Below are 288,358 nucleotides of genomic sequence, written 5' to 3'. Positions count from 1 at the left end.
TGCAGCTCTTCTTGCTGTTTTGCACAGCCAGTTGGAATCAGACCACAAACATAGCAGAGTTCATGCCAGCCCCACAAACGCTCTATGATCACAATGGGAACCTCTGTGTATTTTCAGATGTTTCCCATTTCACTTAGCCAATTATGAAAGCAAGTTTGAAAGCAAGAACGGATACCTATTTAACTACACTAAAAAAATTGGTCTTTTATTACCTCAATTTACCTCCAGCAATATATATTTCAATGTAATAAAAGAACTTCATTCCAAAAAGGCAGACAAGATTGCTAAGCAACAAGTGTTACTTAACACACCATTTATAAAACCTGGGGACTTAAAAAGCAAGAAAATGAATTGTTAAGGAAATCATCAATCTCACAAACTCATTCTTATCACATAAGCCTCAGGCACAGTGATTTGAAATAGGCTAAAGTAGACTTTATATTACCCTCTGAGAAACCAGAACTCCCTTTCTCCCACCTTCTTTGTGGAGAGAGAGTGTTGAGAGGGAGCTCTTGCAAACAAGAGACACCTGCTATATCTTAGAAAGACAGGAAGAAAGACCAAAACACTGAAAGACAGAAAGACATTAAAGCACAGTCCCAAACTTTAAGACAAGGAGCCCCTATGGCATCTTAAAAATTTGGCAGGGCACTTAAAAGACTGTGATTTTTAATTCAATAGGTATCTAAATAAATAGACATTGTTTTTATTTCTTGTATATTTCTTATAATTTTCTTCAATAAAGTTATCAGAAAATTACTAACAAAATCATGTTCATTCTTATTTGTGATACTTTTTTTTCATATTTTAATGGGAAGCATGGGCTTGGTTTTTTTTCCTTCATAAATCCATTAAATATCAGGAATGATGCCAGAAAGCAGGATTCTTATACTAGATGCAGCATCTAGTCTATTCCCATCTTTTGCTTTGGTTGCAGCATAATACAAAAATCCATGTTTCACAACTCTTGAATCAGGTTGCTTCAAAAATTAATTAGCAGAAGTTTGTTGAAATTTAGTTTGAGCTGTTATTCAGAAGAAATGTCCATCAGACTCTCAATCTCCAGCCTGGCTGTTATTAAAAATGGATTTCTCCCCCAAGAATTGTCATAGTTTGTGGGAAGAAAGTATTCTAAAAGTGAGAAGCACAAGTCACATAAGAGTTGTACACAGTCACTGCAAATATCTTCATTAACAATGGAATTGGTTTCAGTCAAAAAGTCATTCAGTATAAGAAAACAGTAAAAGTTCTTTTCTTCTATAGACGATGTCCAAAATTTCAGTTTTCACAATAGTGACAAAATGTTATCTTTGACAGTGAATTGTTCACGTTTCTTCCTTGCAATGAGAAATTAACTTCATTCAGCTTGGCAAGTATGTCTGCAAGGTACAAAAGTCTCAGCAGCCATGATTGATTTGTCAAATATCTGGACAGTCAATGTTTTTGATCTACAAAGTAAACTAATACTTTGTGAGGAAGCTCAAAAAGTCTTATGAGCACTTTCCCTTGCAATAGCCACCTCACTTCCATATGTTGAAGGGGTGCTCCATGCGCACTGCCCATTTCTTTGCACGGAATTTTGAATAGCATGGATTGTAGTGGTTTCGTTTTTATGTAATTAATAATTTGCACTGCCACATGCAGAACATTTTTAAGAGGTGCAGGCATCTTCTTAACGGCAAGAATTTGTCTGTGGAGAACACAGTGACAGCTGGTGCAGTTTGGCACCACATCCTTGATTCATGATACAGCTCCGACTGTTCCCAATGATTGCCATGGCACTGTCATGACACACATCAATGTATTTTTCCCCAACTAATTTCATGTCTTGTAATAAAGCTGTTAATACAGTTAAATGTTTCTTCCCTAGTCATATTGCTCTGCAAGGATTCACATTCACAAGTCCTCTTTGGTGGTTTTATCAAACATGAAACGGGCAGACAATTTACACCCCATGCCCCATCACGTCAGTGGTCTGATCCAGCTGCAATGAATACACATCACAAAATCACAGTCAGTTGAGAAACTAACTCACTCGATATCAGCAGCAAGATCTTGAACGCGACATGCAAAAGTACTGTTTGACAGTGGTGCTGCTTCCACTTTACCAGATTGCTCATCACAATGTCTTTTGAACAAGGCTTGATGAGATATTCTGCAATTGTATGGGCTTCTCCAGTGAGTGCAGTATGGTAGCTCACTTTATAGCTCACTTCTATTGTGTTTTCATTGTCCACTTCAGTGATTTTCATCACTGAGAGAAGAGTTTACTATTTGAAAATGCGACAAGCTTTCACTTGAAAAAATTATGCCTTTTTCTTTGTGTTCACAATGATTTGTTTCTAAATGCCTTTGTAGATTAGCAAGTATCAAAACTCTTGGAAAGTACTTTGTTGCACAGCACGCACTACGCATGGGGAGCATCGTTATTTCCAATGAAAGTAAATCTGAAAGACAAATAATCATCATCATACTTGAGTTTCTTGTTGCCTGCTGCTAATCTGGTGGATAAGAGTGGTTTCCTCATCAACTGCTCACTTTCCAATTTTTTCTGTCACAAAATGCTGTGATTGTCCTTTTCCTGTCCCAACATTTTGCTCATTTGTACCAGCCAAAGTCTGATTGTTAGAAGCCAGAGTTTCTTTTTTTAGCCACTTATCCATGGAGAATGTGTTTGGTAATACGGGTAGGCGGTGACATATTGCAAAATGTTGAATGAAAACGCAGTGTGAAAAGCACTGTATTGCATCAGGCTTTGGTCTGAAAAAAGCAGGAAATAAATACCTTCTTAAATCTTTGACTTGTGAAGAGCTAGTCTAGACAGTTGAATCAGGCATTTGAACAAGGGCATAATAGTCCTGTTCATTTTCTTGCCTTGTGCATCTTTCACAGGTTCTTTGTCAGGATCACGCAGTGGATGTTTATATTTTCTTGAAATTTTCTTGGTGAAAGCATGCTATAAAGAAATTACCTTATGGTACTTTGTATGTGATCTGCAGGTAAGATGCCTCTCTCAAGAATCTCTGCATGTCCATTTAATAGTTAATATTTATTCACAAGGTTAGATTTGCACTCACAACCACAGGTTTACTTTAACACTTCCCCACGTTGCTACAAGGATTTGCTACCTGTAACATTCTGTTTTAAAGGCAACTACTGGTCTCCCATTCCAAATATTAAGAGCTGGGCACCTCCTTGATATTTGTGCCTCTCTTCTTGAAAAGATTACAGTCCTAGTCCTACAAATCCACTCTCAACAAAAGGACCCTCAAACCCATGCAGAGCCCCATTGAAGTAAGTGGAGCTTCATGCCTAAGTATTTGGAGTTTTATTCTCTATATCTTACATTTTATGTAGTCATTATGTGCAAAATGTCTAAAAAAATACTGCCACTCTAATTTAGTAGTGTTTTTGTAAATGTAAATGACTACATAAGATGCAGTGCTGTGGAGAATCAAGCCCTTAGTCTCTAATGATTTCTTCCTCTGATGCATCTTTTCAAGTAAAGCTTAGCACTCACTTAGCATCCAATATCATTTTCTCTCAGTAAAAGGAAATGTATATGGTAACTAAAATTCCATCTGTTGCTTTTCATTCTGGAAAGGGAAAGTAATTGGCAAGAACAGGCTGAAATGGAAAACTTCAAACCTACTAAAAAAGCAAAACATGCATATAAAATGTACTTGGGAAAAAAAGATGGGGAGGGATACAGCAGTTTTTTCAGTATACTTCACCACCTGAAGTCCTAGTGGAAAAGAAAGAAACTGATTGTGTAAGATATGCTCACCTGGTTATAATATACAAATCCCCTCTATGACACAGATTCAGTCAGATAGCTAAGTACATGAATAAGAGAAGTTCTATTGACAAAGTACCATAGCCTGCATGCTGTAGAGAAGAGAGACAAAAATCCAAAATGTCACTATAAATCCTGTTGAAACAGATGTATTATTTGCACACTGTACATTAAACAGATGCAACATTGATCCTCCAGCTACAAAAAAAAAAAAGAAACATTCTCCCAGTGTCGTGTGACTGATGCTTCTTATGAAGAATATTTTCTAAGTCAACAGGATTTTTACCACAGGAAGCAAAAAAAAAACAAAAAAAAAAACCTTGATTAAAAAATGCAAGTATCTGCAAACCAAAAAGGGTCTTATTTTTAAATGTTAGGGTGAATAGGGAAGTTTCTTTCTTCAGGCATGGAGTCTAGAGTACGAATATTTTCATTGGAACATGGACTTTTTGACTTGTACCGCACTGGCTATTTTGGAACATGCTGTGTGCCTGATGAAGAGCACTTGCAATTAATTTTTAATTACATTTCTGACTCCTAAAGGTTGAGCCCCAAACTTCTTAATGTTTCATCCCAAGCAGCTCTCTTCCATTAAGTTAGGGACTTTTGGTGCACTTTATAAAAACCCTACTAAAATTACTCAAAGAGCATTTTTACATTATGAATTACCTTAGGAAAATGTTATTGTAATAGTTTAAATACTTTAAAGGAGGGTTAGGCAAAGTTGTGTGTGTTTTCCATTTTGAAAGTTGGAGGGTCTAACTTAACAGGAAGTAAAGAGGAAACTTCTTACTTTTGTTTTCCTATGCTGCAATAAGGGATAATTGGATATACAATTTTGATTCTTAGATTTAAAAGAGATAAAGCTTATGTGACTAGCTTACCCCTTCTCTTTAATCCTTTGCCACACAGATCTACAGATGCATTATCCCACTTGAACTCACTATAAATAGGGAGTAAACCGCTCCCATGAGCTACTTAATTTAAAAAGTCTGAAAAAAGACACCATAGTAACTCTAGAATGGCTTTTTCAGTTAGCTGGAAAAATTTATAATGCCTATCCCTGCAACAGATATTCTTTTAATTGATTTATTTATTTTGAAGAATTACACTGGAGGTAAAAGAAAAGAGCAGTTGGAACATGTGAGATAGAATATTGTTTGAATAGCTACAAACAGCTAATTCACTTATAAGCTTCTTCTGTCTCCGACGGCAGGACCCCAGCATGCCCCACCTCTTTAGAGGAATTAAAAGTTTGCCTGGCAAAGAGTTCTAACGACTAGCATATGAGGCAACCAAAAACTCCCAAACAAAACTTCTTTGTTAACACGGAATTAAACTTGTAAATATGCATTTCATTAAAAATACTACATTAAGAGAACACTATGTTTCTAAGGCAAAGCCCTCAAAAGTCAAGAAATGCCAACGGGAAGGGCCCACAACCTTCACTCTGACAACCCATGCAAATGAATCCCCTAATTTCTTTGTCTCCTGTAACTTTCCTCATGATGCAATGTAACATACAATGGTTGGCCAATCTGGGAGTTCGATTTTCATACAGTGAACTCTTATGTCTGCTTGTATGTGCATTTCTCCAGGCAGAGGCATAAACACTGAGGGAGATGAAGTGGATGTGTCTTCTATGTTTTTTCCTCTGCTGTTTATGTCTCACACTGTGGAAGGAACAATTCAGTCACACTTCTGTTTTTTGTGTCTCGTTGCTTTTTGCACAAGCACTAACTATACGTGGGGATCCAATTTGGGATATTTGCACTTATAGATGGCTACATAGGTACCCTCTCTAAACCATACTCATGTGCCTATGCAAGTACGTATGTCAATAGCAGGGGTAAGAAGCTTCAAGCTCCATAAGCAAAACACAACTTTCTAACACTTGTGGTAAAGGAGTAACTGCTGGTAACACAAGTGCTTTGCTGTTCTTTTATGAATTTGCCTGACAGATACTATAGTAACATGGGTTACATGTACACACAAAATCAGGCAAGCAAATGGGCCTCTACATTTAAAAAAAAAAAAAAATCAGATCCTTAATCTCCGTGGGAGTCAACCTAGTGTCTTTCAAAAGGGCTATGTTCTCTTTAAAAAATATAGTCACTTTTTATTTTAATAATGATAGCCCTGGGCTCACTAGGGATTTATTTTGAAATAACCTCCCTTAGCTTGGATTTATTAGCAGAACCTCCACACTACCAAGCCCGTTAATTTTGTAAGGATGTAAATACTGGCAATCCAGTGCCAATTCTACAGCTATAATCTGGTCAAAATAAAAATAAATAAATAAATAAATAAAAAAACACAGGTCCCTTGGATATTAACTTCCAAAACAAAAATAAAAGGATTGAAATGAATTCTGAATTGTCACTAATTAAACTAGAAGACTTTCCAGGATATTTTATTAAATATCAGTTAAGTATCTAAGCCAAATGAGTATAACATTGGAAAATGAAATGGTCATTGAATAAATATATAGCATGATAGAAATATAGGAATGACCATACAAAATCAGTGGCCATCTAGTGCGCCATCTTATCTCTAACTACAACCAGAATCAGAGTTTTCAGAAGAAGTTGCAAAACACACTCACATACCCTCGCAGTAGGCCACTATGAAATCACCTATCAAGAGGAAACTTTTATTTTTAATCTCCAATGGTCAAAGATTAATTTAGGCTCTGAAAAATGAGGGTTTGTGTCCTTTCCAAAATTCCTTGAATGTTTACTATTATAACTGTACACTCTTGTCATCCAGAGAAATGTGCAATCCTTTTTTATATTTCTATTGAACTGTTGGACTCAGTGATTTCCTATGCCAATGAGTTCCACAGGTTAATTGTGTGTTGTAAGAGTATTTCTTTTTACCAGTTTTGAATTTGCCACTTTTTACCTTCTATTAAAAGAAAAGATGAATAGAAATTCCTGACTTCCCTTCTATGCATCATTCATTACTTTATATACTTTTATCACATCCTCTTATTCCCAGATCATACTAATCTTTTCAACCTCTCTTCACAGAAGTGGTTTTTTTCCCATGCCTCCCATTATTCTAATCCTTCATTTCCTCTATTTTTGCTTTGTGCTTTTTGAGACTGGGTGGTCATAACTGAACACAATATCCCAGATAAGATCACACCACTGACTTCTATACTGGTATTAGATTATAGCTTGTATTATTTGTCATCCCATTCCTTGTGTAGTCTAATATTTTGATTGCTTAATAATGTTTTGCTTTTCTTAATCTTTGCTACACAGCAAATAGACATGTTCACTGAGCTGTCGGTAATGATACTCAGTTCTTTTTCATAGAAATAAAGAAATCTGGTATTTGACAGAAGCCAGTACCAGACACTTCAGAAAAAGAACCCTGCAGTAGACAGATGTGGGATAACCTGCCATTGCAGAGGTCTCCTCAGGTCTTTAATTGACTTATGCCCCAAAGCTCGATGTGAAGGTGTTTACCTGCGCTGGCAGAGTTAATTCAGAACACTGTAAGCTATCTGTGTGGTTCAAATTATTCCCTTCATTATTTTGCAGTTCTCAACATGTAATTTTAACTGCCAGTCTGTTGCTCATTCACCTCCTACAGTTAAGCTCCTCTTCAGTCTTGTCTGCCCTAAATAATTTTGTGTCATCTGCACATTTTCCCACCTCATTGCTCATCTCTTTTTATAGAACATTCACAAATACATAAAACACTGGTCCACTGTTAACCTTCTGCCAGGATGAAAAGTACTATTGTACATTTTCTATATCTTAGCCGCTTTCTGATTCATAACAATATGTTGTCTCTCACTCCATGAATATTTAGAAGTCTGTTGTGAAGGACTTTAGCAAAGGTCTTTTGAAACAGACTAAATATATTACAGCAACTAGATCTTCTTCATCCATTATTTTATTGACCTATTGTAAAAATTCTAAGATATTACAGAAACAAAACATTGCCTTATCAAAGTTATGCTGGTTGAATCCTAAAACAATGTGATCTTCTAGATGTTTTACAATTCTGTTTTTAGTTATCTTTTCAACCAGATGATCACGGAGTAAAAAAGAAATAAGATTTGCTTATCCATGATTACCCACTTACATGTAGCAACTTTTAAAATACAGGTTTGCGATTCACCAGTCCTCTAGTATATGTAGTCCTTAATTTCAATGAGAGACTACATGTTTTTGCCAAAAGCTTGACTAGATAATGAATGCTTTATGGAATTATAGCCATCTGAGCTTTAGTTAATGATCTTAGCATATACAGTTATAAGACAGCTCTATACATAAAAAGTACATACATAATTAGTACCAAGTAGTTAGTAGGTAAGGGTATGTCTACACTACCCTCCTAGTTCGAACTAGGAGGGTAATGTAGGCATACCGCACTTGCAAATGAAGCCCGGGATTTGAATTTCCGGGCTTCATTTGCATAAGCGGGGAGCCGCCATTTTTAAAACCCCGCTAGTTCGAACCCCGTGCAGCGCGGCTACACGGGGCTCGAACTAGGTAGTTCGAACTAGGATTCCTATTCCTCGTTCCATGAGGTGTACCGGTAGTTCGGAATAGGAATCCTAGTTCGAACTACCTAGTTCGAACCCCGTGTAGCCGCGCTGCACGGGGTTCGAACCAGCGGGGTTTTAAAAATGGCGACTCCCCGCTTATGCAAATGAAGCCCGGGAAATTCAAATCCCGGGCTTCATTTGCAAGTGCGGTATGCCTACATTACCCTCCTAGTTCGAACTAGGAGGGTAGTGTAGACATACCCTAAGGTACTAGTAAATGGCAGACTCTATAGCCAGGGTGGGCAAATACTGGCTGGATCTGGTCCACCAGCTGGATCTGGTCCACAGGCTGGATCTGGTCCACCAGGGTTAGCACCTGGCTGATTGTCACCACTGTATTTACCTGTGCATCCACAGGAACGGGCAATTGCAGCTCTGCTGGTCGTGGATCACTGTTTCCAGGCACCATTAGCTGCAGGAAGTAGTGTCCTGGTCTGCACTGCTTCCCACAGCTCCTATTGGTGGGGGAATGGTGATCGTGGCCAGCGGGATTTGCAATCACCTGTATCTGCAGAGGCACAGGTAAACACAGCAGCAGCAGCCCACCAGGCTAACCCTGGCAAAACACCACCCTTTTATTGCCCAGCCCTGCGTATAGTATAGTTCTGGCTTTTTCAAGACCAAACAAAAATGATTACTCTGCTGACTGCAAATAGCTTCCTCTTTGCCTCTCTTTAGACATACCTCTATAAGATAACTGAACAGGAAGCTTTTGTTTTCAGTCCAAATAATCTAGTCCTAAATCCCGCACATGTGTAAATATGGTCACAAGTAGGGATAGGTAAGTAGGTCCCAAAATACGCATAGTGTGGTACTTCCCCTGTTTCCAACCCAACCTGCAGATGGTGGCTTGCTTTAGAAATAGGTTTCAAGCTGCCACTATGCTTTTTATCTCCAGAGCTCCTCAGGCAGACTGTGCTTGAACCCTTCGTTCAAAAATGCCAAGACTTGGCATTAAAACATTCTCACAGAGCATTACTGCAGGAGGCATGTAGAAAATGTGCTACAGCCTCAGAAATACTGTGAGAAAGAGAAAAACATAAGAAGAATTCAAAATGCTTACCAGCTGGAGAAGAGGAATCAAGACAGCAAGCAGCAGCCAATTACAAAATGGCTACTTTAAGGCCTTAGCTGCCTTACTTCACCAAATTTAAAGGACCAGTCCCCTGAAAGGCATACACTAGTGGGGGAAATTCCACTAAAAGGCCAACTGAAAATCGGTAGTATTCATGTAATCATGACATTTAAAAAAAAAAAAAGTGTTCATGTTTACCTCAAATCCCAAGTTATGAGCCATGACTAGTAGCCATTAAATAAAATGTAAAGGTCACACTTAATTTCTGGGGTTCTAACCCTGACCCAATCTTTCACAACACTACACCCTTGAGCTCTGGCCAACCGCTCAGCCTCTGTTGAATGCTGACTCTTAAGTATTAAGCAACAAAACCCAGCATCTGCAAACCTCTCAACACGATGGCTATGTCTAGACTGGTCCCTATTACAAAATAGCCATGCTAATTTCCAACTTTGGAATAGGGAAATCCGCGGGGGATTTAAATATCCCCCGCGTGATTTAAATAAACATGTCCGCCGCTTTTTTTTCCCAGCTTGGGGGAAAAAAGGAATTCCAGCTAGGAATAAGAGATCCTCCGGAAAAGGGCTTTATTCCGGAGGATCGCGCCAGTCTAGACGCTTTTTTCCGGCTTTTCCCCAAACCGGAAAAAAAAGCGGCGGACATGTTTATTTAAATCCCGCGGGGGATATTTAAATCCCCCGCGGATTTTCCTATTCCAAAGTTGGAAATTAGCATGGCTATTTCATAATAGGGGCCAGTCTAGACGTAGCCAATGTGTTAAGAGCTCTCTAGAACTGAGCCTCAATTTAGTATTTATCCTTGTTAGTCAGGCTGCCAATGGATTATTTTGGGAAGCATTCAGAGCTTGTCCAGAAACGTTTGTGTTTTAATATTGGCTCCTATATTGACATCAGTGGTTTTGTCCTTGGAAATTCTGGAAAACATACGAGGGGTGCAGTGCTGTACAGGAGCCGGTATCCTCAGGGTATGTCTGCACTTCAAGCTGGAGGAGTAGACTCCAGCTCAAGGAGACATATCCACACTAGCTCTGATTGAGCTAGAGCGCTAAAAATAGAGTAGCTCAGTGCAAGTGGAAGGAGGGGCTGCTTGACACCCATATATACCTGTTGAGACAGTAGACATATACATAACACCTGGGATATGAGATTTGGGCTCCTGCTATCACCTCCTCCTTTGTACGTCATTCTCCTTCCCCACCTCATTTCTTTTCTGTCCAATCATTCTCTTTTTACTTCTGGCTTAGATGTTATGACAACTCCACCTTTGCAACAGTGCTGTGAGAGCGTCAACAGAACAGCAGCAAAGAATAATGTCTTAAATAGCTGGCAGATGATTACCATTTGCCATATCTAGGAGTGGCTGATAAAACCATATGTTTGGCTTTTGTTCCTCCAGCAGTGACCCTGAAAGCTAACGAACCTGAGACAGAAGCTACATTTCTGATTTTGCTATTCTTTTCTCACCCTTCTGCATAAGTACGCCTTCTTTGGCTTGAAGGAAATAGGATCAGACTCCAAAAAACAACAGTGTTAGACTAGCTAAACTACGTTTTCTCTCTCCAAACGAACAATACCGTCAAAACGATAAACACGATTTTACTCTAAAAATTTCTTTACAACTAAAAGGAATGGGAATAAGGTGTATTATTAAAGTGAAAGCCTTAGTATCTACTTCACATTTTAAATGCTTTAACTGTTTAACCTGCATCAACATGCTTTGAATGGCTTACGGAGGCTCACTCTATATGGTAACATAGAGACTTGGTTATTCTATTACTGCCTAATGTTCATGTACAAAAAATTTACTATTGTAATGAATTTCATTTTGTGTCTGATATTTACTTAGCCATGATTTGTGAGCCTGTTAAAATTTCCTAAATAAATAGCTATTAAAAGAGAGGTCTTTAATGGTGGTTTTCATAAAGGGAGTTGCCAGGTGATACATAACCCTAAATGATTGTTTAATGTTGCAACAGTGAACGAGAGTTTCATCAATATCGTCTCCCTTGCTGGGCCCAGGATAAGTGTGGGGGGAGGGAGGGGTAGCAGGGGTGACAGCTTCCATGGACTCCCAAGCAAGGTTTTGGGAGGGCCAGCTCTGCACCCTGAAAGAGGCAGTGCTACAGGTGGAAGGGGCAGGGACAAGGGCAGGGCAATCAGCCCTCAGTGTCACCAAGACAGCAGCACTGGGCCCCTCAGCCATCAGAGCTGCCCAAAGTGTATGTCACTGGAGCACAGTGCCAATTTAAAGGGTCCCGGGTTCTGACTACCGTTGCTGCTGCAGTAGCAGCAGTGGCAGCCAGGAGTTCTGGGTCCCTTTGACTCACCGGGTCCTGCAGCAACTTTCCCCTTTGCTCCCTTCTGTTAGCAAGCCCGCTAGTGGGACAAATACATGAGAAATTAAAAATGGAATAGAGCTGGACAAAAAGGTAGCAAACTTGGTTTTCCATATATTGTTGATGTGTGGTTTAGTTCAAACTCCCATTTTGCTTGAACCACCAAGCTTTGTGTAGGTTATTTTAACTTATTCAGAAGAACTGAAAAAGACATTTAGGAGTACAGTCCCATCTTCATGCACAAGGATTCAACAGGACATATATGAAAGTCTCAGTTTACCAAGACATATCCTTTGCTATTATATCTATTTTGAGAAAACAATTCTGCAGCAGTAGACTGGGTCTGATATCCCGGAACCCTTTGATCTGAACTGTGAAAATAACTTAAATTGTTTACTGTATTAGATTAAATCTTTAGCAATCCCTGAGGCATTGTCTGTGAATTTCCTGTAGCTGTGTGTTGCAGATGGGCAGAAATATCAGTTTTATTTAGAGAGACTATGCCAGACAGCCAGCATTTACAATCTTGCCTACAGCAAACATTGCAGGGAGACAAATGGATGGGGAACAGCCTGTATAATTTTAACATCAAGGCCTTTGCTTGGATAAAGTCCTGCTGTGAGCTTTATTTTTTCTTCTTTTAGTTTGTTTTATTTTTCTAATTTGTTAACGCTTTGGCATTATCAGTTTGGACTCAAACAACCCTTAGATCTATTGTTCTCCACTGGAAACTCTAAATCAAAGTTTAAACATTAAACAAAAAAAGGAAATAAAATTAAAATTGCCTCTAAACACCCGCAAGTCTTGTCTTGCTCATTCGGTGCCGGCTACTCAATCTCTTTTCACCCTGCTATCACTTTGATGAATCCAGCCCATTATGTTGCATGGTACAGTGTTGACGTGCATGAATCACAAGACAGAGTAATATACCATGGATTGACTGATACATAAGACTCTACAAAAGTTTCTGGATGCAATGTACATAATGTAACAGATGATTGTTTAAACCCTACAGCTCAATAAAAACAGAAGCATTCCCCATTACAGCTACTTACCCAACTCCTTCTTGGCTCCTCCATCCTTCAAGCCAAAGCCTGGGAAAGAGGACGAGCCTTGTAACATGCCCTAAAGACCGATAAACTCAAATTCTCTTGGACCAATGGAGAAATCGAATTCCAGAGGCAAGCGTTTTCTTTGACTAGCATCTGAGAACACCCACTCTGCAGCCTTACGATATTTAAATATTAGATCTATTAATTTTGAGAACCACCCATTGGCCTGGGCTCTCTCACTAGCAGCGCCACTCATATAACAATGACCCAACATATTCAAGGACTAATCAAAAGCTAGATTACATCATTGTAAGGATTCCCTTTGGCTACAATGAGCTTTGGCTACAATGAGCTTTGGATCAGGTCTACAGCTCTACAGTACACCATCTAAAGCTTCTGAGTGACATCAAATAGAATGCACTGCAGGAATCCCACATGCAGGCTAAAACATCCAAAGAGTATGAAGGGCCCAAGGTGGCATGTTGTGGTTGGCTGAACAGCGTGGCCGGGCGGCTCTCAGCCAGGGTGAGCAAGCAGCCTTGCTTGTCTTGCCCTAAAGCCAGGCCTGGCAGCATCATCCAGAGGACCATTCTTAGAACTCAGTAGCCTTGGGTGTCTCTTCCCAGCTCTGCTGCTGATCTGCTTTATAACCCTGAGCATGTCATTTCATATCTCTGTGCCTGTATTTTCTTTACCATCCTTTGTTTATTCAAAATGCTTATTCAAAATATTTAAGGCAGAAATAATTTCTCAGCTTATGTTCATATCATCCCTCACCACTCTTATAATACATATACACAACAATAATCAAGGCAAGAAAATCTGTCAAGATTCAAACCTAAGTGAAAGTCATAAGTATAATGATAAAAAAGTTATGTTTACGACCACAACCCACCTGAGCTCCCAGAAACAGCTATTTAATTGGGGAAGTAATCAAGAATACAGAAGAGTTCATCCTTTTCTGTCATATCTGCCTTATTCGATTTTGTTTATGTAATCAGAGAATGGAGGATGTAAGATGTAACCAAAATGAGTCAATGTCTACTTGATTTGCAAACCTACACTCTCTGGGTTCAACAACTAACCAAACTATGTTTATGCATCAGTGCTGGTGAACAGACTCTTTCCAAGAAGGAAAATATAAAACCTACTCTATTATTGTGGGGCAGTTCCAGGACAGTAATAGAACCATATACTATCACTCCATAAGCAAAACCTGCTGCTGAGGGGAAAGAAAGGTTATGTTTGTTTTTTGAGGTTTTAAATTTTTTCCTTTTAACCCAAAGGGATGCAAACCAAAATTTCCTTCCTGTCTGGAAGAGTTAAGCCAGAACATTGGAGGGCCTGCTTCTCAGACACATCAGATTAAATCAGGTCAGTCCAGAGTAAAGTGAGGATGAGAGAAGATTTTACCCCACATAACCAATGCATAACGGTAGCAGTCAGGCATAAAAAGTACTAGCATTTTCAAACTAAAACACTGTTGAACTTTCAGTAGGCATATGTGAGATTTTGAAGCTCACTTGCCATCACTATATAAACACGTTAGACTTCTATTTCAAAGAAGACTTCTATTTCAAAGATTTTTCCAAGGAAGCTGGCTAGAGGGAGTTGATGGGAATTTTCTCTTGTCCTTAACAGAATACAGATCCACTTACCCATTGCACTACGAACATGGAAAGGAATCTGAGGGGAAGCCATGTTAATCTGTAACAAAATAAAAAACAAGTAGTCCTATAGCACCTTAACATGCATCTACACAGCAGGGCTTAACTCAAAATAAGCTACACAAATTAAGCTGTCAGTTGCCCAGCTTATTTAAAAACAGAGCACTCTTCCTCCAACTTCCCTTGCTCCTCCTACAATGAGGGTTATAGGAGTCAGAGTAACAAGTCCTCCAGCTTGACAGTATTTTGACATTATTGCAAAATAACTGCCTGCTGTGTTGACACCAACTAAGTTATTTCAAAATAATGCTAGTTATTTTGAAATAATGTTGCTGTGTAGACACACCCTTAGAGACTAACACAAATATAAATATATACACACACACACACACACACACACACACAGTGTAAACTTCCGATAATCCGGCACCTTTAGGACCCAGGGGGTGCCGGATTATCAGATTTGCTGGACTATCAGAAGGGGGGGGCTATGAGGGGTCTGTGGTGGGGGGATGCCACCCCAGACCCTTCATAGCCCCCCCCCCTTCCAATAGTCGGGCTCTGCCCCAGGCATCCCTGATTCAGCTGCTGCTGGTCAGTTTCAGCAGTGGCTGAATCGAGGACGCCTGCAGCAGAGCAGCTGGGGTGCTGCCGGGTTGGTCCCGCAGCACCGCTCCTCGCTTCCTGTAGTTGAAACTGCACTGATACCTCAAAACCAGTGATGTAAATAACAGCCAGAACCCTAATAATGGTCCCCTGAAAGAACAAACATGGGTAAAGGAGCTGAATTAAACAGTCCCAAATGCGAGGATTAAGGGTGACCTGATGAGCACACCATCAAGTTCATAAGGACAATAGCCCCCATGGAAACTTGAACATCAGGCCCACTCTTGGTAATATATCCTTTTTGTCTTTCCCACTGATGGTTTCATGATGTGAGTATGCAATGTATAGGACTAGTCAGCTTTAAATGTCTTGATTTTCTGGGGCAGCAATTATGATTATGTGGTAGCGCAATAAAAATCTTCCTTTCTCCATTTGTGTGATCTGTACCAATCTCACATACTATATTTTTGAGAGAGTTTGTCTGTCTGTTTGTTCAAGAACTCTTCCTAAATGGTAAGAGCAGGGACCACCAAATTCGGTATACAGCTTCCTCTTTTCATAACTTAAAGCAACATAAGAGTTTGGTTGTGCCAGGAAAATGGGAGGTGCCTGGAATGGGATTGCTTCTCAGAAAACCATACAGAAAATAGAATCAAGCAGGTAAAAGGGGCTGGCTGGGGGCACCCTATTTCCCCCTATCCATGACTATCCCAGTGGCCGACCTTCTGCATAGGGGGCAGACTTACTATGCACTTTGCTCTCACTCCATGACAGGAAAGGAAGCAGCCCTGGTACAAATCTCAAGGGAGGAGCGTGGCTTTGGCCCCCTTGCCTTCCCAGCACATCCACCTATATATACACACACACACACACACACACACACGTCCAGAGCTCCTCCTCATCCCCCACAGCCTCTGCTCCCTGCCCTGAGCCCCTCCTTAAAGATCCAAGCAACATCAAATGTGCTAGTTTCATATAAACTATGCATAGCTACCTCAGTCAAAAACCTGTGCACTCCAAACTGATCAATGACTACATGGGCAAAAGAGGCTTACCTTATCTGCTTTGCCTCCCTCTCCCTCAGTTTTAAAGTATTGATTTACTAGTTTAATAGTAAGGTTTTTAAGTGAGAGATGTATATTTTAATACCATATATACTATAGGTGATAATTTTGAGTTTATATATTTCAATTTTTGTTTTCTCTTTGTTGCGTGAGGTTTGTATTTGAAAGTAAAAATTCATAACATTCTCACTGAAACAGGTCTCTGCAAAAAAAAAAAAATATAATGTTGGTTCACATCTTTCTATGGTCCCCTCTTCAGCCTTCCACATCCCAGTCTAGCTCTAGCACACCTGTGGCTAGGTCTGGAGCACCACTTACTGTAGTATAACTTATGTTGCTCACATGTAACAAATTACGTCAACCTAAGCACTAGTGTGGACAGTGCTATGTTGGCAGGAAAGCGTCTCCCGCTATCATAGTTGCCACTGCATATTGGGAATGGACTAATTAAGTCAATTGGAGAGCTCTCTCCCATCAGAGTAGAGTGTCTCCACTAGAGTTTACAGCTTCACTAGTGCCATTTAAAGCTCTCTAGTAGAACTATGGCTATAGCTACATCAGCCTGTAGGTGCTTAACTAAAAGAACCTAGTTAAGTCCTGTGTTAGACCATTAAAGGCCTGGTGCATCTGCAAATGAAGACAAGGGATATTGTGAGGCTCTGATTCAGCAAAATGCAGAAATCCCATGACTTTCAATGAGACTTCATAAATATATATGAAGTTCCATTGAAAGTCATGGGATTTCTGCGTTTTGCTGAATCAGAGCCTCACAATGTCCCTTGTCTTCATTTGCAGATGTGCCAGGCCTTTAATGGTCTAACACAGCTCTCTTGGGGGGGGGGGGGAGAAGGAGAGCAGGATTTGTGGATGGTTGATATGCCAGTTCTCCCTCCCTGTGCAATCATTCCCAAGCCACATGTCATTTCAATCCTGCATGTGTATTTCCTGTGTGATCTTAGTTTGACCCTTAGAGACTCCACACAGTTAATTAAGTTTAACAGCAATTTTCTTCAAGATTCCAATACATCTAATTAGGTTTTTAACTTTTTACTCCTTTTCCTCAGTTCATATTCTCCATTTTGAATTAAACTCTTCCAGAAGAAGAGATCTAACTTTTGTTCTCACTGACACTGGTGCAAATTGAGATTCATTTGCTGCCTTAAATTAAACTCCAGATTTGCACAGGTGTAACAGATCAAAATATGGCCCCATACTCTTAAAGTCCCTTTGATTTACAAAACCGTATTGTGCCTTGCTTCACAAGGTCTCTCCACATAATAAATACAAAATCAGTCATTAAAGTCATTTAATTAAATAGTTGTATACACTTGGGTTTATATGCTTTAGAGTGAATGCTAATATTTTTATTAAAAATACACAATTAAATCAGTTATAGAAATAATTTACATGAATCTTTACTTACATAATACCTCACAAGCCAACAGTGAACTACAGACACAAGAGATTTTCCTTTTACATGACATTTTATATATATATAAATAAAACCCTGCAAGATAATTATATGTTAATGCTACAAGAACGTCCCTGAATTACAATATCACAGATTCTGCACACAGAATAAGGGGTTATGGAAGGATGATTAATGTGCCCTTACACACACAAAAAGATACACTTTCTATATCTTTGACCTTCTCAGGTCAAAGGGATTATAGGACTGTTTGAAGTGCAGGAGGAATAAAGCAAGGAAACAAGAGGGCTTTTCACTGAGTGATGAGCTGCTGTGGCTGACATTTCAAGAGCAACTAACATATTTCCTTTAACTCCTTCTGTCTCAGGTGCAAAATGTCTTTTAAACAAACACACACACACACACACACACACACACACACAGCTGAGTCTTCCCAACAAACAGGATGCGACTCCTGAAGTTCAGTAGAAGCAGCTGGGCAGTTCAGATAGTGACATAAAAGCAAAGATCCACATTAAAGACCTGCTTTGTAGGAATGTTGCATGGTAGAAAGATTGTGTGCCATGGCTAGTGAATAGCTTTGCCCAATGGGAAGGCTAAGACTATTTTAAAAATAAAAGAATCACTTGGATTCTTCAAGAATCTTCAAGAATCCATCTTCCTATCATTTTTCTGTATGAAAGGCGTAGTTTTTCAAAGAGGTTTCAAGTGTGCTTTGCCCATATAGGCACACATACAAGATTTGTATGAATTTCAGTGCATTATGTGCAAACAACAGTATGTACTGAGCAGCTCGATCTAGAACAGGGATGGGCAAAAGCCTCTCAGCGAGCCTGATCCAGCCCACCTAGGGCTTTGATCCAGCCTGTGAGGCAGTTCCAGGCCCTGCCCCCTACCACATTGCCTCAGAGTGGGAGAGGGGCATAAGCCCTTCTAACTGCATCTATTTAAAGGGCTTGCACCTTCCCTGGGCCTGTCAGGAAACACGCTGCCTAGCAGCCGCAGGGACCATGAGAGCCCTTTAAATAGCAACAGCTGAAAGGGCATGCAGCTCCCCGCGCTTCTAGCGTGTTGCCAGAGATGCGCGATCCCTTTCGGCCGTTTCTATTTAAAGGGCTCTGCTGTTCCCCGCGGCTGCTAGGCAACACGTTGCGTGACAGGCGCAGGGAAGGAGCCAGCCATTTAAACAGAAGCATTTAAAAGGGCTCACAGCTCCAGCACCTCTAGAGTGTTGCTAGGAAGCTGGAGACATGCGAGCCCTTTCAACTGTTTCTATTTAAAGGGCTTGAGCCTGCTGGGTGGCTGCAATGTGCAGTAAGCCTGCAAGAGCAAGCCCTTTAAACAGAAACAATTGAAAAAGAGTTCACAGCTCAGCTCTACTGGCCCATTGTCTGGAAGCTGCCCAGAGGCATGAGCCCTTTCGACTGCTTCTATTCAAAGAGCCCGTACCCGCCCGGCAGCTGCCAGACAACAGGCTAGCAGTGGGGCCAGGAGCTGTGAGCCTGGTTGTATGAAATGTAAACCTCCACCCCAGACAATTCTGGGAAGGAGGCTAGTCCCCAGCACCCTCATCTGCTCCAGGTCCTTTCCATTGGCCAGAAGTCAGGGGGCAGGGACCCCACGCCACGCAAAGCTCACAGTAGGGTAGCTCTCGACCCTGCCCCTTCCACCCGAGGCCCCTCCCCTTCTGCCTAAGGCCGTACTCCTTCCAGGTCAGCCCTCAGACACTTCCAAATTTGTAAGGTGCCCCCCCCCATTCAAAAATTATTGCCCACCCCAATCTAGAGCAATGTTTCTCAACCAGTGGTACAAGTGTCCTCCGGGATACTCAAGAGATGTCTGGGGGGGGAGGTAAGGCAACACAACTGAAATTTGGAGAAAACTGAATTTTTGTTTTAAGTTTTACAGCGCTTTATTATTTTTATACTTTTTACAACCAAAAATTCATTGCCCACCTGGCTACAATTAAGTTGTTTAAACAAATGTGTTACAATGGTAGAAAAAAAATTGTTTAATCTGAAAGCTGTAGGTACTGGGGGTACTTATTTTTTTTAATAAGGGGTACTTTAAATAAAAAAAAAAGTTGAGAAACACTGATATGGAGGAATGAATACAACATTAGGCATCTGGAGGGTCCAAGAGCTAATCCTACCACAGCAGGCCCACCAATGACGGGAAGTGGGGGCAAATGGAGGCAACTGACCCAGGGTCCAGGGACTCTAAAGGGCCCAGACTACCACTGCCACAGTGCTCAAAGCCCTGTGCCCTTTAAATCACCAGCAGAGCACCACACAGCCACTCGGAGCAGCGCTAAAAGGGGGGGGGGGGGCCCGAAGAGTGCTGCACTCCAGGCAGCACGGAGGGCTGGGGCGTGTGATGTGGTATGCTTGCTGCTCCTGCCTCGCCCCTTCCACCTGAGGCCCTGCCCCTTCTGGGAGCATGGAGTCAGTCCCCTCACCTTGTCCAAGGAACCGGCGTAAAGGGATTGGGGAGGAATCATGAAAATTATGCCCCATCTTGTTTTAACCGAACCCAGTTCTGCCACTAACTTCCTGAAACCTATCCAGGCCTGTACTTGGGGGCAGAGGGTGAGAAGGGTATGAAAGCACCTCCCCATGGTCCTCCAAGTAAGCATGTGTCAGCCAGCCCGGGGAACGGCAGGAGCAATGCGCTGCCGGAGCCTCCCTGCCCCATGCTCTGACCAGCTAGGGGAAGGCTGGAGCCGGTTTCCCTGCTTACTTGGGAGATTTTGGGGGTGCATTCACACACTTGCAGTCCTCATTTACAAAGAAAGCACCCCTCCCCCCCCACACACACACAGGAATTCCTGCATACGGGCCTGCTACCTCACTTTCCTGATTTGTAAAACCTAGTTAATAATTTAGAGGTGATGTAAGGCTTAATTCGCTCACATTTCTGAAGTGTGTTGAGAGCATTCTCTGGAAGATACTATAGAAGTACAAAGTATTCCTATTTCTAAATAAAAACATCCTCTCTCACGCTACAAGTTTGGCTCACATTTAATCCATGTTTGTGTACCATAGCGGTCATCTTCCATAGGTTTAACATGATGCTTAATTCCCAGGGGAATTCCAAAAATAAATATACCTGGTGTACAGAATCCAGGCTACAGGGTAAATATGATCTGAGTATCTGAGTCTACCAGACCATGGAGGTTGTACACAAGGGAACTGCACTACTCCAAATACATGAAATGTCCTTCTGATCAATTCATATGGCTTGGGAAGATAGTATGAGACAAAGAAATGTGATGTTCCCATCAGAGCATTCGATTTAATAAAATAAAAAAAAAGTCGGAAAAGTAGACAAATGAGAGAGAAACTGACTCAATTTTTCTTGGACCAAAGCCTGAAGAAGTCCTTACTCAATTTTCACTATAATGGGTCAAAATTTCTCAGAGGAAACATTTCAGTCAGAAAACGTCTTTTAGTCAAAACCAAAACTTCTCACAAGAATGTGTTCAGACAAAATTTCATTTTGGGACAAAAAGTGATAAAAAGCTTTTTGATCAAACTGAAATATTCTGTTTAGACCTGTTCAGAATAAAACCTTTCGGCTACGTCTACATTGCACTCTCTTGTGCAAGAACATATGCAAGTGAGGCACAGCAATGAATATCGCTGCACCTCATTTGCATACTTAATGAGCCACCATTTTTGCACAAGGGGCTTTTGCGCAAGAAGGAGCAGCCCCTGACGCAAAAAAGGTTCCCCACTCCTGCTTTAAGACTAAGTAGAGTGCAGGGAAAATGTTCCAAGTAAAGGTTCTCCACAGAGAACAATCTGCAGTCAGCGCTATTCCATTTATACAAAGGCATGTGTATCTTAAGTGCCTCAGTTGGTCACTGCTGTGGTCGTACAACACAGAGAAGGAAGCCTTGGTAGAATTAAATAAATAGTAACCCACACTTGTTCTAGGATAACTCTTTTGCTTATATTCATGAAATTAGGACATGAATTTGAAGAGCAGTGTGTCCTGTTTGATTACCGCAAGTTATTTATTGGTGTGGAATAAAGTTAATTAAAATCTGAAAGATGAAATTGGTGAGGCACATACACTTATAAGCTTTAGTTAATACAGATAAATACAACAGACATCACCAGAAAAAGCAAAATATATATCAGATAGGTATAGTAAAATAGTTTTTGGTATCATTCATACTTATCTTACACTGTGCATAATTTCAAGCTTATGATAATTAGAAACAAAGATAAGTGCAGAAAGTCATCCCAAGAGGAAGCCACTGGCACAGACTTTCTAGAGAGTTGCCCCGGGTCATCATCCCAAGATCCCAATCTATTTTATGCTTTTTTTTCCCCCTCCTATTCCACCCACATTGTCCATCCCATGTTTGATAAGGTTTGAGGCCCTGCCTGCGTGTGGTATTCAGGCTAAGCATCCATGTTATTTCAGCTAATAAATCACATATGTTAAAGCAGTTATATTACAAAAGTGCCATAAAGTCCCCCATATTACACAGTTACATACATGTAGTGGACCAGTTCTTTGTGGTCACTTGTTTGTCTCTCAACATGAGAAGGCATAATTATATGATGCATGGTTAAGCCTTCAAACCTACTTTTGCTAACAAGCCAACTTTGGCTAATTCCTAATAGGCCCATCACTCTAGGCCTTATACTTCACAAACATCGGCCTTTCTAGAACAGCAAAGCCTAGTACCTTTTCTTTAACTTGTACTCTCCTACTTGCTGTTACAGCTTCAATAACTTCCGTTATTATTCTTTTATAAACATCCTTAACAAAGAGACGATATTTTACCTAAACCTATAAAACTCTTCAAAAATCAAGTCAGGAGTCAACAGGAGGAAGGTGGGAACTTCCACAGATTGCAATGAGGAACTAAAAAAAACCTGATTAGCTCTGCAGTAGTGAGAATTCTAGTCTATAAAAATAAAAAGTCACCGCAGGAAAAAAACTGTACAGAACAAGCCCAAGTAAAAGACAATATGATTATTGTAAGTCAAGAAGAAAATAAAGGAAGAATTGTCTGATATTGCCTGCAATCAGTTAGATCCCATTGGCAGCCAGAGCACATCTAACAAAGAAAGTTAAAGATTAAAAGTAATAAAAGCAAAAGTCAGCAGGGAGCTGGGAGGGCAGACCTGCCCTTTTTGACACTAATGAAAAGAAATCAAAGAAGTCAGTCCAAAATCCTCCAGTTCAACTCTCCACTGAAATCGTGACTGAGTGAGTCTGTGCCAATTTCACCTAGAGTGTGTGTGTTGAGACTTGGCTGATACAGCATTCCACAAATAATTTCTCTTCTTCGTGCCTGTGAGACATTGCAATGTGAAGGTAGGTACGTTGAACCTAATGCTCTCAATTAAAAGTAAGCATTCATAACTATCAGCTTTCTGCCACAACTGTTTCAAACTTTATAAGCCACTTTCCACTCAATATCCTTTAGATCAGACACTGCTCTCAGGAAATCCTATGTCTAACTTGCCTTTTTTAATGTGCTAGAATAAATATAAACTAAGAAACCTTCTCTAAAGCCTACTTATAAAAGAAGATTGCTAATATCTACCAAAATAGAATTTCTGCCAAACTTACAGGAAAATGTTCACAATCCAATATAAACTGTAGGAATAAAAATGATGCATTTTAAAGTTGATTGTTAACTTTTTTAAGTATAATTTATTAGGGTGCACAACTAATCTCTCCTTCTAATTCTCTAACATTAACCATTTAAAATCCACTGCACCCCTTTGACATGAAATAGGTAAGTAGTACTATCTACACACTGCCCACAGGTAGGTACAGGAGATTATTTGACTATTCATTTATTTATTATTTGACTATTCATTTATTTATGCAACTTTCTGCACAGTGCAACACACTCAGGCTCTACTCGTTATAAGTGTGCATGACAATAATTATTCATATGGAGACAATGACTAGATTATGCTATTGTGTGAGTATGTATTCTTTGACTTGACTCCGAATATCTCCCCTGTGGTGCCACCCTTTCCTGTTTCTTTCATGAAAATGAAAAATAGCTCATGTTCAAAATTCCCGGGTTTTTCCTCCTATTCCCTCAGAAGGCTTTTAGCCTACTAGAAAGTGTTTGGAATTATGCTGGAAAAGCACGATTCAAATGAAAAGTCTTAAAGATTAAAACAATTTTACTAGAAGCATTAGGACAAATGGACGAGAGGTGTAAAGTAAGCTGAAGGCAACTATCAGGTAGGCATGACTTCTACTCATTTGGCCGGAGAGAAACACCATTTCGGTGTTTTTCTCTCTCTTGGTACAACCATTGCCAACAAACCACAGAATCCACAGATGTCAACTCTATGCATGCTTAGGGGCTCAGGCACCCACTGAAAAAAAAATAGGGGTTCAGTACCTGCAGGTCTGGGTTAATGTTTTGTGGACCCAAGTGTGGCTCTGTCCCCACCCCAGCCCCTCTTTCCCCCAACACACACACACACACACACACACACACACACACACACTCCACCAGTGCCCTGCCCCAAGGCCACGCACCTATTCGGCCTCTTCCAAGGCGCCGGCCACCACTGGAGGGAAGGAAGAGGAACACCCACAGGCAAAAACAAGTCAGCAGTTTTGACTGTCAACTACATCATTTTCAATGACGACAAGGTAATGGGTTAGATTCTGCTTTCATTTACACCAGTTTTTATCCAGAGTAACTCCACTGATGTGGTGGAGTTACTCTTGATTTGAGCCTAGTCTACACTTGAAAAGGTTTGCTGATATAACTGAGCATAACTATACCAGCTAAGCTTCCTAGAATAACTGCAGCTTATATTTGCAAAAAGTGGTTTTACTGTTATAGCTCATGCCACTTCCATGAATGAAATAAGCTATGCTGACAAAAACACTTTTATGCTGGTATAACAGTCTACAGTAGAGATTTTGCTAGAGTAAAAAAATCTCACAAATAAATAAATAAATTGAAATCACAGCTCAACCAACATTCCCATAAAAATTAAAATTTGTAGGTCAAACCTGGCCTTATACTGATGTAATTAAGATCAGAAATAATCAATTGTGGAGGATACAGGTGAACGGATAAATGAGCATTACTCTCTGCCATCACTCTCTGTGATTAAATGCTATTAGTTTGGGTTAAGATTGCTCATGTGTGCTTCCTATTAACATAATCACTGAAACTGGAGAAAATCTCAAATAAACTCAACAGTAACCCCCATGTGCATTCTCATTCAGATATATTATGCCCCGACAACACAATGAGGATACGTCTACACTGCGAGTTTCTGTGGCAGAAAATATGCTGAGGGACTCATTAGCATAAGTCACGGTCTCATTAGCATATTTTCTGCCGTTTCTTTTTGTGCATGGGTTTTTTGCACAAAAAGAAGTACTGCACAAGATCCTTATGCTTCTCCAGCATTCCACTCTGTGGAAGAAACCATCAAGAACAGAAACAAGAAAGCAACCACATCAGTCATACAAGAGGCATAAGGATCTTGCGCAAAAGGAGGTTTTTGCGCAAAACAGAAGCGGCTACGCTGCTTCTTTGTGTGCAAAAACCCCTTGTGCAAAAAGAAACAGCAGAAAATATGCTAAAGAGATCATGACTCCACAAAAACGCTCAGTGTGGACGTAGCCTCATAGTCCCATCAGCTCCACAGTCCCCATTCACCAGATAGTAAACTACACTGTATATGTCCCAGTCCTCAAAACTGCACTCAAATGCAACTGTCTCCATCATCAACTTGAAAAGACACATTTCTTACCGGTGTATAAAGTGTATAACACGCATATGAATAAGTATAAGGTCAATGCCATACTAGACCTTAAAATCCTACAGATAAATGAAGTAACTCAATTTGTGTTGAAATATAAATTTTGAAAAGTGGCCTGACCTAGAAATCTTATGAGAGTGGACATTGTGGTCTTTATTTATAGAGAACCACAAAAGTGAGACTATTGGGACTTTAAAAAGGATAATTTGAAGATATTTAACCTGCAAAAGCATATAACATTCATTTGCCTGCCAAACAGGCTGTGTCTACATTGGCACCCCTTTCCGGAAAAGGGATGCTAATGTAGACTTTGGAATAGGCAAATCCGCGGGGGATTTAAATATCCTCCACGGTATTTGCATTAACATGGCTGCCGCTTTTTTCCGGCTTGGGGAAAAGCCGGAGAAAAGCGCCAGTCTAGACGTGATTCTCCGGAAAATAAAGCCTTTTCCGGAGGATCTCTTATTCCTACTTGAAAGTAGGAATAAGAGATCCTCCGGAAAAGACTTTATTTTCCGGAGAATCACGTCTAGACTGGCGCTTTTCTCCGATTTATCTCCAAGCCGGAAAAAAGCGGCAGCCATGTTAATGCAAATACCGTGGAGGATATTTAAATCCCCCGCGGATTTGCCTATTCCAAAGTCTACATTAGCATCCCTTTTCCGGAAAGGGGTGCCTGTGCAGACACAGCCTTATTGTGTTTGATGACAAAATTAGAAAACTCAAAGTATTGTGAGAAATTTTAATTCTATCTACATGCAAGTCTTAACTCCATAATATTTGAAATACTTGACTCTTCTGTAGCATCATCTATCTTAGAAGGATCTCTAAATAATTTACAGAATCCCTCTGCTTCCAACTCAATTTGCATCATCCACTAATCTATAAGTCTATCACAAAAGTACAGCATGCTTATGCCGGATCCTTCAGAATCCTTGTTGTTATAGTTCCAATGTCAGGAGCCTTTGCCCTCTGTCACTTGGAGCCTGCAAGGGGAGACTGCTTCATATTTCATTCTGTGGAAGAAACCACCAAAAACAGACACAAGAAAGCAACCATGTCATCAGTCTCAGAAAGTTATTAATCAGGTTCTCAACTGATGTTAACCATGTAGCTCCGATTACTTCAAAGCAATACTTGTGATCCTCAAAGCAGATTCAGATCTTTTTGATACACTCCCAAGTCAATTGAGCTACACTGCTTGCATCATCTGAGACTATGATCCTATTCAGTCTGTTCACATTCTATATAATCATATTCTATACATGTAATTACCACCGCCAGAAATGATTATGACTTGGAGTCATGTGAAAAAGATGGAATTGAAGAGTTCTTACATTAACTGAATTACAAAACTGTAAACATTAGCAATAGAAAAGATCTGCTAGACCATCCAGTCCATTTCCCTTCCAGTGCTGAATTGTTCTTTTATATTTTCTAGTGTTTTGCTAAGTTCTGTTTTTAAATATCCCATGTGATGGGGTTTTCACAACTTTTACTAGGAGACTATTTCACAGCCTGATTTATCTCACTGTCAGGAAGTTATCCCTGATTTTTTGTATAACTTTTCCCATTCTTACTTTCAACCCAGAACCCCTATTTCTATACATGAGTGCTAGCTTAGGTAATTCCTCTCTACCCTTGATATTTGCTCCTTCAAATGCGTGTAGACAATTATCACATCTACATCCACTTAACCAATCTACATCCTTTTGCATCTTTTGGGGACTGATCCATGTGCATAGAAAATGGTGGAAAACTTTCCACTGATTTCAATTGCCATTGGATCTGGTTCTTAATCCTTAAATCAGTGCAGTCAACCCCTAACTATTTTTGCTGTTCTTCTTTAGTTTCCCTCCATTTTGTCATTGAAGTATGTTAGGTTTCAGCTACACAACCTTCAATGAATGAAAGGAATGTTATCGGGGTGGCCCGTGAGCCTAGGCAGACTAGGCAGTTGCCTAGGGCGCCACCAGCCCAGATGCCCGATGACTACGACATTATGGCCACTGGTGCACGTGGGGGCACTAATCACGCCTTCCACCTAGGGTGCCAGCTGCTGCAGCCAGCCTCAGGCCACTCCTGAGTGTTATATACTTTTCCCCTGATTATCAAAGTGAAAGCTATCATCCATCCACATCTCATTCTCTTTGGCACATCTCTTGCTTTAAGCTCCTAAAACAGTGAGTTTTATTTGCCAGACCACACATGCCACTGCAGGTTGAAGACAATATTGGAAAGATCCGTTTTCAGGTAGGCACCAAACATAGATATACCCGAGAGCAAAACTGATCCACATATATCCAATTCCCAATAAGACAAAAAAAAATTAGAACTTTGCCTATGAAGTACCCCCACACAAAAATATGATATAAGGCAGTCAGGGGGAAAAAAGTTATCCATACTAGTGATAGCAACATAGGCTGTCAGAAGCCTAAATTTGAATTTTCAGCTTAGCATTTACACTAATGCCACATGTTGATATATTTCAGAGGTAGCCGTGTTAATCTGTTTCAGCAAAAACAACAGCCAGTCCTCACTTATAGACAGCCCCTCACTCTGAAAACACACACTACCACCAACTGCACACCTCACAACAGAAACACTAACCCAGGAACCAATCCCTGCAACCAAATCTGTCCACATGTCTACCCTAGGCTGTGTCCAGACTCAGGGGTTTTTTCAAAAAAAGTAGCCTTTTTTGAAAAAACTTCACCTGTGTCCAGACTCAAGCCACGTTCTTTCGAAATTAAATCGAAAGAACGCGGCTTTTCTTTCGATGGCGGTAAACCTTAATTTACGAGGAAGAACGCCTTCTTTCGAAAGTTCCTCTTTCGAAAGAAGGCGTTCTTGAATGTAAATAGGGCTTCTTCGAAAGAGAGCATCCAGACTCACTGGATGCTTTCTTTCGAAAAAGCAAGCCGCTTTTTCGAAAGTTCAACGTGCAGTCTAGACGCTCTCTTTCGAAAGAGGCTCTTTCGAAAGTATTTTTTGAAAGAGCCTCTTTCGAAAGAGGCTTGCAGTCTAGACATAGCCCTAGTGATGCCAACATAGGACCCAACCACATCAGCCACACCATCCGTAGCTGCACATCTATTAATGTGATATATGCCATCTTGTGCCATCAATGCCCTATTTCCATGTACATTTATTCTGTTGTATAGAGATAGTCCAGTTTGTCCAATGGACACAGATCAGACATAGAGAATGGTAACATACAAAAACCAAAATGCAGGACAATGTAGCACTTTAAAGACTAACAAGATGGTTTATTAGATGATAAGCTTTCGTGGGCCAGACCCACTTCCTCAGATCAAATAATGGAAGAAAGTAGTCACAACCATATATACCAAAGGATACAATTAAAAAAATGAACACATATGAAAAGGACAAATCACATTTCAGAACAGGAAGGGGATGCGGGGGGGCGGGGGAAGGAAGGAAGGTAAGTGTCTGTGAATTGATGATATTAGAGGTGGGGAGAGTGGGATGTTTGTGAGTTAATGGTATTAGAGGTGATAATTGGGGAAGCTATCTTGGTAATGGGTAAGATAGCTTGAGTGTTTGTTCATTCCTTTTTGGAGAGTGTCGAATTTTAACATGAATGACAGTTCAGAGGATTCCCTTTCAAGTGCAGATGTAAAAGGTCTTTGTAGTAGAATGCTGGTGGTTAAGTCATTGAGAGAGTGTCCTTTCTGGTTAAAATGGCAAGAAACTGTTTTTTCTTTGTGATCTTGTCTGATATCTGTTTTGTGGGCATTAATCCTTTGGCGAAGTGTCTGAGATGTTTGTCCAATGTACATAGCAGACGGACACTTTCGGCACATGATAGCATAGATTATATTTCTGGATGCGCAGGAATATGTGTTCTTGATCTTATAACTCAGTTGGTTAGGTCCAATAATGGTATCAGCAGAATGAATATGTGGACAAAGCTGGCAACGGGGTTTGTTGCAAGGGAAGGTACCAGGGTTGGTATTGTCCTGCATTTTGCTTCAGCTACCCCAGACTAACACGGCTACATTTCTATCACTATTATACAAAAACCAGAGAGAGAGCATTTTAACTTCCCTTGACACACAGACTTGAAAGTTGCCAGTCTCAAGCAAAACAACTTCAAAACCAGACTGCAACACAAGACTGCTGAGCTAGAATTCATATGCAAATTTAACATCATCAGAATGTGTCTGAATAAAGATTGGGAATGGCTTACTCATTACCATAAGTAGTTTTCCACTTTAGGTATTCTCACCTTCTTATCCCTATCCATCAAGATTGAATTAACTCTGATGTAACATTCCCATCTCTTTATCTCTACTATTTGTTTCCTTGGTCTTTCACTTCTTGCATTTGATGTAGTGAGTTGCAGCTCACAAAAGCTTATGCCATAATAAAATTGTTAGTCTTTCAGGTGCCACCAAACTCCGTGTTGTTTTCATTAATGCAACATGACTCTCGTTTGTCCTTTTGAATAAAAGGAAGATATTGAAACATGTATAAAGGCACAGAAGCATGGACTGATAATGTTCTCTTTTTCTTTCTTTTTTCCCTAATGAATGTACTTCCAAGAGTGCAGACCAGGAAATACCAACTTTCATAGACTTTAGCTATGTGGGTGGTTTGGGGCCAGTGCACCCATGCCTCTGGGGAAACAGATGTTGCCACTGATTCACTTTGTAAGCATGTGAGTCAAAGTCTACATCTGTGACAACTTACAGTAAAAAATTGTGAGCAGCTGTTAAGTGAAAGCCCTCAAATGTAAAGTCAATTAAGACATAAAATAAGATGCTGTACAAACTTTGAAAAGTGACAGATGGTATCCATTGATTTAGGCTCTTGCTGTGATAAATCTACCTGAATACCATAAGAAAAGATAACACATACTGCTCTCTTCATGTATGTTCTACTGGGATTGGTCCCTTGTGCATGAATCTCGCTTACCTTAGAGCTCATAAATTAAGCAGGCCTGGATCAGGTCTGTACGTGGATGCAAGATTTTCAGGAACACCCAGTTGCTGCACCATATGGGCTTAGGAGATGACATTCTTTTCTCTGAGGCTAGGTCTAGACTACACTCTTATCAGAAAAAGCTATGCAAATTGTGCTCTGCAATTTGCATAGCTTTTTCCAATTGCTTTTCCGGAAGAGGCTTTTCTGCCATTTGGCCCCGTCTAGACAGGGCCAAATGGCGGAAAAGCCTCCTCTTTCGGCAGAGCCCTTATTCCTCATAGAATGAGATAGACAGGGCTCCCCAAACGAGCGTGTTTGCTCTTCTGCAAAAAAGTGGAAGAGCAAACGCATTCTCTGGACACGGCAGAGTTTTTCTGGGATACCTCCAGTCTAGACGAACCCTGAATAAACAATGAACCAATCCTCAAGCCTGATGGGAGCTCTGTGCTCCTGGAGTTGCCATTTTTGGGGACAGGATGTAATAATAAATTCCTAGTGACTTGGGGTCATTAAGGGTACGCCTACACTGCAACATTATTTTGAAATAATGTAAGTCTGAAGTTACACAGCAGGCAGTTATTTTGAAATACTGTCAAGCTGGAGGACTTCTTGACTCCTGTAAGCCTTAGGCTGCATCTAGACTGGCAAGATTTTGCGCAATAGCGGCCGCTTTTCTGCAAAATCTTGCCGCCTGTCTAGACTGTCCGTGAGTATTTGCGCAAGAACACTGACTTTGTACTCTACAAAAATCAGTGGTTCTTGCACAAATACTCCGACGCTCCCGCTCAGGGATAAGCCCTCTTGCGCAAGTATTCTTGCGCAGAGGGCCAGTGTAGACAGACAAGTTAATTTCTTGCGCAAGAAAGATTGATGGCTAAAATGGCCACCGGAGCTTTCTTGCGCAAGAAGAGAGCGTCTACACTGGCACAGATGCTTTTGCGCAAAAGCAAATGTTTTCCGTTAAAAGTATTTGCGCAAAATCATGCTAGTCTAGACACAGCCTTATTGTATGAGGAATAGGGGAAGTCGGAGGAAGAGTACTCGATTTTGAAATGTGCTGTGCAGATGCTCCCTAATTCTAAATAAGCTATTTTGAAATAAGATAAGCAATTAATGTAGCTCAATTTGCGTGTTTTATTTCGAGTTAAGCCCTGCAGGGTCTACACTGCACTGTTATTTTGAGATAACTAGCTTTATTTCAAAACAACAATGTGAGCATCTACACAGCTATTCCATTATTTCAAAATAATTTTGAAATAACGGATGGTTTATTCCGAAATCTGTAAACCTCATTCTACAAGGGATAATGCCTATTCCAAAATACCGATTTCAAAATAAGGTGTGTGTAGACACTTCACTGCTGCTATTTTGAAATAGCCCCTCACTAGGGCCATTCTAAGTTATTCCTCCCCAGTGCCTCCTGGGACTCTAAACTGAGATAAGCAGGTCTACATTAGGGAAGCCTGCCTCAGACTAATTATGAGGCTTCCCTGCAGTGCAGGCGTGCTATTTCAAAATAAACTATTTTGGAACAACTATTCTGAAATAGCTTATTTCAAAATAAATGTGCAGCGTAGACGTACCCTTAGGTTTTGTCTACACAGAATTTTGGTGCAAGTAGGAGTGAGCACCTCGCACCAGGTTCAACTAATTGTAGTTAACAGGACTCACATTAATGCCCTAAAAACAGCTGTACAGATAGCCCTTGAAGGTTGCAGCTTGGTCTCGGAGACCTACAGGACAGGGGAAAGGTGTCAGCGCCTGAGCTCCTATCCAAGCAGCGTTTTCAAAGTACCATCTATGCCACCCTTTGTAGAGGGCTAGTGCTAAACCCGCTATCCCAAATCTTTTTTACTCAGGGTAGGGGGCTAACTACCATGTTCTCCCAAAATGCTGTGTAGACATAAAAAGAACAGCAGTATGGGATCTGTAAGTTAAGTGGAATGGTTAATTCAAGAATCCTGACCATAGTCCATGTCTAGTAGTTTGTTTTTACTTGTCTGTGTTAACCCTCCATTCCAGCCCGACATGGTATTCATTTGCTATCAGTACTATAGGGATGTGCTGTTGTACATTATTCTACAGTTACTATTTCACTTGCATTTCAGTAGCCACTGTGTAAGGTTTGTATAATAGCTTGGTGAATTTGTGTGTTGAAGATTAGAGATAGAAATAAACAGATCGGTCTCTATACCTAAGAGCAGAGCGAGTATTGCAAAAACTGATTTGCAAATATTCATTCACATGTTTAAACAAAAGTTCCTCAGCCATGTTTGCAACCCTTTGTATTGGCTTTTTGTGACATCTATGCTGTAAAGTTTTACTAGATCAAATGTTTGTAGAAAGCAAATTATAACACAAGTTTCCTTAAACATGGAAACTGAGTTTTAAAATTTATAATACTCAGCTTTTCCACAAGAAATCAGAGTGCGACCCGCATCCAATCAAGAAACAGAAGAACACTATGTGACTTACCTGAGCAAAGCCTGTGATGTGAGAACTATTCCAGGTGCATTAATAGTGCAAGGATGTCTTCATTTGTAACTTTCGTATGATTTTATTATACATGATCAGTATTTGTGTAAACAGCAAAAGATACAACTACCTTTATAATAAAGGATATATAGCTAAAGCTACTCACAGCTAACAAATTTAGAATTTAAGGTTATTGGCCAGTCAGGACTGACCCACAACATTTTGGCACCTGAGGCAGAGAGCTCAAATGACGCCCCCATGCTCCCTCGCTGCACTAGCAGCAGACACAATTTTCTACACTCTGGGTCCTAGTGGCATGCCCCCTCTCCCCCACACACACAGTCTGGCACCTGAGGCCGCCGCCTTAGTTCGCCTCATAGTAAGGCCAGCCCCGCTGTCCATCACTAACACCCTAATTTTGCATGAGAAAGGGGACCACATCCTACAAAATTCACTGCTTATGAGTGTTTTATTTGTAAAATGATGTAGATGGAAAAAGTGATCTGACTGGCTGGAGACATTTTCACTCTTTGCCTGGATAAACCATAGCCCCTAGTTCATCAACTACCTGTTGTAGAAATGGACACAAGAACACTGCCACAAAGTGAAATGAAGAAATAATTAGAACTCACCACCAACCTAGACATTATGAGATGGCAGTTTTCTATGTGCATTACAACAGAAGAGTATTAGAGGGATTTAGAGAAGGCCAAAGTGGAGCTTGATTGCAGGCTTCGCCTCACACTGTCCTCATGCAGAAAAGATCTCTCTTGGGGTTAACAGCACACTTGGCATAATCGCAGAAGTACTGAACACCTTGTTACAGATGAGTCCATACTACTGATTTATATAATCACATTTAAAATGTTTCCATGTCATTCTTCATCCTTTTCTTTATACATCCTATCATCTTTGCTTTTTTGACCACAGCTGCACATCAATCACAGGTTTTAATTGAGCTCTGAGCTGTTCACAGTGATACCCTGATCCCTTTCCTGAATTGACACAGTTAATTTAGGATTAACACGCATGAATAGTATAAAATGTTTCCCCTTCAACACGCATTGCCTTAATATTGAACTTCATTTGTTATCTTACTGCTCATTCAGCTAGTTTGATTAAGTCCCTTTGGGGTTCCTTACAGTCTTGTAACCTAAATTACTTTATGCCATCTGGAAATTTGCTATCTCACTGCTCACTCCTGTTTCCAGACTACTTATATACATAAACAAACAATAACAGACTGAACACAGAATCTATGGCAAACGATGAAAAGTAGCATAGTACCTAATTAAAAACTGACCATTTATTCATACTCCCTAAGGGGAGTACACACTCAGGTAGTTTCCATAGACGCTGCAGTTTACACAGTGAAGCATGACTGAGTAAAGACATCCCTAATGCCTATGGACATGTATCCTACAAACCTTGCTATTCACCCAAGCAGTACCTCATCTTTCTCAGTAGACTTTCCCCGCCACAAGAATTTGCAGCACTCAGGCTTATGCTTCAACTATACTACAACAGAAAGTTGACAAACTACACAACTCCAGCTACATGAATGGAGCTGATGTGCCTTAAAATCAAGTTACTGAGGGCTCTATGCCACAAGAGGTCAATGGAAGAAACTATCGACTTCCCTTACTCTTCTCATTTGGGGTAGAGTAGCAAGGTCAAAGGGAGAGCAATCTGTGGTTGATTTGGTGAGTCTTAACTAGACCCACTGAATAGACCACTAGTAGATTGATACTCTGAGATCAACCCAGGCTGTAGCGTAGATGTAGCCTTAGGCTTAACTCACCACTCAGTAATGCTGACCAGGCGAATAAAGCTCATCTCTACAAATGGGCTTAATACTTTTCTTTTACCTGGTGCTTTTCATTTGCAGATCATGAAGCACTTGAAAAAGGTGGACATAAATGAGTAGCTTCCACTTACCAGAAAGCATTGACTGTGTGGAGTCTTGAATCCATTTCTCATCAAAGTCCACAAAACTTTGACATCAGAACCTTGGACTCCACGTCCCAGATGATTATGTGATTATTTGGACACTTGATCTGCAGTTTTAAAAAGTGTCCCCTGATTTTGGATGCCAGGATGGAGTAATCTCTTCTACATGTTCAATATGTGAAGTTTAGACATGTATAACTATTAAATCAAACCCATTTCTTTTGAAACTAGGAAAGATGCTTCTCTTCAACAAGGACTATTTCTGTGACATGTTTCAACCCCAAGTTGCTACAGCTGTAGATCCTCATGATAAAAGAGTCACAAGCATGTAGTGTCTGAAAGGAAAAGTAAATTTTCTTTTCTCCTCACATTCAAAAATGACCCAACCATTTTAAGCAAACTGAAAAAACAACAAATAGTCTGGTAGCACTTTATAGACTAACAAAACATGTAGATGGTATCATGAGCTTTCGTGGTCACAGTCCGCTTCTTCAGATGATCAGAGTGTTGGATGTCTAGGACCAAAATAATAAACCTATTTTGGTCTTAGACATCCAACAATCCAGTCATCTGAAGAAGTAGGCTGTGCCCACGAAAGCTCATGATACCTTCTACATGTTTTGTTAGTCTATAAAGTGCTACCAGACTATTTGTTGTTTTTTCAGTTTACCTGTACAGACTAACTCGGCTACCCCCTGAAGCATTTTTAAGCAAAACTTTGTAAAAACAAAATTCACATTCAGGCTAGGATAAAGCCTTGAAAATTTCAGCCCAAAACATTTCAGGAAGTCATAAGCAACTGAAAACGGGGTGGTTCTTATGGAAATCATTATGCAGTCTTAACTATAGCAGATCATGACAAACACCCCCTAATTCAACATTTTTCAGCCTCTGGTTTATGAATGTTTGTGAGACCATCATTTGAGCTGAAATAATTAGAACACTGGTGCATCTAATGTTCATTAAATGCAGATACAGTCTGTAACAATTTCTTACTGTGCGTGGTATTTCCAGCCAGATGTTTTATTTTAGTTTTATAAAACTATGCGGTGTAATCTCATGACAATCTACAGTTAGAAATAAAAGAAATTTAGCTCTACTACAACTGTAAATATAGGTATATTTAATATTTCTCTTCTTCGTGTCATGGCATGTCAGTGGAAAAAAAAAAAAAACACTCGAAGAATATAATCCAACTGGCATTATAAACTCTACCTAGTTTTGTTTTTCTTCAGCTGTAACCATTTACCATATGTCTTTCATCATCAGATAAGTATGTATCTATAAAAATCCTGATCAAACTTTACTTGCCAGCGCATTTCTAAAAGCTTTAATTGTAATCGTATCTAAGAGCACTATGTCATTGTGTCAATTTGATGAAACAGTTTACTTCTTTTTTTAAATGCATGTTCATAATTTCCTCTGTTCTGTCCAGCTACTGCTTAGTTAATCCATGGCTTTGGCAAGTTCAGCCACACATCACTGGACAAAATGCAGAAATCACTGCATAAAATTATAGGGCCTGGTTATGGGTTAGATCATGGGTTTTTCCATGATGGTATAAAAAAAGATTGAGAATCACTTGACTAGCTGATCACGAGAGCTTTCTGATCTTAAAGTCTATGAATTTATGTATTTTAAAATGCAACTCCTAACACCTGAGGATACTAGAACTTCTCTGCACTACTCCAGAGATCTCATCCAAAGCCTACTAAAGTCAATGGCAAGATGCCTACTGACTTTAATAGGCTTTGGATCAGGCATCAGTGAGTGACTCCATCTCTTAGAAGATCCCCCACTTGAGTGCAAGAGATTCCTCAAATGGCATATAGCTGCCATAGTGGTTACTATGGTGCCCATCTCATGGCTATCACTCCCTGTACGGTGTGCATGGATGGGAGAAATGGAGCCATAACCAGCATACTTCTATGTCCTGTGAGCCCTGAGTTCTGCCATGGACATCTGATGGCTGCTCTAATAGGCCAGGGGTTCAGCCTAATATAAAATCAGCCCCAGGATGGGGTATTGAGGGTTTACAAAGGTGGGTTAAAGCTAGAACTCATCAAAAAATTTAATAACATATTTGGATAATAATTGACCTTCTTTCCAAACTAAATTTTGCACAGAACATTTTTGTTGCGGTCTATATTTTTCTAGCTTTTAAAAAACAAAACGTTTTATTCAATGTATTTACTTAAAAATGTTTTTACCCCACTTCTCTATTTAAGAGATTCAAGGCAGCTTATAAAGTTTAAAAATGCAATATAAAGTAAAATACAAGATCCCAACAGGGGGCATAAAATCTGCTAAGACACTTGAAGAGGAGGGGGGCATGTGCACACACACACACTCACACTCAAGCACCAGTAAAAACATGGGTAAAAAAGGATGGCTTTAGCCTGGCAATGGAACAGTGGCAGCATTGGCACCAGGCAAAAATTCCAGGGGAAAAAATTCCATAGCCTGGAGAACAAAGGCTGAGAAGACCCCGCTCTGCATAGATGTCAGCCTAATCCTCCCTTCCTCTTTATTCCTTTTCTAGGGGCAAAATGAACAAAGGAAAACATAGGAAAGGGAGAGAAATAGGGGGAAAATGAAAAATACTCAGTTTTCAAAAATTGCAGAATGTTTAGGGGGAAAAAAAAAGAAAACTTCTTGTAAAACTACTCACAATTTTGTGCTCACCTCTGTATAAAGCCACCTTTGAAACACTCCCAAATGTATCTCAGCAGAAACTCAGGATCAGTCCTATGGGTCTATAGGATCAGATAACCAAAAACTGCATAGTTCATTTACAAAATGGTTGTGGTTAGTCCTCCAACTGAAAGAAAAAGTAGGTTGGTTTTGGAAAAAAAACAACAACACACCAAAGAACAACATAGAAATCTGAACAAAAATGAGCAGAGGAACTTAGAATCATAGTCATAGATTTGAACTTCAGAAGGGCTCATCAGATCATCTATATATGATGAGCTTCCTAAATATCACTGGTCACCAGCACCACCCACACAGACCAAACTAATCACTGGCATACGTGTGTGTAACTCCACTGAAGAGAAGCCATGGATGAATAGGGCAACTTATCTTCAATCAAATAGAGTTGATTGAATTCCTTGCATTTTGTCTTTAAAAATATTAACCTTATGCTGGTTAGCATGAGAAGCCAGGCATATTCATGCAATGCAAGTCTCAACCTACTTCTTGCTATTTAGTTAAGTTGTTTGCACTCATATTAATAAAGAGCCATCAGATAGTTTGTTACCAGCTATGGACGCAATCCTGCTTGTATTGAAGCCAACTGAATGGTAAAACTTCCACTGACTATGGCTTTTAATGTAAGGCTTTTTAAGGATCAGGCTATAAGCCTGGAAGAAACCTTAATCAATATAATTAATGAAAAAGGGCTGTGCTTACACCCTGATGGGGTGTTTAAAGGAAGTAGGAAGTACCTTAGCTGACAGGAGAATTATGACCATTTATTTAAAAACTGTGCACCTCCACTCGTGAAACATAAGCTACCTTGGATGGCAAACAGTGTTCCCTGAAGCTGAATGCTTTGACAGCCACCCAGGAGAGATGTGAATGCCACCCAGCTGATTAGCAGAGCACTCACAGCCTTCCACAATCATCTGCAAATGCCTCAGTGCACATAACAAAATGTATTCCACACCTGGCTGGAAAAAATTGGAGAAAACATTGATGACCCACCCTAAATTCTATGCAATACTTACACAGAGTATATTTCATAAATGAATAAGAATATTAAGAGTCCAATCCTACATTCCGGTGCATCCAGAACCTACACTGAACACAGAATTTGGGGAGCACAAGGGCAATACCAAACTCAGTTCCTGTAAACAGAACAAGAATAATGATAAATTGGTAACATGTTACTACAGAAGTTTGCAAACTGTTAGAATGTCATTTTTAGAGAAAGATTTCAAGAGAAACAGGATAAATTCCATGCTCTGTTAAAATATGTTTTTTTAAAAATCCTACAGTCATATGGCACAATACTTGGAATGCAGAGTAAGCGGATTAGTCAGTGCTCATGTTAACTGCAGAGCTACAAAAACAATCTAGCACCGTTAACTCTGGCATTACTCCTTCCAAAACTGTAAAAATAAATAAAATAAAAAGGCTCTTTTCACAATAATAAAAAAAGAATCAGCAGTCTTCATATTCTTTCAGTTCACAATAGTGGAAACCTATATGGAACTCTATTTTGATAGATAAAAATATTGCATAAAGTTAACCACATGCTCTTAGCTGAGGCAAATTACTATCCAATGTACTTGTTCTTTATCTAACATATTGAGAAAAGGTTTCCTAACAACACAATAGACTGTAGTGGATATTTTTAGTAACCTGATAGTTTTCAGATCACTCATGTATCTGCCGGAAGTAAGCCACACACAAGAATGGCTATAATTGTAGCTGCTGAGACTATCCAAAAAATATTTATCTAGGCGCTATGTGTGTGTGTGTGTTTGATAGAGAAAACATGAGTGCAACCTTTGAGGAACCATGTGCGATACATGTCCTTGATCAATTTTTTCTCTATTTTTTTCTCTGAGTCCTTCTAGAATGAAGTATCACACACACTTCAGGGAATCCACACAATATTATGGAAGTGTTAATAATCATTTGTGCCCAGATGCTTTGGTAACAATAAAGGGCCATATGTTTCCCAACTCCGCAGATCATAACAGGCAGCATAGAGAGGTGGAAATTGAGCTGGGGAATGGAATGGAGACATTAGGCCATTAAAATCCCCCATGGGGGCAACAGCATTGCCACAGAATCAGTGCAGGGTTCAGAATGCACATGTTTTGGATAGAGGGCAGCTAGCCAGAAGAAGATTAGCTGTGGAATATTCACTCTGCGCTGCATGTTCTTACTGATCTACACAAAATGCTCTGTTCATTTTTACTTCTAAGGGGTAGTTTCGAAATGTAATTCACTCCCAAGGCAGGGGAAGCAGTCATCCAGCTGTCTGTGCTGCTGTATGTGGGGTGTCCAGGAGGGCACATAGAGGAACTACCAAAAATGATGACCCAAAATGCAGGATACCTCATGGATCCTCAAAGTTCATGCCACTGGCAGGTCAAATCCCTTAAAATTTCTACCTCACCATTAATCCTTCCCACAATAGAGGGGAAAGTGGAACTGCTTTATTTTATATATTGTACTCTACGGCTTTAAATGTAAGTGTGAATGTAAGGTTGTCCCTTCTCCCCAAAAATTTGCATCAGGGCAAGAAATGGAGCCTAATTCTCCATGTATCTGCTACACAGCATAAAAGGCCACATGAAGCAGACTGGACTGGATCCAAAAGAAGATCTGGTGTTCTAAGGGGTTCCTGTGATTGGCATATTGGCCATGAAACAACTCTTTGCCATTGCTGAGAAACCTCCATTGTAGGAACTGGTTAAAAGACAGGAAACAAAGAGTAGGAATAAATGGTAAATTTTCAGATTGGAGAGGGGTAACTAGTGGTGTACCCCAAGGGTCAGTCCTGGGACCAATCCTTTTTAACTTATTCATAAATGATCTGGAGAAAGGGGTAAGCAGTGAGGTAGTAAAGTTTGCAGATGATACAAAACTGTTTAGGATAGTCAAGACAGAAGCAGACTGTGAGGGACTCCAAGAAGATCTCACCAAACTGAGTGATTGGGCAACAAAATGGCAAATAAAATTTAATGTGGATAAGTGTAAAGTAATGCACATCGAAAAATAACCCCAACTATACGTACAGTATGACGGGGGCTAGTTTGGCTACGACAAATCAGGAAAGAGATCTTGGAGTTATCGTAGACAGTTCTCTGAAAACTTCCACACAGTGTGCAGCGGTGGTCAAAAAGGCAAATAGGATGCTAGGAATTATTAGGAAAGGGATAGAAAATAAGACCCAGAATATCTTACTGCCCCTGTATAAAACTATGGTATGCCCACATCTTGAATACTGTGTACAGATGTGGTGGTCTCACCTCAAAAAAGATATTTTGGCATTAGAAAGGGTTCAGAAAAGGGCAACTAAAATGATTAGGGGTTTGGAACGGGTCCCATATGAGGAGAGATTAAAGCGACTGGGACTTTTCAGTTTAGAAAAGAGGAGACTGAGGGGGATATGATAGAGTAGTGGTCTCCAACCTTTTTACACTCAAGATCACTTTTTAAGTCTCAGAACAGGCAAAGATCTACTGCCCCGCCCCTTCCTTGAAGCCCCGCCTACATTACATGAGGAAATCTAATGTAAACGTACTGCGCAGATGTGCAGTTCAGAGAGGGCTCAAGAGCTACTCTTAAAGCCCCTGAGATCTATCAGTAGCTCGCGATCTATTGGTTGGTGACCACGGTGATAGAGGTATATAAAATTATGAGTGGTGTGGAGAGGGCCGATAAAGAAAAGTTATTTATTAGTTCCCTAAATAGAAGAACTAGAGGACACCAAATGAAATTAATGGGGAGCAGGTTTAAAACTAATAAAAGAAAGTTCTTCTTCACACAGCGTGTAGTCAACCTGTGGAACTCCTTGCCAGAGGAGGCTGTGAAGGCTAGGACTATAATAGAGTTTAAAGAGAAGCTAGATAATTTCATGGAGGTTAGGTCCATAAAAGGCTATTAGCCAGGGGATAAAATGGTGTCCTTGGCCTCTGTCTGTCAGAGGCTGGAGAGGGATGGCAGGAGACAAATCGCTTGATCATTGTCTTTGGTCCACCCTCTCTGGGGCACCTGGTGCTGGCCACTGTCGGTAGACAGGATACTGGGCTAGATGGACCTATGGTCTGACCCAGTACGGCCGTTCTTATGTTCTTATGTTCTTATGAACATATTGCAGGAAAAGAGGTAGCGTGAGAGATCATGGCCAGAGCACATTATTATCAATGGCCAGAATATATTTTGTGAGCAGTATGAGTGAAACTGAGTATGAGGCTTTATGAGCGACAAGGGGGGTGAGGTGATATCTTTTATTGGACCAACTTCTGTTGGTGAGCGAGACAAGGATTAAAGCTTTCACAGAGTTCTTCTTCAGGTCAGAGAACTATAAGGTGAAACAGATATTTTATTAAGCATAAAGGTGAAGTGGCCCTTTAACACTTCTCTAGACATATGGGGGAAAGGAGAAAACAAAAACTTGTGGGAGGGGGAAAGGGTTATGGATTGTTGTAATAATTGATGAACCCAGTATGTCTATTCAGTCCATGTTTGGTGTCTAACATACTTTGAATTTAAGCCCACAGGCTTGCCCTTTGAAGACGAGAACAGACAGATCAGCTATAGATTGATTGCACTATGACAGGTGATAATGTACTTTTGTCTTTTATCGTTTTTCAGTGTGTGTTCATTTGAGAGCATAGTGGTTGTATCATTTCAAACTAATAGTTGTTATTTGAGCACAGAGTGCACTGGCTGGGGTACATCAGGTGTTGTGATAGACATAGTGGAACCCATGAAACTAGAAAGGTGTGAGAGCATTGATCATTGTAGCAGTGGAACTGTGTCTGAAGATTTTCCATCTGTTGGGTCCAGTGCGGCCTTGTGATGATGTGTTTTGGTCTGTGAGGAGCTTGCTTCTGATGATGATCTTGGAGACGGCGGGGAGGGGGGTTGTTTGAAGGCCAGAAGAGGAGGTCCAGGAAAGATTTCTTTCAGGATGTGGTCCCCATCAGGTTGGGGTTGTAATTATTTAATGATGCCTTGCATGGATTCCAGTATGGGGTAGTAGGTTACAACTAGGGATGTGCATTCAGAGGGGGGTATTATTTCTGTACTGAAGTGGTTCTTTTTGGGTATTGTGGAGGGCCTTTCCATGATGTGATCTACTTCTCTGATGGAGTGTCCGTCTTTGGGGAAGGCAGTTTGAGCATGGTGAATATCCTGGACTTTCTTCTCAGAGCATATTCTAATGCATTTGAGTGCCTGGCTATAAATAACCGATTTTTGTGTGTGTGCATTTGGGGAGGTAACTGGATGCACAGTGGTAGTCCATGCGTTTCTTGTGTATGGCTGTCTGTTGTGTGCCACCAGGTGCATTGGTGGGAGAGAGGGGGAAGCAAAGGGGACAACTGCCCTGGGGCCTGGCAGTTCTAATGAGCCTGAGGCTCTTGACTGCTGCTACTGAAGCAATGGCAGCACTCAAAGGCCCAGGCTCCTTAAATTGCCACCAGAACGCCATGTGATGTGCTCCAGGCGGCTCTAATGGCTGGGGGAGGCAGCATGCATACTCCAGGTGGCGCTGATGGATGGCTGCCCCGGCCCCGGCCCTTCCACCCCAGGCTCCATGCCTTTCGGGATCACAGAGCTGTCCCTCCCCACGCCTTGCAAAGGGGCTGTCAGCTCCTCTGTGTGCTGTTGAACACCAATGATGGTGTTCAGGAAGTAGATGTTAATGTGGGAAATATTCCAGAGCGTGTTTAATGGATGGGTGGAAGCTGTTGAAGTTGTGGTGGAAATCTATGAGTGAGTTTTGGTTATTGCTCCAGAGAATGAAAATATCATCTGTCTCCCAGATATGTCATTGGTTTAATGCTCATTTGTCCAAAAATTCTTCCTCAAGGTCAAATATTTGAGAAAACGGATTTGTGCATGAACATGCAATGGCAGAAAACACCTACCTCTTCTTGTCTACCAGAGGGGTCCCCATAAAGCCAACAAAGCCATAGAGCTGTATTGATTCACTACTTTCTTACTCCAGACTCCACTGCAAAGTTGGCTTCAGAGATCTTGTGAGGAAAAATAGCCCTCTTCTAGCTAACCCATGGAGAGTGTGAAAGTAATCTCTTTTCTGTGGCACAAGGAGTTTTGCTGACATAAGGAAGTTCAAATTGCCACACCCTATGTAGCATAATGTGTTGCAGACTTTGGGCAACTAGAAAAAAAAGATGAGCAGAGCTGTATGGAGGATGGAAATTTGTCTTCATGAAGCTTTTTGAAATTTTGACATTTGTTTTCATTACATTTCAGAATGACACTGAAAAATTTAAAAATTCTCTAAAGAATTTTTGTTAAATATTTTGAGTCAATTGAAATGTTTTGTGGCAACAAAATCAAAATTTTTCATTTCAGTCTTGACTTTTTTTATATTGTAATTTAGTGTGGTATAATATACATGTAAAATTTACAGATTTTGAACCAAAAGTCATTAAAAAAACCCTGAATGTTTCATTCAAAAAATGTTGAAATGTTTCGATATTGTCAGAATTTTTCCCCTCATTTTTTTCCTAGACAACATTTTGATGAAACTGACAATTTCAAAGTGTTTCAATTTTGACAGAGCTGCATTTCTATACTAATCTATACTTTATACTATAGTATAAAAATTAGTGATAGCAAACACAAGCACACTTCTAGGGACAGGTGAACAAGTGTACTTCAGAGTTCTTGGCAAGTTCAGTAACTGACAGATGGTACAAAAAGTAGGAATGCTGATTCAATGGTTAAAGACATAAATCTAGGACTTCTGTTCAATTCTCTATTGTGCTGAAGACTTCCTCATGTAGACATACCCAAGCTAGCTGTTGAACTCTGGCTAGCAGTGAGGTTAGGACAGTATGGGCTGTACAAATCCTGAGTGATTACTCAGTCAGGGTGCGTCTACACTTGCCCCCTAGTTCAAACTAGGGAGGCAAATGAAGGCGACCAAAGTTGCTAATGAAGCGTGGGATTTAAATATCCTGCACTTGATTAGCATAGTCGCGTCCGGTCGCCATTTTGGAAACTGACTAGCCCGATTTAACTTGCCGCGTATAGACGCAGTACTCTGAGAAAAAACCCTTAACTTGAATTAACTGGTACTCCTCTGGCCTTGTTTAAGGGCCCAAAACACATCAATTGTACCTTCTCCTTTCTTGCTGGCTTCACAGTGGGCCAATGGTGCACTTGCACTGAGGCTCTTCTACTGTGAGCTGAAATCACTGTGTTCTGAGGGTAGCCTGGTACCATACTGCTAGGCTACGTCTAGACTGGCATGATTTTCTGGAAATGCCTTTAACAGAAAAGTTTTCCGTTAAAAGCATTTTTGGAAAAGAGTGTCTAGATTGGCCCGGACGCTTTTCTGCAAAAGCACTTTTTGCGGAAAAACATCCGTGGCCAATCTAGACGCGCTTTTCCGCAAAAAAAGCCCCAATCGCCATTTTTGCAATCGGGGATTTTTTGCGGAAAACAAATCTGAACTGTTTTGCGCAAAAGGGACTTTTGCCCGAACGGGAGCAGCACAGTATTTCCACAAAAAGCACTGATTTCTTACAGTAGGAAGTCAGTGCTTTTGCGGAAATTCAAGCGGCCAGTGTAGACAGCTGGCAAGTTTTTCCGGAAAAGCGGCTGATTTTCTGGAAAAACTGGCCAGTCTACACACAGCCCTAAAGAGATGAAATCTACTATGAGCTGAAATCACTGTTGCTGAGCTACTAGCAAAGCAGTTTGTGGGGGTGACTGGTGGATGCAGGTGAGCGGCTGCCGGGGATGACCAATGGGCGGCCAATGGAGCAGCTGTGGGACCTACCAGCTAGTGGCTGGGGAGTGTGGACCGAGGCGGGCTGGCAGAGCAGACACTGGAACAGCTGGAGCGGCTCACAGAACAGCAGGTGGAGTGTAGCGGAGTGATTTGTTTCAATGGCGGCAGCAGAAACCTATAGAGATGCGGACCTGCCAGTGGACCGTGTAAGGTGTACCAACTCCTCCCCCCTCCACTGCACCCAGGTTGGGATGGTAAAACCCTGCCAGGTGAACTTTTGAACCCTGGGGTGGCACTGACCCAGCACAGAGACTTTTGGGGTGTTGGACTTTGGGCTGTTGGACTTTTGGGGACCTTGGGTGATTTGGGGCTGGGGGGTGGGTCTTTGCTCTTGTCTGGTTTATGAATCTCAGTTGTGGTGTTTTCCCACTTCAATGCTGATGTCGGTTACCTTGTGTTATTAAAGATTTGCTGCTATACCAAGGCTCTGTGCTTTCGAGAGGGGAAGAATTGCCTCTTTGAGGCACCCAGGGGTGTGTGTAAGATTTCCCAGGTCACTGGGTGGGGGCTCGAGCCAGCATTGTATTATGTTGTTGGGAGGAGACCCCTAGATATTGAACCTGGCTCTTGCTGCAATTAACTTGTCCTGGCAGAAGGATTACAAGTCTAAATATAGCCAGAGAGATGAGAGCCATGCTGACAGGAGAAGCTCTCCCATCAACACAGTACTGTCTACGCTGGGCAGTAGGTGTATTTTTCACAGCTCTGAGCAATGTAGTTATACTAATTTTAGAGTGAGTGTAGACCTGGCCTCTTTGTACCTCAAGTCTGTAAATGGAGATAATCCCTACCTCACAGACACAGTGTGAGACTATATGTATTAAAGACGGTAGGTGCTCAGAAATGGGAGTGATTTGGAGGGTGAGCTATAGTCTTTGAAGTAGGATATTGGGTTCATGGACTTGCAGATATGACTATGTAGATAAAACAAGTTACAGGGGAAAAAAAACCTAAACACTGTGTCATTGATTTTTTTTTCTTCTAATAAACTACCAGGACCTGAAACTTGCTAGTGGTCACCAGATGGATGGCAATACTGTGTCCAGTTGACATTGTAGAGGGATTTATGCTGATGGAATGTCCTGCAATGGAACTTGGTGAGGAAAACAGCGTGAGTGTGAACAACACTGTATATGTGTTTATATTGTTCCAGAAGCTTTCTTCGTCCTCAGTAATGGGAACAGCCATTTCTCCAGTTGCATAACTCTATGGAAATATAAGTTTTATGCACACAAGAATTTTCAAATGTTGCTTTGGGTCACAACATCAAAAAAAATCAATGTAGAACCAGTGGACGATGATGGAATCAGCACCTATGTAAGCATCTTACTATACTCATCTTTATAATAGTTGAGTACAATGAATGAAGGAAAGAAGGAAATCAGCAGTAATATTGAAAATGGTTAAAATGTCTACTGCACATACTGGATTAGAAATACACCTTTGGTCTCCGTTTTCCTTCCTTTCAGTTTCATGCTACTAGCACACAGCAAGCACTGAATGGTCCAACTGTTATTCCCAACAACCTTATGTAGGGCCTAATCCTGTTTTCACTGTAGTCCCCTATGAATTCACTTGGAGTTGAATCAGTACCCTAGAGCTTTACTTGTACTGTCAGTACCCTACAAACTGGTGGGGCCATGGTTAAGTGATTTCAAACAAAGCAGTTTCACTTTGGCTCTGAACAATTGTGGGAACATTTTTAATACAAATACATGAAGATGTGGCGGGAGAAGAAGCTTTTGGCTTCGGTTTGATTTCTTTAGCCAGGTTTGTTTGAATTCTGCAGATGTCTTCTCTTTTCCTCACACTGATCTTATATTCTCTCCCTTCTCATTCTCATACTCCTCTGGAAGAACCATTTTCCAATGTTGCTTTTCACACTCTCTTCCAGCAGAAGAAGCTGGGATGTTAGTGTCCTTCTGATAAAAAACAGGACTTGCATCCTAACCATGGTTGAATCAGACTTTCCATACGTGGCGATTTGTTTACCAAAAATGTTGCTAAATAGCAGTGTTGCAGTGTGTGTGTATATTGTGGCTTACAAAACATAAAGCTCAATATTAAATCATGCTTTTTCAGAATAGCGGTTACCAAGCAAGGGGGGGGGGGGAGAAATAGCTCATACGGTCATCTGTACCACCTTACAGACCAGAACACCATGGCTACATCTAGACTGGCATGATTTTCCGCAAATGCTTTTAACAGAAAAGTTTTTCCGTTAAAAGCATTTGCGGAAAAGAGCGTCTAGATTGGCATGGATGCTTTTGCGCAAAAGCACTTTTTGCGGAAAAGCATCCGTGCCAATCTAGATGCGGTTTTGCACAAGAAAGACCCGGTCGCCATTTTTGCGATCGGGGCTTTTTTGCGCAAAACAGTCCTGAGCTGTCTACACTGGCCCTTTTGCACAAAAACATTTCCGGAAAAGGGCTTTTGCCCGAACGGGAACGTCAAAGCATTTGCGCAAGAAGGACTGATTTTGGACAGTAGAACGTCAGTGCTTTTGCGCAAATTCAAGCGGCCAGTGTAGATAGCTGCTTTTGTGGAAAAACTTGCCAATCTAGACGCAGCCCATCAGTAAGACCGATATGCAGAAAAAGATAGTACTGTATTAACTCGAGGTATATTCAATGATTTACAACTCAGCTAAAGTCAAATTTTGCTTCTAATAAAAACAATCATAAAAACTCCATTGAATTCACAAAGTGCAAAATCAAGTTCCATGGGTTTGCAAATAGCTGAAATAGAAATCAGCGGCAATAGAAATATTTTGTGTAGAACTGTGTACCTGACATCCACAGAATGTTACCAAAAGGTTTGTCAGTCACTTTTGTTGCCAAAGAATTTACAAAAAGCACCAACTTATGCATCTAATTCTAAAAATATAACATTTGTTTCTTTTCTGAAGATAGCTGAAATCAAAACGATGAATGCAGCAAAATCAGTATTGTGAGACTGGCTGAGAAACCTTGCTATGTTAGATGCTCTGTAGCTTTTCAGTCACATTTGTATGGAGAAATAAATTAATTGTGACTTGTTCTGCTCTGTAAAACTTTCCCTTCAAATAGTCAAAGCAAGATGTAATACAATACATTCATCTGACGAAGTGGATCTTTGCCCACAAAAGCTTATGCTCCAACACTTCAGTTAGTCTATCAGGTGCCACAGGACTCTTCGCCACTTTTGCAGATTCGGACTAACACGGCTACCCCTCTGATACTTAATACATTTTTCTATGCATCATACAGAATTTAGATGTGTTTTGAGCATTCTAATTAGAGCTGAACAAATAATAGGAAAACTTTCCATAAATATTCATTGAAATACAAAAGAGAATTTAAATTTGTCTGTGTTCACAACTCTTTTGTGTGCACCTTCTGCAAACATTTGAGTGCTCAAAACTGACTCTCAAAAATCCTAGTGCAACTTAACTGTGTTGTTTAATCACATAAATAATCCAGTCAGGAAACACTATATATTTTGGATACTCACCCTGAATGCTTTAAAAATAATCTGGAGATTAACAATTAACTGAAAAAGTTCAAGATTAATCAACAGGTTTTTTTCATGAGCAATTCACAAACAGAAATTATTTGTCAGAAACTATTGGCTCAGGTACCTTGTAATAAATCTTTACATTGTGCTCTTTTCAAACTACATTTGTTATTTAAAGAGCTTTTTTTTAAATAATATAATTAACCATTAGCAGATTATAGTATGTGGCACTGACAAAGCATTACTCAGCTCAAGATTAATGTCCTGTCCTTCCCAAAAGACTGGAGTGCCCATATTCTCCCAAAATTCCTTTCTCTTCCAGTGTTTTTGTTAAATGCTCCTCATGGTGAGACTGGCATTGGCTGCTAGCCAGCCAGCTTGAACTTTAGTTTGACAAATGTATGCTGATATGAAGAATCACACTACAAGTCCAATCAGTTATCTTTTTCCTCATCTTAATTCTTTTGCACACATAGTTCCATCCACTGCGAAGTTATTATTCAAAATGGCTGCTGGCACACTCAAACTTCAGATGACTCCTGGCTTCCTTCTTTAAATGCTTCCTCCCCCATGCCATTTATAAGAAACACAACCAACAACTGGATTTTAAGAAGATTTTACATTACAGATGTCTGTATCCACATACCCTGCATTGGGGCCAACCTTGGAAATTCAAGGTTCAATAATATAATTTTAATTAATATTGCTTAGACAAGACAAGTTTGATTGCTCCTTCTTTTAGTGGCATCAACTGATTCTAAAATGAGGTTCAAATAATAAAGCACATCTAATTTACAAAATTGTCCAATACTGTTCCCTTTTTTTAACATATGTGCATAATTAGCATTAAAAACTAATTCCCAAAAGACACCATGAACTTGCTGGATGAACTGCTTATCTGTTAATGCTTTTATCTATTCACTAGTTTGCATTTGATTATTTGACATTTGATTTTTGTAGGAGTATAGCCAGATTCCATTGCATCCTTGATTGAATCTTCTCCTGGGAGGGCAGGGGAAAGAGTTTTATCTACTGTATTATGCTCAGATGACTGCTGTTCTTCACTGCTGTTGCAGTGACTCAAGTCAAGTCTATCCCTTACATTCCAGCCCCAAGCAGCTTCGGGGTGTGACTTGCTGTTTTTTGGAGATGCTGGATGAGATAAAGCTGCAACAGTAAGGAGCCTCATTGGGCTCTGAAATGACATGCATTCACTAAGTGGCAGGAGTAAGTAAATTCTACTAGCAGAGCCTTCCCACACACAATACCACAATCTGTATCTTTGCAGAAAGTAACAGAGAGGTAGCTGTATTAGTCTGATCTTGGTAAAACAAATAAAGCAGTCATGTAGCACTTTAAAGACTAACAAGATAGTTTATTAGGTTATGAGCTTTCGTGGGCCAGACCCACTTCTAGAAGTCTTGTTAGTCTGTAAAGTGCTACATAACTGCTTTTTTTTGTTTTGCAGAAAGTGTGTGTCCGTTACAATATGTTTTTCTCCTAACCTGTGTAACCTATTCTTATAATCTTGTCCCCATGTTTGATAGTTGCACATTGTGTTCTATTCACATCATCCTTCTTTTATACTTATACAAATCTTTTGCCTGCAGTGCAGTACCTTTCTCACTCACTGAAACTATGCATTACTCAATCACAAATCAGAGGGAAGAGACATATTGGTATTATTCTCTACCACAGTAGGATTATCGCCTGTAGCAGCAATACTTTGTACAGTCAGACTACAGGTTGGACCTCTCTGGTCTGGCACCCTTAGGACCTGACTGGTCCCAAACGAGGGAATTCGCTTGACCAGATCACCTTCCCTCCCCGCTGCTGGCCCCAGCTGTCCCCCGGCCAGGCTACCGGGCTGCTACAGCCCTGACAGCCCGGACTGCCACAGCCCTGCCAGCCTGGGCTGCCCCAACCCTGCTATCGAGGCTGCCAAGTCCCTGGCCCCAGCACCACTATCTAGGTTACTGTATCTCCGGCCCAGCCCCCGCTATGGCAGCTGCCACATCTCCGGCCCCGTTACTGCGGCTGCCGCAACTGCCACATCCCTGACCCTGATACTGGGGCAGCCACAGCCTCTGCTGTGCTACCAGGAATCCAGCGCCGGTCCTAGCCCCAGCCCTGTCGGGCTCCGAGCTGCCAATCCTCTTGCCACTGGGGCTACCAGCCAGGACTCCCTGGTCCAGGAAAACCCATGGTCCTGCCAGACCACAGATGTTGCCAGATGAGAGAGTTCTGGATTTGGAATGTCCAACCTGTAGTGACTGGACACCCACCATTTCCCCACTCAAACAGATCTTAAGAAAAAAATTCTGGATATTCACCCTAATTTTCCTCTTTTTTAATTTTATTCCAATATCCCTAGTTACTCTGTGGCTTGTTCTGTTACCCTAAATTGTTTCTGTCCTCATTCACATCCTTTAAATATTTGCAGACTTCTATCCCTCCTCATTTATTGTTGTGAAAATGACACATATGTATTTAGTTGTGTCTTTCCTCATAAGGCAGCAAAGTATGAAGCAGGGGTTTCCAAACAAATTCATAGACTGTACTGCATCCTAGATGAGATACTGTGCTAAGAATTACCTCCTTTCCCATACAGGCTTGTGAAGCATCCCTGTATCTACTACAACAATTACAGGCAGTCCCCGGGTTACATGGATCCGACTTACATTGGATCCCTACTTACAAACGGGGTGAGGCAACCCCGCACTAGCTGCTTCCCCCCAGCAGACCAGGGAGACGCAAAGCTAGCGCCCCCCCAGCAGACCAGGGAGACGCGGAGCGGCTTTTCTCAGCAGACACCTCAGCTTGAGAATAAAGGAATGAGGGAAGTGAGGTGTGGGAGAATAAAACTGAGCTCTGGAGAAATGTTTGGCTAGAGTTTCCCCTACAATATGTACCAGTTTCGACTTACATACAAATTCAACTTAAGAACAAACCTACAGTCCCTATCTTGTACGTAACCTGGGGACTGCCTGTAGTTGAAAGTGGAAAAGTTACACTGGGTACATATTTGTATATTTTAACAGTCTTCAATGTGAGACACATGTTCACCTGGTTTTTGTTTTATTTTTTTAAAACAAATATTGCTCTTCATTTTATCTCACTTTGCAGGCAATACGGAGGACCGTCAATATCATCTAATCAGCACACTTCTCCGGTAAGTGCTCTACAATCCACAGTCCACAGTTTGGGAAACACTTGTGTAAAGGAATGAGCAAGGATTGAGAATCAGAAATTCTTGAGTTCTAATATTGAATTACTTTATTAATTCCCCACCCGCTTGGTAGAAATGGGCATACTAATACCGATCTCACAAGGGTTTTGGGAGGATTAATTAGTTAATATCTGTACAACCTTCGAATATATCAAGTACTATGAAATTTCTAAGTGTTACTTACTTCATCATTCTATAGAGAACTCAAACCAGTTATGTTGCTCTCACCAGAACTCTCCAATTTGTCACACATTTCTGGCAATGAGGTATAGAAACTAAACAAGCAAAAATGAAAAGAAGAGGTTCCTGGCCACAGGCTATTACAAAATAAGGCCCTGGATTTTGAAAGCATGCATGTAGTAAGCCGTAGGCCCGAGCAGTTCCACTGATTTCATATGCATACAGTTAAGCACATGCATAAGTGGTTTCATGACTGGGGCCTAAAGCTAGACTCAAAGCAAAACTAATCCACAACAGACATGGAGGAATGCAAGCAGCACAATGGAACCCCAAAGAAAGACGCTTGTAGGTTTATTTTTACTTAAAACGTGCCTAATTTACATTAAAAGCAAGTAGTTCTGTGGCATCTTACAGACTAACAAAAATATACCATATCATGAGCTTTCGTGGGTAAAACCCACTTCAACTCTGATGAAGTGGGTTTTACCCATGAAAGCTCATGATACAGTATATTTTTGTTAGTCTGTAAGGTGCCACAGGACTATTCATTGTTTTTAAAATTGCAGATTAATATGACTACCCCTCTGAGACTAATTTACATTGGGATTTCTAACAGTTCTCTACTATGCATGTTGCATTTTAGGCAAAAGTATATATTTTGTTTATTTTTCTTTTTAATCAATGTATAAACACCATTGCAGTTTAGGCCAAGCTGTATTTTCATACCCAACTCAGAATGTTACTTCTACACAGTAAAGTGAAACACTGCTAGCACCACTCCTTCCTTTCCAGTACAGCTGGTCAAACAGTATTTGCCAATAGTTTGGCTGATTTTGGTTTTCCTAGCCAACCGATGAATAACTGTTCCCAGTTGTTTTTCCATCTTTACAGACGATTAGATCCCATTTGCCCAGCACATTATTTACAAATATAAAATTGTTTGTAACTAGTGAATAATTTCTCTTACTGTTTTCCATGGCAGCAGCCAGGCGCTGGAACAATATGAGTGAAGGTGCTGAGAGCCACTGAACCCCACTGTAATTCTTGTATATGATGGAAACGTCAAGCCAAAGGGGTGCAGCCTCAATCCCCTCCACGCCACATCATGTAAGCTGTTGGCTTGGGCAGCCACCCAGGAGAAATTCAAATGCCACTCAACTAATTAGCAGAGCGCCTACAGCCAGCAGCATGTGTTTCTACTGGTAGGCTAAGTCTAGACTGGCATGATTTTGCAGAAATACTTTTAACGGAAAAGTTTTTCCGTTAAAAGTATTTCCACAAAAGCGCGTCTAGATTGGCAAGGATGCTTTTGCGCAAAAAGTGCTTTTGCGCAAAAGTATCTGTGCCAATCTAGACGCACTTTTGCGCAAGAAAGCTCCGATGGCCATTTTAGTCATCGGGCTTCTTGTGCAAAAAATTTAGGTGCCTGTCTACACTGGCCCTCTTGCGCAATATTCTTGCGCAAGAGGGCTTATCCCTGAGTTGGAGCATGAAAGTATTTGTGCAAGAAGCACTGATTTTGTACATTACAAAATCAGTGCTCTTGTGCAAATTCAAGCGGCCAGTGTAGACAGCTGGCAAGTTTTTGCGCAAAAGCAGTTGCTTTTGTGCAAAATCTTGCTAGTGTAGACACACCCGTGGTGCACACTACAAAATGTATTCTGTACAAAGATGGTAGAGATTAGAGGAAACATAACCCAGTTTAATGTGGGCAAGCATAACGAAACCTGGGACCTCTGGAGCTTTGTGCATGGTCATCAATAGCCAGGGGCAGCCTGTGAGCCTAGGAAGGCTAGGCAGCTACCTAGGGCACCACTGGCCTGGGCACCCAACAATGACGTCAAGGCCATTGACAGCCGTGCAGGCAGGGGCACCGACTGTGCTGCCCCGCCTAGGGCGCCAGCTGTTGCAGCCGGCCTCAGGCTGCTCCTGTCTACAGCAGGGGTGGAAAACATATGGCCCACTGGTTCCAGTCCCTGGCTTGCTTGGATCCAGCTCCTGCACCCTCCCACCCGCCCGCTCAGACCCCACATCCCAAACCTGTTTCCTGGAAGCCCCTTCCCACACAGACCCTGCCTGAGGGGGGGGTCACAGAATCTACTAGCCAGGGCTAGCTAAGTTCTGGTGTGTGAGGGGAATGTGGGTAGTGTCTTTCTGCTTCTCAGTTGAGGGCCACATCAGGGAGGATTTGGGGGGTTGGTTTTTTGTTTATTTGGGTTTTTTTGCTTTTCGCTGATTTTTCTGTGGGTCAGCAGCCTGCCCGCACCCCTACTCTACCAAAAGCCAGCTGGCTCTCAGCTAAGGCTATGGGGTGAACTCATTCTCTCTCTCTCTCTCCCTAAGTGATCTAAGTGCCACTACATGGGGACAGTGACCCACATCCATTAGTGCCATGTGGGAAGCCAGGGGCAGCGGGTTCCCCATCTGGGTCTCAGCCCAGTCCTTTGCCCCTGCTCCCCTAGCTCCTTGTAGAGCGAGCTGGGCGCCCCCTGGCCAGGCCCCGGCTCGCAGGGGCCCCGCGCTGCAGGGGAAGGGACTAGATGGGGGGGCAGAGCCCCAGCCCGTGGCCCCTGCAGCGGGCGGGGTAGGGGGGCGCTCGCCCTGCGCTGCGCTCTCCTGCGCCCGCCCGGGTGTCTGGTGTCTGGCGCGCGCAGCCCCGCCCCGCCCGCGGGCAGGGGGATATGAAGAGGAGCCGCCCGCCCAGCAGACAAGTTGCCGGGCGCGCAGCGAGGGACGCGGGGCAGGGCGGCGGGACTCGCTGCGCCACAGCCGGGAGGGAGCCCGAGCGAGTCCGCCCGGTCCCCCATGAGCGCGGGCGGGCAGCGGGGGCTCGGCGCAGCGGCTGCCCGGGCGGGAGGGTCCGTCTGCACCTTGGCCGCCTGCTGGCGCCCCCCGCCCCTCCTGCCCGCGCTGGAGTCGGGACCCCTGGCCTGCCCCCCACCTGCCCGCGGCTCCGGATTACTGGCAACTAGAGGGAGCCGAGGAAAGAAGGCGGGAGGCGGCGGCGAGCTGGAAATGTCCCTTCCTTGCTGCGGCCGGGTGCGATACCTGCTCCTGGCCCTGCTCCTGCACGGTGAGTGCCCGGGGAGAGCTGCCCGCCGGGGGGGCTAGTGGCTCCTTGTGACGGGCCGCGGGAACGGCTCCCGTGTCCCCGGACCGCTGCAGGGGAGCAGGGTGGGGGCGGGGGAGCAGTGCCGCATTGTGCTGCTGGCCTCCAGGCAGGGCTTGAATACGACGGAGTTTTGCAGGGGGGAGGGTCGCTTCCAACTCGCTGAAGAACCTCAGAAGAGCTGTCCCCCCCCCCCCCGCCGCCCCGTGTAGGGTTTCCAGCCTGGAGCCTGCGAGCTGTTGGGTGCTGGTGGTTGTTTGTTTTAAACCCAGACCTATATTGTGGGTGACTCTCGTGATGTGGCCAGAAACTGCAGGGCGTGATGGACTAAGCTAGGCTCATGTGTGGGGAAAAGTTTCGTGGGTGTGCAAGGCTGCGTGTCTTGGAAGCGGGTCGTCGCTCCACATGATGTCAGGCTGTTTTGGTTTTGCTAGAAATCTTTCTTTAAAAAAAAAAAATCTCCATGCACCTCTACAAAGAGGATCGCATGGAAGGTGCCCCACCATCCGCTCTAGCACTGCATCCCGACTGGGAGTCCAGTCTAATGCTGCTTTAGGAGGCTCTGAGTAAAATCCTAACCCCTAACGATTTCAACCAGAGTTTCCCTATGGACTACAATAGGGCCAGGATTTCACCTGCTGGCTTTTCCTAAGAAGTGTTATTTAGACTTGGGAATATTTATTGAGCGAGATTTGAGACAGATTAGATAAGAGTATGTTTAAACTTAAACAACACTAGACTATTTGTTGTTTTTTACGTTTTTTCCGGTTACAGACTAACTCAGCTACCCCTCTGAAGCTTTTAGACTGTGTTTAGTGCTCCTAAGAATAATTTGATTTAAAACATAGAGGCTCTTTTTGGACTTTAAAATATTCCCACTGCTCCTTTGACCCTGCCTAAGCATGTCACTAAACTGAGAGCCTTCTGAAGCAGCATTGTGGTGGCAGCAGAGTTGAGTTAATTTAAGTGATATGAGACAAAATGATTAGAGCTGGATGCACGTAAATCCACTTTTAGGTATCTAATTTTCAGAAGTGCTGAGCACCACATTTGCAGTTTTCTTACTTGACAGTTGAGGGTGCTTAGCAACAATGAAAATTAGGCTGTTTAATTAGGGGCCTAAATACATGTATATAGCCCTCCCTTTATGCAGCCACATTTTGGTGACATGTTATTCTGAAAGCGTGGCTCAGCCTGTTCCGTTACATTGGCGGTTTTAAGGACTGCTTAATACTGAAGTATTTTGCAGCATCCAGCCTTCTTCAGTAAACTTTCTCAGGTCCCAAAATCTACTTTTAAAAGGAGGTGCCTCTTTCAAGTATATTAACACTGGGTATCTCACTGGATCCAGCATTAGAATAGGGAACAGGAGTCTGAACTTTAAAGTTCTTAACATTCACTGTTTGGAGTGAGGATTAAGTCTTTCTTTATGTTTATACAGTTTTAAGCTAAACAAACTGATGGTACTCAGTAAATAATAATTTCTGTGTGTTTTTGTTTTTATAGAGAGCATTTTCTCACCTCCCTCAGCTCACCTCCAAAATATATAGACTATGTAAACAAGTCCAGTTGAGCCAGATCTGCCTAGATGCCAAGGTGTACCTTAAAACTCTGTGATCTGGAAATCTAAAAGTCAAAATGGAAGGTTTGAAGTTGGAGAGTAAAGAGAGAAGGTATAATTATAGGGTTAGACTGCCAGCCTCATCTGCTTGGAATTACAGAGCAGTTTTAAACTTTGGCTGAAATGAGAAACAAATCAAGGCCAATGATCAGATCAAAATAACAGCTGCCAAAATTAGATGAAACAGGAAAATCATCTATTTTTTCCATCTGCAGTTACGCATCACATAACAAAATATACATTGTCAAATATTTTCTAAAAAGAAATAACTTGTTTGTGAACATATACAGATCAGTAACATAGGGACTTGAGCTGAGATTAATTATAGAAAACTATTTTCCCCCTTGGGCTGAAATAGAAACAAACAATTGGCTACAACACCCAAAGATGTAGTTTAGCCTAAAATCTAGTCTTTACCCATCCTGTGCTTGATTATAATATCTAAAAATTCTACATGTACTGCAAGACCTTGGAGCTTTTTTCTTGTGGGTCATCAAGTCATATATGGCATGTCTGAGAATAGTTAGCCAGTCAATACACTGTAGTAGAAAAAGACTACTAACCAGGTTGGAGGACAGTAGTGCAAAGCTCTTTTAGATCGCATGATTCTCTCTGTCAACTGGATTGTGTTTGGAAATCCAAGAGTGAATTAAATGTGTATGTGTGTATAGAAATAAGAATTAAAGCTTTTGTTTTCTCTTTTTAATTCAAAGTATTGTTAGTTTTACTTCTATTAAATTAACCATGCAAATGCAGTACAAGATTTAAACTCCTATTTGCACTGCAACATAACTCTTAATATTGTCAAGTTAAATTTCTGAAGAACTTGTACTCATTAGTCAAAATGAAACCTATAGAATGTCAGAAGAGGTTTGCAGCTGGAAGTTGTCCATTATCAGTATTTTCTTTGCTTATATGAAAAGCTACAAAAGTTTCAAATGTCAAATGCTGCAAACATTCAGCTCCAGAAAACCTGATTAATCTGAAATGCAGTAAAGTGGATTCAAAACAAAATAGCTAATTTGTTTTGCAACTGTGGTGTATCAGAGTATTTCTGAATGTTAATATTATAGTAATGAATTTGAAACATTAATTGGTTCCTGATATGATAACATTTGCCTCACCAGAATATTCAGTCAGGACTGTTAGACTTTTAATGGCAGAATTGTTTATGCAAAAATTAATACATACATAAAAGTTCTCCAACAATGTCACTGAAAATGGTTGGATAGAAGTGTTTATTTCCTTTCTTGCTTCATTCCTTAAAATATAATGAAATTTGTAAGAAAATATGTCCCCATATACATAGAGATGGGCAAGGCTTGAACTAAGTGGAAGTGAGCTATGAGATGTATGTTCCCCTTAGTAAAATAATTGAATTCATTTGAGAGAGGATAACTCAGAAAGAGTTACCTCTGTTCAGTAGGTGGATGAAGAGAAAGATTAAAAATAAACAGTGTGGGTTGAATTCCACTCTCAGTTAAAATAAAGTGTAAATCAAGTAACTATTTATTTTCAGTGGATTTATGATAAGTTTATACTGGTGTGACAGAGCTATATGTATAAGCAGTACGTAGAATATTTCAATCTAGAGTAATAGGTTATGTGTCTGTAAACTTAAAAAAAAACCAATGCAAATGATAAATATCTGAAATAATTTTCTTTCCCCAAAACAAAACTAATACTCTGTAATTGGTGCAACTTTTGTACAGTAGTTATATGTGTGGTATAAGTTTCCTATGAACGAACTGCATGATTGCTTTGTTTGGTAGAGGATCTTGTTCTGCTGTCCTGTTTTTTATTCTATCTCCAGTAAGTTTAGTGAGTTCTGCATGAGGTTTTTTTCCCCCTAATTTGTATGTAGTATAGAATAGATGTGTGTAGATCTGAATTTTGGAGATACCCAGGGTGTAGGACATATGTTCACTTGAAAAAGGGCAAAGTCAAAATACTTTACATCTTGTGTTACACTTGGGGTCCAATTTTCCCTCCTGGAAGTCAATGGCTAAGCTCCCGTTGACTTTATGGCAGCAGACTTAAACCCTTAATGGTTCACAGAAATACACATTTACTTTTTTCTCCCCATTCAGTTATGAAGGTCAATTCTAGTGTATTCAGCATTATAGAGTTCATTATATAAAACGGGTGAAAATATTTTATACAAAACAGAATGTGAAAACAACTGATTTGAACCCAGTTATCCTCCTGTCTCATATAGTGGAGATAGTCTCTGGTTTGTTGTTTTTATTTATTTAATATCCAGCACATACATGCCTTCTGATAAATGGTTCTTAAGTTACATTAAAGGGCACTGTCAATAAATTTATCAAATTTAAATTAATGTTATACACTAGCTTATAATAAGGATGTGAAAGGTTAACTGGTAAGCATTACTCTATAGGTGATGTTTAGTAGTTCCGGATAGCCAGTGGGGGGCTGGAGCAGCTCCCTGCCTGCTGCAGGCAGGACACTGCTCCAGTCCCATGGTGGCCTGCTGTGGATAGGGGCTGCTCTTGTCCAAAACATCCCCAGTCCACAGCGGCCCGGATACCCCACAGGCAGGGCTGCTCCAGTGGGTGCTGTGACCTGGCAGCAACCCCAGCCGCTGGCGGCCAACAAAGCCAGACCCAACGCAAGGGGCTGGGAGCCAGGAGCCAACAACAGCCCCAGTGCAGGGTTAGGGATGGGAGCCTCACGGGCTGGGGACTGCTTTATCCAGGTTGGAGCAGTCATCAGCCTGGATCCCACTTTAGTCAGTTAACTGGTTAAACATGAAGTTAAATGCTTTAAAGAAGAGAGCACAAATGCATCTACTTAAAAAGGCAAAACATTTCAGTAGATAGCTATAGGGAGGCCTTGAGTTATTACTGATATTACTCAATTGTTGATTGAAACAGGTGTTTTGGAAGAGTAAGGATTGAAAGCCTAACTCTCCAAGGTGCTGAGCAAACTGGTTTCACTAGGTTTTTGAAGTTTTTAGGCCCCTAAGAGAGTCTCAGACTTTTTTTTTTTTTTTTTTTTTTTTTGGTACTGGCCATTGAGTAAGGACTTCTGTTATTAAATGGTGCAAATCGTGAACATCTAGTTCAATCAGCCTTGATGCAGTCTTTTTCATTGTTCTATCTTAAAATCCTTGTCTTGTATTTCTATTCAATAACTTCATTATGAACTAGGCATGTCCCTCTAAATTATTGGTCTGCAAACAGACCAATATCTAAATACTATGTACACACAAGAAAGATAATAGGTATGTACACTGTTATCTTTTACAGTTGTAAACTACAACCTTCTCTGTCCCCAATCCTTTGTTTGTTATCCCTTGCTGTGTTATGTCTAATTTAAGTCCCAATCCTGTAAGAGTCCTTTGAGGTATAAAACAGTAATAGTGGAGAAAAACACTGGTAAACATAGATACATCTGTTTGGCAAAGGAATATGGTATTGTCCATTGTAATTACATAAGTTTGCATTACAATTAAAAAGCTGTCCCACATCAAGAGATAACTAATATCTGTTAAAGGCAGTTGACTAGATGAGTAAAGCTAAATAGTTAATCTAGTTGATTCATCTGTTTGAAAGATTTTTATCATTTCAGGCAAGTTCCAACTCGAAAATAGTTTGCAGAAATAAAATACTAGTTTTAAAATTAATTCCCTCCAATGATGTAATGCTCCTGGATATAGCACCTGGGCTTCCACAAGAGGTTGTTTGTGTAAGAACATACTAAAAGGAAACTATAGAGGATTTATTGTTGTAAATGAGGAAAGAGTTTGGCCCTGTGGATCTCAACTGATATAAATTAGGAACTTCCCAGGTTCACGCCAATCCAGATCTACGTTTGAATCTTGTTTGCAGTTCCAATTTTACTCTCTAAGGGCATGTTTATACTAGGAAACTATTTCAAAATAACTAACATTGATTTAATTAACTCCTGACATAACAAAATTGAAATATCGTGTCCCCGCTACAGGGAAGCCTCAAAATTAGTCTGAGATATCCTTCTTTATTGTCGACATGCTACCTCAACTTAGAGCACCAGGAAGCACTGAGAGTAATTACTTCAAATTACTCTGAGGAGTAGTTACTCTGAGGAGTAGTTATTTCGAAATAGCAACACTGGAGCACCTACACTACCACTTCTTTCAAAATTGTTATTTTGAAATAGTGTGACTTCCTGAGGAAAGCAGGAGTACAGATTTCAAAATAAGGGGGGTTATTTTGCTATAACTCCCTAGTGTAGACCAGGGCTACCAGGCCAAATTTGAACATGCAAAACTTTGAAAAATTCTTGGTCTCAGTTTTGAACCTCTAAACACTTTTCAATCAAGAGTTTGGATTCAGATCATTACAAATATATTGGTCCAAACTTTGCTGTTGGTTACATGGGTTTATGTCCATAACAATTTAACATTGGAAGAATTGCTTTAATGTAAATCTGGTGTGAATGTGAGCAGAATTTGGTCTATGAATTCAGATCTAGCGACAGAATTGAGGTCTACAATTTGCATTTGAGCCCAACTCTCATTATAGAACCACATAATCGTAAGACATAAAGAGGCCTCGAGATCATCTGCTCCAGTCCCCTGTACTCATGGCAGGGCTAAGTATTATCTAAACTCTCCATGAGAAGTGTTTGTCTAATTTGCTCTTAAAAGCTCCAATGATATATTCCATAACCTCCTAGCAATTCATTCCAGTGGTTAACTACTCTGACAGGAAGTTACTCCTAATATCCAACCAAAACTGCTCTTGCTGCAATTTAAGCCCATTGCTTCTTGACTGACTCAGAGGTTCAGGAGAATAATTTTTCTCCCTCTTCCTTGCAACAGTCTTTTTCATGTACTTGAAAAAGATAGAGTTTATTTAGTCTGGAGAAGACCGAGAGGTGACATAGCTTTCCATCTTCCCATCTTCATGTTTTCTGAACCTTTAATAATTTTTGTTGCTTTTCTCTGGACTTGCTTCAGTTTGTCCACATCTTTCTTGAAACATGGTTCCCAGAATACAGTGCTCCAGTTGAGGCCTAATAAGAGTCAGTAGAACAGAAGAATTACTTCTCGTGTCTTGCTTACAACACTCCTGTTAATACATTTCAGAGTGGGGGGGGGGGGGGGGGGGTTCAACCATTTTATACTTGTGTTCTATTATGAACCCCTATGATCTTTCTGCTGTAGTGTTTCTCTCTATGCCATGATCTAAATCACTAATGAAGTTATTGAACAGACATAGACCCAGAAGTGATCCTTGCAGGACCCCACTTCCTGTGCCCTTGCAGTTTTAGCCGAAGAGTGGTTCACAGTAAAATCTTACAACCAGTTATACACCTAGCTTACAGTAGTTCTGTCTTCTTTGTATTTCCCTAGTTTATTTGAGGTCATGAAAGACAGTATCAAAAGCATTACTAAAGTCAAGATATACCACACCTACCACTTCCCTATTTTTGTTGCCAATACTTATGTTTCCTGTTAACTCACTGAAAACTCAATATGTAATAATTGAAGACTTTCTGCAGAATTTTTAAAGAATATTTTTTCAGCCTTTACACGTAATACTATTATCTAACTGAATATACTGCCAGCAGCTTAATATTTTTTAAATTCTAAATTTTATTCTCGGACTGCATATGAACTAGAAAATAACTTCTTCCCTATATTTGTTTTCCTTTCTTCATGTAGAAAACACTGATCTATTTTTTTTTCTTCTGCTTTTCTCATGGAACTGCAATTATTATGACTTTATTTTTACTTCATGAATTACTATTTTGTTTATCCACTAGCATGAGTGATGCCACTTCGAGGCATTATTTTTGTGGGTTGTATTTATGTGTGGATTTTGTTTGAAATATTTAAAACTCCTCAGCAATAGACAGGTAATTTTGTTTTTAAAAAGACATGGAAGATTGAGTACAATAGATATTTCTTAATTTATAATAAGTTTAAGGTTCATCAACTCCCGAGTCTAAATTACTTCCCTATTCCTTTCAATGTTTATCGTTTTCTTTGTTATCTTGTATATGTATAGATAGTGAAGCCTCTTATTTGCTTCTGTTGTAGAAAATAGTACCCTTAGATCCCTTTCAATGAAAGCCAACATCAATTATGTTTGGTCTCCAACATTATTTAAAAGTGGTCTTTTAAATTAACTTCCACACTCTTACATTTCACAAAAGCACAGTTAACTGTGAGACTGCCAACATCTTTCCATTTTTATATCTGCCAAGGGAATACTATGACATTAATGGGATTACTCTCATGTTTAAAGCTGAACACATCCTTAAGAGTTTTTCCTAGAAAGGGTTTTAAAAGACTATTTTACATAATGTATTGCAATATACCTTAATACACACAAGTAATCTTAAAATCCAATAATCACGTGTTTCTTTTTCTCCCCTTATAAATGAAGACTTTTTTCAAAGTGAGTAATTATTTACCTATCCCAGGGTATGTCTAGACTACATGGCTCCATCGACAGAGCCATGTAGATGAGTTTACTAGACATAGGAAAATGAAGCGGCGATTTAAATAATCGCCGCTTCATTTACATCAAAATGGCCACCGCACTTTGCCGATCAGCTGTTTGGCGGCACAGCGGGGCAGTCTGGATGCGCCGTGGTCGACAAGTGAAGCCTTTGTCAACCGCTCTGGTATGCCTCGTGAAATGAGGTTTACCGGAGCAGTCGACAAAGGCTTCCCTTATTGACCGCGTCTCATCCAGACTGCCCCACTGTGCCGCCAAACAGCTGATCGGCACAGCATGGCGGCCATTTTGATGTAAATGAAGCAGCGATTATTTAAATTTGCCGCTTCATTTTTTTATGTCTAGTAAACTCATCTACATGGCTCCGTCGATGGAGCCATGAAGTCTAGACATACCCCCAGTGTGCGATGGTCCAACTTTTTCTTTTAAATTCCTCATGGAAAACCTACTCCTTCCATTAAGCCTTCAAATGCTAACCCTCATTGCTGTGACCTAGCAGCAATATTTAAACAGATTTTTATGTGCTAGACACAGCATCAAGTGCAATGTCAAAGTTGAATGAATAAATGTGTGGAATGTGTGATTCCATTACAGAATATTAACAGCCTAGGGATTCTCCATGTATAAGGTGTAGAAGGAAAATGTACTGCTGCAAAATTACCCCCATACTCTCCCCTACTTGGGTGTACAAAGCATACAAGGAGATAAATAGTGCACAAAGGGTCTTGTATCCTACCCAAGTGCATACCCTTTAAGACTCTGACAGCATCCAGGAATGGGAATAAGCACACTTGTGTTATGTCCAGGAAACACAGATGAGTAATGGCAGTGTCGTCATCATTTACAAGCTCATTTACTGAGTGCAAAAGCAGAATGAAGAGCCAAGAGGAGACAATGTATGACAAGTGTTATATCTGATTGTAAGGCGATATAAAGAGAAAAGTAAGCGCCCACATCTGGATACCTGTGTTTTGTTACTGTACATACAAAGATGCCAAGAGGTCAAAGCACTGAGACATTTTTATTCAGCCTTGGGAGACTGCTCATGAAATAATGCACTCCCTCAACCCCTAATACACGCATTACAAGATACATCCAATAGTAGGTGGCCTTTATCTCCACCACATAACCCCAGCCACAAAACACCCTAGTAGTGTGACTATAGTTATACAATAATACATCCTAGTCCGGTGCCTGTGTGTACTCCATATCCATTCCTCACTCTCTGGAGCTTCCATTGTGTGTCTTTGCCTGCACTGATTAGATGAGATAGTTGGAGCAGTGAAATTTGCAACTTGCCTATATGAGACTGTTTTAGCACAATATGGGAAAGTTAAGGTATGAAATGCTAACAACCTAATGCTGAATTTAAAGTCAATAGAGACACTGCGGGTGCAGCTGAATTATTATTTATGTATTTTCAATTATCCTATAGTTGTATTAAATTGTGATTCACCTGCATGGCAGTTATAGCTTTAAAGGGTAGTCATTTTAATAAAGTGGCTGTCTTCCGAATCAGTGATCTAAGATTTATATTTGTTCAACATTTAATGCTAAATGTGCTTTTCTCCATGTTTTCCAACACTTTATATAGCATACAAGAAGACTTATTTTTCTTACACTACATATTCATTTTGTTTGATTAGTTGTGTAGAAAGATTGCTGGTGAATTTCCTATGTATGCAATACTAGAATCCAAAATTACTGTGTGGAGATAAAATTAGCTTTTGACATTCATTTTCCCTGAAAATAGCAGAATCTGCCTTTAATTGACCACCTCAATCATCACAGAGGTTTCCTGTGTACAGAGGCTGTGCTTTTTAATATCTGTTTTTCCTTTGTAAGGTGGCCTTTGAGTACTATAAATGAAGGTGGCCTTTAAGAATTATAGAAGCATTCAAATTAGAGCTGGACCCAAGCCACAAAGATCATATCTGATTTGGATCCAACTTTCCCACTGTTACAAAGGTGCTTAGGCCAAGGTTTTAGGGTTGTCTTCTTCCTGACAGACAGACATAAGAAGCAGTTGTGAAATTTAAATCCAGATACATATTTCAGAAGTATTTGAATCTAGTGTTTCAGTTCTGGTCCTATTCTCGTTTTACCATATTAGTGAAATCTAGTCAGAGAATTTGTTAGCAGAGAGGGACATTGCCCAATAAAATATCTTTTTCTCGCATGTAATAAAATAATATAACCAATTCATTCCCTAAGCAGATAATATGGCAAGCGAGTGATGTGTTAGCACTGTGACTTAACCTGTTTTATTGTACGTCTGTCAGTCATCCTCGTCAGAAACCCCTGGTAACTAATGCTTTTATTTTCCAGGGCTGGGAGAGGGTTCTGCCCTTCTTCATCCAGACAGCAGATCCCACCCTCGATCTTTAGAGAAGAGCGCATGGAGGGCTTTCAAGGAATCACAGTGTCATCACATGCTGAAACATCTTCACAACGGAGCCCGAATCACTGTGCAAATGCCTCCCTCCATTGAAGGGCATTGGGTCTCTACTGGGTAAGGATAACAAAAAATTACGTGAGGGGAAAACACTACAAATGGAAAAGCATTTTTCATCAATACTTGGATCCTGGTTCTAAGAGCTTTTGCATGAATACATTTCAGTAGCAAATTAAATTAAGAAACTGTTTCATCAGCCTAGGCATGTTCAAGTGCTTATCTGTACTTCATTGACATTCAGTCAGAGTGAGATTTCATTCCAGGGTCTCAGCTGTAATATTCATCAACCTATTTTAATTTAGTTTTGTTAGGCTGTTTGGGCCCCATAAACATCTTAAACTCCCAGTCCTATAATCCTTACTCAGACAAGACTATGACAGACTTCAGTGATAGCTGTTCTTGAGTAAGGACTGCTGGATTTGGCCCATAACTATCCCTGAAAGCTCCTAGGGTATGTCTACACTACAAAGTTAATTCGAACTAACAAATGTTAGTTCGAATTCACTTTCATAAGCGCTACACTAGCGCTCCACTGGTTCGAACTTAATTTGAACTAGCGGAGCACTTAGTTCGAACTAGGTAAACCTCATTGTACGAGGACTAAGCCTAGTTCGAACTTACTAGTTCGAATTAAGGGCTGTGTAGCCCCTTAATTCGAACTAGTGGGAGGCTAGCCCTCCCCAGCTTGCCCTGGTGGCCACTCTGGGCACCACCACGGAAACTCGTATGCCCCCCCTCTCGGCCCCGGTGCCCGTGCCAGGTGCAAGCCTGCCAGCACCCAGCCAGCAGACCCTGCACCTGGCACGCCATGAGCCAACCACCCGATGCCCCCCAGCCCTCCGCCTCTTCCCGGGACCAGGCTGGCGGCTCTCGGGAGCCTGGCCAGGACCACAAGAGGCGGGCACCTGCCTGGTCTAGTGCAGACATCGTGGACCTCGTCCACGAACTCTGCACTAGGCACAGGAAAGTGGCCATCTAGGGCAGGAGAGCTGCCAGCCTGGCCACCCAGGAGCAGGTTTGCATGAAAATCAAGGTGGTCCACTGAGACCCCCGACCCTGAGCCCTGAGCTTAGAATGGCCGTACTGGGTCAGACCAAAGGTCCATCTAGCCCAGTAGCCTGTCTGCCGACAGCAGCCTACCCTAGATACCCTGGAGGGGATGGACCAAAGACAGTGACCAAGCCATTTGTCTCGTGCCATCCATCTCCAGCCTTCCACAAACTTTGGGCAGGGACACCATTACTACCCCCTGGCTAATACCACTCCATGGACCCAACCTCCATGACTTTATCTAACTTCTCTTTAAACTCTGTTCTAGTTCTAGCCTTCACAGCCTCCTGCAGCAAGGAGTTCCACAGGTTGACTCTTTGCTTTGTGAAGAAGAACTTTCTGTTACTAGTTTGAAGCCTGCTACCCATTCCTTTCCTTTGGTGTCCTCTAGTCCTTCTATTATGGGAACTAATGGAGAACTTTTCTTTATGCACCCTCTCCACACCACTCTTGCTTTTATAGACCTCTATCATATCCCCCCTCCGTCTCCTCTTCTCTAAGCTGAAAAGTCCCAGTCTCTAGCCTCTCTTCATATGGGACCTGTTCCAAACCCCTGATCATTTTAGTTGCCCTCCCCTCTCCCAGCCTCTCTCTTCCCCTCTCCCACCTCTTTTTCCCAGTCTCCCCCAGTTTTGTTCAATAAAGACAGATTCCATTTTTGAACACAATTGTCCTTTATTTTGTACATCAATAAGAAGGGGGGCTAGGGAAGGGTAAGTGGAAGGAGGTGAGGGAGGAATGGGGTACGAGCCCCCGATGGGGAGGACTGGGCTGGCTCTGTGGGCTCCTCGGGGTGGAAACTCTCCTGAAGCCCCTTGATTGACCCCCCTCTCCTCCGGATGGCAGCCTGCGGCAAGTGCAGCCGGGCTGATGGCCTGGTGCTGTGATGTGCCGAGTGTGGGCACTCAGGGCACTCCAAGCCAGGACTGCTTTGCAAGCGGGGAACCCTGAGAACTGTCTGTCCGGGGTGGGGGTCGGGTTCCTTTAAGCACAGCCCTGGGTAGCCTGAGACAGCAGCTCCATGCTCTAAGTCCTCATCTGATGTCCTGCCGGCACTGCTTTCGGCCATCCTTAACCTCTGTTCAGGGTCCACTCTGTGTGGACATGCTAGTTCGAATTAGCAAAACTCTAATTTGAACTAGTTTTTAAGTCTAGCTGCGCTAATTCGAATTAGCTTAGTTCAAATTAACTAATTCGAACTAAGTTAGTTCGAATTAGCGCTGTAGTGTAGACATACCCCTATAGACTTCAGTGGGAGCTCTGCTTGTGGAGCAATTGTAGGGTAAAGATACAGTCTCTTCTGACTATATTAAGCAGATCCGCCACAAAGGGCTCAACAAACAAGCTGTAAACTTTGCTTCTATTACAATTGTAGCTTTTTCAGTTATTGTACCATATGTTCACTGTTTTATAACAAACCCAAAGTCACAGTAAGTTTGCAGTAGCTAATACACTTTCTTAATGGGAAAGTTTGTGACCTTCAGTCTGATAAGTAAATTATTTTATGTTAATTAAACTCTTTTTTGGGTGGGATTTAGTGCTCTCCTGTGAAATGTGTAGCAAGAGTTCCTTACTGGTGGGGTGTGGTGTTGTTGTCCTGACTCTTTCTTCTTAGTAGAGTGGAACTGTTTAAATGACTAATCAAATAACACATTTTCCCCACACATGTACAGATGTATACCAAAAAAGTGAGGTCCTGATCCAAAGGGATCTTTTCCATTTATTTCAATAGACTTTGATAAGGGGAGCAACCCCTATATTTAGATTACCTAACAGTTGTCAGAGGTCTCTTGGACTCCTGCAGCTGATGCCTTTATCATAAGATGTGACACAAGGATGACAAATCATGGTTTGCATGGTCAGCCTAAATTCTGGTACTTACTAATTTTCAGCTGCTTGACTTTGAAACCTAAAGAAAATTCTTCTATTGTAGTTTTTACTCTGTATTCTTGTGATCATATGTTTGTGTAAAGAATAAGTTCTCAACACATTAAATGGAAAATTGGCCTGAAAAGTAGAACTTCCGGAGCTTATAATTCTTACTAACTTTACTATTCTTGAAAAGTATTTATTTTAAGCAGCCCAAATGACACCCAAAGGGGGAGATTTTTCAAAGGCACAAAGGGGAGTTTGACTTTCAATGTGACCTAGGAGCCTAGCCCCCTTTGTGTCTTAGGGAAGATTTTCTAAGATGAACAATCTAGCCTCTCACCTCCTGGTCACTCATTCAGGGGGCCAAAAAGCATTACCATCTGATAGCTGTTCAGTAGTCTTTGAGAAGTCAGTGGGTAGTTTGAGTCCAATTTCTGCAGAGCTGATTTTCACATTACTACTGTATACATCAACTTACCCTAAGTGTTTAGGAAGTTTGCACAGCTGCTACCAATACTGTACCTGTTATGTGGTCAGTTAAGGTGCTTCAGATTTCAGTGTTCTCATCCTTTCTCTTTAAAAAAAAAAAAAAAGCAAATTTAAAGGAAAATCTTTAATTTGCAGCCACTTCCTCTGAGGAAGATCTGCTTTATGTCATGCTCCTCAGATCAAACCAAAATATAAACTATTTTTAAAAGGCAAAAATTAAAACTTTCCAACAAATATGGTCAAAATTAAGCTTCAACTTTAATAATCATATAACCTTAGGGTATGTCTACACATCAAAGTTAATTCGAAATAACAGCCGTTATTTCAAATTAACTTTAATAGCATCAACACAGGCAAATCACAGGGGCCAGAGATGGTCGGTGCCCTCGTGGACTAGTGTGGAGATCATGGACCTCATGGAGGTTTGGGGGGAGGCCTCCAATGTCCATGATCTCCGCACTAGGGCCACATAGCTGCCTCCAAACGCCACATGCGCACTCAGGAGCAGGTGCGCATGAAATTTAAAGAGCTGTGGCAGGCGTACGCCAGGTCAACACGGGGCAGACACCTGTCCTTATTTTGACACCTTGGACCGCATCATGGGGGGCGGGACAGTCCATGCAGCTATCCGGGACTGGAGGGCCCTGACCAGGATGCAGAGGAGGAGCCACCACGGAGGGTGCCATGCCAGCTGGACATCCGAGCTGTCCCAGCAGTGGAGTCACCAGGGTCGTCCGGGGAGGCCACACCCTGTAAGTGCCATTATTGTCCCCTTCCCGGGGAGGGTGGGGAGGGAGAGCAGGGACCGCGCGCGTGGGCCTTGCTTACCATGGATCACTCAGCAACCTGTGGACATACGAGCACGTGCTGTGCCACCCATGGGCAGGTGGCTCCAGCTGTGTGCCACACAGGGGCTGTGGCCTGATAGCCACACATGTGTGTGAAGACACCTGACATGCTCCTGACCCCAGGGCAGGACACAGCAGGATGCCCTCCCTTCACACACCCCCTCTACACAGAGGCAGGGGACATCTCCCCACCTCACCCACACTATACACAGCACAGGGGCATGGGTGCGGTCTTGGGGCAGCTCCCACTCCTGAGGATAGCCAGACAGTCTGACAATGGCCTCTATGCAAGCACAGTGGCTCTGATGGTGCAGGTCACAGTCATCCTCACCTCACAGTAGTGGTGCTGGGCTTCACTCTCTGTGTCCCCAGGGAGAACTGAACACTTCTCTTCTTTCTCCACAGCCGCACTAGCTGCGCATGCAGAGCACACCACCCCACCCGGGACCTGCTTCCGCACCCACGGGCTCAGCAGAACCACTGCAACACTGCAGGGGTACTGAGACCAGCACCTGGGGGCCCTGCACCACACTATGGAGCAGTGGGTGCAGGACGAACGGGATTTCTGGCGGGAGCTGCTTGCCCAGGGTGGTGCCATTTGTGCCCGTCTGCAGACCATGGTGCAGAGCGTGCTGCCTTGTGCTGCTCCAGCGCCTGCTGCCTCCCCAGCTCCCACTCCTCCCGCCTCTCCCTCCACACCCTCCTCCCCATCCCCATAGGGACGCCGAGGCCCCCACACCCGCCGTGCTGGTAGACGGCCTGGCGAGACCCCCACTCCTGAGCCTCCCTTCCCCCTTCTTCCCCTTGCTTCCCCCTTCCAGTTCCCTCCTCCCAGTTTTCCCCCTCCCCCACCCTCTCTTCTCCCCCTCCCACCTCCTTTCCCCAGTCTCCCCAGAGTTTCATTCTCTTCCCCCCCCCCCCCCAGTTTTGTTAAATAAAGAGAGTTTATATTTTTGAAAATATGTGTATTTTATTTGACATCAGGAAGGGGGGCTAAGGATGGGTAAGTGGAAGGATGTGAGGGAGGAATGAGGCACAAGACCCCAGTGGGGCAGACCAGGGAGGCTCTGAGTGCCCCTCAGGGTGGATGCTCTCCCACAGGGCCTCCTGGATACTGACAACCCCCCGATGGACCTCCTGGATGGCAGCCTGCAGAAAGTGCAGCCAGGCTGATAGCAGTGCGTCCACGAGACGCACCGGAGTGCCCAGAGGCAGCTCTGGCTCCATGTTGCAGAGTGCTGTGGTGTCCTAAGTGAGGGCAACCAGAGCACTCTGAGACACAAATGCTTTCCTGTCCCACAGCGAGGCAGGCAAGCAAGCAGGGACACCTGAGAACCAGCTGCCCGGGGGATCCTCTTAAGCACAGCCACACAAAGACAATCCTTACCTGATGCCCTAACCTTGACCGGATTCCAGCGAGCCTTAAATCTGAATCAGTGTCCACTCAGTGTGGACACGGTATTTCGAAATGCATTTTGTGTGTAGACACATTATTTTGAAATAAGCTATTTCAAATTATCTATTTCGAAATAAGATATTTCAAAATAACGCTGTAGTGTGGACATACCCTTAGAAAAAAACCTAGTTAATTAAAGTGAAAGATTTGGGATTAATTTTTCCTAGTAGCAACTATACATAAAATTATACTCCCTCCTCCACCCCCATTTAAAACCATGTAAGCTAAAAAAAAAAAAAGCATAGCTCATTATTCCAGTTGTGCAACTGATTGAAAAAGGGAGGGGGAGCATGGGCCACCCAGATATTAACATAGGAACCTGGGTCTTGGAAAAATCCCAAGTTCACTTCCTACGTCTGTCACACTTTCTTTGTTCATTTTGGTGATTGGTTTAATTGCCTCTGAGTTCTGTAAAATGAAGGGAATAGCACTTTGTTACTCATCAAGGCATTGTGAAGATAAATACATTGAAGACTCTGAGGAGCTCATCCTACAGGCATGGTGGCTATATATAGGCACCATAAGTAATCAACGGGTATAATAAGATAATACAGGTAGGTGGCTTCTACAGTACTAGTGCAGTAAGACTTTAAGTGGACACAAGAAGAATCTGATCATCTTATTAATTGTTGTATGATGGTATGTTACATCTCTCTAAAATCTTGTTTTTCATCATTTTCAATCTTCCTACAGTTGTGAGGTTAGATCCGGCCCAGAGTTCATCACAAGATCCTATAGATTCTACCACAACAACACGTTCAAGGCCTACCAGTTTTATTATGGTGGCAACCGTTGCACAAATCCTACCTACACCTTAGTTATTCGTGGTAAAATTCGCCTTCGTCAAGCATCCTGGATCATCCGAGGGGGAACTGAAGCCGATTACCAGCTACATAACGTTCAGATCATCTCCCATAGCGAAGCGGTAGCTGAAAAACTAAGTCAGTTAGTGAACCGTACGTGTCCTGGATTTGTACCAGGCAACAGTCCCTGGGAGCAGGATGTGAGCTACAATTTATGGAGAGAAGAGAACGGCTGTGAATGCACCAGAGCTCTTAATTTTGCCATGCACGAACTTCAACTGATCCGAGTAGAGAAGCAGTATCTACATCATAATTTAGATCACCTAGTAGAGGAGCTATTTCTTGGAGACATCCACACTGATGCTACTCAGAGGATGTACTATCGACCCTCTAGTTACCAGCCTCCTCTTCAAAATGCAAAGGTACATACACTTTATTTTTTGACAAAGGAAGCAATACCAAATTTAGCTCTGAAGACCCTTTTACAAATTCACAGTTTTATTATGATCTAAATCTCCACTGTTATTATAGAGTAAGAGATGAATTGCAGTGTTACAGCCAGTGCAATTTGATCAATTTTTAAGTGATAATTCATGGGAGTAGCATCTCATTTGTCAGTTATGAAACTGCATTATGTGCATTAGAAGTTTGGATCAGTAGGAAGATGGGTTGCTTCAGAAGAAAGAGAGAGCCACTCTACAGTAGAAACAAGTACTAGAATGAGGGACTGTTGAGATGGACCAAGACTGAAAGTCCGCAACCGAAAGGAGAGACGATTCAGGGTTGAAGGCAGAAATGGAGAGAGTAGCAGAGGGTAGAAGGTGGTGACAAGGAAGCAGTATTGAAGAGGGAAATAACTGAGTGAATACATGGAAGTCGTGCAGCTGAGAGGGGAAAATGGAAGGTAAGGCGATAAGGGGCAGAATGAAGGAGGGAGAAATAGATAAGACTGTGCAGGTTATGGACTGTAACACATATTACAGTATTTGAAATAAAAAGGAGACTTTTGAAACTAATTTCATTTTAAGTCTGTCCTCAACATCCGTATGACCTGATCAAACCACTGAGAGTTAAAAAAAATCAAATGAGAAGAGTGTGCGGTGATGTATATTTGCAGAGAGTCTGTCTGTCTAAATCCTCCTGTGATGACATCTTTAAATAAATCAAGTAACTAGAATCATAGGCACTGAGGTTTTTCTTTTTCCCTGGAGGTGCTCACTCCCACTTTACCCTCTCCCCTGAGGTCCCTGCCTGCTCCCTGCCCTCCCCCAATTCATCCTCCAGTTAGCTGTGTGGTAATGCCCTATTCAGCTCATCTGATACACTGCCAATCAGCTGTGGCAGGGCTGCTTCTGGCCCCTGTGTTATAATGGCATTGCTAGTCTGCTCACCTCTAAAATGCAGTGCTCTAGTTAAAAAGAATAAATCTTGCAAACCATGTCTCCTAGACCCATCTCCCTGTGGTGTGAAGTCTGATTTATTAACATATCAGCACACCATGGGTCTAGTAAAGTTTTCATAAAAATGCGATTTGTACAGTATTCCACCCACATATATATTCCTTAGCCTTACATTTTATAGAATCATAATGGATAAGCTATAGTATTTATAGATATCCCAAACTATTTAAAGCTGGGTAACTGATTTCAGGTTACACTGGAGATTTGCCAGAAGCCCAGAAACCACCTCTCCTCCCCAATATTCATGACATATGGAAGAAAATTACCCCCTTCACCTTCACTCCAAGGATTGGTCTCACAGAGGCCACCGTGCAAAATGTATTATTTGGCTTTGAGTGGACCTTTTTGTAGACTCCCAACAACTTTCATCTGGGCCAGGGGTGGGTAAAAGGCCTCCGCGGGCCGGATTCGACCTGCCAAGCAGGTAGATCCAGCCCATAGAGGCTCTGCTGCTCCCTCACCCCCAAGCCAATTAAGACCTGGGGAGCATGCAAAGCTTCCTCCACTCTGCCAGGAGCACACGGCGCTTGGAAGCGCCAGGCGCTCCTGACAAAGCTGGAGGAGACTTTGCGCACTCCTCCGCCTCCAGGCCAATCAAGGCCTAGGGGCAGAGGAGCATGCAAAGTTTCCTCCGCTCTGTCCTTGCCCTACGTGCAGCGCTTAAAAGCGTCACACACTCCTGGTAGGATAGGAGGAGGCTTCACATGCTCCCCTGCCCACTAGGCCCTGATTGGCCTCTGCCGTGGCCCTGCCTTTGTGAGGAGCACATGGCTCTTAGAAGTGCCATGTGCTCCTGGCAGGGCGGGAGAAGACTTCACATTCTCCCCTGCTCCTAGGCCCTGATTGATTTTTGCCTTCAGAAGCATGTGCACAACTCGCATTGAAATTAGTGGGTGTCTGCTGTATGGATTCTGACAAATTTTGGTCCTATGTTTACCAGAACTGGTGGAAGAAAAATTAATAACTTGAAAGATCAGCATTGGAGGAGCTTATTGCCTCCAAATATAGGCTTATTTGTCAGCATATAGGCAGAGTCGAAGTCCTAAACTGAATTAATGGCATTGGACGCCATTTACTTAAGTATCACTGGCAACAGAAAATGACATTATTATGCAGAGAGCTAGCTGATACTGGGTATTTTCAAGGTACCCAAAACTGCAGACAGCTGCAAGTACTGGGTAATAAAAACAGTAGCTAGATCTCCTGATTTCTGGTTCTCTGCTCTGGGCTCATTCTCTTTTGGTAAGTCACCTCATCTCCGTTCCTCCTCTACCTTTTCTCTATATTTTCTCTTTGGACCAAAAGCTTTTCAGGGTGGGAACTGTCTCCGATTAAGTGCCTGTACAGTGCCTGCCCCAGTAGGGTCCCAGTCTTGGTTGGAGCCACTAAGTATAATGTAACAAAACAACTAATAGGACCCATGCAACTTCTGAATGTGATAAATGAAGACTCCGTAGATATCCTTAGTTCTGTGCATCTTGTTCTGATCCTTGTGGTGTTTTTTTTCTCTTCAGGAAACTGGAAAATGGGTATTGAGCTATATTGGGCTTTCATTGTGATACAGTTAACAGTAGACAAAACTTGTATGCAGATTGCACCTCCTTAACCCAGGACTCTGTGGTCTGGAAACATCCTGGACCACAGAGTCCAGGTGCAGGGAGGTCAGCGGCGGGATGGAAGCCCCATAACAGGGTGCGCTGGCGGTGCAGCCAAGAGTCCTGAGGCAGAGGGATCCAGCCACGAGCCCCAGAGCTGAGGGGTCCAGCCAGGGCCAACAGCACAGCCAGCTGAAAGCAAGGAGGGAGGCAGTCAGGGCCGGAAGCAGAGCCAACAGGGATTGGGAGGCCGGTTGTACGGAACAGCCCCATATCCAGCAAATTCCTTTGTGCCGGACCATGGAGGTCCAACCTAAATTTGCATTAGTTGTCATGAAAGACTGCTGTACCGTACCAATGAAGTCTTCTGTACCAGCAGGTTGTTAACCTGGCTCTGGGCTACGGTGTTTTTTGGTTGTAGGCAGAATGGTAACCGAAGATGCATTTTTTTTTTTCAAAGACCACACAAACATACCATTGAAAGGTTACAACCCTTCTCCTTTGAACTCCTTTCCTTTCTAATTGTTGGTCCACTGAGAGCCAGCTGAAAATGAGTTTAAATACTAAATTGAGTTTAAAACCACTAGTCACAGACTCCTCTGGAAACCGGATACCTTAAATAGAAACATTAAATCAACATGGGTCTCTTTTAAGCTTTTTATCATCATTCAGCAAGACTAGGGAGGTGAGGAAACAGCCCTTGAACTGAATCAGGTGTATTGTGTGGAATCTTTCATATATAGCTATGTCATTTCCTTTTTTTATATATATAAAAAATGGCCTAAACTTAGTTTAAGATGATTCACTGTCTGAATTAAATTTATAATTAGGCCTCCATGAAAATGACAACTCCACCTAGCTCATAAATTTGCAGAGCCTAAAAGTTGGATGTGATAACCACCACATTTATTACATAGGCAATTGAAGCCAATGATAATTAAAAGCAAATGACTGCTGGATCAGTTAGAAATGCTAACGCCACATGATCAGACTTCAAACAAATAGAGTTGGGTCGTGTCCAAATTCCTGCAGTGACTTAGCCACAGGATGGTAAATCAAAGGGGCTGTCCAAAAACCAGACAGCTTTAAGCCAATCTAAGTAGATTTACAAATACCTGTATCTTAACTCAAGTGTGCAAATGACGTTGGGGAGCTTTTAAACAATATCTAATTTGTAATCCCTTCAGACCTTACAAATTCTTTTAGATAAGAACATCCCCCCTCCGCATAAATTCCTCCTTTAAAATATTGTACATACAAGTTTGAGTTGACTTGATCAGTCAAGATGCTGACAGAGCTGAAGTTGATCATTTCAGATTTGATTCTGGAAGCTGCTGAGCATCGTCGGCTCTTATCGAAATCACAGAGTTCAGAAAGGTGCTCTGCACCTTGCAAAGACAGCTTTTTAAATAATATCTAAGAACTAAGGGAGGCAAACAGAAGGTTGGAGCGATCTTAGTAATGTAATGGTAGCAATATGCTGTGCTGTGTCATATGGAAGATGCAGGGTCAAGTGACTTCAGGGATTCTCTCTCATGAATAGAGCCCTGCATGGATACAATATTGGCTGTGTCTACACTGGCGCGATCTTGCGCCAAAGCGGCCGCTCTTGCGCAAAAACTTGCTGCCTGTCTACACTGGCTGTGGGTTCTTGCGCAAGTAAACTGACATTCTACTGTATGAAATTAGGGCTTCTTGTTCAAGAACTATGATGCTCCCGCTCAGGAAAATGGTGATCGGGGCTTTTTTGCGGAAAAGCGCGTCTAGATTGGCACAGACGCTTTTCCGCAAAAAGTGTTTTTGTAGAAAAGCATCCCTGCCAATCTAGACGCTCTGTTCTGAAAATGCTTTTAACGGAAAAGTTTTCCGTTAAAAGCATTTCTGAAAAATCATGCCAGTCTAGACGCAGCCTGTATGGTTTGTTTAAGTGATGTGGGATAAAAGGCCCCTAATGGACTGAGGAATTGAGAACAAGTGTGGCGCTCAACCTGCTTAAGAGCTCTATTTAGAAAGTTGCATGTGTCTAAAAAATGGTGTGCATGGAAATCATACTGGCATCCAGCTTGCACATATCTTGCACAAAAAATATTGTTTACAACATAGTCTACACTCTGATTTTTGTAGGGATAAGAGACATGTAAACAAGTTATTCTACTGATAGTGTGGTATCTATTAAAGTGTTAGGACAGAATTGTTTGTAAAGTCATCAGAACCAAAAAAGTGGTGAATAAGGATATTCAAAACTCTTTTTATTCTCAAATATTCAATGAGATGCATTTTTAATGAGAAACATTCTCATTCAAAACCATATACTGAGTATATTTCTTCACTCTCTCGCAAATTTGTGGTTTTTGTTTGAGCTTGATATTTTTTCAGACTTGCTTAGCACTTGCAAATATCATTGACTGTAGATGAAGTTCTGGGTCTCAGCTGTACATCCAGAAAAGGAAGTGTCCTAAATTAGTGGACCAGTTTGAAAATTAGCCCTTAATCTCTGAGTTTCTTCATTTTTCACTATTTATTAGGCTAGTACTCAGATTAATTTCAAGGATAAATTAAGAAATGTCTAAGAACATTGCTTATAAACCTCAGTTAGATGATATGTATAAAATATTACTTCAGTCAAATATAAATTTCTGAGGACAGTGGTTTTTGATTGTCTAAGCCATAAATACAGCTGCTAAAATATGTAAAAGTCCGTTTTAGGGTGCAGTAGTAAATGAACGGTTTTAACATTTGTATAAAACAGTTGCTTAAAGAAATAAGATACAGGGAAGGAGGAAGCAAAAAATACATTTTAAAAAGCGATTAAGATAATTATGAATAATAGGATGTATGGTTAATTTCTCTCTAAAGCTAGTCCTATAGCTGAGGCTTATTTTCATACTACTAACCCAGTGGATGTAATGTTGCAAAGGATGTGCTACAAGTTCTTTCTTCTTACTTTTAAAGTAACACTGTACAGTAAAACTCCATTAGTCCGGCATCGAATGCTCCGGGACTCCTGATGGTCCGGCACCATCAGGAACCCGGAAGTGCTGGGGCAGCCGGACAGGCTTCCCCCATTCAGCTGCTGCTGAAACTGACCAGCAGCTGAATCAGGGAAGCCGGGAGCAGAGCAGCTGGGGTACTGCCGGGTTGGTCCCGCAGCACCCCTTGGGGCTGCGGGACCAACCGGGCAGCACCCCAGCTGCTCTTGGGGACGCCTGGGGCAGAGCAACTGGAGTGCTGCCGGGTTGGTCCCGCAGCGCCAAAGGACAGCGCTGCGGGACCAACCCGGCAGGACCCCAGCTGCTCTGCCCCAGGTGTCCCCGATTCAGCCGCTGCCGAAACAGATCAGCGGCTGATTCCAGGAAGCCCCGGGCAGAGCAGCTCTGCCCGGGGCTTCCTGGAATCAGCCGCTGATCTGTTTCGGCAGCGGCTGACTTGGGGACCCCTGGGGCAGAGCAGCTGGGGTGCTGCCGGGTTGGTCCTGCAGCGCCGAGGGGCGGCGCTACAGGGCCAACCCAGCAGCACTCCAGCTGCTTTGCCCCAGGCATCGGGATTCAGCCGCTGCTGAAACTGACCAGCAGCGTCAGTTTCACCAGCAGGCTGAATCCGGATGCCTGGGGCAGAGCAGCTGGGGTGCTGCGGGGTTGGTCTCGTAGCGCCGCCCCTCGGCGCTGCGGGACCAACCCGGCAGGACCCCAGCTGCTCTGCCCCAGGGGTCCCCAAGTCAGCCGCTGCTGAAACAGATCAGCGGCTGATTCCAGGAAGCCCCGGGCAGAGCAGCTCTGCCCCGGGGTTCCTGGAATCAGCCGCTGATCTGTTTCGGCAGCGGCTGAATCGGGGACACCTGGGGAAGAGCAGCTGGGGTCCTGCCAGGTTGGTCCCGCAGCGCTGTCCTTTGGCGCTGCGGGACCAACCCGGCAGCACTCCAGCTGCTCTGCCCCAGGCATCCACAAGAGCAGCTGGGGTGCTGCCCGGTTGGTCCCGCAGCCCCGTGGGGCAGCACTACGGGACCAACCGGGCAGTACCCCAGCTGCTCTGTCCCAGGCGTCCCCAAGAGTAACTGGAGTGCTGCTGGGTTGCTGCCTTAGCGCTGCCCCTCGGCGCTGCGGGACCAACCCGGCAGCACCCCAGCTGCTCTATTGCAGGCATCCCCGATTCAGCTGCTGCTGAAACTGACCAGCAGCGGCTGAATCAAGGACGCCTGGGGTAGAGCCGGATTATCGTAAGGGGGGGCTATGAGGGGTCTGGGGTGGCATCCCCTCCCACCCTACTCCAGACCCCTCATAGCTGCCCCTTCTGATAGTCCAGCATATCTGATAATCTGGCACCCCCTGGGTCCTAAAGGTGCCGGATTATCGGAAGTTTACTGTACTTATAATTTATACAGAAGCCAATACTAAACAGCTGTGGTGAATTACTTTTTCTGTTGTATAAACCTTTAAGATTTTAAAGATGTGCTTTATTTTGTCTCTGTAAATTTAATTGTATTGTACAATGGTAAGAGCATTGCAAAGTTCTAAAAGTCTTCACAGGGCAACAATATAGCATAAACCTGATCTAAAAACAGAATAAAAAGTGCCTTCAGTTCAACTCAACAAGCATTTATATTGGTATCAGTTTTATCTTTGTCTGCCATCTAAGCAGCACTTATCCAATCACTTGTAAGTGGGTGGTGGGAGGGAGAGGGAGCCTTATCAATGTTTTTTTCAAAATCCAGACAGGGTTAATATATACACTTTCTTTAAATGACAGCAGCAGCGTAACTAACATTTTGAGGCAACTTTATTCTTGCAGTTCCGTTCACGTTCAGTCAATCACTTGCATCACTTTTTCCAGGAACTTGGTTGTTGCTTCTGTTTCCCAAAATATATATGGTTTGTTGCTTCTACTTCTGAAAATATATGATTTGTCACTGTAAATTAGCATCAATTTAGCTGGGTGGATGACAGATTCAGGTATGTTCATCTGAGGAAAAAGCTGCTTGGATCTCGTTTCATCTTTTGCTGTAGATGATGGGATTTAAATTCGGGATGACCCACACTTTATTTGTGTATTTAAAATATTTTTATCCTGCCTCTCTATTTAAAATATTCGAGGCAGCTTACAAAAATTTTTAAAACACAATACAAATATATATAAAAAAATTAAAATACAAGACCCCAGAGGGACATAAAATCTGCTAAAAAGTCTTGAGAGGAAGAACACACACAGACTTTAAGATTCTGATACTGTATCTTGATTATGTGGGGCTGTGAAATTCAGTTGAAATCATTTACATAAGACAATACTGCAATTATAGTGCCTTCAGCTTCCTTCCCTGGGAGCATGACACACTGTATACAGTGCCCTAAAATTTGTGGTAGCTTTATGCAGAGAAGTCTCACTGCTTCCCCACCCTTCTGCCTCCTCTGAATTCCCAAAAAAACCCTTGAAAACATTGCATCAGGATTACCAGTTTTTCCCCCAACAATACAAAACCTCTTTTACTTGCTTCATGACTTTTAATTAAAAGTTTTAAATCTTCTGTTCGTATGAGTAAGTCACCCCTTTTGACAGCCTGGGTTACAACTGCATCAATCATACTTCCCCATGACCAGCAATTAGCCTTCTGGGTTAGCCACCTTGGTCACATCATCACTTTTGTGGTGGAGTACATTAAAGAGTTGCCTTAGTCTGGAATTATCTGAGCGGGTGGAGGAGTGAAGTGTGAAATTGTCACTTTCATGGATATTCAGTATAAGTTGGGGGAGGTAAGCTCTCTTGCACCAAAAGAAACTGGTCCAATAAAAGATATTACCTCACCCAACTTGTTTCCCTAAAACATCTAGGGAGCAACACCGTTAAAATAACACTGCATAGTCTTGAAAGTGTCGATGTGGCTCAAGCTGCCTGGCAACCTGAGATGGTCAGCTTTTTGCATTTATTTTAAGACGTTAGCCTCCCTCTGAATTTAATGGCTCCAAAAGTTTTTTTTTAAGATTACTTGGCTGTGTCTACACTGGGCCACTTATTCCGGAAAATCAGCCGCTTTTCCGGAATAAGCTGCGAGCTGTCTACACTGGCCCTTGAATTTCTGGAAAAGCAACAACGCTCTACTGTACAAAATCAGCCGCTGTTCCGGAAAAACTATTCTGCTCCCGCTCGGGCATAAGTCCTTATTCCGGAACACTGTTCCAGAAAAGGGCCAGTGTAGACAGCCCCGTAGTCTTTTCCGGAAAAAGGCCCCTATCGCGAAAATGGCGATCGGGGCTCTTTTCCGGAAAAGCGCGTCTACATTGGCCACAGATGCTTTTACGGAAAAAGGGCTTTTCCGGAAAAGCAGCCTGCCAATGTAGACGCTCCTTTTTCCGGAAAAACTGAAAACGGAATAGTATTCCGTTTTAAGCAGTTCCGGAAATTCATGCCAGTGTAGACACAGCCCTTTTGTTTCCATCTTGGAAATTTCCAAGTTGCTAGATCTAGGATCTGGCCATCTAGATGTTTAAGTGATGAGCTGCTTAGAAGCATTTATTGTAATAGCTGAGATCTGACATGCCCTTTTCTGCTATTAGCTAACTCTGCTTTGGCAGTGTAGCTTTGGGGAATTTTGCTAGATTATTAGTAAAAGCATCTTTATTTCCCCACCACCACCAGCAGAAATATTTTCATCCAGCTGGTTTCTGTTATGTGATTCACAACTCTTATCATTTCTAACGCAGTAATTGTGTGGGGGGGTTTTTCGGAGACACTAGCTGAATCGGGCCTGCTTCTTGGGGCAGAGCCTGAGCTGCTGTGAATGTGTTAGTCCATTGACTAATAGAGTGATAACTTTACATCCACAAAAGATCTGGCTTTTTCTAAGCAACCTTTTGGCATCAAAAGGAGCCAAAGGAGCAGAAGGCAGAATATTTTTGGAAAACATTTTTTGATTTGATATAACTATGAAGCCCAATATTTTTATTTTTAAACAATCTAAAGTTAGTGACTTTACCTTACATGAAGTATGTGGGTTATTCTAATTGAGCAAGATAGTGATGACAGCAGCATAGAAGTAGAGCTGGCTCAAACCACAAGGCCCAGGTGCAGGGGAACTTTAAACCAGAAGCATTAAATATATCCCCAATGAACAAAGATTAAGAGCAAGTTAAAAGTATTTGAACCCCAAGTGTGGCATTATCAAGGAAGCACTCACTCTGCCAAGAGTGTCTGAGTTGGATTTTTGTTTTTCAGTGGGATAAGAAAGAGTTCCAAGGCAGACAAGCAGGATAAGAAAGGACACTTGTTCATGGGTGGGGGGTTTAAGGCAGAGTACTACTTGTGAATATCTTACAGTCCTTCTCTCTTAAAAAGAAGATGGCCAGTCTTCTGTGGCTCCAGAGAAAAAGGGCAGCTTTAGCATGTGGAAAGGAATGATTTCCTATGCCCCTTTCCAAGTTAGTGAAAATGGACTATCTTTCCACTAGTCTCTGGGTTTTATTTATACAGGCAGTCCCCGACTTACGCGGATCCGACTTATGTCGGATCCGCAGTTACGAACACAGCTTTTCTCACCCCGGAGGACATGGACTGCGGGACCTCGCGGTCCCGCCGCCCGTGTACTCCAGGGCGAGAAAAGCTGCTCCGCGTCTCCCTGGTCTGCAGACCAGGAAGACGCGGAGCAAAGCCCCGGAGGGGCTCGGCCCTGCAGCCCCAGCCCCTCCGCGGCTTTGCAAAGCTGCCGGGGAAGCCAGCGGCGGGACAGCCCAGGCGCGCCTGGGCTGTCCCACTGCAGGCGTGCTCCAAGGCTTTGCTCCCCGTCTCCCTGCAAACCCCTTCCTTGGCCCAAACTTTCTGACTGTCTCCTGCACCCCAGTCCCTTACCCCATGCATTCTGTGCCCAACCTTCATCCTAGACCCTGAACCCCCTCCACAGAAAAATGCAGTTCCTGACCACTTTTCAAAATCTTGGAGTGGCCGCCCACCAAAATTATTGCTTACCCCTGTCCTATAGCCTCTGGTGTAGCCCAGGTCCAAACATCCATACTGCCTCTTAGCAGGAGCCCTGCCAGCTGGTATATGCCAGCTGTGGGATTTTAATGGGCGTGCAGACATGCTATCGGTCTGACCTCTTCAGTCAGCTCTAAAGTCCTGGAGTTCCACACTTGCTCCTGATTCAGTCTGCTGTAATAAAAGTGCTAGATATCAAACTTTTGGATGGCACTTTGAGAGCTACATAACACCATTATCCTCACCACACATATTTTTGTCTTAATATGCCCCCACCTGACAGGAATAAACTCCTATTAAAAGCATGAGTACAGTGGATCAGGAAATGGTAAATATATTGTCAGAATGTTCAAAAAGAACAAAAAATACTGTCAGGTGGGAACATTTTAAATTACAGTGAAAAACCAAATACTGGAAATGTTTGTTTTTCACTTAAAGTAAACAATCAATTTTCATAAAAAGCTTTTGGTTCTATCCCCTCTCTGCTACTTCAAGATTAGGTTCATTATGATCAGCACAGTACAAAGAATTCGTTGACCACCTAAAAATAGTTACATTTTATGCCACCTCCATCATTGTCTGAAGTAGTTCTCAGGATCAAGTCATTGTTCTTGGTTGGTCACTAGACACTTCTGAAATAAAGAGCATTAGTAATACATCCTGCAGATGGTAAACAGGTTATCTCATTGATATAAAAAGTAGGGCAGAGCTGTTAGATTCTGCTGGAATCCCAGCTGCTGCTTTACTTTAAGGCCTTTTCGGAAAAGCAGCATTAATTTTAAGTGCTTTTAATTTTGCGATACAGGAGTGTAATATGAAGGTGTTCAAGTCAGACCAGGCAAATAACCTCCCAGGAGATAATGGTGAAAAGTTTCAGAGGGGTAGCTGTGTTAGTCAGTCTCTAAGATGCCACAGGACTCCACAAAAATCTGTTGTTTTTGCAGATACAAACAGATTTATTAAGGCAAGTTTATGCCCTAATAAATCTGTTAATTCTCTAAGGTGCCACAGGGCTCTTCATTGTTCAAGGAGATAACGTTAATTGTAAAGACAAAGACACATTTTACCATGGCTCAAGGATGCAGAAAACAGTCATCTGTCTGTAGCCCTAGCACGAGTCTAACCACCATGACCAGCGTAGAGAATAAGTCCCAGGCAACCATGGGATTGTAAGAAAACTAAATTGTAGGAGGAAAGGTTGTGTTTCTGAACTCCCAGTTTCAGGGGGACTTGAAAGTCCAAAGAATCCAACTCCTAGTGCTGGTTTAATGAGTTTTCCCCAGGGGAAGGACAAGTGTTCCTTATGCTTATTATTGTTGTAGTAGAAGCAGCAGCAGTGCCGAATGAAGGAGTGGTGTTCATAGAATCATAGAATCGTAGGACTGGAAGGGACCTCAAGAGGTCATCGAGTCCAGCCCCCCGCCCTCAAGGCAGGACCAAGCTCCGTCTACACCATCCCTGACAGATGTCTATCTAACCTGTTCTTAAATATCTCCAGAGAGGGAGATTCCACCACCTCCCTTGGCAATTTATTCCAATATTTGACCACCCTGACAGTTAGGAATTTTTTCCTAATGTCCAATCTAAACCTCCCCTGCTGCACTTTAAGCCCATTACTCCTTGTCCTGTCCTCAGAAACCAAGAGGAACAAATTTTCTCCTTCCTCCTTGTGACACCCTTTTAGATATTTGAAAACCGCTATCATGTCCCCCCTTAATCTTCTTTTTTCCAAACTAAACAAGCCCAGTTCATGAAGCCTGGCTTCATAGGTCATGTTCTCTAGGCCTTTAATCATTCTTGTCGCTCTTCTCTGTACCCTTTCCAATTTCTCCACATCTTTCTTGAAATGAGGCGCCCAGAACTGGACACAGTACTCCAGCTGAGGCCTAACTAGTGCAGAGTAGAGCGGCAGAATGACTTCACGAGTTTTGCTTACAACACACCTGTTGATACAACCTAGAATCATATTTGCTTTTTTTGCAACAGCATCACACTGGTGACTCATATTTAACTTGTGGTCCACTATGACCCCTAGATCCCTTTCCGCCATGCTCCTTCCTAGACAGTCGCTTCCCATCTTGTATGTATGGAACTGATTGTTCCTTCCTAAGTGGAGCACTTTGCATTTCTCTTTATTAAGCCTCATCCTGTTTACCTCTGACCCTTTCTCTAACTTGCTAAGGTCATTTTGAACTATGTCCCTATCCTCCAAAGAAGTTGCAACCCCACCCAGTTTGGTGTCATCTGCAAACTTAATAAGCGTACTCTCTATCCCAATATCTACATCATTGATGAAGATATTGAACAGTACGGGTCCCAAAACAGACCCTTGCGGAACTCCACTTGTTATCCCTTTCCAGCAGGATTTAGCACTGTTAACAACAACTCTCTGACTACAGTTATCCAGTCAATTATGCACCCACCTTATCGTGGCCCTATCTAAGTTATATTTGCCTAGTTTATCAATAAGAATATCATGCGAGACCGTATCAAATGCCTTACTAAAGTCTAGGTATATGACATCCACTGCTTCTCCCTTATCCACAAGGCTCGTTATCCTATCAAAGAAAGCTATCAGATTAGTTTGGCATGACTTGTTCTTCACAAACCCATGCTGGCTATTCCCTATCACTTTATTACCTTCCAAGTGTTTGCATATGATTTCCTTAATTACCTGCTCCATTATCTTCCCTGGGACAGACATTAGACTGACCGGCCTGTAGTTTCCTGGGTTGTCCGTATTCCCCTTTTTATAGATGGGCACAATATTTGCCCTTTTCCAGTCTTCTGGAATCTCCCGTCTGCCATGATTTTTCAAAAATCATAGCTAAAGGCTAAGATACCTCCTATCAGCTCCTTGAGTATCCTGGGATGCATTTCATCAGGACCTGGTGACTTGCTGACATCTAATTTTCCTAAGTGATTTTTAACTTGTTCTTTGTGTATCCTATCTTCTAAACTTACCCTCTCTCTGCTTGTATTCACTACGTTAGGCACACCTCCAGACTTCTCGGTGAAGACCGAAACAAAGAAGTCATTGAGCATCTCTACCATTTCCAAGTTTCCTGTTACTGCTTCTCCCTCCTCACTAAGCAGTGGGCCTACCCTGTCCTTGGTCTTCCTCTTGCTTTTAATGTATTTATAAAAGGTCTTCTTGTTTCCCTTTATGCCTGTAGCTAGTTTGATCTCATTTTGTGCCTTTGCCTTTCTAATCTTGGCCCTGCATTCCCGTGTTGCTTGCCTATATTCATCCTTTGTTAGTTGTCCTAGTTTCCATTTTTTATATGACTCCTTTTTTATTTTGAGATCATGCAAGATCTCCTTGTTAAGCCAAGCTGGTCTTTTGCCATATTTTCTATCTTTCCTACACAGCGGAATTGTTTGCTTTTGGGCCCTTAACAACATCCCTTTGAAATACTTCCAACTCTCCTCGGTTGTTTTTCCCTTCAGTCTTGCTTCCCATGGGACCTTACCTACAAGTTCTCTGAGCTTATCAAAATCTGCCTTCCTGAAATCCATTACCTCAATTGTGCTGGTCTCCCTTCTACCTTTCCTTAAGATCATGAACTCTATTATTTCATGATCACTGTCCCCTATACTGTCTTCCACTTTCAAGTTCTCAACTAGTTCCTCCCTATTTGTTAAAACCAAATCCAGAACAGCTTCTCCTCTGGTAGCTTTTTCAACCTTCTGAAACAGAAAGTTGTCTCCAATGCAGTCCAGAAACTTATTGGATAGCCTGTGCCCCGCTGTGTTAGTTTCCCAACATATGTCTGGATAGTTGAAGTCCCCCATCACCACCAAATCTTGGGCTTGGTGGAAATCTTCAAAATCACTGAGAACCTCTTATGTCCCTCAGCTCCTGAACAGGTCTGTCAGCTAGGCAGCCAGTAGTCTACATGGCCTTTTAGTCTGACTCAGAAGAATCACCAAGAACAGAAAATTTGGGCAACCATGGAGTCAGTATTATGCAGCTACTTGCAAAGGGAAAGCCCCCTTTCACAACAGGAAAAAGCCCCATAGCTCCATAAAGAATCTTACATTTTTTTTGTAAAGTAAGGACGGGGAGCCATCATAACCACAGCTCATTTTACAGCATTTTATCTGACTTCGTGCTTGCGAGTTTATTAGAAGTTATTGCAGTTGTGCTTGGAGAATAGCAGCAAATGCTTTTTGCCACTGTTCTGTTTTCTTTAACTATGTTTAGAAACTAGATCCTATTACCCTTGCTTAAGACCTATGGAAAAGGAGTGATTTACAGGGCCTTAAGCAGTGTGATTTACAGCCAAAAGCAACTGGCCTAGAAAAGAAAGCAACATTGAAAAACAAAAAAGCCACCCTCAAAAATAAATATTACTCCATAATTAGGTCCATTCACTTTATAAACAAAAACAAAATCTTTCTTCCATTAATTAGACAAAAGCTACATTTTCAAGGACTTTGGAGGGTGTATAAGTATATACTTCCTATTCAAAAATTCATCACTCTCTTAAAGGATTTTCAAGTCAAAGCCAGAAGGAAGCAGAAACTGGATTATGTGGGGTCAGAGGAGCTATATTTTCAGTAGAGCTCCCACTATGTAGCAGCCAGAATAAGTTAAAAGAAAGATTAGAATCTTTGTATTACAGTCCTGCTCACAAACAAACCCTACTACAAAAGCTGAAAAAACTTTTGTTACCTCCTTCCTCAGCCCTATCATAAAACATTGCTAGGTGTTTCATCTTCAGGTTACTTGGGATTTATTAAACTCATCTGTCTTCTGTAGAAAACTTTCTGATTTACTTTAATATTTATGGTCCAGAGTTGCTTGTGGGCTAATATTTTTGATCATCATCACGTGAATTAATGTTTGTGAAAGGTGCTGGACTGACAGCTTGGAGACGCCCAGCTCCTCCTGAGCTCTATTCCCCCGGACACTGACTCCCACACGCACTGAGCCCCATTTCATCTGGACCTCCCTGCAGACTCCTATTGCCATTGCACCCAGAACTCCCAACAAACTACCATGCATCCAGATCCACCCCCTGCATCCAGAACTCAGAATTTTCTCTTAGCAGAGAACTTTTAAGTGTTTGGAGCAGATTGCCCTCAGGAATAGGATTCCATCACCTTAGTATCTGAACTCTGCATAATCTTTAACAGTTACTCTCACTACAGTGCTAGGCAGAGAATGCACATTTTGCATGTAAGGGAACTGAGGCACAGAGTCTGGGTTTCGTTGGTGGTTTTGTTTTCTTCAAGGTCACACAGGCAGCCTGTGGCAGAGACAGGAATTGAGCTCTGTCTGGTCTCCTGAGTGCTAGCTAACAACTGAACCATTGGACCAGCCAACAAACTCCAAATGAAACCCTCAAAACTCAGAAAATGCAACACTTTATTGGTGCATTTTTAACATTCATGTTAGCTAAATATTCCAGACCAAGTTCTGTTCTCAGTTACACTCGGGCAAATCTTTAGCACCTCCACTGGCTCAATAGAATTACTTAGTGACATTTCTCTGTATTTATATGGACATAGTCCATGAAAGGGGAAAATGGCATAAGACTGTATGTTCTTTACTTTTCCCTCTAACTAGACAAGTTTTTTTTTTCAATCTAGCGTAAAGCACCAATCACACATTCTGTATTTCAAAAGCCCTTTATAGACGTTCTCCCATCAGATCCAAAGATGATATTTGTAAACAAACAGTATGTAGCAAATATACTAGAGTTAGTAATACCAGAAAATTTTGCTTTTATCTAACAGGACTCTAGTTGTTCTGCTTAATTTAATTATTTATTGACAAATCATGTTAGCTTAATAAAAGTGTTTCATGGTTTATCCTTCAATAAACTGTGGCTCGAAGTTTGCTTAGCAAAGCAGAAACAGTTGCTCTTGCAGCTGTGTATAAGAAATCCCCACCTTAGGAGCAGGTTGTGTTCCAAAAGTTTGTAAGTTGTTTGTTTGGAACTTGGAACACATTTTCCCATAGAAACAAAAAAAAACCCAACCTACCTTTGTAAAGTCCCAACCAATTAGTGCTGGAAGCTACATAAATATCCAATGTTAGAGGACCAGGAGCCTTGGAAATAGAATTCCTCCCTGCTAGAGACCTTGAACCTGACATCAACAGAAGGCTCATTCTGCATTTTAGTTTAATTACTGCTCACCCAACACATTACACCCCATACCAAAATGCACCGGATATGTAATGGTTTGGTCGTTGTGTCAACACTTATCCATTAGAAAGAGAACTGAGGGTACGTCTACACTACAGCGCTAGTTCGAACTAACTTAGTTCGAATTAGTTAATTCGAACTAAGCTAGTTCGAACTAACGCATCTAGAACTAAAAACTAGTTCGAACTAGCGTTTTGCTAGTTCGAACTAGCAAGTCCACATTGAGTGGACTCTGAACAGGGCTTAAGGATGGCCGGAAGCAGTGCCGGCAGGGCATAAAAGGAGGACTTAGAGCGTGGAGATGCTGTCTCAGGCTAGCCGAGGGCTGCGCTTAAAGGGTCCCGACCCCCACCCCGGACACACAGTTCTAAGGGGTGCCCCGCTTGCAAAGAAGTTCTGGCTTGGAGTGCCCTGAGTGTCCACACTGGGCACATCACACCACTCGGCCATCAGCCCGGCTGCACTTGCCGCAGGCTGCCATCTGGGGAGAGGGAGTAATTGGGGGGCTGCAGGAGAGCTTCCACCCCCAGAAGCCCGCAGAGCCAGCCCAGTCCTCCCCATCGGGGGCTCGTACCCCATTCCTCCCTCACCTCCTTCCACTTACCCTTCCTTAGCCCCCCTTCTTATTGATGTACAAAATAAAGATAACGTTTCTTCCAACATTGACTCTGTCTTTATTGAAAAAAAACTGGGGGAGACTGGGAAAAGGAGGTGGGAGAGGGGAAGAGAAAGGCTGGGAGAGGGGAGGGCAACTAACATGATCAGGGGTTGGGAACAGGTCCCAGATGAAGAAAGGCTACAGAGACTGGGACTGTTCAGCTTAGAAAAGAGGAGACGGAGGGGGACAGGATAGAGGTCTCTAAAAGCAGGGGTTGGGTGGAGAGGGTGCATTCAGAAAAGTTCTTCCTGAGTTCCCATCAAGAAGGACTAGAGGACACCAAAGGAAAGGAATGGGTAGCAGGCTTGAAACTAGTAAGAGAAAGTTGTTCTTCTTCACAAAGCAAATAGTTAACCTGTGGAACACCTTGCTGCAGGAGGCTGTGAAGGCTAGAACTAGAACAGAGTTTAAAGGGAAGTGAGATCAAGTCATGGAGGTTGGGTCCATGGAGTCCTATTAGCCAGAGGGTAGGAGTGGTGTCCCTGCCCAAAGTTTGTGGAAGGCTGGAGAGGGATGGCACGAGACAAATGGCTTGGTCATTGTCTTCGGTCCATCCCCTCCAGGGTCCCTAGGGTTGGCCGCTGTTGGCAGACAGGCTACTGGGCTAGATGGACCTTTGGTCTGACCCAGTACGGCCATTGTAAGCTCAGGGCTCAGGGTCGGGGGTCTCAGTGGACCCCCTTGATTTTCATGCACACCTGGTCCTGGGTGGCCAGGCTGGCAGCTCTCCTGCCCTAGACGGCCACTTTCCTGTGCCTAGTGCGGAGATCGTGGACAAGGTCCACGATGTCCGCACTAGCCCAGGAAGGTGCCCGCCTCTTGCAGTCCAGGGCAAGCTCCCGGGAGCCGCCAGCCTGGTCCCGGCAAGAGGGGGTGGGCTGGGGGGCATCGGGTGGGTGGCTCTGTGCCGTGCCAGGTGCAGGGTCTGCTAGCTGGGTGCTGGCAGGCTTGCACCTGGCACGGGCACCGTAGCCAGCCCGTGCCCCTTTAAGGGGTCCGGGGCCGGGAGGGGGGCATAGAGTTTCCCTGGTGTTGGCCAGAGTGGCCACCAGGGAAACCTGGGGAGGGCTAGCCTCCCACTAGTTCGAACTAAAGGGCTACACAGCCCTTAGTTCGAACTAGCTAGTTCGAACTAGGCGTTAGTCCTCGTAAAATGAGGTTTACCTAGTTCGAACTAAGCGCTCCGCTAGTTCGATTCAAATTCGAACTAGCGGAGCGCTAGTGTAGCACCTATTAAAGTTAGTTCGAACTAACGTCTGTTAGTTCGAACTAACTTTGTAGTGTAGACATACCCTGAGACTCTCTCCACCCTGACACACAGACACTTTAGTTTCTGTGAAAAGCCTTAAGCAAATTATTTATAATACAAAACCACACCCAGATGTCAGGTAAAAAGTATAGAGCAGCACAGAAGAGTCTCTAAAAGCATGGCAGCTGGCTTTAAGGGGAGGGGGGTATTGTCCAATACAGGAGCTGAGGAAGACAGCAATAAGGTTGCCTCCCCAAGTCCCTCTGGGGGATGGGCCATAGCACAGTGGAGAGTCTGGTGGGCCCCCAGTTCAGAAAAACACCCCCGATGTTCATACAAAGCTGAATCTTGCAGAAGATTAAATGGCCTCGTCGCCAGGGGGAATCAATGGCAGTGCTTCACACCTCACATCATCAGGCCTTTTTAGATAAACAAGCCAAAACTTTCCCATTGCAATCAATTGTATACCGCTCGCTGATTGTAATGGCACTGAAATATGCCCTTACTGAATTAGATGCTTGCATTATAAAAAGGATAACGTCAGATAGTCTTGGCCAAGAATGGGAGCAGTTTAAAAATCCATTAGAAATGTTTTCTTGATGTTTTTATAACAGTGAAAACATATTGATTCAGTGTAAACATGTTGACCCAGATGTCACAACTTTGTCCAATACACAAGAACCAGAAAGTGACACAAGGCCATAAAAGGAGGCAGGGGGTAAACATATCTTTTATTGGTCCAACATCTGAAGAAGAGCTCTGTGTTAGTTCAAAACCCTGTCTCTTTCACCAACAAAAGATAGCCCAATAATAGAGATCACCTCACCTATCTTGTGTGTCTACTAGCATGGGACCAACACACCACTACCACCACCACTGCATACGGCCATATTGGAACAGACCAGTCCATCTCTGAGTATCCTGTCTTCTGGCAGTGGCCAATGCCAAATGCTTCAGATGGAATGAACAGTATTTGATTTCTAGTTTTTAAAGAATACCTTTTTTCTGTTATTCTGCTATTTAGTCCTGATGATAATTTGAGTCCTCAGGTTTTTTTTATTTTGGGGCATATATTTCATTTGAGCCTCTATTGTGGTATTTTAAATAGTTTGCAGGCATTTCATTCTTGGTCACTCTTCCTTTTAATATCTGTGTAACTGGTGTGTTTTCATTTCTGTAGTGTTCTCCTTTCTGTAGTTAAAAACTACTGTGGTGTGTTTCTTCTGTATTTTGCCCTCTACAAGGATATTAAATGTAATTACATTATGATTGCTCTTACTGGGTGGTTCAGGTATATATTCACCTCTTGGACCAGATCCTGTGCTCTGCTTACAACTAAATCAAGAATTGCTCTCCCGTTGAGAGTTCCAGAACTGGCTGGTCCAAGAAATAGTCATTAATGGAGTCTAAATATATTTTCTCTACAAATAATCCTGAGGTGACATATTCCCAGTCAACATGGGAGTATTTGAAATTTTTTATTATTATTGTGTTTCCAGTTTGTGTAGTTTCTTTAATCTCCTTGAACATTTCACAGTCACCAGCATCAGACTGGTGAAGTGGTTGGTGGCATATTTCACCTGCTATATTCTTATAGTTCAAAGATGGAAATTTTATCCATAGAGACTGATTGTCCAAATGAGTGAAAAGCAAGTAGTAAATCAACAGACAACTATTTTCTCAGTTTAATCATCTATGGTGTTTTATTAGTAAAACACAGGAGAAATTTGATGTTTCATTCTTAAGTTTAGGGGCAAACTTTGGCTTGCACACACGTATGCAACTCCACTGAAGTGAGTGGAGATGCGTGCATGTCATTGAGAGGAAAACTGATAGAGACCCTTCATTCAGATATCACTGGAAATGAAATATCGATGTGTTGATATTTTACACTCCAGCTTACTACATCTTCAAAAGTTTAAATAGCAGGGTATTAAATGTCCAGACTGCTAGCCAACTTAAAAAAGTTAGGAGGGTGGATATGTCCACAGTATACAAAGTTAATAATTAAAAAGATGTAATAAGTACAAGTCAGAGCTGAACAAATGTGTTTTGTAATTAAATTAAGAGCAGATTTTAAAGACACCTACTTTTGTAAGTTAGCCATTCTCCTATCATTATAGATTCAGTGTGTTTTTTCCCTTCAAAATAAAACATATATCTGAAGCAAAATATTTGTTGAAGGTAAACCCAGAAGAAGAAATGACTAGGTTAGCCATCTCCCTGATGCACAATATGCTATGTGCTCTATATTCCAGGTACCTCACTTTGACATATGGTATTGCTGTAGAATGTAGCCAATCTGAGGAAAACATTTTAAATCCTTAGAGGTGAGGTTGATTTCACCTCAGTAGGCCACTAACATCATGGTCTTCCTCGAGGAGAATGTCTTAACAGGGTTTTTCTCCACTTTGTTTCAGAATCATGATCACTCCTGTATAGCATGTCGAATCATTTACCGGTCAGATGAGCACCATCCTCCAATCTTACCTCCAAAGGCCGATTTGACTATTGGATTGCATGGAGAGTGGGTGAGCCAGCGCTGCGAAGTGCGTCCTGAAGTCCTCTTTCTCACCCGGCACTTCATCTTCCATGATAACAATAACACCTGGGAGGGTCACTACTACCACTACTCTGACCCCATCTGTAAGCACCCCACCTTTACCATCTATGCCAAGGGGCGCTACAGCAGAGGCGTGCACTCTTCCAAAGTGATGGGAGGAACAGAGTTTGTCTTCAAAGGTAAGGTCACAACGTTGCACACTCATGTTCGGTTACCAAGTAAAAGATGGAATTGTTCCTTCCTGGGGGAAAGTTGCCAAGAAAAAAGGATTCAAAATTCATATAGTTCAAGAATTTCGCCAACAAACTGATGTGCAAACTACAGAGAGGGGTCACTTCTCTCCTAACCCTCCCTCCCCACTCACATGCATGTTCATACACTGAAATACAGCACCTTCTGAGGCAGAGTGTGGTGACTTTAAAATAATGCACAGCGAAATTACAAAACAGCTGCAGTCACTAAGTGAAGAATCTCTCATAGGAGCCTATGGGGCAGAATTCAGTATCCAAGAGGTCCAATGTGGTGAAAGCACCAGCCTCTTACAAAGAATCCTGTAGAATTTTTTACAGCAAGAGATCAGTAGCTATAGCATCTTAAGACAAAAGGCAGCCCAGGATTGACAAAGTCACTCATCATCAAGCGCTGACTATACCTATCCTGCTTAGCTTGAGATCTAGCAAGATTCACAGGCATGGGCGAACCTACGGTTGGAGGAGGCAAGCCCCAAGCCCCACTCCTTCCTCACAAGGCCCTACCAACTGTGGTCCCCCTCTGGGAACCAACCCATGCACTATAGGAGTAGCTACCTTCCTCAGCCTCTCCCACCCCAGCACAGGTGGCCTACAGTCTTCCTCAGCCTCCTTAGAGTACAGGCAGCCTGTGCACTCCATCCCTCTCCCAAGCATGGGCGACTTGCAGTCTGCTTCCCCAAGCATGGACAGCTCATGGTCTGAGCCTCCCCCAAGCACGTGCTTGTAGCATCCCCGTACTTTCCCCCTCCCACCCTCCTGTGGAACACTTGCAGCTCATGGTCTGGCCCCCTTGGAGCACGGGGAAGGCTGGAAGCACAGGGCAAAAGCCCAGACAGCTCCAGGAGACAGGGGGAGCAGTGCTGACGGGGGGTGGAATGCGGATGTGGCCAAGGTGGATGTTTGGGAAGGGACTGCCTTCCTCTGCCTTACATACCCACCACTCATGTTCACAGCCCCATGTAGTGTAACTTGAAATCACATTTAAAAAGCTTCAGTGTCCTTTTAGACTCCCCAACTTAGGGGAAAAAAAGCCTGATTGAAAGAGCTTACAGGTTGGACTGGAATTTCCTAAGGAGACTAAGGGTTGCTCTAGTCTTTCAGAGTCTCTGCTCACAATAGCAACACAGAGCCATGGCTGGTTACCTAGAAGCAATTACATGGAGTGAAAACTTCAGTAAGGCCAATATTTCACCCATTCTGCTTATTTATAATGAATTGTTCAATCTGCCACTGAACATATGAGACTGCAGCACTAGAAAAATAAGGTGAACTGTTAGTTTTCTTCAGTTGATCTTTGTGTAGGACTTGGGAAGTAATATGGATTGTGAGACCACCCAAACACACATAGGATTATAAAATCACAACATGAAAATTTTGAAAAGCTTTTAAAAAAATCTGGACTCATAACTGTTAATGTCCTGCAGCAGAAGTTATATTTCTGAAAGGTTATGACGGGTTTGTTTTTATTTTTGGAGAAATTTGTCAATGCTAATCCACTGAAAACTTCAATTCTCTATTTTTGTTTTGGGCCACATTCTTCCCCAGAGCAAATTTTAGCCTCTCTGATGAAAATCAACACTCAGTGACAAACTCCACTGAAATTTGGTCATTGTAGCCCTAATTGAAGAAAGTTGTTAGACTCTTACATCTGAAATTATAAACTGCCATTATTTAAGACAGAGGATAGAGTATCCCTCTATGATTCAGACCTAAAGCTGTAATTCATACAATGATATGGGTAGTCTATGAGGGATGGTGAAACCTGCATTTTCTGAGATGTGAGGTTTCCATTTGGAATTTGTTAGGTCATTAGTTTTGTAGACTAGTATATTTTCAAAATTCTCTTGCCGCCCATGGAATAGGGATGTAAAAATCCTGATCAGTTAATCCATTAAATGTTAGGTTAATCGACTAAGGGGATCCCAGGTGGAGGACTGCTTTAGCCTGACTGGAATAGCCCCCACACTGCAGGGCTCCCATTCCCAGACCCCATGTTGGGGTGGAGCTGCCAAGCCCATGGCAGGCTGGAGGCAGGCAGCTGCTCCCAGCACTGGTTAACCACTCACATCCCTACCATGAGATGTAACATCTGAGAAAAGTTTTATTGCATCTTCTTTTCTCTATGTATTTAAAACTGACCAACAGAGGAGAATCAAGTTATTTGTGGCATCTCTGAATTCAGGGCTATATTAAAATAAGACAACCACCTGCACTTTTTGCTTTCTTCCCCCGAGACGCTCAATTCTCTCTTCTTCCTTTACAGTTAATCACATGAAAGTTACTCCCATGGATATAGCTACAGCCTCTCTGCTGAATGTCTTCAATGGGAATGAGTGTGGAGCAGAGGGATCCTGGCAAGTTGGAGTGCAACAGGATGTTACTCACACAAATGGCTGTGTTGCTTTGGGGATCCGCCTACCACACACAGAATATGAAATCTTCAAAATGGAGCAGAATGCCAGGGGTAGCTACTTACTATATAATGGCCAGAGACCTAGCGATGGATCCAGTCCAGACAGACCAGAGAAGAGAGCCACTTCTTATCAGATGCCATTAGTTCAGTGTGCTTCATCAGCACCAAGACCTGAAGAATCAGCAGAGGAGAATAAAATAGGCCGCTATAGCAGCAGGGCACCAAAAAAGGATTCCAGTGTATTTATGCTTACTCTGATGCTGTTTATTTGTACTGGATCACATTGGAACATTCACAGTTGAAAGGAAAAAAAAATCTATTTTTTGTGACTACAAAACCAGGATTCCATACGACTGAGGGTTTTTTTTTCTTTTCAGAAAGAAAAGGACATTTATTTTCTTGATGCACTGGAATGCCTGAGAACTGTTGTTCTTTTCCTTTTCCCCTCCTTGAATCATGAACAGCACTCGTTTGATGTTTCTTGCTTTGAACTTCATCCAGTCTGATCCCTGGCCTGACATGACTGCACAACAGTAATTGCACTTTACGACTGCAGACTTATTTGGGTTTTTTAACTGCTAGGGTGAACCTAAAGTTCCTGCTTCAGTTGGCGCTGCCATTTTGCTTTCGTGGCTCATTTTCCCCTTAACACTCAGTTTCTCATCAGATTTTATCAGGAATCACTCTGTATAGTATTGTGTTAATACTGTGATATTGGCTTTTGTTTTATTCTTTAGGACTCTGCTGTAGATATGTACATATAAAGAAATCCCAAAAGGATCTCTCTCAGTATAATCTTACAGGTTTTACACAAAAAGAAAAAAATATAAACTGTCCTTCAGTCAGAAGGTAAATAGAAAATTCTAATTAAGTAACATTCAAAGTAATTTAAACTATTTTTACATATAATTGTTTAACTTGTAAAACCAACCAAAGGTTTAGTGGGATATGAGTATTTTTCTCATTCAGTTATATTACGTATTCAATTGCTTTGTGCCTCCCATTGTATCTTAGTTACAATCCCCCCCCTTTAAAATCAGATGATGGAAAAAACATCTTTTCCATCAAGTATGCACAGTATATGCAAGTTGCAGAAGTATTAGTAGCTTGCTCAGTGTTATACCCTTTATGCTCTCCGTATGCAATGTTCCTGCCTCAGATTTCATTTTGTTAGGGGTGTACAAAACAGTGGAGCTGGGCCATAACACACATTTTTAAAAAAAACCATGCCAAAATAGATGAAGAATTGTAAAGTGACAGGAGGTAGGAAGTAATGAAAGATTTCTAGCAGGGTACATACCAAGGGCCAAATCACGGCTTCCTCCTTTTAACTTAGGGAGCAGAGAAATAGCTGAACGTTTGAAAAGATGGACGAAATTTCTCCAAAGGGAATGTGTTGCAGAAAATACAAAGCCCTCCTCTCCTTCCTTTCAGTAAACAAGCCCCTATACATGGTCACACTGAGTTTGTGGCGTCACAGGTTTGGGAGGTTGTGCTAGGAAGAGAGGAGGCATACATACCCAGGGGAGAACTCCCCTCCACATCACCATGTGAAGGGCATCAGTTTAAAATGGAGAAGTAATTCAGTTGAGTCTAATATCAGCAGGGAATCAAACATATGTTAAGACTCCCAGATTGACTCCTGTTTCACATACCCCAGAATGTTTTCTGAACATTTTTTCCTTCTTCACTTACGTTTTCCAAGCTTGGTCTCAGCACTTAACGATGAACTTTTTAGGAAAAACTTATGAGGTGATCTGGTCTTTTTTTCCATGTGACTGTCTAATATAAAACTAAAATGATTAAATAATAGCATGTACATTGAATTGCCATTTTGTGAATATTTGGCTTTGCATAGAGAGTGTCTTTATACTACTAGCCAATAGGACAAAAGTTTAATTCATCTCTATGTATAATTCATATTTTCAGTACCATAGACGTGGTTTAAAAATAAGTTACTTGGTGAACATTTTTGTATGGAGTAAGTATAGGAATTCAACCTGAGGCTTTTCTGTTTCACTTGTTATATTGCCTATGAAATATAATTTCCAGGTACAGGTATATATTTAATGAAAAGGGTGCTTTGCACATTCCTCCCTCCCTTTTTTTTTTTTTTTTTTTTCTTTTTCTTTCCAGATGAGGTAAGAAATGCCTTCCTATGTCCATATGTAACCCACATCCCTTCTAGGTGTGATATACTATCCCATCTGGTAACATTAAGCCCATTTACCAGAGAATAATGAGTCTGCTCTACAGCCTTAGTTAATAGCCAACTCATGCAGTAGAGGCTCATGTACAAAGCTCCAGAGATCCTAGGTTTGATTCCGCCCACAGATAACCAGTGTCTGCTGGCCTTACATATACTCAGTGTATACCATTTTAAATATTAGTTGCCCATTTGTTTATCTTCATTATTAATGGCTGAGATAGGAACAAATCTTCAAATTTGAGTAAAATATGCAGTCAGTATGCTACAAGATGTATGCAGTTGTCACATATGCAAATTAGATGAAAATTGCACGAGTTATTGATTCTCTAATTCATCAAACTCATTTTAAATTGTATAGCACTATGTACACCTATGGCACAATACAAATATATTCTAGTCTATAGTTTGAATGACGTGGCTCCATGGCCTGTCAGCCTAACGTGTTAAAACTTAACAACGGAGGACCTGTGAATAGAGTAATTTATATCATTTAGGTTCACACATTTTTAAGAAGTGAAAGGACTGAACCCATTTTCTTACACAATAGTGCAACTTGACACTGGAGTTCTGTAGCAACATTGTGACATTCTGGTCCAGAAGTTACTGTATCCGGATATGACCAGCAAAAGAAGCTGTTGTACAAATCATTTGTACACTTTTTTTGAACTAACTTCTCTCAAAGCACAAAATGTAACAGAAAGGAAAAAAATGATCAGAAGTAAGACTCTTTGTGTGTTTCACTACAGTTTACACATTGTGCCTGCTGTTGTAGTTCAAAACATGACAGGAGTCTATATTTTGAAATATATACGTCATCCTTGCTAATGTTGGAGTGTATTTGCTTAAAGCCCAGGATTTTAAAAATATATTTTTATTTTTGTAAAGTTATAGAAGATATTTTTCTTCCCAACTTCGTGTTCCAGATTAAACTGCCAGGAAAATTTGAGCACTTGTTAAAATACTGATTGAAATAAAAGACTGAGTGGAGACGAATTCCTCCGTATCTCATCTGTAATGATTGTGTTTTGTCTTTTATACACCTGTAAAAAATAAAAGGCCTCGTGGTAAATTAAACCCAAACTAGACTGAAACCCTTTATCAAATAACTTAGCTTAAAAAAGGGGGGGGGGGGAGTTATTATCTAGTAATCTAGATCATAGTAGATCACCTCAGCTGAATTAGCTAGAAAGAGCTCTGATGAACACAGGTATAAGTTTCAAACTAAAACTCTTCAGGGTCTTTTGATAAAATAGGCTGAAATATATCCTGGAAGCACACAACAAGGAATGATACTGTTGGCCTACGAGGACTGTACAGTGATCCAGTCAGAGCAGCTGTGTCAGTACAAAGGGAGTGTGGTTTCAATAGAAACAAAATATTTTCATAAACGAACTCTAACCAAACACAAGATTTCTGTTCTGGCTCACTTGCTCCAATTTGTACCTGAGGGCAAAAATGCAAGCCTAGATATTAAAAACCAGGGCAATACACAATGAATTTTCATATATTTCATAACTTTGCAAGCCTCCATCACAAAAGTACAAAAACATTTTGTACTTCAGAGTTTTTCCTCATTACACTTCTCCTCTTTAGTGACATAACAATGGTGATTTTCTTGCTGTCATCACAGATTAATTTCTTAAATCACTGAATTTTTATTTTACTATTAAAATAAAACTAAATTAGGTTGGTAGAGGAAAATCTGTTATTCAAAGCAAATGTTTTCAACAATGTAAGAAACAATGTTGTTGACACAAAATTGACTTTTGAATAAGCATTCTCTCTCTCCTTCTGCCTTCACCCATCTTCTTTGCAAGTTTGGTACAGAGCAAAAAACTCCTGAGAAGTATTTCAGTCACAACACTATCACAGCCTCCTGGGACCAAAATTAATTCACACTAAACTTTGAGTAAAAGAAATGGTCAATGAATGCTACCTGAAATAATGCGCTCACTGCTTGCAAGCCATCCATTTCAATTTGCATTCTGTTCATTCTATTCTGTTACATCTAGAACTGGCTGAACAACAGTTCTTGCACGTGTGCTCGCTCTCTTTTTGGGGACCAAACCAAATCCTTTCTTTTTTTTTCTTGCAAATTAAAAATGAGAAAAAACACATTTTGGATCAAACAAAATGCGGTTTCAATTTTCATGCCTTTAAGTCATCAAAAGCTTTAAAACGTAAAGCAAGTTTTGAAATAAAAAGTCCTTTAAAACAAAAGAAATGAAAGGTGTTTCAAAAATGCTGAAACAAAACTTTTAGCTTTTTTCAAAATTTTCTCCAATTGAAACAAGTCAGCAAAGTTAATGCCAATTTCTAGAACATTTTGGTGTCACTGAATCTGCATTTTTGCCCCCCACCCCTCCAAAAAAAAATCTAGTGTAGAAACACTTTTCCCAGCTCTAGTTAAAGCTTTGCAATTTATAAGAAATTCTGCTGTAAAACAAGAGCTAAAACTGCACAGAAGAATATTTCCTTCATTAAATAAAGGCTTTCATCTAGAAGGATTTGCTAAGTAACGGCAGCACAAATTTATACTTTCAGATATTATATAACTGAATGGAAATTCAATATATTTGTCTATATAAGAGGTATGGCATCAGGCCATATATATCAAGTTAGACAAATTCCAGAAAGAGAAAAAATTGATATATTAAAACATCTCTAGACATTTAATTAATTTAACTAAATCATATATTCCCACAGATTTTTTTTTTTACTCAGTCATGAGCACGAATATTGTGGAGACCAGGAGGCGGCAAACAACAAAATTTGCATTAGTTTAATTTGATTAACTGCACATTAATATATATTACTAGATTCAGGCATATCTTCCAGTGTCACGCCACTATGATACTCTGATCCATGAAATGCCACATACCAAATATTTGCTTCTAAAACAAACGTCAATGCTTTATCGCGTGTAATGTGACTTTAAAGTTATATTAAAGACTTGATCTTTTGATCTTGTGATGTTTCCATACCAGTAGCTTTAAGCAGCTCATTAGGTAATTTAAAACTCGCTGGAAGAAATCAAGCTCTCTAAGAAAACAGTGGGTAGGCATAAGAAAATATTGCCATCTAGTGGTAACATCTTGCCTTACATTGATTCTCTAATGAAGCTCTACTATCTTATCACCACACTCTACACCTGTGCTCCTCAAACTTTTCTTCTCATGCCCTCTCCCCTTACCAGTAATAGAATGTGCCTGTGTCCCTCCCCCAGAACTGTGTTCAGGTCAGGCTGGGGCTATGGCCAGAAGCTAGCAACTGAGAGTGGGGGCTGAGGGAGTCGGAGGCCAAGAGCAAAGGCTAGTAGCTGAGCCGTAGTCAGGAGTGGAGGCCGCAGTTTGGGTCATGAGCAGAACCCGGGCAGGACCGAAGTGGAGTGGGATGATGCTCCCTTCCTACCCCCTTTTGGGGGCTGGCTCAGGACCCACTGCATGCCTGCTGATGTTGTACCCTGAGGGGGAGGAGGGAGGTGCACCCACAGTTTGCTCTACACAGAGAAACACCAGTGCTTGTTGTTTAATATGATGAAAATAAAGATGGCTTAAAATAAATAAGTGCTCAATAACTAGCTATAGACTTAAAAGATCCATTATGTGAAAAAGCTTGTATAGCCTTAATTCAGAGCCTTTGCATGCATTGTGATGCAGTATGTCATGATATGATCATATACCATTTTTCCCCACAGGATCCCAGCCTCATTCAGTGCACAGGATGAAACATGCTCTGGGGACGAATCGGGTTTGTACAGTGACGGAGATGGTCTGTAGGACCCACATTCATTTCCTGGAGAGACTGGAAGATGAATCTGTGTTACACTATAAGGATGTAATGAGGCTGGTTGGTCCCTCTCTGACGTGGAAAAGGAAGACCACCACCTAGGAAGCCGAGGGGGTGAGCCAGAAATATAAGGGCTGGAGCTGAGAGCTCAGGTAAGCCCTGGACACTTTCCCTGAGCTCTTGAAGTGGGAGGCTGGCATGCATATCAAGGAAGCAGAGGACCAACCAGGACCACTGACGACTCCCGAGCCAGAGCTACTGCAAGCCCTGCTGGAGGCTTTGCTCCCCAATGATCAAGAGGACCTGCTACCAAGCCAAGGACCTGCCCAGAGGAGGAATTAGGAAGTAGCCCAGGTGTAGCAGACCCTGGTCTGTCTGTGTCAGCATGTTGCAGTCAGAATCCCCACTGTTTGAGTCCTGGGCTGGGATGCAGTCTTTCCTCCCTCTCTCCCACCCCCGTTCCTGGGCAAAAGGCCTGTGCTTGTTGGCTCTCCACCAGAGCTAGGAGACTCAATTTGCTCAGCCTAAACATAGGCCTGAGACCCCTGAACTGTTTGCTGCCTGTCTGTGAACTAGGACCTGTGCGTATTGGCTGTTTGCTCGACCCTAGCACAGTGCCAAGAGCCCCTGGACTGGTTGTTGCCCTGCCTATTCACTTGTTCTGCCTGCTTGTGGTGAGGCAAGAAGTCTCCATATGACCCGATCCAGTACAGAAGGGAAAGGATGGTCTCATGGTTAAGATATTTGAATTCTACCCTGGAGAACTGGATTCTGTCCCTGCCTTTACCACAGTTCCCATGTGATACTAGACAGGTCACTTAACTTAAATTTAAATATCTAAAAGGAATCCTTTCTCCAACTCCCTCTCCAAAGTACTGAAAACTTGAGTTGTCTGCATGGACTGTAAGCTTATGAGCCATTTCTATGGGCTTTTTAAAAGGCCATTAAATAGATAACGTCAGTGTTATCTTGTCAAATGCTGCAAATATACTATACATCAATATTTCATTTTAAAAAGGTGCATGCACACACATGCCATGGTATAACAACAAGTTTCTGGGGTAACACTGGGAGGTCAAATAAGTGTGAATTGCCTAGAAAGAAAGCTACTTATAGCTGAAGGCTGGCAGTGGTCCTCTGAAAGGCACCAAACCAGTCACAAAGAGCAACCAACATTTCAAACCCGTTGCTTATTGCGCTGGGAGGTGGAGGAGCAATTATTCCGCTGTCATTTCCTCTGTATCCGAGGTCTAGATCAGGATTAGTCAAAAGGTCTTTGTTGATTTTGGGAATATGAAAAGTCTTGATGCCATTGATAAGGCATGTGTCTCTTGCAGTGATACGGAAGAGTATACATCCCAAGGATCTGGAGTATAGTTAGAGAATCCATACTTGTATGAAGGATCTCATCTGTTTTTGCTGCAAATAACTGTTCTCTGTCGAAGTGAAGGTTCTTCAACCTTCCCCTGGAGCTCCTTGGGGACTCCCACCATTTGAAGCCAGGAAGCCATTCTCATAATGATAAAGTTTGCAGTAGATCTTGCCAGTGTGTCCACCACATCTAAAGCCATTTGTAAAAGCTGTGAGAGCCATCTTGTATTCCTACTGTACTATTGATTTGAACACAGGTCTTTTATCATCCAGTAGATGTTCCATCAGCTCCCTTAGTCCCAAAGTAATTAATTATCAAATAATGATTAGCAAGGAAGACAGAATAATTAGCTGTGTGTAGCTGGAACGTAGAAGATTAATACATTTTCCTGCCAAACAGGGCCATGCATTTGGATTCTTTATCTTGGGAAGTGTTTCTGTATTGGGGAAGCTTTGACCTCTGCTGAGCTCCATCAACTACGAATGAATTGGGTTGCAAATGGGTGAATAAAAAGTCGGATCCCTTAACAGGAACAAAGTATTTCTTGTCCACATGCTTGTTGGTGGAAGGAGCAGACACACGTGTCTGCCATATTTTATCTGCAGCCTCCATAATAGCTTAATCTATGGGAAGTGTGATTTTGGCTCTCTGGGTTGGCTGGAGGTGGTGTTTTTCCTGAACCTTAATGAGGGGCTCCTGTTGGCTTGTGGCCACTCGCAAAAAGTTCCTGAAACTGCTTGAGATCATCTACTGGGGAGACATTCCCCGGGATGACGGCCTCATCTCGAGATAATGAAGACTCATCAGTGAGCGAGGTATCTGGGTTGTGGGGACTCATCCTCTTCTGTTATCTGACTCTCTTCCATCTCCTACTGATCAGCAGTCATCGGGGTACGAGCCTGGAATGAGCGAGGTGGTTGCCTGGCAGGCGACGTAGGTGGGGCACTAGAATGGTCCCTGGATGCTGAACGTTGGCAACATGGTGACCAGTGTCTATAGTAACATGGAGGGTACCACCATTCCATTATCCACAGAGAAGGGTGATCATAGGAATGTCCGTGTCTGTATGTGTCACAGCAGGATCTAGTTGGTGAGGAGTGACTAGAGGAGACACCTCCATGGTCTTCTCTGAAAGCAGTTCAAACTGACAGCACTGGAGACCTCGGAGATCTAACAAAACCTCAAAATGAAGGAGGTGGCAATGAAGAAATACGCCTCACTGTTCTAGTATGCAGTGCCTCTGCCTGCAGGGCAGTGCACTGTAATCGTGCACAGTAAGCATGAGGAAACCGATGTATTGGTGCCAACAAATTCAGCACCAATTATGGTAATAGCGATGTCAATGAAAAAGTCCATCCTGGGCTCTCAGATCTGATTGGCATATGGTGGACTTGGAACAGGCCTTAGCCAGCACAGGTAGTTTACTTGGCACTGATGGTGTGGAAGGGATGGAAGGATTTGTCCGTCTTGTGCTTCTTCATCGATGTCAGTATCATGGTCGGTACCGGTATCAGTGCCAGTGCTAGAGTTGTCGTGCCAATGATATTCCATACCGGGACTTCAGTTATGTGGTATGGCTGATTACTGTGCCAGAATTGTCCACCGGTGCTCACATGGGCCAATGAAGAGACAGGTAAACAGTGTATTGGTGAGACTCTCCTTTTTGGTATCAGAGAGCTCTCCCTTCTTTTCTCAGCTCTCGGAGGCTCAGAATGGGAAGAAGAGATCCCAGCCTCAGGAGGCTGAAGAGTCTTGTCAAAAAGTAGCATGCGGAACTGCAACTCCCTATCTTGGCAAGCTCATACCATCAGATACCTTCTGTCTGTATTCAGGATAAGGCTCCTTTGTTTTCTCTCTCTCTCTCTCTCTCTCTCTCTTTTTTTTTTTTTTTTTTTTTTTTAAGTGAAGCCACGGCCAGTTGGGCCCTATACCTGTTTTTTTTAAACCATAACTAATTAACTAACTATACTAAATCAAAACTACTAAGCCCAAAACAAAACAGTATTAACAACTAACTAACTGAAGAGCCTGAGGTAAAATCTCTGAGGAGAGATCTCTGTCTGCTGCTGAGGGTAGCAACAAAGGAACAGAGGGGGGTCAGGCCAAGTGCATGAAGTACAAGGAGCAAACAGCATGAAGCTGCTCATGTGTGGCCCAACCAGCTATTGCTACGGAAAACTGATCTTCGGTGCTGGGACGACCCAATACCTACAGTAGAGCAGCCACGAAGAACCACCAATTTGCATAACTTCAAATACAAAAGATGCATGCATATGGGCAACATAAACAGAATTAGCAAAGCTTTCTATAGACATTTTACTTGGGCCACTTTCAACAAGATTTGGTGCAAACATACAACACATTGCAACTAATGCTCTGCATGTTCATTTCAGAATTCAGTAACTTCACACATGGAATAGTATAAAGAAGAGGTTGGCAATAAGCGGCCTGCAGGCCAGATGCAGTTCACCAGAGTTAGCCCCTGGCAGATCACCAGACAGTTCATTTACCTGAGCAGCCACATGCATGGCAACTTGCAGCTTCTGTTGGCCACAGTTGTGCCAAGGAATTCTGTGGATGATCTTGTTGCTGCTGCTGTGCCCCATGATGGTGGTTTTTTTTTTTTTTTTTTTTTTTTTTTGGCGTGGACAGCATGTATATTCCCAAGATCTTAGGATAGCAATGGAATCCTTGAAGAAGAGAGAAGTGTCATTAGTCTTGTCTAACAACAAGACTCAGCCATTAAAGGGTAAGTGTCATACTTACTGCAGTGACCATAACCCTAGCCAAAATGTCCACAATGTCAAAGGTGGACTGCAGGGATGCTTTGGCCACCAAGTAGCCTTATGTGATAACTGTTCGTCATGTAGCCATTGCTGATCAGTTGAGGAAATCCTACTTGAAGAAGCCAGCAAATCCACAGGTGTCCACTTTTATATCCAAAGCTATCTGCATCCACAGCTCATTTTTGCAGATGCAAATTTTGTATCTGAACAGGGCTTTACTTAAATAGCCAAGAAATCTTATTGATTTGCAATTCTCCTCTGTAAGAATGCACAGGTATAGATCTTTCTGCCCACACAATCCTAACTACTTTGAGTCTCCATCCTTTTGAGGTAAACTTGAATCTACCTTGTCAGGCCCTGTCATTTACTACCATAACAATCAAGGAATCCAGGGCAGTGTGGGAATAGAACCTCTCAAATCCCTACATGGGAACAAAGTAGCAATTTCCATGTATGCAGTCACGAGAAATACGAAGGGTGGCGTACTCCACAGGGCCCTCACAGTTCAAGGAGAATATCATCAATTGTTCCTGGAAGAACCACCCTTCCAATGGGCTGTAAAATGTCCACCAGTATGCAAGTGTTGTCCAGTAGGAACTCCACCTGGATGCCAACCTCTGCAGCTTTGTGGCATAAAAGGTCCTGTATGCCTTAAAGCCTAGACTGGAAGAGGAGATGAACCAGGCCACACAGGATCGTTCAAAAATGAGGATGAAGGTTTCAGTTGAGCCAAAACCAGCTCTTGCTCATGGGAAGTGATGCCTAAGATGGAGGACTCCATCAGTTCCCCAAAAAGGACGACTGCTTATGCCTGGCTTGTGGTCAATTGATCTGGCAGGTGACTGCAGCTTTGATCAGGATGAAAAGCAAAATCTCTGTGAGGGAAGAGTATCCTGCTAACTCCAAGGCCACTCATAGGGATAGGTCATTGGTTACCAGCAGGGGCCAGGTAGGATTGCCAAATGTTTAATCCCACAAACCCAAAGACCCTTGCTCTGCACTCTGCTCTACCCCTTCTCTGAGGCTCTGCCTCTCTGTTCACTCCATCCCCTTTCCCTCACTTGCTCACTTTCATCAAGCTGGGGCAAAGGTTCGGGGTACAGGAGAGGGTGCAGGATCTGGGAGTTTGGGTATAGGAAGATTTGGGGCTTGGCACTTACCTCCCAAAAGTGACCTACACATCCCTCTGGCAGTCGCACCTAGGAGGGGGAAGAGAGGGTGTCTGCATGCTGCTGTCCTCAGGTACTGCCTCCACAGCTCCCATAGGAGGTCAGGACAGAGATGTAGTAAATTCAGAATTCACTGGTGTGGTGTCCTGTCAGATCTCCTGGTCTGTCAGTGATGACAAACATTCAGCTGCGTGTGTTTTCATACATTCCCTTGGGATATCATGCCAGCTCTGCGCAGGTAGCTAGCATGACAGACTTCAAGAGAGTGCCCAAAGACCACAGACTTAGATAAGATGTGAAGGCACCCGAGCCAGGTTTATTGTCAAAGTACTTTAATAGTTTTCTGTAGCCAGATACCCTCTGAGCCCCCATGGCTCAGTCAATAATATGGATTCACTATTGCCCCATAGGCCAGACAGAGTTAAGTCGAGATACCCCCAACATTTATAGACAGAGATAAACAATCTGTGATAGTCACCTTACGTATCACCTTACACCTTGATACGTTTGGTACCTCTCCTTGTACCTTCCCCCAAAGCATTCCTACAGTGTCCTTGTACTGTCTGGGTGGAATGTTTTTACATATTTCACATGCTTTTAGCAGTGTGAGCAGTTCTAGTGCAGAGACACACTGATTTGCAGGCAAACATCTGCTTTTGACAAGGCCTGTCTGTTACTTGTGGTATAACTCTTGCTCTCTTTGCACAAGGCTTTCTTTCTTTCTCCTACAGGGACCAAAAGGCAGAGGAGGTCTAAGGCTGTATGGTGTGCCAATGACATGGACACGTTATTTGTCCATGTAATTTGGATGCTTGCAGGCCATTACCAGAGTCAATGGTACAGGGTTTCTGTCCTTCCCAGATACCACCAGGGAACAATCAGAGGTACTCCTGCCATCCCAGGGGCTGGTCCTTGGTGAGGCAAGCAAGGTGGCCTGTTACCTGGAGCTGTCCGGAATGGTCTTGACACCTCATCCTTGATGCTAACAATAAGAGTGGATTCTCTGCCTCAGAATGAGAGTCAGCAGCGCCCTCCCAGCCCAAGAATGGTCTTCAGTCCAAGGAGGGCCACAAGGCCTGTTCAAGCAGGTGCAGTACCACCTGAGTGTGCTTCTTAAACAGTTTACAAATCAAATAGCACTCATCAAGGTGAGCTTCACTGAAACAAAGCAAGGACTGCACGTGAGAATGGCTGTTTAGGATCCCCACAAAGGAAAATGTTTAAAACCCTGGTGAGGGCATCACTGGGGAATACCCACAGACAACACTACCAATACACAATACCTGGGGCTAAGATAAAATGCAAGGTTGTGACACTACAACCACAGGCCCTGAGAGGGAACTGAAGGGGATCTGAGTAGCACCACTTCACAGTCAGGGAGGGCCACAACCATGAGCATCGCCCCTCTACAAAAATCTGTCTGGGAATGCACCTCTTAAGTGGAATTCATGTCTGCATCTATTAGATGAAGACGAGACAATCTGAACAGGCTTCTTCCTTGATGAAACTTACCCAGCCTCACCAGCCTCTCTTACTGCAACCTGCCCACAACCATTCCTAGCCCACATTCTCATATCGATCCCATGTTGCCCTTTCCCTCAAACTTCCAAATCTTCTCTGAAATCCCATTAAAAGGCCACTATGCACTCCAGGTTAAGTGTTGCCTCTGCCTCGTACCCCATCTCCTGGGCCATTTGACAGATACCTTGATTTTAAATTCTGACTATCTGCTTACCTATACATCACTGCTATTGCTCAGCACGGCAAAGCATGTTCTAGTCTGACCTGCTATTCCAGGTGAGGGCACCTCTCTTCATTAACACAGTCATCTTCTACAAGGTATTTCGGGTTACCACTGTGTGCTCTTTTTGGTGTCTGACTGTTTTGGATTTTTTAAAGGAGACTGTCATTGGTCTCACTCTGGCTCCCTAATCTTTCCCAGTAAATCAAATAGCTCCTCCAGTAAATCAAATAACAGTGCTTTAGGGTACTGTAAAATAAAGGAATGATGTGAGCCAGTGCTGCTTGGACACAGAGATCTAGCACATGCCCTTTCCAGGTGGTTTTAATGTTACTACTGATATACTTTTAACCAGACATGCCAGCCCATTGCAGCCAACACCATCACTTAAAAGGAATGGCTCATGTTTTAAAATGGACTGTATATTTCAAATTAAAAAGGGGTGTATTAACCTTCCTAAGAGTCTTACGTTCCTCCAATACTTAACTGCAGAATTCAACATCTCTTCCGTCATTGTCATGAACTGCTCTAGAAATCTGTACATTCCCTCTCTTCCAAGTCTTGGAAGTAGTGTTTGAGGAATGACTGCCCTTGTGTCTTCAAAAACTATGAATGTAAAGTGTACAGTGCTATTTTATCGTATTAACTTTAGATGTACTATTAAAATAACTGAAAAACTTACCCCCCCCCGCCCCATACTATTATATTGTAGCTATGCTGATTGCCCACTTAGAACAGAACATACTTATTTTTCTTCTGTCCTTACTTTGGAAAGCAGATAAATGTAGAACACCACCAGCACCATTAAAAGCTTTCTCCCACACAGGATCAGCATTATGCCCATCATCACCACAGTACCGGGAACTTTAGCAGCTGCTTTTGGTGGTACCATCACTGCACAGTATGCTTCTCTGCTGCCTCAATGAGGCACTCCACAATAAAAGCAACTCACCATCTGCCACATTTCTTCAAACATTCCACCTGCTCGCCTCGTGATTTCAGGAACAAAACAGTACCATCCCTCTTCAAGGATCTCATGGTGCCCTCCAGAGCAGTTTAACGCAGCAGCATCTTGCAGAACTAACAGAGCAGTGTCTGCAAGAATCCAAAGAAGTCTGAAGAGGAAGCCATCAGTTTTCCTAGTGAGCTAAGCACTTGGGTGACCATACAGGAGAGATTTAAATGCCAAACAGCTGATTAGCAGAGTGCCCAAAGTCAGCCGCATGCATTTCTACTGGCGATGCACATCCACACATGCTTCAGTGCACACAGAATTCATTCCACACCCAGATGAAAAATTTAGAGGGAACACTGCAGGCCAATGTTTCCTGTAAGCTTTGCGCTTGTGCACCCACTCAGGAGAGAGTCAAGTGTCGCCCTGCTGATTAACAGAGCACCTAGGTGTTTTGTTTCTACTGGTGGTGTAAATTCACATGTACCTCTGTATACATATTTATTCCACACATGGATAGAAAAGATGAGAGAACACATTGGAGGCCATGTGGCACAGTGGACTGAACAGTCAGGAAACCAGAGTTCGTTTCCAACTTTTCCGCAAATACGTTTTGAGATGTTTTCTACAGGGATATTACTCTGGACTGTTCTATTCCTGAGTGTACTGACTTCAGTTTTGCTCCTCCCCTCTCCCCCAAGTAGCCACCATAATCCTCATGCATATATACTCAACACAGTTACTATTTAAACTATAAGTTACTATTTAAACTTCTCTAGTTTTTTACTGAAAAAGTTTTACTATCACTACAAACTGCAGAAGGATTAGTACAGACAGGCAGCAGATCTGCTTGCAATTTTACCAGTGGGATGCCTGGCACTGAACAAAGTTAAGACAATATGGCAATTAAAATATCTGCAGCTGTTTGAAGACTTTCTATGCACTTGTGTTAGCAAGGGTGAGAGCATCTCGAGCTGACTCGCTGATGTGAAAATTTCCAGAAAACATGGTGGCAATATAACTTCATAGAAAGGAGGGACAAAACTGTCACCTTAATTCCTAAGACCTCTGTGCTAGCATTCATTAGCTAGCATTTAATTGCACTAATACAGGATTATCAATTCCTCCACATTTAAGGACTGGTCCTAAAAATTCATGATTAAAAAATAGACACAAAAATTGAGTAAGCATGTAGAGGGGGTGATTATTTGCCATCTGTTTTTGAGCCTTGAGGGATAACATGTTTTTCTTCGCAACTATGAAGGCTAGAAATGTTTTAAATGAAAGCTGAGATTCTCACAAGGGCAGCATCTGAAGAGTCAATGTTCTCCTTAAAACACAAGAGATTTTTTAAAAAATCAGAGGATATTGCAGTGCTATTATTCTAATATGTAGCTATCACTACAAAATATGTAGAAATAATTCACAGTGTGTGAGGTAAAACAAGATAAAATAAATGAGTATAAAAACGGCAGGTTGATTTATGAGAACCACATTACTTCAGAACTTGTGTACCTCACAACTCAAAACTTGAAATTTACAATCAGCGTAGGATACTTGCTGCCATACAGCAAATATTTCCTAGATTACAATCGATCTACCTCTCATACAGCAATGACCATTAATCACAAATGACTTAGGACTCTGAGAAAGTGAGTAAACATAGCTTTGGTGGCTCCCAACTTTATCACTGATTTCCAAATTAAATGTGCTAAAAAGGGAAGTAAACTGTTTTTCTAATTTGTCAATTTCTGCAAATTCAGCCTAAGATTGAAGAGCCATGAATGGTTCTTCTCATGTAGCGTCATCAGCTAAAATAAAAAAGATCTGTACTACTGACAGCAAAAGTTGTATTTATATGTGCAGAACAATTGTTTTCAATAAGCTTGCAACAAGGATAATTTATGGTAACAAACAATTCTGTTAATGCACATTAAAAAATAGAATCCAGCTTACATTTAGCTGTTCAGAAGAAAAATAGAGTAGATATAATACTACCCTGCAAAATAATTAAATGTCTAGAAAACATGACCTATGAGAGAAGACTGAAAGAATTAGGTTTGTTTAGTCTGGAAAAGATAAGGCTGAGATGGACATGATAGCTTTCAAGCACCTAAAATACTTCCTTACATTTAACACCTTATTGACATCAAAAGCTAAGTATGGTACACTTCCAGCTCACTTCAATTAGCCTCATTAGCACCAACACTACAATTGACAGGTACTTTTTCTCCACCCTTCTCTCCCTTCTTCTGTAATCAATTCTGAGAGTTCTCCGTTTTTCTCCATTCAAGCTCATGTGAAGGAGTGGGTTTTGCCCACAAAAGCTCATGATATATATTTGTTAGTCTCTTAGGTGCCACAGTACTGCTTGGTTTTAACATTACAAACTACCACAGCTATCCCTCTGAGGGCTATAAACCCATTGGTGCATGCTGTAGCATCCACACAGAGGAGTTAAGTACATTATTTTCATGTATCCTGCCATTCACAACCTTGTCCAAATCTCAGGGTAGCAAAGCCAGAAGATAAGAATCAGACTAAAATTGTTCTTTGATGCCATTTTCACATAGCCACTTTTCTGATTAAATCTACACTTAGGACATATTTACAAAGATAACAAATCCCCTACTTCTACCTATGTACTTTTTATACATACAACCAGGCAACCCCCTAACCGCAAACAAATTATTTCCAGTAACCATGCAGCATACCTCCCTCATAATCATCCCTGGTGTCAACTCTGTCCAACATCTACATGAGCAATTTCATCACTGGACCCAACCACATCAGCCACCAAATGAGAGGTTCATTTAACTGCACATCCACTAATGTGATCTGTGCCATCCAATGCAAGCAATGCCCCTCTGCCACGTATACTGGCCAAACTGGATAGTCTCTACGGGAAAGAATTAACGGACAAATCAGATATCCGGAAAAGCAACACATGGAAATTTGTTGGAGAACACTTTAACCTGTCTGGGAACTCATTAATTAATATCAAAATCACCGTGTTGTTTCAGGCCAATTCCACCAGCCAAATACACAGGGAAGCATTGGAATTTAACTTCATTTACAGGTTTGGGACCCATCACAAAGGTATGGATAAAGACATTATTTGGCTAGCACACTACCTTCCACATCCTAGTGACTTGCACCTTCTCTAGCAACTTCATTTAACATAAACACTCTAATTCACTATTTTCCTCCTTCCTTCTACACCCTCATCCCCTATTTATTTTGGAACAGGACTTTTAAATAATCCATTCATCTGAAGAAGTGGGTTGTACCCACGAAAGCTCATGATACTATCTACATGTTTTGTTAGTCTTTAAGGTGCTGCTAGACTATTCATTGTTTAAGTTTTATGAGTTGGTTGTGTGTAAGTGCATAGAACAGATGCAAAGGTTAATTTCATGGACACAAATTTCTTTTCCCAGGATTTCAGAACTGTAAAAATTTGTCTTCTCACTCAGCCTTCTTGTATTGGTTAACAGCTTGACCAATCTGATTAGCTTCTATAATGAGGTAACTGGCTCTGTGGATATGATATACCTTGACTTTAGCAAAGCTTTTGATACTGCCTCCCACAATATTCTTGCCAGCAAGTTAAGGGAATATGGATTGGATAAATGGACTGAAAGATGGATAGAAAGCTGGCTAGACTGTCGGGCCCAACAGGTAGTGATCAACAGCTCAATGTCAGGTTGGCAGCTGGTTTCTAGCGGAGTGCCCCAAGGATCTGTTCTTGGATCGGTTTTGTTCAACATCTTTATTAATGATCTGAATGAGGGGATAGATCGCACCTTCAGCAAGTTCACAGATGACACTAAGCTAGGGGGAGAGGAAGATATGCTGGAGGGCAGGGATAGGGTCCAGAGTGACCTGGACAGATTAGAGGATTGGGCCAAAAGAAATCTGATGAGGTTTAACAAACACAAGTGTAGAGTCCTGCACTTGGGATGAAAGAATCCCATGCATTGTTACAGGCTGGGGACTGAATGGCTAAGTAGCAGTTCTGCAGAAAAGGACCTGGGGATTACAGTGGATGAGAAGCTGGATATGAGTCAACAGCATGCCCTTGTAGCCAAGAATGCTAATGGCATACTAGGGTGCATTAGGAGGAGCATTGCCAGCAGATCCAGAGAAGTGATTATTCCCTTTTATTTGGCTCTGTTGAACATCTGGAATATTGTATCTTGTTCTGGGCCCCCCACTATAGAAAGGATGTGGACGCATTGGAGAGGGTCCAGCGGAAGGCGACCAAAATGATCAGGGGGCTGGAGCGCATGACATATGAAGAGAGACTGAGGGAGTTGGGTCTGTTTAGTCTGCAGAAGAGAAGAGTGAGGGGGGATTTGATAGCAGCCTTCAAATTCCTGAAGTGAGGTTCCAAAGAGGATGGAAAAAGACTGTACACAGTAGTGACGGATCGCAGAACAAGGAGCAATGGTCTCAAGTTACAGTGGGAGAGGTCTAGGTTGGATATTAGGAATAACTATTTCACTAGGAGGGTGGTGAAGCACTGGAATGGGTTATCTAGGGAGGTGGTGGAATCTCCATCCCTAGAGGTTTTAAAACTCGACTTGACAAAGCCCTGGCTGGGTTGATTTAGTTGGGATTGGTCCTGACTTGGGCAGGGGGGTGGACTTGATGACCTCCTGAGGTCTCCTCTAGCTCTATGATTATATGAACAGCTTAACTATACTATACTTAGTAGCTTTCATGGGACGTCAGAGGGAGAGAGAGTTTCTCTCAAGAAACTAGAACCAATCTAATGAAGAGACTGGCACACTGGTATGAACCGTACACTCTACTCAATGGGAACCTTTTCACAAAGCAGAATATGTAAGTACTTGTCCAGTGTCCTTCTAAGGCAGACTGCTGTGTTTTGTACTAACTGTAGCTGTGACAAAATGTGGCTTCCTTCCTAAATATGAAATGTGACAAGTAAGCCAGGACACAAACACAGAGGTTAGGTAAGTATCAGACAGAATGAGAAATAATCTTGCGCCATAGTTGAAAGCGACTGTTTAGACATCCAGTAGCATTAAGGACCACAGGTCTTACAGCATAAGGGCAAAAAGGTCATGGGTGATAGGTATGAGAGAAGTACCATCAGCTGTATAAGCTCAATGTTAGCCATCTGCTTTTCATCCAGGTAATAAGACTTCAACATTGATACATCAGCATGTGTGGTATCACTAACTCTCCCAATAGCTTCACACAGATGTTGAATAAGATAAGGAGAACACAGTTCTGTGGGACTCTGTAGGCAAGCACTTTGGAGGTGAACGAACAGTCATTTACGATTCACTAGACTCTGCTTGGATCCCTTTTTTCAAACCATTTCAGAATGTTTCCATTCAACTCCTTGAAGACAGGATGCTACATTTGGTAACCTTTGGTATCAAATACCATCAAAGTCCAGGAAGGTTAAGCATGGATGTTAATTCATTTACATAGATAAGTCATCCAAAGTAATACAAGTGCTGCCTCTGTACCATGCCCCATCCTGATGTGTAATTCTGGGATCTTAGAGACTGACAGCAGACATATGACTGTGGAGATTATCTACTATCTTCTTGAATTGCTTAGAAAATGGAGATTAAACACAGGTGATAATTTAAGAAAGTTTCTTTAGCATAGGACAAACTATTGCATCTTTTTTATGGCTTATAGATTTTCCTTAAAAAAGTATTAGTAGTGGTTTAATAAGGGTCCCAAACAGTGTTCCCTGTAAACTGAGCACTTGGGCAGCCATCCAGGAGAGATTTAAATGCCACCCAGTTGATTAGCAGAATACCAAAAGCTGCCAGCATGTTTCTACTGGTGGTGCATAACTATACATGCATTGGTGCACATGAAATATATTCCACACATGTATGGAAAAAGTCAGAGGGAACATTGGTCCCAGTTGTTCTAATTAATTTTGTCATCCAAGAAAAGTATGGGGGTCAATTACAAAAGATACGTCAACTGACATCAATATTCCATGATTTCTAGTTGTGTGAATTGGCTGAATTCTTGAGAGGAGTGTTTTGTGTTGCTGTTCATGGGTTCTGCTTGTTGGTTTTGGTGATATATATTACAGAATCGCTGCAGATGATCTTTATATTTTGGAGCAAATCAAAAGTAGTCTGGCTTTATGAAGCAATTTACACTCCCATAAAGTGCTTCAGGGGACTTAGCTATTTGCTAAAGCAGTGAATTCCATCTTTTTTGCCTCTTTGGTCAGAAGGCTGTTGGATGACTATTCAAGTGAAGAGATAAGCCCAGAGGATTCCAGTATAAATACAAAAAAGGATGTTACATTATACTTTTCCCACAAATCTCAGAATATTTTTAGTATACTTACTCTGGCTACCGAACATGTGAAAACTGATAACTAACAGTTTACTGCTAACTTTATGCTTAAATTACGTGTTAACATTAGTGATGATCAATATGGCAGCATGGAAGCTATACAGCAAACAAGGTACACCAATCAGCACAGAAACATACATCTAACAGTTTAAACTCATCACAGTCTAAAAACAAAAAAGGACACAGTCACATTTTTAATAGTTTATTAACACTTTAGGCTTTGTAATACCCTTAGAACCTTTATAATAAATGTTGCTTACCGATGTTATCCTTTCCCATTTGGCAAAGGCCTATTCCCCCCCCCCCCCCCCCCGCCCCCCGAGGCACTCTAATAGAGTTCAAGCTAGTGTTTTGTTGATTTATCTCCTGTATGTGCATCCGCATCAATCATAGCAGGAACATGCAAGACTGACTGACAGCAGTTGTCAACTGCTTTTAGAGAAGTAGTTGGAATGCACAAAGATTGCACATTGGTGCAGGTTTTAAGATTTTTTTTTAACATATGCCCATAAAGTGGGCTAATTTATTTATTATAGTAATTTTCAAGTAGTTTAAATTTGGGGTCTAAATTACTACAGAAACATACTAAAAGAAATAAGTATTTTCTATTTAGCAGAATTTCAGAAGTGTTATACATTTTTAAAGTGCTGTATTCATAAAAATACTTGACATACGGTACTACATCTCTAAGATCAAGAGATTTCTGTTAACATCTTGCCCTAAAGGGCAAACAAAAATGCAATCTGTATTCTCCATTAAACTAAAAATGTTGGGAAAATTGTGCATTTAACTTCATACATGACTTTATGGCCTTTATCATTTAACCATACTCTCACTATTAGCAGTGGAGATATTTCCCCATGCTGACATACACAAGTAAGTAGGCACACAAAGTAAGAAGTTCTAACCATTTCTGGAACAGACAAACAATTTAATCCATATTACATAATTCACTGAATACAGTTGATCTCATCCAAAGACACTCCTGAGAGCAAAATAAATTTTAGCATTACATTTTATATACAGCTATGAAGGATACCGGAAACCAAAAGAGTCTCCTTATATCAGGAGCACCTCATGTTATGTATATTAGTTATGGTGCCTGTGTGCACTTTTAGTCTGCACATATTACTCCAACCATACCAATTTCCATCTACTTCATATTTATAAAAAAAATCATATTAATCAGCTAGCTGATTTTATAATCATTTTATCTCAATACATGTATCCTTTCCCATTCTAAAGTACTGATGCCAAACATCCAACAAAAATTGACTGTATTAAGAAATGACTTTTTCTGCTCTAACAATGCTGAAAATGCTGGGCATTATTACAATTCTTTACATAAACTAGTATATGATTGCTTTGTTTGAAGCAAACTACATCCTGCACACTATAGCTTTTTTTTAGTTTACATGTTGTCAGCTTTCCTTTAAGAAACAGGTTTATACAGTCAGATATATCACCATTTTGACAGAGCATAAGTTGGAGAATTGTATTGGTTTCTGAACCAAGGAAAACAAAATAATCAAGGTTTCAGAATGTTTTTTCTAGTCATTAACCTGAAAGGAGGCTTGAATGCAGATACTGGAACATACAAATGGATACATCTGTACTTGCATGCGTTTAAGTGAAAAGGTAAGTAATATTTGTATTTTCTTTGTTGTCTTCCTTGTACATATGCAAGATTTTTTTTCATAGAAGTTTACTACAGACAGCAATGACAAATCATGATGTAAGTATATTAGTTCATTAAAAATCACTAGAAATCAAAGGCAATGAAGATAATGAGTGTTTTTCCTAGATAATTTTTCTCAGCTAAACAATGTGTGTACACACAAGGTCTAACACACTTAGCTGCACCACATCAAGTCAAGTTGTCCAAGTACATGCACAATTTTGCATACAGAAGTATCTCTTTTCCAGAATTTGTCAGTTTACAAGTAATTTCCTGTGCTAGATTATGCTGAGTCAGAATTATGGATATATTTTGTTTCAATACTACTATCTACTTGGTTTATGACCTGTATATCAGAAATGAGACAAGACATAAGATTAAGTGCAGGGAAGCATTTCAGACCCAATAAATGCATTCTTTAAAACTTAGATACACATGATTAATAGCACAGGTAAATTTGCTAAGAGTTGCATGAAAAGTTTGTGTTTTTTCTTTTAACTTTTGGAAGTTAAATAATTGGAGGCTTGGTCAGCAAATATCAACTCTAATGCATCATGGAAATTCATTATGGGTATTTGAATAGAAAAAAATGTATTTAAGAATCAGTTAAAATGGAGTTGCAAAGAGAACTGAAAGATTAGAAAACGTGAATGATTTACCCTTTCTGAAACCAAAGGAAAATTTGCCCCGTTAGACACCCAACAAACGCAAAGATGCAACAGAAGGTTGACTGTAATACACCCAGACAATCCAAGTAAATATTTAAATACCAGAAACTTCAAACATTTGTCTCCCAATATTTATACCTGCTGGATACCCAAATTATTTCTAGGTCTCAAAATAAATTTGATAATTAGCTTTTCTATAGCTGAAAGCAGCTATAAAACTATTCAGCACTTCATAAATCGAATGGGAATACGTTTTCTCAAGCTTCAAATACAACAGTCTAAGCCAAAAACTTAAAGTAAATTGGAAAACATCCATTTCTTACAAATAGCAAATTACCATGAACAATAAACTTGTTAGGAATCCCTCTAAAAGTATGACACACACGACAGGCTACCCAGCAGAAAATCTGTTAATTTTATTTCTGTTTTAATGTTAAATACCATGGGACAGGATTGTAAGGATGAAAAATTGCCAGTAACTGCCTCACAAGGGATAAGAGAGAAATTCTGCCATGATATTAGCAAAATAAGGTAAAGGAGTAAATTTACAGTTAAGAGGCACCATTTCCCGCAGAAAACCTCTTGTCATATTCCTGAATGAATGGGATTAACAATCTAATGAATCATTTTTCAAGAGGTAACAGCAACAGATAAAATTTTAAAGGATTATTAAAATAACATTTACAAGACTCTGAACAATTTTTGAACTCTTATTAAAACCACAGAAAGAAAGAACGCTTCTTTATTTATGAATTTTCATAAAGGACTGAATGTGCAACTCACACCTGCTATTGATGATTTAATGTACAATTTTTGTCCAGTAGCCGAACAGTTTGTCTTTTTTTAAAATTGTGTTTTCTAACCGTGAGAGATCATTAAAGGCAAAGCCTGTATGATGCTGTACACAAAAATGGTCACTTGGGCCATACTACCAATGAAGTGGTAGGTAAACAAATTTTTCTGGCCAAGGGAAAAAAAGGAAGCCGCATTCTGCATGCTTCGCTCTACAAGATGAATTTCCCTAGAAAGAATCCAATGAAAATGGCTGCAATTACAACAAGAAGCGAAGGAAGAGGATTGGAACCATTATCTCTGAGGGTCAAGGCTGTGGGTGATCCAGATTTATCGGAGTGTGCAACCTTTCTGAACCTCAAGTTATCCTCCTGAAAAGAAAACATGGAAGAAATTCATGAATGTGCAATCATAGTCCTTTGGAAATATAACCATGAGACTGAATCCCTCTGCTAAGTATTTAAATAACGTAATACAAAAATCATTTTAGAAGAGTAGCTGTACTATTACTTTTTAAATTGAAAAAAAAATTAAGATACTGAAAGATTAAAAATAAATTCACACTAACTCAAGTCATTATTTCTCTTTTTTAGTACCTAATACACATGCATTCCATACTGCTTCTGCATACAACTATAATTATGGGGGCAAAAACTCTTATCTTGCACACTGAAAAAATTAATCTTTTATTTACACAAAAATTTAAAGTAAATGAAACAACTCACCTATGGGTAATTTTTTGTATTGTGTGGTTTGTCTCCCACTGTACTCTGATATCACAACTACAGTTTAGGATTTAGCTTTATTTCAGATTTATTTATAAATTAAAGTGCTATTCCAATAAAGGAACGTCTATATACCCAAACAGCTACAACAATATGTAACTTATCAGTACACAGTTACAGCTATGGAAGTAATACTACTACAAAAAGCAACACCACCCTGAACACAACTAGTAAGTGAATAATTAAGTGATCTTGTAAGCTAAAATTCTCTGATCTACAATCTGCATTGGTTCTCAGCTACATGTCACTGAGTATCTAATAAATAGACCCAAAATTACGTGAAAACAGGTAATAGTGAGTTTTTAGGAAAAGCTGTGAATAATCCCTCCCTCTCCCCGCAGCAAGGAGACTGGGATGGTGCTCCAGTCTCCCTCTCCCTCTCTCCCACCCACCCACCCACCACTGCAAGGTTGGAGTGCCAGTGCTGGCTTCCCTCTGGGGAGCAGGGTGGGGTGGAGGGGGCATGCAAGCCTCCCTGCCAGATCCAGCTTGTGGGGAAAAAGTGGAGCCAGAAGCCATTCCCCCTCCCCTGGCTGGGGAAACAGCAATGCACAGACATGATGCTGCCTTGAGGCTTTCCCCACTTCTCCCATTGGCTGGAATGTGGCCAATGGGAGCAGTCAGAGGCCATGCCTGGGACGTGGTGTCTGGGAGCGGAGGGGGTGCAAAGTCAGATAAGTTCCCCCCCCTTGCCCCTCAGGCTCAGAACCTGCATCCCCCTACTCTTCTCATCCAGCTCTGCTAAGACCTCAGACCTACAGCTCACTCCTGCACCCTACCCCTGGCCTGCTCCTGCACCCCATCTCCCATTGAGACCTCACCCCCTCACACATCCCACCTCCCACTCAAATCCTGCACCCCCACTCACTGGCAACCCTGTCCTGTACACTGAACCCCTTATTTCTTACCCCACCCCAGAGCCTGGGGGTGGGGGTTTCCACAAAATCCACTACAGCCATAACCCCACAAGAGTAAAACTGGTCAATGGGAATCCCTGAACCTCAGCCCTTCCTGTCCTTCCCCTTCCCTCTGTGGGGCTGGAGCACTAGTGATGTGTCTCAGTTGGAGGCTATATAAGTGAGGGTTGGGGGTATCTGAAGGGGGTTTTTTGCTTCTCATTTGTGTGGTTCCCAACTGATTGTTCTGTGGGTCAGTGTTCCCCAATTCAAAAAAGCCATAACAAAGAAAACATTGAAACCTTTTGTGTTGGACATAAATAATTTTTTACTTAGTTTCTCAAACTTCATTTTAAATAAACATTAAAAAGTTAAGAACATAATCTGTTTAATAATTTAAATTAATATTTCCTTTCTTACTGGTTAAGTTAAACTATTCTCCCTAACTGCAGCACTGGCAACATTGCTCGGGTGTAATTATATAATTAAAAGCGAGTTTCCATTAGCAACTGATGGTCCATGGAAAAGTTTGCATTGAGCCAGGTGGGCCATGGGCCAAAAAGTTTGCGAAACACTATCTTAGGAGAACAAAAATAATTATACAGCAGATGATCCCTATTATACGGGCAGTTGTACCTACCTTCCACCACTGGCTTTGTTAATTCTCAGAAGCATTTTCCCTTTTTAAGTTTTATGCAGATAAAAACTGAAGTTAAGTTTTATCTGCAGGCACATATATAAATCCATGCCTTTTAATCATCTGTTTGGGTGTAACTCATTTTAATATGAAACATTAAAACAGAACTTACTCTCAGGTGTCGATTTTCATCTGACAGTTTCATAATATCAGCCTGAAGTCTTTTGCACTCTTCCATTAGTTTCCTTGTTTCAGTATCATTAAGAGACACACTATGTGGTTTTGGCATCGGTCCATCCTGTTTAGCTGTATTCAGGACTGGGGCAGATTTACTTGCTTCTATATCGTTCTGAAAATATTAAGAATACCCTGAGAATTTTAATTTTCTGCAGCCAAAGAAAAATTTAGAACTTAAAAAATGAAAAAATTAAACTACTACTACCACAATATATTTCAAATGAAGTTCATATCTGAGGTCATCTAAAAACAGCATGGTTTTTGTGCTTTCAAGTTTTCAATACTAATGTGTAGGAGCATTAAAAAAAAATGGGTAGGAGCATTAAAAAAAACACAGCAATGTTTGCTTTAAGCACTAGTGCCATTGAGAAAATAAGTCAGTACTTATATCTGAGTTAACACTGACCTAATAGAAATCCAAATGATTATGTAAATATGATCTACCATTTTAATATAAAGGGACAAGAAAAAAATGTGATAGGAAACAATGTAAAGTAGCTAAAATTACGAAGATGAAATCCAAAACACAGAAGTTCTGTTATTGACTGAGGTATGACTAAGAAAAAAAAATATTTTACACTTTGAGTGCTTCTAATGCAAGAAGTTCAAAGCACCTAAATACTGATTAAACCTCACAGCATCTCTCCAAGGATGAATTCCAATCATTTTAAATATGGGAGAACAGAAGCAATGAGTGTAAGTGATTGTCTAAGATCACGCAACAAAACTAACAAAGCTGGAAATAGAATCTAGGAATCTAGATTCCCACATCCCTGCTTAAGACATTAAACAGGACTATGTAGCACTTTAAAGACTAACAAGATGGTTTATTAGGTGATGAGCTTTCATGGGCCAGACCCACTTCCTCAGATCAAATAGTGGAAGAAAATTGGCACAACCATATATACCAAAGAATACAATAAAAAAAATGAACACATTTTGGTATACAGGCAGTCCCCGGGTTACGTACAAGATAAGAACAAACCTACAGTCCCTAAGTTGAATCTGTATGTAAGTCGGAAATGGCATCAGCCGCTGCTGAAACTGATCAGTTTCAACAGCCGCTGAATCTGGACACCAGTTCCACTTACATACAGATTCAAGGTAAGAACACCAGCTGTCCCCAAGTCAGCTGCTGCTGAAACTGATCAGCAGCTGATTCCAGGAAGTCCAGGGCAGAGCAACTCTGCCTCGGGCTTCCTGTAGTCAGCGCTGGTCAGTTTCAGCAGCGGCTAACTTGGAGACGCCTGGGGTAGAGCAGCTCAGGTGCTGCTGGCTTGGTCCAGTAGCGTGGCCGCTCCTCGGAGCTACTGGACCAACCCAGCAGCACCCCAGCTGCTCTGCCCCAGGCATCCTGATTCAGCCACTGCTGAAACTGATCAGCAGCTGAATCAGGATGCCTGGGGCAGAGCAGCTGGGGTGCTGCCGGGTTGGTCCAGTAGCGCCAAGGAGCGGTGCTGCGGGACCAACCGGCAGTGCCCCACCTGCTCTACCACAGGCCCCCGGCTTTGCTCCACGTCTCCCTGGTCTGCTGGGGGGGCACTAGCTGCGTCCCCCCCCCCCCCCCAGCAGACCAGGGAGACGTGGAGCAAAGCTGCGGAGGACCCGAGCCGAACCATGGCGTTTCCAGATCAGCGCCGCGGTCCGGCCCGGGTCCTCCGCGGCTTTGCTCAGCGTCTCCCTGGTCTGCAGACCAGGGAGACACTGAGCAAAGCCGCGGAGGACCCGGGAGGACCCGCGGCTTCCAGATCAGCTGAAAGCGCTGCGGGTCCGGCCCGGGTCCTCCGCTGCTCTGCTCAGCGTCTCCCTGGTCTCCCTGGTCCCAGCGTCTCCCTGGGGCCGGACCCGCGCCGCTTCCAGCTGATCTGAAAGCAGCGCTGGTCCAGCCGGGTGCTCCGCCGCTCTGTTCAGCGTCTCCCTGGTCTGCAGATAAGAAGGGGTCTGCAGACCAGGGAGACGCTGAACAAAGCGGCGAAGCACCGGGGGCCAGACCCGCGGCTGCTTCCAGATCAGCTGCAAGCGGCGCGGGTCCGGCTGGGGAGACACTGAACAGAGCGGACCAGGGAGACGCTGAACAGAGCGGCGGAGCGCCCGGCCGGACCCGCGCCGCTTCCAGCTGATCTGGAAGCGGCCGCGGGTCTGGCCCCCGGTGCTCCGCCGCTTTGCTCCCGTCTCCCTGGTCTGCTAGCTCCGCCAGCAGACCAGGGAGACAGGGAGCAGCTTTTCTCACCCCGGAGAAGGCGGGCGGCGGGACCAGACGTCCCGCCGCTCGAGTCCTCCGGGGCGAGAAATCCCCGTTCGTAACTGCGGATCCGACATAAGTCGGATCCGCGTAACTCGGGGACTGCCTGTATATGGTTGCGCCAATTTTCTTCCACTATTTGATCTGAGGAAGTGGGTCTGGCCCACAAAAGCTAACCACCTTGTTAGTCTTTAAAGTGCTACATAGTCCTGTTTTTGTTAAAGCTACACCAGACTAACATGGCTACATTTCTATCACTAAGACATTAAACCATCTCCAGTGGGCATTAAAAATACTATTTCTTGTAGTAATGGCCTGAATTAACTATATAGTTAAATTGATTTATAAAAACAATCACATGCTAGCACCTCTGGAGATAATGGTAATTATCACAGTTAATGATGCTAACACAACTGTATTTTTTCCTGGTTACCTATGCAGTTACTTTTACAGAAGTTACCACTCTATTGCACTTCTTCAAATAGCAAGTAAGTAGTCTGAAAGTTAAATATCAAATCAAAGAAAGATTATATAAATAAAATTGTTTAAAACTTATTGTGACAAGTATGTAAAAACAGAAGGTATCTTGATTTCAATATGCAGAAAAAAAACAAAGTTCTTGGTCATTATACTTCCTTAGCAATAATTCAAGCTGCTATTGGTCATCTCATTATACCTGCTTACATTTTACAACACATTCTACTGTATGATCATAATGAACCTAAGGACCAAATCCTGCTGTCTTACATAAGTAGTACCCTTTGGTTTCAAAATAATTACTTGTGCAAAGAGAGCACTATATGGCACTTAATTTATTTCTGGTTTGCTAACTAGGAATTGCTTTAAAAAGCAATGAAATGCCACTAAAGCCCTATAGCTTTTATCTCCCTGGAACAAACCTGCTTCATCTGCTGTCTGACCTCACTGATTGGTTCCTTCATGTCAATCTTCTGGCTATAACTGACAGGTGTCTGAAGAAAGTTGCTGCTCACTGGAGTGAAATACTTGTATCCTGGTGTAGGTAATTCCTGAGGTGGCAGGTGAGCCATACCCTCAGTACTCGGCAGATTTCTCAGTGCAAGATTTAAGGGAGTGACTAAACCAGCGGCTAAAGGATTAGGTTCTGCAACCCCACGCTGCTACTCAGAAAAACATAAACATTATGTACAGGTAGTAATATAAAGATACCAACTTACAGAAAGTACAAAGAGTTTGCTTCTGGTGTTAGTTTTGTACAATTAATTGCTCTATCTAATCTAAGCTTTAGAGTAAAATAAGCTACCCAAAACTTTTTTGTAAATATGCTAACAATTTAGGGATGAAAAAACTATATGACTTTATTGGTACTATGCTTACCCTTTACAACTTTGAATTGCATGCTATACATAGGCATCTGAAGCTTGATTAAAAAAATAAATGCCTTTCTAAAAACCCACATTTAAAATCACTATCATAAGGAAATCTATAAAAATATGTTTCTATTACAACCAAAAAAACTATGTAAAAGATCAGTAAGGCCTCAAAGCCAAGTACTCAGAAGTTGGAAGTACCAGAATTAAGGTTGACCTTGCAAACTTAATTTGACCCCTTTGTGTATCCATTATAATTCAGACTTTAATAGTATGTGGTCATATAATTTTTTCCAATGAACTTCTCTCTCATTCAGTGCACAAGATAGATGGTGGTTAGGACTCTTATGTGACTGAGGCTGTTGTCTACAAGATGCCTGCCTAGGCTTATGTATGATGTAAGTAAAGAGACCTTCCAAAATCAGATTTGACAATACTGACATTACATGCTTTAAATACATAGGCCTGGGAGTTCTACTCTTCAAGGTTCTGCTCCCTTGTAATTTGAGTACAGGCAGTCCCCGACTTACGCGGATCCGACTTATGTCGGATCCGCACTTACAAACGGGGCTTTCTCGCCCCGGAGGTCGAGGTGGCGGATTGCTACCTGCGAGCTCCGGGGCGAGAAAGCCCCGTTCGTAAGCTGCTCCGGTGCCCCTGGTCTGCTGGAGACCGTCTCCAGCAGACCAGGGGCACCGGGCGGGTTCCCGCGCTTCTGAGGCTTTGACAGAGCAAAGCCTCAGAAGCGGGGAACCGCCGCTGCTGCCGCTTCAGTCCCGGTGCCTGTGGTCTGCTGGGGACCGTCCCCAGCAGACCACAGGCACCGGGACTGAAGCTGCAGCCACGGCGGGGTCCCGCGCCTCTGAGACTTTGCTAGAGCAAAGCCTCAGAGGCGCGGCACCCCGCTGCCACTGCGGCTCTGCTCCCGTGTCCCTGGTCTGCTGGGGGGGGGGCGCAGCTAGTGTGCCCCCCCCAGCAGACCAGGCTTTTGTTTTGGACCCTGGGGCAGAGCAGCTGGGGCGCTGCCGATTGGTCCTGCAGCGCCGCTCTGGGCACTACTGGACCAACCCGGCAGCACCCCAGCTGCTCTGCCCCAGGTCCTGATTCAGCCGCTGCTGGTCAGTTTCAGCAGTGGCTGAATCAGGACGCCTGGGGCAGAGCAGCTGGGGTGCTGCTGGGTTGGTCCAGTAGCGCCGAGGAGCGGTGCTACTGGAGCAACCCAGCAGCACCCCAGCTGCTCTGCCCCAGGCGTCCCCAAGTCAGCCGCTGCTGAAACTGACCAGCGCTGACTACAGGAAGCCCGAGGCAGAGTTGCTCTGCCCCAGGCTTCCTGGAATCAGCCGCTGATCAGTTTCAGCAGCAGCTGACTTGGGGAAGCTTGGGGTTCTTAAGTTGAATCTGTATGTAAGTCAGAACTGGCGGTCAGTTTCAGCAGCGGCTGAATCTGGACGCCAGTTCCGACTTACATACAGATTCAACTTAAGAACAAACCTACAGTCCCTATCTTGTACGTAACCCGGGGACTGCCTGTAATTTACAACAAATGAATATTACTTACTTTAAATGTCAGACAGTGCAAAGACTATAGGGCCTCTTCAATTTATACTGTTTGAAATGACCACTGGCCTCCATTTCTGTGGATTTTGGTGCAGATACATACAGGCTACGTCTAGACTACATCCCTTTTTCGGAAAAGGGACGTAAATTAGACGTATCACAATTGCTAATGGAGCGGAGATTTAAATCTCCCCCGCTTCATGAGCATAAAAATGGCTGCCTCTTTTTTTTGGCATGGAGCTTTGCCAGAAAAAAGCACCAGTCTAGACGCTGATCTTGCGGAAAATAAAGCCTTTTCCGAAAGATCAGCATCTAGACTGGAGCTTTTTTCCGACAAAGCTCCGTGCAGAAAAAAAGCGGCAGCCATTTTTATGCTAATGAAGCGAGGGTGATTTAAATCTCCACTTCATTAGCAATTGTGATACGTCTAATTTGCATCCCTTTTCCGAAAAAGAGATGCAATCTAGACGTAGCCAAAAATCTGCCTCTTTCTAACACATATTTCCCTTCCTTACTACTAATCAGAAAGACAGACATGGGGCTCAAGAGCAGCTGAACTAAATCCAAGTGAATGTCCTTTTTGAAGAACACTGAACTCAAAAATACATGTCTGAAATAATTGATTAAAGTTATTTAAAAAGTACATCAATACTTTCATCAATATTAAAATACTAAAATTCAGTTTTAGTGAATGAAAAAAAGTGTTGCACATAATACCAAAAAGTCTCTTTTGTTTTACCCAATCTGTTGAAATAGCTAAGAATATTAAAGAATTAGAATCAGGTCTGAAAATGAATGCAACATTTACCTACAATATTCTCAAACCTCACAATTCTAAATGTTGTACCCTCTGTGATGGCCACCCCATAATTTGTATTGTACTGTAGTAGCTATACCCAGAGAGTATTAGTCCTGTGAGGCAAAGACTTATTTAGCACAGCTCATCAACTGTACACCAATGTGTTGATTTAACAGGATATAACGATTTCCATTCATGTTTGCTAGTGTAGTTTGTAGCCATGGTGATCCCGGGAATATTAGAGACAGAAGGTGGGTGTTTTGTCCTTTTATTGGACCAGCTTCAGTTGGTGATGGGCAAGCTTTTTAGTTTCACTGAACCCTTCTTCAGGTCAACTTCAGTTGGTCCACTAGAAGAGATTACCGCACCTACCTTGTCTCTAACTGTATACTAATTAATTCAGTTCATCAGCAGAATGGTGGGAATATGAAATAAAAGCTGTAGATGAAAAGGAAGGACACTTGTCAAATAGATGTTAAATTTCTTTTCCTTACCCTATTTCCAAGTCTATTCAAGGGAGATGACAAGTGCACTCTTATATTAAACGACTACATTATTGTGAGATGTAACAATACAAGGAACCCCAATGGAGACTACAACAGAGGTAAACAATTGCTTTAAAAAAAAAAAAGAGCTAAACATTTCTCTCAAGAGTATGTTCAGATTTTGTGAAACCATATCATATAGAAAAGACTGCAAAAACCAACTAGTAATGTGCTTAGGGCCATGGTGTCCAACCAGTTCTAAAGCTACTGTTATAGCGAACTAGCCACACAACTGGCCAAATCGACACATGCAGCAAGTGGCTAGCATGTTGGACACTATGAGTTTAGGGGATAAGAAAAAAATACTATTTTTTAAAAGATAAATTACACATTTGATAATTTTCTTACTTTTGGTATGTGGGACATTCAGCACAATGTATAAGTACATAGCATCTTGAAAAACACTCCGATCGATGATAAACAAATTGCTGAAAGATCTTAAAAGGTTAGTATAGCATCACTATTAGTTTCTTATTTTGTTCTTACTTACCAGTTTATCATTTTCATTGGGCATTTCAAACACACATCTCAATTTAGAATCCATTAGTTCATCTGGTTTTGCCTCTTTCCACTAAAATGACAATTTTTATGTTATTTAACATGCAAGGTTCATGCAAACCAAAGAACACTTCTTAAATTATTTGCTTTTATACCTTCTCAATACCCAAGTGTGAATATTGCTTTTATTTCAGCAACAATTTTCTGACTCTAGCTTTTAATCAATTCTTGCATCTCCATTCTTCTACAACTTATAATGAATAACAGAAGCTAGAGATGTGCATAATGTCTGGATATAAAGGTGAAAAAAACAGAATGTAACATTATGAAATAACTTGTTTTAATAGCAAAGAGCTAAAAGACATTTTGCTAAAGTACAGGAAAAATGTGTATTTTATAATGGCAGCATTATATCCTCATTAATATGATCCTATTCAGCTGGTCCCCGAGTTGCGAACGGTCAACTTACAACCGTTCGCAGTTATGACCGAAACTGTCGTAAATGGCAGACCCCGAGTTACGAACACGATCTGCGCTTACGAACAGCACGGTCGCGTGTAACTCTATGGGGTCTGACTTACGAACAAACTGAGTTACGACCAATTGCTTAGTCCGTAACCAGTTGGTAAGTCGGAGAGAAGCTGTATATTCAAAAACTTCCATCACAATAATGACATTACTAAAGGAGATTAGATTAGATGGCCTTATTGATCCCTTCGAGCCTGGAAGTCTATGAATAAATTCGTTTTCATTATCCTAGATTTTTAGACTGACTAAGTCTTCGCGGCTTTTAATTCATTACTCTTTGGGCCTTTAGAAATATTTCACAATAGCTGAAACATTTTGAATTATAATAAGCTGTCAAATATACCCTACTATAATAAAAGCTAGAATTTCCCCTCCTAACTGACATTTAAAATACTGCCACCTAAAATATGCCTTATATTTACTGAGCTCCAGATGTCTTTACTGCAATTCTTGAAAGCATTCACAACTATCCTAACACAATCCTGTTGTCAAACACCATTATGGCTAAGTAAGCACTTTAAGTTGAAAAAAGTCACAAGACTTCCTTCTAAGTACAGTAAAAAAAGATGGGCCTTATTTGCTTTAAGATGCAGAACTGCAACAACTGCATTTGTCCACTAGGGGGCAAAGTTTAGTCAAATCACTCCCAAAGAGAAATAAGTGTTAAAAGGCCATATTAATGAAGAAAAAGATTATTACATACTGACTTATCTGTCAAATAGAATATAAAGAATGCTTATAAAGGCATCTCAGAACACTAATACTACTAAGCATCAATCAACACTAATCTAATATTGAAAGCCTGGAATACACGAACAGCAGTTAACAGTATAGATTTATGTATAAAAAGTTGAAGAATGGTAATTTTGGGATGTCCATTGTAAATACAGTGTGTCCTCCTCCATAGGTCATTTGATTTTGATGAAACAGATTTAAAATTTTAATTTCAAATTTAGTTTATACCAAGCAACTTGCAATCCTAGCTAAACTGAAAAGCAGCTCAGACAAAAGGTGTAGCTTTCTGGTGGCTTTCATGTTCCTCTACCTTGAAACATTTTTCCAAGTTATGTATCTGTAATTTGTTCTACGAAGATATGCATCTTAATAAATAATTGCCCTTGGGTCTCCTGCTGTGTGGGGACACAGAGTTCCCACTGCTGTTCCCACTGCTCAGTTTTTGAGCTACTGGCTCTGGCCTGGGTATATCTCGAGCCACCTTAATGCACAATAATGACCCAATACTCAAAAACTCAAATCCCTCTGAAATGAAGATTAAAATATTTCAAAGGGAACAAAATTTAAAACAGTAAAATATTAACCCATTAAGATTACTCAATTCTATTGGAATTAAACTGGTTGAGGAATACATTGAGATGTTCACCTGCCAAAAAGAAAAATAGTCATAACTATGCTCAAAGGATGCCTAAAGAAAAAAAAGACGAAAATATAACTTTTAATAATCAAAGTGAACACTTTGAACATGGTAATTTAATGGTGATGTGTAGAAGAGAGAAGGGGCAGAATATCCTTTAAAACTTCCAGTTTAAAATAAAATATGTTAATCAACTTATTTTTAAAAAGTGGTAAAGGGAAGACAAAAACGTACATTGACAATCTCCTCAGTGACAGTTTGGGCAGAAATTCTGTAACATTAAATGTTTATAAAACTCCATGCAGTCTAGGCTATTCCAAATATTAATTTCTGTTAGAGTTCAAACTGAACAATACTTCTTGCTATGTGTATGTAAATAATTCCATGGAGATGGAAATAGATATAAGGTTTTCTGCCTTACAATAATTTCAGGAACCTCTTAGTGTAAGAGATGAAAGCATTATAGATAAACAGAATCAGAGTTTCAATAAGCCATATTCCATTAAAATCCCTTTCCCTTCCTTTTTTCCCCCCTCAGAGGCGTTTAATTGTGGAGTATATAAGCATTTAACAACCAAAGTGATACATTTTCTGTAGCTTTAACTCTCAATATCCCTCTACTCTAGTGTATTTTAACGGTGCTAATTTAAAATAATGTCTTTGAAATGGATTTTTATACCCTCTCTGGACATACCAATCATCCATGCAACCAGGATCCAAGAGTATAGGGTTGGGACCAAAAACAGACAGGAAGCTCCACTGAGGCAGATTCTGTCTAAAGCTTCTGGAGAGTCTAACAACATTTGAGGATTAACACTGCTTCTGATGAAAAAAGGCCAGAATGAACCCTTCAATTTCTTATTAAACGAATATACAGTACAAGACTGCTGAGACTAGTATATTTAGTTTTTTGTAAAGTCTGGTTTCTGACCTTTGTCTTTCTCTAGTCTGAGTTAGGGATGTAAACAAGTAGTCGACTACCCAATAAGCCTAGGCTTATTGGATAGTTGAGTTGACTAGTCACTTCCCCCCCCACTGCCACTGTATCAGAGGCAGCAAGTGGGGGAGCAGGAACCGGTGCTGGGGGAAGCCATCTTAAAAGCCATTTCCCCCCAGCACCATCTCCCCGGTGCCACCTGCCCCTGATATAGGCAGAAGCGGTGACCGGGGGAGAGGACAGGGGCTGCTGGACTTGGCACAAGCCAGGACAGAGCAATCCCAGAACAAAACTCATACATTTTCTGAAGAATTCTGACTACTATGAATAAATGATCCAAGGTTTTGAATTACAAATACATAATACATAGAGTTTGTAATCTGCTTAATCTGGCTCAAGATGGACCAGTTAACTGATTGCAAAGTTCATGCTGTAATACCCAGGGCTCGCCAGCCGCACTGTCCGGCGATCTGCGCCCGAATCCAGCTCTTCCGGGTTGCAATCTACTCGCCACAGGCGAGCAGATTGTATTATTTGTCGAGCCCTGGTAATACCTATAATTATTTGATCTTCTTGTCATTCACATTCTATTTCCCTGATATTCACCAAGCCCCCCTAAATAACTTTCAAACAAACCTCATTAAGCAAGTCACAAACTCGAATAACGTGATTATGCATTTGTAAATCAAAACCTTGGATCACTTATTCATAGTAGTCAGAATTCTTCAGAAAATATATTAGTTTTGTTCTGGAGTAAGAATTACTAAATTTTGAACATAATATGTTTATCTTTTACAGCAAAAACTGAATTTTAAGCAGGGGACATATTCATGTTAATATGTTTACTTACCACTGCCTCCATGTCTGAAGTGTTTGATGGTGCAAAGATTGTCTGTACCATGAACTTGTGTTTACTCTTCTCATTTGGGTCATAGTCAAAAGGCTGTAACATTACTGTACAGAACATATAAGATTATTCATGGTTCTTAAACTGATCATTCTGTGCAAGCATATTAATCATTTTAGCTTCAATTCAATTCTCACTTGACTGGCCACAATGCAAATGAAGTGTTGGAAATGGGTTGGGGAAGAATACACTGTAGTAAAAGATATCAACTAGACACAAATCTTACAAGTGTACAAATCCTACAATTCTCAACACTTAAATCACATATTTTTAATAGCCTGTTTGGGTCTAACACTACAAGCAGGCAGATTTTTTTTTTTTAGTTTCTGCCAGTACCAGAAAATATTTAAGACATTTTAAGATTTTAAGTTTAGTTTTCCTCAATCCATTTTTATTTTCCCTGTAATACACACTGAACTATCTTAGGAAACAGTCAGAAACATCTTGCCATTTAAGTGAATGTTAACAATAAAAGACTCAAAATGCACACGATTTTCGCTACATTCAAGATCTAGTCTAAGGAGTTTTTTGAAGACAGAGGTTAGCTAGGCCAGATTTCCTCTCTCTCTCTGGAGAGAATAGTAAAGAAACAAGTACTGGCCTATTCTATTGTGATGCTCATTACCAATAAATTCTACACTATTCCATACCTAAGATCAAAATGCTAACTTAAAAAAAACAGTATGTAAAAAGCATTTCCATAGGATGGATCCTCTAGGTCACCAATGTCTTGTAAACTGAAATGGAGGGTGGGGAAGATGTGCTTTCGTTACTTGTGAAAAAGTAATCTTTGCTTCACAGAAGTCTGAATGACTGTTGCCTACCTCCTTAACACCCAAAAATGAGAGTTGGTATTTCTTGTTTCTACATTTAAAAGAAATCAAATTTTACCACCCTGTTTTTCCCTGGATAACTGAGAAATTAATACGATTAAAACAATAAGCGACATACTATAGCAACTGAGAAGGAAAGACATTTGTGTTTAGATTTTTTTTTAAAGCACATTTTAATCTTACTTAAATCAAAATCTCTGACAGAGTTGCAGTTAAAACTTTTATATAAAAAGATCTAACAAAAATTAATAGTTGAGAACTTGGCCCACTGGCCTTTGCCTACTTCAAAAGAAACCTGTATTAATACCTCAAAATCCACAGTTAACCAAAAAACTTTATGGATCATTAATGTTTTCAATACGTCTTGGAAAGTGGATAAGATAATATGTGTTAACATATTCATAAGATTAATCAGATAACATAGGTAATTATAAGCCAATTAGCATAATATCAAGCCTGGGCAAAAAAAAAGAATGACTGCTATGCCACACTATCAGTAGAGTTAAAAAGCAATATAGTAGTTGACATAACTGAATGGAAAATTAGTCTTGTCAAATGAACATATCTTTCTTTGACAAGATTTCAAGTATAGCTGAGAAAGGTAACTGTGTTGACATACTATAAAATATATAAAACAACATACACATTTGGATTTCTTTGACTTCAACACCACATGACATTCTCATTTAAAAACTAGCACAATTCAAAAATCAATATGGCATATATTAAATGAATTAAAAGTAATGATTAACTCCCTATTCAAAAGTTGGGACACATTAACCAGTGGGGCTTTTCTAGCGGAATCCTGAAGCAATCACTCTCAGCCCACCAGTATGATTCCGTTATCTGTGCAGCCTGTAGCTTGAGCCCAAACTTTCAAACTCCTACCACAGGTTGCATTCGGGTTGTTGTTTTTTTTAAACAAAGTAGATGAACCTAGAGAATCTTTGATTCAAGAAGTCTCTCAATGAAACACTCTAGCTCAATCATAAACTGTTAGTCTAGATGTAGAAATCACTGAAGAAGCTTTATGGGCTCTGATCTCTCTCTTGCATAAGTGGCTCAGCTTGTTCTCCTCCTGGGCAACTGCTGAAAATTTGTATTTGACTATAAATAAAAAAATGTGCTCCATGGACTGCTCTTGGGATGTCAACGTGTAGTTGACTACATGATTAACCAATAAGCCAGAGCTTATTGGTTAATCCTATCAATTGCATGCACGCTCCCCCTTCCCTCCCTTCTCCCCCTCCTCTCTCCCCACTACCTCTGTATCAAAGAGGCAGCAGCACAGAGGGAGAGGGGGCAGGCAGGAGCTAGTACACACAGAAAGCCAGCTTTCAAGCTGGCTGCCCACGTGTATCAACTCCTGTGGAGCTGCTCCCTTCCCCTCATGCGGCTGCCTCTCTATAAGAGACAGCAGCAGGGGTGGGGAAGAAGGGAGGCTGCTCTGCAGGATGCCGGCGTAGCCTCTCTCTGCATGGAGCTCAGGCCCCCCATGGAAGGGGCTACTGCCACCCAACACTGCTGCCTCTAGGAGTGGAGCCAGGAGCATGCTGGCTGCTGACCCCACCCCTGGGGACTATCGAATAATTGTGTAACTGCTAAAATGTTATGTGGTTACACTATTATTAAATTAATCAATATCTAACATCCCTAGACCGCAACCAGAAACTTTTAAACACAATTGTTTGAATCAGCCTCCGCCACCTCCTTCAGCCACTCCTGAAGCAGTCGCAAGATAATCACCAATGTTAATCAGGAGTGTTTTAAGCATCTCTTTTCCTCACATCCCTGTTGCTGTTTCTCAGCAGCTCCTCCAGTCGCTCCTGCCACAGTGCAAGGAGGAAAAAATAGCAGCTCAGGCTGTTCCAGTGACAGCTTTCCTGCTTACTGTGGAAGTCTCAGACAGGAGAGCAAGATAGGAACCTGAACAGCTCTACCCAAGTCTACAGCACCCCCTACCAAAGGATTACTTCCCTACAACATGCAAATATCCAAGGCAGTCTAGGAGACATATAAGTTGAACCCATATGGTGCTCCATGGAAGTGGTCAGAAGGCATCAAACTGGCTCTAACCCTTCCCTCACTGGAGATGGGGCAACTCCTTTCCCATCTGGTGGCCTCACAAAAAACAGTGGGATGAGCTGTAAGAGCCTTTTGCTCACTTGTGGGTGATTCAAGCCCTTTTCCCAGGTCCTGGGGAGACTGCATGCTCACAGTATTCTCTGTACTGTATGCTACTGCTTTGGCAGAAATATGGACCTAGTCTTAGATTAAGATACATATGTCCAATTATTTTTGCTGACAACACATGCAGCAGAAAGGCAATGGTAATTTTTTTTTTTAAAGTACCCAAATCAAGCCAAACAAATTTTCATGGGAGAAAGAAAGAGCCAACTGGCCATACAGCTTTCCCTCTGCTCAATTTCAAAGGCCTGCTGCAAGCTATGGACATGTAAAAGCTTCTTTAAAAAGACCAAGAGCCTTTTATAATGGAAAGCATTTGGCAAGCTAAATAATATAAAAAACAATTACAGAACAGTGGATTTGTAACACTGTGATTGGGCTAATTATATGATCTACTTAATCATTTGAAATATGGTATGTACTACAGTCTAATCAAAAAGTTTTCATCTAATGTTTAAAGCAACAATTAACCATATCAGATATTAAATACAGTGAAATTACTTCACAGCCATAAATTGATGTTTACTACACTGGGGGTGAATTATAGATAAGGGTATCATCAATTCTTCTCTGATCCTTTCTAGCTTCCCCTTTTGGTTCCATATACATCATGGGTAACTGTTGCAAGGAACTGTAATTCAGTCTCCCTCACTATCCCACCTTCCCATTTCCTTTCTTACTGCATAATCTTATCTTTGCTAAGGATGTTAAAATGCGGTTAATTGACTAGTCGATGGAATTTCCATTGACTAGTGGATAGACACTTCTGCATTCCTCCTTTGAAATGTACAAAAGCCTCACTGGAGCTCTTGTACATTTCAAAGGAGGAATGGGGAACTCCTGCAGAACTCCGCTTACAGCCAGGGGCCAGCGGGAAATCCCGCTGACTCTGGGATGTACATGGGTGCCTTCTTTGAAATTCATGAGAGTCCCCAGCGGGGTCTCTTGTGCATTTCAAAGCCATGGAACCCAGGATCAGCAGGGGACTCAGAGTTCCCCGCTAATCCCGGGCTGCATGTTACGGTGCATGCTGCTAGGAGCCCAGCGTTAGCTGGGGACTCCCCAGCTGACCCTGGGCTCCCCGCAGCTACTCCTTTGAATCACACAGATGCGTGGTTTAAAGGGACAAATGCTGAACAGTTGATTTGCGGATCAGCTGTTCTGCGACTCTCCCTTTGAACCATGCATCTTCGCAATTCAAAGGAGCAGCTGCAGGGAGCCCAGGATCAGCTGAAGACTCCCCAGCTGACTCCGGGCTCCCCAGGAAATGCTGCGGGGAGCCCGGGATCAACGGATCAACTGGGGAGTGCCTATCGACCAGTCAAAAAACTATCCGATAAGCAATGCTTATCAGATAGTCAACTAGTCTTTAACATCCTTAATCTTGCCCCACATTTTTTCTTTTAAGTCACACACATCTATATAGAAAGTGTCATTTGAATGTGTTAACTTGTCCTAATTAAATCAGAAACATAGTAGTTTGTAACGGGCAGCTAAATATTTCTGTATCCAGGATCTTCATTTTCATATTAATTTTTGGTGTACAAGTTATTGTGAAGGCAACTGCAAGCTTAACCAAACTAAAAGACACTATACAAACAATTTCATTATTAACAACCCTTTACAAAAATTGTAGTTAATGATGCTATGGAATAGTTTCTGTAAGGGACAACTAGCTGTTTCATGTAGTAACTTAACAAGAGAATCAGAACCGTAAAGCTGAATAATCATGTTTTTACCTGAAACAGTTACAGATGATCCTGGATCAATAATCCCACTGTTGGGCCGCACACAGTATCGACGAGGCGCTGTGGTTTTCACTTTGAAACATACTTTTCTATCTGATGGGTTTCGTAGCTTAAGATTTGTAGTGACGACATCTGTGAAGGGACCTGTTAAAAAAATAAAAGTAAGTTTATTCGAAAAAATACTTGCTTATGCAGCCCTGAATACTTTTAAATACAATTTCTAACAAAAACTACCTCCTGAGAAGATTAACGATTACAAAGCATGGAACAAAGTACACGTTTTTTGTTAAAATGTCCAGACCACCTGTACTCTGCTACATGAAGACAAAAATGAAGATATATACGTTTATTTTTATATACAGGGCTCGACAAATAATGCAATCTACTCCCCCATGGCGAGTAGATTGCAATCCGTAAGAGCCGGGTTTGGGCGATCTGCACATGCACAGATCGCCGGACAGCGTGACTGGCGAGCGGGGCTCGCCGCGGTTCATACAGATATACACACACCCACTCACACACCAGTCCACATCTCTACAGTAAAAATTAGTCACGGTTTAACTCTTTGGATTCAAATTATTCAAAAATAGTACAGCTATTACAGAAAAGAAAACATTTTCAGCAAAGTTATTATGCTTATTTTCCCACAAATTTCTTGAAATTTCATACAATAGCCAAAAGTATTACAGTAACTATGACAGTATTCTTCCTTAGAAACAGAAACAATGTATATTTATGTTAAAAAAAAACTCTTTATAGCTTTGTTATACTTGAGTAGTCAACTAGTCAACTGTTTTAGTCATAATAAAGAAAATTCTGTGATACTGAGATGCTTTACTACAGAGGTGGCCAACCCCCGGCTCTTCAAAGAAAAAATGGCATCTCCCTCACCCACAGCTCTGAAAGGAGCAGCGTGTTTCTGTGGGTTTTTTTTCCCCCTCAACAACTTTTTTCCCCTCAGCTCTTTGCGCTGGATCCACCACTATTTTGGCTCTTCGCCTGTAACGGGTTGACCAACCCTGCTTTACTAGTTCACTGGTTGACAGAGTTGCCAAAGACAAAATGGACAGACACACTAATCTTTTAACTCTTGTAGTCTTTCTAGTTGTGGGCAGAAAAAAAACCTGGTGAAGGCAACAGAAACGTATACAATGCTGTTACCCATGCTGTATCTATCCTGTGGACAGGAGAATTTAGTTTCCATGGTTATCCATACAGCTCTATAGATGAATACTATGTTCACCAAAAATAAGGCACAATTCTAGATGAGGGAAGTGACTACACTAATTTACCAAGCAAAGAGTGACAATTTTATTGTCAGCAATATAACCTCCTTCTCTTCAGAGACCACCCTCAGGTGGCACCTAGTAGCAAAGGCATGAAGAGGCAGAAGGGGGTGGGTGGGAAGGCTGGCTGTATCTATTATATGATTAGCCAGATAATCGCATTTTAACACCCTTAGTGGAGGGAGAGGCGAGAGCCAGTGCATGCAGGGAGCCAGCTTTACAGGGGCAGCAGCATGGGGCTGCAGGTGGGAACCGCCTGTCCCCTCCCATCCTTGTGTAACCACTGACATTTTTCAGTGGTTACACGATTACATAATTAAATGCATTACAAAATACCTCATGTAATATCACAATTTAAAAAATTATCCAGTTAAACAGAATGTTAAACATACTGTTTAACCGGGATTTTGCCCACAGTAAGCCCGATCAGGCTGGAGCAGTTCCACACCCATGGCATGGCAGGGGGCTGCTCCAGGCCACCAGTTAACCAATTACCAGTAAACCTCATCCAATAAGGATGACGTTTACCAGGTAACTAATTACCCATTTCCATCTATACCTGATGGGTGGGTTATTCCATAATAGGAATCCCCCTCTAGCTGAAGCAACTAGCATTACCCACTACCGGACAGGAAACTAGGCTAGATGACCCACTAGTCTGTCAAATAAGGCACTTGCTTCATTTCTATGATTCTGTGAACCCTCAATCTGAATCCTTGGTTCTGAAAAAATTCTTACCACCACCAAAACAGGAAAGATTGGAAAGGAGTTGACAACTGGCTGAAGACAAGGGCTGGGACAGGAAAGAATGGATGCAGGCTTCCAATTTAATGAGGTCTACATTTCATTGTGTTGTCTGCAGAGCTTTTCAAGCTAATTTCCAGCAGGCTTATTAGAGAAGCGCAGAACTGTTGAACTGACATTAAATTTGGTAAGAGGATAGTCATGATGAGAGATGTTGTCTGTCTTTGTCCATAGCCACACATGGGATTCTCCTTCTTGCCAGCCTCACATGTGAAGGCTAGCTGCACATCATCCCTTGCTCATTCCAAATCAGTTCAGAAGGGCTCACATGCAGTATGGCAAAGCAAAACCAAATATACATGTAGTCAGGTAAATTATAATGGACTGGTTTCTGACATCAGCTGCAGATCATTCTCCATACAACACTGATATCACAGAAAAATGCGAGCAGGACAAGTGGGCCCACAACAGGCATCTCGATAACAAATGTACTCTTTCATATACAAGAGATCTTTGTATAGTGGTTAGGGATGTTAAGTGGCAGTTAATTAGCTAATCAAGTAGTCGATGGAATTTCCATCAACCAATCGATCAGTCAATGGGGGGACGAGGGGAGTGTGTTTGCTACCCCTGATGAGGCTCTGCAATTTAAATATAGTAGGAGCTGGGCACAAGCCACAGCAGGGTTAGCTTCCAGGGGTGGTATGAGCCGGGAAACTCCAGGTCACCCCTGATGCATCTGGCCTCTCCTGCTTCCCCCCAGCTTTTAAGCCAACTTCCCCGAGTACCAACTCCTGCTTTGCTTTGCTTTGCTTCCCTTCCGCCCGCCTCTGATACAGAGGCAGCAAGGGGGGGAAGCAAGTAGTCAAATAGTGACTCAACTACCCAATAAGTCTAGTGTTATCAGGTAGTCAATTCCTGCCTTAGCCCCACTGCACTGCTGACTAGGAGCTGCCTGAGATAAGCACCGTCCAAGCCAGAATCCCACCCTAATCCCCGTTCTAGCTCTGAACTTCCTCCTGCACTCCAAATCCCTTGCCCTAGCCCAGAGCCTGCACCCTTATCTGGAGCCCTCAGCCACTCCCACACCCCAACTCTCTGATCCATCCCAGAGTCCCCTCCTGTACCCTAAATCCTTCATTTCTGGTCCCATCCTGGAGCCTAGGGCAAGGCCCAATCCTCCTCCCCTCTCTGCCCACAGGGCTGGAGCTCTGCAGGACTGGAGCACAGCACAAGCACTGACCCATCCCGCTTTGAGAGGAAGTCCCGAGTCTCCACCCTACTGGCCTGTCACACCCATGACAGATTTTTTTTATGTGGGTTAGAGGCGCTGACAGAAAAAAAGTTCCCCATCCCTACTTTAGAAAAATAATACAAATTACAAATGTAAAAATTCAAATTGATTATTTTAATCAAGGTTTCCCTCTGGGTAATTAAAACCACTTTGATTTAAGACAATCCAACCTGCAAACACTCAAATATTTATTCTAGTTTGGCAGGCAAAATAAGCTCCACAGGCACAAGGTATATTTGTCAGCATAAACTGCAGCTATACTATTGAAATATCACCACTAAAAACATTCCACCACTAAAATACAAAGCTACACTAGCAAATGTTTGTAGTGCAGTTCCATTATATTCTGGTAAAAAGAGAAATGGGACATAAGGAAAAGTCTGTAGGCCATTAAAACTGGTCTCTCGAATGTTTGCAACTCTTTGGAGGCAGAAACCAGTCACGGCAGACTGCAAGTAGCCACAATCCTCAAAACCCAACCAGCTAGCAAGTCTGAGATTTCCAAAGTTGCTTTGTAGAGCTAAGTTCATTAAAGCTTAATTCAGAAATTATTTTAAGAATAAATCATATAAGGACTTCCTATTTCAGTGCAACTTCAAATTCCACCCAAACTACTGAAAAATATATACATTTGTGCCCACAAATAAAAAATACAAATCAGTACAATAGTTTCATTCTACCTCAAATTAATAATCTTTGTACTGGATGAGTTAGATCTGTGAACTTTTTTCCCCACTAGAAAGAAGGAAATTTTCAGGTAAGAGATTTTCCTATTGTTCACAGAGAAAGTTTGCCAACCCATTACAATGGGAGGTCCAATAGCAGTGTGTCACTAAGAGGACAAAGGATGGATTAGAAGATGTCTCACTTATTAAAAAAAACACACATAATTATAACCCTGAGAATTATGCACCTATGTAATTTTCTCTATAATACTGCAATATTGCACAAAATGGTCATTAACCAAAAATGACAATAAAATACCAGATCACATTGACAGATAGCATTAATTTTACCCCAAAAAATTGCCACTAGTCTCATTTTGCAAATAAAGCAGCAAAAGACAAACAAGATACTTTCCTGAAGAGGCATTTGAAGACAGAGGAAAACAAAGTCTTTTGCAAAATGTGTAACATTCTCAACCATGAAAAGGAAAAGCAATTGCAAACCAGCTGAACATAGCTGAGAAGCATCTGAAGAAAAAGGCTGAGTTGCAAGGACAAGGTCATAAAATGCAGCACACAATTTTTATGTGTTTCAACACAACTAAAGTGGTTGCACGTCATGTGCCTGGGCACTACCTAAAACAAACCATCATTTGATATGACAGTTTCTTAACATTTAAGTGAAGAATGATGGGGTAATTCCAGGAGGTTACTGAGTATAAGATATGCCTTTTAGATGTCCAACATTGAGAGGAATAAACTCAAGGACAAAGTGAAAGATAACTCATTACGGTCAATGAAATTACTATGATGGACGCTACACACTTAAAATATTAAGTATACCATTGGTGAAAGACAGAAATAGAAAATGTTTCCATCTTACTGATGCACTTCTTCCAGAAAATAAAAAATAAAATAAAAAAATCACACTATCATGCCTCAAGCCATAATTCAAATGTCAAATTAGGAAACTGCTTACAACAACATGACTATCTTGGCTGACACTGAATTACATGTACATGAAGAAAACTTTTCATTCTGTACTGTCTGGACTGCTTCTCAATACCATGCACATTGCATGCCACGCCCACATAACCAAATTTGTGGGAGAGTTTTTGGGGATGTCAGAATAACAGTAAGATCACACTTAATGCAGGGACAGGCCACAGTATAGAGCAGCATCATGCATGACTCTTGTATCACTGTCTGACCATTTGTTATTTTTCAAAGCCTCTCTGATTTGCAATACTCCTCACTGTACTCTCCTTATTGCCCTGATGTCTGACTGCTCATAATTACCAACTAGATGCTATGCCTCAGCCCCCTCCCTCACCAAATAATTTTCTATCAGAAATATTATGGAGCACACAGCAGGCTGCCAAAACAATGAGAATGTTTCTTTCTCTGAGGTCTAACCTAGTCAGTAAATTGCAAAACGGTCCCTTTAAATGTCCAAAAGCACATTCTTCCACCATTCTGACCTTGCTCAGCCTGTAGTTTAACTTCTCCTTATTGCAGTCCAACCTCCCTGTGTACGGCTTCGAGAACCATGAAGCGAGGGATAGATTGGGTGTCCAAGAATCATTATTGCCATTTCAATGCCTCCAATAGTAATTTTCCCATCTGGAAAGACAGTTCCAGCTTCCAGCTTTCTGAAGAGGCATGAGTTCCTACAGATGCATGCATCATACACCTTTCCTGACCATCCCACTTTGATGTCAGTGAAACAGCTCTTGTGATCAACCTGCACCTGCTGCACCATCAAGAAGTATCCCTTGAAATGTATGTATTCTTTGGCAAGATGGTCAGGTGCTATGATAGGGATATATGCATTCCATCTTTTGCCCCACCACATGGGAACTACATCGCGGCAAAGCCCTCCACTATGTCATCCATGTTTCCCAGAGTCACTACCCTTCACAGCAGAAAGATATTGACTGCCTTGGCTACTTGGATCATAAGAGCCCCCATTGTAGATTTCCTCACTCTGAACTGATTTCCAACTGACTGCTAGCTAGCTGTTCAGTGATATACGCTTCCACAGGGCTACTGCTACTTGCTTCTCCACTGTCAGAGTGGGTCTCATTCTGGTATTCTTGTGCTTCAGGGTAGGAGGAAGCAGTTAGCAAACTTCCATGAAAGTGGCCTTAGGCAGGCAAAGGTTCAGCAGCCACTGCTGATCATGCCATATAGCTGCACCAATGTATGGTCCCACCAGTCTGTGCTCGTCTCACAGCACCAGAACCAGCGTTCCACTGTGTCAAGAGGATCAAATATATTTGCCAGTCCACTCAAGTGCTTCACAGAAGAGTATGTTACTTGCTCCTGTGATGCTTCCTTGTTCCAGCGGACTCTGGATATGCTCCAGCATAAAGCACACCACAGTTAATATGACTGCCATAATACTTTGCGGCTGAACAGGTTTCATGATGGATTCCATACTTAACCCGCTATGGCATCTGCACAGATAACCAAGGGGAAAAAGGTCATGAAAAGACTGTTTGCCCTTGCTTTCAAGCAGAGGAGAGGGGAGAAATACTGGGACACTGATGGCATATACCCAGAACTACCCACTGCACACAGTTTTGGTTCCAGCATGCATAATCCAAAATGCAAAAGGGTGACAGGAACTGCAGAATAGCTACCCATGGTGCATCACCTTTGAAGCTGATGGTAGCCTCCCTACAGGCGATGTGCTACTCTGAAGTATGTCTAATACTCACACACACTGGGGACATGCACCTTTGACTTTACAAAATCGGGTGCTAAAAAACCCTGACCTTAATAAATCTGACCTTATCTCATAGTGTAGACAAAGCCTGATATTCCATCTTGCTCCCCATTCTCACAGACTGCCTATCACCATGCAGGTTGCTGTGGATCTGCAAAAGATTTTCCCCTTATGAATGGTAAGGGTTCTATTTATAACCTTCAGAGACCCTGTCCAAGTCTAAACTGACAAGTTACAGTGCAGTAAATTAGATCCCAGCACTGTAACTCTTGAATTCTCCACACTGGCAAGGCACTTCATGCGCACTAACTCCACAGTTGCTGCACGATAAGTAAACCATCACAACAAAAAGCACAGAGCTTGCTGTGCTCTGGATACAGCCCTAGGGTGCAAGTATGGACACTTGAATTGTTTCCTGTGTTCTACCTGGACTCTAATTCCCTCAAGTTCCCTCTGTTCCTTGTTTTGAACTCTTCTGTCTGCCCCACAGTCATGCAGAAATCCCCTTTCAGAGCTCCATTTTGGACAGCATGCATGCTATTCTGATTTGCTCCCAACACAGAGCAAACCATTCAGGTGGAATGCTCCTGCGGTTGCATGCAGAGGCAGGCACCTATGTGTGAGAGAGAGATTGCTGTGCTAAGAGCCATAGAAAGAGACAAGGAGAGAGGGGCTGAGATGCCAGGATTTCCTCCTCTCACTGCCTCAAGACTGGTTGTTTCCTGCCACAGTCTGAACTTACAAGACAGCATGCTGACATCCCCAAAACTCACTGTCTCCCCCCATATACATACTCCCTGTCTCACATTCCCCCCTTTGCCCAGACTTTTATTAAAAAGCAGCTGTCAATATAGTAGGATGACCATAGAGCAATGGGATTGGGAAACCTGCATCATGTGATGCTGACTACCCCATGAAGCATTGCAAACTCTTTCCAAAGCACTCTGCTGCAAGTGGAATAGCTACCACAATGCACTGCTCTCAGTGGCAGTACAAGAGCAGCTCAGGTGGACATGTTCCATTGTGACAAGAAGCACAATGTGGACTCGCAACAGCAGGTTCCCTGAAGCGCTCTGTGACAGACTGTAATTGCCAGAGCTTCACATCTGCCAGTGTAGACATAGCCTTTGTCTACATCTAACAGAAACAGAACACTGAGAAGCAACATCAGTGCAGTTACCATTCATAACTGCAGACTAACAGGCCGTACTGTGGGAGGAAAAAAATCTAAAACAAACTTTTGGCCTGCCTCTTAGCTAGGAAAAAAGACCTAGCAGTTTCAAACTAGACAAAGCAATAGCTTCCTATTCAAAGAATCCTTGTTTATATTCTCATACAGGTTCAAAATCTGCCACTGAATTGATTGTATCAGTAGCATAATGAATATTAAAGTGTATTAATCACTTAACACACCAAAACCCATACATATTCAAACAATGCTGTATAGATTTGAACCATCATGGTATGAGGGAGAACTCCTTTAGTGATATGAAATATTTACATTACTATAACAAAGCATATTTATACCTCAACACAACTTTACGGATGTGCTTCAGTGTTCACAATCAACAACTGCATTTCATCGTGTAAATGCAATATTATGTGTTAAAATTTAAATGAAATTTTGTAATTTGGAGGGTGGTAAGACAAACCAATGCACATACCTGATAAGTAGTCTTGGCAAAAACATTAGCATCTTAAGTCAGCTTTAGAATTTAAAAGCTCTAGACAGTGAGCCTGATATATATTCAATTGCTAGACCTTATTGGTTCTTTTTTATTTAAAGATGTTCCTCACACATTCATTTAGCAGAGTAGCAAGCATTCTTTAAGGTTCATTTCCAATTATTTATATTAAAAGTTCCACATCTCTTTGTTAATTCCAAACTCACATCCCACTTTGATTTAATAGCAATGTTATTCCTACTGAATAATCTGACTTCATGTCAACTGAAACTTCTAAATTTTGGACAATTCAAAATATTTCAAAATATTATTTCAAAATAATGTAGTCCGCATCTACATAGCAGGCAACTGTTTTGATGTGATGTCAAAATACTGTCAAGCTGGAGGACTCCTGCAACCCTCATTGTACAAGGAGTAAGGGAAGTCGGAGGAAGAGTGTGCTATTTCAAAATAAGTGCTGTGTAGACACTTCCAATTTTGAAATAAGCTATTTCAAAATAAGCTACACAATTGACATTGCTTATTTCGAGTTAAGCTCTGCTGTGAAGACGCACTCTAGGAGAGAGAATAAAAATGACCCTTTCAAAATTTTATACTGATATAATATTTTCCCATTACAAGAGCTTTCTTGTTGTTGTGACAACAGAAGAGTAGGCTAGAAATATTTTAGGGATGGCAGAATATGAATGTTTAATAAAAACAGGTGATGTTCAAGGCCATGAGTCAGCCACAGGAGGCCCCCGACATATGACCACCTGAGTTCCGACCCCCCACACTAACAAAAATGGCTGAAAGTGCGAAAAGGGCTCCTTTGACTTACACCCCATGACTTACATCCTCAGCCCGCATTTCTGATGGCGCATGGTGCTGATCGTAAATGAGGGCTTGAGTTACGACGCCCCCAACTTGCGACGCTTCCCCAGGAACAGATCGCCTCCTGTACTAGGTATAAGTGATCAACCATTTTCTTTCAACGATACAATTGCTATGGCAGGATCCTTTATTACAGCAACTGCAACATGTTGCCTAATCCAAGTAAAGCAAATAACCGATGAATTAAGGCAGAGATACACATGGGCATTCTTCTAGAAATTACACAAAGAATGCCAGACTAGAACAGTAAAACTTAGAAAAAGAAAATATCCCAAAGGTTTTCACCCGATACACAAGTAAGGCAAAGATTTCAAGTTTATTCAACATGTCCAATAAGCAATACCATTGGGCATATATGCCTTCTCAAAAATGGAACTTCCCGGCTAGTTCACATAGATCTTTCTAGCCTCTGCTGCAACAGGAAAGCTATTCTGAAATTAAAATATATTTTCTTGATTCTTTATATATAATCATCACAAAGGACTATGAAGTGTGTTTTAATCAAGAAAGTTCAAATACTATATATTTTTGTTAGTCTTTAAGGTGCCACAGGACTATTCATTGTTTTTAAAGTTACAAAATTACCACTCTTATTTTAGCATGAACATCAAACACCAGGAATAAGAGTCCTTTTCTAAATTTATCTCCCATATTTTACTATAGCCTCTTGTAGTAATGAATTCAACTCCATGGGCTATGCCCATCAAACAGTATTTCTGATTTGTTCTAAGTTTACATAATTGATTTCATTGCAAGTCTCCTCTCATATTGAAGACAACATAGCAATACAATCTAGAATTTTAAATATCGCAGAAAACTTTTTCTAATCTTTCAAAAGCTAAAACCTAGTGATTTTTAATGATCTCTAGCCATATTTAAATATCACCATACTTCAGGCCACCTTATTGAGACCTTTTCGAGCTCTTAAGTGTCAAACTAGACATTGCTCCAAGACAAACAATACTCAGTTATATATTTTCTCAATCATTTTAGACAATTTAATTGAAGGGGCTAAATTAAATGGACAGGAGTTGGCTATTGTTTCTGTAGATTGGCCAAAGTATTTGACTCAATAGGGCATGGACCTTAAGAGGTTTCGGATTAATGAGGGATTTACAGATATTGTTAGGGACCTTTACAGTAATCATATCACTAGGGTTTGAGTGGGCGATAAGTGCACCGAGTCCATTAAAATAAAGAGTGGGTTCAACCAAGGAGACACCTTATCTCCAATATTTAATACAGCCATTGAGCCTTTGCAGGTTAAGTTGGAGACTGAAGGCTTTTGGTGCAGCATTCAAGGGAAAAGTATTATGTTCTTGGCTTTTGTCGATGATGTGGCTATTTTAAGTGGGACGTATCAAGAGATGATTAGGAACCTCAAGAGTTTAGACTGATTCTTCAGGAATACTAGGCTTGAAGGTAAATGTTAGGAAAACAAATGGCTAAATGTAAAATCTGTGTGGTTAATTTTAAGTATAATTGGAAATTAGGTAAAGATAAGATAGACTAAATACAACCACATCAGTGTAAAAAATAACTGACTGCAAATATAGACCCTTTGACGGGGTGGGTGATACCCTGTGAAATTGACTGAAAAGGTGTGTTAATGTGAAACCCTTTTGAAACATGTCCAAAAATTGATGATTTTATGGACGTATATTTTACCCAGGTTGTTTTATAATTTGCTTTTAATTGAGCCGTTTGTGTTTTAAATGGAAAGTTAAGATTTTACATCTCCCTCAGGCTACATCTAGACTACACGCCTTTTTCGAATGAGGCTTTTTCAAAAGACACTTTCAAAAAAGCCTCTTTTAAAAAAGAGCATCTAGATTGCACTTAAGTGGATCAAAAAAGCAATCCGCTTTTACGATCCAGTCTGCCTGGACACTGTCGAAAAAAGGGCACTTGGAAGCACCTCTGCCAGGGAATGGGGGCAGCCTTTACTTCTGGGTCCTGCAGCATCCTCTTTGCAGTCATGTGCTTAAAGGGGCCCCCCCTGAACAGCTGTTCCTCTGCTCCTGGAGCTGGCTTGCCTATCCTCTAGAGCCGTGGTCCCCAATATGGTGCCCGTGGGTGCCATGCGCCCGCCAGGTGCTCGGGGCTGGCCTGGCACTGGGCGCGCGGCGGGGGGAGCGCCGGCCCCGGGCGCGCGGTGCTGGGCGGGGGGAGCGCCGGCCCCGGGGATGCAGCTATGGGGGGGGGCTGCCCCCGGGGCGCAAGTGTCACCGCCCCCTGGCGCCCAGCAGGCAAACGGCCACGCCCCCTGGCGCCCAACAACCTCGAAAGGTTGGGGACCACTGCTCTAGAGGGACAGCAAAGCTTTTGCAGTGCTTGCTTTGAGTGCCCTGCTTTCTGGGACACCACAGCAGTGTGGTTTTTTTATTAGGATTTGTGCTTCACAATCCTTTTTTTGCCATGGAACTGGAGCTGCCCCTGGGCAGGCGATGGCCCCACACTGTAATGCTTCAAGTTCTGCTGCAACTCCATGAGACCTTCACAATGTTCATGCCAGGTCTGGATTCTGAACCCAGCCTTGAGTCCCTTATTCGAGCTCCAGAAACACTGTTCTTGCCACCAAACCTCTTCCACGAGAGGCAATTTTGGAGGCTGGAGACAAGTTCAGACTGTTGGGACCGGCTTGTTATGGAGCGGTGGGACGACCAGGCTTGGCTCTGAAACTTCAGGATGCATAAGGCCACATTCCAGGAGCTCTGTACCTGGCTCACCTCTGCCCTGCAACGACAGGACACCCACCTGTGTCCTGCCATCCTCCTGGAGAAGAGGGTGGCTATTGCCCTCTGGAAGCTGGCCACCCCCGACAGCTACCATTCGGTGGACACCAGTTTGGCGTAGAGAGATCTACTGTTGGCGCCGTGTTGATGGAGGTAAGTCCTTCGGAGGGGGGGGGAAGACACAGTTGATGCGGGGTAAGGGGAGTGTAACAGAAAAGGGAGGGGGGGCAATGGAGTGGGAGTGGGGGAGGGCTCCTGGCCGCACCCTGCCCTACTACTGGGAGGAGCCGCCTGAAGGGTGGGAGAATTCCTGGGGTCAGGTGGGGGGGAAAAAGGATGGGAGGCACCTCCCAAGGACTCAGGCAACCCCTCTAACTCCCTACTCTGTGTGTTTGTATGTGTCTATTTCTGCAGGTGATGAGAGCCTTCAACTCGGAGCTGCTGAACAGGATTGTCTGCCTCGGAGACCTGGACACCATCATGGCCAGCTTTGCTGGGCTGAGATTCCCGAGCTGTAGAGGAGCGCTCGATGGAACTCACATCCCAAGCCATGCACTGCCCCATCGAGCAGCCTAGTACATCAACAGAAAAGGCTACTTCTCCATGGTGCTACAGGCCCTGGTTGACCATCATGGACAATTCACTGACATTTGTGTGGTGTGGTAGGGCTGGGCATATGATGCCCAGATCTTCAGAAATTCCTACCTTTACCGCAGGCTGGAACATTCTTCCCACAGCGAAACTTTGCTGTTGGGGACATGGAGATGCCAATCTGCATTGTGGCTGATGCAGCGTACCCCCCTTATGCCTGGCTCATGAAGCTGTAAACTGGGCATCTAAACACGAGCAGGGATCAATTTAACGCTTGCAGATTGAATGCGCCTTTGGCCAGGTGAAGGGAAGGTTTACGTGCCTGCTCACTCGCCTCGACATGGGGGAACGCAATATCCCCGAGGTGGTGCCTGTGTGTTGCATGCTCCACAACCTGGTGAACAGCAAAGGGGAGGCCTTCCTCCCAGAGTGGGGGAGACAGGCTGATGTTGAGGGGAGGCAGTTCGAGAAGCCCCGGACAGCTGCCATCTGCCAAGCCCATCAGGTGGGGGTCCGCATCTGGGAGGCCCTTCGTGAGAGATTCGCAGCAGGAGCCCAATGACTCTCTCCAGGGCCTTCCCAATGGGGCCTGTGGCCAGGGCCCGCGCAAGACCTTTCCTCCCACCACCCATCCCTGCACCAGTCTCCAGACAGTACGTACGTACGTACACACACAGGTTTTATGTCAAAAACATGATGTTTATTACCAAACCATCAAACAATGTGCAAAGAATTAACTTTTTGCAACAATATAAAACTGTGCGCAAAATGTTTAAAAACAAACTGTCTTGTTAAACTAGCAAAGTCTTTTTAACTGGGAAGGAGGGGGGATGTAAACCTGGAGGAGGGAGGTTTAGGGCTGAGGGTGTCACGTGGCCCACAAAAGTCTGCCACCTCGGGTCCGTGGCCCTAAATGTACTTGGGGTCAAGTGGGGCCTCGGGTGGGGGGGGGCGCTGCAGCTGGGTCTGAGATAGCAGGGGGCGAGGGGGCGGCAGGGGCAGGCTGAGCAGGAGTGGCAATGGGGACAGGACCTGGGACACCCGTGGCCTCACGGATACTCCCACACATTGCTGGTCACTGAGGGAGGAAATCCTACAGCAAGCGGTCATTACACCAAGCCTCTTCCCGAGTCCTTTCAGCCATGGTCTCCTCCATCCGTTCGAGGGACTCAACATGCCTCCGCATGAGATCATTATAGACCCGGCAGGCATGGGACTGGGTGGGTGGTGGTGCAGTTGTCGCATGGTGCTCTGATCCAGCAGGTCCAGCTGTTGAGAAGAGAGAGAAGTGGTCAGTTTTATGAATGCAAACACTGTCCCTGCTTGTGATCAGTAAGTCATTGGTACAAAGGATGGCAATGTTCTCACTGCAAGCCCATGTCTGGTCTGGCCAGCAGCCTCAGCCTCACAAGGGCCCCAAGGTGGCTAAGGCAATGTCCCCCCCCTCTCTCTCTCACACACACACCATTCAGCCCAGGGAAGTGTCCAGCCACAGTGGGTCACAAGACGTGGGACAGGGGCCTAGAACAGCTTGGGTCTCCCATGGCCCCCACCCACACACCCACCCATCCCCTACCCATGACAGCACTGTCTGCGGGAGCGATTGTTGTGTCGCTTGTGCATACATGTCCAAGTGCTAGGTGTGACACTTGCGGTGGTCTGTGTGTGTCATGCGTGTGCCCTTATGACCAGCCTGCTTCCCGCAGTTCCTGGAGGGGGGATGACAGCCCTCCCTAGGGTCAGACACATGTGGGGCCCTCCCCGAGCTGTGAGCACCTGCCCATATGTGCTCTGGGAACAAACATGCTTGCACATGGACAGAGAGGTGCAAGCTGTCCAGGAAGAGCATGACTTACAGATTGGCCCACATCCCCTGTGCTTCCACCTCCCCCGCTCTGTGTGAGAGACCCTGACCACACTCACCTGATGTTCCCTCACCAGGGTCAGAAGATGCCTGCGAGGCCTCCTGGATCTGGAGGACCAGCTCCAGGATCAGGGAGACAAGATTCCTGTTGGGGTCCTCCTCCTCCTCTTCCTCCTGCAGCTGCTGCTCCAGGTTGTCCTCAGCCACTTCCTGGCATTGCTGGATGAGTGTGTGCAACCCAGACTGCACAAGAATCAGGGCAGAGAGGTGTTCCCCACCATGCAGGATTCTGTCCAGCTCCTGGAAGTACGCGCAGTGGTGAGGTGGTTCCCCCGAGGTAGAGCTGCGCTCGTGGACCCTGATATAGCCCTGCCTCAGTTCTTTTACCTTGGCCCACACCTGGTCCAAGGTTCTGGGGTGATGGCCTTTTTTGGCCAGCGCCTTGGCCATGCAGGCGTAAATGTCTGCATTGCAGCAGCGGGAATGCAGAGCCTGCAGTGATTACTCCTCTCCCCATAGTTCCAAAAGTGTCAGGACCTCAGGCCCTGACCAGTCTGGCACTCGCCTCTTTGTACCCCTAGAAAGCTCGTGGGATGGCTCCCTGAAAAGTCCTTGGGGGACTCAGGGGTCTTGCGCTTGTGCCATGCTTCCTTGGCAGACAGGCAGGGTGAGCTGTGTGGTCAGTGGCTTCCCCTTGCTGCCTTCCTGCTACAACTGCTGCCCAGGGTGCCTGTGCCTTTAAGACATGGCTACAGACAGGAACAACAGAGGTTTTTTCCTGCAGATGGAGTGTCCACCAGGGCTTTTCCCTGGATGTCTGTTTATTAGAACCCCCTCCCAACCTCCACCCCATGTCCACATGCCTTTTTTGACAGATCTCTGTTGAAAAAGGCATTCTTCCTTGTAAAACTAGGTTACCGCTGTCGACAAAACGGACGCGTTCTTTTGATTTACTGTCAAAAGAATGCGGCGGTAGTCTAGATGCAGGTGAAGTTTTTTTAAAAAAAACAGCATAGTCTGGACACATCCTCAGTGTACAAAACAGGCTAAAGGAAGAGATGAAGACATTCATTGACTAAATTTAGTATTCAAATCCCAGATATGCTAATTTGGAAGTGGAGAAGGCATATTGTTTCATAAGATGATTGGCTAGATTTGTGTGTGTGTGTGCGCGCGCGCGCGCAGGGAAAACGTTTTATTGTGTGGTAACCCCGAACTTGAAGAACTGGAGGGAGGTGGAATTTGAAAGGTGGTACACCTTAAAATGCCAGGGAATTGAGATTAAGTATTTTAAAAATGACTCAATTAGTAAATCTTTTTTGACCTCTTCCTTTATCATCATCAGAGCTCAACAAATACACTTGCCCGCTCATCCATGGTGAATAGATTTTATCAGCTGGTGAGTGCAGAGGCGGATTGGCCTGGTGGGCCGTTGTGACGGGCTGGCCGAAGCCTGCATTACGGGTGGTGTGGCCCCATTCGATCCGCCAGCCAGTGGAGGAGCAGAGCGCCGCCGGGGAAGTGAAAGTATGGCAATTCTCAGTGCTGAGCTGCCTGCGTCCAGCTCCGGCACGAGGAAGCTGGGCACAAGCCAGAGGGCAGGACGCTGGCAGCCGCCAGGATGCTGGCGTGAGGTGGCGTCCTGACATCATGGCCGGTGTCTGCGGGATTCAAAAAGGCCCCAGCAACCTCACAAAGTGGAAGCAGAAGCCAGGTAGGGCCTGTGCTGGTGCTGTGCTGTGCGGAGAGGAGGAGAAATGGAAAAATATGGGGAAGAGGCTTGTGTGGAGGGAAGGAGGTCAGGAAAAGAAGAAGAAAGGGGAAGGCACCAAGGGTGTGTGTAGACTACAGGGTTTTGTCAACAAAAGCGGACTTTTGTCGACAAAACTATACCTGCTTCTACACTACCACCAAGTTCCGTCGACATAACGTCAACAGAACTCGGCAGTTTTGTCGACAGCGGTAAACCTCATTCTACGAGGAATAACGCCTTTTATCGACAGAGTTCTGTCAATAGAAGGCGTTATTGTATCTACACTGTCCTTTGTGTCTACACTCTCATGTCGACAAAGTGGCTTGCTTTGTCGACAGAACTGGCTGTAGTCTAGATGCTCTTTGTCGACAGAAGCTTTGTCGACAAAACCTCTGTCGACAAAAGCCTGTAGTCTAGACATACCCCAAGGAACAGGGTGCAGGAGAGACAAATGCCAGGGGGCCAAGTGGAGACAATGAGGAAAAGGGCAGGAGGGGAGGTGTCAGTGGGGACTGGGTGATGCTGGGAAAAGAGAAGGTAAGGGCATTGGGGGCTGGAGGGAGAGGTGCAGGGAGAAGGCTTGAAAGAAGGGGTGGGCATGAGGAAGGCGGGGATTGAGCAAGGCATGTGTGAGGGCACAGGGGCATAAGGGGAATGTAGGCAAAGGGTGGTGGGGGGTGAGTATCGGGGAAAAAGAGGGCAAAGGGGGCAGGGGCAGAGAGGGAAGGGGGAGGCATCAGGAGGGTGCAGGTGCCAGGGGATTTTGGAGGTGAAGCAGAAGGGCAGAGACCTGCAGGGAAGGCATCAGCACCAAAGGAGAGAGGCAGGGCAGGTGTGCAGAGGGAGGTGTTAGGAGAGGGGATGAGGAGGGGTAGCTCACATGATCAGAATGGGGCTACTGGAGGAGTGGGCACAGGGGGTAGAGAAGGGCTGGTGGAGGGGGTCAGGTCTCCGGAAGGCTGAGAGCAGTGAGAAGGGCAGGAGTCAGAACAGCAGAGGAGGGTGAGGAGTTGGGGGGCAGCAGGCACCAAGGGAACTGATGGAGCAAGGGGAGGAAACATGGAAGCAGAGGGAAAAGATAGAGGTTCATAAGATATTTATTAGTAACTTGGGTGATATTTATTAATAACTTATTAGTAATTACTGTTCTTATTCTTATTAGGAATTTATGCCATTAAAAAAAAACACTGGGGGGGGGGTCCCTTTTTTGTCTGGCGAGTAGGGTTTTCCATAATTTGTCGAGCCCTGATCATCATCATCATCCATGAGCTCAACGCCCGTTGGTGTCCAATGCCTCCTTCACTATCTCCTTCCATCTTTCCCTGTCCAGTGCGGAGTGGCTTGGTGCAGAGCTAGTCTACAGAAACTAATTTACTATATCATCTACCCATTCTCTGTGGGTTCTGCCTCTCCTATTCGGACCATCCATTATGCCGAATACCAGGGTCTTAACTTTTCACTTGTTGTTCATTCTGCAGATATGCCCGAATAGCTGTAACTTCCATTGTATAACCTTCTGCAGTAGGTTCTCTTTCAGTTGTATCTTCCTATGTAATTCCTCATTGGTGACCTTCTGCATCCATCCTATTTCTCAGGATCTTTCTATAACAACTCCTCTCAAACACCAATATCCTTCTCTTCGAATCTTTCATTATCATCCATGGCTACAATTAAAAGCTAACGTTTTCCCTACCAGAGGCATACTAGCTAAAAGGGGAAATGAAATGCAGGCTATGTGTAGATGGTGTGGGAAGGCTAGGGAAACAATTCCACATGTATCCTAGCAATGTTTTAAAATGAAAGATGATCATATAAAAAGATATAATAGGGTAGTAGTTGTGGTTATTGATAAAGTTAGTTAGTTAACATGGAAAGCAATAGTGAAACCATATTTTAGGAATAAATATGCCTATTTGCATAAGCCCAATATTGTTTGTTAGAGAGGAAGCAGCAGTGGTGGTGACCACTACTGATCAATAGGAAGATAATTTTGATAGTTTGGAGAAGGCCCTTGTGAGGGGGGCGTGAGGGGGTCACTCACCACCGTAGCGGGGGTCCGTCATCTGTCCCCAGAACCAGTCCATTCCGTCTGCCCAGGCCTCCGCTCACGGGGCATTTTCCCTTTGGACCCCTTCCGGTTACGTATGTCTCTTCGCCACACTGCCCTCCGGCAGTGCCCAAGTTACTCGCTTTGAGCCCCCCTTCCGGGGGTTTGGTGTCTCTTCAGCAGGCCTTGCCGCAGGCCTAGCAGGCTGGCTGTTCGAGGGCCCTGGCCCAGCCTGGCTCTCTAGCCCTGCCCTAGCTCCAGAGAGCGTCCTGCTCCCTCGGCAGCCAGGCTCACACTGCCCTGGCTGAAGCAGCCCTTCCCCTTTATAGCTCCCAGCTGGGCCTTAATTGGCCAACTCCGCCCAGCTGGGCTGAACTCCCCAGGGCCTGCTCCAGGCTGGGGTTTGGCCCTTAAAGGGCCAGTACAGGGCAGCTGCCCTGCTACAGCCCTACAGAGAAAAAGCAACCTATTACTCAGATCTGCAGAAGTCTATTAAAGAACTGAATGCAGAAATGTCCACTTGTTTGGCCTTGTAATTGGAGCTGGAGGCAATAGAGCCAAAGTAATGATTAAGGCTCCTTGGCATTGAGGGGGGAAAGAATTTTAAGGAAAATGTATGTAGACTAACTCTCTTTACGGGAAAGAATTAATGGACACAAATCAGATACAGGCAGTCCCTGGGTTACGCGGATCCGACTTACGTCAGATCCGTACTTACGAACGGGGCTTTTCTCACCCCAGAGGACACGGGTGGCGGGATCGCCCAGACGCGCTGCGGTCCCGCCGCCCGCTTCCTCCACGGCAAGAGGAGACGCGGAGCAAAGCCGCGGAGGATGCAGGCGGCAGGACCGCAGCGCGACTGGGCGGTCCCGCCGACCGCATATCCCTGGTCTGCTGGGGGGGGGGGGGGGAGGGAGGGGACGGACGCAGCTAGTGCACACACAACCCCCAGCAGACCAGGCTTTCCTCGCGGATGCCTGTGGTAGAGCAGCTGGGGCGCTGCCAGGTTGGTCCTGCAGCACCGCTCCTCGGCGCTACTGGACCAACCCGGCAGCACCCCAGCTGCTCTGCCCCAGGCGTCCCCAGGTCAGCCGCTGCTGAAACTGACCAGAGGCTGACTACAGGAAGCCCAAGGCAGAGTTTCTCTGCCCCAGGCTTCCTGGAATCAGCCGCTGATCAGTTTCAGCAGCAGCTGACTTGGGGACACCTGGGGTAGAGCAGCTGGGGTGCTGCCGGGTTGATCCCCGCAGCGCTGAAGTGCAGCGCTGCGGGGACCTACCCGGCAGCGCCCCAGCTGCTCTGTCCCAGGCGTCCAGATTCAGCCGCTGTTGAAACTGATCAGCGGCTGATTCCAGGAAGCCCGGGGCAGAGAAACTCTGCCTCGGGCTTCCTGTAGTCAGCCACTGGTCAGTTTCAGCAGCGGCTGAATCTAGAGGCCAGTTCCAACTTATGTATAAATTCAACTTAAGAACAAACCTGCAGTCCCTATCTTGCACATAACCCGGGGACTGCCTGTATCCAAAAAGGTAACACACAGAAACTTGTTGGGGAACATTTTAACTTGCCACTCATTCATGGGTCTCAAAATCACCGTACTATTTCAGGCCAATTCCACAAATCAAATATACAAGGAAGCCTTGAAACTAAACTTCATTTACAGGTTTGATTCCTATCACAAAGGTATGAATAAGACATTGGCTGGATGGCCCGCTACATTCCACATCCTAATGACATTAAAAAATTATGGGCACTTAAGAACAATTCGCAACTTCTCTATCAGAGTCTCTAGGCTACATGAAGCTAAGGGTACATCTACACTGAAACACTATTTGGAAATAACTAGCACTATTCTGAAATAACTTAGTCCGCGTCTACACAGCAGGCAGTTATTTCGAAATAGTGTCAAAATACTGTCAAGCTGGAGGACTTCTTACTCCGACTCCTGTAACCTTCATTCTACGAGGAATAAGGGAAATCGGAGAAGAGTGTTCTTTTGAAATAAGACGCTATTTTGAAACAAGCTACACAATTGAAGTAGCTCAATTTGCATGGTTCTTCAGTATAAACGCCCCCAATTGACTATTTCTTTCCCTTTTTTCCCTTTTATTCTCCCCTCACCTCCAATTAATTTCAAAACTGGACCTTTAATAACTCCATTCATCTGAAGAAGTGGGTTATGCCCAAGAAAGCTCATGATACCATCAACATGTTTTGTTACTCTTTAACGTACTGCAAGACTAACAGTTGTTGTTGAAGTTTTTTATTCAGACTAGGGATGTTAGCTATCTGTTAATCGAATAGTCTAACTGCATGAATTCTTAGTGGTTAGTTGACTATTCTAAAGTCCCTAGGGGTGGGGCTGGCAGCCTGTGCTCTCCAGCCCCACACTTGGGGAGCCCCCTGCCATCCCACACTGCTGCCTCTCCATCAGAGGCAGCAGTACTGGATGCCAGGTGGGAGCCAGTCCGCGAGGGAAGCCAGTTTAAAAAACCAACTTCCCTCAGACTGGCTGCCTGCTACAACGCGCTGCTGCCTCTGACAGAGAGGCAGTACCATGGGGTAGCAGCAGCTTCTGTCCGTGCGAGGGGTCCGAGCTCCCTGCAGACAGAGGCTGCTGGGTGTAAGGAAAGCTGCCCTGCAAGAGCAGCAAGGGGAAGTGAGTAGTTGACTAGATTAACCGATAAGCCTAGGTTTATCAGTTAATCAACTAATCGACTACTTGTTCACATCCCTAATGCAGACTCATGTTGTATGCCACTACAGACATGCTGGCTATGTTCAGTGAAAACAGTAATCCCAGAGCTCCATTCCAAGTATCCTTTTGTATTCATATTGTACAGCCTCTCCCCAAGCTATGAACGAGTTACGGACCAAACACTTGGCTGTAACTTGATTTGTTCGTAACTCGGACCCCACTGAGTTACATAGCGATCGCACTGTTCGTAAGCGCGGGTTGCGTTTGTAACTCATGGACCGCCTTCACAACCACTCCATGGGAGCTTTGGTTGTAAACGCAAATGGTCGTAACTCGACCGTTTGCAACTCGGGAACCGACTGTACATATTTATCCTTATTTTAACTTTGTTTTTAATTTTTTATCATGGATTATTGGTTGTTAGTATTCTATACCCATGGCTACATTTTTACCTGTCCTTTTATATATGAAGGTTTTAATTTATTTAATAAATAGTAGGAATGTGAACTGTTACATGCATTTCCCACCCCATGCTGCTGCCTCTGTATCAGACACGGGGGAAGGCGGGAGCTGGTGCACTTGGGAAGCTGGCTTAAAAGTCTTCCCCGAATGTATTAACATGTAACTGCTGAAAATGTCAGCAGTCACAGGTTTACAAAAATTAATGCATTTTATTATCCCTAATAAATACTTAATTTGGATTATTATATTTTAAAGGGTTTTTTTCTTTTTTTAACTAGACATGACTGCGGACTGGCCACAAAGAGTAACCAGGAAAGAGCAGGTAGTCATACCTATGCAAAAATAGCTAGTGCTTGAGACGTTTACAAGACAGCTATCAAATTACCAAACAGACCAAAAGTTTATGAGGATATGACCTACCTCATATAACATGAACCATTAAAGGACAGGGCTGCCCTGAAACCTTCAAGGCACTATATACCAGTGTTTCTCAACTTGGGTACAGGTACCCCCGTGGGCACACAGAGGTCTTCCAGAGTGCATGTCAACTCATCTAGGTATTTGCTGCGTTTTACAACAGGTTACATGAAAAGTCCTAGCAATGTCTATATGAAACTTTGTCAGTTATAGGATCAAGAACACATATTCCTGTTCATCCAGAAATATAATTTATGCCATCATGTGCCAACAGTGTCCTGCTATGTATATTGGACAGACTTCACAGACACTTCGCCAAAGAATTAATGGCCACAGATCAAACATCTTCACAAGGAAAAACCAGTTGCTTTTCATTTCAACCTACCTGGACATAATTTTAATGACCTTACCACATTGCATCTTACTTCAAAGAGACTTTAACACCAGATTACAGAAGGAAACTTCAGAACTTTCTTTCATGCTTAAGTTTGACACTTTACCTTAATCATTACAAAGACAGCTTCCCCACTTATCACCCCTGATTAGCCATTCATTGACTCAAATAGTATTCCCTCCTTCCCGTTCCCCCACCCCACCCCACCTTCTATAATAAATCTGATTTGTCAGTTTAATAATGTGTTTACTTTTTTCATTGTATCCCTTTGATATACATATGGTCATGCCAATTCTCTTCCAGAATATGATCCAAGGAAGTGGGTCTGGCCCATGAAAGCTCATCACCTATTAAACCATCTTGTTAGCATTTAAAGTGCTACATAGTTTTTCCCTTTTTTCTCTCCTTTGGCAAGATCAGACTAACACAGCTACTTCTCTATTACTATATGAAACTTTAGATTGTACTGTCACTTGTTTTTACTCCACTACTAAAGTTTATATCAGTGTTTCTCAACTTGGGGGGGGAGGGGTTACAATTTATTTTATAATTTGGTTAAAACAAAAAATCAAGCATTTTTAGTAATGAAGTACAGTTATAGGTATGTATTTTTATGCATCATTCTGTAAATAGTTTTTAAGTGAGGTTAATCTTGGGGGTACACAAATCAGCCTCCTGAAAGGAATACTTTACCCTAGAAAAGTTGAAATCACTGCTACATACCACTCTTGGCCAAACACATCACGGATTATGTTCTAGGTTCTGTTTTTCATAGCGGCCATTAAAAAGGTCTGTCAGTTTCATTCTCAAACCATGATTAGCAGCATCTGAGAGAAATCTAGAATAATGCAGATCAGGGGTAGGCAATATTTCCGATGGAGGGAGGGCACTCCAAGAATTTGTAAGAGGACAAGGGCTGCACTTTTCTATGGTATTAATGGAGGGTGTTGGGTGCCTGGGACAGAAGTTCGTTGCTGAAAGGAGTGTGGGGTAGGAGTTTAACGTGCTGGAGAGGTGAGGTCTAGGAGGGAGTTTGGTGAAGAATGAGGTTGTGATGTGGGGCAGGAGATTAGAGTGTATGAGGGAGTGTGGGGTCTGTGAGTGTGTGTCTTTGCAGGAGAGGATTCTGACCTGGGAAGTGGGTGAAAGAGGGGATGCAGGGTATGGTAGGGAGTTGTGACTAGGGTAAGGGGTGCAGGATGGAGTGCAGAGGGTGAGAATTGCGACCTGGGGCAGGTGGGCAAAGAGTTTGGGTTGCGAGGCAGGGAGTTGGGGTGCAGAAGGCGGTGGGGTGCCAGGTATAGACTCTGGTCAGGAGGCACTTAACACAGGTGGCTCTCAGCCAGCAGCCAAGTAGGATACTCAGCATGTACATCTGTGCAGTGCACAATAAACAGGGAGGAGGGCTCTGCAAGCTGCCTGGGCCCACAAGCATGACCCAGGCAGCTCCCATTGGCAGATTTCCGGCCAACAGTAGCTACAAGGATTGTGCTGGAGGCTGGGACAGTGCGCACCCACTCCCTTCTCCCCCGCAGGGGCATGCCGCACAGAGATGCGCAGGCTGGCCCCAAGAGCTTGCTGCTCTGAGCTGCTTGAAGGGGTACAGCAGGCAGAGAGCCTGCCCAAGAGTCCCACTGGACATTGGCAGCCTAGAGGATGTGGTGGGCTGGATCTGAATGTCTGGCAGACTGCATTTTGCCTGCCCCTGATGTAGATGGTGTTTCAACGGTGCCTGGAAGTAGGATAAATTGAGTAAAACAATTCCTTTTAACTCCAAAGAAAGAAAGTAACCCTGTGACAACAAATACTCTAAGTATTTATTAATATTTTTTTCTATCTGAATAAAGAACAAGTCATGCCACTATTTAAGCATAACTATTTCCACTTTAATACACATACGAGCAGTTAGTCGCAAAACCCTTCTTCCCTCATTGTGTGATTACGAGATGACAATGATCACAACACTTCCCTGTAAATACTGACTAAAATTTTTTAAAATGTTGAATTTTAGTTTCTCATCACATTTGTACAAATCACTGTTACTTTCTAACATTTTATTTCATCGAGTAGCTACTACAAATATTATAGGTTATCCTGAACCAATGTTCACTTGGTAAATTTCTATGAACTGTGTTTTGTATGAGGTCAAACACTTTTGGCCTTAAAAAAAAAAAAATCAATGATTATTCACAGCCCCTTAGGTACTGAACTTCACATAGAATGATATATCTCATTACACAAAACTTACACATAGCACTGAGAAATATTAAGTATAAAAGACTTCATTTTATAAATAGTAAAATCACAATAGTGCCCATAACCATTTTCATCAAATTTTTCCTGGGCAATCTAATATTTTGGCTTTTAAAATATAACTAGCATGACTATTTTCTGTTATTTTTATTCAGAAACATTACCTCACAGTGAAAACTTAAGACAGCACAATTCAATACTAATCTTCCACAATCCGATTGACACTTGGGAAGAGCCAAAAGATGACCCAATCCAGGCACAATCAAATAAAGCAGTTATAGATTATGTTTAAGGAGTTCAAATCCTGCACACACACATAGCCTGGGCCAATTTTGGCAACTGATCTTGAAGGCAAGGGGGTGGATTTAACATTGAGCTATTTTTACTCTTAAATTCAACCTTCTCGATTTGCAGTAATGCATATCCTATAGCTTTCAGCATTACCCAGAGCAAACCAGCGATTACAAAGCATATTACTAAACTCCAATACTTTATTGATATGGTTCTAATAATCACGAGAAACCCCAGATGGACATCTAGTTTGAAAATATTTCCAAACTAGGGATGTCAGAGTGTAGTCAGTTACACTATTAACTAATTAATCATCAATTAATCCCAATGGCTACATGCTTCTCTCCTCCCCCACACCCATTGCCACTTCTGGATCAGAGACAGCAAGGGTGGGAGAGGAGGGATAGGGTGCCCATGGGGAACCAGCTTTTAAACATCCCTCCCCGCTGCGCTGCTGCCTCTGATAGAGAGCACGTGTGGGGGGAGGCAGGAGCCGATATGAGAGAGGAACCAGCTTTTAAGTCAGCTCTCTGCACATGTTAGCTCCATGGAGCACCCCCTCTTGCTGTCTCCCACAGATATTTAACAACCCAATTTCATTCAGTATTTTATGTAACCTGAAAAAATTAATCCGCATGAATGCTGGTTATAACTGAAGGTGATTTTACAATCTTCTAATGAGTTTAGATTACAAATCAGGTTGATAATGAGAAATGAAATTTGATGTTATATTCATTACTATTGGTAACTTGGTGATTTCAGTCTGCTTATTTGTTATTTTAGCTTAAAACATGACAAAAATCAGGTACAAAATGGAAAAACACTCCACTCATTCTCACTAGGGATATAAGTGACTACTCAACTCGACTAATTGCTTCCCGCCCCACCTTGCAGCTGCTATCAAAGAGAGCAAGCAAGGTGGGGAGGGGAGGGGACAGGAGACAGTGCTGGGAGGAGCCAGCTTAAAAGCCAGTTAAGATCTAGCACCGCCTCCAGAGTGGGGAGGGAGGCAGGGACTCAGCAGGGAACTGGCAGCACTTCCATCTCTGAAATGTAGGGAGAGTGAGGCTCTTGCTACATTTCAAAAGCAGAAGCACCGCAAGAGCAAGAAGTGAGCAGGGGACTCGAGCAGTCCCCGCTGGCCCCATGCTCCCTGCTTTTTAAATGTATATCTCAAAAGCAGGGAGCACGCGGCCAGCGGGGGACTGCCTGATTTCCCCGCTGGCCCCGTGTCACTTCTGCCTTTGAAACGTAGCAAGAGCCTTGCCACATTTTGAAGGCGGAGGTGCCCTTATCGACTAATTGATAGTTGATGAAAATCGACTATTAGTTGATTAATCTAAATTTAACATCCTTATTCCTCACATTTGTACAGGTTGAACCTCTCTAGTCTGGCAACACTGATTGTCCAGCATGAGTTTAGTAGCCAAATTATACTTATCATGGGTGTGGCCAAGTTTCCAATGGTCCCATAAAGTTTGCTTACAGCCACCAGTCCTGGCTCTCAGTGTTCTGTGCTGTTATTTAGTTCTAATTTCCCCTAAACGTCTTGTAAGAGCCCAGTAAGCAGTGGAAGTGTTGGTAATGCTGCACGACAATATTGACCTCGGGTCAGGTCCCAAGGATGGTGGACTAGAGAAGTTCAACCTGTAATGATATTTTGTTTACACTTTCAAATAAGTACCCTTTCCAATAGCTAGACAACTGGATTTCACAATCCTGTAACAAGATCTTCAATAAAGAACATTATTCAAGAATAATCCATACTTAAAAGAAGGCATTTATTAAAATCTGAAAATATGGTTATGCAGGTTCCAACTTGAAATATACACCTGAATAAAATACTGGCTAATAATCCTTTAAAGGATTATCAAGTCAATTACTCCCCCCAAAAAATTCAGGTTTACTAAACAGAAATTTTCATAATTTTTCAAAATCCCGAAGAGGCTATTCAAATGCTCCTCTGAAATGTTTGCAACCAATACAGCAATATGGTACTAGTGTAAGAGCCATAAAATGAAGGTGAGCCTATTTTCATTGTCCAAATCAAGGAAAAAGCAAAAAGTAATCTTCATTATAAATGTATTTTTTTCATTTAATAATTTCAGATGTTAGTAACAAATAAGGATTTTTTTAAAACTTTAAAGAGAGAAAATACTTACAAACTCTTCAAAGTGAAATGGGTCTAATATTCCATGGGTTATTATACAGAGTTAGAACAAAAAGCAACATTTAAATCAGAATAGCCAGGAATATCACTATTAAATACTGACAAAATGAATGAGCTGTTAATGTAGTGTTGTAACCATGTTAGTGTCTGAATATTAGAGACAAGGTGGGTGACGTAGTATCTTATATTGGACTAACTCCTATTGTGAGACGGATAAGCTTTTGAGCCTACAACGAGCTCTTCTACAGATCTGGGAAATGTCCCTCTGAACGGTGAACTCTGACATGAAATTCTGAAGAAATTTCAATAATGAAGCCAAAACACATACCTGGTTTATTATTGATTCGGCAGCTCTTTAGATGAGAATAAAAGAATTGACACCCAAAAAGCAACCCCTATTAAATTATCAAAATAATAAATATTTTTAAAGATTAAAAAGAGCCTTTACTGATTTAATTAAGACCATGCTGGGAATTTCAACTGTCAATTAGGGATGTTCCCGAGTACTTGACTAGTCAACTACCCAATAAGCATAAGCTGCACAAACAGATGCTGCTGGATTCAGTGTGAGCTGGGACCGACCAGTCCTGGCTCACAGTGGTCCAGAATGCTGCGCCTCTGCATTTTAAAAATAGTAAGATTTAAAATGCAGGGCCACAGCTCAGATGGCTCCCGGAGCCAGCACAAACCAGGATTGCTTAGTCCCAGTTCATATAGGCTCATGGTGCTACCTGCTCTGCAGAGTGGTCCTTATCGACTACACGATTAGTCAAATAACTGTAGTTTAACATCCCTAGTGTCAATAACAAATTACATGATTTTTAAATGGGACATCTGTTTAAAGTCAAGAGATTGATAGCAAATTAAAACTTCAGATTGATAATGAACACCCAGCAATTACTGAGCATATCAGTGGAGATTAACAAACAAATATATTTTCAAATCTTTCAAATATCAAGAAACTACTGTATAGCTATACCTTCTTAGATCTCAAGATATAAACAAAATGTTTGAGGCTGAAAGTTGGAAAAATACTCTGTTTATGAAGGTAGGATGGTTCACTGGATAAGACCTCTAACTAGAAGGCAAGAGACCTGGGTTGTACTCTCAGCATTGCCTGTGGACCATTCAGGAAATCACTTCAACTCTGTGCCTCAGTTTTCTCAATTTATTTTTAAAAATTATTATAATTATACAAATGTTAGAAAATAAATCCTTTGGGGGCAAAACAAAAACTGTTTTTATTCAGGACTCTAAAAATCCTAATCTGGGTGTCTGGTGTGCACACGTATTTGACGTTAGCAATGCTATATGAATCAACAACTTTCCATTCACCCATCAAAAAAACTTCAGCAAATCAGTGGCAACCATAGTAACACTCTATTCTTTTATCAACACAATATAATTTTGCCATATTAGATTTCAAACAGAACCTATTTGAAGGTACATTATCATCAGATTGCTTAATTGGTATAAAGGAAAATATATCACTTAGTCTCCCTCCACCAACTTTCTAAGTTATTTCATTGGAGAAAGTGTTTTGTTGATGGTCAGAACAATGGGCAATTAATATAAAAGTGTACATAGTGGGATGGCATGTAGAATGAGCTAACAGATCCACTGTATCTGAAATGCACTAAGTTTGGTCCTTCTATACAGACACTGAAAGGCCCTACTTTGCTTCATACTCTTTAAATATCCCCTTCCAGAAAAGCCTTCCCAACATCTATACTTGTCTAAATAAATTTTAAGTTTACACTTAATTCTTACAGCTCCCATTCCAAAGGTGCATACTGAGCCTATTTGTTTGCTTACTCATATCCTTCCTATACACTTTGAGTAAGAATCATCATTGGACTGCAATCTCAACAACTCTGTTTATACCCTGTAAATGTTATGTGTTTTGGGCTAAAAGAGACATTTTAGGACTAGGTCAATACACATGCAATTATAAATATTAGCTTTGGTGTGACATGCATCTATGCTCATTCTACTCTTCTTGTGAGATGTGAAATATAAATACAGTGCAGTCATTCTCCAAGACCACGTACAATTTTGGGGCCTGCTACTCTGAGAGAAACTTAAACTAATAATGTTTTAACAATGTATAATCAAAAAAATCTACAATTTTGAGTGTAACTACCAAAAAAACTAAAGTAATTCCTGAGGGTTTATTTTAATTGACTAAACGGGTAGAGAATAATTCAAAGCTCTGAAATGAAAATCAGTTTGGTATAAATCTGTCTTCTCTGATAAGGTTTAAACCTTGTTGAAAAAGCATGGGCTATCTAAAGTTAGGAACACAGTTACCTTCTGTAAGGTACAAGATCACATTAGCTTTTTCTACTTGCCCATTAAAGGGTTCTACAATTAAACTTTCAAAATCTCTCAAGAAACACAAGACTGTCTCGGGACCCAAAATACTATAAATAGAAAATGAACCTGAAAATTAACACAGTTAAAAGTAAAAAGTTAAATACAAACAGAGTAAAGGATTAGCTAAAAAGTATAAGAACTGCCAATACTATTTGAACAGCTAAGGCATTTGTATTTATGCAAATAGTCTTATTTATAATTTCTCAACATTAACCGTAACAATTTTGTTTCCCAGTAAATGCTTTACCTAATAAATGTTCCACTTAATGCCCTTTGTCAATCTGTAAGCACTGAAACTTACCACATAATTATGAATACCCACCCCCTTCAGCACAACTTGTTTTTGTTTGGTTTTGGTCTTCATCTTCTAAGGAGCCTGTCTTCCTAACAACTGAATGTGCGTCTATCTACTCAGAATACCCCTCGCTATTAAAGTTAGGGTTTATCAGGAACAGTGTATTTAATCAGCTATTTTAAGGGAACGGTTTTAAGCCAAACAGAATAAGACTGCATAGCTGGAGCCATACAAATAGCTGACACATTACCAAAAAGTTAATGAACTGCCTACCGACACAATCCGAAGGTTTCACCTAAAAGTGATCTGAAATACGCCAGCGTCGTATCATCTGCCTCCCAAAAGGGTCAAACTCCATCTGGGAAAGGAGCGTGCCATAGCAGATCCTCTAGCGATACCAGCGGATGGTGCAAAATAGCACCACTCCCTCCCCGCTACTAACCATTGTTAACAGCTGGCCTCAGCCCAGCCGCAAGCAGAGCGCAGCTACGGCCAGGGCACAGATTGCAGAGCACCTGGGGACCGATCTCTCCCCACACACGCTCCATCCCCCGGACCGCTCTTCCCTGCTCCGGGGGTGGGGGGGGCGCACACGCCACAGAGGTGTCGGGGGGAGGGAGAGCTCTGGCCAGGGCAGCGATGCCAGCGCAGTCCCGGCCGATGGAGGCCGGGCGATGTGGGAAGGTTTAAGGGCCTGCGGCTCAGACGTTCCCGGCATGAGAGCGGAGGGTCCCGGCTCCCGGCCCGGCAGTATCGGCTGCTGCGGCACCTGCCGCTTCTCCCCGCAACCCAGCGGCCTGGAGCCGGAACCGGGCCCGAGGCGGCGGCGCTGGCCATGCCCGAGACACACGATTCCCTGCGGGAGCTCAAGATGGCGGCGGCGGCGGCGCCGTGTCCCGGTCACCGGCTCTGGTTCCCCACCGCGCAGGGAGACCGGTTCGGGCCCTGCCGCCGCCGCCGCGTCCCTCGGAGAAGCCGGGGCCCACGCGGGGGGCGACCCAGCCTGCCCGCGCCACCCCGCAGCCCCTCGGCACGAGGCAGCCCGGCCCGCGCGGCCCGTACCTTTGAATTTGAGGTCGGTGGGCGGATCGAGCACCAGGATCTGCTCCTGCTTCGCCAGAGTCCCAGCGGCCGCCATCTCGCTCGTTCGCTCGCTGCCTGCCGCGGGGGGAGGGGCCGGGCAGAGGCGCCGCTCGCTCGCTCACGCCGGGGAGGGGGAGCAGCAATGGGCTGGGGTCCGGACCGAGCGGCCGCCGCCTCGTTTCCCCCTCCGCGGGCGCGCGCACGCGTGCTCCTCTAGTTCCCCCCCCTTTTTTTCTGTAAGAATTGATTCACCCCCCCACACACACACGGCGGCCGCGCGCGCACTGCGATCAAACGCCAACCTCCCCCCCGGGCACGAGGGCTACGACGGCAGTGGCGGAACCCAAGTGACGCATGCGCGCGGCGTCCTCTTCTTTCTCCCTCGCTCCCGCCGCCGTCCGTTGACAGCTCGCTCGACTTGGCCTCGCGAGCCACTTATCAGTCAGTCACACACTGCCTCGGCTGAGGCAGCAGGGGGCGCGTAATCTAGACGACTCAGATCGCGAGAGCGGTTCGAGGGAAATGAAAGAAGGGCGCATGCGCACCGAATGGCGATGGAGGAAGCGGTGTTCGACGTGGCCAAAGTTCCGCTTCAGGACTATAATCCCCAGCATGCAACACTCTGATGGTGTTGGAAGCATTGCATGCTGGGAATAGTAGTCTTCAAGGGCTATATCAGTGCGCGGCACAAGGGTGGGGTGGTTGCCATTGGCTTCTCCTTAATGCGATTGATGTCTGAGAGGAAGAGAGGTGAGATCCGCCCTCTGCTGAAGGTAGAGCTGGATGGAGCAGGTTAAGCGTTTGCTTTAGGAAAAGGTTTGTAGATAGAAAAATAACCTCACTTTGCTATAGACACGTGCACTCTGGACCTCTCTGCCTTTTCAGTGGCCCAATGTAGACCAGGTTGTGCTCAGGGGGGCAAAAACTGGACTGTTTCAGTGTTGGGTTGTAAGAAGATTAGCCCCATTCATACCAAAGAGTGTCCAATATCCATGATTGAAAATGAGAAAAACAAGCCACAATTTATTTGTAGGTAGAAAGCTGGGAAATTCACTCCCTTTTCCTGACTTTAAACGTGAAATAAATTTCTACAAAGAAAATGTATTTTCCCTTTCATTCTCTCTGTTGCCTTCCCCGCTCTCCTTTCTAAGGTTTGCATTTCTACTTGTTCTTTAAAAATAATACTCTTCGTAGGTAACAAGACAAAGGATTACATTATTTACAAACAGTATAGAAGAAAATATGACCTAATCTAAAAGTTATTAAAATAATGTGAACTGTAATCCATTCAAATCTTCCCAAAGGAGATGAGGACTATACTGTACATGTTACACGTGGAGTCGATTGCTCTTTTCCCCCTCCCCTTCTCCCCTCTCCCCTCTCCATCCCTAGGTACACTGGCAGAAAATGTCTAACTAAATGAGTGGAAGGGCAGCAATGAAAATGATAGGTCCAGCAAAATTGTAACAAATATCTTGCTTGAAATCTAGTGAAAATATCATAGGAGCATTAACAGGAACAGCACAGTCATATTTCAAACAATATTTACTACTAATAATAAATATCCATCAATTAATAATTTACAATTTTTGCCCTAAGGGTTGGATATCTCACCCCAAAAGTCAATTTCCCACAAAGAAATAGGGTGACAATTCCAAATGGAAAACTGACAGCATTCCCCCCCTTCTGGGTACTGTGGTTTAGCAGGCGAGGGGGAAGGGAAGGGAGGAGGAGGCAGGGCTTAACCTAATTCCATTAAAATCAATGCAAGTTTTGACATTGACTTCCATGAGAGTAGAATTGTGTCCTATCACTAGTTCTAAGTGCTGATGAGCAAAATCGCAAAATACTCTTGTTTGGTTGTGACTATATAGTTTATGTTGGTAAGTCTGATGGTGGAGCTTCTGTATGACGTGAGCACAAGAATGATCCAGATGGTCCTAGCAAAACTATTCTGGTGCTGTGTGCTGTCCAGTACTAATTTTATATTGCTCCAAAAACAAGATTCTAAATTGTTTCCTTTTCTTTATTTATACAGGCAGTCCCCGGGTTACGTACAAGATAGGGACTGTAGGTTTGTTCTTAAGTTGAATCTGTATGTAAGTCGGAACTGGCATCCGGAACTGATCTGGAAGCGCCACGGGTCCGGCCCCGGGTCCTGCGCTGCTTTGCTCCCCGTCTCCCTGGTCTGCTGGCTCCCGCAGCAGACCAGGGAGACGGGGAGCAGCTTTTCTCGCCCCGGAGGAGGCGGGCGGCGGGACCAGGCGTCCCGCCGCTCCAGTCCTCCGGGGCGAGAAAATCCCCGTTCGTAACTGCGAATCCGACATAAGTCGGATCCGCATAACTCGGGGACTGCCTGTAGTAATACTGTATATATCAAGTTGCCTCCTGATTCATGTCTAGTGGGAGTTTTCCACTTTTTCCCTACATCCAGGATATGTCTTTCTCCCTCAGTTCTAGTTACACAAAGACTGGTAAATACAACTATCATCTCTGTCATGGTGTATTATTTTTCTCTTGTTCACATTGATTTCCCTTTTATTCTTCTTTATATTCACTAGCTCCACTGTAAGCCGTTCCAAAGAGAAAACTAGCCCCTCTTAGTCAGCTCAGAATTTTTGTCATATCACTGTCTTCTTGAAAGAGCCTCCCAATTAGTCAGATTTGTCTCTATTTGCAGAATTTTAAAGGCCTAACTTTTTAAGGACCACAAGTTGGGAATAGCTGTAAAATTTCAACTGCCACAGGCTCTTCCATTGGCATCAGTCTTCTAAGCTGAAAACTACCATTGGCACAATTAAGCCCTTCATTTTTAGTTTGGATTTAAATGGTGAAATAATGTCAGTAGTATCTCATAAAACTGTGGGCAGGATAGACATTACTGCAAATTTTTTCACAGAGCCATGAGGGCTGCATCAGGCAAATTATTGAATAGGGTAATTTGCCTATAGTCATAAATTTGAGTTTCTGATCTAAACATCCTGGTAGTTGCAGGGATACAACATGGAACTGAATAAACACTGGTAAATGGGTGTATGCTGACACAAGTCTAAGAGCAGCTGGCAACTGGGTGGGGATTTTGGGGTGATGATGGGGTATGGGTGAGTGAGTGGGTGCTGGACTAGTTAGAGGTACCAGGCTATTTATGAGTAGTGGACTTTCTTGTGTAGTGAGTATTTGCTGATTGCTAGTTGTAGGATGAATTCTGGGTCATCAGTGGCAGCTGCGGATCGCAGGGATGTTTACATGGAGCAGAAAGGCTATTAGAGATAAGAGCATTGGTGGTGCTCGTCCACTGGGTAGCATCTGAATCTGTCCTTGTGCTCAGCTTACAGGGAACACTGGTAGCAATCACCCAGCAGGAGTTGGAGGAATCGCAAGGGCTGGGTCCCATAAACAAGGATCAGGCCATTATCAGAGACCCAGAGGTCTAGAGGCAGGAGTGAGAGTCAGGTTGGAGTTGGAGACTGGGTAGGCTGGAGCAACAAAGCAGGAGAAAAGGCTGGTCACAGTCTGTGGTTACAGAATCAACTTCCTGGGTCAACCCCTGGGATTAAATGAGTGTTTGGCTAATCGTAGGACCCCAGAGTACTGTCACTCTGGATCGCCTGAGCAAGACATTCTGCTGTGCCTATAATCCATAATAGGCTATATACCTATGCATGAATTCTCAGTGGCAATGAGGGAATAGCAACTGTTCTAGGCTCCGCAGATGCAGGTTTTTGTTCTGGGCTCTTATGACTGAGGAGTGAGTGCTAAAGTATGGGACTATGCTATAGGGCTGTCAACTGCATGAGTGTTACACAAGATTTATGATACTTGGCTCTCTGCAGAGTGTTCCAAGAAGAACATGTTAAATAGGTAAAGAAAGATCCATGCATTGTATCAATTAAAGTAATAAGAAGACAAGCAGACCAGTATCAAGATAACTCAGTTGGCAATTGGAAGTCTAAGACTTTGTCTTTCCTCACTTTTTTCTTAAAATGTCTCACTTTGTTACTACTGGCTCAGCTCCACTACTATTGTAGCAATGGTGGTTAGTATTATTTTAACCATCATGTCAAGCTCTGAACAGTGTTAGATACAAGGGTTAAAATTACTGGTGCAGGAGGCCCCCGCTTTGCGACGGCCTGATTTATGACCCCCCCCCATACTTCCGACCTTTTCTGTAAGTGTGAAAGAGGCTGAAATCCCCTAACTTATGTCCTCGGCCCCGCATTTACGACAGCGTACGATGCCTGTTGTAATTGCGGACTTGAGTTATGATGCCCTTGACTTGCGACACTATCTCTGGAACCAGTCGCATCGCAAATCGGGGGCAGCTTGTAGTTGCTTTGTCAGAAAATGTTAAGGGAGTAAGTTCAGGGTGGACATAGTCTTAAGGGTGACCAGACCAAAGCTTGCAGTTCAAATAGATGGTTTGGACCAACCTTCCGACCTCCTTCATAAATTCAGAAGAGCAACTTGAGGCTAATGCTGAGTCTGAGGCAGCTAGCATGAGAGAGCTAAAACTGGAATTCGGTTCCTGCTCTTTTCACCTTAGTAGAGATGAGCAATTTGTTACACTAGAGTCTATCCAAACCAAGGGTGGGCAATAAGCACTCTGTGGGCTGGATGTGGTTTGCCAGGGTTAGCTTCTGGCAGGCTGCTGGCCATTTTATTTACCTGCATCTCCACAGGTATGACACGCACAGCTCCTGTTGGTCATGGTTCACTGTTCTTGGCCAATGGGACCTTCGGGAAATGGTGACTCATAGCGTCCATTGGCCGAGAACAGTAAATGGCGGCCAACGGAAGCTGCAAGTGAACATACCTGTGGACATGCAGATAAATAAAGCATCCAGCAATTGTCCAGGAGCTAACTGTGTCTGGCTCAAAGACCACTTATTGCCCACCACTGATCCAAATCCTCACATTTCTAACAGTAAATAAAAGCAGTATTATATAGCAAGCAAAAGACAAAGTAAATAACAGAGGGGTAGCCTTGTTAGTCTGAATCTGCAAAAGCTACGAAAAGTCCTGTGGCACCTTAGCACTTGCACCCTCTTTCAAGAGAGGGATACAAATGAAGACATTCAAAATTGCAAATGGAGCCGGGATTTAAATATCCCGCTCTTCATTTGTGTAATTGCATTATGGCGCTATTTCGAAATACAAAAAGTGGTGTAGATGCAGTTATTTCGGGAGAACGCCCTTCTTCTGAAATAACTGTTAAACCTCACTATTGTGCTATGGTAAAAATAAATAAGCATGAGAAAGACTGGTTTTAATCAGGTGCAGAAGTTGTTGGCCAGTATTAAGAATTTGCTAATAATATCTAGAAAAGGAACATTACAGGTAATATATTTGCTGTTAATTTAAAATTCAGTCAATATGTTGTGGGCCAGTGCCAAGGTTTCTGTAATTTTCCAAGTTTGGTTTGTTGCAAATGTGGTCCACGTTTGCATTTAACTAGTCATAGACTAGGCTGGCAGGTCTTGCATTTTTACCCAACAGATGATTCATGAAATATTAATTCCTTCTGCAGTCAGGAATAAAACCTGCATAGTTTTATTGATGGGATCTTTGACAATCTTGGATTTAATTATTGATAGAGCTGCTGTGCAAACGATACCAATGAGAGCTTTAGGTTGCAACATGCAATTGGATACATTGTACATAAACAAGGACTAGCCTGTTCTTCCTTGATTTTTTTAATGTGTTGTTGAGTCACAGAAAAAAAAATATTCCATAACTGTTATCTCTGTTGTGGCCAGGCATTCGGAATATGCACAAAACTTTGGAACATTTATTCAGGATAGGAGCATAAACTCTGCTTCCTTGTCTACAACCATTAGTTCTTTTTGTGTTCCCGCTGAATCCTTTCAATCCCCTATACATTGACTGAGTTTACTCAACACACAATGACATACACTACTTTGTTTCTAACCCTACATACCTATTATACTTTTTTTAAAAAGCTGAAAGAGCATTATTAAGATTGCAAGGTTAATCCCTCAAAATTAGGCAACGTCAGAATTAAGGTTGCCTAAAACAGAGTCCCACTATTCCATTTTTTCAGACTCACTTTTTAGAGATTTTGCTCCAAAATTCCTAGATTGTGATTTTAAACGGTGCAAGTAATCATTAGGAATTAAATGACACGGGATGTGACATTTCTTCTGTTTTTTTTTTCCCGTTAAGTTTGTCTCCAATGAGAAATGACATTTTAAAATGGAGACATTTGAAATCACTTAGGCTCAGCTTCATGGTTTTAGTTGTAACCTCTCTTTCCCCCAATTGATGTGAGGTGTAGGCTTTGCCAGTTTATAATTCATGAGTCTCTTGTTCTGTGAAAATCAGACTGGGGAGAATACTAAATTAAATGCTTCTTAAATCCAATAGGCAGCTCACTTGATTGGCTCACCATACTTTAACCTTCAGGCTACCCAACTCTTTGTTTGGAAAGTGGTAAATCAAATTGAATGAACCCAAGATAAAGAGCCATGAGCTTAAAACATTGTTAGCATGGTCTTTTATGCCTTTAAAGAGTCATTGTCTTGGTCTTATATGTGAAATCCAATCCATCACTCCATTTTGCTAGCCACCAACACTAGATAACCATATAAGGAAACTAAATGTTTCTACAGTTGCCTTATTGGAAGAGTTGGTCCATCACAAAGCACTTGTGAATCACACCCTAATTGCAGGGCCTGTCAATACAGCTCCAGAATCCCAAGGCCAGGGCTGAATCCCAAGCCTAAGCCCCACCACTCAGGGCTAAGGTTACACGTCCCCTGGCCAAAGAAGAAGCCCTTGGACTTCAGCTTCCCCACCACCATCACCCAGGGCAGCAGGGCTCAGGCAGGCTCAGTCTTTAGCTCCCCATTCAGGGGTCATGTCGTCATTTTGTTGTCAAAAGGGGGTCACGGTGCAATTTGAGAATCACAGATCTAGTCTGACCTTCTGCATATCCCAGGGTACCAATTCTGCATAGCACTCACACACCAAGCCGAAGGAGCAGGGGCTGCAGTTCACATTCACTGTTGAATCAAACATTCCCTCTCATCATCAGGCCATGGGGACAGAGCTATAGGGGGGTAGAACATATATGGTCACATTCTTGAACCCAACATCTTAACTGAAATCAGGAGACAGAGATCAGAAAGGAATTTATGTAAAAATAAACAGAGAGACTTATAGCTCAGAATCTCTCCTTATAGGGTACATCTACACTACTGGACAAAGTCAAATTAAGATACGATAATTGCGTAGCTGAAGTCGAAGTAGCTTAGTTCAGCTTTTGACGCTGTCTGCACTGTAGGAAGTTGAAGGAAGAACACTTTGCTTTCGACTTCCCTTACTCCTCGTAAAAGCAGGGTTACCAGCATCGACTGGAACTCCCCTCTCACTTTGAATTAGCTGTCTTAACTAGACCACTAATTCGAAACCTGGAAGATTGACAGTAGCAGCTTTGATCTTCCTCTGTAGCAGGGGTTCCCAAACTTTTTGACACCGGGGACCAGTAAATCCATTCACGAGGTTTTGGAGGACCTGTAACATTTATTTGCATATTCATTAAGCAAATGATAAATATGCAAATAAATTGTTTCTGGTCCTCCCAAAGCCCCCAGGTCCAACTTTAGCCCACAGAAAAGTCAGTCGCGGCCACACAGGTGTGATACCAAACACAACCCCTCCAAACCCCTCAAACTTCATTCATGTGGCCCCCAATGGTGCTTGTGTGTGCTGGGACAGAGTTCTGGGGAAGGGTGCCAATGAGTGCTGGGGCAGGGGACAGGGCGCTTGTGGGTGCTGGGGACAGGGGAAGGGGAACAGAGGAAGCTCTGGGGGGAGGGAAAGGGGACAGGGACCGATACCTGGGGATCCTGTAGCTGCCAAGGCGCAGGAAGCTCACGGGCTGCTCTCCCATCCCCCAAACAGCGGCGTGGTACCTGACATGCTGGTCCGTTGCACGCCTGATGCCTTTCTGCGCGCGGAGAGGGGGAGTCCTGGACCGTGCCAGCCTCAACTGCATGGGCAGCGCGCATCTTGCTCCTCCGCTCCCCATGACAACATGCGCTGCCCGAGCAGCTGAAGCTGGTGCAGTCCCGGATCCCCACCCACTCCCCAACACACAGGAAGGCAGCAAGGGAACAAAGTCCCCAGCGTGCAATGGACCGGCATTTTAGGTACCGTACCTGCTGTTGGGGCAAGGGGGAGAGCAGCCTGCGTACTTCCGGGACCTGGCGTGCAGCTGCAGAACTGCCCCCCAACCCAGCAGGAAGCCCGCGCTACCTCCGTGGTCCCAGGAGGGAGGTAACATCAGCGCAGCTTGCATCTTGGGGGCTAGGGGTAGGAAGGTGGGCTCTCTTGCAAAAAATTTTCTGAGGCCTGGTATTTTTTTGCCACGGACCGGTACTGGGCCACGGACCACAGTTTGGGAAACGCTTCTCTGTAGTATAGACGCATCTAAAAGTCTGTGTTACGGGGAGGCTTAATTAACCCGCATAAAAGGGAGGAGGAAAGGAAAACCTAATAGGCCAAATTGTCCTGTTTACTAAGGCTGCTTTATGGTTCATATAGCAGAGACAGAAGGAGTGGATATGTTAGGGGAACTTTACTGTACCTGTTCCTTCACTGGGATCTTAAGCTAGTCTTTTCTGCTGCTCTAATGTTTGCTGCTGGGCTGGTAAGGATCAAGGAGCCAGAATTGGCTTTCTGTTTCCACCACTCTCCACAGCTTGGACCAGGGTTAGATTTAGGGACAGTTGACCCAGGCAATTGCTTGTGGCACTAGATTTGGGGGGTGCTGGGATCAGGGTGCTAGTTTTATTGTTAATGACAAAAGGAAAAATAGAATGTTTGAAGTGAAATGTGTCAGGTATTCCGTATCTGGGGTCATTTTCACTGACCTCCTAGAATGTTCTGTATCTTTGTAGAATTTCATGGAACCTTCCAGAGTTTCTGGGAATTACGTTTTCCTCAAACTTCATAGAATGCTGTCAGCCATGTCCTTACGGATATGTAAGGGAGCCTTGCCAGTCAGTGAGATGTCAGAATGAATTTAATTAAAGTGACAGCGCAACTGTGATATTCTGAATCTTGTTTTATTGCATCATTGTGAAAATGTACTTGTGTTTTACCATTTGAAGAGAGTAAGTAGAGACTAACAGAATACATTTAATGATATGCCAGAGATATCTATCAGACACCTATCCACGCAACAGTATAAAAGATATGCTGCTACTTCTTTTACTAAGCTTAACATGTAATGTTGATGGCTTTCTAAGACTGTGGAACATAGCCAGTATTAAGGAGCACACAACACTTTGTTTTCTCCCACAGAAAAACAAAAGATGTCTCCAAAGAAGCCTTCAGGAGCTCAATATAGCAAACACCAATGTTGGTGCACAAATCAATTTATTAATGTTAGTAGATTTCAGTTGCTCTTAAAATTAAAGTTTCTAGAAGCCTAGAGGAAATGATTTTTTTAATTTGCTTAGGTATGGCATGAATAAATACAGACTTACAGATCCTAGCTTGCAAATTTATATTCTTATATAATAGGGATAAGTCTTGTATACAAATTGTGCATCAAAGTCATGAAAAGGACTTCAAATGCAATACAAATAAAGTATTTAAATATTTAACAAATGGAGGGAGGGCACCAAAGATGCTCCTTGCCTGGAGTGCCATTTGGTGTAAGGTTGGCTGGCCTGTCGTGGACACAATGGAGAATCAGGGCCGTAGGAGGTAAGCAGTACCTCCATGTATCTGTAGCACTGCCCAGAACACATCTGAGTTTGGCCCCTTAGACATAGTAGTGATTAGACCCATTTCTGGGCAAAATAGTCATAGGAATAAACATTTTGATAAAAATGTGGCTGTTTTAAATGTTTTAAAATGTTTATAAATGGCAACATTTGGGAGATTTTTTTTAAAAAAAGACAAATTTTCATATAGCATATTTTCTATTGTGAATTTTATTGTAAAATCAAAAAGCCACTTTTGCCTAAATAGTGTTTTGCACTAACTTAGCACATTTACTACCAGGATTGAATTATGCATCACAGTCCCATGTAGGAGGTGAGAAAATCTCCAGAGTAATGCAGGTTGAATCTTGGCTCCCTGAAATGGCTCAGATAAGTGTTTCCTCTTTTGCATTCTGGCAAGTCTACAAAAAAAAAAAAGAAAAAAAAAAGCAAGTCATCTCCAATAGAGCTATCAAAAACAGATCACACAAACTCTAGATCCAGTGACATTAGCTGACTCATCAAGCTGATTTGCTAAATACAGTAGTCACTATTGCTGATTTTTGAAAGCCATTGCCCTCAGCTGCGCTCCTGTATGTCTCTGACAGGAGGCGTTCTGTTTCCAATCTGGTAGCTGCTTTAGGCTCTATAATTTGTTTTAAAATATGTTTATCACAAAGGATGCAGTTTTTTGCAATGGCATGTGCTTTTCACTGTTCTGTGCTTTGAATAGATATCAGAGAAACACAGGAAGGACATACATGCTGACACTGATAGCCTGAGGACTCAAGTCTTGTTGATTTTGCAAGGCACTAGATATCCCCTGAAAAAAAAGTGTCCAGTTTATTTTTCAATGATGGCTATTTCATTCCTGTTAAGACTTCATATTCTCTGTTGCCAGCACTTCAGAATAAACTACATGCTGTGGTTTCAAATCAGTCAATGCAAATCTATTTGGCACATATTTGCCAGGTGGGGGGAGGGGCATTCCTTAGCCATCCTTGGAACAATTTGCCTCATGCTTTTCTGCTAAAAGATCCATCTTTGTGAGTCAGCCCTTGGAAAACATTGAATGACATAGGCAACACTGTCACATGAGTGACTTTGGACTTTATTGATCACAGCCAGTGCTTTTCATGGTTTCCATGCATAGCCTGTTGCACCATGTGTCTGTTATTTAATGGGACTTGTACTGTTTTCTCTGCGGTAAATCTGGGCATACATACAGGTGCAAGTTTAATACTCCTTATTAGTAGAGGTTCTAGTAGTGTGATAGACATTTTTACAATGAATTTATAGCGGGCATTCTCAAGTGATGTCGATACAGTAGGCTTATATACTGTATCCATTTGTTTTTATCATCATTTCAAATTAGAATTGCCTTGTTCCCTCCCCCCAAATTTTACATTTTGCATAACACCTCTTCATTCCCTCTGCATCCTCTGCTCCAATCAACTGCCACACGTAGCATAAAAGACCTTTTACAGAATTACTGTTTCTGCATGTCACCACTTTGCAAGTATAAACTTTTATTTTAGCAAAAGTGACTCTTCCAATTTTGTCCTACTTCCATGCAAAGCATTCTCTACCCAGGAATTCCACTAAAAAAAACAAAACTTTGCCACGCTGAAACAAAATAACAAAACATTTCTCAAGCCTCAAAGGAATAGTGGTGTTAGTCTGTATCTGCAAAAACAACGAGGAGTCTAATGGCACCTTAGGGCACGTCTACACTAGTAAATTATTTTGAAATAACTTATTTTAAAATAACTCCCAAAATAATAATTTTGAAATAGCATGTACATACTGCACGGAAGCCTCGAAATTTGTCCAAGGCAGGCTCCCTTAATATGGAAGTGGTACCTCAACTTAGAGCCCCAGGTAGCACTGAGGAGTAATTACTCTGAATAACGCTGGGGAGTAATTATTTGGAAATAGCAGCAGTGGAGCATCCACACTACTGCTGTTTCAAAGTAACTATTTCGAAATAAGAATTATTCCTTGTGGAAAGCAGGAGTTGTTATTTCAAAAGAACCAACCCCTTATTTCGTAATAACAGGCTTGGTAGTGTGGATGCTCCACTTGTTATTTTGAAATAAGGGGATTTATTTTGAAATAACTCCCTAGTATAGAACAGGGCTTAAAGACTGAGGATACGTCTACACAGCAGTGTTATATTGGAATAACTGATGTTATTTCGAAATAACAAAATGCGCATCTACACAGCAAGCCATTATTTTGAAATAATGTCAAGATGAAGGACTTCTTACTCTAACTCCTGTAACCCTCATTTTACTAGAAGTAAGGGAAGTTGAAGGAAGCGTGTTCTTCCTTCAACTTCCTGCTATGTAGATAGCGCCAAAAGCCAAATTAAGCTATTTTGACTTCAGCTACGCAGCTGACATAGCTGAAGTTGCCTATCTTAAGTTGATTTTTGCCCTGCTGTGTAGATGTACGCTTACAGATTTATTAGGGCATAAGCTTTTGTGGGTAAAAATCACTTTGTCAGATGCATTGGTTTTGCCCATGAAAGCTTTTGCCCTAATAAATCTATTCGTTTTTAAGGTGCCACAAGACTCCTTGTTAAAACATTTCTCAAGCATTTTTAGCAAAAACAGTTCAGCAGGTTATGGTCCTGCTGATGTCAGGAAACGAATGTGGCTGCTGAGAACCCTTTTTCTGGACTGAAACAAAGCTGCATCATTTTGAGTTCATCCATCCACCTTGCCAGGAAGCCTTAAAATTGGTTTTATGTTCAAAACAGTCACAAAAACCACATCATCTTCCTTGAAGAAAGGTCTCATACTGGGAAATGTTTGCCCCAAATAGACTTACTATGTTTTTAGTTTCAAAGACTCCAGTGCAGGAATATGTGTTGGTTTCGATGCCTACATAACATCCACATTGCTGCCAGCAGAGAGGAAGTGCCTTCTCAGAATAAAGAATAATTGCTGCCATAGCAGAACGTAGGAGGCTAATGAGGTCTCTAAAAGAATGTTGCTACGAACATATTGCAAAGAATATCTAACACAATAGAAATTAAGCATTTACTGTGAATGTGTGTCTTTCCTGGGGTTTATAGCAGATCCTTAGCATTATTTTAATGGTTTTTGTGGTGAATATTTACATTGAAAATTAATGAAGAATATTGGCAGGGATTACATTTGTGATATTCAGAATAATTCTAGGCTTGCTGATGACTTGGTATCTGCAGAGCTAGCAGACGGGAAAAAGATTTCGAAATGCACCATGTCACCCATGTTGCAATCATTGCTCTTTCACTTAGATACCCAACAAAATACCCAATGTATGTTTATCAGCAAAACAGATTTATATGTAGAAGATCACAAGTGTAGACTTTTAATTGTTCACGTTGTTTTAACCTAAATTTCACCCTAGTTAAAACACCAAAGCAAGAATTTTGACAGAAACTCATTCATTTTTTAATTTTCAGAGATAAAAATTATTAAAGGCAAAATGTCAGGAGACACCAACCCTACACCAAAAAAAATCCAGTTGCTTGAAGAAGCAGAATATGTCTGTTTTCCCCAACTCTGAACATTTGGGCATCAAAGGTATAACTTACCAACGAAGTCTGCCAGTGTTTAATTGAGGAACTCCCACAAAAATGTCTCCCTCTTAGTCTGTAATAAATCCTGTTTCCCAGGAGTGCTGTACTTGCAGAGAAGAGGAGTGTGGAAAAAGGGAGTTTACTAATTTATTTTCCCATTTAACAAAATGTTTTACCATAATCAAGAAATTAGGGTAACACAAGTAGGCAAATAATCTTACAAGTAAGTGCACTTCACTGGAAATATTTATGTATTTTCCTAAAACATATACAGCAGAAGAATCTCTCTGGTATAGCACTCTCTGGTCTGGCAACATCTGTAGTCTGTCATGATTTTATTTACCCAGATGACCACTTATTGTGGAGTGGCCAAGTTTTCTGCTATCCCATAAAATTTGTTTATAGCTGCTAGGCCTGGCTCTGTGCTATTATTGTGTTCTGATTTACCCCAAACTGTCTCCTAAGAACCCAGCAAGCAGTGGAAGTGCTGGTAATGCTGTTAAGCAAAAACATGGCTTTTGTGCTTTATCTACTTATATCCTTGTACCAATACAGTAACATTTTGTAACAACACTAACACTTTGTTATGAAGAGAGCTGATGGGTGGTGTGGGAAGGCGCTGCAGGCTGGGCATGGGGTTGGCGGTGCCAGCACCGGGAGGGATTTTGGATGCAGGGGGGCTCAGGGAGGGAGTTAGGGTGCAGGAGGGGGTTCTGACCTGGGACAGTGGCTTGGAGTGTAGGAGGCGGTTCAGGGTGCAGGCTGTCACTGGACAGCATTTACTTCAGGTAGCTCCCAATCTGTGGTGCAGTGGAACTAAGGCAGGCTTCTGACTAGGGTTTCCAGATGGTTGAAACAAAAATACCGAACACCTCCCCTCCCCCCCCCCCAAAAAAACGGGAAAAAATTCTGTTGAAGGGAAAAAAAGGGAGGGAGACCAAAGTTGTTGAGCAAAAAAAAAAGGACTCCAAGGACTTATTGAGCCAAAAAAAATTAAAATAAAACAGCATGTCCCTTTAAGAGTGAGTGCAGGGATAGGAACAGGGGAGCGGTTGAACACTAAGACCCAGGGGAAAGCATTGCTTCCCCTAGGTCTTTTGGCCAGCAGCCATTTTGTGCCGGCAGCCTTGGGGAACCAGGTAAGCATGGGGGTTGGGGTCGGGGGGCTGGGGGTGTTGGGAGCCAGGGAGAGGCTTTGGGGGGGGGGGGAGGCTGGGCGCTAAGTTTTTGTAGGGTTGCCAGATGCCCGGCATTTTCACCTCCTGGCTGGGGAAAAATTCAGAAAATACCGGACATTTTAGGTGTCCGGTATTCTCTGAATTTTTTTACCGGACAGGAGCAGAAAATACTGGACTGTCCGGGTGAATACTGGACACCTGCCAACCCTACTTCTGACCTGCCCTGGGTCTGCATTGTTCCCAGAAGCAACCACCATATCTGGCCCCTAGAGAGAGATAGGGTTGCCAGGTGTCCGGTATGCTACTGGACAGTCCGGTTTTTGGGGCCTCTGTCCAGTAAAAAAATCCAGAAAATACTGGACATGTGCAATGTCCAGTATTTCCTGGTTTTCCAGCTGGTCACCAGATGGAAGCCTGGCGGGGGCTGGGGAGTGGTTGGGAGGCGGGGCAGAACCGGCCCTGGGAGCCCTAGCTGTGTCTGACGCCTTGGGGAGGAGGAGAAGCCGTGTCCCTGAGTGCGTGGTGGAGCCACAGCTGGACTTACTCACATTTCTCCAGACTGTGCACGGGACTGTCAGAGCCCCAGGATCTGCATGTGCCCGGGTCAGTCCTGCCCCACCCCCTGCTTCCTCTGACCCTTCCCAACCAGCTCTGCTGCCCCCGACCCTCTCCCGACCACCCCTGCTTTCTGCAGGCCGGTTCTTCTCCTCCTGATCTCCCTGGGCCAGCCGCGCTGCTCCCGACCCCTCCCCCATCTCCCCCATCCAGCTGCGCTGCCCTGACCCCCCCCCATCTCCTCCAGACAGCTGCGCTGCCCTTGCCCCCTCCACCCGGCCAGCCAGTCCCCCCCATCAAGTGTGTCCGGTATTTTTTCTAAACCTACCTGGTAACCCTAGAGAGAGAGGCAGGTGGCTCTGTGCTGTTTGCACTGCCCATTCCTGCAGGCACCAGCCCTGCAATTTCCATTGGCCTTAAATCCCAGCCCATGGAAGCTGTGGAGTTGGTGCTGGGGGCAGGGACAGCACCCAGAGCCTTTCTGATTGCCCCTGCACCAGTCCTGGTAGGAGTGCTGAGGCTCAGAGCTTCCAGCCCATGGTGCAGAGGCGTGCCGCAGGCTGGATAAAACAAAATAGAGAGAAGATTCCAACCCATGAGCTACAGGTCCCTCACCCCTGCAGTAAATAATCTAATTTTTTTAATGAAAGATAATGTCCCAATAAGCAGTTATCAGTGGCCCCAGAAGTTTAATAATTTACCTAATACAGTAAAACTCCATTAGTCCGGCATCCAATGCTCCAGGACTCCTGATGGTCCGGCACCATCAGGAACCCGGAAGTGCTGGGGCAGCCAGACAGGCTTCCCCCATTCAGCTGCTGCTGAAATTGACCAGCAGCTGAATCGGGGACGCCAGGGGCAGAGCAGCTGGAGTGCTGCTGGGTTGGTCCCTCAGCGCCAAAGGATGGCGCTGCGGGACCAACCCGGCAGGACCCCACCTGCTCTGCCCAAGGGGTCCCCGATTCAGCCACTGCTGAAACAGATCAGCGGCTGATTCCAGGAAGCCCGGGGCAGAGCTGCTCTGCCCGGGGCTTCCTGGAATCAGCCGCTGATCTGTTTCAGCAGCGGCTGACTTGGGGACCCCTGGGTCAGAGCAGGTGGGGTCCTGCCGGGTTGGTCCCGCAGCACCGAGGGGTGGCGCTATGAGACCAACCCCGCAGCACCCCAGCTGCTCTGCCCCAGGCGTCCGGATTCAGCCTGCTGGTGAAACTGATGCTGCTGGTCAGTTTCAGCAGCGGCTGAATCCCGACGCCTGGGGCAAAGCAGCTGGGGTCCTGCCGGGTTGGTCCCGTAGCGCCACCCTTCGGCGCTGCAGGACCAACCCGGCAGGACCCCAGCTGCTCTGCCCCAGGGGTTCCCAAGTCAGCCGCTGCTGAAACAGATCAGCGGCTGATTCCAGGAAGCCCCGGGCAGAGCAGCTCTGCCCCGGGCTTCCTGGAATCAGCCGCTGATCTGTTTCAGCAGTGGCTGAATCGGGGACCCCTGGGGCAGAGCAGCTGGGGTCCTGCCGGGTTGGTCCCGCAGCGCCGTCCTTTGGCGCTGTGGGACCAACCCGGCAGCACTCCAGCTGCTCTATTGCAGGCATCCCCGATTCAACTGCTGCTGAAACTGACCAGCAGCAGCTGAATCAGGGACGCCTGGGGCAGAGCCGGACTATCGTAAGGGGGGAGCTATGAGGGGTCTGGGGTGGCATCCCCTCCCACCCTACCCCAGACCCCTGATAGCCCCCCCCTTCTGATAGTCCGGCATATTTGATAATCCGGCACCCCCTGGGTCCTAAAGGTGCCGGATTATCGGAAGTTTACTGTAATTTCCCTAATGATCAAAAACACTGTTATGCACAAATGTATCTATTATTAAAACTGAGTCTTTAGAAACTCACTTGCATTAATTATTAGAGGCTTGTATACAACTGCTTTTAGCCATTTTACCCTTCCACTAATGTTTTAATGCTTTTAAGAAGATTACATAGTCAAGGAGAAAATACATGTAGCCAAGGACAAAACAATGTCTGAAGCTGAGCTTAAGGTTTGCCTTTCAGGCCTATGCACATTTCACAATCTGGTGGTAGCCTCAACACTTTAGCAGATTAGAGTGAGGGGGTGGAGGTCTGAAGTAAACACAGAGTATTTCATCAGATTTATTGTCCTGATCTCTTCCAAGGTCACAGGTATTTTCAGAATGACACTTCTTTAAAAAAATGGCGATTGAAGCTGTAGCACTTTTGAAGGATGAAATGTCAACAATTTGTTTCAAACAGATGGGGGATAAAATCGGTAGCATTCAAATAGAAATATGGGGTGGAGGTTAAGTTAGTCAACTTCACAGCCTCGTGTAGGATCCCAGATCATCAAAATTCTAGAATACAGGACTGTAATAGTGTAAAGTACTACTGGAATGTGCATCCAAACTGCCTAATATTAGCTAAAACATCGCATCCAGAATACACTGAGCCTTATGTATAATCTCTGATATATGTATTTATTGATGAATGGATCGACTCCTGTGCAGTGCAATGTCACTTCTGTTATTCCAAAATTCAGATTAAAGGACAGACAGGGGAACTTAAGCAGTACACAGTGTCACTTTGTGATAACCCTCTGCACAATGTGTCAATCAGCATGCTCTTCTGGAGATCTGTGACTTCTCTGTGTGTTCTACTGAACCCAATGATATTTCAAAATCAGAAGTATTTAAAATATTTATTAAGTATTAATCACTGTAGGGTAAATAAAAACAACACTACTTTTAAGGAAAAAATCTTATTAGATATTATACAATTAATATGTAAACAGAAGATAAAGTATTAACAGATTGCAGCATCCCATACATACAGCAAGTGGGTCCAGCCCAGTAAAAGCCCTTACATAAACAGAGTAGTACTTAGCACACAACTTACACTTGACATTTGGTCACTGGATCTGGTTTAAATAACCAAGAGTATGATAGTAAAATATATAATCAAGGTCTGATTATGAATCAGAGTGCTTTCACATACAAGGTATCTAGTCATGTTAACTGCCACATAAACTGGAGAGCAACATAAAGTAGGGAACTAATGATGGGTGGGTTTTGTTGTTACAATGCAGCACTTCAGACTGACCTTTTGTACCATGAATAAAAATAATCAGCTAATTAATCTAATTTCTGAGGGTATCACTTTTGCACCTACTGGTGCCAGTTAATGGATCTTAATTGGTTCTCCAGATTTCTTTGTCCTGCGTGGCAAACTTATATTCTGAAATATGCCATTTAATGCTTTAAAATGGCAAGTCAACAATGTACCTACATAGATCACCCTCTTATTGCTACCTTCTATCTTGCACCGTAAATTCATTCAGGTGCAATGATCACTAATGAAAAAGATATTTACAAGATAAAATATGACATATATGTGAACCAGACATAGCCAGTGAAAAAAGTACTACACGTCACTCTAACAAAATATAAAACTATCTTTCTATCTCTACACATCCACACGCAGCATATATGAAACTATTCCTTAATACAATTTTTCTAAAGTAACGAATTCATGACATACCAGAAAACGTGTCACCTGCAACTGGATGGTCACAGTCTTGAGTTACGGTGCATACAAAGATTCCATATAATATACCCAATTTGCAGCTTGTGCTTTAGCCCACCTATGTGTTGATCTGCTAAAGCCAATCTCTTGACATGTCCAGTCTAGCTGGCTCACACAGAGGTGCTGCATTATTATCAGAGCAGATTAGTTATAGATTCTGATCTTCTGTATCATAGGATTTTTTCTGTTAGTTTTTTGAACCAGCCAGGGTTTTTAACTACAATTGGCAAGAGTTATGGTTGTGGTGAGATTTATGGCTCTGAGGTAATTTTTGGTATTCTGTAATTTTTCTGAGTATTTAAAAAGAATGGCAATATTTTGCAAACAAAAAAGGCAACCACAGAAAGCTGCCATCGTAATTTATCAAATATGCTCCTAAACCAAGCCATACATCATTCCAAAAAATACAGAATAAAGCTGCTTTACAAAACTTGAAAAAACACTGGCTGTGAGGAATAATAATTGGAGACTACTCTTGCATCGAAGAAAACCATAGCTACCCTGTATATTATTACAGTGACCTTATTCTCTTATCTGTGACTTCACTATTCCTTCGCAACCCAAATTCTGGAACGGTATTCAATTAAAAATTGTACTGATGTAGGCATTTTGATTAAATATAAACAGAACAAGGACTTCAGGATTTGGCCCTCTGAAATGTAAAAGTATCGAATGTAAACCTACTTTGGAAATATTAAAATTTTGAAAGTTTGTATCAGCCAGAAAGCTGTCTCTACAATTTCTGATTTCAACCTATTTAACATAACACTGATATCTGTATCTGATCCACATATAACCCAATGTAGCTGTGAAAGCTGGTTACGCACTTTAATACAGAATCTATAGCAAACAGATTGGCATCATCTGCCAGTTGTTATTTAAGTCTGAGATTAAAAGTCAACTGCAAAATTGCCTGAAGAAGTTTACAGCCATCTCAAGCAGATTTTAATGGGTTTTGAGACATCATGTGAAATTGAAGTTGGCCACATTTAGGTTTATGAAAACAAGTTAAAATCAGCTTTATGCATGACTAATATAAAATGCATACTACACAACCAATAAACATTTTATTAAAAAAAATGAACACTTGTAAATAGCCTTGCCATCTTTTTCTAATACATAGCTAGCTGTAGACTCTGCCTTTTTACACTTAGTAAGCTGGGCTGCCTGTAGCAATATGAACATTAGTCCCTTAAGTAATATTAATTGGTGTTGTTGATCAGTTGATTATTTCTTTAGCCCAGTAAATAAGTTAGCACTACAATGACTAAGGGCCTGATCCAAGTTCCACTGAAGCCAATGGAAAAAGTCCCCTTGACTTTCGGATCAAGCCCTAAATAGCCAATACTATCTGACCACTGCATTAACTCAGTAGCAGAACCAAGCTTTAAGCAATGGTAGAGCCAGGGAGTCTCTGCGGTGCCACTTTCAACTATGCCTGTTGGCTTAAAAAGGTGGCACACATAAACCTAAAAACTACTACATGATAGCAGTCATCCTCCCAGACTACCTCTGCCACTGCATTCTGCTTTTCTTTATAAGTATGCAGGTCCATCTACATTCAGCCTATAATTGAGATATATTCTCTCTCCTCAGTTGGCAATAATTTTTCCCTTGGTGATTATTTTTCAACTAACTCCTCCACTGTTGTATGTAACAAATGTGCTAAAAGGTCAAATGTTCTAACAATCACAAATGTATCATGGTGTAGGATGAATTTGGGTTTTGATTTTGCAACTTAAATTTCTTACACTGCTTCAGCTCAACATTAAATTTAGTGGAGAAGAGAAAAAAATAATTTACCTACTCTATCAATCACAGAACCAATATGTTACAGATTGAACAGGCCCACGGTTTTAGGCCATCGTCCAATCACCTTGTCCGTAATTATAAATACTGCATTTTTCTCTGCACTGTATTTTGTCATGCTTTGATCAGTCTAGTTTTAAATGTCTCAGGCATTGTGTTTCATACCAATTCCCAATCACCTAAGGAAATAATTCCACAATTGAACACACTGCATCTTTAGAAAAACTGTCATCATTTCTTTTCTTAATTTCATTCCCATCACCTCAAATTATACCGCACTCCCTTATGCCACTTTAGCAACAGGTGGCAAGATGCATCTGTTGACAGGACCATGGAGAGAGACGTAAAGGGATTTCTGCTGATTGTGGCAGATGTGACTCCATCTTGGAAATGAGGAAGTGGGATGAATCTTTGGGCAGAGAACACAGTGACCTATGACAGAAAATTATCTGCAAGAAAACCCAGGAACAGACAGGCTGAAGTTGGTGTTTGCCATTTTGTTGCAATTTATGTAAGACCTAAACCAGAAAGCGAGTACATTCTTTTTGGAGCAGGATGGAAGCTCCATCTGCTTACAACCACTCTAAACAATTCCTCTTCCACCATGGCAATTCCATCCTTCAGATACATGAAAACAATGGAAAGTATGTGTATCGTTTGACATTTTGCCAAGCTGTCCATCATGTGTTGGGCCAAATTCTGTCTGGTTCACAACCTGTAAAAACTGGGCTGTTCCAGTTTTAGATCCATTTTTCTAGTTCCTGATTTCAGTCCATTTCTTGATGATGACTAATCAAATCATCTGATAAAACTGCAACTCTAGAAAAGCAATGGAAAAGGAGCCTGGCTAAAAGCAAAACCAGAGAAGTATGCGGCCCAAAGTTCAGGTCTTAAATTGTATGTACATACTCCTCTAATGATCAGTTTAAAACATTACTGAGTCAACCCAGTCATGTAAGAGGAGAGATTTTATAGCAAATCTAAAGTTTCCATGTAAAAAGCCATTTTATTAAAAAATAACAACCAAACAAACAGTCATTGGTTTAAACCAGAGATTAGAATAAATTGACTCAAGAATTTTGGCAGTAATCTATGGAGGATTTTCCATCTAGTTTTTGCAAAATCTTTTCTGCGTCTGAACCTTGCATTATTATGTGCACGTTGTACTGAAATTACTGCTTTTAAAGCAAGGTGCCTTGCCAGTGAGGTTGTGAAGTCCTTTGCTCAATGCATAAGCAAATGGCATAAGCAAATGGCATTTTATTTTATTGTATTCAAGTAAACCAAAACTGGCCATATTGGGTCAGCAGCACCGTCTAGTTGTCTGTGTAGTCTGCTTTCCAAGTTTGATTGATCCATTGTTGCCATTTTCATGAGGGTCCAAGGGTGGAATTTGTCGACCTGAAAAATATGAAGAAAATACTGGATTCAATATTCTGATGTAACAAAACACACAGAGGTATTACTAAGAAATTGCTTAGTTTGCACTAAAACTATGTAAATCAGATTTTAATATGAAACAACTGTTTTTCACTTAGTTTGGTCCTTATTTCTGTAGTTTATATATTGGTATGTAAAAGGCAGCACTGTCACATATTAAAATACATATATACATTTGCAGTGCATATATTTATTATACCCCAGAGCTCTCTAAAGCAAAAGAGCGTTTTAAACAAGCAAATGTGAGCCATAAACGGAAAGGAGAAACACAATAATTATTTGAATTGAATCCCTCCCTCTGTTTCTTACTCTCCTCAATCCCAACAGATGGTTTTGGCTTGTCTAATAACGCTCAGCCTCCTGATTCTTATTTGATTAAAAAAAAGTGTCAGCCCTAATTGGGGTTCTAATGCAAGGCAAGAGCCTGCTGCTTCAGATCTGTCCCTGTATGCCTCTTCAGTTCTGCTGTGTCTTCTGTTTCATTGGCCACTACATATAGATGATACAGAATATGTCCTTTATATATGTTGCAACTAGCAAGCCTGGTCATTCAATGCAGGTATATCAGGAGTGACTCATGTGAAAACTTGAGTGTAGAATTAGGGAAAATAAGAACCTGCTGGCTCTCATGGTAGCAGGTAAGAATGAATGAGTTTGACCAGTGTATGGTGGCTCTGAGGCCTTGTCTACACTAGGTGTTGAGTTGAACTTAGCTGTATAAGCTCTATTTTCTAAAAGATGAATCCACACCACCAAGATTTCAGTATTCCTGCTTTTCACAAGAAAAACAGTACATTCAACCTTGCATGGTTGATTTTAGGGTAGTGCAGATGCAATGCTGTGAAAGTCAATGTTCTTGGCCTCCAGGAGATGAACGTCCAGATCATGAGCTCTAGCATGGAGCTGTAGCATGGAGCATACAGGAGATCCTGGATCTCATTTCTGTGTGGGGAGAGACATCTGTTCCTGCAGAACTATGAACCAGCAAAAGAAATGCTGATATCTAGGCCAAGACCACACATGGCATGGTGGGAAAAGGATAAACCAGGGATACCCAGCAGTGCCACGGGAAAATAAAGTAGCTCTGCAGACATATCAGAAGACAAAGGAGGCAAACAGATGGTTAGGGTCAGCATGGCAAACATGCCACTCCTATGAGCAGCTGCATGGGACTGCAGCGGGGGACCTGACCAGTGTCCCAATCTCATCCCTGGATTCCTTCCAAAAGAGTCTTCAGGCAACAATACCAGCCAACAACAGGGAGGGCAGTGTGGATGAGAAAGATGAGAATGGTCAATAAGCAAGCAGAGCATCCAATCTCACCGACAACCAGGACTCTTTTATAACTTTGGAGACAATCTCCTCTTCTTGGGGTGTATCGCTGCTGGGCGCTGAGGGTGGTGGAGGGCACTTCTGGTGAGTTCACATTTTTAATCATGGCACAAGTGGGTGTAGGCAGTTGAGTGTGATCTGTGGCAGCCGCTTTGCCTACATTGCAGGAGCTCCCCAGAACAGTTTGTTAATGTGTCTGGAGATGGAGCAGGAATCCTCCCAGCACATCTCCATAAGGCTCTCATAAAGGAACTCTTTCTTCCTCACAAGGTTCTTGGATAGGCCTGCCTTATTCCATCCTCCACAGAAGGACCTTTCCATGCCAAGCCAACAGTAAGTGGTCTGACATAATTGCTGCACAAAGCATTGCAGCGTGAGGTCCTGGTTCCTGGGCACACTCAGTCAGCATCTGCTCCTTATCACTTTGCGATTAGGAGAAGAGATATTACTCATGGCAACCTAGATGAAGCAGGGAAGGTATATATGTAACTGATACCACTGGCAGTAACCTCTGTTTGCTTAGCCCCAATAAAGCATGGTTTGGGCCCCTGTCCTGCTCTGCTGCTATGCCCAACTCCTCCCGCCCACAGGCTCCTCAGTGTCCGTGTGAGCCACGCCCAAACCCCCTCTTGCCCACAGGATCCTGCGAAAGCGAAAGTTGCACTCTTCCAGCAAATGGAAAGTGCTGAACACACAGTCACCACCGGCACCCCTGCCCTGCCTTGCTGCCACACGACTGTGCCTCCCCCCTTTGCAACACAGATGCTTGCCTAGCTGTGGGAGTTACTATCTGCAAGTATTGTGTTGCACATGCTTTCAAAACAGAAGCAAAAGAGTGAGCCCTGACCTGTCCCTTATGAGGCTTGCTACCAAACCGAGTCCAGCTGCTCCCTTAAGATCTCTGTGGTGCACCTACTGTATCGTAGGTGCTTAAAAGTATAACTTTGTCCTTGAACATAATGCATTCCTGTTGTTTTAGGCAGACCTTCTTTTTATGCTAAGAGATTAGGCTCTACATTCCACAATGTCCCTCTTATAGAGTCTGTCCTTCACTTTTTTTTTCATTAAAGCGGGTTCAACAGTGAGCCTTTTGCATGCTCCTCCAGCTTTTTGGCTAGCACAGACACGAAGGGGAAAATGTAATCGGGATGACACATTCAATGAGCAAATGCAGTCCACCCACTTGGACAGGACTCAATTAAATGAGTGGAGGAGAAGGCTGCGGCAGCAGATTTAAGTGGAGCATGAGGAGAGGGGAGCGTGCAGGAGAACGTTTTGAAGATCATGGCAAAGCTGATGACGTGCCTGGTAGACTCACAGGAGAGCCATCCAATCTAGAGATCCCCTCTGGCCCATGCTGACCCACATTTCTTCTTCATCAAGTTCCATAACCTTCTCTTCCAGGTACCCTAGAATGCAGAGGGAAGCGGGGAGTCAAGAGCAGCTGCGCACTCAACCTTCAGGGATGTGTTCCAAAACAAAAGGCTGTCACCTGTGTGATGGTTGAACTCGGGGATTGTAATACACCTTTTTCCCTTCTGTCCCCCCTCCTCCAAAGCTCTGAACATGCAGAGGCTGCCACAACACTGGGAATGTTGCTTTCTCTGAGGTCTGAACTAGTCAGTAGCCTGCAAAACCGTCCTTTTAAACATCCAAAAGCACTTCCTCCATTCTTCACTTGCTCAGCCTGTAGTTGAACTGCTACTTGCTGTGGTCCAACCTGCCTGCATACGACTTTGTGAACCACAGAGCAAGGGGTAGGCTGGGTCTCCAAGGATCATTACTGGCATTTCAACACCTCTGATTGTAATTTTCTGGTTTGGGAAGAAAGTTCCATCGTGCATCTTTCTGAAGAGGCAGGAGTTCCTAAAGATGAGTGCATCATGCACTTTTACCAGCCATCCCATGCTGATGACAATGAAATGGTCTTGTGATCCACCATTGCTTGCTGCACCATCAAGAAGTACCCCTGGCAGTTTATATACTCTGACAAGGTAGTTGGGTGCCAAAATAGAGATGTGCGTTCCATCTATCACCCCACCATAGTTAGGGAACCCCATCACAGCAAAGTCCTCCACTATGTCCTCCACATTTTCCAGTGTCACTACCTTTCACAGCAGAAGGCTATTGACTACTTTGGCTACTTGGATCATACTGGCCTCCACTGTTGATTTCATCCCTCTGAATTGATTACCAACTGACCGGTAGCAGTTTGGCATTGCAAGCTTCCACAGGACTATTTCCACTTGCTTCCCTACTGGCAGAGTGGGTCTCATTCTGATATTGCTGTGCTTCAGAGTGGGAGAAAACGATTCCTAAAATTCCATGGTAGTGGCCTTACATAGTCAAAAGTTTTGCAGCCACTGCTGATGCCCCATAGTTGCATAATAGTGCAGTCCCACCAATCCCTGCTTGTCTCACAGCACCAGAACTGACATTCTACTGTGTCAAGAGGATCGAATGCAATCTACATTTGCCAATTGCTCAACTCAAGTGTTTCATACAAGTGTCTGTTCATGGCTGCCTCATATTCTTCCCAGCTCTGGCGGGCCCTGGATAGGTTCTAGTATACTGCAGCATAAGGCATGAGATGTTTGCAATGGCTGCCAGAGTACTTTGCTGCTGAACAGGGTCCAGGATTGCCCTGCTATGGTGTGTGCATGAAAAACCAGGGGAAAAAAGGTACAAGAAGATTGTTTTCCATTGCTTTCAAGCAGGGACAAAGGGGGGAGTAGATGAGTGCATTATGGGATACTGACGACATGTACTCGGCACTACCTGCTGCACTGTTTTGGTCCCATCTGGCACCAGGAGCCTAACCCAGAATGCACGGGAGTGGCAGGAATTGTGGTAGGGATGTAAGCTACTAGTCGACTATCCGATAAGCAAAAGCTTATCAGATAGTCAACTAGACCCTTGTAGTTGTAGTTGCTCCCCCCGCCTTGGGAGGAGCAGGAGCCGGTGCTGGGGGGAGACGGCTTAAAAGCCAGTTCCCCCCAGCATCATCTCTGCAAGGGGCAAGGGAATAGCGGGGACCAGGTGCAAGCTGGGAATCAGCTGATTCCTGGCTCATGCCCAGTCCCAGATGCTGCAACTCTGCTCTTTAAATGTATTAAGACCTTCTTGCCAGCTCTTAATACATTTAAAAGTCAGAAGTGCAACGGGGGGTACCCCATCCACTCTTAATAAATTTAAAAGGCTAAAAGCACAGCAGGGGGGACCCGATGTGAGCTCAGAATAAGTTGGCCTGGCTCATGCTGGGTCCCCACTACTGTGCACCAGCCATTTAAAAGGCAGAGTCATACGGGGTTAGCTCCGGGACAAGGAGCTAACCCTGCTGCGGCTCCCCCACTTATCAACTAGTCAATGGAAAAATCCATCGACTAATCAGTTAGTTAATTAACCTATATTTAACATTCCTAAATTATCCAGTTATCCACAGTGCATCACTGTCAAAATCAATGATAGCTACCACTCTGGGAACACACTAGTTCAAACTCTTGTGCACGGCAGGAACATGCACCTTCAACTTTACAAAATTAGGTGCTAAAAAATTAACCTTAGTAACATAGACAAGGCCTGAGGATGGCACATCATGTGTTATAAAAAGCAAGACAAGCTTCCTATCTGAAAAGACTTCTCAAGAGTGTATTAATGACATTTTGGAAACATGGAGGAAAAACTACTGCACTGAGTTAATTATGTTTCTAAAGTATTTGAATTTGTTCCCAGTTGAACTGGAGTCCTGCCACTTTTTTTTCTGGAAGCCTAATGCAGTTAAGAATGTTGGAACGTGTAAACTTAATTCCCATAACATACCATTAAGGAAATATTTTCTCAAGTTTTAAATCTTTGAACAGCAAGTTTGAAGAGGAGAGTGTAAATGTGCAAGTTAGTATAGACCCCATTTCAGAAATCCACTGTAAACATTTTATTATGTTGATTCTATCTGTTTACATCCTGAGCTTCATAGTACAGGCAGTCCCTGGGTTACGTACAACATAGGGACTATAGGTTTGTTCTTACGTTGAATTTGTATGTAAGTCGGAACTGGCTCCAGATTCAGCCGCTGCTGAAACTGATCAGCGGCTGACTACAGGAAGCCCTAGGCAGAGTTGCTCTGCCCCCAGCTTCCTGGAATCAGCCGCTGATCAGTTTCAACAGCAGCTGAATCTGGACTCCTGGGACAGAACAGCTGGGGCACTGCCGGGTAGGTCCCTGCAGGACCAACCCGGCAGCACCCCAGCTGCTCTACCCCAGGCATCCCGCAACAAAAGCCTGGTCTGGTGGGGGGGAGTTCCCCCCAGCACAGCAGGGAGACCCGAGCAAAGCCGCACAGGCGGCGGGACCCCGCTGACCGTGCGGCTTTGCTCCTTTGCCCCGGCTTAGCTCCTTTGCCCCGGCTTTGCTCCTTTGCCTGTGCGGCTTAGCTCCGGGGCAAAGGAGCAAAGCCGCACGGGCAGCGGGGTCCCGCCACCTCTGCGGCTTTGCTCGGGTCTCCCTGTTGTGCTGGGGGGAACTCCCCCCCAGCACAGCAGGGAGACAGGAGCAAAGCCGCAGAGGCGGGGGACCCCGCCGTATATGCGGCTTTGCTCCGGGGCAAAGGAGCAAAGCCGCACGGGCAGCAGGGTCCTGCCGCCTGTGCGGCTTTGCTCGGGTCTCCCTGCTGTGCTGGGGAGTCCCCCCCAGCACACCAGGGAGACCCGGAGCAGCTTTTCTCGCCCTGGAGGACGCGGTGGCGGGACCGCTGCGCTCTGGGCGGTCCCGCCGCCCGCGAGCTCCGGGGCGAGAAAAGCCCCATTCGTAAGTGCGGATCCGCCATAAGTCGGAGCCGCGTAAGTCGGGGACTGCCTGTACAAATGAGTTTAAAACTGCGAGTATTCTAATCAATCATGCCTATTAAGAAGCCAGTGAAGAAAAAAGTTTCAGGTTTCACCAAATTATTTTGTCCAGTTTAGACTATAACACAATACTCCAAGATGTGAATTGCTTTTTATTTTATTATTCATTTTACATGCCAATATAAAATACAACAACTTACAATTATATAAAAAAGAATTTTTCCACACATGCTGTAACTGGTGCTATTATAAATTAAAGTGTAGTAAGTAGAGTAACTTTATGGAGAATGTATGTTGTTATTGTTTTGTTAATTCAATAAAAGGCAACAAAGTTTCACACTCCTTTTCAGTCTTGTGGTTTTGATTTGATTTTTTTTTTTGTATGCAAGTTTTCCCATCATCATTGCTGCTCAGGTTTTGCTAAATCAAGATGAAATTGTTGAACTTAATATTCTTAATATTATCAATAAACTTGTCTCTGCTCAAGGGACTCCTAGGATCTAATTCTGCATTATTGGGAGTAACAACCTTGAAGCCAATTGAGTTATACTAGTGAAAAATTCCATGTAATGAGAAAGAATCAGTCTCACAGTATGAGCAATAAATTGAGGTCAGTCTCTTCTCGTATTCACGGTATGGAGCAAGTATTAATTTAAGAAAACGTCTCTCCATTACAAAGTAGACAAGCTAGAAAATATGATTAGCATCTGAAATCTGTTTGGCTGACTTTAGGGAGCAAATAAGATACTTTGATTCATGAGACTGTCTATTTTGGGACTCTTTAATTGGTAATCTCATAGCAGAGTCAGTAACATATAAAGAATGTTTTATAGAACTGGTAAAAAGATCCAGATGATTAGTATAGGAAAGATGAGCCTTAGCTTCAAATCCACGTCTGTGGTGACTACAAGTTTTAACTATATGAAAGGTATTTGGTGGACCCAGTTCACTTCTTAATAACAGACTAGTGTTCACATCACAAAACCCTAACTGGACCTAGCTGGCATACCCAAGCAAGATCAACAGAATTCAAGAACTGAATTGGTTTACAGAATAAACTACTCTCTCATCTGTTTGGGATGGGGGTGGGGAGGAAGGGAAGCACATTAAATGGATTAAGAACACTAAATTGATGCCATCTGTGTTATAGATGTTCTACAGATAATGTTAAGAGAACTATATATATTCTGTGCTATCACTCTAGTAATACTAGTCTCATGGAGAAATACATTCACCAAAACAGTTTTTAAAAATAACTAATTACCATCAAAGCAGGGTTGCCTTGCTTGGTAATTTCTGTTCACAATACACCATATGAAGAGATGGAATTTATTATGATCCTTAACTTAAACAAAAATATCTGTCCAGATCACAGACCCAGACTCCTCTCCAAATTTTTTAGAGAAGTACACATGCTATCAGGATGTAACCAGTTGCCTAGCAGCAAATAGATAATGGTTTAGGAGTGCGGATGAAATGAACAGATTCACAGAGAACATGAAATGTACATGCATTTGTCCAATAATTCTGAGGTTGGACATAGAAAACTCTGGAACTTTTGTATGCTTCTAGAGTGATCCGATCAACTTTAGGTTTTCTACAGCTCACATCACTGTCATTTCTAAGTGCTCTACTTTAAAACTAGATTTTGTATTTTTAATTCTTGGAATATTTAATTTATCTTTCTAATGTTTAGCAGATTGTTTATATGTGGAGTACAGATGCAAAAAGCCTTCACAGAAACAGCTGTATTTCGTTTTTTATTTTATACAATCAGGCTGTTTTATAAACATACATTTCTAGACATATATGCATGAATCTTGAGATCTTCAATCTCTTGCCAATGGGCATGGCCTAGTGCATGAAAAACGGAGGCAAACAAAGGTTGTTCAGGAGCAGGAATGTTGATGTACTCAGGTTTCTGATGTGTAGTTCTTCAGTTCAGCAAAAGAGGGGCATCAACTCAACTGTGTTATGCTCTCGGGGTGCTTGAATTAGGTTGAGGCTGTCCAGATTGACATTCCAGAGCCTACTCCAAAATCTGACTTCTACTCCTGAACTACCAAACTGGGCCCTAGTCTACCCTAGGGTGTTATTTTGAAATAAACCCTCTTAGGTTGAATTTATAAGTGGAGCATCCATAGTACCAAGCCCATTATTTCAAAATAACAGGCCACCTATTTTGAAATTTGTACTCCTGGTTTCCTCGGGGAATAATGCTAATTTCAAAATAGCATTAGTGTGGATGCTCCAGTGTCGCTATTTTAAAATAACTACCCCACAGAGTAATTCAAGACAAAACCCATAGTGATGGGACAGGAGTTGCCTAGGGAAAAATACAGAGCAGTCTGAGGCAGGAGGCAAACTGGAGATCAGAACCACAAATCAGCAATCAGAGTCAGGCCAGGGTACCAAACAGCCAAAGGCAGGAGCCAATGTGGACACGAAGAACCATAAGTCAGATGCCAGTAAATCAAGACACAAGAACTGGGTGGAACCCAGTTGTTCAAACAGCTTCCTGTTCCTGCTTCTGGTTTAAGTAGGCCCAGGGAGCCAGTCAGTCAACGCTGGGCCTCCACCAGTTGGACTTCAGGGACAGAGCTGCACAATGGGGTTAGGCTCCATTGGTCACAGGTAAGCCTTTATCATCTGGCTGGCAGGTAGAGAGTTGTAGCATAGTTGCGCCCATGAACTCTGCAGATTGGGTTTGAGGCTTGTAGTCCATGACAATATGTTTTATCCATCTGTTTTGGCATCCTATTTATGTATGGCAATTTAGCATCTTTTGTTTTGTTTGCATATCTATGTGCTATCGATTCCACATCCAAATACTACACACTTACAAACTTTATCCTTTATTCTGAGTTCTAGTAAGATCACAAATATGCCCACTGAAACAAACTTTCTATGTGTCCAAAAGCTTTTATAATATATTTAAAGTATATGCTTAGATACTAGTGAATACTAATTTCAATTTAAGTAATTTTCCACATCAAATATAGTCATTATTAGGGTGCTTTGATTGCTACCTGTTGTAACATTACCTATCAAAGGAATAAACCAGTCTCCAAACAAGAAGAATTACAAGTTCTGTAATCTCATCTCATCAATTCACATTTTCAGACGCATCCCGTTCAAGAGAAATGATTGATCAGTAGCTTCTCAGGTAATATGCACAGAATGGTGTGATTTGGTAGGAGCAAAGAAACATTTCACACACCTATTTATCCTTTACTGAATTTGTGAGGAAAGAAAAAGACTGGTCATAAAGCAATAGAGAAGAAAAAGTGGGGTGGAATATACTTTATATCCTATTTTTATTCCATGGCTAGTGACGCTGGAATTGTTGGAATTAAAAATGGATAGCGGCATTCCCCTTTCTTTGCTAGCAATGTTCTTTTTTTTCCCCTTTAAAAATCATGGGGAGAAAACTTGTGCTAGAGTACACCAAAAGTGACTGTTTCCTACTTATCCTGATCATAAGCAGTGGACACACTACTATCTCAGATTTTTGTCTTCATGAAGAAAGAAATACTTGAATGCACTATTGAAAATCGTTTTCAAAAGGATTCCAAGCAATTTCCCCAAGAAAATGATAAATGTACTTACTAATTCCTTGAAAGAGTTCCTCTATGTTAATAGCATTCTTTGCACTGGTTTCAACAACAATTGCACCTATAGATTCTGCATATTCTTTGGCATCCTTCATAGGTACCTCCCTTAAAAAAAGTTTTTATAAGCAAACAAATTACTGTGTATTTATAAAATATATATATATAATATAAAATAATGTATCTATATCAGTCTGAAAGACATCTCAAGTCACATTGTTCCTAGTTTCAATTACATAAATTTGGATCTTCCTCTGGTGCTGACATTCCTTGCTTCTCAAATTATAAATAAGGTAAGAGTCCTAGTCCTCCTTTCATTGAAGTTCATGTGAATTTAGCCATGTAATTTACTATGAGCAGACCCAAGCTGTCAAAGCCCATCAAGACTAACCACATGTCTTTTGGGTGTCTTGAGTCTAGCCAGACACCTATATATTAGAGAGCTGTAAAAAGAAACAAAACAAACCACCAACACTAGTGGAAAATGTGATCATTGTTGGAAGTACCAAAGGAAACTATATTAGCCTTTTACTAGAAGTCAAATCTGTTCCTCTGTTGTCCCCCGGTTATTTCTCCTCGGAGCAGTTTCTGTGGTAATGGAAACCGATTAATCAAGACTAGAGGAACTTTGTTTGGTCTGTCTTCTTTTGCCTCTATTCACATTTGCCATACCAATGGCTGCCAGTCTAGAGTCTAGCAGAACATATCTGGCAAAGTAGCTGGTAAAAATTCCATATACATAAACAGAGCTGCCAAAAGTCATGTAGAAATAGCAGGTTGCTCATGTATGCCCACATTAGTTACATTATATTTTTAAATCCCCTTGTACACAAGTATTTGTATTTTCTATTCGGTGGCGTTAATGTGATAGATTGATACATAAATTTTACCTAACGCCATTTCCAGTTAAGTAAACCTTAAGATAAAAACACCAAAGAACACACACACTATATATATTACATGTTCAAACAGATTTCTGCTAGAACAATGACCATGTCATGTATAAAATATATCTTGCTGTCGAGGTATCCACAAAAGTCCTCTTATTATAACACCAGCAAAGTAGTTTAGGAACATGCAAAGTGAGTGGAAAAAAATTACTGACTGTAAGAAAAGTGTCTGAAGACCTCTCTCATAATTCTGAACATCAGCAGAAAGTATTAGCAGAGTATGGTATTTTGTGCAAATATTAGCCTATATGGCCATTAAAGAGGCAAATGGGCATTGCACAAGTGTACGGAGAATCATCACCATAAAACTTCCCTCCTGAGGGCAAGCAGTTAATAGTTCATTGCCACATGCATGGCACAGCTAAGCAAATTCATGTCACTAAAACATTGTATGTTATATTTTAACATAATAGGTCACCCCATCTGCACTATGTGATTGTGCTTTCTAACTGAATCACAAAATTTTGGATTCTTTAATTAATCAAGTAAAGTTACTGTTGAGAGCATTAAAGCAATATATTTAAATGAGACCCAAGGGCAACCAGAAAAGACCACAAACTCCGCTTAGTATTAGTATGCTAAATTAAAAAACAAAACTTTATTTCTTCCCCCTATGGAAAGCCTTTCTGCTTTCTACTATTCATACTAGTAAGTTGGAAGCCATCTATTGAATTTTATGGGACTCAGCCAGCCTTGATGTCTTAACAGAAGCATAGTGAACTGCCATGTAAGGCACCAAGCCAATACACAAGCTGTGTCCTTCACTCCCAGGCCACAAGACAGTGGGAGCCCTATTCAGGAGGCCCTGGGGAGAACGAGTACTTTACTGTTCTGTTCAATAATTCCTCTAGCAGGTTCTAGAGTGATACTGAAAGCCTATTTACAGGGCTACTGTCCTCAGAAATGTCTTCAGTCAACAAAGCACCTGATCACATGCTTTGCTGAATCAAAGCCAATGTCATGACTTTAAGGGGCAGAGGAATAAATGTGAAATATCATGGGCACGGAGAGAGTCCTTGAGGATCTAAGATGAAAATATCCTAAATGACCAAAAATAACCTAAAAGATCAAAGACCTTGGGCTCATACTGCTGAAGACAACGCACTCAACACAATTCATCTCTCAAATAACAAAAAGCACATTGATCACCCCAAAGGGTTATTTGTCATATAACAACATATTTCCCATGGCTACAAGAGTACACACAATCCCAAACACGAGGTAAGATGGGCCATAACTAGCGAGATCTTGACTCTTCTGTAGAGGAATCAAGTCAGACTCTAAGGAGATTCTTTCTTCTAACACCTAGGCGACAAATCTGTTATTTAAGGCTTGTGAGAGCCCTTATGTTCTTGCAGCTGTACTTTATGCAATAAGGCTATCCTCCTGCATCTGCCATTAACTCTTCATTTGATTAAATCAGCATCTCTAGCACTCACACGTTAATCAGGCACTTTTGAGCTATGCATGCGGTAACTGGAACTAGTTACATACAGTACAATGGAATTAAAAGTCCCATATGGTGCCAATCTGTGTAATGTGCCAACTGCAATATATTCCACACCTCTTAACACAAATGAAAAAACAAAAGGTATCAGGTGTCATCGATTCAACTAGCCCAAAGCCTGCAGCATGCACAGAAACTGCATCTGCCATTCTGCAATTCTGGTTAAACCAGTGGAAGTGCAGCAAAAAAAAAAAAAAAAAAAGAGTTCAGAGGCTGGGATGCTGCTGTAGTTCAGGCCTGACTCTAAATGATGGAAATCAAAGGTAGTGATCTCAGTGGGGGACTGCACCACGATTAGCACTACAGATGACAATATAAACATGGTTATGTGAAGAAGGAAAGCAGTGCATACCAATAGCATTTTAATATCCAATAGATGCATTACCTGAGATCAGAAAGATCACATTTGTTGCCAGCAATGGCCATGACAATGTTTTCAGGACCATGTTCTTTTAATTCTTTTACCCATTTCTTCAAAGTATGGAAAGAATCCTAAACCAAACAAACAAGCAAAAGAAGAAGAAAAAAACAGCTATCAGAAGCTCCCTGATTTGGCAGTCATTTTTCTGAAATTACAGGAAGGACACACAGAAAACCCTCATGTGAAATGCATAACAGACTGTGAAATGTAATCTCCTCCTGTGAAATCTGGTCGTTTGTGAACTTTTACCCTGTGCTATATCAATTTCACAGGGGAGACCAGAGTATCTCAAATTGGGGGTCCTGATCCAAAAGAAAGTCCCAGGAGGGTTACAAGGTTATTTTACGGTATTGCCTCCCTTATTTCTGCACTGCCTTCAGAGCTGGGAAGCCAGAGAGTGGCAGATGGTGGCTAGGCACCCAGCTCTAAAGTCAGCACTCTGCCAGCAGCAGTGCAGAAGTAAGGATGGTAATACCAAACCATGCCACCCTTACTTCTACCCATGCCACCATGCTGATTCCTTCTGAGCTAGCTTGCCAAAGATTAGTGGTTGCTTACTGCGGGTCCAGCTCTGAAATAACAGTGGCAATACCATACCATGTCATCCTTAGTTCTGTGCAGCTGCTGCTGGTAGCTCTGCCTTCAGAGCTGGGCTCCCTGTCAGCAGTCCCCACTCTCCAGCTGCCTACCTGTGAAGACAGTGCCACTGCCTGCAACCCCCATACAGTAACCTGGCAACTCCCTTCCAATTCCTTTTGGGGTCAACGTCCCTACAATTACAACACTGAATTTCAGATTTAAATAGCTGAAATAATGAAAATTTCTATTGTTAAAATCCTATGAATATGAAATTGACCAAAGTGCATTGTACTCAAGTGACAGTGATCCCCAGGCATAATTGATGTTACCAATAGTCCATCAAGTCAAATTTTCTCCTCAGAAATACATGTGCCGCTTCTGCTGAAATCAATGGGAGTGGTAAGGTAACTCTGAGGAAAGTGTGGCCTTGTATGTGGGATATAATGTACATCCCACAAAGCTATGCTATACTTAAATATTAAACTTTCAGAGAATGAAAGTTGCTGCACAGGCATTCTGAATAAGGATGACAGGACTAAGTTCCACCTTCACAAGGTCTACAGACTTTCTGACCAACTATGAGTCATTTCAGTTAAAAATAAAAACTTACGTCCTGGTATGCAGCGATGAACAACGGGTCATTACACTAATGCAATGGTAAACTGAGCCAGACTTTTATTTGTAAAAGTAAATAATTCAGTTGGCAAGAGAGAAGAAACAGATAAGCAAAATGTTGCAGCCATTCATCTACTAATGCTTCGTCTATAACAACATCATCCCCTGGGATTTCTTTTAAAATTAAAACTTTATTCTTTGAATTTTAATAGTAGCAAGTTCAATGAGGGTAGGGCAAAGATCACCAGCTGGATGACAAGGGAATGGGGCTACTTTTTCAGCTGACAGTATACTTCCATTTCAAATAATAATGTTGAGCCAAAGATTATTTCATTGCATTGTTTCAAAGTAAACCAACTCCAGAAGAGTTCAACTCTCAAACTGCAAATGCAAGCTTGTAGCCACATTTCTGAAAGATTAATTTCCAGTTTGTAAACCAGTTGATTTGTTTAATAGTAGGAAAAATCCAGTACGACATCTTGTTCATCTCAAAGAGGCAAATTCAGAATTTTCCCCTGAAGTATAGTCTCTAGTGTTTTCTCTAGTGAACTTAGGGAATGGCACTTCTGCTACAGTTTTGCCAATACATTAAGTCATTAAGCAAACTATGTATACTACAGGAATTGCAAACAGAAAGGCTTTACCTGTTTTGTGATATCATATACTATAACAGCTGCTGCTGATCCCCGATAGTACATTGGTGCCAAAGAATGAAACTGTTAAAAGACCAACAAAACATCATAAATCAATTAAAGCTTTTACATGTTGCCAGGTCACAAAGACATACCATGATTGCATCATATTTTTTCACCAGAAAGAGACTGAGCTCCTTGAATGTGCGCCTAATTTGCGTTGCAGTAGGACTTCTAAAAAAAGGGCTGTTCTTTATTCTGTTGGACTCATACAATTAGCACATTGAGTTCTACATATTTTTCTTGGTGTGTTTTGGGTTCTTTTGCTTTTTTGTTTTTTGAAGCATGGTACGTGATCTGCACTAAAAAGGCTTGGGGAGAAACTAAAGAACATAAGAATGGGCAGACTGGGTCAAACCAAAGGTCCATCTAGCCCAGTATCCTGCCTGCCAACAGTTATCAATGCCAGGAGCTTCGGAATTAACAGAACAATGATCAAGTGATCCCTTTTGTCTACTCCCAGCTTCTGGCAATGAGAAGCTAGGGACACACAGAGCACGAGGTTACATTCCAGACCATCTTGGCTTACAGCCACTGATGTATGTATTTTCCAGGAACTTATCTAGTTCTTTTTTTTTTTTTTGGTCTGCATAACATCCTCACCAATAAGCTCTACAGATTGATTATCTGTTGTATGAAGTACTTCCTTTTGTTTACTTTAAACCTACTGCCTATTAATTTTATTTGGTGACCCCCGATTCTTGTATAATGGGAAGTAGTAAATCACACTGTCTTATTCATTTTCCTCAGCCCAGTCACAATTTCATAGTCCTCTATAATATTACTTCTTAGTCATCTCTTTTCCAAGATGGCAAATCCCCGTCTTAATCTTTTCTCTTATGGAAGCTAATCCACACCTTTAGTAATTTTTGTTGCCCTTTTCTGTAGCTTTTCCAATTCTAATATATCTTTTTTGTGAAGGGGTGACCAACACTGTAGCCAGTATTCCAGGTGTGTGTGTCCCATGGTACTATGATATTTTCTCTCTTATTATCTATCCCTTTCCAAATGATTACTGTTTGCTTTTTTGACTTCTATTACAAATAGACCAGATGTTTTCAGAGAACTATCCACAAAGACTCCAAGATCTTTCTTGTGTGGTGACAGCTAATTTAGATCCTTTTATTTTGTATGTAGAGTTAGAATTATGTTTTCCAAAGTGCCTTATTTTGTATTTGTCAACACTGAATATTTCTTGCCCTTCTCTCATCCCATAACTGCTTACTTTGTTTAAGAGCCTATCATGAGGGACCTTGTTAAAGGCTTTCTGAAAGTCCAAAATACAATATCCACTGGATCACCTTTTTCCATGCTTGCTGACCTCCCTCAAAGGTATGAATTTCCCAGCCTGTAACTGCCAGGATTGCCTCTTCTGGAGTCCTTTTTAAAATCTGGTATCACATTAGCTACTATTCTCCAATCGTCTGGTACAGAAGTTGATTTAAATGACAGGTTACATACCACAATTAGTAGTCTGCAAATTCATATTTGAATTTCTTCAGAACTCTTGAGAGAATGCCATCTGGTCTTGGCGACTTATTACTGTTAAATGTGTCAGTTTGTTCCAAAACCTCTTTTGACACCTTAATCTGGGACAGTTTATTAAATTTGTCACCTAAAGAGAATGGCTCAGGTGTGGGAATCTCCACCCAACCTCTGTAGGGAAGACTGACACAAAGAATTCATTTAGCTTCTAAACAATGGCCTTATTTTCTTTGAATATTTCTTTAGCACCTTGATCATCCTTGAATACTTTTTAGCACCATTGCCTGTTTGGCAGACTTCCTGCTTCTGATGCATTTAAAACATTTTTTATGCTCATTTTTGAATCTTCACATTCTTTTCTGGCCTGCCTAATCATACTTTTACACTTGATTTGGCAGAGTTTGTTCCTTTCTATTTTCCTCAGTAGAATTTAACTTCCAATTTTAAAAAGACCCTTTTGCCTCTAACACCTTTTACTTTGTTGTCTAGGCATGGTGGCAGTTTTTGGATCCTTTTACTATATTTGTTAATTTGGGTATATATTTAATTTGACCTTTTATTATGGTGTTTTTAAAAAGTTTCCATGCATCTTGTAGGCATTTCACTTTTATGAGTATATTTTTAAATTTCCATTTATCTAGCGTCCTCATTTTTGTATAGTTCCCCTTTCTAAAATTCAGTACTATTGTGGAAGACTTCTTTGGTGTCCCTGCCCTGAGGAATGTTAAATTTAATTAAGTTATGGTTTAATTTAGATTTAAGTGATGTATAGGACTTCTACTGGTAGTCAACAAAGGCATGAATTCTAGATATGGCCAACAGCATTCAACCCTGGGACTAAAGAGGAATAAAACATTTACAAAGTCACTCTCGTATAAATAAAAAATCAAAATGTATAGTTTATAATAAAATTGTAACTAACTGACAGATAATTATCTTCCAAATAGAGATGCAGTATAATTTCTTTCAAATGTAATTTCTTTTCATTGCAGCTTTAATTTCAAGGAACAGCTTCTTTTTAAAGAAAGCATTAAAATAGTTTACTAAACAGCTGAAAAACAGCTGCACTTATGATCACTGGTGACACATAGCAGGGGAAGGAGAGACAGCACTAGCCCCACCCCTCCCTGCTCCTGCCCACTCTCGCCCCAGCACTCCCCCACGTGGCAAGAAGCTGCCCAGCCTGCTCCTTGTCCACAACCAGTGAGTGAAGGGTGGCAGGACTGTCGCTGTGAGGACTGGTGATACCAACACTGGCCCTTCTGCCCTAGGGATGCGGGGCTGCATGTGTACCTATGTGCACCCCCACGTGTCACCACTGCTTTTGTTTGTTTACAAGACTAATCACAAAGTACCTGGTTTAGAATTTAACCTCATACTAGTACAGAGGCAGGAAATTTTTTTGCTTATTCATCTAAGATGGATTCTTATCTATAACTAAAATAATCTAACTTGAAAAATAAGTTCAGTCTTTTTTAATCTCATTGCAGCTACATAATAATTTATTATTTGCGTGTCCAGCATCATCTTGCGAATTTCGGCTTGTTCATTCTCCTAGGTGAGTAATTTTTTTTTACATGGAAATAACACACCATTAATTTTTTCGGGATTAACATTCATCATAGTCAAGAGCAGACAAACCAATCTGTGCCAGGCTGAAAATTCTGCAAGGTTAATATCAGGGATGTAAAAAATATAGAACAACATTAACCATGTAACCAATCATGGTTAGGGACGGAATGGTCACCACTACCAGTGTTCCCTCTAAGATTTTCCATCCATGAACAGAGTCAGTTTTGTCGTATGCACCAGTATTGAGTTCATGTGCACTTGTTCGGATGTGTGTCACTGTGGCACCCAAGTTATTAACAAATATCTTCTGCCCTTTCCCCTCATTGTCTTCTCTTGGCCCCTGGCATTTGTCTCTCCTGCACCCTGCCCCTTGGTGCCTTCCCCTTTCTTCTCCTGCCCTGGCCCCCTCCTCTCACCTCAGCACAAGCCCCTTCCTCTCCTCACCCCCACCTCCCCCTTAGTTCTCCCATTGCCCCTTCCCTTCTGCATTACTGACATCATCATCCCTCAACCCCCCGCTAGTCCCCTGGCTCTAGTCCCCTGGTGCTGGGGCGGGGCAGCATGGCGGGGGCTGCCCCATGAGCCAGGGCTGACGCCAAGGCCACGGTGCTATTTTCAGTACCCTAGCTCCAGCCCAGGAGCAGCTGGACTGCAGCCTGGCTCAAGTCTTGGCACACGGGGCAGCTGTCCGCCACGTGGCCCAACCCTGGGAGCAGCTGGGAATGGGGCGGCAAAGGCAGATTCTGGGGTCGGGACCGCAGTACTAAAAATAGCACCGCAGCCTCGGCTCCAGTCCTGGCACATGCTGCAGCCGCCCGCCATACTGCCCCACCCCGGCATCCGTCCCTGGCTCCAGTCCCATGGGATCTGCCCCTCTCCTGGGTCCAGCAACCAGACACCATCCTGGGATCCCAGCAGCCTTCCTCACTGCTTCAGCCGGCCGTCGGCACATGTTCCCAGTTGCTTACCCTGCCACTGCAGCTGGCCCGCAATGGGGTCCTGGCAACTGGCCTTGCCGCTGCATACTTTTGGTTGCCAACAGGGTCCCAGCAGCTGGCAGGGTCCTGGCAGCTGGCCCTGCCATCGCAGTCAGCCCCGCCACCGCGGGCACTCGGCCACCGGCCCTTCTGTCATACAGTTTAAGTTGCCAGTGGGGTCCCAGTAGGTGAGTTAACCGTTTAAGTAACCAATAAGCATCAGCTTATTGGTTCATTGTTTAAACACTAACATCACTAGTTAATAAACTACAAAGATGTATGTAGTGCTTTAAAAACATATAAGAGGACAAGGTCTGATTTTTCCAGTTCCCTGTATCTTGTGTCATTTCCTATTGTAAAAACTGAGCTAACTTTCCCAGCTGACAATATTTGTTTCCTTCCTTATTTTATACTAATATTTTTTAGACATAAGTCATTTAAAGAAAAGAAACAGTAGCCCAAACTTTAAAAATAAACAAGCTTAAAGTTTAGGGTGCTAAATGCATTTAAACAAGTGGTATAATCTTCCAGGGTATGTCTACACTACCCTCCTAGTTCGAACTAGGGGGGGTAATGTAGTCATTCGGAGTTGCAACTGAAGCCCGGGATTTGAATTTCCCGGGCTTCATTTGCATAAAGCCGGCCGGCGCCATTTTTAAATGCCGGCTAGTTCGGACCCCGTGCCGCGCGGCTACACGCGGCACGGACTAGCTAGTTCGGATTAGGCTTCCTATCTGAACTAGCTGTACGCCTCATGGAACGAGGTGTACAGCTAGTTCGGATTAGGAAGCCTAATCCGAACTAGCTAGTCTGTGCCGCGTGTAGCCGCGCGGCACGGGGTCCGAACTAGCCGGCATTTAAAAATGGCGCCGGACGGCTTTATGCAAATGAAGCCCGGGAAATTCAAATCCCGGGCTTCAGTTGCAACTCCGAATGACTACATTACCCCCCCTAGTTCGAACTAGACATACCCCCAGTGTTTTTGAAAATCAGGTCTTGCACTGGATTTAGAAGCCTAATTTTGAAAATCTTGCCTAGTGATTTTATCAAGTTTCACATTAGGTCAGGTGATTGAAAGAGCATATTTTGTTACAGGTTCCCAAGATTTAAGGGAGAAAGCTACTCTGAAGACATTTCATTTAAAATCTGAAATGGACTAGTAATCGTATCATCATCAAAAACACAGCACAGAATGCTCTACCAGATAAAAATTAACCTAAACTTATTTTGTCACTGCTTTCAAATCACCTTCTAAAAGTGTTATAAAAACACTATGGCACAGTACCCATTAATGAGATTCAGCTATTAGGAAACCAAGATTCCCTCTCCGTACACATTGACAGAATGTGCTTTTCTCTATTAGAAAACATGGGAAGACACCTTGTACCAATAAATAAATCAATAAGGTTGAAAAAATGGTTCATTGAAAAAAAAATGCATTAATTTATGCAATAATAGAACTTTTAAAAAGTATAAATATTTTATGAGAAGCACAGATTTTGAAAGCTTAGAAATACATATTTTCAATTTTATGCAAATAATAAGTTTGTGTTTTTCCAATAATAACTTTTCTAGCAATAACTTAATAGAAAAGTCTTCTTGGATCATCTCCTAGCTTAACTACTCTGATGAAACAGTTATACCAAATTAAGTATAAAATACAAAATATCAATGTACAACTGGCCAAGGACCATATGTGGGACAGAAGCCAAAAATGAGTGACAAATATAAAGTTAATTTTGGGAGAATTCTGCAATTGTTGCATTTGGAGCTATAGTAAAATTGCAGTATTCTCCCAAGACTAATAGTACAGGTTGAATCTTCCTAGTCTGGCACCCTTGGGACCGGAGAGGTCCCGAACAAGGGTATTTGCCAAACTAGAGGAGATCAGGTCCAGGCTCTCCAGCAGCTCCCCTCTTGGCTGCTGCACTTGGTCCTAAGTGTGGAAGTGCATTTTCAGCATAGTTCAGGAACAAACATTATGCTGCTAGATTTAAGCAATAGGTTTGGATATTGGAGTCTTGCCACTGTCTTCTGTGGAACCAAGATTTGCCATCACAGAATTAAGTATTGTTTAAGAGGGTTTAATTAAAAGCTGTTTTCCCTCTGCTTGAGCATATCACATCACAGAAGGATACAGGCAGTCCCCGGGTTACGTACAAGATAGGGACTGTAGGTTTGTTCTTAAGTTGAATCTGTATGTAAGTCGGAACTGGCGTCCAGATTCAGCCGCTGCTGAAACTGATCAGTTTCAACAGCGGCTGAATCTGGACGCCAGTTCTGACTTACATACAGATTCAACTTAAGAACCCCAGGCATCCCCAAGTCAGCTGCTGCTGAAACTGATCAGCGGCTGATTCCAGGAAGCCCGGGGCAGGGGCTTCCTGTAGTCAGCCACTGGTCAGTTTCAGCAGCGGCTGACTTGGGGACGCCTGGGGCAGAGCAGCTGGGGTGCTGCTGGGTTGGTCCAGTAGCGCCGCCGCTCCTCGGCGCTACTGGACCAACCCAGCAGCACCCAAGCTGCTCTGCCCCAGGCGTCCTGATTCAGCCACTGCTGAATCTGAACAGCAGTGGCTGAATCAGGACGCCTGGGGCAGAACAGCTGGGGTGCTGCCTGGTTGGTCCAGTAGCGCCCAGAGCGGCGCTACGGGACCAACTGGCAGCGCCCCAGCTGCTGTACCACAGGTGTCTGGAGCAAAGCCACGGAGCACGGGGGCAGCGGGACAGCCCAGACGCGCCGTGGCTGTCCGCTGCCCGCGTGCTCCGCGGCTTTGCTCTGCTTTGCCCCCCCCCCTTCCTCCTGGTCTGCAGACCAGGGGGATGGGGGGGGGCAAAGCAGAGCCAAGCCGCGGAGCGCGCTGCCAGCTGACAGCCCTGTCCGCTGCCCACGTGTTCCGCCGCTTTGCTTCCTCTCCCTAGTCTGCTGGAGACCAGGGAGAGGAACCCCATTCGTAACTCGGGGACTGCCTGTACATCTGATCATGAACAAACTTAGAAATTTCAGGGGGTAGCAGAGTGAGTCTGTACAGAAAAAAACAGCAAATGATGTTTTTTACATTTCCTTTATATTCAGATATGACAAAAAACCCACAAAAATACACAGAGAGAGAGAGAGAGAGAGAAAGAGAGAGCAAACAGCCAAATAACACAGAGAGAGAGAGAGAGAGCAAATAACCAAATAACCTGTGTTGCCTGTTTCCTACAAGCCTAAATAAATGCAAACAATCTCCAGCTGAATGTCTTCCACACATGTACTGATACAGAAAGAGGAGCACAGAAGGAAGCAGCAACACAGCAAATGGAAGAGGTCAAATTAATGTTTCCTGCTCCTGTCCCCATCCTTCTTTTTGAGCAGAGAATGTTGAAATTCCACTTCCTCATACTAAACATGAACAGGCCAAGTTGTCATTCCACTCTCCCATAGAGTGCACTCATTCTCTGGGTTAGTGCTCACGCTCTTCCCCCTTCCTACAGTGAGTCTTACTGGTAGTTGAAATAACATCATTTAAAGTTCAGTCTGAGCTTATTCCCTTAGGCTAGATTGTCAATAGGGTTTTTCTCCAAGACCTCTCAACCAAAGTGCCACTTGCATCTCCCATATTATTGGCAGTGTGATTCACAAGTTGCAGTTGCCATACCTAGCCAGCTGAAGTCAGTCAGCATTTCCATGCAACTTCCAACAACTGCTAGCTGGAAGGGGCAGCAGGAGATCTTGCCACCCGATTATAAACTGTTATTATATATCAGGGAATACGGGATCACTCCTTTGGTGTATGTTACACCTAAAACCGAACAGAGGACCTTGAATCAAACTAAGCAGGGCTAAATTCAGCAGGTACTGTACCTACTTACTCAAAGACTGAATCAACATACTCCCCCAAGGGCGCCCTTTCAAGCATTTGCTAACATCTCTAGAGCCACAGGTTGAGTATCTCATGGCTAGATTTTCCTTTTTATTTTTGTCAATTTATTCTGAGGCCAGGTCTATACTAGACCAGGAAGGATGGCTTAAAGTACGCAACTCCAGCTATGTAAAATGCATAACTGAAGTCGGCTTACCTTTAACAAAACCTTCGTGGAGTCCTTACTCCTCACAAAAGGAGGAGTACTGGACGCCGGGAGGATTATGCTCAGCATTTGATTTACAAGTCTGTACTAGACTCACTAAACTGAATGCCAGAAGATTGTTCTCTGGAGCATCGATCTTCCGCTAAGTATAGACGTGCCCTGAATGTCTTCCAGAAGGGGGCTAAGCCAGACCCCACAGCTATTCTTTAGACATTACCCAGATCTGTGTATTAGTGCAATGTCTTGTCTTTTTTTCTGATGCTATGACCTACCATAGAAATACTGCACAAGTTTAAAATCTTGGTTATTGGAGAGCAGTTATGGAAGAGAAATAGAAACAATAAATAGATTATCCTGATATATAAGATTCTCACACGGATGTAGTGGAGGGGACGGAGGGATAGGAAATTCCTAACATTCTCAGCTGGCAAAGAGTGAATGGAAAATGTTATGCATGCATGCCATTCACAAATATGATTTAGCATTATATAATCTTGAGTAGTTTTTCCTGTGCACAAAACAGAGCTGAAATTCGAGTAGTAAGGAAACTTCTTAACTAGCTGTATAAATCAGTATTTTACAAAGATCTGAAAAGCAGTAGATGTTAATCCCAACAAGCATCTTCCTCTGGACTCAAAGTCCAACAGAACAGAAAAAAATATTTAATAATCTTTATAGGTGATAGCGAAGCTATTGAACTAGTGCAGCATTCTTTTTTCTCTTATTTTTTTGTCAAAGTAGACTGAAAAAGCCACTAATTCACTCACATACATTGCCTCCAAAACATAGAGTTCTTGCAGTTAAAGAAAAAAATTCCAGCATTTTAGGAGAGCTCCCAAAAGATATTTAAAATAAGCAGAAACGAAAGCTTTGAAATGTTACAAAAATGAGATGGTGTTCAGCCTTTTTCAAAAACAATCATTAAGTGAAACATCTAATAACTTTACATCTTGGTTCTTAATTATTATTCTTTGATATTCTGCATGTATAGGGTTTTTTTTAAAGTTTTTATACATACACACACACACACACACACACACACACACACACTTCAGCGTAATTACTTGGCTTTATTCTCAGTCTTACAATGGTAAATGCAATGTCTTTATTTACTTATTTATTTTGATGATGTTCCCTCCTCTCTTCAAATAAATAAATCAATAAACTTCACAGAAGATGTTAAAAGCCTATGTAAACGTATATACTTGTTATGGCAGATAAGGCTTGTTAACAACATGCAAGGTGTACAGAAGGTAAAAAGCTGCTTCCTAGAGAAAGGACAGAAGAGGTTCGACCTAGTCAGAACCTCTAGGGGCCTAGCTAGGGTTGTGTCTTCACTGAAGGTTAGCATGAGTTATCTACATTTGAGTTAAGTAATTTTGAGTGAGAATAGCCATGAAATAGCACACAAGCTAAACAAATTGGCTTAGTATTACAGATTGTGTTAGCAGCTAACAAGTGCTCAGGTGAGCTTTAGCTTATACCCCCCAGACAACCTGAGTTAAAAAGACCACAGTGCTCAACTTCAGGGGTTTTGCAGCAAACAGAATTCAAGTTAAAGGCAACACTTCAATTATAACTTGAGATAATTCTGCAATAAAAACAAGCCTTTAGATTATTATGCTACATTGTATTTATTATTATGTCTGAGTTACCAGTGAAGCTAAAGTCTAGGAACAGGACAGATCTGAACTCTAATTCAAGGTCTATGTATTCTGAGGATAAGGTATTAACTATGGCCCAGATCGTCAAAGATATTTATACACTGATTTCAATGGAAATTAAATGTATACTTTGCAGGCTCTGGCCCCTAGTCTACAGTAGGGGATAAATTTGAATTAAGGTATGCAACTTCAGCTATGTTAATTGCGTAGCTGAAGTCGAAGTATCTTAACTTGAATTTTGGCACCATCCACACTGTGGGAAGTTGAAGGGAGAACACTCTCCCCTGACTTCTTACTCCTCATAGTAGCGGGATTATGGGCATCAGTTGGAGCACCCTCTTAGTTTGAATTAGCATGTGTTCACTAGACCCACTACTCTGAACCCTGGAAGATCGACTGTGGCTGCTTCGATCTTATCTATAGTGTAGACATGGCCTGACAGAACAAGAACCCTGTGGCAAAAACTCTCTTGCTGTAAAGGAGTGCAAGAGGTAATATCTGATTCTTGGTTCAGAAACAAGCCATAAAAGTGTCAGCAGGTAGGAAAGAAGTCAAATGAGATAGTAAAAGGTTCTAGTAGTTTAGTGCGTAGTGCTGCATTATTAGGAAGGTAAGGGTATGTCTACACTTGCCCCCTAATTCGAACTAGGGAGGCAAATGAAGCATACCGAAGTTGCTAATGAAGCATGGGATTTAAATATCCCACGCTTGATTAGCATATTCGCAGCCGGTCGCCATTTTAAAAAGCCGGTAGCCCGAATTAACTCGCCGTGTGTAGACGCGGTAGTCCGATCCAAAACCCTTTCCTCGAATTAACTGTTACTCCTCATTGCACGAAGAAGTTGAAGGTAGATAAATTCAAACTGGAAATAAAATGTACATTTTTAACAGTGAGCTTAATTAACCCCTGGAATAATTTACCAGAGATACTGGTGTATTCTCCATCACTGGCAAATTTTAAAAGAGATGATCTAGGAATTATTTGGGAGAAGTTCTCTCTCTCAGCTTATATAGGAGGTCAGACTAAAACAATGGTCTTTTCTGGCCTTGGAATCTATGCACTCAGTATAAATGGTGACTTATGGATGGGGGAGAGACTGGAGAAGAAGTTCCTCCAAGTGAGGGATGAATAAAAGCTATATCCATTTGAATTGGTCTTTTTAGCCACTTATGAAGTTACTGCATATGGAATGATGAAAACCCTCTGAGCATGAGTTCCAGCTGGGCTTAAACACCTAGGTGCCCTTTTACGAAGAAAGAATAGCAAAATGTTTCTCTGCCTTGGAAACATAGCCTTCTGGCTGCCTTAATATTTGCCACAATATTCATCAGGGCTGGCAAAATGGAAAATTGGCAGCAGCCCCAGGCATACTGACAAAAGCGTTGTAATTAGAAGCTACTTATGGCATCATTGAATATACACACTAATAAAAACATCCTTAGCTAATTTGTGTGGAGACTGCTTGTAGAGGGACAACCTTTGCTCACAACAATATAACTGTCATGGATTTTAGCTATGCAGTTCAGGACAGCAGTGTAAGTTTGATGAATAGCACTAAGGAAAAGGTAGAGGCAAGATGGAGGAAAAGGGACACTTTGGAAAGTGGAGTAAGTGGGCTGATTTGACAAGTGATCACAAAGAAACTAGGACATCAGAGATTGACACAAACAGGAGAAGCAGAGGGGTGTTTTTAAATGTGCTGCTGAGGTTTCAAGTCCTCACTAGTAAGGCTCAGTAGCTCTCGTTTTCTCTGACAAAAGAACAACCTATACTCCCCACAATAAGTGGTACGTCTTGCAGCTCTACCAGGAGTCTCCCTGGGGGCTCAGAGCCGCCATTGAACAAAAAACTGAACAGTCACTCTCACCCATGTCAAGGCAGGAAACCTGCTTCTGAACCACATTTTCTAAAATGCAAAAATTTACTGTGGGCTTTTATTTAATATTGTGTATTAAAAATGCCAATTTAAGCATTTTCCCCAAGCATTTTCCATCTATTGTTTCTTATGCTCTTTTTATTTTTATTTTTTTTAAACTGATAAATTATTTAGGGGCAGAACTGTGTCAGTACTCAGTCCAAGCCCTATATATGCTAGGCATGGAAATTCATCTTTTGCTTTTCCATCTTTTTTTTCTAAGTTGCTTTGTTCTTAGTACAGCCTTCTCTCCACCCCATCCCCAGCTGAAGGAGGAAGAAGAAACTGCAGAGATAAACCTTTTTTCCTCTTAGGCAGCTGCTTTGATTGGTCAGTAGTTCTGGAAAAAGGGGAAACTAAAGCAGCTTTTCATAGGTTATGCTAGAATGGTGCAGACGTGCACTGTGAAGCAGTCACTTGGCACTCCAATCAAATGAGGAGTTAATAGTAACTCAGGCCCCCATACGCACTTCAGGGTGGGGCTCTAAAAGTAACTGATTCAGGAATAGGAAGGGAGAGATGTCTGGGCAAAGGCTGCAAGTAGTTTGTTAAAATTTTCCATCAAAAATGCCCTTTTGTCCACTTCAAAACTTGCCACAGGAATGTGTTTATTTAGATGACATTTTTGTTTTGGAAAAAAAATTAGATGAAGCATTTTGATTAGGTTAGACCTTACTGGAATGATGTACTTTAATTTTTCATGTTGAAATGCCTTTTTTCTTTTGAAAAATATAGTATATGATAATTTATGCTGTAAAATAATATAATTTTTTAAAAGATTACAATTGTAATGAAACATTTCAACTTAGAAAGGTAATATTTCAATTGACCCAAAATGAACATTTTTGTGGGAAATTTTGAAATTTGGCGTTTTGTTCTGATTTAGAACAAAAACAAGTTTTGAAATTGTAGAATTTCCCGATAAAAGGCAATTCTGACTCATATATAGTAGTAGCTGTGAGTGTGGTTCGGGAAATAGTTTTGGTTATGTCTTGACTTTTTCAGTAATCTGTTTTCTGCGACCATGCGCTGGCTGGTGTGCCTGTAGGGTGACTATGCTGAACTGCTTCTACTAACAGGCCAGCTTTTCATACACACAATGAACAATGTTTCCAAAAGTTTGGGCAGGTACAAATGAGATGTCCATCTAGTGCTGGGTACCCAAGATGTTCAAGCTGGTTTTCACCACATTCAAGTGGCCTGAGGTTCCAATGCTCAGCACCATTTCCTAAAGCTTCCATACAAGCATCCCGGCTGCTCAGAACTTATTGGAAATTACTAGCAGATGCAATTTTGTCATATGTGATACCATTTTGCATCTGCTAATGAGGTCTGGACATATAGTGATGAGCAGTCTAAATGCTTATTAGATTATGATAGGAGGAAGATGGAAGAGGATGAGGAGATAAGAGAACAGAGTGACCAGATAGCAAGTGTGAAAAATTGGGACAGAGACAATAGTCACATGTAAAAAACAAACCCCCAAATTATGGGACTGTTTCTATAAAATTGGGGCATCAGGTCATCCTACAACAGGAAGCCCAAACATCTATGTCACTGGAGGAGCAAAGGCAGAGATGGGTCAGTGAGAAAGAAGTTAGGGGTACAGAAGGACATGAACAGGGAACTGCCCCTGAAGATGTTTTGGAAGAATGGGCCTGCTATTTGCCTCTTTAAGACATTCTACATTTTCTGTAAACTCTAAGGAAGCAAATGAATTTATGTTCTAGTCATTCTTTTCTTTCAGGCTTTTCTGTGGCCTAATGCAGCCAGGGCTAGTGCTCAGACAAATTGGGCATAGCCAAATATTAGCTCTGATTAGCCCCACAGATGTGAGCCCCGATGGAGTGCCTATATGAGTATTTGAGTCTGCCCATGTTTTGAAATTTTTTTCATTTGGAGCTCTCTGTACCAGTTTCTCCATCTCTTAATGCAGATGTTACTTATGCCTCATTGTAAGAGCATTGAGATGGATGGATGAGGAACAGCAAGTAAGGTTGTTATTATTAGTTCGTGACAGAACTATTGCCTGTAGGACTTAATTGTCACTTTACCTGAATGCTCCAGCAGGGCTTTGTTCTGCAGACATACACATTTCTTATTGCACAGACTGGAGGGGTGGGCGGAAGGAACTCAATCCTTCTGTCTGTTAGAAGGATTGGGGGTGTCCTCCTCCCCTCTTCCTATTATTTGCTCTGCTAGGAGGAGGAGAGGTGTGTGTGTCTGCTTCTATTCCTCTCTTGCCATGAATCTGAAGGCGGATGTGGGGACAGTCCATTTTCTTGTGCCCCTTTCCCTATTAATATGTCTGCATGGGACAAGGCATGGAGACTTTGGGGGCTGGGTGGAGTGGAGTGACAGGCAGGATGAGCAGATCTCTGATAAGAGTGACCCAAGTGCTGACCCCCAAAGGACCGTTGCTTTGTCTTTTTTTGAAGAAGAAGTGGGGAGCTGAAAAGCAGCAGAGGAGCTTTCTGTACCAGGGTGCAGACAAGGCAGTCATTTGGGAAGCTGTGGAATTGCAGCATGCATGCACACGCATAGATAGATAGATAGATAGATAGATAGATAGATAGATAGATAGATAGATAGATAGATAGATAGATAGATAGATAGATAGATAGATAGATAGATAGATAGATAGTTGCCACATTTTGATTTACTTTTAGAAGAATTAAGCCAAACCAAAACACTGCTGAGAAAAAGATGTAAGTAATTTTGTTTGTTGCGGATGTTAGGAAGTGAGTCTGAACACAGTTATATACAGTGTAAAAGGAAAAGTGCTCTAAACTTCTGTCCCATCACTGATCATGCAGATGTAATGAAAATAGAGAAGAAAGGAAAAATGACAAAACCTGATTAGCGAGGTACATGCATGGTTTGGAAGATGCCGACAAGTGGAATGGGAAGAGTAACGATAAACTGAAAGAATGGATTGAAAAGAACATTGGAGACCTTGGCAGATTACTGTGGCTCAGAAGAGAATAAGAAAGGGAGGAGAAAGGTGATGAGGATGTGGTAATCAAAATCCAAAAGGCACGCAATATGAACAAGCCAGTGAGAATTCTAATATTTGGCTACAAGCATGGGCATTCCAAGGGAGAAGACTGCATGGAACAGTGTGAGGTGCTGAGCTGCTCCTCCTACACCTCTCTGAATTAGCACTATTATTATTATTATTATTATTATTATTAATTACTAGATTTTTTTCCAGCGTTGCTCAGGTCCTTAATAGGGATGTTAAGAAGCATGTAATTTGTTAATTGTGCAGTCAACAAAATTTGTCCCCCACCGCGGCTCTGCAGTAGAAGCAATTCAGGAGGTGGTGCACAGGCAGGTTGCTCAGTCCTGAATCCTGCCGGATCCCGGCATCAACCCCCGCTGCGGCTCTGCAATAATAGTATTAATAGTATTAATGAAGAGCTGCAGCGAGGGTTGATGGGGGTGGAGGGAGCACGGTTACATGTAGCCGATAGCGTTAACCAATAAGCACCCACTTATCGGTTAATTGTTTAATCGATTATATTATCATATCCCTAGTCCTTAACTCAACTAATTTTTGTCTTTTGAAAAATAAAATGAAAACGTACATGCTTCATTGGATCATTGCTCTAGTGTGGGGTTGGGAATGAGGGGTTCAGTATGAGAGCTGTCCCCAGGAGAGACGACTAACCCAGCTCTCTCTCACCACAGCAAATTGGGCCAGGTGAGAAGCTCCTGTCTGTGGCTGCTGCAGCTCCAGTGGGTTCAGCCAGAAGAGGGATGCATGTCCCTTGCTTGGGGCAGGTGCAGGTTCATCGGCCCCCTGAACTCCCCAGCAAGAGTGAGGAATGTAGCAAACTTTGTGATGAAAGGGAACAGCCAGCAATGTCCCCATATGAATCTGGGGAGAGGGGGAAGAACTTCAGCCCCTCCCCCCCGAAGGGCACCTAGGGGGCAAGAGGCTCAGGTTTACAGCAGTCCTGGTGGGGGAGCAAAGGCCACCCTTTTTTCACCTGCCTGGTGATTCTCTTTTCTGTAGGGTTTTCTGAGAAGCAATCGCATTCCAGGCACATACCATTTTCCTGGCACAATCAAACCCTGACCATACTTTAAGTTATGATAAGAGGCAGCTGTGAATTTGGTGGCCCTAACTCTTAGGGTGTGTCTAGACTACTGAGTTTTGTCGACAAAAGTGGACTGTTGTTGACAAAACTATACCTGTGTCTACACTACCGCTGAGTTCTGTCGACATAACGTCGACAGAACTCAGCAGTTTTGTCGACGCTGGTAAACCTCATTTTACGAGGCATAACACCTTCTGTCGACAGAGTTCTGTCGACAGAAGGTGTTATTGCCTGTAGGGTTGCGTCTAGACTACAGGGTTTTGTCGACAAAGCAGCTTGCTTTGTCGACAGAACTGAATGTGTCTAGACGCTCTATGTCGACAGAAGTTTTGTCGACAGTATCTGTCGACAAAACTTCCGTCGACAAAACCCTGTAGTCTAGACGTACCCTTATAGTTTAGGAGGAGTATTGAACAGACAGACAGACAGACAGACAAACTCTCAAATATATAGTAGACTCCCATCACCACTATAGCACTCACCTAGGAGCACCAATCATACACCAGAAGCCCAGTGTGGCAGAAGCTATACAAACAGAACAAAAAGATCTGAATTTTCCAAAGAGACTACAGGGTGTGTTTTTGGGTGTTATATGAGACAGCTTTCTTGAGAATAATTGTGATAAGAGAGGAAACACAGTAGTGGATGAATTTCTAAACATGTGCTTCTTTAACTATTGAGTAGGGATGTAAAAGGTTACCCAGTTACCCAGTAAGCATTAGCCTTACCAGTATGCTTACTGGTTAACCAGAGGGCCAGGGCAGGGGGAGCAGCCCGCCTACCACTGCATGGCATGCCAGGAACCCTAGGTGGGCCAGAGCAGTCCCTGCCCCCACTCAGCACAGCAGCCCCTGGCCAGCTGGAGCAGCCCCCCGCCCACAGCACGGAGTCCCCCTGCCAGCCAGAGCAGCCTCCCTGCCTGTGGAGGGCTGGGTAGGAGTGTCAGGAGTGTCAGTCACACGGTTAACCAGTTAAAGGATTACCATTAAATCATTTAACCAGTTAACTTTTTTACTGCATATTTATATCCCTACTACTAAGCAGCAGTCAGTTTTCAGCAGTCTAACCAAAGTTTGGTAATTGTTTATCATGATATCCCCAAAAAAGAAACAAAGATGATGGCTATCAATGCATACTTGTGGTAATGCCATACTAAAAAGAGAAAACAACTTAGTGAGGAACAGTTGTATTGTGGCTATTGCACACATTTGAGTCTCAAAGTTCTGTCACAGACTTCCTGCAGATTTCATGGTCAAATCACTCAATCTCTTTGCCTTCGTAAAATAAGATTAGTTAATAGTTATCTGTCTCACAAGACTGTTTGTAAGACATAGCATGATAATGTTCACAGAATGCTTTGAGATTCTCAGGTAGAAGGGACATGGAAGTGTAGTATTTTACTGGGAGAAAGGATTAGTGGTCAAGAGGTACATAAGTTATATGCCTGAGAATTAAGTTTTGTTTGGCAATAAACAAGAAGAAAAGAGAATTCTTGTGGGTAAACAAGAAAATACAAATCTGGGAGAGCAAAACCAAATCTTTGATATCTAAGGTCACTAAAATACCATATATATGTGAGTGTGGATACACACACACACACACACACACACAAAGCCCACCACACGCAAAAAATAGTTGGATATCAACACTAAATCTTGCTGATTGCACAGACAAGCTTAATTCTGGCACTTCCTAAATTCTCAGTGTTTGACTTAGCAACCTTAATAGTCTTTTAATGTGTTTTTTTAACTAATCAAGTATATACAAAAACCTAAGTGGAAGAAAAAATTTCATCATGTGGAACCCTATTCAAACCCACCTGATTTATCAGGAGAGTTAGAACCTTTAAATCCACTACACAGATCTCTGCCACCAGAGCTAAAGGAGTAGCAGGTAGCAGTAATATGCTGTTATCCTCTATGTGGACCAAGGGTATGAGCTATGCATATTGCCAGTGGGTTTCACAGATAGTTGTTAATAGCACAAGAATAGGGAGACTCAGGAATCCTGTGTTTTTCTCTGTAGGGGAGTGTTCTGCATTAGCCATACCTTTCTGCCTCTCTTTCTCTCTAACCTGACTCCTTCTGCCCCATCCCAGTCTCCCAACAACACCTCATCTTCCCCTCACCCTGTCTCTCAGTCCCAGTTTCCTTGCCCAGTGAATCCCTATCTTCTTCCATCTCCCTCCACACCCAGTTTCCTCATCCAATATCAGTTTGCCTTTCCCCTGTCCATTGTCTCCAAGTTTCCACCATCTCCTGTTCCCTCCCAAATCTCCTAATCCCAGTCTTTCCACACATACCTTCCCTCATGCTCTTTGTACCAATCTATTCCATAAGCCCCCAGCCCTAGTCCAGTTTTTGTCCCTCTGTATTTGAGTCAGATCGCTTCCTCCTCCTCACTATCTGGGAACCAACCAGAGGAGTGAAATATTAGAAAAGAAATTTTCGAGTTAAATGGGGCTCCAGAAGTGGGGAAAACCAAATGTCCAGGACCAGACTTTGTTATAAACAAGGTCTATTATAGAATGGTCCAGCTAAGGGAGCAAGAATTGGATCAGCTTCTACCCCATGAGCACAGAAAGGCTGTGTTAGATGTGGCCCATAGCCATTTGCCTGAGGAATATTTGGGGGTTCATAAAACACTAGACCAGTATTTCTCAAAGGATCTGTAGCCACAGAGCCTCGCAGCTCCCATTGGCTCCAATTCATCAATTCCAGCCAAGGGAAGCTGCAGGAAGTATGTGATCCTCTAGAACAGGGTTTCCCAACCTGTGGGTCGGGACCCAAATATGGGTCACCATTACATTTCAAAAGGGTCGCAAAGTGTCTCCCCAGGTGGCTCTGCCCTCCCCTCTCCCCCTGTTTTTGAGTTGCCTTGGGTCACCAAGTCTTCCTGAATTGTCAAAATGGGTCTCCATCTGGAAAAGGTTGGGAACCGCTGCTCTAGAGTAAGAGATCAGAATCAGCCTCTACAATCAATATACAAGAAGAAACAGCCTTCCACAGGGCCTGTAGAAGAGGGCTGGGAGTTTGTACTTGATGATGTGTTCTCTGCTTTTAGGCAAGTCACTTAACCTGTCTGCTTCTGTTTTCCCATCTGTAAAATGGGAATTGTAATATTTAGTAACTGAAACCTGCTTCACAAGGTGGTGTGAGAATTCATTAAACGTGTTTGTGAGGATGAAAAGTGGCATGTAAGTATTAAATATTATTGTAACAGAACATATCACAGAGTGACACTCACCCGCTCCTGACCTGCTGTATCCCAGATCAGAAATTTATGAAGCTCATTCCCACAAGGCACAGTTTTAGTCATGAAAGATGCACTGAAAGTGAAAAACACCAATTGTTTGTTACAAGGTTAACAAATAAAATTCACAGGACCAATATTCTAAACAGATCAATGCTAGATTTTGAGCGGGTTTGTTTAGTTATGCCATTTAAGGGGAGAAAGTCATTTTCTGGGAGAGCAGCCATTCAACAGCATCCCTTAAATTTATTTATATTTATTCAAATTAGGATTGCTCTGTTCCTCTAATGAAGTTTGGCGGGATCCTTCTGGTTAGGCTCAAGAGTACCAGTACCAAACACATCCAGGGCCCATACCTCCTTTCTTCGCTGTGCACATGCTTGACCACTGGGCAGCTGGCACTTCAGGTTTTTTGTTCTTGTTGCTGATCCTGATGAACATCCTCATGCAAGGAATAGGATGAATGTACATGTTATCACCCCACCAAGCAATGAATGAGTGATTTCATCATGCTGGTGTAGGAGACGGGAAATGTAAGTGACTAGAAACAAGACAGCAGAATAGGTGTTGCCAAAAGTAGAAAGTAGACAAATTAAAAAGTTCCCACCCAACCCCAATCTTGGACATAGTCATCTTAGTTTTTACTTGTAAAAATAAAAGGTACAAATTTTTTCAGAGGGAAATGTGATTTTTTCAAAACTGTAGTGGATTTTCAAAACTGTATCCCTTTCCAAAAGAATGCTAGACATTTATAGGTTTGCTCTGTACAACAGAGCTTGAAGTTAAGGAAGTCTGAAGGAGATTGCCCAGGCTTTGGTAGAACTGTGTTTCTTTCTAGACACGACTGAACCATTCCTGCAAAAATAACTTTCATCCCTGACGTATAAAGAAGCACAAGAGAGAATGTGTTTTGCATTAGAAATACACTGGATTACACCACATGGCGTGTGTTTTCAAAACATTTTCTGGGAAAGCTACACGAAGGTTCCCTGGATAGTCATCTGTAAATTGCTCAATTCAAACTGTGTTGCACAGGATACAAAAAGATTAAGTAACACAGGAAGAGCAGTATTTTCTTTGGTTATTTTGAGGGAGTATATGTCCAGCTATCATTCTTTTGCTCTCCATATTATGCAACACTTCACAGCTTTGAAAACAGGAAGTTCAGAACACCAGCAACTACAGGATATTAGAAATATGAACTTAAAAGAGGAGGTTACTCACCTGTGCAGTAACTGATGTTCTTCGAGATGAGTGTCCCTGTGGGTGCTCCACATTAGGTTGGTGTGCCACCGCCAAGCCTTCAATCGGAGTCTTCAGAATAGTGTCCCTGGGGCCGCGCATGTGCGCATCCGCATATGCGCGCTCCTAGTTTCCAGGCATCGTGCATGTGTAACCCCTTCCCCCCCAGTTCCTTCTCTGACCCAGAACGAGACCCCTTAAGGAGGCCAGAATTCTGAAGCAGAGGAAAGAAAGGGAGGGTCACGGAGCACCTATGAGCAGGGCTCAACAAAACACGGCGAAATCCACTTGCCAGCCCCGCACCGCGCATGCGCCAGACCCGCAGTGCGCATGCGCGCGCCGCCACAAAAAGGGGAGACCAGCTGAAATCTACTCGCCATGGGCAAGTAGATACACGGATTTGTCGAGCCCTGCCTAAGAGGACACGCATCTCGAAGAACGTCAGTTACTGCACAGGTAACATAGTTGATTGTGGTGCCAGTGTACCAGGAGAACTGTCGGTATTGAGAAAGGGTAAGTTAAAAGTAGAGGAAACCAAGAGGTCTCTATGTTGCATGTATTGCTGTGGTTGTCTTAATGATTTCTCAAGGAGAATGAGTTTGAGCCGCAAATCTCTGTCTTGCCGAGCTCTGGATTTTAACATCGCACAATGAGGGCACTTTTGAGAAACATGTGCCTTGCTGAGGCATCGGACACATTGTGTGTGTCCATCAGACATCAGAATGAGGTCTCTGAATGTGAAGCAGCGCTTAAAACCCAGTGAGCCAGGCATGACACCAGCTATCTAGCTAAACCAAAGGAAGGGATTAACTGTGAGAAAAACTAGGGGGAGGGGATGTCTGTTTTGTTGGGGGTTTTTAAAGAAAAAATAACTATAAACCGTGAACTGCTAAGCAACTAACTAACTGGGGAATAAAAACAGGTTGAAAGGGGAATTACTTATCTAAAACATGGAATGAGGTAAGAAACACTTCCAAGTGCCATCTCTGGCCAGAAGTGGTAGAGAAGAAACTTGGGGGGTTCATACATGCACAACACCTGCAAACTGGGAGCACACGACTGTGGACAGGGACACTGCTCTGAAGACTCCAGTTGAAGACTCAGTGGCAGTGCACCAATCTAAAGTGGAGCACTTCTGGGGACATCTCTCAAAGAAGAACATTAGTTCATCTGGCAAAAAAACATTATCTACGTCATAGTTGTCCTACTCAGAAAACATGAAGTAACAATACATATTAGGAATATTTAACCCACTATGCCAAAGTGTATCTTTTAAAAATTATATATATAAAGTCTGTTTCCCCTCAACACGATAGTTATGAAAAATTATATTTTCTTTTCATATGGGTGGGATGTCTTTACTCTGATAAAGTACTGATAATGGTTTAGAACCAAAAGATTATTCATGTTCCCATTAATTTCAACACTATGGCTACGTCTACACTGGCCCCATAAAACGGAATAGTCATGCAAAGCAGGTAAGTCAGGATAGGGAAATCCGCGGGGGATTTAAATATCCCCCGCGGATTTAAATAAACATGTCCGCCGCTTTTATTCCGGCTTGGGGAAAAGCCGGAAAAAAGCGTCTAGACTGGCGCGATCCTCCGGAATAAAGCCCTTTTCCGGAGGATCTCTTATTCCTACTTATTCATTCTACTCAGGAGTGGGAAAAAGTAGAGGGAACACTGGTCACCCGATGGGGAGCTGATCTCACATCCACCAAATCCCTGTGCATCCAGACACCCTGCCAAGCCTCAGCCCTCTTCCCTGCACCCAGAACTTTTCCTCCCAAATACACTGCAGCTGAACCACCATGCCTGGAGCCTTACCCTCTTCACCCAGACCATACTCCCCCTCCCCCAGATTTAAACCCCTAACCCAATCAGCCCCACCTCCTTTGCACCTGGATCACTCCATTAACTCCCCACACCTAGACCCACACCCCACTGAGCACCACCCAGCTGCACCTGAACCCTCCTACTGAGCCCCCCTCAGCTAAGCCCTTCTCTCACAACCAGATCCCTCTGCTGAGCCCCAGCCATCTGCACCTGATTCCCCCTGCAGAGTCCCATTGTTCTGGCATCTGGAACCCCTCAGTGTACCCCTCTGCATCAAGATCCCCACACAGACACACACCTTGCCCCACCGAATGAGTTGTCTGCGCTCAGGTTGCCCCACACAGAGCCCTCCCATGCCACACCTGTATCCTCCCACACTGACCCCTCTATACTTGGATCCTGCTGGGCTGAGCTGCCTGCTCACACCTAGCACACCTAGCATGCCTGATGCTGAGGGGCAGGGCCCTGGAATGGCCCTTGTGGCCTGTCAGGTTGGGAGCAGTCTCACCGCCAAGTCCATTTCTCAGGAGAGCGTGGTTGCAGGGTGATCTCCCACCTTCAAGCAGCCTGTGGCCTGTGCTCCCCACTGCCATGTTGGGGCCTCCATGATTATTTATTGATAAACATTTGCAGAATTTTAAAATACTGTGCACCAAATTTTAAATTTTTTGGTGCAGAATTCCCTCAAGCATAAAAAAAGCTTTGCTGCATGTGGAAACAGGCACTTTAATACTTATACCTTGTCTAGCAGTACCTATACCTAAGTGGAAAATTTTTTCCATACTAAATGGAAAATTGCCACTACTACAATCCCTCTTTCAGAGTTTGATTTAGCAAGTCCAGTTAAGCCTCACTAAATTGAACTCAGAGGGCACACCCGCCAGCTGCAGGTACTCCTGCTTGTGCAGGGAGTAAGGGAAGCCAACAGGAGCATTTGCTCCCATTGGTCTCCTGCTGTGGGGATGGTGGGGAAATGTGAAACAAGGTACGTCGACTCCAGCTACCTAATTAATGTAGTTGGAATTGTGTATCTTGCTTCAATGTCCCCTTTTAGAGTAGACCAGGCCTTGGAACTCTGTGGAATCCTTCACAAGTTAAATTCTTAATTCCATTCCTTTGTTGTATATGTGTTGGCGAACTTCATTTAGAATAGATCATGGTTTCTTAATTCAAAAGTTCAGATTCAGTCCTGGAGTTAAGTAAGCACAAATCCTATGGACTTCAATGGAAACTGAACACATTTATGTCCAGGCAGAATTTAGTCCTATATTTTGAGACTTACATCAATACTGCATAGTCCAAGACCTCATTTAAAACTAGAAACTCTTGAGAGGTAAAAAGGAAACTTACACAGTTCAGTAGAGGGAACTAAGAGGCTATTAGTGAGGGGATAGACACCACCATGAAGAAGAGGATTACTTACCACAAGAGAAACTAATTTATATGAATTTATTGGGTCCATGGCTCCTAGAATAGGAAACAATGGCTCAGGTTCTGTTCATTTATGTAAGTGCAAAAGCTACTATATATTTGAGATTGTTTCTGAACAAGTCTGTCTGTCCATCTGTTTGTTCAAGAACTCCCCCTAAACAGTAAGAGCTCGGACCGCCAAATTTGGTATGCAACTTCCTCTTATCATAACTTAAAGCTAGGTACAGGGTTTGGTTGTGCCAAGAGAATGGGACATCCCTGGAATGCAACTGTTTCTCATAAATGGAAAGGGAGGGGGCCACTAGAAGGGATAGTTATACTGTGTAATGACCACAGGGTGCAACAAGGGGTCAGAGACAAGAACCAAGACAGCTATAATTCCATTGGGGCAGCAGGTGGCAGGAGTAGAGGTAAACTACCCACCTGCCCTCCAGCCAGCACAGCTCTTGCCACAGCCAGTCCTGGGGAGTATCTGCCTGGGCAGCATGGCTTCTGCTGCGGCCAGTCCCAGGGGGCTGCCACCTGACCAGCATGGCCTTTGCTGGCTCCTGCATCCTCTCACACTCCAATCCTCTCCTCACTCCCCAACCCTGAGTCCTGCACTCCACTACACCCCAAGATCCCCACCCTAAGCCCATCCTCATCCCCGAACCCTGACTCCAGCAGCCCTCACATCCCCAGAACTCTGCCCTGAGCCCTTCTTCACCCCCTAGCCCTGACTCCTGCACTCAGCACATCTCCAGCCCTCTGCCCTGAGCTCCCAAAATCCCCGAGCTCCTGCCCTGACTCCTGCACTCCCCACACCTCCAGTCCCCTGTCCTGAAGGACCTGAACAATGCTGGGTAAGCCTTCTAGTTTAGTTATAAAAAGAGAATTTGGCCTTAAATCCCATCCTGCTTTCCATGAGAACTGCATAATCTGGTCCTGACTTACTCAGGTTTCCTGGCCACTTAGCACACTGAAAGGGACATTTAGTGGCCTGTCATCATCACCCAGCAAGCAGACTTAAAGCTAGCACTGTTTATATTATGCCATAATTGTAGTCGGAGCTTAGAGGGTAAAGAGCCTCCAGTCTAGAGTTATGAGTCTGTACAATACAAAACACAGAGTCGTGCTGAGTGTTTATGACAGCTTCACAAACCAAGAGACTGATTAGCTGTTGGGAAGAAAGAAGCATGGTGAATATTAATTGAGAGGTCATTATAAATGGAAACAATGACATGAACAGAGAGTGAGATGAGAAAATGAAAAAAAGAGAAAGAGAAGTTTACTTGTTTACTTGGAATATGAAGAGCAGAACAGGGCATCAAAGAAGTGAGGGGAAAATGTGGGTGAGTTTCGCAGTCTTGAATATGGGGGAGAGAAGACCCTTGTGGTAGAAATAATAAGATGATTTTGGTAGCAGTGAAGCACTTAAAAAAAAGATTATACAGGGTACTTACCCAATAGTAGGGCTGATATTGTGATCAAAATGATCCTGGACGAAACGACAAACTATACTCGATTTCCCAACCCCAGTATCCTGCAATGAAAAACCAAGAATATATTCACAAGGTATAAATACCTAAACTTCAGTAGAAAAATTCATTGATCGGATGAGTTATGAATTATGAATATGAATTATGAGTCTATTTTTTCAACAAAAAAGTACAAACTTAATCTCCAGGCAAGTGGAGCAGGTTAAGTGTTAAAAAAGAAAACAGTTCATTCATTATTTTTGTGTCACTGTCATAACTGGTGTTATTCATTTAACTCTTCTGCCTTTCTAAAATTCCATCCTTTTACAACTTCACAACTCTTTTGGAGGGGGTATTACATTACCATTCATAATATGTCACTGATTATGAAAGTTTAAATATAACTATTTACTTATTCAAAATAAAATAAAAAACCTGCATGTTAAAATCCATAGTTACTTTGCTGAGCAAAACCAACTTTCAGCCAATTAGTTTTTTGGGAGTTTGTTATTGCCCAAGTACATATGTTTCCAAAATAAATAGCTAACATAAAATCTTTTTATTATGAAACGAATAAGTGCCTTTCTCAGCGTTCATGGTATATGATGCCAAGAACTGAGTGACTTTAACCACCCAATATATGAAATAATCCTCTAGAAATACACTGGTAGGATGCGTTATGGAATCTATGAAACAATGTATTTATAAAAAACAGAAGGACAAGTGCACTGCCTGTTTTCTTTACTGGTACTAGTCTCATTCTTACCAGTCAGTAGCAATAAATACAGGTTGAACCTCCCTGGTCCAGCACCCTCGGGACCTTACCGGTCCCAGATGAGGGATTTTGCTAGACCAGGGAAGGTAATTTTTGGCCTCCCTGCCAGTGGTCCCACCAGCCCAGGCCCAACCACTGGCCCCTCGGCTAGGTCCCCCACCCTGCCACCAGCACCACTGCCCTGCCAGCCTCACCGGACTTCCCAGCCCCGCAGGGCAGCTTGCTGCCAACAGCCTGCTGCTCTGCTGGCCATAGGGCTCCAAGCCGTCAGACTTCCACCAGGGGCTAGACCAGAGAGTCCCAGTTTAGAGAGTTTCAACCTGTACTAGGAGTACTGCATACACAGCATATTCAGAACCTGTGGATAAAACAGGGAAGGAAAGAAGTTCCTTGCATTATACCACAGCAATTCTTCCTGCCAAAATTGCATTTTCCAATACTTCTTGACCACTCCACAGAGTGGTTCAATAGTGGGGGTTCATTAAGATCCAGTAGAACTGTACAGGGCCGCTTCTAGAGGTTGGAAAGATATCAATTATCTTTTTAATAAACGGACATTAACAATGAGAGTGAAGGCCCAATCCAACTAATTAAATGTCTGTGGGAAGACTCCCGCTGATTGCACTGGAAATGAATCAATCTCATGATCAATAAAAATTTGTGTCCAGATTTCTAAAACCATTTTATATCTATTATATATTTTGAAGAGTTTTTTTGTTTGTGGATTTGTTTGTGCAAAATAAAGTCATGCTTCGCAATTAACTAACAGATACCAGATTTTGCATAAACAATACTGCCACTTAAATTAGTTGAATGCACTATTTTTTACACTGGAATATGCTGAAAGTTTTAAATAATTATTTCTGTTTTCCTTAGAAAAAAGTCATGCCTATTATAATTAGAGTTAATAAAATATTTGCTAACAAAATTAAAATCAAGTCGCCTACTCAACTGTCATTTTAGTAAAAAGAAAATTTTTACTCTTACAAATCACAAAATAATTCAAATTAGTTATGGAAAGAGTAATGGAAGCTTTATGAGTTTCTGATTCAAATTTACAATCAATAGTAATTATTCAATAAAATTAATAATGTTTGAAGTTGAAATCCTACAAATTTAAAACATTTCTTTTACGTCCCTTTTGCAAGCACATTAATAAAAAATGATATTACATATATTTAATTTCTTGAACCTTCTTATAAGTGTAATCTACACATCTAGAATGACTTTGCCTGATCAACCGTCAGCCTCACACACTAGTATTTTATAATTGACAGGTTTTCAAACTGAGCCAGGGCAATACTAATGGTACCATACAAATAATTATGCAAAACTTTGCCTGTTTTTTTCTGTAATCATTTTTGCCAACCTTTATCTTCTTTTTCAAAGATGGAAAAAAAATCCAAGTATTTAGATTCCCTCCCTCTTGTTTAAATAAAACTATACTAATAAAGTTTCCAACTTTGCATATTGGAAAACCATAATTTATACTCTCATCTCTAATTCCAGGCTGTCCTTACTTGGTCTGCTTCCAAGTACAATAACTCAGTGCAGCTGGTTGTTTATCTGCAATGTGCAATCGATACACAAAGTTCAAAAGAGAGCAACAGTATTGAAAACCAGCCTAGCAAATTCCAATCAATAGCCTCAACAACCACTGCTACTATTCCCAAAATTCACCTTCTTTATCAATTCCATCTGATGTTCGTGCATAGTCATCAAACCCAGGATAGTGCAACCCATTTTAAGAAGTCCTCTGAGGTAACACTGAATAATAAAATTATTATTCCAGATTTTAACTGTGATTTAGAAAAGCAAAACAAGCTCGGAAGAATTACATTTCCCTTTCGTGGCTAAGTTGTTTCCTCTCCAGAGGTTAAAATTAGACATGATCTCAGGGACCTGATGCCACCCCAGTGCCATACGTATTTATTTCCAGCTGCCTTTATAGGCCAGTGGCAAGTGCAATTACAGCTCACCAAAAAAGAGGGGTTTGGTCTTTGGCAGGACTGGGGAATGTACAAGCTGAGTTTGGAGCTCACCTCATTTTTCTAGAAAATACAAAATCTTTATCAACTTTAAACTTTTAGATTTTTTCCCCCTCCTCAGACATTTACAATAACTAAGCTTTAGTGGTTTCTATTTCTCTTACATCCTTCACAGCAATTGCAGCTAAACTTAGATATGTGCCAGCCACCCAGCCTGCAATTAAGTAGCCTCCAGCTTAAAGGCACTCGCTCTCAGTCTGTACCCATGTGACTGCTTCGACTAGCCCTCAGAATATATTTAGAGCAGCATTTGTGGGAGAAGGGAATAAAATGCTGATCATCATTCCATAGTTAGTTTTAAAACTATTTGGACAATTTTAATATATTCTCATGTACCTGTCAAACGGGTCACCCTCCCACTCTGTTGCAACTTGGAAGCAGATTGGGATGTGTGAACTTTCCATACAATGCTTAGGAAAACAGTAGAAATAGTTTATTGCAAAACAGAGTCAAAGTTTACTAAACAGAGTAGCTATTGCCTTTAAATTAATGGAGATTGCCTATCTCCTAGAACTGGAAGGGACCTTGAAAGGTCATCCAGTCCAGTCCCCTGTCTTCACAGAAGGACCAAGTACCATCCCTTTCAGACAAAGCTTGCCGAGGCCACAGGAGAGAGGACAGTTGCAACGAAGCAGGTGGAAGGAGCAACAGTTTGTGATGGCATCTGCAGCTTACTGGCTAGCAATATGTGCATTCCATTAAAATAGCCTAAATACTAGAGCTGCAGAAAATACTTTTGCTACCATCTGCTTTAGTATTTTGCTCTGCTGTATTCTCGGCTGTCCATAAGCCTTGTTCCCTCAAATCTGATGAAGTTCCTTGTCTTGCCACCAGGGAAAGACCGGATTTGTTCAGGCTGGTAACACCAGCGTCCAACAACCTTAATCTTCAGTTCACTGAACATAAGTATACAAGAACGGCCACACTGGGTCAAACCAAAGGTCCATCCAGTCCAGTATCCTGTCCTCTGACAGTGGCCAATGCCAGATGCCCCAGAAGGAGTGAACAGAACAGGTAATTACGAAGTGATCCCTCTTCTGTCATGCATTTCCAGCCTCTGACAAACAGAGCCTAGGGACACCATTCCTACCCATCCTGATTTGTAAGTATTGCTGGACCTGACCTCCATGAATTTATCTAGTTATTTTTGAATCCCAAGCTCTGCGCTTGACCAATTTGTATCTCATAAAATCTGGTCTTTTGTTTTAGTTAGACTGTGCTGATATACATATTCAACATACCACACATGCCAGATGGCAGATCCTCAGCTGGTGTAAGCAGCCATACCTCGATTGACTTGGATGAAGCTAGGACAATTTACAGCAGCTGAGCATCTGATAGCAGGAATCAAGCTGCACTCTAAGGAATGTAGTCTAATTACCCAAAAGTCATCATCCTTGTACAAATAGAGGAGCGATGAAGGGGAGGAATTTTTTTCTTTAAAATAATCACAAATAATATATATAACTCCATATGACAAGGGATCCAATACATAAAGTCAGTTCAGATTAAAGGGATATTTTACGCATGCCTGGGGTGTATGCACAAATTTATATACTCTCATTTTAACCAAGTTATGCTTTAGCAAGTAGATATAGCTAATGGGACTAGTGATATGTTTTGCTTTCCACCTTGTTCTTTTTCACAATACTTAGTCATCACTAGTCAACTCAGGATAAACACATCCATATCGGTACAACCTGAGATGTACAAAGCTCAGCAAACAGGAGAAGGAAGACAGTCCATAGCATCAAGTGAACCTCTCTACATGTTCAAAGGGAAAAGAACCCAGAGTTCAGATTTTTATCCTAATCTCCCTCAGTAAAATGGGTCTGGAACTCTGATGAGACAGGCCAGTTTTAATTTTATACAAAACTAGGGGGCTCTGCCCCCTGCTCGCTACACTCGCCAGCTCTCCTCTGTCCACCAGATCGTGGCCTCTCCACCTACTTGTGCCATAGCAGGAGGGGGGCAGCCACCAGCCCTTTCTGCAGCCAGATGGGGGCTGGACCACAGGGCCCACTGGGAGCTGAATGACTGGGCGGGGCTGATTAATCACTTGTGAAGCTTTGCTGCCCCACAGCTTAAAGGGAACACTGTCCATCGCCCATTGTAAATGCACTTTCTACATCCTAAAGTTGTAGTCTAAGCAAGAGTTGACTCTAGGGTTGCCAACTATCTAATCACCCAAATCCAAATCCCTTTGTCCCACTCCTGCCCTACTCTTTTCTGAAGCCCCACCCCCAATTACTCCATCCCCTCTCCGTCTGTCATTTCTCTCCCCACCTTCATACACTTTCACTGGGAAGGGGCAAGGGTTTGGGATATGGAAGGGATTAGGGCTCTGGGTGTGAGTTTGGGTGTAGGAGGGGGCTCAGGGCGGTGGCACAGAGTTAGGATGCAGGAGGGAATGAGGGGTGCGGATTCCAGCCATGCAGTGCTTACCTCAGGCAGCTCCTGGGTGGCAGCACATCAACGCTAAGGCAAGTTCCCTGCCCGCCTTGGCCTCATGCTGCTCCCAGAAGCGGCCAGCACATCGCCCTCTGAGGCCCCTTGGTAATGGGGTGGGCAGGTTCATCCACAGGCTACTGCGGCTCTTCAAAGAAAAAATTGCGGCTCCCGCACCTGCAACTCTGAAAGGGGCAACCTGTTTCTGTTTTGGTTTGGGTTTTTTTGCTTGACCAAATGCAGCATCCGGGGCTTTTTTTTTTTCTCAACAACTTTTTTCCCTCAGCTCTTTGCGCTGTTTCACCACTATTTTGGCTTTTCAACTGTAGTGGGTTGGCCACTCCTGCTATAAATTGCTTGAGCCAAATTCTCTGTCACATCAGTTGAGCTCCATTTATCAATATGACAGAAATGGAGTGTTGGCCCTCTCTTTTTTTAAGTGGTAAAATTTCATCAGTTTATGTAAGACTTTACTTACATGTAGCAAATATTAAAAAATCTGAAACTGTCAGAAGAAAAAATCTCTTTTTTGTCACCCATAATTTCAAAACAATTTAAATGATTTTTAAATGGGAACAAAATCTGCCTCTGGACAGGCAACCCATATGCCAAGCTTACAATCTGGAAGGACAGAATTTAACCTTCTGAAAAAATAATTGGTTAGTTTTTTAAAAAATGGAAATGCAAAAAGGCCTTTCATTCTAGCTGCCCTACCAGATGCTGTTGCATAATACATCTAGACCAGACTTGGCAGTTGAGCTTTTGCACATCAAAATATCTGCTCTTTCCACTGTGGAATTTGGCTGTACTTTAGCCTGTGATTTATAGCTTCTATTATAACCCCTAAGCCATTCCCATTAGCTCTTGGCAGCATTTTAATGGCCCCTGGCATATAAAAATTCACACTAGATGTAACTATGTAGAGTGCAATCACACTCATATTGGTGGCTGATTAGCAGCTTATTAGCTACAATGAAGCAAATTGCTATACTGCATCAGAAAGAGTTAGCTGACTTTTCCAGAAACACATTTTAAGCTCTGGTCAGGGCTGGTTCCATATGGAACACAGTTTCCTATCCAGTGTCTGGCACATAGCAGCCTTGAGCCACTCACTCTGATTCCTGTTTGCAAAGATGCCCATCCATCTCAAACAGCAGCTGAGGAGAGTGTCGGGAACACTGCTACCTGTTCGCTCATGCAGCTGCTGCTGTACTGTCTGACTCCCATTCCCAAATGATAATAAAGCCTTTCCATTTTCTGCCTGTCCTAGCACTCTGCACCTGACATTAGCCGTAATGTTAATTGTTACCCAGATGAGCGGGCAAGCACTGCCATTTTTTCCAAGTTGTACTAATCCACTTGTGCTCCTGCAGCCATTTTGAAAGGCTCTGGTGGGCAGCTTGAAGAGCATTTGAACCTGACAGAGGATGTTTATCAGTTGTGTAAAGATACATAAAGGCTGTGTCTACACTGGCAAGTTATTCCAGAAAATCAGCAGCTTTTCCGGAAAAACTTGCCAGCTGTCTACACTGGCCGCTTGAATTTCTGGAAAAGCACTGACGATCTAATGTAAAATCATCAGTGCTTTTCCAGAAAAACTATGCTGCTCCCGTTCGGGCAAAAGTCTTTTTCTGGAAAACTGTTCCGGAAAAGGGCCAGTGTAGACAGCACAGTAGTGTTTTCCGCAAAAAAGCCCCGATCGCGAAAATGACGATCGGGGTTTTTTTGCGGAAAAGCGCGTCTAGATTGGCCACGGAAGCTTTTCCGCAAAAAGTGCTTTTCCGGAAAAGAGTCCTGCCAATCTAGACACGCTTTTCCGAAAATGCTTTTAACGGAAAACTTTTCCATTAAAAGCATTTCCGGAAAATCATGCCAGTCTAGACATAGCCAAAGAGTTAGGCACTATAGACTCCTGACCACAATTTTTTAATCCAAGAACGATCCTGCCCAGTAAACTTGTGCTAGCCTTAGACACAGCCTCTGTCTGTCCACAAGCAATTTTGTTTTACAGGCTGGTCTGAAAGTTCTGCTGGAGGCACGATCTACCACCCTCCAAGAGACCAATTCGTGTGTGTTGTGGAACCATCTCAGAGAGACTGTGGTCATTAGCAGCAGTGCTTAGTGAGCATTAAAAATAGCTTGTGCTGGATTTAAAGTGTCTCCATCTGCAATGTGCCAAATCAGCAAATTCCACTACATATTAAATGGGCAGGTGAAAATCCAAGAGCAGTTTACGATGACTTTCACTTCTGACTCATGAAGGCAAGAGCAGTCTATGCCCTTAAGCTGGGCAAACCATCATAAGGAGAACCTATGCTCAGGTGCTCAAACTCTTTGCTTCCACAGTCAAAAGAATATATATTTCAAAGCGAGGGGATTATTTTGTAAACGTTCTTTTTTCCCCATCTGGGTCAGGCTGGATGCAAAGGACATCATTGACGGGGTATATGTGGTGCTCTTTCCAGAGAAGGTTATTTGATTTCTGAGTGTCTTGAGTGAAACAGACACGAATCATCTACTCACTGAGCAGCACCTCCTCTCTCTGATTTTGAGGGCACGTCTACATAGCAGGGCTAAACTCAAAATAAGCTACGCAACTTGAGCTATGCTAATTACGTAGCTTAAGTCGAAATAGTTTATTTTGAATATGGGCACATCTACACAGCACATATTTCAAAACACGGCACTCTTCTTCAGACTTCCCTTACTCCTCAGACAATGAGGTTTACAGAAGTCGGAATAAGAAGCTCGTTATTTCGAATTTATTTCAAAATAAAGGACTTGCTATGTAGATGCACACTACGTTATTTCAGAATAACTGGTGTTATTCCAAAATAACGCTGCTGTGTAGACATACCCTGAGAGAAGGGCAATCTCAACATTCCACAGTGGAGGATGGGTCTCTATCTCTACAGCCATCTCTCACAAGCTCACATAAAACTGTAACTGCTCAGCATGTCCTTGCCTCTCTATAAAAAACAACCATCTTTGACAGAATTTCTTCCAAATAAAAGTCCCTTCTTCTGGAATTGGCACTTTATTCGCTATCCCTGGCACGTGTACATGCCTGGCATTATATTCTTGCTAACTAGAGCACTGCATGAGATTAGGCACGGTGTTACACCATCAATGCTGTGCAAGAGTTGGTGCATAGCTCTCTGACACAGTTGGCTGCAAGCTAGGCAGGGGAAACAGTGCCTGCTTAATGACCGGTTAAATGCACAGTTGTGTACTCTCCGATGTAAGAGAGATTTGCCAAAAGCCATTTGATACAACAAAAATGATGAAAAATTTGGCATCTGCCTTCCCTCCCATGATTTCATGTTTAGCTGGTATGTGAAAATGCTCCCTTTTAATGTTGGCATTCAATTCCTTGGGGTCAAAGTACAAACATAGCCATCAAGATTTTATTTTGTGTCAGCAACAGTGTTCTTATTCTGCAGGATCTTTCACCTTTTCAATAACATCTCCTGATTAAGGATGTTAAATATTGGTTAATTGAATAGTCAGGTAACCTCATGAATTTTTATCAGTCAGTCAACTATTCCATAATACGCCTTGCTGTATCAGAGGCAGCAGTGCAGGGTATCAGGCTGGAGCTGGTCCACAAGGGGAGCCAGTTTAAAAACCAGCTCCCCTTGTGAATTAGCTGTCTGTTTCCCAGTGTTGCTGCCTCTGATAAAGAGGCATCAGAACAGGGTGGCAGCAACCCTGTTTAAGGTGGGTCTGAGCTCCTGGACCCAGCATGAACCAGAACTTAGCCAGCCTGCCTGGCTCCTAATACACTTTAATTGCAGAGCCGTAGCAAGAGTAGGTTCTGGACCTGGTGCAAGCCAGAACTGAGCTGGGCTACTAGCCAGCCTGCTAAAAAATTTACTGACAAGGGTGGGGGAGGGAAATGCACGTAGTCTATAGCATTAACCTATAAGCTTTTGCTTATCAGTTAATTGGTTAATCAACTATACTATTATATCCCTACTCCTAATAAGAAATACTGCAGTTTTTTCTGTAGTCTATCCATCAGCACCATGCATACATTCCCAGCTGCATGCATGATATGTTGTACGTCTTTGTTTACAGTCTTTTAGTGTATAATATAACATTCCCAATCCTTCTATTATGTCTGTATTCAATAAAGTTGTGAAGGATCAAGTCAATTCTTCCACAGTAAAATCACATATATATCATTTTCAATTGCTGGCCTGATTCCAGGCCTAAGATAGGTGTTCTGTATCCTGTAATAGCTAGAAAGCCAAGCTCACTCCTCTCGCGTGTTGCAGAGTGAGATGACATCTTTTCCCTATAGAAATAGCAAGTCTTGATTTCAAGCACATTTGTCTACTTCATCATCTATCCAGCTGTGCTACACGTAGGGAGGATGCTCTTGTGGTTAAGTCAGTGGCTTGGGACTTGAAAGACAGAAGTTCAATTCTTGATTCAGCTATGGAGTTTCTGTATGACTATGCTTTTAACCTCTCCTGTATTTCAGTTCTCTATGGCTATGTCTAGACTGCAGAGCTTTTCTGGAAAAGCTCTGCCATGTCCAAGGCATGCATCCACTTTTCTGAAAAAAATGTCAGAAAAGCGGATGCATTTTTTTGGCATCCCTGAGAACCTCGTTTTCCAAGGAAGAAGGGATGTTCCAAAAGAGGGTTTTTTTCCAAAATTTGGCCCCATATAGACGTGCCAAATTTCAGAAAAGCCTCTTTCAGAAGTAAATCAGAAAAAGATACGCAATGTGCATACCGCAAATTGTGTTTCTTTTTCCGATTTATCTTTGTAGTGTAGACATAGCCTATGTGTTAAATGAGGATTATAATGGATGCTGTGAGACTAGAGTTTACTAAGAATAGTAAAGTGCTCAGCTGGTTTTCTGGATTCAGCATCAAAGGCCATTTTGTAAGAACTGGTGTTCATTTGAAATAAACTAGCCTTTCACTGCTGGTGCAGTTGGGCTATGGATTCAATGCATGTTGGCTTCCTTGGCTGTGTTTGTTTTTCTTTTACTTTCATTGGTTAGCATAATGGTTACATTTAGGGCAAATCAGGCATTTTTCTCTGAGTGCTGGATACTGTCTGTCTGCATGTCCACCTCTGGAAAGCTCACAAAGCCATTTAGGCTGGACATCTGTTACAAAGTTTTGGCACCTTCTTCCTTGTGTGATTATTCAACATGTGGTTTCCTTTCACGTACAAACTACACATCCCACTGTGCGAGTAAGCTCATGCATGCATGGTTTCTTGACTGTGTTTACTTAGAACAAGTCTGGGTAATTTTGTCTGTTCTGCTGTTACAGGTTTGTGTTGCTTTTTTTGTAAGTTTAATAATTTCTCAGTAAATGCTTACATATCTTCCCATCACTGTATCCTTTTTCTAGTCCGGGAATCTCTTGAAGGACAAAAACTTCAAGTATGTCATTCCTTAATACTTCCGTGTGTCTTTTGCTTTCCCATAAGGAAAAATAATCTTTCCATCTTCCTGGAAATATGGTCATGTTATTTATCATCATCTCATTGTTATATATTAAAGTAATCCCCAGAGGCCTCAAGCATGCTTGGGGCCCCATTGCATGAGGAACTGTATTAGCAAATATGAAGAGACACTAAGGGTATGTCTACACTACAATGTTAGTTCGAACTAACAGACGTTAGTTCGAACTAACATTCATAGGTGCTACACTAGTGCTCCGCTAGTTCGAATTTAAATCGAACTAGCGGAGCGCTTAGTTCGAACTAGGAAAACCTCATTTTACGAGGACTAAGCCTAGTTCGAACTTACTAGTTCGAATTAAGGGGTGTGTAGCCCCTTAATTCGAACTAGTGGGAGGCTAGCCCTCCCCAGGTTTCCCTGGTGGCCACTCTGGCCAACACCAGGGAAACTCTATTGCCCCCCTCCCGGCCCCGGACCCCTTAAAGGGGCATGGGCTGGCTACGGTGCCCGTGCCAGGTGCAAGCCTGCCAGCACCCAGCCAGCAGACCCTGCACCTGACACGGCACAGAGCCACACACCCAATGTCCCCCAGCCCACCCCCTCTTCCCGGGACCAGGTTGGCGGCTCCCGGGAGCTTGCCCGGGACCGCAAGAGGCGGGCACCTTCCTGGGCTAGTGCAGACATCGTGGACCTCGTCCACGATCTCCGCACTAGGCACAGGAAAGTGGCCGGCTAGGGCAGGATAGCTGCCAGCCTGGCCACCCAGGAGCAGGTGTGCATGAAAATCAAGGGGGTCCACTGAGACCTCCGACCCTGAGCCCTGAGCTTACAATGGCCGTCCTGGGTCAGACCAAAGGTCCATCTAGCCCAGTAGCCTGTCTGCCGACAGCGGCCAACCCTAGGGACCCTGGAGGGGATGGACCGAAGACATTGACCAAGCCATTTGTCTCGTGACATCCCTCTCCAGCCTTCCACAAACTTTGGGCAGGGACACCACTCCTACCCCCTGGCTAAGACTACTCCATGGACCCAACCTCCATGACTTGATCTCACTTCCCTTTAAACTCTGTTCTAGTTGTAGCCTTCACAGCCTCCTGCAGCAAGGAGTTCCACAGGTTGACTATTTGCTTTGTGAAGAAGAACTTTCTGTTATTAGTTTGAAGCCTGATACCCATTCATTTCATTTGGTGTCCTCTAGTCCTTCTATTATGGGAACTAATGAAGAACTTTTCTTTATGCACCCTCTCCACACCACTCGTGCTTTTATAGACCTCTATCATATCCCCCCTCAGTCTCCTCTTTTCTAAGCTGAGAAGTCCCAGTCTCTTTAGCCTCTCTTCATATGGGACCTGTTCCAAACCCCTGATCATTTTAGTTGCCCTCTTTTCCTCTCCCACCTCCTTTTCCCAGTCTCCCCGAGTTTTGTTCAATAAAGAGAGTTTCTATTTTTGAACACACGTGTCCTTTATTTTGTACATCAGGAAGGGGGGCTAGGGAGGGGCAAGTGGAAGGAGGTGAGGGAGGAATGGGGTACGAGCCCCCGATGGGGAGGACTGGGCTGGCTCTGCGGGCTTCTGGGGGTGGAAGCTCTCCTGCAGCCCCCCGATTGCCCCCTCTCCCCAGATCGCAGCCTGCGGCAAGTGCAGCCGGTCTGATGGCCGAGTGGTGTGATGTGCCCAGTGTGGGTACTCCGGGCAATCCAAGCCAGGACTGCTTTGCAAGCGGGGCACCCCTTAGAACTGTCTGTCCGGGGTGGGGGTCGGGACCCTTTAAGCGCAGCCCTCGGCTAGCCTGAGACAGCATCTCCACGCTCTAAGTCCTCCTCTGATGCCCTGCCAGCACTGCTTCCGGCCATCCTTAAGCCCTGTTCAGGGTCCACTCAATGTGGACTTGCTAGTTCGAATTAGCAAAATGCTAATTCGAACTAGTTTTTAGTTCTAGACGCGTTAGTTCGAATTAGCTTAGTTCGAATTAACTAATTCGAACTAAATTAGTTCGAATTAGCGCTGTAGTGTAGACGTACCCTAAGAAATTAAAAAATTAATGACATAAAAATGGTGGGAGGAAAGGGATATAATCTAGTATCTAGGCATTTTATATCCATATACAGGTTGTACCACCCTGATCCAGCACCCTCGGGATTAGGGATGTAAAATTTTGATTAACTAATCGAACAATCGATGCAATTTGCATCGACTATTCAATTAGCTGATAAGGGCACCTCCGCCTTTGAAGTGTAACAGCCCCAGGTCTGTTGCTACACTTCAAAGGTGAAAGCGCTGGGGGGAAACATGGGGCCAACGGGGGACTCAAGCAGTCCTGCACTGGCCCCCGTGTTCTGTACGGCGTTTAAAAGCAGCAGCACTGCAGGGAGCCCAGGGTCAGCAGAGTCCCCAATTGACCCCAGGCTCCCTGCGGCATTGCTGCTTTGAAAAGCCACGTGCAGCCTGGGCACAGTTGGGGCCTCCAAGGGGCTCTGCTTTTCCGCAGGCAGCTCCACTGCCACCTAGGGCTCTGCTCTCCCTACAGTGCCAGGGGAGGGAGCTCTACTTTTCCCCCTGAGGCTTAGTTGCCGCTCGGGGCTCCACTCATGCTGGGGCTCTGCTCTCCCTGCAGTGGCCAGAGACTAGGCTTGCCGGATAGTTTCACGAAAAACACAGAACATAGCGGGGGAAAAAAGTTGCTGCCATCTAGAGCCCCGCGCTCCCCTCCTACAGCTGAGCTGCTGCCCTCAAATGTGACACGGAGCCACGCTCCCGCCCTCCCCCAGGGACCAGGGGCTCTGCATTCCTCCCAGTGACTCTGCTGCCCTTGGTGCTCTATCTTGGCCCCCTAGTATGGCAATGCTCCTGGCACCAGCCCAATGACTTATCTCCTTGATTGCTCTCACAGGGGGTCACCCAATGATGCTGGACCAGGGGTGTTGCCGAACAAGGGAAGTCCGGATTCAGGATGTTAAGGACTAGTCAACTATCTGATAAGCATTTGAGATAGAGGCAGCAATGAGGCGGGGGGGGGGGGGGGGGGGCGAGAGGAATACTTCAAAGCAGCAGCGCCACACAGCTGAGCCAGGGATCAGCTGTATGGCGCTGCCGCTTTGAAGCCCCAAGGTGGCGTTTCAAAGGGGCAGCTGCTGCACAGCTGATCCGTGGCTCAGCTGTGCAGCACTGCCCCTTTAAAACAGAATCGTGGAGCCCGGGGTCATCTAGAGACTCCCCAGCTGACCCCGGGTTCTGGGGAAATGCCACTCAGAAAGCGGGTCAGCTGAGGACAGCTGAGCCGGGGATCAGCTGTGCAGCGGCTGCCCCTTTGAAACACCGCCTCCGTATTTCAAAGGGGCAGCCGTATTGTTGGTAAAGGTTTCTCAGATCCAGTGGGGAAATTTTTGGTCAAAAAGAGAGAGACCAGCTCCCGAATATCCAATAGCCCAGTGGTTAAATTACTCATCTGGGTTATAAAAGATGTAGCTTCAAGTCCCTGGTCTAAATCAGGTGGACTAGCAACTTGAACTTGGACCTCTAACATTCTACAGAGGGCCCTGGGGAGAGGCATGTGTTCTCTCATTTTTCACAAAACTGTTTAAAGGATCTTGGTTTCCTCTTGAAATGAAAGGGGAAACATTCTGAAATCTCAACAAGTTTAGTTTAGTGGAACAGGAAAACTGTTTCCAGCTCTGCTCCCTGATCCAAGCAGATTGTCACTGTATCTTAACTTCAAAGTGAAGGGTGACTTTTTGACTTACATGCGTACACAGAAATGGAAGCTACTTGCCAAGGGCTAGACATGAACTGGCAGAGAGCTGGCAGAGAGCTAGTGCAACGGAACTACAACATTTCTAAATTTCTTAAAAAACCAAGGAATTCCAAAACTGTTCATTACCAAAACAAATTGTGGTTCCCCACCTCTGGCAGTTGCTCACTAAAACTGACATGAAGCTGCTATGCCTGAGCCATAAACTCTGGGAGCCATGGCTGAGACTGTGCTTCCAGGGCTTAGAGCTACAGAGTCAGAAGCCAAACCCAAGTGCCAGGCTCCATGCAGCAGAGCCCTGAAGTTTCCAGCCCAGGGCAATCTGCATGGTGGGACTGTTCCGGGGCTGTAGATCTTTGAGCCTCTAGATCCCCAGGGAAGACTGCAGTGCCCCAGAGCCCGTCAAGTGAGCTAAGATGGAACTAATCAGGTTTCTGTGATTAAGCAAAAGTTCATCACATGCTTTTGGGAACAATTTTGGGCTTGAGGGAACCGTAGTTTACAATCTCATTTTGTTGGAACATTTTGTTGAATCTCATTTTGTTGGAACATTTCTGATCAGCTTTACCTGAAAGGCCATTTTAAAGCCTTCCAGATGTCAAAACAGAAGGACAAATCTCTATCAAATCTGTGTGTTCTGCAGTCAAAATATTTTTGGCTGCTCAAAAGATGCAGCTTGATTTTAATGCACTATAAAACACTGTTTGTGAATGGTTAATTACTGTGAAGCTTTTTAGAGTTCAGTACAATAAAGTTAACTTACCCAGTCTCCCGTGATTTTATTCATTTCCCTTTGTTCTTGTTTCACTCCAGAGTGTCTTTGTTTATTCCTTATATTTCCTGTGACTTATTTTTCCTTAATAATCCTACCTCCAATCTACTGTTCTAATACTTGGCCTTGTGATGTTTTTCCTCTCCTTTTGTTCTATTCTTTCACATTTTTTCTCCAGGCACTCAACTTTTCTAAACATCTCTCCTCCCGAGTCCCCCCAATCTCTTGCTCTTTCTCTTTCTCTTCTCTTCCTTGCTCAACCCCACAATGCCCCCACACCTCCACATTCTGCCTCTGGTAACTTTTTCCTTTTCCCATGATTCTTTTTCATTTTGCCCCTGTAACGATCCTCATTTTCTGCTTATGGTGCCATTGCACTCAATTTCCTGCCACCCATTTCTCAACTCAGACCACCGTAGCAAGGTTGCTGAACTGTAGGCCCAGTCACTCAGGCCAGATCTACACTACAGGGTTAGGTCAACATAAGGCTGTTTATGTCAACTTAATTCTGTAAGGCCATGTCTACACTAGGAAATTATTTCGAAATAACTAAAGTTGACTTAATAACTCCCACTTTTACAAAATCGAAATAGTTTGTCCCCACTATAGGAGAGCCTCGAAATTAGTCCGAGGCAGGCTCCATTAATGTGGATGTGCTATCTTGACTTCGAGCCTCAGGAAACACTTTCAAAATAGCGGCACTGCAGCGTCCACAGTCACACTATTTTGAAATATCTATTTTGAAATTAACATTATTCCCCGAGGAAAGCAGGAGTATAGATATTGAAATAAGAGGAAATAACAGGCTTGGTAGTTGGATGCTCCACTTATAAATTCGACCTAAGGGGGCTTATTTAAAAATAATGCCCTAGTGTAGACCAGGGCTAAGTGTCTGCACTACATTGCTCCCACAGATGTAAGTCCTCCACTACAACAATCTAATTACTCCAGCTCCACAAGAGATGTAGAGCATAGGTTGATGTACTTAGGGCCACACAGTGTCTGTGTAGACATTGTGCTACTTACATCACCAGTCAGTACTGCATGGAACTCCTGGCTGGGTTCCCGGCTGCCCAGTGCTCAGGGCTTACACTGTCAGCTCCGTGTCAAGCTCCCAGCTGGGACCCCATTGCCCAGCACTGTCCCACTCAAGTCAGTGCAAGCGATCCTAGTGAGGACACGCACCATTGACAGAAGGATGCAAGCATGGACATAAAAAAACAGTAATTACTGTGGTGGCTGTATGTTGATTTAACATAGGTTGACTTAATTGTGCAGTGTGATCAAGGCCTCGGCTTCCATTTCTTCTCTCCTTCCCCTCTTTATGAGCCTACAGAGGGTCACACAATTCTTCTATTCTCACAGAGGCGAGGGGAATAAATTTTCCTGTTTAGGTGGCTCTGGGGACAGAGCAATAGATGGAGAACTTAGATTTCACCACACTTCCCATGGTCTGAGACCAGATCAGGCAAAGCAAGCATCTTAATAGGTCTCCAGATGGCCCTGCAACCCAATCAGAGGATGGCCCGCTGAGCCAACAAACAACAGAGCAAACCCTGCAACTTTTAATATATTCTCAACTTCATTTTGAAAGTGTTAACAACACTCAGTACCTTACAGACTCTATATGGGTACGTCTACACAGCAGCGTTATTTCTGAATAACTGACGTTATTTTGAAATAACATAATCCACGACTACACGACAAGCAGTTATTTTGACAGAATGTCAAAATAACGTCAAGCTGGAGGACTTCTTACTCCATCTCCGACAGTGCCCACTCCAGGGACTCTTGACCCCCTTCTGGGGGGGTGTTTATCCGTCTCTGTACTCTGAGATCTTACCCTACCAGGGAACCCCCAATTCCCTTATATCCACTTTGCCTCAGTGACCCACTGCCAGTCTTCATCTCTAGACCCTTATCTCAGGGGCAAACTACAGTCTGAAATGGCCATTCATCACTGGCAAGCAGCAGTCCTGCTGCTTTTGCCTATCCTGGCCACCTCCCCACAGCCTTAGCACCCTGAGGCCTTGCTTCAGGCCCATGCAGCCTCAGAGGGAGTCCAGGCCAGAGCTGCCAAGTCCTGCCTGCCTTTTCCCAGCACTGCCCTGTCCCAGGAAGCCCCCAGCTTCTTTTGCAGCCAGGTCTCCAGCTAGAGCAAGAGTGTCCCTTTTTGCCTCCCAGAGCCACTTAAGCTACGCAATTGACGTAGCTCAAGTTGCGTAGCTTATTTCAGCTTTAGCCCTGCTGTGTAGCTGTGCCATATGAGAACCAAACTCCAAGATAGTAATTCTTTTCACTTACACAGAAATTTTCATCTGAGAATGTCAAACATTTAGTAGTAGTATAGTATTATTATTAATAAGCAACAAATGTAGGCAAGTATACATACTTCTAATGTAGAGTACACTTATAAAGTTTGAAGATGATACCAAGCTGGGAGAAGCTGCAAGTGCTTTGGTGGACAGGATTATCATTCAGAATGTTCTGGAGAAACTTGAGAATATTTCTGGGCTGAGGCAAATAGGATGAAGTTCAATAAGGACAAATGCAAAGTACTCCACTTAGGAATGAACAATCAGCTGCACACATACAAAATGGCTGTGTCTAGACTGGCCAGTTTTTCCGGAAAATCAGCCGCTTTTCCGGAAAAACTTGCCAGCTGTCTACACTGGCCACTTGAATTTCCGCAAAAGCACTGACTTCCTACTGTAAGAAATCAGTGCTTTTTGCGGAAATACTATGCTGCTCCCATTCAGGCAAAAGTCCTTTTGCGCAAAATTTTTGCACAAAAGGGCCAGTGTAGACAGCCCAGATTTGTTTTCCGCAAAAAAGCCCCGATCGCAAAAATGGCGATCGGGGCTTTTTTGTGGAAAAGCGTGTCTAGATTGGCATGGACGCTTTTCCGCAAAAAGTGCTTTTGCGGAAAAGCATCCGTGCCAATCTAGACGCTCTGTTCCGAAAATGCTTTTAATGGAAAACTTTTCCGTTAAAAGTATTTCCGGAAAATCATGCCAGTCTAGACGTAGCCAATGGGAAATTACTATCTAGGAAGAGTACTAAGGAAAGAGATTTTGGGGCATAGTGAATCACAAGCCAAACATGAATCAACAGTGTGAAACAGTTACAAAAAACGCAAAAACCATTCTGGAATGTATTAGGAGAACTGCTATAAGCAAAATACAAGAAATAATTCTTCTGATCTACCTCGGTGCTGATTAGGCCTCAACTGGTATACTAGGTGCCACATTTCAGGAAAAGATGAGGACAAATTGGAAAAAGTCCAGAGAAGAGCAACAAAAATGATTAAAGATCTAAAAAACATGACCTATGAGGGAAGATTGAAAAAACTGGGTTTGTTTAGTCTGGAGAAGAACACACTGAGAGGGGACAGAACAGTTTTCCAGTACCTAAAAGGTTGTTACAAGGAGGAGAGAAAAACTATCCTCCTTAACCTCTGATGATAGGACAAGAAGCAAAGGGCTTAAATTGCAGCAAGAGAGGTTTAGTCTGGACATTAGGAAAAACTTCCTGTCAAGGTGGTTAAGCACTAGAAAAAATCACCTAAGGTAGGTCTACACTAGGGGATAAGTTTGAATAAAAATATGCAACTCCAGATACATTGATTGCGTAGCTTGAGTTGAATTTTGGCACTGTTCACACTGAGGGAGGTCGACAGGAGCACACTCTCCCTTCACCTTCCCATACTCCTCATAGGAGCAGGACTACTGGCGCCGACAGGAGCGCCCTCTCAGTTTGAATTAGCGTGTATTGACTAGACCTGTTAATTCAAACTCTGGAAGATCAACTGCGGCAGCTTCGATTTTCTCTGTAGTGTAGACATAGCCCTAGGGATGTGTGGAAACTCCATCATTGGAAATTTTTAAGAGCAGGTTAGCCAAACACCCATCAGGCATGGTCTAGATGGTGGCTGGTTCTGCCACGAATACAGGGGACTGGACTTGACTTCTTAAGGTTCCTCCCAGTTCTATGATTCTATGATGTTCTTTCTCACTTTTTTTTCCCATGCCAGACTTGCTGCATAATAGGGTTAGATTGCAGCTTAAGATTTATTTTACTTACTCATAAGTAAATATGGATAAATAAAACATTTACCAAGCAGTCAATAAAATGTCAGAACCACCAGAACCAAGCACTGCCCAAGAGGAGGATTTTCCTTGTTGTGGCCCCAATGACTGTGTTCATATGAGGGTGGGGAGAATGGAAAAAGCTGACTTATGTGTAATAGGAAGGAAAATACTGTTCATAGTATGTTGAAGAACTCTTTATCCTTAAATGAAGGATAATCGGCATAAATGTTGCAAAGGGGATTTTAGCCAGCTAAGAGCTGATTGCTTAAATTAAAGCAGGACAGTGGGAGGTTTCATGGGCACAGCAGACTTACTGAAATATATCCCAAATGATTTTATCGCCCTTTCAAAACATCATGATGGACACTGTGTACTTTTTAAAAATGGGCTACTTGTTTAATGAGGGGATTTAGTTCTTTCTGGACAGTCTCCTCTCCTTTTCTCATTCCCAGATTCCCTGCAGATGTATGCAGTACACCATCTCTACCAAGCCACAGTCTGGCGCTGTGCCCTGGTGCATTGTAAGTGGTTCACATCAACAGACAACAGTTTTCTGAAATTAACAGAGGCGTATTTCATGCAAAGATTACCACAACAGTTACTTCTCTGGACTGCAGAGGCTGTTTCAGAATAGGACCCTCACTTGGCATATATAAACACCTCCCATATTCCTACTTTAAAACTAGATCATAAACTGCTTTCCACAAACAAGGGAATAAAAAGGCCAGCTTCTTCCCTAACAGTGAACCTCACAGACAGCAGGAAGATCAACATAGCTAGACTGAAAACAAGGCAGAGAACATTTTTCTAAATCAAATATTTAAGACATATAGGCTATGTCTAGACTGCATCCCTTTTTTGTAAAAGGGATGCAAATTAGACATATCGCAATTGCAAATAAAGCGGGGATTTAAATCTCCCCCGCTTCATTAGCATAAAAATAGCTGCCGCTTTTTTCCGGCTCGGAGTTTTGCTGGAAAAAAGCGCCTGTCTAGACGCGGATCTTTCGGAAAACAAAGCCTTTTCCGAAAGATCCCTTATCCCTTATTTTAAGAGGGATAAGGGATCTTTCGGAAAAGGCTTTGTTTTCCGAAAGATCCGCGTCTAGACAGGCGCTTTTTTCCAGCAAAACTCCGAGCCGGAAAAAAGCGGCAGCCATTTTTATGCTAATGAAGCGGGGGAGATTTAAATCCCCGCTTCATTTGCAATTGCGATATGTCTAATTTGCATCCCTTTTATGAAAAAGGGATGCAGTCTAGACACAGCCATTGAGTACCAAAAGCCAAAGTCATCCTTGGTATAACTCCATGTGAGTCAAAAGAGATACATCCAGGATGAATTTGACCCCACTCTTGAGTATAATCCTGCCCCAGGGAAATGGCTGCTTTTTATTGCTCCAATGGCACATAGGAGCATAACCTGCCATCTGAGGACTTCTGCTGTATACCGGAATGCTCAGATATAGGGATGTTAGATAGTATGTAATTGAATAGTCATATAACCACATAAAATTTTAGCGGTTACACAACTATTCAATAGTTCCCAGGGACAGGGCCGGCAGCCAGTGCACTCCCGGCCCCACTCCTAGGGAGCTCCCTGCCACTGCACTCTGCTGCCTCTGTGGCAGGTGGGAGCTGGTCCACAAGGGGAGCTGGTTTAAAAACCTGCTCCCTGCATGGACTGGCTCCTGCTTGCTCCCCCACACTGCTGCCTCTGATACAGAGGCAGAAGTGTGGGGCAGCAGATGCCTCTGTCCATGGGGGACCCAAGGTCCCTGCAGACCCCCAACAGACAGGGACTCCTACTGCAGACAGAGGCTGCTCTGCGACATCCTCCCCTGCCTCCCCCCATAGCTGCCCCTGATAAAGGCAGCAGCAGGGCAGGGGGCAGATGGCTCCCCACAGGCACTGAATCCCACCTCTCCCCTTTCTGTCCATGATACAGGGGTTAGGATAAATGCGGTAGTCGACATAAACCCAGGCTTATCCGTTAATTGTGTAGTCTTCTACACGTTGACATCCCTGCTCAGGTAGCACAGAAATACTGCAGCAGTTCCTATGCCAACCCTAGGAGCAGGGAGTAGGCATATCTAAGGAATCTACACCAGGCAATCCTTTGTGGCTACAATTGTTCCTTGCATCCAGGCCAGTATAACAGAGAACTCTTAAAGCTGCTCTTCTTTATGCTGGGGGTTGATTTGGTACAGAATAGGATCTCAGTATGATAAACATAGGGTATGTCTACACTACAGAGTTTTTTTTCAGAAAAACGACTGTTATTCTGACAAAACTTCAATTACATCCACACTACAATCACGTTCTTTCAAAAAAAATATCGAAAGAACAGAGGGGTTTTTCCAAAAGCGGTAATCCTCTTTCTACAAGGAAGAAGCCTTTTTCCGAAAGAGCTCTTTCGGAAAAAGGCCTGTGTTGACGGGGAAGAAGGAGTTCTTTCGAAAGAAGAGGAAAGAGGAAAAGCCCAGGTGCCCTGGTGGGCACTCCGTCCATAGTAATCACAGCTGAAATGCGAGATAGCGCTTTTGCAGTGTGGACGCTCTCTTTCAGAAGAACTTTTTCTGAAAGATCTCTTCCAGAAAAGTTTCTTCGACAGAAGCCTGCAGTCTAGACATAGCCATACTGTGATTATAGCTGGGACTATAACCTGGCATCTACTCTAGCTGGGACTATAACTTGGTATCCATGCCATTATATCTGAATTATATCTGTTTAATTCTATAGCAAACATAAATTTAAGAGGGGATGCATTATAAAGTATTCAATATGACATCTACTTTAGGGCCCTTTTACATAGATCTGATAATATCTGGCCTTTGTGTGAATGAGAATCAGACCATAGTGTTCTTAGCTATATGTGCAATCATACCAAAGGCAGATGTTTTATCCTGAGCCATTGTCCGCAAATGACTTTGATAATCAGCTGTAGAGTGGATGGCAAAAAATGTCCAGGCCTGCTGAGACACTATGGGTATGTCTAGACTACATGCCTCTGCCGACAGAGGCATGTAAATTAGACTACCCGACATAGTCAATGAAGCGGGGATTTAAATATCCCCCGCTTCATTAAAATAAAAATAGCCGCTGTGCTGTGCCGGCTCAGCTGATCATCGGCACAGCGTGGCAGTCAAGACGCGGATCGGTCGACAGGGAACGCTTTTGTCGACTGTTCCTATAAACCTCGTTTCACAAGGCATAAGGAAGCGGTCGACAAAGGCATTCCCTGTCGACCGATCCGCGTCCTGACTGCCACGCTGTGCCGACGATCAGCTGAGCTGGCACAGCGCGGCAGCTATCTTTATTTTAATGACGTTGGGGATATTTAAATCCCCGCTTCATTGACTATGTTGGGTAGTCTAATTTACATGCCTCTGTTGGCAGAGGCATGTAGTCTAGACATACCCACAGTGACACCAGCACTTATCATCCCGTTGACAAAGAAAAAAAACAAACTTTGGAACACAACTCGTTTGATAGCCAGCATCAACATAGATTTAATATTTACTTCCATGTGCTCCACTAGTAAACAATTTTGCAGCCCAAAGAGAAGCAGTAAAATACTACAAAGTACATCACGCCCTCTAAAAAATAAAAAAGCCCCACAGTCTTGCACTTACATTTAAAAATAGCTATGACAAAATCAGAGACATTTGTTCAACTGATCAGTGTGCAGCTTACTGTGGTGTAACTATTGCTGGTGGCTTCAGCCTTTCCACGAGCCTTGTGATTGTAGATTTAGACAATTTGCTTATATCACGGCAAGTGATGGACTGGCCTGTTATCCAATTTCACCAACTGCCTCCTTACACAAAATCAATATTTTCTTTTGATGTTCAAAATTGGTTAAGGCACAATATGGGAGAGATTATAAAATGTTTCTACAGTAGAAGCCTTAGAAATCTCTCTCTGCAGTTATAAATTAAGAGATTGGGGGGAAAGGAGGAAAAAACAGCACTGATTGGATCTACTTTTTTATTGCCATGTACCTTGCTCAATTATTTACACCATGCAAAGTGGGTGTAAAATGCTACTGTATCAAAATGGTATGGCATTAGTCTCATCTACATTGAAGCCTTTTACATGGCTAAAGCAGCCTAAATTAATTTTAAAGAGGGAGAAAGCACATGTATACCCACTATACGCTGCCTTTACACTGCATGTAAAGTCACTGTAGTAGTGAACATGAGAGCTCCAGCCTTGACAATGTGCTGGGCAATGAAGAATTAGACCCTGTGATGCAAGTAAATACAATCCTAACCCGGACAGGAGGGGAGGGCACACCAGATAGGGGTTACATGATCCCCCATGTGACTCCACCCTGCTCCCAGCTCAGTACCCTCATACTCTTGCTTGTTCTTGGAGACCTGTGCATAGGACAATCATTTTATTATGCATTGTGCTGTGAAATGATATGTAATGGTCAGAGGGTTGCCAGATGGTTTCAACAAAAATACCAGACACACTTGACATTACATCACAATCTACATTACATCTTATTTAGAAAATACCGGACATTTATATTTTCTCATTTACATTTTCTCAATTTGTTTTCCGAACAGAAAGCTCAAATACTGGACTGTCCAGTTCAAAACTGGATACCTGGCAACCCTAGTAATGGAGGAGCTTGTTCAGTAAAACATACGTACTATTCTCCTTTCTGTCTCCTGGAGATGTTATAGTGGTCATCTGTTGTCTTCCTAAATCTAAACTAAATCATCTAGCCTGACAGTGAAAATCCAGCCCCATGGAAGTCAATGCCCTGAAAATTCATGTTTTGCATATTGAATATAGCACACATAATTGCTCCAATCTTTCTCATCTTAAAAATTAGACTGTCTCCTGTCAACAAATGAAATCAATCCTGTCTTTTCAATCACAATGCTAAATTTCAAAGACTAGAATAAATCGGGTTCTTATTCAGTAAATATAAACCTAGTTATTACACATCTCACTCAGCCACATCCATGCAGAGTGGACTTCACCTGCATTATAATGGGCTTGAGGTGCTAACAAGTTTAACAAAAAATGGTTAAATTCCATTTTCATAGCCCCAAAAGTGCCCAAAGGCTTCTCTACATGAACATTCAGTTTGCAGCAAATTCGGTACAAATCTACTCTGCACTAGGCTCTCACACACTAATTGTCTATGTCAGGGGTTTTCAAACTTTTTTTCTCATGACCCAGTTAAAGAAAATTGTTGATGCCTGCAACCCAACATGATTTGATTAAAGTGTGGGCTCTAGGATGGGGCTGAGGAGACCTTTGGGCTGTAGGAGCAGGCTCTGGCTTTGAGGAAGGGGAGTCAGAGCTGGGGCAGGAGGGGCTCACCTCTTGAGTGGCTCTCTGTCAGCAATGCAGTGGGGGTGCTAAGGCAGGCTTCCTGCCTCTCTTGGCAACGTAGAACATGCTGCGCCCCAGAAGCAGCCAGCAGCAGGTTCCCAGCTACTGGGAGTGAGGAACTAGTGCTTGGGGTGGGCAATGTGTGGAGCCCTATGCACTCCCTCCTCCTTCTTTTCCCCCTGCCGTTCTCCCCCAGGAGTGGGGCCTGCTGCTGGCCAGTTCTGGAGCGCAGCACAGTCTACGGTGCCAGGAAAGGCAGAAAGTCTGCCTCTGTACCCCCACTGATCACCCTGCATCAACGAGACCCACTGCCTGACATTCCGCAACCCAGTACTGGGTCACAACCCCTAGTTTGCAAACCACTGCTCTATGTGATGCTACTGACGAGCACTACCCATTCCTCATCACACTTTGATCTATATCACTCTGAAAAGCAACTAAATCAAAGTACTCTAGTGCTAGAGGGGGTCAGCAGGGTCCGCACAGACATGGCAGACTACATCCCAGTTTGCCATGAACTTAAGGTTAGTGCAGAAAAGACCTTAGATAAGAGAGCAAATTCAAGCTTGTTGGAACACTTAATCAAATTTGTTTAACAAAAATATGTCATCTGACATATTACAGTTGTGCTCTCTCTCTCTCTATATATATATATCTTAGAGGAAGTTTAGCAGGAATTCTCATTGCATTTATTATAATTCAGATCCTACAGTGTATATCCTTTTCAAAAAGGATTTTTTGCACTTGTGTAGCACATTTCACGCACAGATAAAAAGCTGTTGAATACTTTGGGGATGAGAGGATCATACAGAACAGAAAAGGGAGACCAGTTGATGCTAAATCATTCAAATACCAAGAAGTAATTACAATGAGTGGAGTTTTACTAACATATCTTAAGACTATTAATTGCAAATCTCCTTGAAATTATACTGATGAAATTAAATCATTCCCTTTAAAGGTCAGTCCGATAGAGAAGAATATTATTCCTATGAGCACAACGGTAAGGTTAAGTGGTTTATATCCTCACTATCATAGGGTATGTCTACACTACAAAGTTAATTCGAACTAGCGGAGCGCTTAATTCGAACAAGGTAAACTCATTCTACGCGGACTAACGCCTAGTTCGAATTAAGTAGTTCGAATTAAGGGCTGTTTAGCCACTTAATTCGAACTAGTGGGAGGCTAGCCCTCCCCAGCTTTCCCTGGTGGCCACTCTGGGCACCACCAGGGAAACTCTTCTGCCCCCCTCCCGGCCCTGAAGCCCTTAAAGGGGCACGGTCTGGCTACGGTGCCCGTGCCAGGTGCAAGCCCGCCAGCATCCAGCCAGCAGACCCTGCACCTGGCACGGCACGAGCCAGCCACCGGCTGCCACCCAGCCCTCCGCCTCTTCCCGGGACCAGGTTGGCGGCTCCCAGGAGCCTGCCCGGGGCCACAAGAGGTGGGCGCCCGCCTGGTCTAGTGCAGAGATCGTGGACCTCATTCATGACCTCTGCACTAGGCACAGGAAAGTGGCCGTCTAGGGCAGGAGAGCTGCCAGCCTGGCCACCCAGGAGCAGGTTTGCATGAAAATCAAGGTGGTCCAGTGAGACCCCCGACCCTGAGCCCTGAGCTTAGAACGGCCATACTGGCTCAGACCAAAGGTCCATCTAGCCCAGTAGCCTGTCTGCTGACAGCAGCAAACACCAGCTACCCCGGAGGGGATGGACCGAAGACAATGCCCAAGCCATTTGTCTCCTGCCATCCGTCTCCAGCCTTCCAAAACAGAGGCCAGGGACACCATTTCTATCCCCTGGCTAATACCACTCCATGGACCCAGCCTCCATGAATTTATCTAACTTCTCTTTAAACTCTGTTCTAGTTCTAGCCTTCACAGCCTCCTGCAGCAAGGAGTTCCACAGGTTGACTATTTGCTTTGTGAAGAAGAACTTTCTGTTATTAGTTTGAAGCCTGCTACCCATTCATTTCATTTGGTGTCCTCTAGTCCTTCTATTATGGGAACTAATGAAGAACTTTTCTTTATGCACCCTCTCCACACCACTCGTGCTTTTATAGACCTCTATCATATCCCCCCTCAGTCTCCTCTTTTCTAAGCTGAGAAGTCCCAGTCTCTTTAGCCTCTCTTCATATGGGACCTGTTCCAAACCCCTGATCATTTTAGTTGCCCTCTTTTCCTCTCCCACCTCCTTTTCCCAGTCTCCCCGAGTTTTGTTCAATAAAGAGAGTTTCTATTTTTGAACACACGTGTCCTTTATTTTGTACATCAGGAAGGGGGGCTAGGGAGGGGTAAGTGGAAGGAGGTGAGGGAGGAATGGGGTATGAGCCCCCGATGGGGAGGACTGGGGTGGCTCTGTGGGCTCCTCGAGGTGGAAGCTCTCCTGCAGCCCCCCAATTGATTCCCTTCTCCCCCCCCCCCCGGATGGCAGCCTGCAGCAAGTGCAGCCGGGCTGATGGCCAAGTGCTGTGATGTGCCGAGTGTGGGCATTCAGGACACTCTAAGTCAGGACTGCTTTGCTGTCCCTCATCGAGTTAGACAAGCGAGCGGGGAGCCCCTGAGAACAGTCTGTCCGGGGTGGGGGTCAGGTCCCTTTAAGCACAGCCCTCGGCTAGCCTGAGACAGCAGCTCCACGCTCTAAGTCCTAATCTGATGCCCTGCCGGCACTGCTTCTGGCCAGCCTTAACCTCGGTTCAGGGTCCACTCAATGTGGACATGCTAGTTCGAATTAGCAAAATGCTAATTCAAACTAGTTTTTAGGTCTAGATGCACTGGTTCAAATTAGCTTAGTTCGAATTAACTAATTCGAATTAAGTTAGTTTGAATTAGTGCTGTAGTGTAGACATACCCATAGACTCATATGGGGAAAGTCCCAAATCCTATAGTATGATTGGACAAACCCTCACATCAGACCATAGCAAACAGGGGTCCCTAGGAGAACCCAATGCCAAGTCGTTACGGGCTCCCTGGTAGGAATGTCAGCAGTTAACAGTTACTGGCAATGATTACCAGTTACCAGTTCACTGGCAGTCCTGGCAGCTGGAGCAGCCTCCTCCACACGTGAGATGTGGGCTACTCCAACCCAGCCGGGCCCACTGTACCATGCTGCAGGCTGGGACCATTCTTGCTGGCCTCGAGTGGCTTCCCACACACAGGATCCCATTTAAGTTAACTGATTAAATGGAATTTTACATCCCTGGACTGTAACAGTCAGTCTCAGCTGGCCTGACCAACTCAATATACCTCATGCACTGTTGTGATTATATTTATTTAACAGATAGCTTGTAATATATCATATGATAGCTAACAGCACGCTAATCCAGTGTTTATCTAAGTGGTACGTGAAACCCTTGGCTGCAAACAGCAAACTGGAGCCAATGGGAGCCGCGAACCTGTGAGTAAACACACGAGAGCAGCCAGTTAGCAGGTTTCTCAAAGTGGTTTCACTGCACTAATCACCATGTCACCATGAAATGTATATAACAACAATGTGTAAAATTACAGCCACTCTCTGGCTATGTCTAGGCTACACTGATCTATTGGGAAAAGGTACACAAATTGTGCTCTGCAATTTGCATACCTTTTTCTGATAGTTTTTTCAGAAGAGGATTTTCTGAAATTTGGCCTGTCTACACTGGGCCAAATTTTGGAAAAGCCTCTTCTTTCGGAAGAGCCCTTCTTCCTCATGGAAGGAGGAAGACAGGGCTTCCGAAAAAGCACATTTGCTCTTCCATACACAAAAAAGGAAAAGAGTAGCGGCGTTCCCTGGACACGGCGAAGTTTTTCAAAACCCTGTAGTATAGACGTAGCCTCTGATATTATATTTTGGAGTCTGGAAACAGACAAATAATGCAAAACCATTTTCCAGGCAGAGGGGAAAGCGAACTGTAAATTGAGCCAGGTGTGAGCAGGAAAAGGGACTATGAGCTATTCATTTGCTTGGAGATTGCAAGATCATTTGCATTGCAAAATCACAGGAGTCTGCAAAATTAACATTGTATTGACTCCCTGATGGACCCAGAAAACTGAACGCCAACAGGGCTTCCTGACTTTGAAGCCAAAGATAAACTCTGGAGATATAAGGAACTTCTGAAAGACTGGGGAATCCATCAGCTGAGAGACCAAAGACGCCTGCGTTTTGTATCTATGAAAGATGGGTCCTCCTGCTACAAAAGGCTGGAGAATGCTGACAACTTGGTGTAAGAAACTATGTTAGGTAAAGCTATAGCTTGCTAGAATTAAATTTTAGTCACTGGAAAGCATGTTATTTTTGTTTGCAACTCTTTCGTATCTTTCATTCTTGTTTGAAATAATTTCAATTTATGTTCTTTTCTAATAAATTTATCCCAAGTTTTATTGCAAACCACCCCCAGTGCTGCATAGTAGGGTGGCCTGTATCGCCCCAGAGGAGCTAACAAAGTGTTGTGCGTACTGGCTCTTTGGTGGTGGCAAACGTGGTGTTACCTCTGTCAGGGTGCAGTAGAAAGGACTGGATACTTCAGTGGAGACTCAAGACTGGGAGGGTTGTTGGGGTGACCCTGCAAGGACTAACTGGGCTGGTGGAAGCTCAGAATGAAATCTTGTGCTGTGGGCATACTGCTGGTGTCAGTGCCCGAGCAATCAGGTTCCCTTAGGGGTTAACCCCATCCTGCCCAAGCTGTAGCCAGGGACAGGAGGCAGCTGGGTTATGTTGGTGACCAGCAGCAGCTTGGAGGTGTTAGCTGCCTTTCTGCACCGTGCAGTAGGGATATAAAATCCTAGTTATGAAGTTAACACGTTAAACAAAGTGTTTAATCAGTTAATTGCAGTGCAGTGGGCCTGGCCAGTTTCGAGTGCTGGGCAGAGATAGGGTCCAGAATGACTTAGACAAATTGGAGGATTGGGCCACAAAAAATCTTATGAGGTTCAGCAAGGACAAGTGTAGAGTCCTGCACTTGGGACGGAAGAATCCCAAGCATAGTTACAAGCTGGGGACAAACCAGTTAAGTAGTAGTTCTGCAGAAAAGCACCTGGGGGTTACAGTGGATGAGAAGCTGGATATGAGTCAACAGTGTGCCCTAGTAGCATATTAGATTGCATTAAGAGGAGCATTGCCAGCAGATCCAGAGATGTCATTATTCCCCTTTATTCAGCTTTGGTGAGGCCACATCTGGAGTACTGTGTCCAGTTCTGGGCCCCCCACTACAAAAAGGATGTGGATGCATTAGAGAGGGTCCAGCGGAGGGCAACCAAAATGATTAGGGGGCTGGAGCATATGACTTATGAGGAGAGGCTGAGGGACTTGGGTCTGTTTAGTCTGCAGAAGCGAAGAGTGAGGGGGGATTTGATAGCAGCCTTCAACTTCCTGAAGTGAGGTTCCAAAGAGGATGGAGAGAGGCTGTTCACAGTCATGACAGATGGCAGAACAAGGAGCAATGGTCTTAAGTTGTGGTGTGAGAGGTCCAGGTTGGATATTAGGAAAAACTATTTCACTAGGAGGGTAGTGAAGCACTGGAATGGGTTACCTAGTGAAGTAGTGGAGTCTCCATCCCTAGAGGTGTTTAAGTCTCGGCTTGACAAAGCCCTGGCCTGTAACAGACACCAACCACAACATCACTGCTTTTGTTTGTTCCTTTAAACCTAACCCATAGACTTTCAACAGGTTTTTCTCCCTCTTTATACTGGAGTTCAGAGCAATCGTAGTGCTCTCTTACATATAGTGCAACTCCTCCTCCTTTTCTCCCCTGCCTGTTCTTCCTGAACAGTCCTAATAGGTCCTATTTTTTCCCTTAGTTTATCATGTCATCACAACTGGAATACCAGAGAGATTTTATCTTTACTAACATTAACAATATATTCCAGGTTACCTACATTATCAAAGAATTCTGACTACTTTTCTATAGTCTGTCTATGTTTACATTGCAAGTTGATACACCTGTACAGTACATGCACCACATGCCCAGAAACAACATAAAATCTTGGTAAATAAAGATGAAAATAAGCAAACCTCCTGAAGCTTCACTAGGGCAAAACAACAGTTTCCCTAAAATGTAACTAAAGTCAAAGAGCCCAGCCTCAATCCAAGAGTTGGAAATCTTATTACTAGTTGCTACACAACAGTTATGTTAGAACTTGAGAAGAAGCTATAACTTAATCCTACAGCAGGGGTGGACAAGACAGCTTCCGAGGGCCAGATCCGGCCCACCAATCCGATTGATCTGATCCATGGCCGACCTGCCACTCCCTTGCCCCCAGGCCAATCGAGACCTAGGGACAGGGGAGCGCACAAAGTCTCCTACTACTGCCAGGGGTGCGCAGTGCATAAAGGGAACTGCCAGCTGTTCAAAACAACTGGTAATTCTCTCTAAAAGTGCCAAGTGTTCCTGGCAGGGCGGGGGCAGGGAGCTTCTTCTTGATGAATCATGAGTAACAAAGCCCCACCCAATGGCTAGAAGTGGAGGCTAGAGAAATTCAGACTGGAAATAAAGCATATATTTTTAACAAGTAATTAACCACTGGAATAATTTACCTGTTATCATGGTGGACTCTCTACCCCTGGCAATTTTAAAACCAAGACCTGACGTTTCTCTAAAAGATATGCTGCAGGGATTATTTTGAGAGTTCTATGGCCTGTGCTATGCTGGTCAGATTAGGTGATCATAATGGTCCCCTCTGTCCAGGAATCTATGAATCTATGCTCAGCAAAGAAGGATACCAACAGCTCAGAGCCTTGTCCTAAAATTAACCTGTGTATAAGATTGGGTTAGATTAAGGCAGGTTTGCTCTGCAGTTCACTCTTCTGTTCATGTCTCATATTTCTCACTCCACTAGGCACAACTCCATTCTCAACATTTTTGGGATCAGGACCCATTTGTAAATATTTATGGCACAGATGTAAGCGACTAGTCAACTACCCAATACGCATATGCTTACTGGGTAGTCGAGTAGTGACTCGACTAGTCACTTCCCCCCACCCCGTATTGCCTCTGTCGGAGAAAAGCAGCAAGTGTGGGGCAGTAGGAGCCAGTGTTGGGAGGAGCTATCTTAAGAGCCAGTTCCCCCCAATACCATCTCCGCAGGAGGGCAGGGGAGGCAGAGGTGCATGACCGGGGACTGAAGCGGGTCCCCACGGAGCTCTTGCTACATTTCAAAGGCAGAAATGCAGCAGTTGGAACACAAGGCAAGCGGGGCCTGCTTGAGTCCCCGCTCATGCCGTGTTCCCCACTGCTCTTCTGCCTTTTTAATGTAGTAAGAGCCGTGGGTGACTCTTATTGCATTTATCAGGCAGAGGTGCAGCCGGGATAGCGAGGGCCCCACTTCCCCTTATCAACTAATCAAGTAGCCAGTGGAAATTCCATCAACTACTTGATTAGCTGATTACATGAAATTTAACATCCCTAGTTTATAGCCTGTCACAACCCAAAAAATAGTCTGGGGGATGGAGGGATGCTCCGAGGTGGTTTGAATTGGGTCCTGTCCCTGGGGGTGAAGAAGGGTTGGTTCCTGTCCAGCACTCACCCCACAGTGGTAGCTCCTGCAGCTACTACGCGGTGGAGCACTTTGAGCTCAGCTTTTGGCTTTGGGTGTTGCAACCTCCAGGATTGCATCACTACTCAGGTTTGGCTTTGCCCCCTTGCATGGACCAAATTTGTCTGAGTGGAATTGTGACCAGGCTCATGGGGTTACAGTGCCTCTCATTCAAATTTGGCCTATCCAGACTCCCATCATCATGATTAAGGCTACGATTTTTTTTACAAATGTCGGAAAAGTCTCCCTGCGCTCTAAACCATTGTGAGTGGCATAGGGCAGCTGGAGAACCCCAGAGCTCCAAGCAGACCCCCATAACTGCATACTTGCTGTGGAGGGTACGGGGACCCCAATTTGTCATGAGTATTTTTAGTAAAAGTCACAGGCAGGTCTCAGGCTTCCGTGATTTTTAAAAAAAGATAACTCTAAGGTTCCCTTTGGTAGATCTGAAGGCCCAATTCTAGGCTGGCATCTTGCAGAGAGCTCTTTTAAGTAGACCAAAAGATTAATGAGTGAACTTGTTCTCGCTGGCAGGCACTCAATTCTGGAAATCTGTCTCTGCAGTTAGTCAGAGGATCTGTCAGATGAACGCTTTTGAAGTCTTGAAAAAATTGACTGCCAGCCTCCATGGTAAGTGAGATGAATATGATCAGCAGTGAATGATTTTGTAGAATTAAAGTGTATTAAGACTCAGAAGAGACCCTCCTCTCAGTAACTATTAGGCCTATGTGTCTGTAGTTCTTCATGTTTTCCTAAATGTTTCCTGTGCTACCCTAAGTTTTTTTGTGAATGTATTGAATAGTTTTGAATTCACAGTACATGTAGCTGTTCTGTATGCTCTTTTCTATGCCTCAGAAGAAACAAAACTAGAACAAAAACATACAGAACTCTTATATTTAATATGACAAAACAGCAAAAATTTTACTGCAGGAGGAATGTCATTTCGTAAGACTGCATCAGCCTCTGTCTCTATAAACACCAAGATTACAGGATTTGCTGTTTGTGGGAAAAAAGAAGCATCTACTTGTTCTAACACAGACTTCTCAAATTTCAGCTAACTGCATTTACTTTTGCATCTATACAATTTTAAAGATGAATGCAGAGATTTTTATTGAGGAGGGAGGAATATTTATTGTCAACTACTTTGGGTCAAAGTCGTCCGTGCCTACTTTGCATTGGTGTAAATGCCAACACCAGCGCTATGCATAATTTAGCAGTGTGTGTTTTTTAAAATTTTATAAAGCTAGTTTTGGTTTCATGGGCATATGATCTAAAATCTTTGTATCCATATATATAACATATTGGCTACGTCTAGACTGGCCCCTTCTCCGGAAGAGGCATGCAAAGCAGGCAAGTCAGAATAGGGAAATCCGCGGGGGATTTAAATATCCCCCGCGGGATTTAAATAAACATGTCCGCCGCTTTTTTTCCGGCTTGGGGAAAAGCCGGAAAAGAGCGTCTAGACTGGTGCGATCCTCCGGAATAAAGCCCTTTTCCGGACGATCTCTTATTCCTGAAAGTAGGAATATTCATTGAGCAATTTCATCATAGCACATTATTGTTTCAAATGCAGTACATGCTCAAACAGAAAAAGAAGGAAAAAGAAATCACTATTGTGCAGAACAAAACTTCTGCTATGAGTTCATTGGACCAAGTAGTGTTGGTAACTCCACTGAAGTCAATATACAATGCACACAGCAGCATAGCAATCACCACTGAAAAACTTGTTTAGGGATATTTGAAACAGTGACATGAGGAAACAATAATATCTTATCTTCACTAGGGAGATCTGTTAACCCTTGTTAACATTGATTCAGTGACAGGCCATTTGTCAAAAGCTTCTCTAGTGTAAGGAATTAGACTGTGTTGTTTTTTTAAGGTGAAAGAGGCATTCTTCAGTAAGAATTCTTTATCTATCCTAGTCGGTGGCAAAGAAAAGCTCTAAGGGCATCCCAGTAGTGAAATTAAATCTGATGTTGTGAAAGTAAAACTGATGTTGTGATGTGCTCCACGCCACACAAGAAACTTTAGATTAGGTAGGCAGTATATGGCAAGTATTAAGGACTGGATAATTAAGAGGTTTAAAGGAACATTGTCAACAGTAACAGGTTAAAGCAAAATGTTAGGTTTTGCTCATATATATGAGAGATCTCAGATTCACTTTTAAAAATTCAATGGAAATAATAGTTTAAATTTAAAAACCCCCTTTATTGTTTACTGACCAAACACTGGTTAGTTAAGAACCAAGAAGTGAAATTCACTAGAAACAAAAATTACCATGGACCAAGCTAAGTGAAAAACAAAAGGTAAACACAAGCAGTGAAACTGTTTAACTTGAAATGAACTATGAAAATTTGTGATTAATGTCCATGGCTCTGTAAATAGCATCCCATTTCAACAGCCAAGTTTATCTTGTTTTGGAAAGAAAATATCCCACCCTGGATCCTGGCATGTTGTATGCAAGTTTCAGTCTGAAGGAATTTACCACAAGCATGTAATAAAACCCTCAAAAAGGGAGAAATAAGCATTTTTTCAGCTGAGTGGCCTCTATTATTTAGCTGGTACGGTCTCTGTGTACCGCGAAGCTTCCTTTGACTTTGTCTATGCACAATTAGTTCAGCATGTAGCAACCGTTCTGGAGCATGGTATGTTCCATGATAAACACAGCCCCCCACTCCATGTTTGGAGAGACGCTTGGGCGGGGCAGAGGAGGACAAAGGACCATGCAGCGGTCCAGAGGTTCGGGATGTGCAGCGGGCCCTTGTCCCAACTGGAAATGGTGTCTTCCAGGAAAAAGCACATTCAGTCCCCCACCTGGCGAAGAAGGGAACTGAAGGGAGGGCAGTGGAGGGAGACCAGAGACAATCTGGACTGGAGGGGAAAAATGCCCAGCTGCCCACACCCTTAGGGCTTAGCACAACAACCCCCCTCCCCGCAAATGCCTTTCTCCGGAGTATATCCCAAGAGGGGAAGCGAGGGGTCCCAGGCAGTCCCCTTTATCGCGGGCTCAGCCAAGTCAGGCACAAGGAAGAGCCAGGGACAAAGAAAGTCCGTCCGCAAAAGCAACTCGGGGCAAACTTCCCGGGGAGCCGAGTCAGGGGCTGGCACCCTCATGCCTCCCGCCAGCCGGTGCCGGGGGGCTCCAGTGCCGGGGGGCTGCGGCAGGCCGGCGGGCGCCCTTTGGCAAGCGGTGCCAGCTTGTGCCCGAGCGGCGGGCCGCGGCGCTGTACTCACTCCAAGCAGACACACTTTCAGTTCTCGTATCGCCATCATCTGCTTGGGGGGAAGCCGCTTCGCATCCTCCGGCGGAGTCACTGGCCGGCTCTCCCCGGCAGGGAACGGAAAAGCAGCGGCGGCACTTTTTTTCCTCTGGGCTGCCCCCGCAGGCTGAGCCGCCACCGGTCACATGAGCGCAGTCCCGGCTCCTCCTCGCCCGCTTTGGTGCTTTCCTCCCCCCTGAGCCCAGCGCGCGCAAATCTCTGCTGCCCCGCGGCTGCTGCCTGGCGCTGGCCGCCCGAGCGCTCAGTTACCCGGGCCAGGAATTGCCTCGCCTCCGCCCCAGCCACTGTGCGCCGCGCGGGCTCCACCCGCCCGCGCCGTCCCCAAGTGCCAGGTGAACTCTGCCCGGGAGGTGCAAAAATGAGCGGGGAGATGACAAAGGCAGGCAGCAAAGTCGGTCTGCGCAGCAATGCGAGGCTTCAAAAAGTGCCCGAGTGAAGAATCCCAAACACAGGAGGAATCTTCTCCTCAGTCGCAGAGGCTTGGCTGGCAGATCTGCAGATGACACAAAATAAATAAATAACACCCTTGGAAAACAAGTGTTCCTGTAGAGCCTTTAGAGACTAACAAAATAGGCATTCAGATTTGAGCCAACAAGAGTGGGCCTGGTCTAAGAACAAAATGTTTTTCAAATCACTGGAAGGAAAAGGGGTGTGTGTGTGTGTGTGTGTGTCTGTGTGATTTTTGTATAACAAATCTTTTGTAAAGAACATCATAGCTATACTGGGTCAGACCAAAGGTCCATCTAGCCCAGTATCCTGTCTTCTGACATTGGCCAATGCCAGGTGCCCCAGAGGGAATGAACAGAACTGGGAATAATCAAGTGATTCATTCCGTCACCCCATTCCCAGCTTTTGACAAACGGGCTAGGGACACCATTCCTGCCCATTCTGGCTAATAGCCATTGATGGACCTAACCTCCATGAATGTATCTAGTTCTCTTTGAACCCTGTCATAATCTTGGTGTTTACAATATTCCAGGGGTGACTACTGAGGAGGGACACAAGGGGAAGGGGGCACACGGGCACAGGATCATTCCTGCCATGTGACTCCTCTGTGTCACCCCTATGCCAGGGGAAGGCAAAAGCAACCCCTGCCGCTGTTCCAAGCCCTACCCCTCTTCCAGCCTGCTGCTTCTGCCCCTGCTCAACCTCCTCCCCGTCTCTTCTCTGCCCTGCCTCTTCCCCCCATCCCCCAAGCAATGCAGCCCCAGTGGACTAATGGGGATCTGGCACAGGGTGGCAGCAAGGATCAGGCCCCTACCCCTGGCATCACCAGCAGCGGCAGGAGAAAGCAGAGAAGCCTACTTCACTCCCCCAGCTCCTGGCTGTGTCTACCCACTTCCTCTTGCCAGTGAGTGTGGAGGGCAATCCTGCGGCCTCCCCTGAGTGACACAGTCAGGAGCTAGGAGTAGGCTAGGGCCATGTTGCTCCACTCTCCTGCCCCCCTTCCCTTTCCCCCTCCTCCCCGCTGTACATGAGAGCAGGGGGTGATCCCAGCCTCTTCCCTTGAGTAGTATGGCCAGGAGCTGGGGAAGCAGACTAGGCTAGGGCTGAGTCACTGTGCTTTTACCCACCACTGCTGGTTACAGTGACGGGGGGGGAGGCAACCCCAAGCCTCCCCCACCCCTGCTACTCCCCTGGGCTGCCCGGAGGCTCTCCCCCTCCCCCCCAGATGCTGGCCCCTTGCCTCTCCCACCCACAGTATTTGGGTGCACATGCCTGCCCCCCCATCCCCATGCCTCATCCCTGCAACACCCTCTGGCAAAGAGTTCCATGGGTTGACTATGTGCTATGTGAAGAAATACTTTATTTTGTTTGTTTTAAACCTTCTGTTTATTAATTTTATTTGATGATTCCTACTTCTTGTATAAGAAGGAATAAATAACACTTCCTTATTTACTTTCTCCCACCAGTCATGATTTTATAGACCTCTGTCATATCCTCTCCTTTTCTAAAGTGGCTCTTTTAGCATAAACTGTTTCTAAGAAACAGTAATCTACTTTTATTAGAACAGGAATAACCCCAGAGATATTGTATAAATATTTACTGCTATGAGAGTAATAATCGGTGAGAGTCCCTCCCACCCTGCAAAGAATGACATATGTGCTTAATTCTACACAGTGTTGGCTGGTCTATCTGCAGAAGCTGCACCACGTAACTTATATTGCTTTTTAAATTGGTTTAGTTAAATCTGTGTGGACACACAAAGCAGTTTAAACCTCTGAATTTCACTTGCTAAAAAATAGTGAACATATTCAGATTTAAAAACAATGTCATCACTTTCACAGAGCCCTGATAATATGTAGCTGCTTATTTGATAGTAATCAACACTAACGATTAAATTAAAATATATCAAAATCAGGCCAATCATGCTTAGGAACAAAGAGGGAGAGAGAGAACAACACAAAGACACATGCTTAAGGATTAAGAACAGCTAATGACATTCCCTCTTCCAGGAACTGGCATAACCTCAATGTTTGTCCACATGCAAGGAGATGTGGTCAGGGAAACATTTTTGAGGAATTTGTCATGTTTCAGTGTTTTTAAATGTACAGTCTGAAGCTGAAGGAAAACAAGTCTTACAATGTAACGGTTTTCTTTTTTCTTTTGTGGCAGCTTACTGTGATTAATAATTACAAGCTTTCCAGTGTGTTACAATGTCTTGCCTTGCTTCTTTATACCCTACTGTATTTTGCTTATACTATACCATAAATAAGCAGCACCATTTTTCAGAAATAGTTAAGCATCTCAAATAATCTGCTTTCTCCTTCTGGAATCCTTTACTTCAGTTTCTGTTGACTAGTCAGTTCCAATTCTCCTCTCATTTATTTGGTTTTACACCAGTATAACTCCACTAATTTAATCTGAGGAATTCCCAATTTACACGTGTGAGAACTAAGCCCTTGGAGTTTGATTTAAGCCACAAGGTTTTGATCTGGCTTCAGATATGAGGGCATGAGGGAATATCTGGATTTGGAAGGTTAATTCAGATCAATCTCTTGTCTCTGTATTCAATTGGGGGAGGATAGCACTGATTAACAGCAGCAAGCACCACAGAAGGGAGAGAGGATAGTGTTGTAATTAGGGACATGACTGAGAGTCAAGAAATCTGGATTCTTTCCCCAACTCTACCACAGACTTGCTCTGTGACCTTGGTCAAATCACTTATCTGCCCCATGCCTCAGTTTCCCAATCTTTAAAATAGGAATAATGATATTTTCCTAACTCACAGGGATGGTGTTAGAATGACTTGATACTTGTAAGACACCCTGATTTCTTTCTTTTGTGGGTGACAGATGCAGACATAGACCTGGCCTTATGTCCATTCAGCTCCCTAAACTAAGATGATCCATCCCATTGATGGAGTTATCTTCTCTATTCTACTGCTACTTTTGTTCCTGGTCCCTGGCAAGTGTCCTTCTGACACAAAAAAGTTTTCCCTCCTCCTCACTAGTGAGTTAAACTTCCATATCATCATGTTTTATGCTGCCTTCCCCCCAGCTCTTGTCCCTAATGCATAGAACAGGAGGCAAGTAAACTCATTGCTTGCAGTAAGAAGTTGTTGTTGTTTTTAATCTGTATTTCAAAGGAGAAATAAAATACTCAAATGCACAATATAATGATTTTGCTATAAATATTAGAGATGTGCCTCCTCCTCAAAAAACAAACAAACCTAGTAAATAGAGAACAGCAGCAATAAAGCAAGCAGCTCAGGTCAGCAGAAAAGGGTAATAAGAGCAGCTTGTGGTTCAGACTGTACAGCCTATTCAAAATCCAGTGGTTGAACTACAGTTTATAACCTTGAGGCGTTTTCTTTTACATTTTTATATTTTCCTGCAAATTAGAAACAGATTGTCCTCATCCCATGTCCCAAACCTCCTGTACTAAAGAAACACAGCACAGACTTTGAAGAAATATAAGTGAGAAATATGCAAATGAGGCTAAGCATGGAATATCGCCGAGCCTCATTTGCATACCTAATGAGCCGCCATTTTTGTAGGAGAGGCTCTTGCGTCAGAAGGAGCTGTCTACACTGCCCATTCTTTTGCAAGGAAAACCCTCTTGCGCAATGCCTTTACGCCAATTATTTTCAGGAATAACCACATTGCGCAAGAGGGTTTTCCTTGCAAAAGAAGGGGCAGTGTAGACAGCTCCTTCTGATGCAAGAGCCTCTCCAAAAAAAATGGCGGCTCATTAGGTATGCAAATGAGGCTCAGCGATATTCCACGCTTAGCCTCATTTGCATATTTCTCACGCAAGAAGCCGCGAGTGTAGACATAGCCTAGAGGAGGAAGCATCTGCCACCATTCTTCAGGGGAAAGGGAATGTGACCTTCAAAGGATCTGTCTTTTATTCACCTCTCCATGAGCATGTATGCATGGCAGGAAGGGCATAGCCAGGGTCATAGACATTTCTCCACTCCTTCTGTTATTTTGTATTGTCCTGAGACCCCCAAACCTGCTGGGCAGCTCCCCCTTAAGTGTGAGAAGACATTCTTAGGCAAAGCAGTGATATTGCAGAAAATCCAGTTGTTGGGATTTTTTTAAAATAAAATCTAACAAAGATGCTTCATGCTACTTCCTAAAAGTTTCGTGCAGTTTTCAGAGCAGCCTTTGTAAATGTTGTGCTTGTGAAAAGTCCCAAATGAAAGACTGTTGCCCTCTGTTAAGCCACTGGACAGGTAATACAGGATTATAGATACCAGCTGTGAAACCTTCTCTCTCTCCCCCATCAATAGTGATAGAAATGTAGCCGTGTTAGTCTGGTGTAGCTGAAACAAAAAACAGGACTATGTAGCACTTTAAAGACTAACGAGATGGTATATTAGGTGATGAACTTTCATGGGCCAGACCCACTTCCACATCATTTGATCTGAGGAAGTGGGTCTGGCCCACGAAAGTTCATCACCTAATATACCTTCTTGTTAGTCTTTAAAGTGCTACATAGTCCTGTTTTTTGTTCCCCCATCAATGTACCTCCACCCCAAAGGGCAAGAACTACTCTTAATGCTGCAGAGATAGTGCGGTCCTTGGTCTCTACAGTCTTGTGTGCCAATTAACACTGAGTATTGTGTAGATTTCTCTGTCTTGAGCAACTTGGCCACAATCAGAGCTGATGTACTCCAATCAAGTCAGTGAATGAGTATAGCCCTAGGGCTGTTAGAAACTGGACTGACACCAACACCTAATTTCACTTAGTTCATCAAACATCCATTGTTATTTCAGTCTGTTATTGATGTGGGCTGAATTCAAAACAATACCCTTGTGATGACAGGCTCAGTATCCAATCATCAATCCTCTTTGCTGCATCTAAATAAAAATATTTTCTCAAGTTACACTCAATACAAAGTGCATGGGTGCATACATGCTTATAATGTGAGAGGCAAAACAAGCAGATAAGTTGCTGAGATTTAATGTAGCCATATTTCAAATCAGGGGTCTCATTAAAAGTAAGCATTTAAGGTTGCAGACCCACATTTCTCAGTTGCTATTTTTCCTTTGAAAGCAATTCTTAGCCTACTTTTATTGAGCTCTGTTTGAAATGTCACATGAATGATTATCTCAAGAGATTCCATCAAGCTTATGTGGATGGCTTACTCTCTGGCATGGCTGGCATGCTTTTTTTCTCCCTGACTTAGGATGTAGCTACTTTTCTAGCATACTATTCTGCAAGGCAGTGTTAGAATGGAGCGGGGGGGAATGCACTATACCACATCTGCAGACTCCAGGCCATGGGATTGGGGTGGTGAGGGAGACACAGTTTTAAGCAAGCAGTATGTGAACCTTTGCAGCGGTGATAAAACAATAACATCTCCTGCCTTTCACTCTTCCCAAAAAGCAGCCCAGTGAAAATCCTAGAGTAGCAAACTACAAATGATTCCACTGAACAGCATCTCAGTAACTTTCTAGAAGTAAATTTCTCAGGATACTACTAAAGTAGTTGTAACTGAGAAGCCAGCTCACACCAAGAATTTTATTTTCAATGGAGAAATCCATGTTTCTTGCCAAGTGAAAGGAGAGCAGCCATTGTTCCTACTTTTAATGAAACAATGTAAAATATGAAAATGGCGTAAAATTAAGTTTATTCTCAAAGTTTTATTCTCAAAGGCTATGTCTACACTTGCAGCTTCTTGCACGAGAAATATGCAAATGAGGCTAAGCGTGGACTATCGCCGAGCCTCGTTTGCATACCTAATGAGCCGCCATTTTGTAGAAGAGGCTCTTGCACCAGAAGGAGCTGTCTACACTACCCCTTCTTGCACAAGAATGCCACTACGCTGATTATTTTCAGGAATAAGGGAATTGCGCAAGAGGGTTTTTCTTGCGCAAGAAGGGGCAGTGTAGACAGCTCCTTCTGGCGCAAGAGCCTCTTCTACAAAAATGGCAGCTCATTAGGTATGCAAATGAGGCTTGGCGATATTCCACGTTTAGCCTCATTTGCATATTTATCATGCAAGAAGCCACAAGTATAGACATAGCCAGAGGGTTTTCTATTGTGTGTATTGACAAGAAGAGATAATAGGCAATTTGGGTACTACCTAGTAGATATGAGATTTGTTTAAAAATGCCCAATTTGAGTACTACCAGCTAAGCAGAGTTTTAGTTTCAAAGTGGTTTAGAGGTGCTTAGTCAGTAAATGCATATTTATGTATGGTTTTCTGTAGAAGCATGTGAATGAGAAATTTCTCCACACTCACTTTTAAAAAGGAGCTTCCAAATACATTTCAAGTAAAATGGTAGTCAGTGCTGGCTAAATTGAAACATTCATTCAGGTTCAGCCAATGCCAGCGCTGCCACTCTCTATTAGCACTGCCCTTCCTTCTACCTGCTCTGCTGGAACTGCACCAGTTGTAGCAACTGTGAAGAATCTGAGTTGCATACAACTCTACTGTTGCCAAAGGAACAGACAGAGCAGCAGTGCAAAGACCCAACACCTACCAACTCATCTTCATACTTCTTTATTTAGACTTTTGAGCCTGATTAAGCAAAATACAGTGAAACCTTTGTTATCCGGCACTCTGTTAACCAGAAAACTTTGTTAACCTGCATTGCCCCCAGCCACAATGCTGTCACATCTTCAGGCGCAAAGGCCTGGCTTGGTTTACCATGATTGACTTAACAATTTTTTCTTTAAGAAGTACTAATCATCTTTAACTCAAAATAGAAATATGAGACCAACTGCCTCACACTACAAAACTACCAATATTAAAAACTTGAGTTTTATTATTATTGTCCATTGTTTTTTCATAGGTTGATGGGGACCCTCAGATAAGCAGAATGCCCTAATCTCCGAGCGTGACGGATAACATAGGTTTTACTGTACATTAATCTTCCCTTCTTCACTGTCACCAGAAAATATCTGATTCATGTGACCTTTCATGACATGGAAGCAAAACTGAATTTTTTGATAAACTAGATGGCAAATAAGGAGGTTGACTAAAAGAGATCCCTGACTGCAGTCTATCCATCAGTCAGAAGTTCTCATTGGTCACTATATGAAACATGGATTCCCAAGATTTTTTACTCTGACACAAGGTAAAGCTTGTTGGTTTTCACCGAGGAGTCCAGTTATGCCTAAGGACCCCACTGGTCTATGCACTGTACAAACAGAACAGAACATGTACATTCACTCAAATTTAGCAGGAATCCAAAAGCCCCTTATGTCATTGGGTTCAATCATGGTGGACAGGGGCATATGAAAAAATCCTGTGCTTAGATAGAACGTGAATTTGGTCCTTTTGAAGTCAAATCCCCCCACAGCTACTCCATTCAGCTAGTATGAAGTGTATATCTGTCCACTGGGCAGTAAGTTGTGTGCCCAAATATTAATGTGGAAAGGGGTTAGTTCGAACTGAGCCATTTCAAGCACTGAATCCATTCAGATCACCTGTGTCCATTGGAACTCCAGGGCATACCTGTAGTCCCCATAGAAGTAAAGGATCATATGGACTGAGACTGGGTGGAACTATCCCATTCATTACCTTGGCCAGTGGTCTTAGGGCAGGAGCACTTTTTCCCCCATTTAGGCTCCAGGTGGTATTAAGACCTCATAGCACTTCCCGGTGGCCAGAGACCAAGAGCCACAGAAAGTGGTTCTGACAGCAACTCTGACTTTGGGAACTGGGTTCAGAATGAGTTGCAGAGGAGGGAAAAACAAGGAGAGCTCACGTTTGGCGCAAAGGAACTTATTTACACAGCTCTATATTCTAGAACAGGGTGACTTAACATGTGGCCTCCAGGCCACGTGCAGCCCATGGCCCATTTGTTAGGGGCCCTTGGGGAATTTTGGGTTTACGCGGGGCTCAACATGCAGCCCTCAGTTGGGATCCTTTGAACATGGCCTCCACTGGGATCACGCTCCACAATGGCAAGCCAATGTACTGGTCTTCTGTTGACATACGTTTTAGTAGTTAAATTCCTGGACTGTCATTGCTCATTAAAAGTGTTGTCATATGGGTGGAAATCAGGTAAATATTGCATTTTATTAATATCAGCAGAACTGACTTAATTGGGGCCTGCATGTTGTGTTGTCTTGCATTAATTTTTGTATTCATGCCCATCAGTGTGAAAGAAGCTATTTGCATATATTTGCATGTATATGCAACCACACTTAAGTTGTGGCCATCAGCATGTGCTGTGAGTATCATTGTGGACCCCAGAGCTTCCAAAGTTGAATAGCCCTGTTCTAGATACTTACGTTGGGATGCAGTCTTATCTTAATGACACACAGTTATATAAAAGAGTTTGACTGTCTCTGTGGAGCAGAGGGAAGTAGAATCTCAAGGGAAATCCTTTAGAACAGCCAAGTTCAGGCTGAGATTTATATTGTTGCTGTTATTTAAGCCAACAATAAAAGGCAAATCTCAGGAATTAGTCTAGTACACAGCTAATGTGTGCATTTTTTGGTGGCAGCTAAAGAACATGTGTAAGTGGCAAGGATGAATAGAGGAGACAGCCCTAATGATGAGTAAATTTTAAGCATATCTTACTTTTTATCTATGTATCCAGATCCCACTGTTATCAATGAGAACTGTATTCATGATCTGAGGAACAAAGTGGACTTTAAAGTTTTATTTAAAATTAGCCAAATTTCCACAGTCTCCATGCATTACTGAGAGTGTATGTTTAAAATAAATCACAAATTATTATAGCTGATGTGTGTGTGAGCTGTCCTTTTGGCAAGAAGAAGCTCATTCAAAGAGGAAGTTCTGCAGTCATGCACATGGAATTAAATCTCCAGAAATCCTATTGAGTGATAGCTCAGAGAACTATGTAAACTAATTTTGCATGTCCAAACATTAAGCAACTGAAATTACAACAAACAAAAAATTCTGATTTCTCCCATGCTTACTGAGTCACACAAACTAAAGTTTTTGTGTATTTGATCTAAATTCTGTGTCAATATGTGAGTAAAGGGATGTACTTACAATTCATTATATTCACAAATAACTTAGAATAACACTATGATTCATATACAGGTTCAAACAGGATGGGAAAACTTATTTGATCAAACATTGACATTTTACTCTTTTTTATGGTTTTGCATATCCCCACGCAAACTCCACGTACAAAATAAATAACCCTAATAAGCACTTAGAGATAGTCAGATAGAAGATGTTAGAGAAGAACAGATTTTTTAAACACCAGAATTCTTATTCTTGCACATCAGTGACTCAAAATTAACTGAACTTTAAAACTACAGATTTTCTTAATGGCTAAAATTCAGTGAGACAATCACTGCTAGTTTTGACACACACACACACACACACACACACACACACACACACACACACACACACACACACACACACACACACACACACACACACACACACACACTGAAATCTGACCTTGAAGCACTCATACATTTTCTAGAAAGTTTAGCTGCACAGTCATTGACAACACTGTGAAGCTGCATTAAAAACTACTGTGTAACAGTGTTGCAGCTACTAGTGTGCTGTCAGACAGACTAAGCACCTTATTCACATTTTGGTTTACCACTGGATTTATATTAGTGTAATTCTATTGATTGACAACATTATTCCTTCTTTACTCTGATTGAACCAGTGACATAAAGTTGAACCAGACTAGCAGCCTGATATTTAAGCTAAAATTTGTCTCTCAATTTAATTCCTTTGCTCCTAGTTATATTCTTTTGTGACTCTCACTAAATCCTTTCTATCCTTTGTATTCTTTCTTTCAAGTATTTGTTGATTAATTCTAGGTCCTTCACTCAACTGTGTCCACATTTCATATAAAAGAGAAACCACATTAGGTGGGTATGTCTACTCTGCAGCTGGGAGTTTGCCTCCCATCCTGAATAGGCAGACATGCACTAGCGTTGCCTGAGGTAATGTGCTACAAATAGCAGTGTTGATGCGGAGGCAAGGTCTAGCTGCCTAAGTACAAGCCTGCCTGATCTCCTGGTTCTGTATTTGGTGCCTAGCCCTTGCTAATAACCATACTGCAAGCTCCACACCACTATTTTTAGCCCATTAGCTCAAGCAGAGCTAGCACACATCTGGGTATCTGGTCTGTGAGGCCTTCTCCCAGCGAAAGTGTAGATATACTCCACATGTAAACATGTTAGCTCCTCATAGTTGCCCCATACCTAGGCACATTTTGTTGCAAATGCTGAGGAAATCACATGAATACAAATACATTAGGAACCACAAATTTGCAAACACTCACTACATTCATCACACATATTTCACATCTACTCTGTCCCCTTTTGCGGAAGCATACCTGTAAGCATCTAGTAAATATTAGGGCTGTGAAGTGATTACAAAATTGAATTGCGATTAATCGCCAATTAATCGTGTGCGCTGCCCCTTTGAAACGCTGTGGCAGCGTTTCAAAGGGGCAGCGCTGCGGATGCCTGGGATCAGGTGGAGTCCTCAGCTGACCCCGACTCCAAGAAGTTCTTCCCCTTGGAAAGGCTGCCCCGGCGTTTCCAAGGGGCAGCACCGCGTGCCCAGCTGACTCCCAGCTCTGTGTTGCACTGCCCCTTTGAAGCACCGCCCCAGCACTTCAAAGGGGCAACGCAGCATTAATGCTGTGATTAACACATTAATCTTGTCTCTTTTAATCACAGACGTTAACGCACATCAATTGACAGCTCTAGTAAATATGCTACATACCACAATCCCACACACTGGAAGGAAATCCAGTAAACCTGGATCTGTCACTGGCTACATGACAGGGGGAATCTGCTACATCGACAGCCCCTTACCACCTAGTTCAGGGACCTCAGTCCACAGCTCTGCTTCTTTTAGGACCAGGGAGGTAAATGGACAAACCTCACTGCTAAGTCCAAATATTTGTAAGGTTTCTCTTCACTGAGTTTTCTTTTCCACTGTCCCTTCATCAGGGTTTCCTTCAAAAAAGGAGGTACAGTCTGAATCCTTGTGGAATAAAGGTTGAGATAGACATGTTCTGCTTCCAAAATGTTTATCATTCTCTTGATCTCTCCTGAAGAGGGCTACAGGACATTCTCCCACCAAGCCCTCCACCCAACTCTTCAAATGTAATCCCACCATCAAAGACTTTAAGCTATGCCATCCATCCCTTACCAGTCACAGAGAGTTGTTTCACACTTTACATATGCAACGTTTTTTTCAGCCTACAGTAAACTTCTGATAATCCGGCACCTTTAGGACCCAGGGGGTGCCGGATTATCAAATATGCCAGAGTACTGGAAGGGGGGCTATAAAGGGCCTAGGGGGGGCGGTCGGCGGGGAACTGCGCAGTATGGGAGAGGGCGGTGCTGCGGGACCAACCCGGCAGAACCCCAGCTGCTCTGCCCCCGGCTTCCCCAAGTCCGTTGCTGCTGAAACTGACCAGCGGCTGACTTGGCTGACCAACCCGGCAGCACTCCAGCTGCTCTGCTCCCGGCTTCCCCAAGTCAGCCCCTGGTCAGTTTCAGCAGCAGCGGACTTGAGGAAGCCGGGTGCAGAGCAGCTGGGGTGCTCTGCCCCAGGGCTTCCCCAAGTCCACTGCTGCCGAAACTGACCAGCAGCAGACTTGGGGAAGCCGGAGGCAGCGCAGCTCCAATTGTCCGGCTGGCCGGAGCACTTCCGGGTTCCAGTTGGTGCTGGACTATCAGGAGTGCCGGACCACTGGATGCCGGATAATTGGAGTTTTATTGTATATCATATGTCCTGAGCAACAGGCTTTCACTATTTCCCTTGATAAACTATTCCCATGGTCTTTGTTGTCAAAAAGTTTCCCCTGATATGTAAGCTAAAAGTTGCCTCTCGATTTAATCTCTTTGCTCCTAGTTAAACTCCTCTTTTGTCTCTGTAAATAAATCCTTTCCATCCTTTGTATTTATATCTTTCAGGTATTTGGGGACTAATTCTAGGTCCTCCACACCATTGTGTTCACACTGCACATGAAAGAGAAACCACGTTAGAAAGACAGCAGTTCAAATATATGAAGATATGATACATATAAGAGTAGTGACGATAGCAAGGGATTAACTATTTAAATGATCAAGTTAAAGAAGACAAGATTAAATTTCATTCAATCCATCTTTTATGAGCCACGTTTTTGGGTGAAATCCCAGAGCATGCCACCTTGTGGTTCAGCATGACACTGCTCTATAGCCCATAAGCCATAACTCACCCATAGTCAGGGTTTTAAAAATAACAGTTAATGTTTCTAAGTGTAATTGTTAAGTCCTCATAGTTCCTCTAGAGCTTCCAGGTTCAAACTCTTTATCTTTCTGGGCCTATGAACCTTCACTTTTTCCTGGTTTCCAATTTTCCCTACACATGGGAAATAATTTAGTCCTACTCTGCTCCCAACCTCTCTGGATAATCTTTCCTTCTCAGATCTTTCTAGCTTCAATCTTTGGCTTTGTTTTCTTCTCCCTGTTCCCTGCCTTCATGGTCTTGGGGACCACAGTAGGCCAAGTCCTTGCAAACCTTCCCTAAGGATTGGGCTCCATGGACAAAAGTTACTGTCCATATGCTGGATGAAGGCCTGTTCAAAACCAAGCTATTTAACTAAAAATCCCTTTTTTGTCTGTGAGTTCCTGAAGAGTCCAATCTGAACTAGTCTGTGCAGATTTAACCATGGGATGATTTCAAAGGGGCGATAACTAGGGAATTACATTAGTATCTCTCTGCTCATAGAGGAGTTACGTACAATTTCTCAATAATACGTACACAACCTGATTTTTAATACAATGGATCTGTAATGGATCAAACCTAACTCATTAAGATATTACTTAATTCAGTGAAGTTTATCTTAATTCAATGAGGTTTACTCAGAATGTTGCAGGATGTACTCAGTCTTTTACACTCCCACCACGTCACAGCACAGTAGCCATAGACAACCTGGCACTTAAATCATAGAATCATAGAACACTAGAACTGGAAGGGACCTCGAGAGGTCATCAAGTCCAGTCCCTTGCCCTCACGGCAGCACCAAGCACTGTCTAGATCAGTGTTTCCCAATTGGTGCTCCCAACTGGTGCAGCCGGCGCTCCCCCGCCCCCTCTGAAAAAGAGAGAGCGAGAGAGCCGGCTAGCCAGCAGAGGCGTGGGCAGCGAGTTTTGTGGTGCCCAAGCTCCAGCAATATTTGGAGCTGGAGCGGGTCCCGATCCCACCCCCCGCGCGTGTGTCCTCCCAGCCCAGCCCCAGAGTGTCTCTCCCCTGTCCCCGTCCCCGCCATGCACGACCTTCCCTGAGCTCTCCGTCGCTGACTGCTGCTGTCCTGCGCAGCACGCTCAAACCAGCGGGTGGGGAGACGCCCGGACGTGCCATAATGTCACAGCCCAGGATTTTAAACTTGCTGGGCACTGTGATGCGCCGCATGGCTGAGTTGCGGGTTTGGAGTCTGGGGACAGAGCACAGATTCTGGCCCCACAAAGTGGAAGGCAGAAGGTATGGGAGAGGGAGAGGGAAAGAGAGAGGGAAAGGGAAGGGAAGGGGCGGGGCTTGTACAGAGGGAAAGGGGAAGGGCTGGGAGAGGAAGGTGCTTGTGCGGAGGTGGAGGGGAAGGGGGAGGCACCAAAGGGACAGGGGTGGAGGAGAGAAATGGCAGGGGGCCAAGTGCAGACAATGAGGAAAAGGGCAGGAGGGGAGGTGTCAGTGGAAGGGGGACAGGGTGATGCTAGGAGGGGAGAGAGTAAGGGCATTGGGGGCTAGAAGGGTGAGGGGAGGTGCTGGGAGAAGGCTTGAAAGAAGGGGTGGGCATGAGGAAGGCTGGGATGGAGCAAGTCATGTGAGAGGGCACAGGGGCATGAGGGGAATGGGGGCAGAGGGTGGTGAGGGGTGGGCATCAGGGAAAAATGGAGCAAAGGGGGCAGGGGAAGTGAGGGAAGGGGGAGGCACCAGGAGGGTACAGGGCTAAGGGAACGTGCAGGTGCCAGGGGATTCTGGGGGTGAAGCAGAAGGTCAGACACCTGCAGTGGAGGGACCACCATCAGAGGAGAGACGCAAGGCAGGTTTGTAGAGGGAGATGTTAGAAGATGGGATGAGGAGGGGTAGCTCACATAATCAGAGTGGAGCTACTGGAGAAGTGGGTACAGGGAGGAGAGAAGGGCTGGTGGAGGGGGGCAGGTTGCAGGAGGGCTGAGGACAGTGAGAAGAGCAGGAGTCAGGACAGCAGAGGAGGGTGAGGAGTGGGGGGGCAGCAGGCACCAGGGGAGCTGACGTGGCAGCAGAGGAAAAAGGTAGAGGTTTAAAAATATGTATTAATAACTTGGGTGGCACATCCAAACAAGCCATATGAACTCAACACTGGTGAACAACACAAAATTCATTTTGCTCATGTGAGGAAACTCTTAGGCTATGTCTACACTGGTTGTTTCTTGTGCAAGAACACATCCACTCTTCCATGTGCGAGATGTGCTTTTGCACAAGAGCATCTATGGCAGTGTGGACACTCTCTTGCCCAAGAAAGTGCCGATGGCCATTTTAGCCATAGGGCTTTCTTGCTCAAGAAATTCATGTTGCCTGTCTACACTGGCTTCTTGCGCAAGAATAGTTGCTCAAAAGGGCTTATTCCAGAGTGGGAACATCGTAGTTCTTGCAGAAGAAGCCTTGATTTCGTACATGAGAACGTTAGTGTACTTGCGCAAGAACACACGGCCAGTGTAGACAGGCAGCAAATTTTTGTGCAAGAACGGCTGCTTTGGTGCTAGATCGTGCCAGTGTAGACACAGCCAAGGGGAGGGAGGAAGGCAGGGGCAGGGAATCAGCACTGGCTCAGCATGTCTACATGGTTTGGGGGAAGGTGCAGGAAACTGATCTCAGATGGGTTGCAGAGTGGGGAGGTCTGGGGGGCTGGGCTGGGCTGTGGGGTGGGGTTTGTGTGTGTGGAGCTCAGAGCTCAGTTTGGCTGCAGGAGGAGGGAGGTGCTGGGAACCGGGGCTAGACTCCAGGGGAGGGAGGGACAGGGAATCGGCTCTTGGCTCAGCAGTTTTGTGAGGCTTGGAGGAGGTGCAGGGAAACGGGGCTCAGCCGTGCTGTGGGGGAGGCATGCAGGGAACCAGTGCAGGGCTCAGCTGGGCTGAGGTGGATGGGGGAGGGCATACAGAACAGACAGGCAGCTCAGCTGGGCTGTGAGGGGCTGCAGGGAAGTGGTGTTGCACTCCCTTGGATTGTGAGGGATGGTTTTGGGGGAGGTGCAGGGAACCAGCAGGGGTGGGCAGCTTAGTTCGGTTGCAAGGGATAGAGGTGCAAAGAAGCCTAGTGGAGAAGGGGGGGGGGAGGGGGGACCAGGAGCCCTGAAATGACCTCCCCTGGTCCAAAAATTCCTCATCTGGGACCAGTCAGGTCTAGAGGGTACCAGATCAGGGAGGTCCAACTCCTACCCAAGTCCCCTCCCTCGCACCCTCCCTCGTAGCCAGACACCCTACATCCAGCCTGTTTATGCACCCTACCTATCTGGTCTGCACCCTACCCAGACCTTGTCCCCTTCCGCCCCCCAGATCCCTCCCAGATCCTGCACCCCATCCCTATCCCGCTCCTTGGCAGCCCTGCCATCCACCCTAGCACCGCTCTGGCCCCAGCACCTTGCCTCACACCCCAGGACTCAGCACCGCCCCGGTCCTGGCTCCGGCCCCAGCACCCTGCCATCCATGCTAGCACCCAGCAGCACCCTGTGTCTTGTCCCAGCACCCTGCCAGTCACCCTAGTGCCCAGCAGGACCATGTCCCTGACCCCAGCACCCTGCCACCTGCCTGTCCCAGCACCCTGCCACCTGAGCCAGCATCCTTCCACCCAGCAGCACCCTCTCCCCAGCCCCAGCACCCACTAGCACTCTGTCCCCTACCCCCACCAGCACATTTGGGACCACATGAGTGAGGCTTTGGGGTTTTTGGAGGAGCTTTTTTTTGGTTTTTTTGCATCTCACTTGTGTGGCCCCAACTGACTTTTCTGTGGGTCAGTGACCTTTGACCCAAAACAGGTTCCTCACCCCTCTCATATATAAAGACAATGCTAAAACCTTTTGAGTTTGACATAATACTTTATTTAAAAATGAAGCCTGGCCAACAAACCCCCAATTGGGACCAAACTCCCATTTCACTGCAGCATCATAACACTCCTGCACCACCTGACCCCAAATCTGAGCCTATCATACACTGGAACCCCCCTGTCCTGAGCCTCTTACATCTCCAAACTCCTGCATCCCCACATCCTCAGTCTTCTGCCACAACATTCCTCCACCATCCACACATCACAAATCGGTGTTCTGAGCCCATCATACTCACAGCCTCCTTGCCCTGAGCCCCTCACATATCCAGCCCAAACTCCTGCACCCTCACATCCACAAGCCCTGGCTTGCTCAGCACCCCAACCTTCCACCTGAACCCAACACTCCCCGGCCTAGAGCCCCCTCCCTGAGCCAACAGCCCCTTCTCCTGCATCCAAATTCCCTCCCAGAGCTTGTACTTCTCACCCCTTCCCACACCCAAATCCTTCATTCCCACCCCACACCGCACTCTCACTAGGTTGAGACAGGTATAAGGGCTGGGGATAGCAAGTGATGGAGAGGAGGGAACAGAGCGGATGAGGCCTCACAGAAGGAAGATGGGGGTGTGTCTTGGGGAAGGAATGTGATTTTCATGAATTGGTGGGTCCCTCTTTCCTCCCCCGCCTCCTACCTTTTTTTTTTTTGCTTGATAAGCCTAGGGGTTCCTTGAAATTCTGAAAAGCTGAAAAAGGTTCCTCGGCCAAATAAAATTGGGAAACACTGGTCTAGATCATCCCTGACAGGTGTCTGTCTAACCTGTTCTTAAATATCTCCAGTGATGGAAATTCTACAACCCATCTACGCAATTTATTCCAGTATTTAACCATCCTGACAGTAAGGAATTTTTTTTATTGTCCAACATAAATCTCCCTTGCTGCAATTTAAGCCCATTGCTTCTTGTCCTATCCTCAGAGGCCAAGAAGAACAATTTTTCTCCCTCCTACTTGTAACACCCTTTTTTAGATACTTGAAAACTATTATTATGTCCCCTCTCAGTCTTCTCTTTTCTAAATTAAACAAGCCCAGTTCTTTCAGTCTTCCCTCATAAGTCATGTTTTCTAGACATTTAATCATTTTTGTTGCTCTTCTCTGGACCTCCGCAGTTTTTCCACATCTTTCTTGAAATGTGGTACCCAGAACTGGACACAATGCTCCACTTGAAGCCTAATCAGGGCAGTTTAGAATGGAAAAATGACTTCTCGTGTCTTGCTAACAACACTCCTGTTAATGCATCCCAGAATCACATTAATGGCTACTCCCTTCCTAACGTGGCTTTTTTTATAACTATTGCATCACTATGGCTTCTTTTGGAAGTTTGTCTCACTTTGACTCATCTGAAAAGTTCTCTCTGGGATCTAAGGGTCTGATCCATGAAGGTACCTGGGGACTGCAATACTGAGCATCATGGCACCTAATGTCAGGCACTTAGAAAACCACAGTAACAACACTGTTATCAACAAACCCAAGATATGGTGCCTAGGCTTTCTATATACAATGGATGGGGAGAGATAGGTGCCTTACAATGCCATTTGCAAAAGCCAGCATGCTAAGCAGGAAGCCAAATCATCTATTCTATACAAAGAAGAGGCTAAGAAACAGGGTATATGAAAATCTGCCTGCTTCTAGGCTGCTAAGCACCTATCACTGCTTAGCAATCCACGAATAAGTCAAGATGGCTTAGGTGCCTAATGGGAGACTGAGGTCAAGTCTACACTGGCACCTTACAGCACTGTAATTTTTTGGCTCGGGGGTGTGAAACCTCCTCCCCCACACAGAGACACACCCAGCACAGCAAGTTACAGTGCTGTAAAGCACCAGTGTGAACCAGGCTGTAGTGCTGAAAGCCCTTGTAGAGGTGATTTACACAGTGCACTGGGAGAGCGATCTCCTAGCAGTCATGCCATGACTACACTTTGGCTACGTCTACATTGGCATGATTTTGCGCAAATACTTTAATGCAAGAGTTCTTGCATTAAAGTATTTGCGCAAGAGAGCATCTACACTGGCATGTGCCTTTGCACAAGAGACGTGCTTTTGTGCAAGAGCATCTGTGCCAGTTTAGACGCTCTCTTGCACAGGAAAGCGCCGATGGCCATTTTAGTCATAGTGGTTTCTTGCGCAAGAAATTAATGTTGCCTGTCTACACTGGCCTCTTGCGCAAGAACAATTGCATAAGAGGGCTTATTCCTGAGCGGGAGCATCATAGTTCTTGCGCAAGAAGCACTGATTTCATACATTAGAACGTCAGTGTTCTTGCGCAAGAACTCCCCGCCAGTGTAGACAGGCAGTATATTTTTGCGCAAAATCATGCCAATGTAGACACAGCTTTTCAGTTTAAAGCACTGCTGAGGCAGCACTTTACACCGAGTGTAGATGAAGCCTCAGAAAGTCTCACATGAGAATACCCATATCTCAGTGGCAAGAGTACTTTCCTGAGAGGTGGGAGACCCATGTGTGATGCTTTATGGAGTCTGGGAGATACTATTATGAATGTCGATATTGTAGAATGGCAATGAGTTATGCCAGATATGCCATGTAAGATATCTGCAAACATGTTAAAATGTGCTAAATATGATCATTTCAGTTATATGTTTGTATCACCTTTGGATTTGGGGTTAAGGATATATATGTATGTATGCATGTATGTATGTATTATCACAAAATTTGTGCTATGCTTCTGGCTGACATCCACAGGCAGTTTGGTAATGCACTGCCTAGCCTTCTTGATGGCCCATCAAGTACCATCTGCTATTCAATTGACCCATTGAAAGAAGGCAAGGGATAGGCCTTGTGACTCAGGAGCAAAGAAAACACACTTTCTCCTTTTATTCCTTTTTAGTTTGCTTCTCCTTCTTTTTATACTGTGCCCCAAGTAGTGAGTTAAATGTGAGGAATGTCCCAAAGAATCAACTAGTTAGTTAACTACCCAAAATACTCAGGCTGTAGAAAGGAATCAATTACAGTTAGCGTGCAGGTGGTGAGGGATTATTTTTGTGACCACTCCAAAAATATATGGTTGCTGGCTGCTCTGGGTCCCAGGTTGAGTTTGTAGTTCTAGCAGCTTGAATGAAATTCATCCTTTTCCTTGTAAGCTAAGCAAATTTGACCTGGAAATTATTCAAACAACAAACACAAAAACGCATATAAACACACTTTAACATCTTGTATAAATCCATGGAAAAAGAACAGTTATGGAGTTAAAAGATCTATAAATCTTTTAAAACTTTGTATGATAAAGCTATCTGGCCTTGGACATCTCCCAGATTTCATCATTCTTATTGCAATTCCTACTATATCAGTGATTATAAAAGCATCTACTGTATCTATCAGCAGCTAATTTTTTGATTAAGTGGTTTTTACTCACAAAAGCTTATGCTCACATAAATCTTAGTCCTGAAAGTGCCACAGGACTCCTTATTGTTTCCTCTAATTTTTGTTTATTAACTTATGTTAAAACGTATTATCCATTAGAGTCTGTCTTGGTTTTATAGGTTCAAGGTTCTTAATAAAAATGAGCATATTTCATGGAATTACAATTAAATTAACTTCTTTATTTGGGCTAGCTATTATTGGTGGTTTCTTTTATTAGTTACATAGTTCTTCCTAACAATGTCCAGTTTTTATTAATTCCTTCTAAACAAACAAACAAACAAACAAATAAACAAGACTCAGAAAATTCTCTCAATCACTATATTAACACAATATCAATTTTCAGTTTGAGCTTTAATTTGTTCCTCAGGGGATTTTTATATTATCATAATATGTATAATTTCCTAATATCATAATTTATTTAAAAAACTGAAGGCACTCTTCTCTTTTTAGTTTGGTCTCTACTGTTTCAGGATTCAATTCTTTCCCTGTATAATATAAAGCAAGGAGTATCACTACACATAGAAAATGGTGGTCCCATCTCACTATGAGCAGTTAGAGACAGAATTTTAATTCTCCTCTCCCTCCCCTCCCAGGGATCAATCCTGCATTGGCATTGCATGGGTAGACTGCTGTGCCCATGTGAAGCCCTGGTTATATTTTTTATCCCTGTAAATTCCCAACACTGAAAACCTCTCTTGTACATTTAACACAGTCTTCAGCAACATTAAAATAAACCTTTCAGCTAAAAATCTCCATGTAGGTTATCAATATAGGGGTATAGGAATTGCCATACCAAAATAGACCGATGATCTATTAAATTTAGCATCCCATTGGGGCTCAAAATAGGTGCAATAGTCCACCTATACTTTAAATAAATAATAATAATAATACACCAGGACCTCCTTGTGCTAGATGCTGTACAACTAAATGATTGTCTCTGCCCCAAAGACATTGCAATATAAGCTAAGAGACAATAGATGGAGACAAACAGATGGGGGAGTACAAGAAACAACGAAACAGTATTTGTCAGAATGATAGAAAGAACTCTCAGCACGCTAGTTGTCTAACTCTTCACATTTTGAAGAAGGATAATAAGGTAGCTTTGTAATCATTTTCGGTGAAGGACACCATGAGAAAAAGCACCAAAATGCTTGTCTGAAAATTTAACAAATGGTTACATTTAACTCGTCAATCAGAGGTTGGAGTCGACATCTCAACAGTGAAAGAGAGATGTCTTGCAAATTTACCGAGTAGTCCTTTCATGTGGAAGCCATTTGGGCCCCAAGTTTTCCCTATGCCTAATGCTTTATAGCTGCCACAATATTGAATAGATTGATTCCATATCCCAGCAAAACATATCTTGATTTGGGAAAACACTGAAGTTGATGTTAATTAAATATTATTTGATTTGTTAATTTTTGTAGTTATGAATAGATCGATAGAGTACTTTACAGTATTCACCTAATCTCTTATTATTGTTCTGGGATTTTATGTATTTAATCCATATTATAATTGCAGGTACCATATATGTATTTTCATCATGTGTGAAATATACTAGAAGTCTTCCATTTGAGTCTTTCCATTCAGAGCCTTTGTTTTAGGGTTTTATAGATTTCCTGAGATTTAGTTTCTCAGAGACCATGAGTAGTGGGTAAATCCCTCAGCCCCACTCCTTTTGCACAAGGCCCACCCCCAGTGTGGCCACTGCTTGCCTAAGTCTAGTACCCCACCTTCAGTTGGGCCACTGACCCCCAGCCGAGGATAATGAGGCCCCAGAGCTCCAGAGGCAGTGCCTAATGGACTCCTACAGAAAGGCCCCCTACCTCCGGTCAAGCCACCAGTCCCAGTGCTTGAAGGACAGGTGGTGTGGTACAGCCCCCAGCATGCCTTCCCTAGCCTCTGCCACCTCAAGAGCAGGCTGGGGAAGGGAGCCTGGGAAAGTACAGTGGAACAAGGGCAATGCCAGGTGAGGCAATTTGGGAAGGCTGCACCTTCCCCTGCCCATGATACTTGCTGCCCAAGTTAGAGACCAGACTCAAATTTAGCTATTTCTAAGAGCTTGCATTTTCTGGTGTTTGCAAGTAAAGACAGATCAATATGACTATATCTACACAGCAGCGTTATTTTGGAATAAGCTATTCCAAAATAACAAAGTCTGTATCTCCACTACAAGCAGTTATTTTGATAGAATGTCGAAATAATGTTGAGCTGGAGGACTTCTTACTCTGACTCCTGTAACCCTTATTGTACAAGGAGTAACAGAAGTCCGAGAAATAGTGCTCTACCTCGGATTTCCTGCTGTGAAGACAGCGCCAAAAGCTGAAATAAGATATTTCAACTTAAGATATGCAACTGAGAGGGGGATCAGGGCTATGGCTGGGGCAGAGGGCTGGGGATCAGGAGTGAAGGCTCCAGGCAGAACTTACCTCAAACAGCTCCTGGAAGCAGTGACATGTCCCTCCTCCAGCTCCTATGTGGAAGGTGCTGCCAAGTGGCTCTGCAGTGTTTGCTGACCTGTCCATAAGTGCCACTCCTACAGCTCCCATTGGCCATGGTTCCTGGCCAATGGGAGCTGCGAGGGCGGTGGTTGGGGCAGAGACAGCATGCAGAGTCCTTTGGCTGCCCTGAGGCATAAGAGCTGGAGATGGGACATGCCAGCTGCTCTCCAGGAG

At 43.0% G+C, this 288,358-nt stretch overlaps 3 protein-coding genes and 1 long non-coding RNA gene across 7 annotated transcripts; 1 reads left to right on the top strand and 3 right to left on the bottom strand.

Annotated features, from left to right (window-relative positions):
• Nucleotides 1–54,882: 54,882 nt before the first annotated feature.
• APCDD1 (APC down-regulated 1) lies at nucleotides 54,883–99,863 on the top strand. Of its 2 annotated transcripts, NM_001286890.1 has the most exon segments (6): nucleotides 55,022–55,052; nucleotides 55,124–55,258; nucleotides 65,720–65,903; nucleotides 72,255–72,786; nucleotides 93,861–94,182; nucleotides 96,518–97,447. In NM_001286890.1, coding segments are annotated over 5 exon segments (1,548 nt in total). In that variant the 5' UTR covers nucleotides 55,022–55,052; nucleotides 55,124–55,200; the 3' UTR covers nucleotides 96,970–97,447.
• Nucleotides 99,864–119,789: 19,926 nt separating this feature from the next.
• Nucleotides 119,790–169,443, bottom strand: VAPA (VAMP associated protein A). 2 transcript variants are annotated; one of them, XM_075920981.1, is made up of 7 exons: nucleotides 168,930–169,443; nucleotides 138,238–138,390; nucleotides 133,422–133,525; nucleotides 129,727–129,807; nucleotides 125,886–126,125; nucleotides 122,680–122,856; nucleotides 119,790–120,560 (listed from the first exon to the last, which is right to left on the bottom strand). In XM_075920981.1, the coding sequence occupies exons 1-7, from the start codon at nucleotides 169,003–169,005 to the stop codon at nucleotides 120,402–120,404; spliced, it is 990 nt and encodes a 329-aa protein (XP_075777096.1). In that variant the 5' UTR covers nucleotides 169,006–169,443; the 3' UTR covers nucleotides 119,790–120,401. The 2 variants fall into 2 exon arrangements, with proteins under 2 accessions (XP_075777096.1, XP_075777097.1); XM_075920982.1 differs by lacking the exon at nucleotides 125,886–126,125 and having other exon boundaries at nucleotides 168,930–169,408.
• A 9,152-nt stretch (nucleotides 169,444–178,595) lies between these two features.
• LOC112544863 (uncharacterized) lies at nucleotides 178,596–184,833 on the bottom strand. The gene is made up of 3 exons (XR_003088193.2): nucleotides 184,317–184,833; nucleotides 182,271–182,356; nucleotides 178,596–179,106 (listed from the first exon to the last, which is right to left on the bottom strand). It is a non-coding gene; the product is annotated as an uncharacterized LOC112544863 (long non-coding RNA).
• A 1,838-nt stretch (nucleotides 184,834–186,671) lies between these two features.
• On the bottom strand, nucleotides 186,672–266,340 carry RAB31 (RAB31, member RAS oncogene family). 2 transcript variants are annotated; one of them, XM_025181869.2, is made up of 7 exons: nucleotides 265,796–266,340; nucleotides 230,365–230,444; nucleotides 224,406–224,487; nucleotides 205,324–205,395; nucleotides 203,450–203,556; nucleotides 200,606–200,715; nucleotides 186,672–190,784 (listed from the first exon to the last, which is right to left on the bottom strand). In XM_025181869.2, the coding sequence occupies exons 1-7, from the start codon at nucleotides 265,817–265,819 to the stop codon at nucleotides 190,687–190,689; spliced, it is 573 nt and encodes a 190-aa protein (XP_025037654.1). In that variant the 5' UTR covers nucleotides 265,820–266,340; the 3' UTR covers nucleotides 186,672–190,686. The 2 variants fall into 2 exon arrangements, with proteins under 2 accessions (XP_025037654.1, XP_006117529.1); XM_006117467.4 differs by having other exon boundaries at nucleotides 265,781–266,337.
• Between the last annotated feature and the right edge of the window lie 22,018 nt (nucleotides 266,341–288,358).

The sequence above is a fragment of the Pelodiscus sinensis genome, chromosome 2 (assembly GCF_049634645.1).
Source record: "Pelodiscus sinensis isolate JC-2024 chromosome 2, ASM4963464v1, whole genome shotgun sequence".
Lineage (NCBI taxonomy): Eukaryota > Metazoa > Chordata > Testudines > Trionychidae > Pelodiscus > Pelodiscus sinensis.
Note: the sequence above shows the minus strand (reverse complement) of the source record. Positions and strands in the feature narration are given on the sequence as shown.

Excerpts from the sequence above, each read along its gene's own strand:
- VAPA (XM_075920981.1), bottom strand. The coding sequence starts at position 169,005 with ATGGCGGCCGCTGGGACTCTGGCGAAGCAGGAGCAGATCCTGGTGCTC. Across the intron at positions 138,391-168,929 it reads CACCGACCTCAAATTCAAAG|GTCCCTTCACAGATGTCGTC; the intron begins GTACGGGCCGCG and ends TTTTTTTAACAG. Across the intron at positions 129,808-133,421 it reads CTTCAGACATGGAGGCAGTG|TGGAAAGAGGCAAAACCAGA; the intron begins GTAAGTAAACAT and ends TTGTCATTTTAG.
- RAB31 (XM_006117467.4), bottom strand. The coding sequence starts at position 265,819 with ATGATGGCGATACGAGAACTGAAAGTGTGTCTGCTTGGA. Across the intron at positions 230,445-265,780 it reads TGAAAGTGTGTCTGCTTGGA|GATACTGGGGTTGGGAAATC; the intron begins GTGAGTACAGCG and ends TTTTCATTGCAG. Across the intron at positions 200,716-203,449 it reads TGTGATCTTTCTGATCTCAG|GGAGGTACCTATGAAGGATG; the intron begins GTAATGCATCTA and ends ACTTTTTTTAAG.
- APCDD1 (XM_075919732.1), top strand. The coding sequence starts at position 54,991 with ATGAGCGCGGGCGGGCAGCGGGGGCTCGGCGCAGCGGCTGCCCGGGCG. Across the intron at positions 65,904-72,254 it reads GGGCATTGGGTCTCTACTGG|TTGTGAGGTTAGATCCGGCC; the intron begins GTAAGGATAACA and ends ATCTTCCTACAG. Across the intron at positions 72,787-93,860 it reads CTCCTCTTCAAAATGCAAAG|AATCATGATCACTCCTGTAT; the intron begins GTACATACACTT and ends ACTTTGTTTCAG.